The sequence below is a fragment of the Mesoplodon densirostris genome, chromosome 7 (genome assembly GCF_025265405.1).
Source record: "Mesoplodon densirostris isolate mMesDen1 chromosome 7, mMesDen1 primary haplotype, whole genome shotgun sequence".
NCBI classification, from domain to species: domain Eukaryota; kingdom Metazoa; phylum Chordata; class Mammalia; order Artiodactyla; family Ziphiidae; genus Mesoplodon; species Mesoplodon densirostris.
Window position 1 is genome coordinate 113,901,463 of NC_082667.1, and position 288,358 is coordinate 114,189,820.

General features: G+C 41.4%; 3 protein-coding genes and 1 long non-coding RNA gene across 8 annotated transcripts; 3 read left to right on the forward strand and 1 right to left on the reverse strand.

Annotated features, from left to right (window-relative positions):
• The first annotated feature begins 341 nt into the window (after positions 1-341).
• On the forward strand, positions 342-73,093 carry TBCEL (tubulin folding cofactor E like). 4 transcript variants are annotated; one of them, XM_060103321.1, is made up of 9 exons: positions 342-538; positions 12,232-12,482; positions 21,453-21,602; positions 23,274-23,413; positions 29,325-29,506; positions 30,800-31,056; positions 34,319-34,445; positions 36,446-36,562; positions 69,152-73,093. In XM_060103321.1, exons 3-9 carry the CDS (start codon positions 21,470-21,472, stop codon positions 69,468-69,470), a joined length of 1,275 nt encoding a protein of 424 aa, XP_059959304.1. In that variant the 5' UTR covers positions 342-538; positions 12,232-12,482; positions 21,453-21,469; the 3' UTR covers positions 69,471-73,093. The 4 variants fall into 4 exon arrangements, with proteins under 4 accessions (XP_059959304.1, XP_059959303.1, XP_059959307.1 ...); XM_060103324.1 differs by lacking the exon at positions 342-538 and adding an exon at positions 8,611-8,711; XM_060103320.1 differs by lacking the exon at positions 12,232-12,482.
• Positions 73,094-85,609: 12,516 nt separating this feature from the next.
• TECTA (tectorin alpha) lies at positions 85,610-152,073 on the forward strand. Its single transcript, XM_060103319.1, has 23 exons — positions 85,610-85,673; positions 88,837-88,970; positions 91,615-91,902; positions 95,512-95,649; positions 95,980-96,145; positions 100,013-100,425; positions 106,336-106,906; positions 108,827-109,419; positions 110,678-111,251; positions 115,935-116,536; positions 122,576-123,137; positions 130,309-130,508; positions 134,491-134,874; positions 136,957-137,243; positions 138,793-139,088; positions 140,444-140,554; positions 141,908-142,110; positions 143,054-143,217; positions 143,646-143,894; positions 148,580-148,742; positions 149,855-149,942; positions 150,250-150,366; positions 151,973-152,073. The coding sequence occupies exons 1-23, from the start codon at positions 85,610-85,612 to the stop codon at positions 152,071-152,073; spliced, it is 6,468 nt and encodes a 2,155-aa protein (XP_059959302.1).
• Positions 152,074-165,663: 13,590 nt separating this feature from the next.
• On the reverse strand, positions 165,664-191,519 carry LOC132493125 (uncharacterized). Of its 2 annotated transcripts, XR_009532953.1 has the most exons (4): positions 191,474-191,506; positions 168,989-169,157; positions 168,006-168,122; positions 165,664-167,322 (listed from the first exon to the last, which is right to left on the reverse strand). It is a non-coding gene; the product is annotated as an uncharacterized LOC132493125 (long non-coding RNA). The 2 variants fall into 2 exon arrangements; XR_009532954.1 differs by lacking the exon at positions 168,989-169,157 and having other exon boundaries at positions 191,474-191,519.
• Positions 191,520-191,673: 154 nt separating this feature from the next.
• On the forward strand, positions 191,674-202,759 carry SC5D (sterol-C5-desaturase). The gene is made up of 5 exons (XM_060104175.1): positions 191,674-191,763; positions 197,815-198,032; positions 199,173-199,305; positions 200,742-200,842; positions 201,204-202,759. The coding sequence occupies exons 2-5, from the start codon at positions 197,823-197,825 to the stop codon at positions 201,657-201,659; spliced, it is 900 nt and encodes a 299-aa protein (XP_059960158.1). The 5' UTR covers positions 191,674-191,763; positions 197,815-197,822; the 3' UTR covers positions 201,660-202,759.
• The last annotated feature ends 85,599 nt before the right edge of the window (positions 202,760-288,358 follow it).

The window sequence follows — 288,358 nt, forward strand, 5'->3', positions numbered from 1 at the left end:
GAATCAGGACAAAATCCTAAGTAAGTATGGAAGGTTCAACTTAATGCTCCTTTTCTGTAAGACGGCACCCTCGCAGAGGCCCAGGCTCTGCTCTGACCTGCCCCTATTCCACTCTGATGTGACAATTTGTACTCCTCCTTTGCACCCAGGGTGTCCCCTCATGACGGGCAAGAGGAAGAGCAGATGAGGTGTGTTTCTAGGGTCGACCAGGCCGGCACAGACATCCCCGTCGCCATGGCAACCCCAGCTCGGTCGGGGAGGACCCGCTCCTCAGGCGCCCCCTCCCATTCACGCAGCGGACGTGACACGTGCGACGGGGTCACGTGTTGTTGTTGGGCCGGGAAAGCTGCTTCCGGGTCAATGCAGGACACTGGGCTCCGGCGGCCGGAGTTGGGGACGAGGTGAAGCGGATCCGGTCTCCAGCCGGCCGGGAGCAGGCCGGAGGCTGAGCGGCGGCCACGGCGGCGGCCGGGAGTGGGGAGGAGAGGCGCAGCCCGAGGAGCCGCCGCAGCAGCTCCCCCGCCTCCCGGGCTGAGGGGTGAGTGGAGCCCGGGCCTGCTGGCTCCGCCGGGTGCTCGAGGCCCGAGGGGCTCCCCTCCGGAGCCGGGGTGCCGTGCGAGGAAACAGCGGGAAGAAGTCGGAGCGGGACGAGGCCTGCCTGGGCGAAGGGGAGGATGGGACATCTGCCCGGTCCGGAGGGAAGATGGGGCCGGGCCTGGGCTGAGGCGGCGCGGGGAGGGCCTGGGCTGGGAGAGGGAGTCGGGGCCCGGGTTGGAGGAAGGCGTCTGGGGGACCCTGTCCGAATTCCTGAGAATCCGGGCTAATCACTGTGCCCCGGGGGCGTGGGGGATGAGGAGATGCCCCCTGGCTGGTAGGAGATGGAGACGACTCTGGGGCTGCTGGGAAAATAAGAAACTTGTCTCTGAACCACTGAATCCAAAAAAAATCAAAAATAAAAATAAAGGACGTTTGTCGAGGGAGGTTTGGTGGGGCAAGGAGCGGACTGGCCTTCCCAGGCTCTTGGGACTCTAGGCCTGCTCCTTCCGGGGGCTGGTAGAAGGATGCGGTAGTTTAATAAGGACTTTTGGGAGAATCATTTTGCCCCCAAGACAATTAACTGACAGTGAGGCTATTGGATGAAGGCTGGGGCCTGGGAAGAGGGTACCCCGTCCTGGGATCTGGGAAAGGGGGAGGGTAAGAATCTGTGAGGAGCTTCATTCTCCGCTGGGAATGGGGAGTACAGAGTTCAAGGTCCTCTTCTAGGAAGACATACTGGGAATTGGTGAAGCGAGAAGGGGGTTTAATACTGTCTTCTCTTGGGGTCCAGTGATTCTAGAAGTTGTAGTTTAGGAAAGTTGGTTGGAAAACTAGAACTGTTTATAGTCAGTGGAGGGAGGAGGAGCTCTACTCTGAAGGTTGCTAAGCTACCAGAAGCTTGTAGGCACCGCCTAGGTCTGTTGTTTGGGGAAGTCAGCAGTTCTTTCAGGTCCAGATACAGGTTTAGTTGAGGCGTGTCCCCATTCTTCTTATGCTGCCCTGGAGCTCTTAAATTGGTTTCCACGAGTCCATCTTGAGCTTAGAGATTATGTGTAGGTTCGGAGGACTAATGAAGACATCCAGCCTTTGAGTCCTGAGGCATTTGACCTAAAGCTCTAGGGTAGGAGCTTTCAAACTTTTTGCTCCATAGTTAGAAGTACATTTTACATCATGATCTAGTACATACCGACATAGGAATGAAAAGTTTCACAAAGCAGTATTTACCCGTCACTAATGATGCATACTGATAATTTCTATTATATTTCATTCTTTTCCATTAAAAATGCTGACTAAATCCACTAACTTGATATATGGGTCACAAGCTGCAGTTTGACAGACACTCTCGCCAAGGCACATTTCTTTGGCTTCAATTAGTGTCTTCACGTATGTTTCTAGAGAACAAGGATGATTATAAGGAGATGGATGGGGAGGTGGGGAGGTAGAGTGGAGCCCACCTGGTGCGGTTAACTGCTTCATTTGTTTACGTATTTATAAGGTGTAGCAAATTGTACCATAATCTTAATCTTTGATAGCTTAATGTTGCCTGATCATTTGTGAAATTTTTGAAATAAGTGTGTGCTTTAATTTTCTCTATCCTTTGCTGGGTCTGAGAAATATGAGAGGCCTAGTTCCATATAGTTGATTCATCCCTACAGCATCTTTAAGGTAATTTTATTTTAATCTTACAGTGTTAATACACTAATTTTGCTTTTCTGCCGTTTAAAAAATCTCAAGCTGAAACCCATACCTCCTTACTCCAATAATTAATGTATGGTATACTTTTTCTGCATGATTAAAGGCGCAGGTTCATGGCTTTAGTAACTTAATCATAAGCTTAAGTATAACTTTGAGTCAGTTAACATCTTAATTCCCTCCATAAAAATGGCGTTTTCATCTGTTTATAAAATAGGTGAGGTCCTTGTATGAGTAGTATTATAATAAATTTTAATGAGTGTTGGTGAACAAAGTGAGAGGCCTTCATGTGTGGCCATGTTTAAAGTCCTTTTAAAAGTTGTCACACAGCCTATTGTTACAGGGCGTTGAGTGTCAAATGATGTTGCCTGATTTCAGTAGGTACATTTATAGGGTGTATTTAAGACCAGTTTAATAGTTTTAATTTTTGTTGAGGATGCCTTTGTATTATTTGGAACATGGAATTCAAAGGCACAGCCATCAGGAAAGTATTGCCCAAATTAAAGTTTACCAGTGGGGCCACATTCTTGATTAGATGCCTTATGAAAGCACTCTTAACTATCTTCAAACCTTGTGTGTTATAAAATATATCTTTCTTACCTTTAACTATTGACTATGTCTTGGTTACTGATGAGAGGGGCTATGCGGGCATGTATCAGCCATCCTTTAAAAATTACCTTCCAATCAGGTAAATATTTGTTTTAAAATATTTAGCTTTAAAGAATGTTTAAAAGTTTTCTTTTTGTGGTAGGTGTTTGGGACATTAAGGAAGATTCTCATTAATTTCATTTTTCTGGGAATCATGTGTACCTGTCAGTAAACACTTGTGGAGAATTTACCCTGAGTGATTGTGTGTGCTTTTTTATAGTTTTCATTTCTTCTCTTGAACCTCAGACTCTTAAGTATTTCCACTTATAGCAGGCACTTTTCCCCTTCTAATATTTGCTTCCAAACTGCTGTGGGTTTGGAAATTAGATGCTTATCTTTGTTAGAACTTTGCGTAGAATGAGATTATATAGCTCTGAATAATGTTCTTTCATTTACATGTAATATATGTTAAATATAATATATATATATAAATACTTTTTTTTTTTTTTTAGTGTATCAACTATGTGACATGTATTTTGGCTGCTCAGAGACCTTTTAGCTGACATCTTAGTCATGGGCTGTGTTTTAAATAAGTGAACTCTGTATATTTTGGGCCTAGTTGGCTGTATAGAAAAAGTTGTAAAGAGTCATATGAAACTGATAGTAATACAATTTGGACTTAAGAGGTGAAGGAATCATTTAGCTGTGATTGTTGCCTTTGCCCTGCATGCAGTTCCTTGTTAAGAGGTACCGTTCTTCCCTTTTTCTTTGCCACTACTGTGTTCTAGCTTTTATTTCTTTGGGATTGGAATGCTAACAGCCTAACTATTCCCGTTCTCGATCTGCTTGATCTTGCATAGCTTCATCAGAGTACTCTTCCAAAGAATATAGCTGTAATTTATAATTTCCCTCCTCAAAAACCATTAGCAGTTTCCCAGTGCCAGCACTGAATAAAGCCCATAGTGTTTAGTTTGACATTGAGGGCATTGTACAGCCTCTACTTTTTACTGACATTATTTTTCCATTCCTAAATGCAGATCCTCTGTTCCTGCCAAGCTGTCTACTCGTCGTACCTTCTTTTGTATGTAACATTATTCCTGAAAGTCTGTAGGAAACATGTTCCATTTCTTCATGAAATCCTACTCATCTTCATTTCATTACAGATGATCCTTCTTCCTTGAAGTCTCTCTTGCCGTTTTGTTTATACTACTTTTCCTGTATTGCTTTGTATTTACTGTTTGTGTATCTTGTTTCTGTCTCTTTTTGATTGTAGACTCACGGAGACAGAGGCTCAAATATACTCAGATCTCTAGGACACCTAGTACATGTTTTATCACAGGATAGTTCATGGACCAAGTGAATCAGAATTGATTGAACTAATGGTTAAAATTGCAGATCTCTGGAAATTCTGCTCTAGATTTACTGAATCAGAATCTAGGAATCTGCCCAGGTGATTCTAATGTACAGTAAAACTTGAGAATTGCTGACCTAGCATGATGCTTTAAAATACAGTAGGTACACATACAATTTTTTAGCAAATGATGTAAATGAACTGAGCAGTTTCAGTTCAGCATATTGGTTTAATTTGAGGACTTTGGAGTCTGGCAGCCTAGATTTGAATCTTCTTTCACTCACTAGCCATCTGACTAGCCTCTCTTTGCTTTAGTTTTCCGATGTGTAAAATGGGGTTAATAATAGTACCTTTTATAAAGGTGTTGTGAGAATTGAATGATATCACATAAAAAACAACATACTACAAGGTAAATAGTGAACTCAATAGATATGATCTGCTTTTGTCATGATGCTCATGATAACGAGCCTCATCAAAGTAATGAAACTTGAGAATAGATTGCGTCAGTCATTGTTAAGCAACTTGCTCGTGTTTTCAAGAATTTAGGCTTAACATTTATTTTCCATTTTAGACATAACAGTTGGTGGACCTATATGGTGTTTAGGTTTAAATTCATAAAGATGTGTTTTGCCTTCTTTTGAAGGATTGGTACCAAATTAACATGTTAGACTTTCCCCCACCCCCCTTCATCTCCCTGAAGGATAAAATGCAGACTTGTAAACAGAGGACCTTAGCCTCTTGCCCTCTGGTCCTGCAGGCCCATCTTCAGCTTCCAGCCCTTCTCCCTCACACTCCACATCAGCCCCACTGCATTTCTCACTTTCACTTATTTGTGCCTTTCCCCCTTATTTTTCATCTAGGAATTCCTGTGACCTCTTTTAAGACTCGGGTTTATGTGTGGCTGACCTTCTTGAAGAGAGTCACTCCCTTGGTGTTCTCAAACTGCTTTGTCCATACTTACGTATTACCCTTGTGTACGTTGGTCTTCTTTTTGGAGGGAAAAGGATTTAGTCCTGGCCTATGGTCCCAGTACATTGTATATAATTAGTCTACCTCTGCTAGAAGCAGAAGGTGCCTGGGGGTTATTTGACTCATAAGCTCTCCCATTTTTCTTCACTTTCCTACTCAGTTTTCATAATAATAACTACAATTTATTGACCACTTGCTAGGCCAGGTGCAGCTAGATGCTTTAAAAACTTTTTTTTTTTCATTTAAACTTCACAGTGACTCTATGAAATAGCTATTAATAGTTTCATTTTACAAATGAGAGAGCAGGCCTAGAGAGGTAAATAACTTGCTCAAATTTCAGTGCAGATTCATAACTGAACTCAGGTCGAATTAGGAGAGTTAAACAGATGCCACGCCTCCATAACTCAGGACTCTGGCTATGTGAAACTTTCACTAATCATTCGTTAATGGTCCTTAGGAGTGTGATCTATTACTAGTACTGTTAAGAAAAGGCTTCAACTAAAATTCCTCTTAGATGCATGTTTTTCCAGTGATTTTCAAAGTTTCTTTCCATCTGTAATACCTCTCACTGGTTTTTGTGATTTTCATGTCACTGTCAGAAAATACTACTTCATATTTATTCAAAGTAAAAATTCACTTTTTTGTTCATCCAACACATATTTGTTGCCATGCGCCTGACACTGCTCCGTACCACACTGAACTGGACTGACAGATCCCTGCCTTTGTGGGACTTTGGTTCTGGGTGGAGTTTATCACTGAACTAATAGATCGGGATAAGTGCTGTCAAGAATGAAAGAGGATGAAGTGATAAGTGATTGCTGGTGGCAGTGGTGCCATTTTTAATGGGCTGGTTGGAGGCGGCTTCATTGAGAAGGTGACATTTGTGCTTACATTTATTTGAGGCTTAAATGCTGAGATGAAGCCAGCTAAGCCAAGAGCCAGGAAAAGGGCATTCCTGTAAAAGCCTTAAGAGGGGGAATCAGCTTGGCAGGTTTGAGAAGTAGAAAGCCACGCTGGCTGAAACCTAGTGGGCTAAGAAAAGGGTGGGAGGAGGCAAGGTCAGAGAAGTAAGCACAGAACAGATAAAATGAAGCCCTGAAGACTATGATAAAGATTTGGATTTTATTCTGAGTGTGAAGGGAAGCTTTTGGACAGTTTAAAGGACATGATTTGACTTAGATTTTGAAATGATCACTTAGATGATCTTGGAGAATGAATTATACGGTCATGAGTGACCCGGGAGGAAGCTATTGCAACAGCCCTAGTGAGAGGTTCGTGGAGGCTTAACCCAGAGAAAAGTAGAGGAAATGGCAAGAATTGGGCAGAATTGGGGTGTTTTAGAGGTTGGTTAATTACGGGGATGTGAGAGGAAGAGAAAAATCAAATGTAACTCTGGAGCTGGGGACTTGGTGGAGGAGGAAGCAGGTTTGAGGAGGGAATTAAGAATTCTGCTTTTGCCTCCTGTGTGCCTCACCCCCACCCTCCAAGGGTACCACCGTTCTGAATTTCGTGTTTATTGTTCTCTGACTTTTCTTTACAATTATCACCTATGTATGTAACGCTAAACAGTACGATGATTAATTTTCTATTTTTTTGATTTTGTTTAAGTGGGATTGTGCTATATATATTCTTGTGATTATTTTATCCATTTAACGGTGTTTTTAAAAGTCATTCACGTTGATAAGGAAGCAGTCATAGCAAATGATCAAGTATTATGTGTTGTTGCTGTGGAAACATTTCATTTTATGAATATAATGCAACGTATCCAATTGCCTATTCTTGCACGTAAGAGCATTTTTTTGGTCAGGATTTTTGTAATTTCAAACAATACCATTGTTGTGGACATTCTTGTACTTTTCTCGTGGTGCACATTACAAGTTCCTGTAGAGTTTACATTGAGAAGGAGAATTTCTGGGTCACAGGGAATGTGCATCTTCAACTTCACTAGACAGTGATGAATGGTTTTCCAAGGTATTTGTACTCTCACTAGCAATAGAAGAGTTCCTATTCTTCCACATTTTCTCTAGCACTTGGTATTGTCAGAATTTTTAAGTTTTGCTAATTTATATAAAATGGTAGTTTGTTGAGATTTTAATTTCTGTTTCTGAATATTATTGAACTTGAACATCTTTTACATATATTTATCAGTCTTTTGAATTTTATCTTCTGTTAAGTACTTGTTCATGTCTTTTCCATTTTTCTATTGAGTTGTTTGCCTTTTTCCTATTGGTTTTAGGAGTTCCCCATGTTAGTTACATGTGTTGCAAGTATCTTCCAGTTTTTGGCTTGTCTTTTTCTGTGTTTAAAGTCTTTTGATGATCAAAAGTTTTTCATTTGACTTCTCCTTTATGGTTCCTTTTTGCATTTTGCTTATGAAATAGTTCCCTAAATCAAGATCTTAGAGCTCTTTTCCTATTTTAAAAAAGTAACTATTTTCTTCTCATAGGAATAAAGTTTGCTTTCCACATTTTAGCTGGATTGAATTTTTCTGTGTTGCGAGATGAGGATTCCCTTTCATTTTTCCCAGATTTATGTTCACTTGTCCTGGGACAGTTCTTGTGTAGTTTAACCTTTTCTTACTGATGTCTATGATGCTTGCAGCTACATTTACATAGGCCTGTTTCTGGGCTCTCTTTTCAATTCCACTGATCTATTTTTTTTCCTCCAGAGTTTTCTTTACAAAGTACAGTTGATTCTCATTATTCATGGTACTTATGTAAAGTTGCCGTGAACACCAAATTAGTGAATATGGAACCATTGCTCCCAGGGGAAATGTAGGGTTAGGGTCCTGCCAGCCTTTGCACACAACATTTTCGTCAAGGGATCAATACCTGACTCTGTTTTTTGTTTTTTTTTTTAAAAAACATCTTTATTGGAGTATAATTGCTTTACAATGGTGTGTTAGTTTCTGCTGTATAACAAAGTGAATCAGCTATACGTATACATACATCCCCATATCTCCTCCCTCTTGCGTCTCCCTCCCACCCTCCCTATCCTACCCCTCTAGGTGGACACAAAGCACTGAGCTGATCTCCTCCCTGTGCTATGCGGCTGCTTCCCACTAGCTAGCTATTTTACATTTGGTAGTGTATATATGTAAAATGATTCTGAAGAACCTAGGGGCAGGACAGGAATAAAGATGCAGACCTGGAGAATGGACTTGAGGACATGGGGAGGGGGAAGTGTAAGCTGGGACGAAGTGAGAGAGTGGCATGGACATATATACACTGACTTTGTTTTATATGTGTTTCTGTTTAAAGACACCTTATTCAATATATATTGTTGACTCATTAACTTTGGATTCATAGTGAAGAGCACTATAGTTAGATAGAATAAATCTCATCTAACACCTATTTTCTCCATAAGGCACATCACAACCTTCCTGTGCTTAGGGACACAGCATCGCACTGAGGGGCCTTTTTCAATAGTAAAATCAACAAAAAAGCACAAAAATATGAAAAACCTGGCACTGAATAGACCGTGAAAAGGACACTTGTTTACAGTATGAGAGCTGAAACAAGAAGGCAGAGCGACACCTTGTTCTGTCTCAGCTGGAAATGTACACGTCTGTCAGGTGACTCACATTTTTTCTTACTCTGCAAGTATCTGCAAATGACTGTGAAAATGTTGCAAGTATTGATTTTGGGGTTACAAATTAATTCGAGTAGGTGAATTTGCAGATAAAGAATTTGCTAATAATGAGGCTCAACTGTATTATGAAGTCTGGGGAGGCAGTTTTTCAGGAACTTTAGCACCCTCCCTTCCCTCTTATGCTTAGACATATATTTATAACATTTTATTTTAAAATAATGATTTAATGCAATGAATCTCTCAAATACTAAGTTCTGGTTGACGGGTGCCATTATCTCAATGAAGGTAGTTCATTTTTGAGAATATTTTTATTATATTTATAACATGGTATTGTTATTTAGTTATAGGTAAATGAAAAAAGAATTTTAGGAAAGAATCATGATTCTTAAAATGTTGGAAACAGGTCTAGATTATTAAACCCTTATTGTTGTGACTTATATGAGGATCATATTTTCTCATAGGTACTATTAGTAACTTAAGGCATACATTTTATAAAGGCAAATCCCTTTGGAGATCGTAGTTTAAATGTTAACTCTATTAATCCCTCATCCATTAGTGACATTTTTCCATGTGAACACCAGTAAAGGAATCCAAAAAAAAATGTAAGATTTATACATTATAAATCATATCTCCTACAAAATGCATTTATTGAGACTTGGCTAATTTATCCCTCACTTACTGTTTAAGATCCTTAAGTGAATTGTTGGCATTAATTTGATAACTGTGCTGAGGGAGTAAGAATCAGACATTTTGGACTTGACCTGTATTTATCTTTTTTTTTTTAGTATAACATATTTTATTTATTCCCTATTTTTTGAAGTATTTTTATTGTGGTAAAATATATATAACATGTTCAATTTTAACCAATTTTTTTTTTTTTTTTTTTGCCGTACGTGGGCCTCTCACTGTTGTGGCCTCTCCCGCTGCGGAGCACATGCTCCGGACGCGCAGGCTCAGCGGCCATGGCTCACGGGCCCAGCCTCTCCACGGCATGTGGGATCTTCCCGGACCGGGGCACGAGCCCATGTCCCCTGCATTGGCAGGCGGACTCTCAACCACTGCGCCACCAGGGAAGCCCCCAGTTTAACCAATTTTAAATGTACAGATCAGTGGCATTAAGTACATTCACATTGTTGTACCACCATCACCACTGTCCATCTCTAGACCTTTTTTGTCCCCAAACTGAAACTCTGTACCCATTAATCAATAACTCCCTATTCCCCACTCTCCCCAGCCCCTGGCAACTATCATTCTACTTTCTGTCTCTGTGAATGTGACTACTCTGGATGCTGCATATAAGTGGAATCGCATAGGATTTGTCCTTTTGTGTTTGGCATACTTCACTTAGTGTTATGTCTTCAAGGCTCATCCATGTTGTAGCATGTGTCAGAATTGACTTTTCAAAGCTGAGTAATATTCCATTGTATGTACATACTACATTTTGCTTATCCATTCATCTGCCTATGGGTATTTGGATTGTTTCCATCCTTTGGCTATTGTGAATAATGCTGCTATGAATATTGGTGTACAAATAGCTATTCAAGTCCCTGCTTTCAGTTCTTTTGGTATATACCTAGAAGTGGGATTTCTGGATCATATGGTAAATCCATGTTTAATCTTTTGAGGCACTGTCACACTGTTTCCTACAGTAGCTGCACCATTTTACAGTCTCACCAGCAATGTGCATATATTCCTCTTTAGTTACTACACTGTGCCTATTGGTCTGAAGTATGGCAGAAATTACTAACTCTTGCGTATAAGACATATAATATAGTATAGATACCAAAGTTATATATCCAGTATTAAATCTACTGTGGCTGTAGTTTTTGCAGAAGAATTTAGCTTGTGCTCAGAAGCAAGTATTTCTGACTCTGTTACTGATTCATTGCCCTATCATGTGATCTCTTACTTTTGGAATCCCCATGGAGAGGTAGACATAATTAGTAATTCAGTGGTGGCTATGATGCATTTTTGTTTGTAACTACTCTGAGCTGAGTTTATTGATACACCTGCTTTTCATACTTTATAAAATGCATTTGATATTTGATATATCAGAAGTGATTAGAAAACTCACTGATTAGCATATTTATTGAGTGCCAATTATGTGCAAAGTTCCTGTTCATGATAGAAAGAATCATTGTGATATGGTTCTTACCCTCAAGAGCTATACAGTCTAAAGATATTAAACAAACAAAGAAAATCACAACACTATGCATGAGTTAATAATGGGACAAAAATGAAAAGAAGCCATGCCAATATGTGATTGATTAATTGCCCACTGAATATTTTAGGCAGTAAATATTTACCATGAGCTCAGCTCAAAGGAAACAGATCATTATGGCAGGAGGTATCTGAAAAGGCTTCATCTCCGAAGTATATTCTGAGTAGGGCCTTGAAGTATGCATAAAATTTAGACAGGTGGAGAAGGGAAGATCTTCTAGTTAAGGAGGAGTGACATTACAAATGTCAGACATTTTACTGCCTGAATCATTCATTGGCATTAATTAGCATAGGCCCAGGACCAAAAAATATTAGATCAAATCTGTTTAGCAAAATTTGTAAATAAGTCCCCAGCCCTACATTAATGCTGCCATGCTCACTGGGTGGTGATGGGAGTAGTAACGGTGGTAGCAGTAGCAGTAGGAGTAATAGTAAGCCAGTATTTAGTGAGTACTCTCCATGTGCCAAGCACTGAATGAAACCTGTTTTACCCATGTTATCTCCATTCATTCAGCAACCCTATGAGCTAGGAGGTAGGGGCTATCTGTTACCCCTCTTAGAAGTGAGGCAGTGGAGACTTAGGAACCAAAGTAACTTCCCTGTAGTCAAATGGAGTGGTGGAGTCAGTCATGATTTACATCCCGGCAGTTTGGTTCTAGAACCAGCACTTAGTACCACTAGGCAGTATCACCATAGGGCAATAATACGACTATAGCACTAAATATGGAAAGGGCTAGTGAATTTTTTTAATAACCTGTAAACTTTGGCAACCTCTCTGTGTGGTTGATGTTTACATTCTGGCAATTCTTTGCTGTGAGCCAGAATGGTCTGTAAACTCTAGAAGGCTGCAGGGTGATGAACTAGTAGTCCGTTCCTAATGAGGCCTTGCTTTAACTTGATAGCCTCTGTAGTTACTCACAAGTAGAGATGATGGGGTAATCTGTTCTATAAACAGCTGAGTTTATAGAAGAGATTGACCTTAAACTTGTGTATTCACAGCTGAAAGATAGCATGTGTATACAATTTTCTCCTGATGAAAACCAATCCTTTCAAGAAACTAATATTTATTGCTTTTTGGCAGGAAAGGGAAGTTGAGAATATTTCTCCCCCTTTGGTGACTAGACCAATCAGTACTGCTGCTTAGTTTTGTGGTTCAGTTACTTTGACATGGTTACAAGAGGTATTTTGGCTGTAATGATTTTCATAAATTTTAATAAGTTGTGTTTCTATGATTTGTGCATGATGCTACATACTGTTGACGTGAATTTTTTTTTTTTCTTTAGTGAAGACAGCATGGCTCAACAGATTAGGGATACAGAAAGTATGACTTAGCCTGCTGGTTGGGCCACGGAAACCTGAGCAAGTCACCTCAGTTTCACGTCCTGTAAACAGAGATAAGTGTCAGTTTGTCTGTTTCAGAAGATGGTTGTGGAAAATTACTAGTTTTTCAAATGATTGTTAATCTCAGTTTGGGGACATTCGGCTTTTGGGGAGCATCGATTCAAGAGTAAATGTTACTACTCCTGAATTTTGAGTAAGTGCAACATAAAAGCCTTGAGATTTTCCCAAATTGGATCTGGGCCACATAGAGAGGTAGGGATGGATGCAGACTTGTTTGGGAAGGGGTTGGGAAGGGGGATAAGGGCGGACTCTCCTTGGAATTTATTGAAGTAAGGGGTGTGGTGAATATTAAAGTTTTTATGTTGTTCTTGTGATTGCTGGAAGTTGGTGGAAAGTGCTTTTCTGCATTCTAAAATGCCTAATTTCGTAGGGATATAGACAATTGGTGTAAGCCAACATTTCTGGACAGTTAGAAGCTACAGGAATTAAGAAGTTCTTAGAAATATTTTCACACAAAGAGGTACTTACATCTAAATAGCAGTATTTTCTTAAATTTTTTTCCTCTCAGATACTTTCTCATCAAAATAATAAAATTCTTGGGCTAGTGCATTTGGATCAGAAATTTTGAGTGCTACGTAGAATAGACTACTAGCGTGAGAATCAGTCCTGTTTGCTAATTTGCAGTTGTAGATGAGAAAACTTGGTCTTTTGTCCAACATCAAATGTACCTTGTGTGCAGCATAGTTCTTTAGTAGAAAATACAGACAGCTCTGGGGCTGTACTCACTGATAACGTAGAGTCACAGTTTTAGGTATTTTGGTGCCACTAATATAATGAAATAAAGAATTTGGATTAGATATTTTAATACCTGTGGTACTTTTAAGGAGAAGCATAGTGCTGTGATAAGTGAAGAGGGTAACAGTGCCCTACTAATAGCCCAATTCAAGGACTAACCAGGAGTCTGAATTCACATTTCATTTGGCAATGTTGGATTTAAAAAAAAAAATTTTTTTTAATTAAAAAAAAATCTACCAAGAAAAGTTGATGTGCTACATTATTTCACTTGGATATAGTTTAGTATACAGTTGAGAAGGAGACTGAGAAATAGGGTGGTTCATAGTAGGGTGTGAAGTCATGGTGGTGTGGTATGTTATGATAATGGACTTATCAGCTACACTCAAGTTTTGCACTTGGCATACTCAGAATCAATTTGTGAATTAGTAAACTATAATTCTACAGAAGAGTTCTGAAAGGTTATTAGAATTAATTAATTTTCCTTACTTTTCATCCCAAGAAGGCATCCACTTAGGTATATTACATAATGCTCAAGGAGGTAACTGAGATAGAATTGCAGGTATATGTACTTTATGATAAGTGAAGGTAGAAGTGCCATACAGAATGAGACTGTCTAGCCTAAGTATGTTGACTTGGACAATGTGTTTAATGTGTTTTTATGGGAGAGATTGCTGTCATTCATGAGTTCAGCTGCAAAAGCTTGTTAATGGAATACTCTACAGACTTTAAAAATCATTGTATATGTATATGTTTATGGATATAGAAAGCTTTTCATGAGCTGTTTAGTGAAAAGGGAGGTTACAGAGCTCTGTATCTAAAAGTAATTTAATCTTTGTGTAAAAATCATGTATCTACATAGTATGGAAAAAATGGTCTGAAAAAATATACACCATAAAGTGCATCCTCAGGCTTTTAATCTACTCTCTAAATCTGTCAACCAAAGCTTCCTGGTATGGCTGTGGCTCTAAATATGCTTCAGATAAGAAAAGCTTTTTAGTAACACTTACTTACATGCTTAGCTTAGCTAATGAAAAGTGAAACTACATCTACATGGAGTTATAGGTTTTTTGCTTATTTTCAGTTGTTAATTTTTAAAAATTCAGAATGTGTATCGCTACTATTTTTAAAGCAGTTATTTAGAAAAAAGCTTATCAATAGATTCCTTTTTCTTTATTTTTTAATTTAATTTTAAATTGAATTATAGTTGATTTACAGTGTAGTGCTAATTTTTGCTGTACAGCAAACTGACTCAGTTATACACATATATATATTCTTTTTTAATACTCTTTTCCATTATGGTTTATCTCAGGAGATTGGATATAGTTCCCTGTGCTATACAGTAGGACCTTGTTGTTTATCCATCCTAAATTTAATAGTTTGCATCTACTAACCCCAAACTCCCAGTCAATCCCACCCCCGTTGGCAACCACAAGTCAGTTCTCTATGTCTGCAAGTCTGTTGCTGTTTTGTAGATAAGTTCATTTGTGCCATATTTTAGATTCCACATATAAGTGATATCATATGGTATGTGTCTTTCTCTTTCTGACTTCGCTTAGTATGATAATCTCTAGCTGCATCCATGTCACTGCAAATGGCATTATTTTGTTCTTTTTTATGGCTGAGTAGTATTCCATTGTCTGTATGCACCACATCTTCTTTATCCATTCCTTTATTTGTTCATTCATTTTTACCTTTCCTGGAGGTAAAAATATGTAAAATACACATATACTTTCCCAGAGTAATTATGTTTTATTGGGTACACTTTTGCTGAGGATCAGAAAGATTTAGGAAACAAAACAACAAACTAAAGTCCCAGCTACCTAAAATGTCCAAGAATCTGGCAGGGTTTAGATATAGTCGAGGTCTTTCACAAAAGGAAGCTTTGCAGGGATGAGGTTAGGAGTCCATAAAGTAAAAGTTAAATGGGCTTAAAGAAAAAAAAACTTCCAAAAATTGAGAAAGCTAGTAATACTAAGAGATTCTTTGACGCTATCCAGATTTTCCTCCTTAGCTTTGGTTTTTTTTGTTCTTTTAAAATTTATTTATTTTTGGATTTTATTTTATTTTATTTTTTTATACAGCAGGTTCTTATTAGTTATCTGTTTTATACATTTAGTGTATATATGTCAATCCCAATCTCCCAATTCATCCCACCACCACTCCCCTCTCCCCCCACTTTCCCTGCCCTGGTATCCAAACATTTGTTCTCTACATCTTGTCTCCAATTTCTGCCTTGCAAACCGGTTCATCTGTGCCATTTTTCTAGATTCCACATATATGCATTAATATATGATATTTGTTTTTCTTAGCTTTGTTTTGTTCGTTTTTTGACCTGCTCCATGCCCCTACCCGGCAAACTCAGCCTATAAATTCCTCTTTTGTTCTTTTAAAAAAATAACAAGATATAACAGCTCTCTCTCTCTCTCTGAACACTTGGTTTTAATTCATCAACTGTCCCATCTCTTCAGTTTTCATCTAAGCTTCTCAAAGGCATGGTCTATACTTACTGTCTTCATTTATTTACTTCCTTAACCCCCTAAACTATGGTTTCTACTCCCTTGTCTGTACTGAAAGTGCTTCCACTAAGGTAAACAAACTCCTACGTGCCCAGTCCGTTAGGGATTTTAAAATTCTCATCATTTTTGACCCCTTGATATTCTACATAAAGATCGGTCACCCCCATCCGTGCACAATATTCACAGCAGTCTATCAAAACTTTTCTTACTTTTATCTCTATAGGATAAAGTCAAACCTGAGCAAGATCCGGCATGAGCTGACCACTGTCCACCTTTCAGTCGAATCTCCTGTCTCCCCTGCTCCCCACAGATACTTTATGTTGTAGCAATACCGCTTAATGTCTCTTGTGCTGGTTTATCTTCTGTTGTTTCCTGTGCCTGAAATGCTCTTCTCCACCCTGTTAACCTAACCTTTGTTATCTTTCAAAATGGCTCAGGATTCACCTCCTACTTCCTTGATCATACTTCCCAAAAGTTAATCGCTTCTTGTGTTTGAATTCACTATTTCTGGGTGGCTTATTTCAGGTATGCATTATCTCCCTGTGTTTCCCTCTAGGTTTTGGATGCCCTGAGGGCAGCATTTGGATTTTATTCATTCTTACTTTCTTTAGTATTTAGTTTGGCACAGATTGAGTGTCTGGTTCCTGTTTGTTGAATGGAATCACACGAGACTGTAAGCTTTGTGAGGGCACACATTTTATGAATAAATGGGCAAATAAGCCTAATTGGAACCACTTGATAAGGTGCAAAAAAGAGAGAAAACTAGATATATTTGTTGTCTGCATTTTTATTAAACAAGTGGTAAAGAAATTCTTATTCTCAGATTGTGTTGTAAAGGAAATAGGCACCTGAGAAGAGAAAAATGCCTGGAATGAAATGTCATCTGACCAAAGGAACCCTAAGGTGAAATTGTTGAGCCTTTGGCCAAAATGTTTAACCTAAGTTTTATTTTCACATATTTGGTAGCAAAATATTGGGAGGTAGCTTTTAGAGTGTGGTTTTTTCTGCCCTTCTCTGATGAATAGATGAGATTGGTTAGTTGTATATAAATGGGTCCATGTCAAATGACTGAAAATAATTTTAAGCTACTTAGGAGTGTTTTCCTCCTTTCTATTATTTTTATGCTATGAAAACTCTTCCTGGGTGTTTAGCCTCATCCTACATTAATGCATATTTTGAATCATTGCAATTTATTTTTTAGAACTCTAAGTCAGTTCCCAACTGTTTATTATTCCAGTAACTTGAATCTTGCTGTAGGAAGCCCCACTCTTTTGTTAGTCTCCACAGCAGGAGGCAACTGGGAGGCCTGAAGCTCCCCAGCATCTTTAGGCTATGGCTTTGTAACCTCTGCCTGCTGGGGCCCTTGTGGTTCCAGAGTCACAGTAGTTTGGATACCATTTGGGTAATTTGGATGAACTATTTGGGTAACTTTTATTAACACATTTAACTTGGCTAGCGAAGGAAGCAACATGGCAGATCTGAGGGTGTTCTTCCCACCCCTCTGTACACTTCATAGTGGAGCTTTTGCTTTGCCCTTGTTAAAGCCACGGTAATGACTATGAGAGTACCATGAATCATTTCCCCCTCTTCTTCTCAACCCTACCTCTCATTCTGATTGTAGTTTAGTTCTGAGGCTCAGATGTGTTTTGTTCTGCTTTCTTTTTCTTTACCAATGCTCTTTTACAAAAGTATTTCCATTTGGCCACCCATTTTATTTCTCTTTTCTTCCTCAATTCCCAATTCCTTTAAAAGTTAATATTATACATTTCACATGGTCAAGTTTGGCATTTTTTTCACAAGACAGCTGATAATAATGAGGACTTAAAAAACACTTTGACAAATTATTAGGTCATTCCCAGATAAATCACTTAAAAATGTTTTGTATTTTGAAAAGATAATGTATGGAAAAAAAGGGTGATGTATGCACCTGGTGAGTTCAGGCAGTTCAAATGGTTGAACAGTGAGAAGGAAATCTCCTTTTCACCTTATTCCTCATTTCCTCTCTTTGGAGTCAACCACAGGTATTAATTTTACTAATTTCTATTTTATCCTTCTGGAGGTAGTCTATGCATATATAGGCAGATAAACCTATTTTTTTATAAGATTTAAAATGCATGTTTTGGGACTCTGGGGTAGTACTTATATTTTTTGTAAGTTGTGAGTGAGGGTGGTAGTATTCACACTTTATGAAGTGTGGTACTTTACCACAAAATTTTTTGGTGAAGTAAATATTGATCTTGCATACCAGTGTAAGGCTATATCTTGCATCTCTTCTACTCTTCGTGGTCAGACATGGCCTATTTTCTGTTTCCAATTGTGTTGAGTTTCATACTAATTTTGACCTGACCTTGGGAACAGAAAGTACAAATTGATAGCTATTGAGGTTCCTTAGGTGACTGGGCTGAGCACCTTATCCTCCAACTTGCACTTTTATCAAGTGCTTTATGAAAGCATATTATAGTCAGGATTTGAGGCACAAAGGAGTTGAGATTTTCACAGGCACACTCCATGACTTGGAAATGGAACCAAGCAACATCACCCCAGATTCCTGGCTCCCTGGCTTTAAGCACCAATTCAGCACACTTTTACAAATGTATTAGACCTCTGCCAACTGTAGAAGGCAGTCAGATGTTATTTGACACTGGTTCTTTCCAGAAAGTCATAGATTACCCCTCCACCTCCAAAAAAAACCTTTTAAAAGTCTCCAGTTAAAGATCTTCTTCCGTCCTGTATGTCCTCATTTTTCAATCTATTTGGTTTTCAGTTTTCCTTTCCCACCTACTGTTCCTCCTCCAACTGCCCCAACAGATTTTGAGTAGATTTATGTCACTGATCCATTTTGCAATCTTAATGTTCTAATTCAAAACCCATGTATTATTGTGTACACTATCTGCATGCCTGGAATGCTGTTCCAATAGAGTATCCTGGAAAATGACCAATGAAGGTGACTGGCATTGCTTTTAAGTCTTTAGGGAAAAAAAAAAAAAAAGCAGACTATTTGGAAGAATTGTGAAAGCATGGGGCCATAAGGAGTAACTTCTAAGTTCCCATCATTGCTTGCTTACTAACACTTATTTTAACTTGCATATGTTTCTAACCTCACCATCCCTCATATCAATTTTAATAATGTAATCGCCAGTTATTTAACCTGCAAAAGCCAGTTTATTTGGGAATAGCCAGAGGATTTGCAATTTGAGATATGCCAACTGGGGCAGACCACAGGCAAATCCAGAGAACAAGGAAGGGGAACTTGCTTTTATAGGGGAAATGAGGGGAGGGGGAGTGTGTTATAACCAAAGAGTCCATTGGAGGAAGCTGGGAGTCCAAAGTATGGAGGTTGGTTGGGCTGCTGTGGCCTCCGATTGGCTGGGCTGTCACTGAGCAAAGAGTTTTCTTCTTCCCGCTGGATAGTAAAGCAGGCAACACTTTCCTGTCAGAGATGTAGGCCTGCATCTCTTCCCGTTTGGAGTAATTAATGTTGCGTGGCAAGGGTGAGGGATCTGCCTATAGGTCTGTCCAGACTCCAGTTTTAGCTGAGGTTTCTTTAATTCCACACTCAGCTTGTCTATATTTAAATTGTGTATAAGATTATTGCCCTTGGATTGAAGAGGTTGGAGTTTAAGTGATTCTGAAACTTCCAGTTAAAAGATGCTATTTAAACTCGGTGACTATTATTTTGACACTGACAGTTCAGCACCCTCCCACACACTTTTTATTCTTTTGAACTGCCAGTTGTATGGAAGATAGCAGTGTAACTTGTTTGACTTTTTGTTAACCATTTCTGAAAATTCTGTTGGCATTCTGCTTGAGACAGGTCTTTGATAAGAACTATGATGCCTGTTACTAGTGGCATAGCACCTGCTCTGTGTTATCTGCTGTTGGTGATGAGTTTACATTGAAAAAGAACCTTTCCACCTGAAAGTTCCTGGAGTCCTAGATGAACCCACACAGTTCACTTTTGACCCAGTGCTGGGATAGAGGACAGCAGCATATACTTACCACTGTGGATAGAAAGAACAAACTCTCTTGTCCTAAAACAGGCTCTGTTCTTAAGCTCCCAAATGATGACCCTGACCGAGGGCAGCCCTATATTTTCAAGGTAACTTGTGATATACTTGTTATGAAATGTATTACATAGTCTAAACTTTGATAAATTAAGTACAGGTAAAACTTCTGGACAAGTGCTCAGTGAGTGTCTGCTCTGTGTTCTAGGTATTTGTGAATTGATTTCACGAAGTACAATACTCGTGGTCCTGGTAGTAATCTAGAAAATGGGCCAAGTTTAAAGACCACTTTTATATTTATGCCCTTTTCAAATTCTTGTTACAAACCCAAGAGGAAAATTTTAGCTCATCCATAGTGGGAAAATTAAAGTAGAGAGAGGTTAGATAACTAGCTTATGTTTTACCCAGCTAGTAAATGACAGAGCCTAAGTTTTCTGTTTATGTGCCTTCTACCATACTACAACTTCCTTTTACAGTTAATAACATTTGTGTGTTTTAGAGCTTTACAAGAGCCCTATAATCTCAATAGTGCACTTGTACATTTTAGAGCTCTACAGTAATGCTGAACTCCAAGCAGTATAGATATTAATATCTTATTTTACAGAATAAGACGTTTGAGTCCCAGAGAAATACGCTGCCTTGCCTGATGGCACAGAACTATTAAGTGGTAGAACCGGGTGGGACTTAAACCCACTCCTGATCCTGAATCTTCTCTTTCTGATCAGCATACTGGAGGCTCGTGATTTTAGTTCTCAGCAACATTTATTGAGCCCTTACCGTGTGTAGCGTACTCTGCCAGATGCTGTGAATCAATACTGAAAAAGTAGAATCGCATAGCACTGCCCCCCTTCATAATGTAATGGTGGAATTAGGACAATCGCATGAGAAAAATACCTAACATTCAGTATAATTAAACTGTATAAGCAAAAGTAAACCAGTGCAGCATAGTGAAGTAAATATATCACCACCAATGGTAAACAGTTTGGAGTACTATATGGGTAGTACCAAACAGCCTTTTAGAAGTTTTTTTAATGCTCATTCCTGCTGGTTTTTCCTAGGACCAGGTACCAGTAGTCATTCTCAGACTCTCCAGCTGTACTTGCTGCTTCTCTATAATCTATAACCGTATTCAGTTCTCTCCTATTGTAAGAGGAAAAATCTTAGCAATTTCCCCCTCCTGTACTCTCTCCTGTTCCTGCCTACCTTATCAGCCCACCTTTTTCCTCCCCTTCTCACCAAAACTTCTCAAAATGTTGGCTATACACTTCACTCTCTGATCATCCCTTTTACTTTTCCGTCATGGCTTTGCTTCCTCTGCCTGTATCTTAAATATCAGTGTCCCAGAGAGTTCTAGTGCCCTACTATTCTTATTCATGATATTTCCTGATGAGGTCCAAATCTTCTCCTCTAGCTCACATTTCTCACCCAACTTCAGACTGTTCCCCTGAAAGAGAGGCCTCAGATTGAACATGTATAAAAGAGAATTCATCAGTTTCCTCCTTAAAACTAGATCTCTCCTTATTTTCTTTTTTCTTAGCTGTGTCACTAGTCACCTAGTCACCTGTACTAGAAACCTGGGGGTCAGCCTTGACTCCACCTTCCCCTCAGCCCCTATAACTCCTGAAAAGCTTGCTTTCTAAGTTGATCTTAAATCTATCTGTACTACCACTGAACCACTTTGGACCCTCATCATCTTTCCCCTGTATTTTTGCAGCATCTAACTCTTCTCCCTGCCTGTCTTATGTGTATGCAGTGCCTAGCTTAGTACCTTATAAATAATTGATTCTCAGTAAATATTTCTTGTATGAGTAAATAAACAAATTTTGATGATTTCTTGGTTTCTTGTAGAATTTTAGGAAAGGAAGATGGATCAACCTAGTGGGAGGAGTTTTATGCAAGTATTATGTGAAAAATATAGTCCTGAAAACTTTCCTTACCGCCGTGGTCCTGGGATGGGAGTCCATGTCCCAGCCACACCTCAGGGCTCTCCTATGAAAGGTAAGAAAGATGGGGCCTAAAACATTTTTTTTACTGGAGCTTACTTAGGACATTAAACCAGAATATTGCCTTATTTGTAAATGATTCCCTTTATTTTGAATTATGAGTTGAATAGTCTTTCTCCCTTGCTATGATTTCAGTTGTTTTGAAAACCTGAAAGGATTTATTTTCCTGCAGATTGGCCAAAAGGCATTTTAGTTGCACTCATAGGGTGAGAGCAATATTTGACTGATAATATTTCAAGGAACTTGGAGGGTGCAGATAGTACAAGCCTGGCCTGTACCCTCAGTGACCTTACAGCTTATTGGATTACAACATATTCACATTTACAAAAATATATAATAACACAAGGTAGTTTATATTGAGTCAAATGAACGGCACAGTGATGGGGAAAGAAATTTAGAGAGTTAATTTATATGATCAAGAAAGGGTTCAAAGCTGTGAGATTTGAACTAACCCTTCAAGAATGTAGAATTTGGTTAGAGAGGAGATAGACATTCTAGGAGGGGGATTATTATGTGAGCAAAGATCTACAACTAGAAACGTGCAAGGTGTTTTTGGTTTGCATTTTAGCTTAATGTTGTAATTAACTGTTAATTGGAAGTAGTTCTTTGTAGTGATGGGAGATGAATATTGAACAGTGTTTTAGTTCCTGTGTCCAAAGATTACTGAATGTTCATTATTTCTCAATGCAACTATCTTATCAATCCATATAAACTGAAACAGCAGAGAGAGTGGACTTCTTACTTGGTTGTTTTTTTCAGGATCCACTCCCATTCTGAGAAAATTGATTCTGTGAAAAGTACTAAGTTGAAAGTTCATATTATTTGAGGCTTCCATTAATGAAATATACTTTTGTGAGCCTTGGCTTTATACCAAATGGGAAAAGAGTGGTTGAATTCTCATATTCATCCTTTTTATTAGAGGTAGGAAGAGTGATTTTATTGACATATTTTTGAACAAGCAATAGTTTGACTGAATTCATTGAATGGTTTAAGACTCTAAAACATTTTCTCTCATTATAATTATATATTTTTAAAAGTCTAGTTTTCCTAAGGGACAAATTCTACATGGATATGAAAGGGGAATGATTGATGGACAAGTATGGGAGAAAGATATAGATTTTTAAATGGATCCACGTAAGCGTGGAAGATTCCTTGAGTGATATGAACTTGAAGAATAGAAGTGGTTTAGCAGATAGACTATCTAATGGTTTGAGATAATTTCCAAAGGCAACAAAAGGTGAAAATACAAATCAGACAGGGAGAAAAGAGCTATCCAGAATGATACTTTTGAACTAAATTAAAAAAAGAAAGAATTGAGGCCAGTAAGAACACGGTGGTAGCCCTGACATGAATCACATGGATCTAGTGTCACATGATAAGGTGACAACATGGATGATGGTTCTGTTTTTGGTAGTTGAGATAAACAATGCTGCCAGGAGGTGAAGCCTCCAGGACTTTCTGGGGGTACTGGTCTAGTACTTCTGACCTCCTGGGCCATATTTGGCTGTCTCCCCTTAGAATTCAGTACCCTTGGATCCCAACATATCTTGTATTTTCAAGGTCCTTGTGTAATTTCACACAATTTGATTTTGATTCCTGGTGGCTGAATGTATGTAGACAAGAATTAGGCTGACGTAGAAAGTATTTTGTTTCTCCCATGATTCAGATCGCCTCAACCTCCCAAGTGTACTGGTGTTGAACAGCTGTGGAATAACCTGTGCAGGAGATGAAAAAGAAATTGCTGCCTTCTGTGCTCATGTGTCAGAACTAGATCTTTCTGACAACAAACTCGAAGACTGGCACGAGGTAAAGTTTTTATACTGCTGCATTTTGGTGAAATGCAGCAATAACTCACTGTATTATTGTTTATGTTGTTACGTATGCTGCTGAATTCTGGTTCTCACTTGAGATTCTTCTCTGTATGTCTCAAGAGGAATAACTGACTCCTTCAACTGTTTCTATGGTGATTTTTCAATGAACTTTGCTATTGCTGATTTGTTTTTCATTAATATGAAAAGCACTGAGGAACTTTACTCCAGGCATCAAGAGGTTAATAAGACCACAGAGGTTTAGATTGCTAACAGTGCATTAAATTCTCTACTGTTTCACTAGTTTACACATCCTGTGCCCATTCTCTGCTACTACTTCAACATTTATTACTATAAATTGACATAAAAATTACTGGAGCTCAAAACTAAGGTTATAAAAATATTTATTCTTGTTACTGAAATTTATTCCAAATCTTTTAGAACTTTTCCTTATTTTAAGTCCACTGGTAACTTGACATAACTGATGCCTTTGACCTCAGAGTAACTGTAAGCCAAGTTGCACAAATAAAAGTATTATGACATTCTCTCTTATTATTATATATAACATTACCTACCTGATTATAACATGACCTGATAGAAGCTACCCTTAAGAATAAGAGAAAAATAGTTCTTCCTACTTAATTTCCTGCCTTAATTTAGGTTCTTATTTCCTGTTTGGAGTATTGGAAAAGTGTCCTAATGGGTTTTCCTGACTCTGGTTTTACTCTGCTTCCTCTAAGCTAACCTTCTACAGTGCTGTCAGACTCCTTTTAATACATGAAGTGTGGTTATGAAACTCTCCTACTTCAAGTCCCTTAGCTGCTTTTCACCACCTACAAACTATGGTCTGAACTCTCTAAGTGTGACCCTCTATCATACGGCCCTTTGCTATTTCTAGAGTTTTATCTCCATCTTTAGCCATGTGCTTTTCTTGCAGCTCATGATAAATCTGGACATGAAAAGCTTCCTTGCTTTTATTCATTCTAAATCTACTGTTCTCTTTCTCCTCTGTCTACCCAGTTGCTTCCTATGTATCTTTCAAGACTTGGCCCAAGTTGCTGTTCCTCTCAAACTTTCCCTGACTTTCACTCAGACAGAATTAGATTATCCTAACACCTGTATCATGTTGCTATAAAGGGATTCATTACAGTGTAGCACAATCACTTGCTTACTTGACAGTTTTCCTACTAGACCATGAGCTTATCCAGGGTTTTGTTTTTTATCATCAGCACTGGCATTCTAGGCATTCAAATGTTTGCTGAATGCCTTAATGAATAAATGATTGTATCTTAAGGTTTGATCAGGCCCACTTGTTCTAACTTTTCCTGTGATCTTAAGACATTCACTTAATTCTTTATCATCCATAAGACAGGACTGTTAATAAAATTAATCATCAAGACACTTTGATATTAAATATGATACAGGTTCTAAGATAGCTTTCTTGTTTAAGAAAAATCTATCTATAACCCATTTTTCTTTAGCTTTTCTTATATTCATCTATTTCATAATCTTGTTTAATCTGGTATCTGTGCTACCAGTTATATTTCCTATTTTTATTAAGATGTTTACCAAAATTCTTTGAGATGCACATCACTTGATTTCTAAGTCATGTGTTAATATATACAGATTTACTTGGCTGTTCCAAGAAACAATCTCTATTTGTCCATGTAATTATTCATTGAGTTACTTATCCAAACAACTGTTATAGTTCACTGTTCAACAAATTACAATCTGTGCCTTCTGGGTCCTTTGAGATGCTGAATTGACATGCATGCTCTGTCCACATGCACAGATGCAAAGAGAACGACCTTGCTCATCCTCCTTCTCTACAGTTCCCTCAGGAGTCCTCCTGAGTCTCTGGTGAGATTTCTGACCTGCATGGGTGACAAGTCAGACCAGCTCTTACCCTGAATCATTTCAGCTCCTATGTTCACAGGCTGATTGCCCTAAATTTATTTCTTTGGGAGTTAAAATTTCATAAAGGTGTTGTGCTTTGTGTTTTGACCTATACTTTGACCACATACATAAGCTTTTGCTAACTGGTAGAAACAGTTTAATAGTGATATAGTTGCTACCTCAGAAGAACAATGTGTGTCAACATGGATCAGAACACAAGAGTTTACACTAGGTAATTCAGTCTTTTCTCTGCTTAGACAAAGGTCTCCACTGAATATTTTCCAGCTCACATTGACAGATACAGCCAGAGGGTCACATGTTTATTTGTACTCTATTGGTGCTAGGTTTGTATATTCCTATAAGTACCCTATAGTCTGATTTCAGGCAGTTTTCAAATGAATGTTTGTTGCTGCTACCTTTCAGGTTTCCATTTATTTTTGTTTTCATCATTCCTTTATGTTTTGTCCTTAGCCTTAACTGTAGTTGGTCCCAATCTTCTAGAATATATATCAGAACACACAGAGATGGGAGAAGTACTGACAACGAAAGAATATTGATTTTTAGGATTGATTAAACTCTTTGCCAAGCTGCAAAATACCTCATAGGTCACAGTTTTAAGACATTACATTTCAACCCATTGCAACCCATGTATTTGATTACCCAGAATATCATTTGTCCCTGGCCATTAACTAAGTTTATTTCAGCCAGTATTTGATATACCAACGTGGAACAGAATAATCTAGTTGGTTCTTTTAGTGTTTTTGAATGATCTCTAATGTTATGAGTATCTTCTTTTATAGTTTAAACTACTGGCTGCTTTATATTCAGAGACTAATATAAATATGAGTGAGAAGTGTAATACTTTGGGGAGAGGCAAAGATTTGTCTCCGTCCATCTAAAACTGGGCATCTATGTATAAAAAAAAATGACGCATTTTTTAGCTTTTGATTTGAATTTTTTGGCTAAGTAGATTTTTGTCTGACTTTTCCCAAGGTACCTCTTTTTTCCTCCTTTCCTTATCAAAACCATTTTATAAAAGACATTACACTAAGCAGTTGAGAGGAGGGAGGAATTCACCATGGGTGAGATAGAGAATAGCTTGGGTATAAATTACAGATTGTTATCTTACTACCCTTTCCCCATTTTTCTTAAAACTTTAGTTTCTTCCTTTTCAAAAGTGAGAGTAGAGGGTCCTCTATTAAATCATAGAGTTTTGAAGATCTAAAAGGTGATCTAAGTTCATCTCCATGTTTCTGCACATGAGTGTCCTGAACTCACTCCAGCTAGAAGCGTCTTTATTTTTAGAATTTAAAAAAGAGAAGTCAGTATACTGCCCTAGACACTCACTGAATAATAATGGCCTTTACTATTAAGACATTTTCTACCATGAATAAATTTACCTGTGTAATGAATACAGTATTTTCCAGAATATTATCATTAATTTAAGGTTACACAAAATCCTTTTTAATTTTAACCTTTTAAAGAAAATATTTACTTCTAACATATATTATTTTTCCTGCTTGGATTATTAAACTATAGTCCAATTTTATCTTTTTTAGGATATTCTAGGGCTGATGAGTCATTATTTTAAATCTTTATTCTCATTGGACAGTAGTGCAGATGCAGACTATGCAGAAGATCACATCATGTATCTGCTAGCCTTGGGAATTCTTTCAGAAATTGCTTCAGAGACTCTGATAGTATCCACTTTGGGGGGTGTTTTCTTCTTTATTACAAAAATAAAATATGAAGGGTTGTGGTTAGTAAAGGTTTATGTGTTGTTTACTTAACTAGGGTTGTACCTATAATTAGCAGTTATTCTCCATGCTGTAGTTGGAGCACAATTCCTTTTCATCTTTTTTTTGCCCTTAAAAGAGGTGAAGCATAGCTAGTCATCATCTTATGTATGAAAGGCCTTCATATATTGGTATCCAGGTGGTAGACTGCAGTGAAGGATTGGTCCTTGTGTGGACTGTTTAGCTGTGTTGTGGCCACACACTAAACTCCAAATCCTAGCCATATATCACACAAATGCTTGTTACCATTTGGTCACAGAAGAGACCAAACAGGAGAATATATGCTGACTGGTATGAGTCTCTTACATTTTAAACTGAAGCCTAGTATATTTTCCTCTGAAAGATAGCTTAGTTATTCATTTATAAAATGAAAATAAATACGGTACTACTTCAGAGGATGTGTTAGAATAGATGAACTAGTGTGTGTGAAGAGCATTCCCTCTGAAATACTTCTCCGAACCTCCTTGGAATTAATTTACTTCTCACTGATTTTAGAGCTCCTAAACTGTACATTACATAGTACACAGACCTAATGTAAAGTGCAGACTCCCTTTTCTTTCTCCCCATAGTCCTTGACACTAGATACATTTTTGTCATTACCTATGGAGCTCTGAAAAGAAACAGGTATCCAGGTCTGAACCATGAAGCTCATCCCACCTGTGAAGCTTCTGATTCAGTAGTTTATGGTGGCTCCTGGGAATCAGTATATTTTTAAAATTCTACTAATGATTTTAAATATGACATATTTAAATAAATGTGATATGACATACAATCAGGGTTGAGATACTGGTTCATACTGTACATATCCTATTAGTCATAGTTACATTTATTAAATGGTTTTGTGCCATTAATTTAATCAACAAACGTTAAGTGCCCACTTTGCAGTAGTGAACCAGGTAAGTACTATCCCTGCTTTTACATTCTCTTGGGCAGTTGGTAAGGAAACAAGTTTCTAAAATACATACCAATCACTGTTAAGTACTTTACACATGTATCTCATCTAATCCTACCAACAATACTGTAAAATAGATGGGAACTGTTTTCTCTAGTTTACAAATAAGGAAACTGAGATTTGGAAAGTTTAAGTAACTTGTCAAACCACACAGCTAGGAGGTGTTAGAACCAGGTTTGAGTCCAGGTTTTCTGATTCTAAAACCAATCCTAACTATTCTGTTCTACTCCTTTTCTCATAACTTTTAGTTACCATGTTGCCTGGCTGATTGATGCTTAGTACATTTACTGGACTTCTAGTGTTTATATCATACTTGTTTAAGCTAGTTCTTCATGTTTTCTGGTTATATTTATGATTTACTTGTTGTGGTGTATTGGAAAGAACAGTGGCTCTGATTTTCAAATCCTAGATTTGCCTTTTGTGACTCTGAAACCTTACTCAAATTATTTAACATCTCCGAGCCTCAGTTTCCTCATTTATTAAAATAAAAGAATATTGGTTATCTTGCAAGCTGTTTTGAGAATTTAGTGAAATAAGTTATATTTTTAAAACCTAGTACAATGCAGAGCAAATAGTTAAGGTCAGTAAACAGTAAAGCTCATTTCCTTTTTTTTTTTTTCTACCAAGTTGCTAGCTAAATCATTAAATTGATGATCATGTTTTCTCTTTTGTAATGTAGTTACGGATGCTTTTTATTTCTGAGTAAATATAATTTAAAGTTTGGTACATCTTTGAACCAAGCCAAAACTGTTTTCTAAGAGATTGTGACTATGTGATCAATTTTGAATACCTGAATTGTTACCGTGTAGTCTTTAATAAACCTTCAGTTAGCCTTAATATTCTACTGAGGATGGAAGGAAGGAAATATTCAAAGAGAATTACTGTACATGACCCAATCCCAGCTCTTTAAAACTTGTAGCCTAAAATGTCATCTAAATGATCTTTTCTCCAAAATATCATGTAGTGATATCGAAGAGAATATTATACAGAGTAGAATCAAAAACTTTGCCAAAGGTAACATGGAAAATTTTTCTTTTCTACCATTAATTTTCAGTTATGCTACTATTTCATAGAAAGAGATTAAATTATTTGCCATGATTTGTCGCCATTATTTATGCCTCTCTGCGGGTACCATCACTAAATAGTACTCCATAATGCAAATGGCCCTTTGCCTGGAGACCCACTCACTTCGGTTTTCTTGAGTATGATTGTTGTTTAAAAGCTCTGATTACTGCCTGATATGCTTTTCCTTTTTTTCTCCACAGGTCAGTAAAATTGTGTCAAATGTTCCCCAGTTGGAGTTTCTAAACCTGAGTTCCAACCCTCTGAATTTATCGGTTTTAGAAAGAACGTGTGCTGGGTCCTTCTCCGGGGTTCGAAAACTTGTTCTCAACAACAGCAAAGCTTCTTGGGAGACAGTCCACACGATACTGCAGGAGTTACCAGAGTAAGCCCAGAGAGCATGATGGAGAGGGAGCCATGTTGCCGTCTGTGTTAGTACATAGAGTTACTGCTGGTCTCCCATCTCAGAAATACTAGAACTGCAGATTGAATGGAGAATGAGGTTAGAAAAATGAAGTAATTAAATGAGGCTGTGAGGGTAATCTAGTAGCATTTTCATTGGAATACTTGTTCAGTGTTGGGTAGCACCAAGACATGGGATATGTCATCCTTTGGCGAGAAGATATCCCTGAGAAGCACTTACCGTTTCGAGATCAACCCAACCTTTTTCCATTTTAATCTTCTGATTACCTGATTCCAGAATTTTGCCTTAGCACTTTTCTTTGGGAGGAAAAAAAAATCATAGTGTCTCTAAAATATATTAACACTCAGATGATTAAGTGCCTAGCTTGCATGATGGGAAAATGGACCTAGTATTCCTTTCAATAATTTAAGCAGGAAATTGTACTTTTGTTTGTCAGCTTAGAAATGCTCTGTTATGTTTTGCTTGTATCTATCTTTGAATATGCACATAAATATTAAAAGGAAGTAGTTTGAAGCTGTAGTCTCCTCGACTGTCTAAATATGGAAATTATGAAAGCCTTTCAGAATCTGGTCTCAGCTTACTCATTCCATCTTAGTTTCTCCCTCTCCCTCTAATGAGATTGGTTTTCTCACTGCATGCAACATCTAACATGGCGTGGAATGAGCTTTTAAATCCCAGTTCCACGTACTATCCTTATGACCTTTGATAAGCTCTTGTCTATAAAATGAACATAATTGTCTATAAAATTGCAGAAATAGAAGTACAGTCTATAAAGCACCTGCACAGGACCTGACACAGGGTAGGAATTCAATAAATGATAGTTATTACTCCTTTTTCTAAATACTTGTTCATGTTGTTCCTGGAATTTCCTTCTGTGTCCTCTCAATTTGCCCCAGTCTACCCCTTCTTCAAGGCCATGCTTCCTTTCCTGACTATTCCAACCACAATTTCAATCCTATTCCTATACGAAGTACTGTTGTACTTACAGTTAGTGCTGCTTCATTTAGCACTTATTTACTTAAGCACAAAATTAATTTAGTACTGGGTTATATCATTCTCTGCTGTTTTATGTATTTTAGGTTTTGTCTTCCCAGCTGTATTTTAAGCTTCAGAAAGACATCTTTGTAATTTTCTCTACAACACCTAGCAGAGTCTCATACATAGTAGGCGCTTATTTATTGAATGACTGAAAATAGGTGCAGAGTAGAAACTTAACTGCTTTAAACAATGAAATATTTCCTTTTTTCTCTGCAGTTTGGAAGAGCTCTTCCTGTGCCTTAATGACTATGAAACAGTGTCTTGTCCTTCTATTTGCTGTCCTTCTCTTAAGCTACTACATATAACAGACAATAACCTCCAACACTGGACTGAAATACGCAAGTTAGGAGTTATGTTTCCTTCACTGGATACCCTCGTCCTGGCCAACAACCATTTGAATGCTATTGAGGAGCCTGATGATTCATTGGCTAGGTTGTTTCCTAATCTGCGATCCATCAGCCTCCACAAGGCAGGTGAGGAACAGGCTTGTTCTCATTCTACATGCAGATTGATCTGAACTTATGCATGAAATACAGTGAAAGTGCATTTCTGTCAGTCACAGCTCTGCCTTCTTACCGGATGAATTTCAAGAGTGACATGCAGATGCCTCTTTTTAAAAAATAAATTTATTTATTTAATTTATTTATGTTTGGCTGCGTTTGGGTCTTCGTTGCTGCGCACGGGCTTTCTCTGCTTGCGGTGAGTGGGGGCTACTCTTCACTGCGGTGCGCGGGCTTCTCACTGTGGTGGCTTCTCTTGTTGCGGAGCTCGGGCTCTAGGCATATGGACTTCCGTAGCTGTGGCTTGCAGGCTCAGTAGTTGTGGCTCACGGGCTCTAGAGCACAGGCTCAGTAGTTGTGGCACACGGGCTTAGTTGCTCCGTGACATGTGGGATCTTCCCGGACCAGGGCTCGAACCTGTGTCCCCTGCACTGGCAGGCTGATTCTTAACCACTGCGCCACCAGGGAAGCCTGCAGATGCCTAATGATTAGCTAAATTTAATGCATTCATTTCCATAAATGCTCTGATAAATATCAGTATTTATCAAATATTTGTTTGGCATAGCATTATATTAGCTATTAATGTTTTGTATATTAAAGGGGTCATGTTATGAAAGGAGTGAAATGAAATTGATGAATTGGGTAGTAAAAGGCGGGTAAAAAGAGTACAGAGAATTACAGACTAGACTGTTTTGTCTTGATTTAGGTTGAGGAATCCCAACCTGCTATGGCTTTCAAATTCTCACATTCCTTTTCTAGTGTTTACATATAATTGACTACCAGTTTGTTGCCATCTGATTCTGTATATCACAGGAATGAATATTTTAGCCTATTTTTAAAAATTAATAAGCCTTATTTTTTAGAGTCTTTATATTCACAGCAAAACTGAGCAGAGAGTACACAGAGCTCCCGTATACTCCCTGCCCTACATGGGAACAACCTCCCCTGCTATCAACATCCCAGCACCTAAGTGACATCTTTCAGTTTACCTGCATTGACACGTCATCATCCAAAGGCCATGGTTTACATTAGGGCTCACTCCTGGTGTTGTACATTCTGCAGGTTTTGACAGATTTGTAATGACACACATTGTAGTATTGTACATAATATATAGTTTACTGCCCAAACCATCTTCTGTGCCCATTCATCCCTCCCTCCCCCCTAATCCCTGGCAAAGACTTATCTTTCTGCTATCTCCATAGTTTTGCCTCTTCCAGAATGTCATATGGTTGGAATCATACTGGCTTCTTTCACTTACTATTACATATTTAAATTTCCTCCATGCCTTTTCATGGCTTAATAGAATGTTCCTTTTTTAGCACTAAATAATATTCCATTGTCTGGATGTACCACAGTTTATTTATCCACTCACAAACTGAAGGACATCATGACTGCTTCCAAGTTTTGGTTTAATTAATAAAGCTGCTGTAAAACTCCATGTGCAGGTTTTTGTATGGACATAAGTTTTCAGTTCATTTGGGTGAATAACAAAGAGTGCAGTTGCTAGATCATATGGTAAGAGTACGTGTAGTTTTGAAATAAGCTGCTGAACTCTTTTCCAAAGTGGCTGTATCATTTTGCATTGCACCAGCAATGGATGAGACTTCCTGTTGCTCCACATCCTTTTTTTTTTTTTTTCAGTTTCCACATTTATTAGCATCTTGCTTCCTGTATTTATCCCCCATACTGTTTTTCCTTTGGGGGAAATATTTTAAAAGCAAATCTCAGCAGTCATGTAATTTCAGCCTTAAAATCTTCATTATGTATCTTTAACAGATAAAACATACTCTCTTAATCTACAACAACCCTCTTACCTGCACCTGATTTTTTTCTATTGTTCCTTTCTACATTTATGTTGCTCCACATCCTTGACAGCATTTGGTGCTGTGAGTGTTTTGGCCTTTGGCCATTCTAATATGTGTATAGTGGTATCTCGTTGTTTTAATTTGCATTTTCCTGATGGCATATGATGTGGAACTTCTCATATGCTTTACTTGCCATCTGTGTATCTTCTTTGGCGAGGTGTCTGCTCAGGTTTTCCACCCATTTTTTAATCAGATTGTTCATTTTCTTGTCGTTGAGTTTTAAGTGTTCTTTGTATATTTTATCAGTATGCCTTTAGCAAATGCATTCTCCCAGTGTATGGATTTTCTTCTCATTCTCTTGGTATTGTCTTTCAGCCTATTTTTAAAACAACTACCTAAGTAAAAATAATTCTGACCTATAACTGAAAAAACATAAACGGTTTATTCCACCACGGAGATTATAAGGGCGGGAATTAAGTCTTAAAAACAAGTGATTTGCATAAGGAAGCTGTTTATTTCAGAACTTGACATCCCTTGAGCTAACTCTATTCTTCCTCCTAAATGGCAATGCCATTCTGAAGGGAAGAGGACAGTGACCTGGGATAGTTTTGCACCAGGGTCCTCACAAACTGCTCCTCTGCCTTTACCCTTGCTGAAGGTTGATAGAAATAGGAAGGGACTACATTGTTTTCTGCAGTGTATTTAATGTGTTGTAAAACTGACCAGCTTCATTATTACAGGGATATTTTTCCTACCAGTGCCAAGTATTGACTTGACTTGGATGATACATTTGTTCACAGCTATAGGAAGAGTTTCCTTTTAGGTGTGAACAATCTTAATTTGTTTCATGTTTTCCTACCCAAGGGTTCAGTTTTTTTGTTTTTGATTTTGTTTGTTTGTTCTAAATTTTGAACCTATTTTCCCTGTCCCCAAAATGAGGACAGTTGAAAGATGATATTTAGTTTCAGGTTCTATTGACCTTGCCCATTTTAGTGTTCGTTAGGTAGAAATTTACTCTGGCAGTGTCCACTCTGATCAACAGTTATGTTCTCTGAGTCTCTGTCTGTTGAAAGAGTTGATCACATCACTTTTTCAATTATGTAATCATGGCATCCATCCTGCTTATTAAACCACCAGTGACCCCCTTTACCAGCCATTTGGGTGGAGAATCAGTAGATGAGAGGATGTTGGAGAATAAAGGGCGTCCCTTGAGCACTGGGATCACAGGGATAAGAGAGGTTACAGGGAAGTTTTTATGGTGTTTTATTCCATTCTTTCCTTGGATAAAGAAAAATTTCAGGATCTCTAACTAGTTTATGATGATTTTAACATTTCAGAACCTATTAATGGAAATAATTTTTTTTGCTATGTTTATCTTCTCATTTGTATGCTTTTCTGGATTTACTTAAACAATATATTTCTCAAATTAGGTTTGCAGTCCTGGGAAGACATTGACAAACTAAACTCATTCCCTAAACTTGAAGAAGTGAGGTTGTTAGGAATTCCTCTTCTTCAGCCATATACCACCGAGGAGCGAAGGAAATTGGTAGTAGCCAGGTCTGTTGTACTGATTATTCTGCTTTCTTTTCTCGGGGCTTTGTTGTTTCATCAAAGGAATAATGTACTGTTTGGGGGTGAGGGGAGCACACTGTATGTTTATCCATCTCTAGAATAGACTGCTTAAAGGAGCTGCTTCTGTAGCTCCAAATCCTAGAGGAAAAGGAATGCAATATGATGAGAAAAATGTGAAATATAATTGATCTGCCAAGACCACTGAAAAATTCCCTCACAAATCTATTCTATTTTTATACTTTTCAATATTTACAATATTTGAAATCCTGTTTTGGGTCATGAAGAAAAAAGTAGGTATAATAGGGAATCAACTCTATTTTAGTTACCCTTATTTTCTGTGTTAACCTAGAAGTCATTTAAAGTGTAAATACCTGAAAATCGGGCTGTTTCATTAGTGTAAAGCTTAAGACAGTGGCATCTGTGTTTTCTTCTTCCGTGTAGATTGGCTTAAACGTGACCACCGTGCTGTTACCTTCTTCCTCTGACTCCCCTGCCTTTCGTGTCTCAGCCTCTGCCTCCCCCAGGCTACTGAAATGTCCCATGAGGGTTTATTTTTTTCTGTGTCTTTAGCAGCAGTAAAGCTTGACTAAGATGTAAAGGGCCACGAAGTTTTGATTTGTTCTCTCGTGTACTATACATAGTAGTTTTTTTTTTTTGTTTGTTTGTTTTTGCGGTACGCGGGCCTCTCACTGTTGTGGCCTCCCCCGTTGCGGAGCACAGGCTCCGGCCGCGCAGGCTCAGCGGCCATGGCTCACGGGCCCAGCCGCTCCGCGGCATGTGGGATCTTCCGGGATCGGGGCACGAACCCGTATCCCCCGCATCGGCAGGCGGACTCTCAACCACTTGCGCCACCAGGGAGGCCCTACATAGTAGTTTTGACAGGGGAACAGTAGGCTTTAAGGTTCCCTAAAGAAGAGTGGTTCTATAAACCACTTTGATCTTTCTGACCAACTAATACCTACCAGATCTTTACCGCTTTCCAGTTGTTAACATACACAGTAATATCCCACTGAAGAAATAAATTTCAGCAGACTTTTCTTCTACGAAGAGTAAGTCTTGCAGGCCTTGTAGTTTATTTTCTTTACGCAGTTCTTTTTTTGTTTTGTTTTGTTTTGTTTCTGCGGTACGCGGGCCTCTCACGGTTGTGGCCTCTCCCGTTGCGGAGCACAGGCTCCGGACGCGCAGGCTCAGCGGCCATGGCTCACGGGCCCAGCCGCTCCGCGGCATGCGGGATCTTCCCGGACCGGGGCACGAACCTGCGTCCCCTGCATCGGCAGGCGGACTCTCAACCACTGCGCCACCAGGGAAGCCCTACGCAGTTCTTTTGTAAATATAATAAATGAATTCCTGAACTATATGACCAACTTGTACTGACTGCTTTGTAGACCTGTGCTGTCCAGTATGGTACCATCAGCCATGGGTGACTTTTGAGCACTTGAAATCATGGCTAGTCTGAATTGAAATGTGCCGTAAGTGAAAAAGACACACTGGATTTCAAACACTTTATATGAAAAAAGAACATTTAAGTATTAAATTAAGAACATTTAAGTATCTTAGTTATTTTTTTAGTACTGATTATAGATTGAAATGATTGTATTCTGGATATATTCGGTTAGATATAATATACTATTAAAATTAATCTTACCTGTTTTATTTTTACTTTTTAAAATACGGCTACTAGAGAATTTAAAATTATGTGTGTGGCTTGCACAATACTTAAGTTGGACCGTGCTGCTTAGGATCTTATTTTGAAAGGTGAGGTATGGTTATAAAAGGTCAGTTGTCACATCCAAAAATGAAACTTTAGATATTTTTGGTCCTTTTATTTTATACCACGTTAGTTCATGCTGGTAGTTGTACACAAACAGAGCTACATCAAATGAGTCCTTTCAAGAGAATAAGACTGGGCCTCAAACCAGTAATTTTATTTCTAAGGCTAAATATTTTTATTATCTTAAAATGTCTCTTTTGCTTTTTATTTATAGATTGCCATCGGTTTCCAAACTTAATGGCAGTGTCATCACTGATGGTGAGCGCGAAGATTCTGAGAGATTTTTTATTCGTTACTATGTGGATGTTCCACAGGGAGAAGTGCCATTCAGGTAAAAATCCCTCATCAGCTTAGCAGCACTTTAGCAAGTATTGAGGCAACCTAAGAACTATTGCTTTAGAGCAAAATCCAATAATTTGTTGTTGGACTCTCTTACAGAACTTTGGTGATAGGTTAAAAAATAAAGGAAGAAACGCAAAAAGCAAACGTGCTTTATCTCATTTTCCACAGTGTATTTCTTCTAGCCTTGCACTTGTATTAAGAATGGTTGGGTAGGTACGTATTTGACTACTTCTCGTAGTTCCCACTCCACGTTCCTTATCATCAGTTCCTTTTTGATCCTCTTCTCCAGGAGCACATTTTCACCCACCCCCCAAATTGGTTTCTTCTTTCACATTGCACCTGCTTTTAAGATATACTATGTTCTGCAGTTTGGAAGATTTGACAAATGTGCACGAGGTTTAGAGAATATGAGAAAGGGACTTGAAAATAGACTCCTGAGGAAATATTAAAGGAATTAGGATGGTTGAGTAGGAATAGAAATGCTGAGGCCTAAATTAGTACCTTTAAGTATATGAAAAGTAAATATGTATTGTTTGGTGAGAAACTACCTTTAATATTCTGTAAATGTAAAAGGAAATGTAGCAGATATAATATACGTAAATATAAGGGAAAAAAAGACCCCCCCAAACAGGTTTCTGGGTGTTGGAAACTAGAATCAGTTACCCCCAAATTTGTATTCTTTTCTTAATGACTTTAAGAATAATACGAAATCCCATTCGGCAGGAGGAGCTTCAAACCAACAAGATGCAAGTTAGGAGTAAATGTGAGTCAAATCACACTCTGGTTATAAATTTATTTTGTCCTTCTGGTTACAAATTTCTGTGATTCGAATTCATTCTTATTGAACATTATTTTTTCCCAAAGTTCTCTATTATTTACAGACTTTAAGGGGGTCGCCATTCTATAGGGCTCAACCAGTGCTGTGTAAAAATATCTGTGCTATTATCAGTAGAATTTGAAAGCTTAAGCGTTTAAAAAATATTAGACAAATTAAGGAAAGATTTTGAAGCTAACCTTTTAAAATTAGCTAAGAACAGCTAGGTAGGGAGAGATATGACTGCCTTTTTAACACAACCCAGAAATGTTAGGTTAAACCACATGAAAATTTTTGGGGGTTAAAAAAAATGGTTTGATAACTATAGTTTTCATTTGATTCAATCTAATGTATTAATAGAAGAAGTAAATATTCTGGCTTTGAGCATACGTCTGTCATTATAGTTTACTTACCTTCCTATACTATACTTTACTATACCTTACTATACATGCTACAGGAAGTAGTATATACATAGGCAGTAAATTTTTTCTGTCCCTCATGTCATAATTATCCTAAAGTGCATTTATGCCTCTGTAGTAGTGTGCTTGAATACATGTCATAGAAATCATCTTTAATCAGGGGAGGTCTTTACTGGAGGGATATTGAGAAACTAAAAGAATTGCTAGGTGGGCTAGAGAACCCGGTTTAGACAGGAACCAAGGGAGGTAAGGATAACCAAGGTTTCAACTTACAGTCTTCTTTATATATTTCTGTTGGCACTACAACAGTGGACTTAACCACTGAACACTTGCAGCCGTGTCATGGATTTTTGATTTCCCCATAAGTGCTGAAAATAATCTCTTGCTGACCTTTGCTTCATTCCCTAAGGGTCAAAGCTATGCATCTGACCAATTGATTGGGTATGTTTAAGGCATGTGCCCACACTCTGTCTCCCAAGAGATAGGGAAGACAGATTATCTTCTCCACTTTGGCTTCTGCAATGAGAGGTAGAATCTTGCTTCCCCTGATCTTGGGACTTCCCCCCAAATAGGAACAATTCAGCAAAAAGAACGTCTACTATAGTCCGACACTTTGACTTTCCCCATAGTTATATATTAAAAATTATTCTTACCTATCCTAATAAATTTCTTGTATAAATGAAAACACATTTCTCTCTCCCTGAAATGAGATAACCTATTCTAATCCTACATAGACTGTGAGCAATTAGCTACTGCCAAAGATTTATACAGTCAAGGTATTTTACTTACCATTCTGGCCTTGCTGCCTATTTATGTAATTATGCCTCCTTTTTCACTCACTAGTAGTTAGAGACCACTGCTTGGTCTCTTCCTTTCTTCTTCTTTTTTTTAAATTTTATTCTTATTAGTCATCCATTTTATACACATCAGTGTATACATGTCAATCCCAATCTCCCAATTCATCCCACCACAACCCACACCCCCTGCCACTTTCCCTCCTTGGTGTCCATATGTTTGTTCTCTACATCTGTGTCTCAATTTCTGCCCTGCAAACCAGTTCATCTGTACCATTTTTCTATGTTCCACATATATGCGTTAATATACGATATTTATTTTTCTCTTTCTGACTTGTTTCACTCTGTATGACAGTCTCTAGATCCATCCACGTCTCTACAAATGACCCAATTTCGTTCCTTTTTATGCCTGAGTAATATTCCATCGTATGTATGTACCACATCTTCTTTATCCATTCATCTGTCGATGGGCATTTAGGTTGCTTCCATGAACTGGCTATTGTAAATAGTGCTGCAGTGAACACTGGGCTGCATGTGTCTTTTTGAATTATGGTTTTCTCTGGGTATATGCCCAGTAGTGGGATTGCTAGGTCATATGGTACCTCCATTTTTAGTTTTTTTAAGGAACCTCCATACTGTTCTCCATAGTGGCTGTATCAATTTACATTCCCACCAACAGTGCAAGAGGGTTCCCTTTTCTCCACACCCTCTCCAGCATTTGTTGTTTGTAGCTTTTCTGGTGATGCCCATTCTAACTGGTGTGAGGTGATACCTCACTGTAGTTTTGATTTGCATCTCTCTAATAATTAGTGATGTTGAGCAGCTTTTTACGTGCTTCTTGGCCATCTGTATGTCTTCTTTAGAGAAATGTCTATTTAGGTCTTCTCCCCATTTTTGGATTGGGTTGTTTGTTTTTTTAATATTGAGCTGCATGAGCTGTTTATATATTTTGGAGATTAATCCTTTGTCCGTTGATTCGTTTGCAAATATTTTCTCCCATTCTGAGGGGTTTCTTTTTGTCTTGTTTATGGTTTCCTTTGCTGTGCAAAAGCTTTTAAGTTTCATTAGGTCCCATTTGTTCATTTTTGTTTTTATTTCCATTACTCTAAGAGGTGGATCAAAAAAGATCTTGCTGCAATTTATGTCAAAGAGTGTTCTTCCTATGTTTCCTATAAGAGTTTTATAGTGTCCCATCTTATATTTAGGTCTCTAATCCATTTTTAGTTTATTTTTGTGTATGGTGTTAGGGAGTGTTCTAATTTCATTCTTTTACATGTAGCTGTCCAGTTTTCCCAGCACTGCTTATTGAAGAGGCTCTCCTTTCTCCATCATGTATCCTTGCCTCCTTTGTCATAGATTAGTTGAACATAGGTGCATGGGTTTACCTCTGGGCTTTCTATATCTTGTTCCATTGATCTATAGTTCTGTTTTTGTGCCAGTACCATATTGTCTTCATTACTGTAGCTTTGTAGTATAGTCTGAAGTCAGGGAGTCTGATTCCTCCAGCTCTGCTTTTTTCCCTGAAGACTGCTTTGCCTATTTGGGGTCTTTTGTGTCTCCATACAAATTTTAAGATTTTTTTGTTCTAGTTCTGTAAAAAATGCCATTGGTAACTTAATAGGTATTGCATTGAATCTGTAGATTGCTTTGGGTAGTAGAGTCATTTTCACAATGTTGTTTCTTCCAATCCAAGAACATGGTATATCTCTCCATCTGTTTGTATCATCTTTAATTTCTTTCATCAATGTCTTATAGTTTTCTGCATACAGGTCTTTTGTCTCCTTAAGTAGGTTTATTCCTAGGTATTTTATTCTTTTTGTTGCAGTGGTAAATGGGAGTGTTTCCTTAATTTCTCTTTCAGATTTTTCATCATTAGTATATAGGGATGCAAGAGATTTCTGTGCATTAATCTTGTACCCTGCAACTTTACCAAATTCATTGATTAGCTCTACTAGTTTTCTGGTGGCATCTTTAGGATTCTCTATGTATAGTATCATGTCATCTGCAAACATTGACAGTTTTACTTCTTCTTTTCCAATTTGTATTCCTTTTATTTCTTTTTCTTCTGTGATTGCCGTGGCTAGGACTTCCAAAACTATGTTGAATAATAGTGGTGAGAGTGGACTTCCTTGTCTTGTACCTGATCTTAGAGGAAATGCTTTCAGTTTTTCACCATTGAGAATGATGTTTGCTGTGGGTTTGTCGTATATGGCCTTTATTATGTTGAGGTAGGTTCCACCTGTGCCCACTTTCTGGAGAGTTTTTTTCATAAATGGGTGTTGAATTTTGTCAGAAGCTTCTTCTGCATCTATTGAGATGATCATATGGTTTTTCTTCTTCAATTTGTTAATATGGTGTATCACATTGATTGATTTGCTTATATTGAAGAATCCTTGCATTCCTGGTAAAAACCCACTTGATCATGGTGTGTGATCCTTTTAATGTGTTGTTGGATTCTATTTGCTAGTATTTTGTTGAGGATTTTTGCACCTATATCCATCAGTGATATTGGTCTGTAATTTTCTTTTTTTTGTAGTATCTTTGTCTGGTTTTGGTGTCAGGGTGCTGGTGGCCCCGTAGAATGAGTTTGGGAGTGTTCCTTCCTCTGAAATTTTTTGGAAGAGTTTGAGAACTCTTCTCTAAATGTTTGATAGAATTCACCTGTGAAGCCATCTGGTCCTGGACTTTTCGTTTGTTGGAAGATTTTTAATCACTGTTTCAATTTCATTACTTGTGATTGGTCTGTTCATGTTTTCTGTTTCTTCCTGGTTCAGTCTTGGAAAGTTAAACCTTTCTAAGAACTTGTCCATTTCTTCCAAGTTGTCCATTTTATTGGGATAGAGTTGCTTGTAGTAGTCTCTTAGGATGCTTTGTATTTCTGTGGTGTCTGTTGTAACTTCTCCTTTTTCATTTCTAATTTTATTGATTTGAGTCCTCTCCCTCTTTTCTTGATGAGTCTGGCTAATGGTTTATCAATTTTGTTTATCTTCTCAGAGAACCAGCTTTTAGTTTTATTGATCTTTGCTACTGTTTTCTTTGTTTCTATTTCATTTATTTCTGCTCTGATCTTGATGATTTCCTTCCTTCTCCTAACTTTGGGTTTTGTTTGTTCTTCTTTCTCTAGCTCCTTTAGGTGTAAGCTTAGATTGTTTATTTGAGATTTTTCTTGTTTCTTGAGGTAGGCTTGTATAGCTATAAACTTCCCTCTTAGAACTGCTTTTGCTTCATCCCATAGGTTTTGGATTGCTGTGTTTTCATTGTCATTTGTCTCTAGGTATTTCTTGATTTCCTCTTTGATTTCTTCAGTGATCTCTTGGTTATTTAGTAAAGTATTGTTTAGCCTCCATGTCTTTGGGTTTTTTATGTTTTTTTCCCTGTAATTGATTTCTAATCTCATAGCATTGTGGTCAGAAAAGATGCTTGATATGATTTCAATTTTCTTAAATTTACTGAGGCTTGATATGTGACCCAAGATGTGATCTGTCCTGGAGAATGTTCCATGTGCACTTGAGAAGAAACTGTAATCTGCTAGTTTTGGATGGAATGTCCTATAAATATCAATTAAGTCTATCTGGTCTGTTGTGTCATTTAAAGCTTGTGTTTCCTTATTAATTTTCTGTTTGGATGATCTGTCCAGTGGTGTAAGTGAGGTGTTAAAGTCCCCCACTATTATTGTGTTACTGTCGATTTCCTTTTTATAGCTGTTAGCATTTGCCTTATGTATTCAGGTGCTCCTATGTTGGGTGCATATATATTTATAATTGTTATATCTTCTTCTTGGATTGATCCCTTGATGATTATGTCGTGTCCTTCCTTGTCTCTTGTAACATTCTTTATTTTGAAGTCTATTTTATCTGATATGAGTATTGCTACTCCAGCTTTCTTTTGATTTCCATTTGCATGGAATATCTTTTTCCATCCCCTCACTTTCAGTCTGTATGTGTTCCTAGGTCTGAAGTGGGTCTCTTGTAGACAGCATATATACGGGTCTTGTTTTTGTTGTCTAAGTCCTGCAATCAAATCCCCCTAGGCTTCAAAGTCTGATTCTCTAGGAATTCCTCCTCCCGTTGCCGGACCCCCAGGTTTGGGAAGCCTGACATGGGGCTCAGAACCTTCACTCCAGTGGGTGGAGTTCTGTGGTATAAGTGTTCTCCAGTCTGTGAGTCACCCACCCAGCAGTTATGGGATTTGATTTTATTGTGATTGCACCCCTCCTACCATCTCATTGTGGCTTCTCCATTGTGTTTGGATGTGGGGTGTCTTTTTTGGTGAGTTCCAGTGTCTTCCTGTCAATGACTGTTCAGCAGTTAGTTGTGATTCTGGTGCTCTTGCAAGAGGGAATGAGAGCACGTCCTTCTACTCTGCCATCTTGAACCAGTCTTCTCTTCCTTCCTTGTTGAACTTGAAATGGGCAACCTGAGTTTAGTGTCTCCCCCCAGCATCCCTGGCCTGTAGAATGTTTTCCAAAGATGTGAGTGTTCTACTCACTATTGTATTTTTATTTTTTAAAATTTATTTATTTATTTATTATTATTGTTTTTTAATTTATTTTATTTTTGGCTGTGTTGGGTCTTGGTTGCTGTGCGCAGGCTTTCTCTAGTTGTGGCAAGCGGGGGCTACTCTTAGTTGCGGTGCGCGGGCATCTCATTGCGGTGGCTTCTCTTGTAGCAGAGCACGGGCTCTAGGCATGTGGGCTTCAGTAATTGTGGCACGCAGGCTGAGTAGTTGTGGCTCGCAGCTCAGTAGTTGTGACGCACGGGCTTAGTTGCTCCGTGACATGTGGGATCTTCCCAGACCAGGGCTTGAACCTGTGTCCCCTGCACTGGCAGGCGGATTCTTAACCACTCTGCCACCAGGGAAGCCCTAATGTATTTTTCAAGGCCTTAGAGAAGGAAATGTCTCTGAGTCCTTGTAGCCTCCATAGATGGAAATGGGTAAAGGGGTAACATGGGTGACAATAATTTCCATCATTCCTGTGTCCTGAAGTTTTTGAATTCCTCCTTCCACATTATCTCAAATAATTTGTGACATCTCAACTTCCTTTAGCCTAGACCACCACTGAGTCCAGTTTCCAATCAGTCAACTAGACAAATATTTAGAACCACTCTAAATGATTCTAAACCACTGAAGCTAGCCACTGAGGCTAGATTTTTGAATTCAGAACCTTTGGTAAAATACCTACGCAAAATCTGCTGGATCTAGAGTTGCTTTTCTTTCCTTGGTTAACACACTCGTTTCCTATATTCCCTGTATTTATTTCCTATATGCTTGTCCATATAAGTGACCAAAGTCTTGTAAATGTTTTGATATTTTTGTAATTCACCCCACAGACCATGCTGTGATCTGATGGTAGTGCAGTAGAGTACATATGTGGAAGGATGAGGCAAATGGGGAATTAGTTTACACTTGCAAGGTAATTCCTTCAGGCAAGGGGATTTTACTGCTTTTTCAAGCAGAAGAGGAATAGTCACACTGTACCCCGCTAGCAAGGGGGGCCTCGGTGAGGTTTAGGGATTCAGGATATTCCCAAGTCCTCAGAATCCTCCCTTATACTGCCCTTCCAATTTGTTCTCTGTCTCTCTCTCTCTCCAATCAATGCTCCAGCTTTCATGGAATAGTCCCAATATGGATGCAAGTTTAACTGACCTCTAATTCAGCAACCTAGAGCATCAAACCTTGTGTATTTGTTTTCATAGCTACCTCAGCTCTGTTGTTGTAAGAGAGAAAAGATCCTTTTCTTAAAAGTACCTCGGTTTCAGTCTGTGCCTGAAGCCTAGTTTATAGGAATTCGACCTTAATATTCCCTTTATGTAAGCTGTCCTGTGCACTTAGAATAGCAGATGCCCATAGTCTTGAATTCTTCATTCCCTTCATGTTGTTTTATTCTTGACAGCACTCTCTCAATCTCCTAGAGCATTTCATGTGAACTCAAGTGATAATTACGTATTTCACCACTCCATGTCAAGTACTTGCAGAATCCCTTCTACGAAAACTAATATGATATTCACTGGCCTCTACTAGGCCAGAAACCAATCCCAAATTGCCCTTAATTACCTGAGGTACTGTTGCCAGTAATGTACTCCCTAGTACCAGCGCACATGACAGAAATCAACTCTGGCCAATTTAAGCAGGATAGGAATTTAGTAAAAGAATAATGAATACTATGTAGCGCACAGAATTGGCAAGGTTAGAGAATTAGGCTTGGGCAGGATTGAGGGGAAGCAAGGCACAGCCAAGATTTCTGTAGACCTCACTTTGTAAACTGTATGCTTCTTATACTGGTTACTACACAGTCATCAGCAAGCTGCTCAACTTCATTGCCCTCAGACATTTGCAGCCATGTGTCTGAATGCTTGACTCTTCTCTCTCTTCTGTGAATAATCTCTGTCAGACCTTATGTCCTTGCATTACATCTTAATATTGAAAATTCCAGCTATATTTAGACACGTTTATGTCACCTTCCCATGTTCTAACTTCCAGGGAGTAGAGAAAGAGAATATCTACTCCTCTTTAGTTTCTGTAGTGGGAAGTGGTTTCTGCCTCCCATCTGTCTTGGGTTTCCCTCAAATCAGAAGGGCATTCAGATGCTGGATAGCCGAAGCTGACATATACCCACTAGAGTACATGTTCCCTAGTAGTTTTCTTGTAAGTCTCCTGGTGGAATGTTTTTTGAGCCATTGTGATGTGCCAGGGACTGTGTTAGGCACGTTAAAAACTATAATAGCATTCATGTGAGATGTGAGATGTGAGATGAAATGGTGAATGAGCACAGAGGAATTTATACTAAAATACATTCATTATGAATTAAGAGTGATGTATAAACAGAGTATTAGTACCATACTTACCATACCTTTAAATTGTCTTCCAAGTTATATGCATAATTTCTCTCCAAAATGCCAACGAATAGTGAATAGCACAGTGCGTGGTTAGTAAAAGGTGAAGACTTGACTGCCTGGATAATTCGCTGTTTCATACAGAATCACATTTGAGCTTTAGTTTCCTTGGAGGGATTGAGGTATCCATTCATTTTGAGGAAAAATATTTCCTTTCATTTGACCATGAGTTTTTAAAGTCAGTGTTTAACTTGATTTTCCTATAAATTCTAACTTCTACAGCATCCTTCCCTAGCTGTTAGGTTCCCTGAGCTTCTCCTCCTCCTCTCATTTTCCTGTCTTGTGTCATTAAACACCAAATACCTCTGCTCAACTTAGACATAAGTAAGAAAAATTAGCCAAAATGTCTTTTGAGGGCATGAATAAAAAGGCTTTATAATCAGTTTAGTGTCCTTTATGGTAGCAAAGTTATTTTGTGAGTCATTTGGATTATTCAGACACATCTGTTTCTATGTGATTAGTCATTTTGGCAACAGAAGACTTTAAAGATGGTCCAGAAATTTACATATTCTGTTTTTCTATCTCAGAATAAAATACAAGCTCCAGTTACCTGTATGACTTCAACGTTTTTTGATGAACAGAATAAAATGTTTAGAGGACTGACAGGAGACATACTTATTAAGAGTGTTATAATTCCTTATAGGTGCTCAGTTATCATCTTTATTGCCTTCTACTGTCAGGTGGAGCTGGAAGTTTAGCCTCTATACTGTAGCTGTTTATGGTGATAATGGACTAACACACACGCAAAAAGTGAGGAATCGCCCATATGTTTCATGTTTATTTACTTTGTGAAACAATAGGAGACGAAAAATCTCTGTTTCATGATTCTTGGCCTTTAAACATCATAGTGTTTGCTTTTCCAATCAAAAGACTCTTTCTTTTAGAGCCTTCATCTGTGCCTTTTCTCTTCATGGCTTGTGTAGCAGTGGTGTGCTATTTCAAAATCAGTTCAGTTTGTGCTGCAGGTGGTTGAAAAGATGTCCTCACTGGGTTTGTCATATTTCAATCATTGAACTCTCATATTTTACCAGGAGACCTTCTAGGAAATAACTGTAGATTCTAATAGCTGGGTTTCAAAGGACAGTTTAATTTATTTACTGAATACCTACTATGGACTAAGAGGCTTAGAGCCAGAAGCTGAAGATAAGACAAAAAAAGTAGTGTCTACTCTCAAGAAGCTTGCCATCTGGACTAAGCTAGAGATATATTTCCTCTGCTGGATCCTCCTCATGTTCCCAACCTCTAAAAATTCAGTTATCCCAGGATTTGGTACTTACACCTCTTCTCTTCTATACTCATCCCCTAGGTACTTTCATCCAGTCCTGTGGCTTCCCATGCCTTTTGATTTCAAATAATTGCCAAATTTATACCTTCAGCTCTGATCTGCCCCTAAATTCCAGACTAGTATTTCCAGATACCTACTTGACATCTCCACCTGGATGTTTAAACCTAATGTGTCCAGAACTGAACTTTTGGCCCCTCCTTTACCTTTCCCTGGCCCCTTCCCCTCCCCACCTTATCTCCTGCTCTGCACATTTTTCTCAATCTGTCCATTTTTCCATTTGCTCAGGATTAAGAAGAGTTGGGCATCATCCCTGATTTCTTTCTCCCACACCCCACGTCTAGTCCATTTGTTCTTGTTTTCAATTCTGCTTTCAGAAATATATAGAATCTTACTACTTCTTAGCATCATTTTAGTTCAAGCCTTCCTAATCTCTTACCTGTGTTATTATAGTAGCCTTCCAATTGTGTTACTGAGACCAAGCTCGTACCGCTCACTGTACAACAGGTCAATAAATCGAGAGAAAAGTTGTTGGGACAACAACAGCTTTATTTGGAAGAGGCCAGCAGACTGAGAAGATGGTGGACTGGAGTCCCAAAGAGCCATCTTACTTGATTTAGGATTCAAGCGTCTTTTATTTTAAAAGGGGAGGGGTGCAGCTGCTTGTTGCAAACTTCTTGGTGTGGGAGTCATTTGTTCTTGCAGCTGTCCAAGTAGGTCAGGTCAGGTCAGGTCACGATGTTCCTGTAAACCTCCAACAAGACAAATGTTATTCTCTGCTCTGCAACTTTTTAATCTCTATATGAATGAAAAGTGTTGTACTTTTAGAGGTCAGAGCCCTGAGAATAGGCTATCCTATATATTTCAGGCTATAGGCAATATTCTTAACTTGTAGCAAAAGCAATAGAATACAAACGTTAAGTAAAAGTAACAGATCTAATATGGAGTCAGATTTGTTCTTCCTTATTGCAATTGGCTGGCCTATATCCACCCTTGCCGCCTATAGCTTATTCTCCACATGGCAGCCAGTTTATAAGAATTCAAGTATAAGGAAAAAAAAAGCCTTGCTGTTCCTCAACGCACCAAGCACACTTCCGCCTCAGGCCTCTGCATTTTTTCCCCTGTCCAGAATGTACCAAGTTAACTGCTTGGCTCCCTCCCTCTCTGACGCCTCATCAGAGACTCCCTCCCTGACCAACCTAGCTAAACTAGCACACCTCTGTCTCCTATCATTCTCTTAACCTACCATTATTTTTCTTTATCAACACCCAACTTACATTTCTCATATATTATCGGTCTCCCCTGCACTATACCGTAAGCTCTGTAAAGGCAGGGACTTCTCTTTTGTACTTTGCCCTATCCTCAAGGCCTAGAGCAGTACCTGACAATATAGCAGCTGTTCAGTAAAGCGATTGAACCTTCAAATTATGCTCTGGGAGTGCAAAGGAGTACTTAGCTCTGCTGGAAGAAGTGGGACTTTCTAGAAAATGACTGAGTTAATCTGGTGAAGGTGAGGGTAGAGTATTCCAGACAGAAGGGAGTATGTGAGAAGTCAAGGCACAGAGGTATGAAATAACTCTTTATATGTAGTGAACTACAGCAGTTTCAGTATGACTTAGTGAAAAGCAATTAAGTGGGAAGTAGTGGCAGATAACACTGGGGAGGAAGGTAGAAAACAGGGCAGGTCATTCGAGACCTTGGTATGCCATGCCAGACTAGGACTTTTTCTTGTGGGCCGTGGGAAATCATTGAAAGGCTTCAATGGGAAAGTTATGTGGGCAGATTTTGGTTTGTATCTAGAAGGAGAAGCTGAGAGAGACCCAGGGGCCTAGTTAATAACTGAGACTTGAGTAAAGGAGGATATGTGTATCTGGAGGTCCTTTATGTCTCTTTACATAAGACTGAATTTCACTGCAGAATTTGAAGTAGTCCTTAGAACACACCTTGTGAAATTCTACGTGTTTTCTGGTGTTTGTAGCCCTGATTTCTCTAGGGTTATAAAGGTACCATTTAGAGAGAAAGAAACCCCTACGTTTATGAATCTGGTACATTTTAAAGTGTACCTGTTTATTATTTCTGCCTCGCCATTTATCAGATGTCTGTCCACATTGCCTATATTTATCAGTTCTTCTTTTATTTTGTATTTGCTTTATCTCTGAATTTCCTGAGAGATTGAATTTAAATTACTTATTTAGTACTTAACTAATACACAGTCCCCCGCTGTTTATTTTTAAAGAGAAACAAAAAAGAAAAACCATGTAACTTTTCTTTTAGAAATCAACATATCATGTATCTTTTGGGGGTCCAGTGGTTTCTTTTTGTTTTTGAGGACAGTCAGGAAAAGTAAATTCATTGATTTGGGGTGTCTTTTTCCAGGCTTTAGAATTTTGGTTTTCATGAAGAGGAGTTAGAGGCATAGCTACAGTGAACAATTATTTGACAGGAGGAAATGCTGTTGTCAGAGACAGAGTGGCAAAGCCAGAAATAGGTTTTCTTAAAGGCATTTCTTTGCTTTTATTCTACTTCAGTACCTCACTTTGTGTTTGTCCCAAGGAGTCCCTAAACTGTGCCCTGGGAAATCCTTATTTATGATGTCAAGGATTATAGTAGGCATTTCTCAAATGTTTATTGGATTGTCATTAGTGGTAACCAGCTTTTTAAAATATGGAGAGTATGTTTTTTCCTGATTAAGACTAATGGCTTTTCTAAATAGAGCTGATTGTATCTTCATGTTATTGTGAGAGCAGGGCAGCAGCCTGTATTTGGACACCACCTCAATGAAGGCTTATTTTGTCTTGGATGCTGGAGAAATCCTAGTGTGCTGTGTCCGTTACCTCATATTCCTTCCAGACAGAGGACCTGCTGTTGTGAAGGAACATTCCTACATTGGACATGAATCTCCTGGGGTTCTCCATATTGCCAGGCTTCATCATCCTCTGACAAGGGCCGTGACACAGCACTCCTCACATTCAGCTGCGAGTCTGATGAGAAACAAAAGGGGCTTTCTCCTTGGCACACCATGGACAGCCTCTGAAATGTTAGCTCTCCCTGTTGCTTACAGCTTTTGTCATTCCAATTACCTTGGACTTGATTGTGACTTCTTTCCACTTTCCCAGCCCAGCAGAAGATAGGCTACCTTCCTCATCTTGATTAGAGTTATACATGAGAATTTGAATATAGCTGCAAAGGAAAGAAAGAATAAGAGCCAGCCTTCCCAAATCATGGTCTTAGGGGAAATTATCTTTGGTGTCTGAACTTTTGTTTTGGCCAGGGCAGGGAGCCAGTTTTATCTTTTTTGTTTTTGCTTGCTTTTTAGATTAAAAGAAAAATACTGAGAATAATAAACACTCATGTTCACATTGTTCAGAACTGATGATTTTTAATATTTTACCCTTTACTTCATTTATTTTTTCATTGAAATAAATAATATTACAGATAAAATTGGAGTACTTTTTTGCCTCTATTCTTAGTCCTATTCGTTACTCCAAGAAGTAACCAACCACTGGCAAGAATTTGATCTATATCCTTGATGTCTATTTATTATACTTTATATATCTGTTAAAATATAAAGTAGGATCTTACAATTCTTTGTCAATATACATTGCAATTTCTTCTTGTGTAGCTTTTCAATCTGATCTTTTCACTTTGTATTTTGTTGAAAAGAAGTTTTAAAAACTTAATATGACATATATCAATCCTTTGCTCTACAGTTTATTCTTATTCCATCATATTTAAGAAATCATTTCCTTTGCAAAGATCACTGAAGGTAATCTTCTGGGCTTTTTTCTAAAAGTGTTTTCACATTTATGTCTTTGATCCATCTGGAATCTATTTTTGTGTTTAGTCTCAAATAGAGATCTAAGTCTTTGTTTTTTTTCTTCCATATTGATAATTGATATTCACCATTGATCTGTAATGCCAGCTCTGTTATAGATCTACTTATTTTATGTGCATTCATGGTTCTTTGTCAGGGTCCTGTTCTATTCCATTGATTTTTTTTTTTATTGGAGTATATAATTGCTTTGCAATCTTGTGTTAGTTTCTGCTGTACAATGAAGTGAGTCAGCTATATGTATATCCCCTCCCCCACATATATCCCCTCCCTCTTGGACCTCCCTCCTACCCCCACCCCCATCCCACCCATCTAGGTCATCACAGAGCACCAAGCTGAGCTTCTTGTGCTTTATAGCATGTTCCCACTAGCTATCTGTTTTATGCATGGTAGTGTATATATGTCAATCCTAATCTCCCAATTTGTCCCGCCTTCCCTTTCCCCCTCTGTGTCTACATGTCTGTTCTCTACGTCTGTGTCTCTATTCCTGCCCTGCAGATAGGTTCATCTGTACCATTTTTCTAGATTCCATATACATGCGTTAATGTACAATATTTGTTTTTCTCTTTCTGGCTTACTTCACTCTGTATGACAGGCTCTAGGTCCATCCACATCTCTACAAATGACCCAATTTCGTTCCTTTTTATGGCTGAGTAATATTCCATTGTATATATGTACCACATCTTCTTTATCCATTCCTCTGTCCTTGGACATTAGGTTGTTTCCATGTTCTGGCTATTGTGAATAGTGCTGCAATGAACATTAGGATACATGTGTCCTTTTGAATTATGGTTTTCTCAGGGTATATGTACATTAGTGGGATTGCTGGGTCATATGGTAGTTCTATTTTTAGTTTTTTAATGAGCCTCCATACTGTTCTCCACAGTGGATGTATCAATTTACATTGCCACCAACAGTGCAAGAGGGTTCCCTTTTTTCCCACACCCTCTCATTTGTCCATTCCTGTACCATTACAAAGTTGCTCAATTATATTGCTAAATTATAGTAAGTCTGAATTCCCAAGTTGAACTTGGTTGTAAAATATTAAGTGTTATTTTTCAACACTGCAGAATTTAATTTTATAATGTTATTTGGGAATGTTTCCCTATATTTTCATATTTAAAATTATACTATAATATTCTTTTCTACTGTTCTTTTCTGGTTTTGGGTTGGTAATTTTATATTTTTCTATGAAATTATTTTAAGTTTAAAATTCTATAGTCGGGGACTTCCCTGGCAGTCCAGTGGTTAAGACTTCACCTTCCAATGCAGTGAGGTATGGGTTCGATCCCTGGTTGGGAAGCTAAGATCCCACATGCCTCGCAGCCAAAAAAACCAAAACATAAAACACAAGCAATATTGTAACAAATTCAATAAAGACTTTAAAAATGGTCCACATCAAAAAAAATCTAAAAAAAAAGAAAAACTTAAAAAAAATTTATAGTCATTCATAATATTCTTATTATTTGAGGGTAGGTGTTTAAGTTTTTAAATTATTTTCTTCTATTTAGTTCTCATTTGGACTAAGTAATATTTCCACATAATACCAGCTTGAAAAATTTTTAAAAGGTATAGACCAAAACCCAAGTTTTCCCACTTTTATCCTTAGCAGCCACTCAAGTGTTTGGTCCCTAGGCAACTACTGACACTAGTTTCTTATTATAGTTCTCATTGCTATTCAGTGCATATTTTTTTGTACATAAATGGTACAAAGAAGTACACATCTTGCCTTTTTCAGTTATCAGTAGATCTTCAATATCATTACATGAAGGATATTTGTGATTAAAAAATGTACTATATCAGTATTTATCTCCTTTTTCTTTCCTGTTAATGTTTATTTCTGCTTTTCCCTTTTTTGTTGATTGGTCCTGCTAAATGATTACTTTTTAGTAGTGTCCTTTGTTTAAAATCAGATTTACTGAGATATAATTGACATATAGTTCTGCCCTTTTTAGTATACATTTCTGTGTTTGACAAACACTACAGTTACATAACTGTCAACACAATCAGAATATACAACAGTTCCATAACCACCGCCCCCCACCAAAAAATTTGAATTCCTCAAACCTTCCCCTGACTCACCTTTTGGCAACCACTGATCTGTTTTCTGTCCCTGTAGTTTTTTTCACTTTTCTGGAATGTCATATAAATGGAATCATATAATACATAGCCTTTTTTTCAGCTGAAGCTTTTATTGAGATAGTTGTAGATTCACATGCAGTTGTAAGAAATAATACAGCCAGATCCCATGTACCATTTAACTAGTTTCCCCCAATAGTAAAATTTTGCAGAACTATAGTATAGTATCACAACCAGGAATCTTAACATTGATAAGACTCCACTGATCTTACTCAGATTTCTCCAGTTTTACTTGTATGCATTTGTTTGTGTGTGTGTTTGTTTAGTTCTGTACATCTCATTGTAAGTTTAGGTATCCACCACCATTGTCAAGATACTGAACAGTTCCATTACCAGAAGGACCTCTCAGGCTGCCCTTTTAAAACCACACTCAACTCCCTGCTCACTCCTCAACTCCCATCCCTGTGCCCTAGCAACCACTAATCTTACCTTTTTTTCCAAAATTTTACCATCTCAAAAATTTTACATAAATGGAATCATATGGTATTTAATCTTTTGGGATTTTTTTTCCACTTAGCATAATTCCCTGTAGATTCATCCAAATTGTTGCATATGTCGTTTGTGCCTTTTATTGCTGAATGGTGATGAAACAGTAAAGCAAATACTAAAAAATTTCCTGGTATGTATGTACCACAGTTTGTTTAAACATTCACCTGTTGAGGAACATCTGGATTGATTCCAGTTTGGGGTTATTCAAATAAGATAATCTATGAATATTCTTATACCAGTTTTCATTCCCCTGGGATAAATAAACTACACTTGCTGAGTAGTATGGTAATTGCATGTTTAGTTTTATAAGAAACTACTATACTGTTTTTTAGAATGGCTGCATCGTTTTACATTCCCACCAGCAATCAACGGGTGATAAAATTTCTTTACATTCTTGCCAGCACTTGGTGTTTTCACTATTTTTACATGTTAGCCATTCTGATAGGTGTGTAATATCTCATGATTTTAATTTTCATTTCCCTGATGGCTAAAGTTGTTGAATATCTTTTCATGTGCTTACTGGACATCTGTAAAGCCTCCTCAGTAGGATATCTTCATGGTTTTTGTCCATTTTTTGATGGGATTGTTCCTTTACTGTTGAGTTTGAGAGGTCTTTATATATTCTAGATACTAGTCCTTTGTTACATATGTGGTTTGTAAATATTTTCTGTTAGCATGTAGCTTGTCTTTTCATTGTTTTTACATGCTCTTTTATAGCTCAAAATTTTTTAATTTTGATGAGGTCCAGTTGATCAATTTTTCCTTTTATGTACTGAGCTTTTAGTGTCAAGAACCCTTGGCCTAGCCATAGATATTGAAGATTTTCTTTTTTTATCCCCCCACAGTTTTATAGCGTTACATTGGACATTTAAATCCATAATCCTTTTTGAGTTCATTTTTGTGCAAAGTGAGAGGTTTAGGTTGAGGTTCATTTTTTTGGCCTGTGGTTGTCCAATTGCTCCAGCACCATGTGTTGAAAAGACTGTTTTCCCCATTGCATTGCTTTTGCAACTTTTAAAAAAATTGAAAGAGTCTATTTTGTGTAGGTATATTTCTAGGTTTTCTGTTCTGTTCCACTGATCTATGTCTGTTGTCCCACCAACACCAAGTACTGTAGCTGTAATAATAAGCTGTAATATCATGTGGAATGATTCTTCTCACTTTGTTCTTCAAGATTGTTTTAGCTATTCTAGGGCCTTTGCCTATCTGTATAAATTTTAGGCTAAACTTGTCTTTGTTTACAAATAATCTTTCTGGGATTTTGAAAGGAATTTGATTAAACTTACAGATGAGTTTGAGGAATATTAATGTATTTACTATATTAGATCTTCCAGTGCATGCACACAGTATGTCTATCCATTTATTTAGGCATTCTTTGATTTCTTCCATAAGCATTTTATAATTTTTGACATACAAGTCTTGTAAGTCTTTTGTTAGATGTACACCTAAGTATTTCAGGTCATTTGCAAATATAAAAAATTGTATTTCCTTCCAGTCTATATGACTGTTTCTTTTTCTTGCCTTATTACAATGGCTGTAACTTCCAGTACCTGTGTTGCATGAGAGTGCTTTGCTCCCAATCTTAGGGGAAAATATTCAGTGTTTTACCACTAAGTATAATGTTTCACCACTAAGTATAATGTTAGCTATAGGCTTTTGTAGATGTCCTGTATCAAGTAGTTCCCCTCTATTTCTAACATGCTGAGAGTTTTTATCAAAAATAGAATTTTTTCAAATGCTTTTTCTGTGTCAATAAATATTATGATTTTTCTTCCTTAGCTGGTTGATATGGGAGTTATATTGATTGATTTTCAAGTGTTGAAGCAGCTTTGCATACCTATAATAAATTCTACTTCGTTATAGTGTGTATTTCTTTCTATACATTGTTGGATTTAGTTTGTTAATATTTTGTTGAGGATTTTTGTGTCTAAGATCATGAGAGATATTAGTATGTCATATTCTTTTTTTGAAACTCTGTTTACGTGCTTTTGGTAGCAGTAGCACTGGCTTCATAAAATGAGTTGGGAAGTTTTTTCTTCTGTTTTCTGGACAAGATTGTGTAAAATTGGTGTTAATTACCATTTTTTATCATTTAAAACAATTAAAAACTTTTAAATTCTGCTAAAATACACATAACACATAACAAAATTTACCACCTTAACTATTTTTTTAAATTGTGGTAAAATATACATAACATAAAATTTACCATCTTAGCCATTTTTAAGTGTACATTTCAGTAGTGTTAAGTACATTTATACTGTTGTGCAAGGAATCTCCAGAAATGTTCTTCCCCTTGCAGAACTGAAACTCTATATTTATAAAATATCAACTCTCCATCACCCTCTCCCTCCAGCTCCTTACAACCACCTGACAACCATCATTCTACTTTGTGTCTCTATGAATTTGACTACTCTAGATACCTTATATAAAAAGAATCATATAGTTTTTTTGTGACTGACTTATGTCACTTAGCATAATATCTTCAAAGTTCATCCATGTTGTAGCATGTGACAGGATTTCCTTCCTTTTTAAGGCTGAATAATATTCCATTGTATGTATATACCACATTTTGTTTATCCATTCATCCATCAGTAGACATTTGGTTTGCTTCCACTTCTTGGCTGTATGAATAGTGCTGCTGTGAACATGGGTGTGCAGATATCTCTTCAAGACCCAGCTTTCAGTTCTTTTGAATCCCAGAAGTGGAATTGTTGAATCATATGGTAATCCTCTTTTTAAGTCTTGAAGAACCACCATACTGTTTTCCATGGTGGTTGTATCATTTTACAATTATAACAACAGTGCACAAGAGTTCCAGTTTCTCCACCAACCAACACTTGTTATTTTGTGTTTTTTAAATAGTATCCATCCTAATGGGTGTAAGGTGTTACTTCATAGTGGTTTTGATTTGTATCTGTTTGATGATTAGTGACGTTGAATGTCTTTTCATATGCTTTTTGGTCATTTGTATGTCATCTTCGGAGAAATGTCTGTTTGAATGCTTTGCCCATTTTTAAATCTGTTTTTTTTAATTTTTCTTGATGTTGAGTTTTAGGATTTCTTTATGTATTATGGATATTAACCCCTTATCAGATACATGATTTGCAAATATTTTCTCCCATTCTATAAGTTGCCTTTTAGCTCTGTTCATTGTATCCTTTGATGTACAAAGTTTTTTAGGTTTGATGTAGTCCCATATGTCTATTTTTGCTTTTCTTGTCTGTGTTTTTGGTGTAGTATCTAAGAAATCATTGCCAAATCCATTGTCATGAAGATTTTCCTCTATGTTTTCTTCTAGGAGTTTTATAGTTTTGGATCTTACATGTAGGTCTTTAATGCATTTTGAGTTAATTTTTGTATATGATATAAGATAAGGGTCCACTTTCTTTTCTTTTTTGCATGTAGATATCCAGTTTTCCCAGCACCATTTGTTGAAGAAACTGTCTTTTTGCTATTGAGTGGTCTTGGCACCTTTATCAAAGGTCATTTGACCATGTATGTGAGGTTTTATTGCTGCCCTCTCTATTCAATTCCATTGGGCTATATGTCTGTCTTTATGCCAGTACCACACTATTTTGATTACTGTGGCTTTGTAATACGTTTTGAAGTAAGGAAATGTGAGGCCTTCAATTTTATTCTTCCTTTTCAAAATTGTTTTGGCTAATCAGGATCCTTTGAGATTCCATATGAATTTGAGGATGATTTTTCCTATTTCTTCAAAAAAAATGCTGTTGGTATTTTGATAGGGATTTCATTGAATCTGTAGATTGCTTTGAGTAGTATAGACATTTTAATAATATGAAGTATTCCAATCCATGAACATGGAATGTCTTTCCATTTATTTATGTCTTCATTAATTTCTTTCAACAATGTTTTGTAGTTTTCAGTGTTGTCTTCCTTTTCTTAAAAAAGCCATTGATTTCTGCTTATTTCCTTCCTTTTGCTTGATTTGCCCTTCTTTTTCTAGTGTTTGAGGTAGGAGTGTAGATCCTTAATTTGAGCACTTTCCTAATAAACATGTAAGTGCTATAAATTTCACTCTCAGGACTGCTGGTGTCCCACATGTTTTGATGTGTTACATTTTAATTTCCATTCAGTTCTATGTTTTTAAAAATTATTATTTTATTTGAGTCTTCCTGTTTGTCCCATGGATTATTGAGAAGTTTAATTTCCAAGTGTTAGGAATTTTCTTCTTATCTTTCTGATGCTGATTTCTACTTTGGTTCCATTATGGTCAGAAAAATACTTTGCATAATATCAATTCTTCTAAATTTGTTAATGTGTATTTTATACCCACCTTGATGATTGTTCCATGGGCGCTTAAAAATCATGTATTCTGCTTTTGTTGGATGAAGTGTTCTATATATTTCAGTTAGATACTGTTGATTGATTGTTTTGTTCAGATCTTATTCTTGCTGATTTTCTGTCTGGTAAGTCTATCCTTACCTGAAAGGAGGTGTAGGTAGCCTTTTGAGTCTGGTTTCTTTTATTTAGCATAATGCATTTGAGATTTATCTATCTTGTGTGTATCACTAATGAGATCCTTTTTACTGCTCAGTAGTACACAGTTTATTTAGACATTTATCAGCTGAAGTACATTCTGGTTGTTTACCCTTTTTTGGCAATTTATTAAGAAAGCTATTATAAACCCTCACCTATGAGTTTGTGTGTAAACATAAGTTCTTATTTCTCTTGGGTAAATACCTAGAGGTGGAACTGCTGAGTCATTTGGGAAGTGTGTGTTTAACTTGTCAAGCTGTTTTCCAGAGTGACTGTACCATTTTGCTTTCCCATCAGCAACATATGAGAGTTCCTTTGCTCCACATCCTCACCACCACTTGGTATTTTCAGTTTTCTTGTTTCTGTCTTTAATTTTAGCCATTCTAATAGATACATCATGGTATCTCATTGTGGGTTTCTTTTTGTGTGTGTGGTACGCGGGCCTCTCACTGTTGTGGCCTCTCCCGTTGCGGAGCACAGGCTCCAGACACGCAGGCTCAGCAGCCATGGCTCACGGGCCTAGCCACTCCGCGGCATGTGGGATCTTCCCGGACCGGGGCACGAACCCATGTCCCCTGCATCGGCAGGCGAACTCTCAACCACTGCGCCACCAGGGAAGCCCTCTCATTGTGGTTTTAATTTGTATTCCCCTAGTGACTAATGGTGTAGAGCATCTTCTCATGAGCTTATTTGCTATCCAAATACCTTCTTCGATGAAGTATCTGTTAAAATCTTTTGCCCACTTTTGTACTGGGTTATTTGTTTTCTTATTGAACTTTGAGGGTTCTTTGTATATTCCAGATATATGTCCCTTACCAGATACGTGTTTTGTAAATATTTTCTCTGGCTTGTTATTTTATTTTTTATCAGTTTCTTTCAAATAACAAATGTTTTAAATTTTGATGACATTCAACTTACTGATTTTTTTCTTTTATGGATTGTGCTTTTGGTGTCATATCAAAGAAATCTTTGACCAACTTAAGATCACAGGGATTTCTTACGTTTTCTAGACATTTTATAGTTTTAGGTTTTACATTTAAGCACATTTATTCATTTGAGTTAATTTTTGTATATGGTTTAGGATATGGATTAACTTTTTGTTTTGTTTTAATTTGGGTATATGACTGTCATTGTTCTAGTGGTATTCATTGATAAGACTATCTTTTTTCTATTTAATTGAGTTTATACCTTTGTTGAAAATCAATTAACCATATAGGTAGACTCTCTATTTCTGGGTTCTCTGTTCTTTTCCATGATCTATGTGTCTATCCTTTTTCCAGTATTATGCTGTCTTGATTACTGTAGCTTTAGAATAAGTCTTGGGATCCAGGTAGTGTGGGTCCTCCAACTTTGATTTTCTTTTCAAAGTTATTTTGGCTATTCTAGTTCCTTTGCCTTTACATATCAACATTAGGATAAGCTTGTTGAATTCTAGAAAAAAAATTCTGCTGGCATTTTGATTGAGATTGTGTTGAATCTATAGAACAATTTGGGTTGAATTGATATCTTAATAATATTGAGTCTTCCTGTCCATGAACCAGTATACCTCTCCATTTATTTGTCCATGAACCAGTGTATCTCTCCATTTATTTAAGTTTTCTTTGATTTCTTTAAGTAATTGGTGTTTTGTATTTTTTCACAAAAATTCTGCACATATTTTATTACATTTTTACTTAAGGATTTCATGTATCTAAGTCCTATTATAAATAGTACTATTTTTAATTTCAGTTTTCAATTGTTCATTGCTAGGTATAGAAATACAATTGTTTTTTGTATATTGACCTTGTATTCTGCAACCTTGCTAGACTTATTAGCTCTAGTATTTCTTTTGTGAATTCATTGTTGGCAATCATGTTGTGTATGATGAGGCACAGTGTATGTCTTCTTTTCCAATCTATATGACTTATACTTCTTTTTCTTCTTTTTTTTCTCTTTCCTTTTCTTTTCCTGCATCTCTTGAAAAATTCATGTAGTTTTTCTTATTTAGTGTCCATTACAGTGAATTACATTAACTGATTTCTTAAAATGTTTAACCAGCCTTAAATTCCCAGGATAAATCTCATTTGCTTATTATATATTACCTTCTTATACATTGGTGGGTTAAACTTGCTAATATTTTGTTGAGGATTTTTGTGTCTGTTTTCATGAGGGATATTGATCTGTAATTTTCTTTTAATGTCTTTGCCTTGTTTTGATACTAGGATAATGCTGGCCTCATAAAATGAGTTTGTGAGTGTTCTTTCCTCTTCTTTTTTCTAAAAGAGTTTGTGTAGAATTAATATTATTTTTTTCTTAAATATTTTGTAGAATTTATCAGTGAGGCCATCTGTGTCTGGTGTTTTCTTTACTGGAGGTTTTAACTATGATTAAATTTATTTAATAGATATAGCCTGATTCAAGTTATTTGTTCCTTCTTGAATGAGCTTTGGTAATTTGTGTCTTTGAAGGAATTCATCCACTTCATCTTAGTTATTGAATTTATGGGCATAAAGTTGTTCATAATATTCATTTATTATAAACCTTTAGTGTCTGTAGAGTCTGTAGTGATGCCTCCTCTTTTAGTCCTGATATTGGTGTCTTCTTTTCTTGATCAGTCTGGCTAGAGGTTTATCAAATTCACTAACCTTATGGACCAGCTTTGGGTTTCCTGGTTTTTCTGTTGTTTATATGCATCCTATTTCACTGATTTCTGCTCATATCTTTATTAGTTCCTTCCTTCTTCTTGCTTTGAGTTTAGTTTGCTCATCTTTTTCTAGTTTCTTAAGGTGGAAGCTTAGATCATTGATTTGAGACCTTCCTATTTTTCTTTTACAGACATTTAATTCTACACATTTTCCTTTAAACACTGCTTTAGCTACATTCTATATTTTTTGATATATTATATTTTTATTTTCATTGAATTTAGAATATTTCCTAATTTTTCTTGTCACTTCCTCTTTGACCCTTGGGTTATTTACAGGTGTGTTGTGTATTTTCCAAATTCTTGGGGATTGTTGTTGTTCTGTTAATGATTTCCAGTTTAATATCATTATAATCAGATAACATACTTCGTATTATTTCAATTATTTTAAACCTATTAAGTATGTTTTGGGCCTAGGACATGGTCTGTCTTGGTTAGACCTCCATATGCACTAGAAGAAAATGTGTGTTCTGATGTTGCTGGGAAATGTGTATTAAAAATGTCAGTTAGGTCAAGTTTTTAGTGTTGGTCAAGTCTTTACATTGTTTACAATTTTCTGTCTGCTTGTTCTTTCAATTACTGAGAAAGGGGTACTGAAGTCTCCAGCTGTAATTGTGGATTTGTCTATTTCTACTTCCAGTTCTATCAGTTTTTGCTTCATTATCTTGAAGCTCTGTTGTTAAATACATACACATTGAAGATTGTTATGTCTTCCTGTTTGAGCTTACCTCTCCCTGTCTAATGGTTTTTGCAGTTATCTCTAACCAGCTCCCCAGACCCCTGGTCTAGAACCAGCTCTTGTAATGGATTTTGGAGACCCTATCCCACTGATTATAGAGATAGAGTTAGGGTAAATCTAGTCACCTAAGCAGCAGGTGATTTGATTCAGTTCCTGTTGGTAGAGCTATCTTATTACTTCTTTTACCTAGACCCATTGCTCAAAAGAGGTAGCCCCAGGCAGTGGATCTGCAGCAGTTTTTTGCCTCCTTATTTCATGCCCAGCCTCACATCACCCTACCCTACCCCTCCTTCAGGCAGTGAACCTAACCTGTCTTGAGTTCCTCTCTCTCCCATGGAATACTTTTAATTTCTTTTGCCTAACAGGAACTTAACTCCTGACTGCTACTGCCTGATTTGGACCTGGGGTCCAGTGGTCCTGTGGTTTCAGTTGTATGCTTTGTATTTCTGTTCAGTTTCTGGTCCATGGAGATGTCTGTTATTTTTGAGCCTGGGTATGTCTTCTTGAAATTCAACCCTTTCTTATTTTATCCATTTTACTCTGTATTTGGAGCAGAAGTGCATTAAAATGTGAATTTATGGAGCCATTTTGATCAAGGTTTTAACCGTATTGATAAATGTAGATTAAAATAATTATTTTAACTGCTGTGTGGTATTCCATTATATGACTAGGTATCTTTATCCATTTACTAGGCAATTTTGACAGCACTTGAATTTAAGAAATAGTGAATTGAAACAAAATTCTATGACTCAAGCCTTGATGAAAAACTATATGGAAAATACTAAGTTCAGTTTCAGATACTTTGCTATGCATGAAAGATGAGAATAAATAATTCTGGAGGTAGGTGAAATACAGAAGCTTGAGGAAGACAAGTGGGAAACATCTATGGCTTAAGCTAAATAAGAGAATGAGTGCTGTGATGGAAGATCACAAAGAGAAAAGGGAAGAGAATCTGGGAGTGAGTTTTGAGTGCTACCCAAGTGTAGATGGTAAAAAGAGAACCTGTAAAGAGAGATTGAAAGGGGACATTTGAAATATAGAAAGGAGAAGAGAATTTCTAGAACGGTATTCATTATTGCAGCAAACCATTAATATGATGAGACCTGAGAAAGAATGATGGTCTGAGAACAAGACCTCAGCTCTAATTTCCACCCTTGCATTCACTAGCTAATAGACTTTGGGCTAGCAAACTGGCCCTCTATTACTATATCTGTAAAATATGTAATAGATGATCTCTACGATCCTTTCTGCCTCTGAAATGTGATGTTTATGTGTTTTAATAAATAAGGTATTGGTGACCTTGAGGAAACTGTTTCAGTAAGAGTATAAAATCCCAGCTGTAGAATGCTAGGGAGATTTCTTTGATATGCCATGATATGATGCCATACCAAAAAGAGAGAAAGCATACCATACAAGAGGGGTTAAATAACAGCAATCAGATATTTGAAATGTATTTTGAATCCTTCGTAATGCCTTGGGAAACAAAGTAAATTTCGTGAATGTTTTTCGTCTAGTTATACTTAATGATTTGTTTCAACCAAGGGAACCATAAGAGATTTTTCATGTTTTATTTGTTGCCTTCCTTAAAGAGAGAGATGTATGTATTAGGGATTTATTTTGGAGTAAAATAGCTTTATTTAGAATAAAGACTCCAGTTGATTCAATATGGGTCTGCATTTGAGAATCAATAGAGTAATGGAATTGTTAGCATAAGACTACTATAGGCCACCTGTGAGCACACTACTGGGATACCCGTAATCCCATTGTGGTATATGTGCCTGCATAAAATGTAAATCCCATCATTTTTCTCTAGGATGCTCCTTGAGATGGTGAGCTGCTTCTTTTATGGATTTGGAGCCATGAGGTCCAAATGTGCGAGCTTTCTGCCAGCTCAAAGCCTTTGGCTCTAGGCCTCCTTTAGTCTTCCAGGTTCCTAAAAATAATGTAAAATATTTAATGTTCATATTATTTAGTTAGAATAGTTTTTAAACTAGTTAGAGCTGAAAATGAGTTAACCTTTCGTCTCTATCCATCTTTGGGTTTTAGGTTTTGTCATAAGTTCACCCTCAGACTCAGATTTACGGTAGGAGCATTCAGTCTTTTTCAAGTAGTGTGCCAAGTCTTTATTCTAGCTTCATAGACCTGTGACTGATTGTGACTGAGGAAATGCTCCCAGCTGTCTTAGGAATCAAGAGTGAAAATGGACAATAAGAGAAAGGGGCATACCTCTCCCAACCTGACCATCACGCTACTAAAACCCGCTCGTGTGTCTGTCCCATCAGGCAGGTGTGCCGTGGACCAGGAACGGCTAGTGTGTGAAGGCTTACGTGCACTGGGAGTAGAGCTGCCCTGCCCCAGCTCCACTAGGCATGGGTTCATTCCCCGGTCCCCCCTTTGTTAGTGCCACCTTCAGCCCCACCCTACCAGTAGCCTGATTTTTAACTGCTCACCGTGAAAAAACCCTTAAAGTTGAAAGAAGCTTTTCTCCTCGTGGGTGTTTTTATTTAATAGGAAGAAAAAAAAAAAGCACAATGCCAGTTTGCCTGTGGGTAGTGTTCTTCACAAGGTTTCAGCTAGCATTTGGTTCCCATTTATCATTCTCAGCTGCCCATGTGGTCATGCTGGCCTTTATGCTGTGTGTAGTAAATTTTGGTTTTGTTATGACTGATCATTTTCTGTTAGGAGATCATGGGGGAATGATACTCAGAAGTTCTGAACACAAACACAGACCAATATGTATTACAATTTAACATTTGCTTATTGCAGTACATCCTTGTCAATGATATCATCCAAGGTAGACTTATAGCATTTTGCCTACTTCAGAAATGAGACTTATAAATATTAAATATTTTTTAATAATCAGATAGAGGTACTGACTGGTAGAATATAAATTGAGATCATTAATTTTGAAGACTACTTAGTCATCAGAAATCATTTACCACTTAAGACTATAGCTTTGGGAAGAAAAAAGCCCTTTACCTCTTAAGACTATAGCTTTAGGCCTGATGCTAAGAAAAGCTCAGATAATACAGAATATACAGATATAGTTCAGACATAGTTTAGATGAACTTTTGAATAATGAATAAAATATCTAAGCTGGAAGACTAGGTAGAAATTGGTTTCTAAAATTTACTGGGCATTTTTTAAAATCATGATTTCTTGTGTCTACTGATTTGCCCTGCTTAAAGATAATCCAAAATAAGATACTTAGGAGTAAACATATTATCTTAAAATCATGATCTTTACTTATGTAACTTTTAGGGGAACATATTCAGTGTATATAGTGAGTCACAACTCTAATGCTTTTTCTTGATTTTTACAGCATAAAGAGTGAATATTTGTTATCCTAGTCCGTATCCAAACTTTCATCCATATATAAAACCCTGCTGGATTTACCTGAAAATTAATAAGTAAACATTGCTTTTAAGATTAAATAAGTGGAAAGCAGGTGCAGGGAGTGGTAATGTCAATGGCACAAAATAAATTTGGAAAGTTACGTAGGAACGAAATCATGAAGGGCCTTTTATAAGCAATGTATTAGTTTTCTATTGCTGCTGTAACTAATTGCCATAAACTTAGTGGCTTAAAACAATATATACTTATTATGTTATAGTTTATGTGTCAAAAGTGTGGGCACAGGATGGCTTAACTGGGTTCTCTGCTTAGGGGGGCCAAAATTTTGCCTACCACAATTATGTTAAAGAGTTAGGGCTGGGCTTCCCTGGTGGCACAGTGGTTGAGAGTCCGCCTGCCGATGCAGGGGACACAGGTTCATGCCCCAGTCCGGGAAGATCCCACATGCCGCAGAGCGGCTGAACCTGCGCGTCCAGAGCCTGTGCTCCGCAACAGGAGAGGCCACAACAGTGAGAGGCCCGCATACCGCAAAAAAAAAAAAAAAAAGAGGGCTTTATTCTGATGGGTATTGTGTGATTTTAAGGAGAGGAGTGTTGTAGTCAAATTTGTGTTTTATGACAATGACTTTGGCTGTGATATAGACAAGGGTCAATTGGGAACCACCCTGAAGTCTTGGGAAACCATTTGAAAGAGTATCATTTGAAATTCAGTTATAGATAACAGAAGCCACAAACTAGCTATTTTAAGAAGAAAGGGATTTCATACAGGGAATAAGGTGCTTACAAAATCTTTGGAAGGGCTGCCTCCCTCGGATTATCCCTAGAGCAGTACCGCAGAACTAGCCCACCAAGGGCACTGCTACCTCTGCTAGCATCAGATAAGGGGAGACTCAGGAAGCTGCTGTCCCTGGTGCTGGATCACACCACCTTAGCTGTGATCTGGAGATCAGCAAGCTGCTGCCGAGGGTGTTGACTCCAGGAACACACTACTTGAACCACAATCTGGTAATTAGGAAGCCTCTACCCAAGCTGTTCCCACTCCATGTCTGCTAAATCCACTATGTCTCTCCCCAGGGCTGTTGAATGAGATTGATGGAAGTTAAATCTTACCTGCAAAGGAGTGTGGTAAATGTAGTTTTCAGCTTTGCAGCACAGAAAGGCATTCTAGGAGGAGGCTGAAACAAATACTGAGGAAAATTACCCAGCTTATGCATCCAAAGAAAGTTGTAGCAATCCAGATTATTAATGATAGTGGCTTGAATTTACAAGACAAGTGGGCAAGAGAGATGAAGGTAGATTCATGAAATATTTAGGAATAGAATTAGTATGACACGGCAATTGATTGAGTGGGAGAAGTGGAGAGGAGAGGTAGGAAGGAATCAGGATGACTATTCATTTTCTGGCTAGGCTGATTAGACAGTGTCTGGTGCCATTTACTGAGATAAGGAAGACTAGAAGAGAAGATGGTCGGGGAGTAACAATGAATTATTTCTGGTCATGTTGATTTTGAGAAAACTATAAGACCTTTTAGAGTGTCCTAATTTATAGGTCATTTAATTTGTAGATAGACGACCAATTGCAGACTAGTTTCTGCACAGGGACCATAATTTTGTGTACAAATATGTTTGTGCTTGAGATAAATTCAGTTGACTATAGTGTCAAGTATAAATAAGTCTAGGATTATACAGTTATTATTTTAAGTTTTAGTTTTATATTTAACTAGATTCAGGGCTTAACACTAGTTCTTTAATCTCATTGTCGAGTAGTGGTTTTCTTTTTCAGAAGGACTCATGGGTGCCCTGTTCCCTAAGTTCTTGTTTCAGAATATTTGCTTGTTAAATTTATTTCTGAAAAAAACTTGGTGAGGTTCATATTCCTGGGTCATACTTCCTAATTTACTTATTTGGTAGGTAATGTGTTATTTTGCTCCTGTTTCTTTCACTGGTGCTGAAATCTCCCTTTTCATCTCATTCTGCTGTTTATCATTTATCTTTGAGCTCCTGTTTTATTATATTTATGCACTTATTAATTTCTAGACCTTAGAGTATTTGTGGGGCATTTTCTTTTCATTCAATTATGTTTTCTTTCAGATTGAGTTCTGCCTCTGCCTTTTACTTAATGTGTTTCTCTCTTTTATTCCTTTTGCAGTGGTATGTGCTTAGTTGCCATTTTGTGTCTTATGTTCTTGCTTATGTATAAAAGTGGATACCTCTATCTACACCATCTCTTTACTGAAACATAGTATAAGTAAACTCCTTGACCCCTTTGCCATTGTTCCTTTTGTCCCTCCTGGGCAGAGCTTGAGAGCCTGGGGTATTACAATTCTATCTACTTTTCTGTAGTCTGAAGGGAAAATATCCGTAGAATTGGGTTCAGCTTATTTGACCCCTAGGTTCTGCTGTCTTTTTCCAAGATTTTATTAAATTATCATAACCTACTTTCTCTTACTTAAAGGCATATGCTAGGAGATTGGGTGAAGGAAAGATACCTTTGGACTTCGATTCATTTCACTTTTTCAGTTTGGAGCCTTGGAAAATTTCAAGGCCTGGTAGTTTTGTTTTTTGTTTGTGTGGACTGTTTTGTTTTGTTTCGTTTGCCATTGCTAAGATCCTAACATCTTGGCAGTGGGATGTAGAGACTTCTGATCCCTAAGGTGTTTCTGCAGTCTTCTTCCCAGCTGACTCCTTACCCCCCAGCCCAGTTTGCTCTAAATTAGGAAGTACTGGTCAGTACGCTCAGGATTTTGTTTCCTTACCTTCCTTCTCCATAATGGCTTCTGGGGGGTGAGTTAGGACCCTTGCTTAACAGAACCACATGGTACAGAGCTTTTGGTTCCTTTTAAAAGGTTATGGCAATAAGGCAGTTTCCTCTTTTCCTGTATTTGTTGCTGCTGGTAATGTTTTACCCTTTTAAAAGAATACCATTTGGGGCTCAAGTCCTGGGAGAAGACGATTCTATAATCTGTTTCATCGTACCATCACCTTTTCCAAGAAGTCCTACCTAAGTAGATTTCAATCATATATTTTCTTAGTGGTGTGTGTGTTTTTTTTTGTTTTTTGTTGTTGTTTTTTTTTTGTGGTACGTGGGCTCTCACTGTTGTGGCCTCTCCCGTTGCGGAGCACAGGCTCCGGATGCACAGGCTCAGCGGCCATGGCTCGCGGGCCTAGCTGCTCCGCGGCATGTGGGATCTTCCCGGACCGGGGCACGAACCCGTGTCCCCTGCATTGGCAGGCGGACTCTCAACCACTGCGCCACCAGGGAAGCCCCGGTGTGTGTGTTTTAATAATGTAAGTCCCAGACAGCAGGAATGTAATGTTAATACTGTTTATTTGCATATGAACTTAGAACTTACAAAGTGCTTACTCATCTATTATTTTATATGATTCTTATGACTGTCTTATAAGGTAGGAAGGGCAGACTTATTATCCCAGTTTTACTGGTGAGAAATCTGAGATCCAGAAGGGTTGAGTGAGTTGGTAAGTCACACAGCTAATTATGAGGTGGAGTCAAGACTCTGAAGTCAGGTCTTCTGACTCCAAGGCCAGTGCTATTTTACCATACCTGGTTCTCCCCTTCCTGGACATGATTACTTCCATCCCTGACCACAGATGTCTTACTACAGCTTCCGTGTTCCTACCAACCACATTATAACACTGATTTAACTGAGTCAAAGCCAAAAGTAGGGTGGAGAACGTGGCGGGGGTAATCTTATGACCATTGTATTCTGATTCCGAACTAACCTCAGTATATCTTGGTTATAATAAAGCTAATATTAGATCTTTTCAGCATTTTCCCCCTCTCTGGTTTGTAGGAAACTGCTCAGCTTTCTCAATTAAATCAAACCTAGATCCTCCAAGGCTGGCAGCAGAGACAAGATTTTCCACATGGGAAACTTGTCCTCCTGGGCCCTAGTCTCACCTCTATAATTCACTTTCCTCTTGGTGTCTTTGGCTGTTTATTCCTGCCTTGTTCAAGGAACTTGTGTCCTTCATTTACCACTTTTTTACAAGAACGTATTCTTGACTCTTCCACAAACTCCTTGTGTTACAGTCGACTAGGCTAGGCTGGAACATTCAGCAAAGCATCAGAAAAAGCTGAGTTAACAGCTAACATACAACTAGAGATGTTTTTGTTTGTAACTTATGCCTTCCCCAGGGGTCAGAAACTGCTGGCCTGCATCCATCTTCCCATCTGTTGCCAAGGAACACGTGCTTAGATATCTGCCTGCCTTGATGATGATGCCCAAGCAAGCAGGCTCTACAGAGTGATTAGACTTCTCTCTATAATCTTTGTAGTGTCTACTTTTTTTCTAGGTTCTCCTCTCCTTTCTAAGCTGATTCTTATATAAAGATTAGCAGCAGGCATGTCGGCCATCTTTAGGAGAGACTCTTCCCAGATCCACAAGAATGGGGTTTTACTGTGGCCTCAAAAGGGCAACGATTTCAGGTCACAGATTCCACAATAGTCACCCGATAGGTAGGTAGGCAGGTAAGTAGATATAATATTAGACTAGGATATTAGAAAGATGTTGAGAATAACAGTGTAGTTTACCTGTAGTTCTGAAGAAGTCAGTAGTTCATGCGCTAGTGGCTTAAGTTGTCACTTGTTTTGTTTTGTTTTGTTTTGTTTTTTTTATCCTCCTAGGTATCATGAACTAGTCACAAAATATGGGAAGTTGGAGCCTTTGGCAGAAGTGGACCTGAGACCCCAGAGCAGTGCGAAAGTAGAAGTCCACTTTAACAACCAGGTGGAAGAAATGACCATTCGTCTGGACCAAACAGTTGCAGAACTAAAGAAACAATTAAAAACTCTAGTGCAATTACCCACTAGCAACATGCTTCTCTACTATTTTGACCACGAAGCGCCCTTTGGCCCAGAGGAAATGAAGTACAGCTCTCGAGCCTTGCATTCTTTTGGCATTAGGGATGGAGACAAAATTTTTGTGGAATCCAAAACAAAATAACCTCCGCCAGCCTTGTGAGAGCACACACATTAGGACTCGCAGGGCATTTGTTCCCATGAGGTTTCCTTCAGGAGGGAGAAGTTTGCTCTATTTTGTTTTGTTTTGTTTTGTTTAGGTTTCAGGGGGGTTTTGTATATTTCCCCCTAGAATGGGTAGGGGGCTGTTTTGGGTATTTTCTACCACAGATTCCTTCTACTCCGCCACCAGAATTGGCCACATCTCCAGTTTCTGTGCCCTCCCTCATGAGAGGGGACTAGGCAGCCACCGACTTCTTAACTGTGTTCACTGGGATCTGTCTACTGCTTGGTCCTCATGACCACTTAGGTGTACTTGTGATGATGGCGTGAACAGCATTGTCCCCTCAGAAGAGTATCTTGCACTTACTTAAATCAGGAAACAATCTTTCCAGGAAGGGCCAGCACGTCTCTCCCAATTTCTCCTTTTTCCCCTCCCTCTCTCCTTCTTGGGTTCAGTTTTTCATTTTGACTTGTGTCCATACATGTTTACCTTAGTTTTATTCTGTCCGTAATGAACTTCTTATTTTTCAACTTGGGTAACTTTTTTCTTCATTTCTCCCTTTTGAAATAATTTGTCAGCCTGATTCTGATCTCAGGTACTCAGTTAGAACCTATAGCTCTGTTAGGGTCTGGAAAAAGAGTAGATGGAATGTTAAAATTCCAGGAAGCACAGGCACGGCAGCCTGATCACTCTGTATGTAACTATCTCAATTTTAATGTTCCTCCCACGGTATATCAACCATTACTGACATGAGCTATGTCACATTCCAGAGTTCTTCGCTTTTTGCTTTTTGAATGTATTTCTTTGTATCTATCTATCTTTTTCATTACTTTAAACGACTGGGAATGGAGGCCTGACTTTATGAAGAATCCAACAGAGCAATGGATATACGTGCCAGGAGAGCTGAGAATTAGCTAGTAAACTCTCTGTAGTGTGTATGAGGGAGTCTGGTGGGGTGGGGGGGAGTATGGGAGAACGAGTACTGTGACTTACCTGCCTGTCATCATTTGAAGCTTTTGCTCTTGCACTTTGCATTCAAAGTGGGAAATTTTAATCAAAGGAAGCTTTGATTCCTAGTTTTTCCCTGGGATTTTGTGATGTCATAATTGAACAATTATTTTTGTTTTACATTTCAGTTTAGTTGCCCCTACAGAAGAACAACTCTGACTAATCTCTGAGTAAAGTATAAGTGTCAAAACTTCAGATTTGCCTCCAAGTCATATTTTTTGCAGAAGCATATTTAAAGCACTTTCCTTTAAAAGATAGTCATTACCTGCTCTGAAATCTTTTTGTTTGTTCTTCTATTCCTTTGTTAATCAGTGTAATCTCTTTCTTTAATATATGTCTTTCTGGATCCACCATGTTTACAGATAGGAGACTTGAGAAGGACTTAGTGCACCTGGGGCAGAAAATATGCACATGAAGTATTTTTCAAAGAATGTAATTGTTACCTGGTTGCGTTTGACCTTTGTTACATGATTCCGTCCCTCCTACAAATTCTTTAACTTCTTACGAAATTTTTAGGTGACTCTTGTAAACTCTTCACGGATGCTACTTTTTAAATTGTCCTATGCCATGATAGCAGATGTTTATTCTCTTAATGCACTTCAGGTTCAGTATCTGTAAAGCCTTTGACCCAGGCCTGCTGAGTCAAATCTACATTCACTGTAACATTGAAAGTGGAAACCAAAGGGTTTGAGGAAGATGAATGATGCCTGTTCTCCTTTTGCTTTATCTTTCAAAATCATAAAATCATAAAAATGAGCGATGGAGATCCAGGCTGGGTATAGACAAGAATAATTATTTTGCAATCACATTTTCCTGACTGGTTTTTGGAAGTGGGAAAAAAGTGTGGCAACAGTGTCAGGAAGATTAAAACTGTGGATGCTTTGTGTACGTGTGCGTGAGTGCAGACGAGTTTGAGAGAGAAACAGTGTAACTGAGCTTTTGTCAGCCTGAGAAACAGATGCCCCCTTATTTTTTGAGGTTGTATGACCCCCGACTGTCCCACAGCAGAAAGCAGAGCAAACACTTATGCTTTAATCATCAGTGGAATGATGACAATTAATAAGATATTTTATATATGACAAAGTTTTATGAAATGCTTTTTTACTGTTAGAGACCTGTTCCTTCTGCTGTTACAGAGCACAGTGCTCATCAACTGCAGGCGTAATTCTCCGATTACACAGTTGCATGTCAGGGGAACTTCTCATTTAATTCAGTGGCTGTGGGTATTTTTAGGGCATTGTAATTGATTGTTTTAATAATTGCTAAATGATTTTTGATTGAGACAAGATCTAATGCAATTACCGGTCTTTTAGAGTTACAGAACAGAAGTAAATGAGAAAAGATATTTGAGCATGTATACGTGTAGACTGATTTGGGTGGCTGAGTAAAGATGCTGCTTTTGAAATAAAATTGGTGCTGTGTAGACACTTGTAACCAAAATTATTTTTATAACAGGTCAAAAAGAAGGAGAGGAGAGACCATGGACTTTTGAGTCTACAAGTTATGCATAATTGATTGTAGCTTATCTGTATTTTAATGTTAACTTCATTCAGATTCAGTGAGAGCATATTATTGACATTCATGAGACAAAATTCTGTCATAGCCAGTATTACGGATATGTTGCTACAGGCACAGTGTATAGAACATATCTTTTCTAAAATAGAAATTGTCAGTTCTGAAAAAGGAAAGGAGTAATAAAAGAAAGCCAAGGAAAAACTGAGGCATCATTTTCATGTGGGCATGTAGCTGCTGACACCACAGTGGAAATCAGTTTTTGAATTTGAATTTTTGAAATATCCCAGATTGCTTTAAAGAAAAAAAAAAAGTTCAGAGTCATACATCTTTTTTTTTTTATTGAAAGTTTCTATTGTTTCTGCAATCTGTTGCCACCATGGCCATAAATACACAAGAAAGCAGCAGATATTATATAACTCTTGTTCCTTTAAGACCTTTTGATGAAAACAAGCCCAAAACATAAGCTATGTGTAACAAGAGCCGAATGTTATGATGCTATGTTTTAAAAGTTTGTTTACTTAAAAAAAAAGTTCAGTTCTAACCAGATGTTTCAGCTATGATGCTAAATCAGCAGTGTCGTGAACAGGGAAGACTTGTTGCACAAGGAAGTATCACCATTTGAGGCGTGCAGGTGATAGTTTCACGAGCACGTGTGTGAAGGTGGCTTGCTCCATGGGAGGTGCTAGGCTCCAGGGCAAATAAAACAAGAGTACAGAATAATAGATTGTTCTAAGCAATGTCATTTCTGTCTATGAATTTGATTTTCCCCTCATTTCATATTAGATTGACCTGCAAACTGCTTTCAAGAACACCCAGAAGCTCTCTGTGTTACCAGGTGTGTTGTGAACACTATTTTCATAGGTGCTTCCTTCAAATATATGTCCATTGTAGTGATGGAGAGGGACTGGACTCTCTCAGGCTCTTTACTTGCCAGTTGTCTCCTGCAGTTCATGGAAATATATATTTTATTTTAGAATATAATTTAAACATGAAGGTCTATTCTTTGCACTTTTATTAATATATATATATATATAGATATATAGATAATCTTTAAAAAAATTAAAAATCTAAAAGTCCACTTTCTCTGTGTTCTGATTTTTTCCTGGAGTCGTGGGGGTCAAGGTGCATGTTTATTTTTATACAGCAGAAAGTCAACATCAGTGCTGTGGTTGAGTCCTCTGGGGAACTGGCCTAAGCTGGTAAAAGAGTTTGACCAGCTTAACAAATTTAGTTGGCATCTTGCCAAAGTTAGAAATTAAAACCACAAAACAAAGGTTCATAGGAAATATGTTATTGCCTTTTTGTTAGCAAAGTTTTATACTTCTAACATGCTCTTTTAAGGATGAAAACCCACCTTTGAGCTATTTGGCATCCCTGTTTTTGAGTAATAATCTCATTTTGATGAATTAGAAATTTGCGACACTTTTTCACGTGACATTTCTTTCCTTTGAAAAATAATTTTCTATAAGAATTAGGGTTTGGGGCACTTGAACTGTGTGCTTATCAGTAATTTCTTGGTAATCTGTTATGAATTAACCTTGTACCAAGAACTAAGGTCCAAGAACTATATATACTTCATTACTGTATTTAGAAGACAGAATCAATTAAATTCTTTCTCAGTGCTTCAGAAGTGTGTAAGTATCGCGATTGTAAGATTATTTCTACCTCTTATTCAAATTTCAAAAAATTATCGTTTTAACCTCTGTGCTAAGTTCTATTTAGTATTTATTATGAGGGTCTCTGAGTTCTTGCAAGGTAGACATATGTCAAGACACCCAATACCCATTGGACTGAAAAATGCTATAACTTCCACCAGAATGCATATAAAACAAGGAGGTTAACCCTTGAAGTCACATTTGTCTTTCCGCCTCTTCTCTGGAAAAGAAGTTATCTGTGTTCTCCAACTTAGACTTAGGATTTCAGGATTCAAATTTAGCCAGATAACTTTTAAAACACATAGGTCATGATAGATATTAACATGAGTCATTTCATCTCCTTTAAATTTTTACTGTAACTAAGATTTAGGAATTGAGTTAATACATGAAAGGGATAGCATACCATATTATATCTCCTTAAAATATAATGAATTTCTGAATCCTTTTCCTTCAAAAATTTGAGAATAACACTAAAAATGTGTAGGGTTTTTTTTTTAACAAACTGATCTATTAAAATGTTCAGATATATATACTTGCCTAGACATATGAGTATAGAACATGTGAACATCTTATGCTTTTCTTCAGTATGGTTTAGGCACCTGAGCAATTTGCTTGCGTTCTGTTTTAAGGCATACATATCAAGAGGGGAGTAACAAACTCATAATCCAAGAGGGAGATGAGACAAAAGCAGATAGAGTTGCTGGTCGTGTGAATCAGTGCCAGGGATCCAGGCTTACAATTTTCATTCTCCTGTTTCTTCTAAACATTAACAATGAGCGTTTATTATCATCCAGGGCCCAATCTAGATGCTCTACCTATATTAAACCCTTTTGATGTTCACGACATCCCTATGGTTCAGCACTGTTCATTATCCCCATCTTTTTACTTGTGAGGCACAGATAGGTTGAGTAACTTGCCAAAAGTCACACCGTTGATAAATGACAGCAGAGCTAGGATTCAAACCCAAGCAGTTTGGCTGCAATTGAGAGCTGTACTATACTACCTGCTGCTAAGGTTCTCCCATAGCCCTCCACAGTCACACCATTACTGTTAGTCTTTATGTTTCACTAAAACACTAAAGTGAGATGTTCCTCCATGTTCACTTACTAAATTGATTTGCTCTATAACAAAATCACTGATGCGGCTGATAGCTCTAAATCCAAATTGGAACTTGTCCTCATGCCATTTTCAGAATTGTAACACTGCGATTGGTGTATATCCATTGTCCTCCCTGCTCTCCTGGGAGGAGCCAGATTGGACACTTGTCATGGGTGCTGTTGACAAGAAGAAGTGAACCTGCAATATGATGCTGAGCACCGGTCACTTGGTCTTCAACCTGAGGACATTCTAGAGCCTTAACGCTCTGTTTTCCGTGAACAACTAAAGGTGAGACAGGCCACTCAGTTTTGACTCGGACTTTTATTAAGGAGGCATCCATGTTCAAGTGAACTTGGTGTTTATAGGGGGGAGAAAAAGTAGATAATCTAATGGAGCCCATATCACAGGTTTTGTTATGGGAAAGGTTGAGGCTGTCACTGTTATTGTTCCTCTTTAAAATTCAAGACAGAGCCTTGTGAGGAATATAAATATTGCTTACAAAATAGAGGAGGCAGTTTATCTATTATGGTCTGTGAGATCTAGGTCTGCCAAAAAATTACAATGCAATTTCAGTTTACTGAGTCTTTCACAGACTCTTCATCCTTGAATGCTTCTTAGTCACTATAAGTAATACAATTAAGGTGTTAAATAAATAAGAATGGGAATAAGAGGAGGCAGACATTAAAAAATACAATGTTTTCTGAACTACCTGATACATTTGAGGGCAGATGTAAGCCTTATTCCACTATTAGAGAATACAACTAGGACATTATGAATTGCTTCGGTTGTGTTAAAATTTTGTTTGGTTTATAGTTCAGTTTGTTTACAAGAAGACATCTTTTAAAAACCATTTGTATTTCATTTTAAATAGAAAACATTCACATGATTCAGAAATCAAACAATATAAACAAAGTATACACTGGAAAAATCTAACCCCTGTACTCCATCTTTTATTAGCTTTTTGTGTGTCTTTGCCAAGTCAACACAAATAACAGCAAATGAGAATATACTTATTGATCCCTTTTTATACAGCAAAGTTAGCATATTATATACCATCATGCACCTTGCTTTTTTTCACTTAAAATGTATCTTGGAAATCTCTCTATAGCAACATATACGAAATCACCTTACCCTTTGTTTATAATATAAGATATAGTATTCCATTTATAGATGTGATTTATAGTTTATTTGACCAATACCTTATTGATAGACATTCGAGTCTTTAGTTGTTCTCTCTCCCAACCTCCCTCCCTCTTTCTTTCTCTCTTTTTTACTTTTTTCAATTTGCTGCAGTAAAAAGCATATGTTCTTTTACATGTTTGAAATAAATCTGTAGAATACATTCCCAGAATTGGGACTGCTAGATCAAAAGGTCAGAGTGTCTGTAATTTTGGTAGATATTGCCAAATAGTTCTCCACTGGAATTACATAAAAGAACTTTTTTTTTTCTGATTTTAATACTTGTCACATCCCTGCAAAGTCAAAGACTTTACTGATCTTGGGCTTGATACGTGATTCCTGGTTAGTGCAACCAAGATGGCATTCTTCCCAATTAGGCATGCAAATCTAGGCACTTGAATTCAACACATAATAGATTTGCATGAGCCATGCATATCGTCTGTCTTATGAGCTCTCTTTCCTTGGAATCTGCAATTTTTAATCATTGGTGAGTGAGATTTCACCTCTGCAGGAGAAGGTATATGTATTATTTATCCTTAACAATGTATGAGCATTTGTTTCAGCTGAGTGCCCTTGAAAAGTGATAGACAAATAGTGCTAAAGCCCTCTGTTTATTGTCTGCAGTAAGCTTTAATCAGAGCTGCTTCTTGCCGACCAGTGAAATTCTTCTAGTACTACTTGGTGCTACTTGGTGAATAGGGAATATAGAGTGTCTCTCCACTCCCCCTGCCCCTTTTCAACCTTATTGCTAATGTGCTAACAAGGATGTTAGAATAAGACCAATTGTGAGGTTTTTTTGGTTATGTTCGTCTACTTAGAATTAGCTATTACAGACTCCTTGCCTAGAGATAGATACTAGAGTTACTTTCAGAAAATATCTGAGAGTCCTTGTTTAAATTTCAGAGCTGAGCATCATTTATTATTGAGATCTTAGATCTAGAAAGTCTTGCTAGTTAATAAACATTAATGTTACTCAATGTGATTTTCAAAGAGCCAATGCCATTTTTCTCATAATTAAGAGTCCAGTGTCTAGACTGAGTAAGATCAGCACAAAAAGAAAATTACTTAGAGGCAAATAATATTAATTCTTTAAAAAAGACATGTTCTCGAGCATTTGTGCTACAATTTAAACTCCTAATGCTTGCAGCTTGCCGTTAAACGATTATTACCATGATACTAGTAAATATGAAAAATTTAGAAATATGACATCACGTTTTTAAACATTTTTCTCTTAAGAATGAAAAACAGACTTCAGGAGAACCCATGAAAGTTAACCCAGGTGTCCAAGAATGAAGATTCCAAGGCAATAAGAGAAGCAAACTTCCAGATGTGGTGCTCTTGAGACCCTTTCATCATGAACATCTTTACTGTTCAGGAGAAGTCTTCATGAGCATAATTGCATTTTCTATATCATCTCATCCATTTCAAGGATTCTGCTATGGCTAACTACCATTTTCAGGGAGAACGTAAGCATAACCTTCGATGTAATCACCTTATCCAGCTAGATCTAGGAGGTTGAACATTATTCAATCAGTGGATAAGTGGTAGAAACAACTGCACTACAAAAATATCTGGGATCTCCATGGCAGATTATACAATGAAGCAAAATGATGAGTTGTAGAGGGCTTGTATATTTATCCAAGACACCAATGTTGCAGATTCAGATGGCTAGGAAGAAGATGCTAAGGTGGAGTTAGGAGTGCAAAAGGTTTATTGGGTAATAGCACTGTGAAAGAAAAGGAGAAGAAGAAAGATGGGGCAGGAGGGGGCATCACACCATGCAGTAGCCCTGACAAAGTCTGCAAGCCCAATAAGATGCTCTGGAGCAAAGATTTCCTATTAGAGGCATCCCACTTAGGTCCTTTTACCAAAGCTTTTCTCAAGTCATTGATGGAGGAACACAGGAACATGACCTCAGCTTGAACACTGAGGCAGACACCACAGGAGCCAACAGTTGGGAGCTGTCAGCTAACCATACTCCCTGTGGCTGGAAAGCATTCTCTTCTTGAAGGTGGATCTGAGTGGTGCACGTCTGTATGTACCACAGTCCACCCTGTGCCATGTGTAGATGCAATTCTCCATCCATGATCAGAGCCAGCTCCTCCAGGGCTCTGGCAGGCTTCTCTTCCAGAGGGGAACCTCAGAAAAGGGAGGTTAGGGGGATGGACTACAGCCCGTGACACTGAAGGTGGTTTCAGAGTCACGACTGGTACCCACTGTCTCCCTCTTCCATTATCCATTCTATCACCTCTGCTGGTCTCAGTGGTTTACCTAGTGGTTTTTCCCAAACCCTGATTCCTGAGGGATCTGAATCCCTGGTAACTATATGCTGCTCAGACTTGGGTTGCTGTGCTTGTCCATCACAGTCACAATTGGGCAAGGGAGTAGCAAGAGCCACCATCATGGGTCACCTGAGCTCCACACGTCTTACCCCTTGAGCCTGTCACACAACAGCAGCTCCACCTCCGTCCGCTTCTCAGGGTCGGGGATTCCTAATAGGGTGGTGGCTCGTCTTTCCTGCTAGTCTCTGCAACAAGGAACCCAAAGTACCCAGGCAGCATCACAGCCATAGCTTGTAGGTCCGTGGGACTCTTTCCGTGTCCCCTGGTGAGAGCACACCTTCTTGGGAACCAGGATGTCAAACTCTGCACAGCCTAGAGATGAGGGGTTGGGAAGCCAAAGTCCCTCAATAATCATTGGGAGTACTTGCAGGTGGGGCTACTCCTGCTTCCACACTTTGGTGCCTAGACCCATGTATTCCTCCTACTGGGGACACTGCTCCAACCAGGGGCTCCTACTGTAATCTTGGGCCCACACTCAACATCCCCTTTTTTGTAAAGTGGCCTCCCTAGTTGGATGCTATTTTGCATGGAATTCTATGCCTGTGGATCAGGCATTCTGCAAGCCTGTCACTAGTGGTGCTGGCTAAGGCCCTGTGGGCAGGAAAAGCATACACATATCCAGAGTCCAGGTCTATTCCTGGGAAAAGGAACCATTGGCCCTTCCAGGATGAAAGTGGTCCAGTGTAGTCATTTTGCCACCAAGTGGCCAGTTGGTCTCCCCGAGGAACAGTGACAGACTGAGGGCTTAGCTTTTGTCTCTGTTATTGACAGGGTGAACGTTCAGAGGCCAGGATAGCTAACTTAGCCTTGCTAAATAGGAGTTCATGCTATTGGACTCCTGCATAACCTCCATCCTTGCTGCTGTGGCCACTTCATATACGTGCCCATCATACCAACACTGACAAAGGCTGCTTCACATCAGCTGCCCAAGTCATTTTGTCTGCTTAGCTGTTTAGTCCCTCTTCTGGAATGGATGCTTTCTTTTGAGTGTTAACATAGGACACAAAGATCCTCACACTTCATGTCCATTCCCATCTGTCTACCCACATGTCTCTACTCTAGGCCTCCTTGCCACTTTTTTTATTTCCAGGCCCTTATCCAACTGGATATGTGATTCACCACTGCCACGAATTTGTACATGTTCTAACATCAGACCATTTTGACACAGAGTACTTGGGGGCAAGATATAATGCCCCCAAGTCCACCCACTGGGAAAATATCCCTCTCATTGTCTTTCAAGGCCACCCTTGCATGAGGCTGTAGTGTAGCCACCATATGCTTTGGGCTTGCAGACACACACCAAGCCAATCCATCCACACTCCAAGCTTAGGCTTTTTCATCCTCCTTCAGCTTGTCATATGCACCACCCACCTCACACTTCACATAGGGCCATATGTGTTATCTGGGTCACGGTGTGGGGGTTGCGGAACCAGTATAACTCTGAAAGGTGACATGGATTCTGGGCTACCTAGTCCAGCAGCTTGCTCATTGCCAGTCCAAGATATGCAGCTATGCCATTTCCATCTTAGGGTAGATTGCTGCTGGGACCCCCTGACTTTATGTCTTGGTGGGTCCAACAGGGCCCAGCTCATGAGGAGAATTTCTGGGCACGTGGTCACTTGTATCTTGGTCAAATGTTCCATCACAGGGTTCATTCTCATGCCAGGAGCTGATTTTCAGGAGGTGTGTTATTTTTTGCTGTGGATGTCATGACTTTGCTCCAGAACTCCAGGTGCTCCAGAACTCCAGGGACCTGAGTTATGGTTTTCCCACTGCGGTTTGCAATAAACAGCACATTTCATCTTTTTCTGCCCCTAACATCTCCGACAACAAAACACCTACTGAACATATGACCCAAGTGGCAGGTTTGCTTGCATTACAGTCTGGAGCTGCTACAAAGCTCTTTCATGCTCTCAACCCAAGCCAAAGCTGGCTGAATTCTATGTCACCTGGTATGTGGGCTGGAGCAGTTTTTGTAGGTATGGAATATGTGGCCTTTAGAACCCAAAGAAAGCTACGAAGAGGGAAGAATTTCTTTGTAGAGAGGTTGCAAGATGCAGCCATTTGTTTTTTGCTTTGGAGGGGAGATCCCAGCATGTCTCTGACCACTGGATTCCTAAAAGTATTACTGAAGTACTAGCCTTGAATCTCTGAGGAATGTAACTCCCACCTTCGGGGCACATGTGTGTTTCCCAGGCCTCTGGCCACTTCTTCCTCATTGTGACAATCAGTGTTGTCAACGTTGTGAATCGAGGTGATGTTCTATAGGAGACATTCCATCCAATCTCAGCAAAACTATAAATGTATATTGTTGTCCGTTCCATTTGAAGATGAACTATTTTTCTGACCCTCATGCCCGAATCAGATAGGGAAAAAAATGCATTTGCCCAATTAACGGCCACATGCCATGTATCTGAAGCCATCTGTACTAACGTAGTATCTCCAGCAAAGATACGTTAGTACAGCAGATGCAAACTGGACCTACTACTTGGTTGAGCTTGCAGTAGGCCACAGTTATTCTTCAGGCTCCATCTTGCCTAATTAAATGGAGATATGATAGATCCGCCCACCCCTGCTGTCTAAGAGAGACACTAATCTTCACCATCTTCCCCCAACCCCAGGATGCAAGACTCTTTTGTACTGACTCCCTTGGCTGGAGTAGAAGGATCAGTTTCCTTCCTTGTTATGACAGCTTCTACCACACAGACCAAGGACCCAATGTGTCAAGTATATTTATTAAACCCAATTATATATAGGGACTTGGGAACTGACATCCAGGTAGGTCTGCAGCCCCTGTGGACCTGCTGGGACTTGGCCAGGTCTCCTTTTGTTTCCTTGGCCTCTCTGTTTTCACTCTAACAGGGTCTTTGGGTATCAGTGTTAACTCAAACCCCTTGTCCAACAGTCCACAAGATATCTAGGCATTCCCCTCCCCCAGTCTACAGTCAATCAAGTAAATGACCATAGGTCTTTTGGGGGAAGGACTGAGAGAATCACTACTGTACACACTTGTCATGATGTTGCATGATTCTTCCCTTTGGTGACCTGGTTACCTTTTTAGTCTATGGATTCCAGATTTTAAAAACTGACTCAGATCCACAAACTGAGCAAGGGATCAAGACCTTTCATTGGGGCAACTGTCTTTGGCCTCTTGCTCAACCATTCTTGCTCTTTTTTTATTATATATAGTAAGCAATACCCTTGTTGGCTGCCCATCTACTTTGCCCCTTGGATGCCATGCTCTATTAATCATCTCCATAACTCTCTATGGATCAGGGCCCCTTGGCTACGACTCTGACCTGCTTGGTTATTATGAAGATTCGACCCCCTTGGCTTCAGGCAGTAGAGTGCTGCTACCTGGTCTCTGTTGTTTCAGGTGCCCATCATCCCCACTGCGATCGGACAGTCAAGTTCTGTGACCACCCCTCCTGCCATCAGCCCTGACCTGCAGAGGGGAGCCCCACTGAGCTTGTTGGTGATGCTGCTGCTTCTCTCACCAGCATATTCCTGCTGCCTTTGGTGGATGATGTGTCGGTCCTCTGGGCCTTTCCGTGGAACATGATCATATGTTGGGTCTTCTGGAGTCACAAAATATACATGCGTGTCCATGTCTCTGAGAATTTTAATCCCTTCTTCTGCCATCTGCCACAGTAATTTGGACATTTCAACCCCAATGTATATACATTATATATATTTATATATATACATATATAGATATATACACACACATACATATATAAAATCCCAATGCATAAAATTATATACACAAGTCCAAGTTTTTCCCAATTAGACCCTGATTTTGGCATAGTAGAGCTGCTTCAGTTGAGCCCTTGACATAGCCTTTGTCACCTCAACTAGGTTCTCCAGAGCAAAAATTGCCCATTAGGGGAGTCCTGCATTGGGTGGAAAGTGCTGAGGCAATTGTCCCACCACCTCGCCCAGTCATGGATGGGGTTGCCTTTGGCTCCAACAGTGAGGCTGAGCCTGAAGGAACTCACAGCTGGAGGCTCGTGGCCATCCACACTTCTCACTGCATCATTTCAAACTAGCTCAGATCTGACTCTTTCACAGAAGGTGTAAGAAACTTAAGAAAACAAAACAAAAACAATCAGCATATAAGGCTTATTCTACTCATTTTTAGGAATATTTTTTTTGTTTTGTGTTCCATTCGAACTGCCTCTCCTCCTGCCTAAAAAGCAGCATCCATCTATGCCATCTTTGTAAAACACAAATTGTCTTGGGTTACTAGCTTCAAGCCATGCCCACACCACCTTTGGTCTAAATCTTGTCAAACCTTGGCTCACTTCACCCTTTCAAGCAGAATAAACCCTCCTGCCAACATGGCATAAAGAGATTTTTGTCGTTTTTCCCTCTGTGACCACTGAGTGTATACCCGGAATACACACTCACTAACTGGCTCCCCAGCCCAACCAGCAATAAGCCAGCTCTGTCTGTCCTCAAGCACCTGGCCCTTGCTTGCACCCAGATTCTCAGTCATTCTGATCCATTTATGCCGCCATTTTGTGTATCTGGTTAGCCCAGGTGGCATTTATCCCAGGAGTAGTCCTGTCCGAAGAAGGATGAAACATTTAATATGGGTCAAAAGTCTGAGATACAAATATCCACGAGTGCATGAAGAAAGAAGACCAAAGCAATTACTATGACACTAGCAGTTTTTAAAATAGAACCAACTATTTTGCTTTGCGACATTTAGGTTGACTACTAGACTAAAACCTTGATAAAAGCTGGGCAAGGAGAATGCTCTTTGAGGTGAGTCTTGGGTTTGAGTTTAATTTTATTATGAACAGGCACCCAAAAAATCAGATTTTCTGTTACATAAATATGTGCCTTTGGGAGGAAACTAGTCATTTGACACCTGAAAGTAAATACATGTGGAGAATTCGTAAAACCTACTGAATTACCATGGGATTATGGAAAAAATATTGAATAATTTAGACTGAAAAACTAGTTTCCCAAACCTCTTGTCCATTTTAGGACAATTTGCTCAAAACTGGAATTATGTCTTTTGATACAGTTGGCATTTAAATGTCTGGTCAGAGAGAACTTTGAAGCAATTTTTAAGTTCCCGTTGATTTACAGAGAGTTTTCTCCTGCTACCTTCAAATGATTTCCTTTTTTTAACAAGTCTCACTTTAAATATTTTGGATAATAAACTTAGTTTCTGCCTTAGCCAATGTTTCTCATTCTGCATCTAACCGGACACCTTTTTACCTTGTTCACGATGCCTTTTAAATACTTACTGCAGATTTTCGTCAGGAGGGGTCTATCTGTCCCCACTCCCTCCAAGGACCCTCGCTGGGTATCTGTGGAGGTTTCCAGAGCCCTTGGTTTTTCCCTTGTGAAAGATCCTGCCTCGCGCTGGTTACCTGTCCCCTGGCCTAACACACTGCCCTGCGGTGTATCAGAGGGAAAAGGGGAGGAATAAAACCTAGAAAAGTTTGAGACAGTTTCTTTCAATACTTCATGCATACCTGTGAAAAAACAGGGTAGAGCCTATTTGTGGCAGCTGTTCAAAAGCAGAGAAACAAAAAAAGACTTTGGTAGAAAACCAACTTTATTTAAATATTGAAGGCAGTAGCTTTGTTTGGCGTTTGAATCCCATGCTGGTGGATGCTAATTCCGTAACATTATACAGTTGCCTTTTTTTAGGTACAAAGGTAGAAGGGGGGTTTTCTTCTGTGTTTTTCAGTGCAAAGTGATTCCGATCAGAAAAGACCAAGGTTTCAGCTCCAAGTAACTGACATTTCCATCTGAATCTACTCTCTTTTTTTTTTTTAAGGGGGGGAGAAAAAGGTCTAGTTTTTCAGGAAAAGAACCTCTCTACGCAATCCTGAAACTGATCTTTAGATTTACTTTTCCTTAATCAATAGAAGAAAAACTTGATTGCAACTCAACACTTATGTGACTCTAGCGCAGGACTAACTGAATTTTTGGTTTTGAGAGTAGGGGATTCAGACATCATTTCAGGAATCAGAAATAATTGGCAGCAAGTGGGGGAGAACTGACATGAATTCTTGTTTTACCTAAGTTTTCCTGGTTTACCAAGATTTGGCTTAATATTTCCGACTCCATTCCTCCAGTCTCTGCAGAACAGGTTAGTGACATTTTTCATAAATACAAATATTTAAATGAATCCTCCTTCCTGCTCTCTGAACTGTTTCCCTAAGGACTCCAGTCTTAAACCTGCCTGACATCTCCTTCTGCTAAAAGCTGTGTGTGATCTCTGCTAAAGGCTTCCTCCCATTTTCAGCAAAACTGACTAATATTTATTATGTGCTTAAGATTTCAATGTGTGTGCTTGACAACTGAAGATTTACAGTAAAACTCACAGAGGAGATTCACTGATTTTCCATGGAAGTCTGGCTGAAGAATTGTGATAGCTTCCAATAATTAGAGAAAGGTTTTTAGTTTTAAGAATGCTATCAGAAGCAAACTTCAGTGTCTACCCATGCACTTGGTGCTGACGCAGGAGTATGTATAATTTGGAGCTCGCATCTCAGCTCTACAGAGCGGCTCAGATCGCCCAAGGGGTAAAGCCACTGGTCCAGCAGATTGTAACTAAAATGAAAACAAGTTCACTTTTGTGATGTTCTTTCTCTAATTAATTTGCTGCGACTAATTACTTGCTTGTGTACCGGATTCTATTTTTATTGTAATTCCAAGGAGCCACCCCTGGCATGGTTCTTTTTTTATTACATGTCTATTATTCATTTCACATATGGAAAGTCAGTGGACAGTCTTCTACAGCCTGTGACTCTGGTCTGTACTTCAGAGTGATGGACTGGCCCCATACTTTACAGAAGGTGATGGCAAACTCTAAATCCTCCTACCTGTAGGACCACATTGTGTTTTAACTGACTTTTATGGGAACCTGATTGAAAGCTGTTGTGAAAATTAGGAGAGCCTGGTCTCATAAGGATGGATGTCTGTTCTAGAGACACAACAGGCACCTTTAGAGTGGGGTCCTGTTTTTCAGGGCTTTAGTAGCTGGAGAGTAGATGCCTTTCCTTGACTCATTGCCGTGCTCATTGATTCTTTATAATTTCCTGACAATTTGAATGATCTCATTACACTTCCAAACTGCTTCTCACGGGGGAATCTAATTTGTTCATGAGGTGTTGAACATAGGAGGGCCTGCCAGCATCCAGGGCATTTCATCCTGACTCAGAACTGTTGATGTTGTTATGTGAATGTTCTATGATGGTTGTGATGTGTCTTGGGACTTGCCACCAAACACACCTGGTGTTCTATTTACTCTGGCAAGCTGGGGATTTTTTTTTCTTTTTCTTTTTAAAATTCCAGGATGAATTATTCATCATTACTTAGAATTTGGGTCTCTTTCATCTTCGCACTTGTACGGCACCAAGGTGAGTACTACAAAATTCCATAAAGCTCGTGATTAGCATGCTCTTGAATTTATAAAGAGACGCTTTTGTTGGAACTGTAATTATCAGGGCAGGTGTACATGTGTCTACAGTTACAACAAGAAAAATGTAAATTAAATTCTGCCGTCAAGGGCAAAATACATTAACTCTGAATGATGTTCATTTACATTCCTACTTTTTCTTATTTCACTTCGAACACAATTTGTATATACCAAGTTGCCCCAGGTCAATGGAATAAGTCTTTAAGATAATGCAAATTATTTTCATTAAAAGTACACAGGGTAGGTGTGTGTGCATCCCATGCCTGATGATTGATTCCAATGAAGGCATTTAACTGATGGCACAGACTTTAAAAAATACACTTGTTTAAGCCCAAATGAGGGAGTTCCAGTGGCATTAATGTCAGTGACTTGAGTATCAGTGGCCATTTACAATGGCCAAAAATCTAAAACTGCAAGTGAAATAAGAAAAATTTTTCCCTCCGTGATTCCTCCTTTTTCTCTATGTAGCATTGCCCCGGGTAGGCAGGAGATCACATGCATTTCTTTCTACAGTTTTTGAATTTTAGGCAAGAAAGGTGGGAAAGTCTATATCGATTTGAAACTTTTATGGCTAAAATTCTAGAGCATCTTCTTTGTTTTGTTTGTTTAGTTCAGCGGACACATGATTACAAGTCTGAGTGAACAGATCTATAAGGCATGTGGAGCCCTAACGTTTTTCTAGGATTGGATAAATTTAAGCAGTTGTCGCAGGCGGGCTATAGTGTGAAACCCCACAATAATGAGTCCCACTGCCTCTAACCTCGTACTCCTGCTCTAAGAAAGTATGTCTTATTTGGAGAAAAAAAAAAAAAAAAGCGTTCTGGGAACATAAGGTTTATTGTAAAATTCCTGGCCTAAAATCAGCATGGGTAAGGAGATTCTTTCTTTTATTAACTCTGATTCTATTGATAGGCTATGATGTTAACAAGCTATATTTTTATAATAGTAATGACTTCTAAGGTAGGAATTACTGTAGTTTAAACCTACTCCCTTTTATTAGTCATATTTTTTATTCAACAACTATTTGATAAGTACTTACAATATTAGATATCTTGATTATTTGTATTCTTCTTAAAATTGAAAATTGTTGATTGTCCATCCTTTCCTGTTCAAAATCATGAGCTAGTCAGGATCATTCCTGAAGGGATGAATCTTGCAAATTTGTGTCACCTTTGGAGCAGAGAGAGAAGTTAGGGACAATCTCTCTGACCATAGTTTTCTGTCTCCTTAGGAGGGGCATGGATTTCTCATATCCTAGGCAGATTGGCCAACACTGCCCCGAATACCAACTAATCTTTCCATTCAAATGATTACAATTCAGCGTGAACTTGAGACCTTGTTCACACTTGGACATCACTTCTAAAAAGTTCCCCATGAAGGATAAATCCATGACACGATTTGATTTATTATTATTAATTTGAGAATGTTCAGTACCCTTCAAATTTAATAAGTACCTGTGTATAATTCTATGATAGGGATTATAAAGAGATTTTTTAAAAAATTGCTTCCTTCTGGGAATTTGGAATTTGTTACTTCTATGTAATTATGACTGTTAGAGAAACCTTTTTTTGTCTACTGATTGTGACATTAAATAAAGCACGTGGGCTGAGTGCCCTTGTGATAAAACTAACTACAGCACCTCCCAAAGATTTCCTTTGGTTGGCTTCACAGAGACTTCTGAAGGTTGGGGAACGATGCTTATACACTAATGACCAGGCTCGTCTTCCCCACTTCCCTCTGATGTTAGTTAGCCCTTGGAAACAGAGTAGTTCTTCCTCCAGGCAGACCTCCCCTCATTCCCTGCTCCAGGAGGAGAGAAGTTGGCACTTGGCCAGGCACTACTGAGCTGCTTTCTGGTCACTTGGCCACTCTCTTACATGAGCTGCTCTCTGCTCACTTAAAGGCTCCCAAAAGAGCAGGGCAGCCCTCGGTGGTTTCTCGCCAGCCTATCTGCTCCATCAGCACAGAGCAGGGATTCTCCCAAGGAGGGGCCCCCGACCTGAGGATGGGGCATCAACATTTGCAAGCAGGTGCCTCACGAACTGTCAGCAGAAGCCCCAGATGGATTTGCCACATATGATTTAAGAAAATGGAAGAATAGATGATGTTCTATTGCTCTATTTTCATCCAAGAAAAGAAAGGACAGAGGCAAAGAAACATTACACCCCAGATATAAATTATTTCATAAATGCCATTGGACATGATCATCCGTAAAGTAGACCCTAGGGAAATTGTCTAATTTCTCTCTCTGAACTGGGCCACCCCTTGCAAGAGTTTGGATGAGAAACTTCTGAGAAACAAGCAGCTTGCCAAGAGAGGTGGTGACACGGTTACAGGAGGGGAGCTGTGTGTGTCTGTGTGATGACTCGCACCTTTGACCAGGATGATGAGTAAGCGCCCCACGCCTCCTCCCCAAAGGGTGCTCAAAGGCCCAACCTCCTTTGCCCCAGAGGATCCCATGTCTGTCTTTATAAACAGGAGCTGGGCAGAGAGACTTCTCATGGGGCCAGAGCTCAATCAAGGTCATTCACAGGCCAGTTACTAACCCTCTCTTCCCACTCTTGTCCCAGATCCAACTATTGTTTATTTCCTCTGTGATCTGGTATCTTCTCCTATGGTGCATCTGGAGGAAGGGGACTCCTTTCAGGAAAAGACTTGATAGTAGAATTCTTGAGCTAGAAGGGAGTCTCATAGCCACTGGCCACATTCTCTGTATGTTGCCTTCTGATCAAGGATTCAGCGGGCTAAGCCACACCAGACCGAGAGGCACCTCTCAGTGCTCTGAGAGCCCCAGGCAGGGCTGATCTCACAGTCTTCCAGCCAGTGTTAGCCACTGCTATCTCCTAAATGTATAGAAACATAGAAATGAAGCGGGAAGTGATTTCTCTTAAGGAGAAATGCTATCACTTCCACGCTCCCCTTTCCAGAGGCAGAAGATAACGCACCGTGTCCAGCTGAGGTTGAGGATAAATGAAAAGCCTATCTGACTTACACGTCGTTTGTAAGACTTACTGAAAGAAGCTGGCTTTAGCGGGTGGGAGGAAAGCAGCTTGCCGAACCGAAGAGGGATAGGCCATCTACCTAACCTCCCTGTCTCTTGACAGTTCAGCCCAGGGAGCTCATGTATCCATTTTGGCAGAATGACACCAAAACCCCTAAAGTAGACGACGGAAGCTCACCTGAGATTAAGCTGGCCATCCCCATCTTCTTCTTTGGCGTTCCTTACCGCACCATCTATGTAAGTGACAAGCAGCCCAGCTGTTGCTCTAGGGCTCTCCCACCTTGCTGGTCATTAAGGAAAAGTATTTTAAGTACCTTCTTCCAGGGCTCTGGGAATGGAGGATTTGTTGGCAGCCCAGATTACGAGTTCTGAGATTTCATGAGCTGATAGGTTTTATGATTAAGAAAGTCAAAGGTATATTTCATGGCTAATGTTCATAGCAGAGGAGTATCCAGAGCAATGGATGGCTTTTGTGAGTGATTAAACACCCAAGTGAAGCAGAGGCCCCAATGCCAGGAACATTATTTCTGCCACTAGACAAGATAAAAAGATACAATGAACCACAATAGGAGCAATAGCAATTTTCTTTCCCTTCTGGGGGTGTGAAGACTTTAGGCATCTGCTCTTCTGAGGCTTCCTACCAACTCGGAGCAGAGTCAGAGTAGAGGGGCACTCAACTATTATATAAAGGTTGTTTGCAGAATTGGCCAACCTCACTGGGTCTGAGATATGCCACAGGGTCTCATTGTCAAAGCTGCATGAAGGAATGGTATCATTTGCTGTCAGAGCTCTCCTGGGCACCTGTGTTCTCAGGTTGTTTTAAATTTTTGATCATTGGAATTGCTGCTAGTGAGACTAGCACATTGACAAGAAGATTCAGAGCAACTGAACCTGTCTTGATTTTCGGCCTTAAAAGAATTGAGTGAAGCAAATGTAGGTTATATTACATCCTATTCTATTCTGCGCCCTGCTCTGGAGGAAGAAAGAAAACTCCAGGCGCCTCCATCTCTGGCCTTCTCTGCATCTGGGACCTCTGTCTTCCCCAACTTTTGATTGATAGCTCAAGGCTGACTCCCACTAGAAAAGAGTTCCCTCTTCCATTATGTAACCTGTGGTCCTTGCACTCGCAGCATCAGCATCCCCTAGGCACTTGCTAGAAATGTCACTTCTCAGGACCCACCCCAGACCTACTGAATCTGGGAGGGGGCCCAGCTATCTGTTTGAACAAGCCCTCCAGGGAATTCTGATGCCCACAAAAGTTTGAGAACCACTGCTCTTAACTATAGAATATAATCAAAACACATCTGAGTCATCACTAACTTCCTCTGCTAGTCTGTGTGTTTTAATTACACCACTGTTCCCTAGAAAACACATTGCTCCGGCATCCTGAAATGCCTTTTATGCTCTACTCACTGTAGAGCCTCCTTAGTCTATAACAGCTGATTGTAAGTTTCCAAATGTGTTGACCTGATTTTGGAGATGAGAGGGCTGCACAGGACTTCCATTCTGGAAGCCTTGGTCTCCTAGACCTCTAGAACACGTGTATTTAGTTAAGCTCCCCTTTCTCCTCCATTGTACTAAGTGACATAGAGTCTGAATAATTCTTGCCTTTGCAGAAGGAGGGTCCTTAATTTGGGGGAGGCTTATTTGAGGGCAAATTTTTCCTTGGGTTTCCAGCACTTTAAGTCATGCAGTCTTGTTCAGGCTTCTGGGTTGTTCACTGATACTTGCAGACAGTAGACTCTCAATGTCCTTGTAGCTGGATCTCCAGCTTCCTTTCCAAATTGCACACCCTTGCTTCCAAAATAGGTTGACATTCATACCCTTGACCCAGGTACTGATAACTTATCTCTGGGATCTGAGTCACTGTTAATGTCCATAATATTACTAATTAAATATGAACCTAACAATAGAATGTTTCTCTATTGAGGAATTGCAAGTATTCCCATCACAGACACTCCTGCTGTTGAAACCATACAAGCCTTTGGGTTAATCAGCTTCATGTACCAACATATTGAGCTGCAGACACAGGCAGAGGCAAATTGTTTACAGATCCTGTTTATGAATATATTTATCGGCTTGTTATTTGCAGTAAGGTTTAGTAATTTAATAAATTTACTAAGCCATTTATAAATCATGAAGAAATCACCATAAGATAGTCATTTACATATACAATGTAAAGTTTTCATGTCTCTATTTTGTGCAGAGACTATACAAAGAAGCTAACAAACTACAGGAGCTGTAATGGAATTGGGCTCATCTGTAGATCGTAACCTTATCTTTTTCTGAGTACCGAGTGGTTCTGACATCAATAAAAATCCTTTAAATGTCTCATCCAGGGTGGGATATGGTTCATCTCGAGATCTGAGTTTGGTGATGGAGTATTTGCTTTACCTTTCACTGACACTCCTCTTTTGTCATGTAATAGGAATCAAGGTCTAATATAGAGTTCCTCAGTTTTTTAATTTAACTTTCTGCTTCCATGTTTTTTGGGTTTTTTCCTGTCTATTTTGCATCTGTAACTCTGCATCTTCTTTATTGTCCACATAAGCCACTGCCTAGCCCAACACACACACACACACACAATCCAGTAGCATTTGATAAGTATAAATAAAGACAGGATAGAGAACATGAAAATGAGGCTGATTATTAATAAGAAATGCAGCTGGCTACAAATTGAAAGTGAAAGGGAACCAATGAGTTTGTCTGGAAGCAAATGAACCTCCTAGTTGAACAATGGAAGCTGCTGTTTGGGGGTTCTGATTCAGTGGTTTAAAAGTCGTTTCCATTCATATGATTAGGTGAGCATCTGTCTTGGTTTATGACTCTGAAATTGTCATAGTCTCAGATCCACTGTGCAAAACCTCTTTTATTTTTGTAGGTCAATAACAATGGAGTTGTTTCATTCAACGTGCTAGTGAGCCAGTTCACGCCTGAATCTTTTCCCCTGACGGATGGGAGGGCCTTCATTGCTCCATTTTGGGCAGATGTGCACAATGGGATTCGAGGCGAGATCTATTACAGAGAGACCATGGACCCTGTCATCTTGAAAAGAGCCACCAAGGACATCAGGAAGTACTTCAAAGACATGTCAACCTTCTCTGCCACTTGGGTTTTCATTGTGACCTGGGAGGAAGTCACGTTTTATGGAGGGAGCAGCACCACACCTGTAATCATTCAAATTTTCCCTTTTCCACTTCGTATTCTGACATCTAATTCTTGTCCATCTTCACTACTGTGAAGGAGTCTAATTGTTAGAGCTGAAGAATGTCAGTTTCCTTGAGTTAAACTGAGGAGTCTTGCCACCCACTTTCCAGGAAACAGAGGGAGCTATCACACCTAACCAGTCCAGTCAGCCGTAATATTTCAGAAGATGTGTCATCTCTATCACGAACCATTACAAATGTCTATAAAGAAGCCCTCCACATTTTTCTTGCAGTAGGTAGCATTCCTATTTTGCAGGAGTGATTGAGACACTGAGACCCCATACGATTAGGGACCCACCAGGAACCCAAAGGTCCCTTTTCCTTACCAGAGGCCCAAATGCCTCTCTCCATCAGCTAATTTCCTTTTTTTCTTTTTTCACAAAACCTGATAGGAAAAGGAAGCTAGGGTGCCAGTTTGGAGCCAAATGATCTGGCTCACTTTATTATGTTATGACCTTTTTTAAAATTGTGACCAGGGCTAGAATTATTCATATTTGATGCTAATTGGATTGGGCAGTTAAAGTGTTTCATGAATAAAGTTTCGGCATCTGCTCAGAAATCCTAAATGGGCAATCAAATAAAAGTCATATAAGAAAGATTATCACTGGCATTATTATAGAGATAATCAACTTTCTACGTAAAGGGACAGAGTGTAATTTTCAGGAAAGCCTGCCGTTTGTTTGGATGACTTTGGCAATGGAGTTTTTTGAAGCAGCAGATGCGTCTTCAATGTATAATTTCCAGTAAGCAAAGACACTCAGAAGTCTTCCCTCCGCTTTCTTAGGATTATTTCCAATTCCATCTGTTTTCCGATTTCCCTGGCGATGAGTCAGTTGTTTCAGGGTGAAACAGAAACTACTGAGTTAGAGACAGAGTTGGAAAAGTGCTGGGCTTGCATTTCGTAGCTGCCCTGCTGTGAGCACCCTGCCTCTTTGCACCTTCTGACCAGAGCATCGCAATGCACTTTATCACTAAGAGGTTCTGGAGAACAGAAAGGTACAAGTTTAAACAGTGGATGCACTGGCTAGAAATAACCTCTAAAGAAGCAAAAATGTCCCTCTGTCATGTTATGGATTGCTAACGACTCCTTGGGTGATGTTTTATGTCCTTGAGCCTCATACCTTACAGCTTTAGGATGCAGGATGCCAGCGATCGATACATTTTAGTGTCAGAGGGAGAAAAAAAGAGAGATGAAATGCCCATCAAATGCTGACTACCAGTTTTTCAAAAACACTTCCATTGGCAGTAAAAATGGCAAGATAATTTAGATACTTTCTGGTTTGTACTTTTGGCGTAAATTTCTGGACTAGGTGAGGACTCTTTCAATGAGGGTGAATGAGGTCACCTCTCAGTGCTTTGAGCTCCTTGGAGAAAAAGATGATAAAAATCCTCCAGAGCTGCAGGAGTGTCCATCCATTCCTGTCTTCGAAATCGGGGCCCTCTTCCATCTCCCATTATCCTAGGCACCCCCTTCTTTAGGGGAACACGTATCAACAGGCCAACTAAACACTGGGCATGAGAGATCTTTTAGAAGCAGAAGCCCAGTAGAAAGTCAAGAGGATGTGTTTACTTTAAGGAAGGAGAACTAATATTTATTGAGGCTGACTGTGAACCCAGGGCTGTGATAGTCTATCTTTGCAAATCATTTAGCCCTCACAAGAATGTTCCCAGGGAAGCTCGCCGTCCACTTTAAAGGTGAGGGAACAGGCCCAGAGAAGTTAAGTAACTTGCCCAAGTGTCAAGAAAAGGGAGTTGAACCTCATATGAGGCAGAGCAGGGTGCAAACCCAGTCTCCTAGCTCTGAATCCTAAACTTTCTCCTCAGCTGCCCCCTCCAGGTAGCATTAGAAGTCCTCTGAAGTATAAAAGGGCTTTTCAAGAATTAAAAACATGGTTTTACAAGAACAGATCCAGAGCAGTCTTACAACCCATGTTGAAGAGTTACCTGTGGGGGGGCGGGGTGGTGAGAGTGAGGGAAAGGGTGCATGAGGGCAAGCCAGCTTCTGGAACGTTCTTAGGATGGCTGGCTGGTTTTAAGGTGACTTCTGGGATCAGACATGGGTTGCTTTCAAGACCTGCTTGGACCAAAGATATTACCAACTTTATTTCAGGAGAAGGAATTCACATCCGGAGGAAGCATCCTGGTCTGAAGGAGGGTTTAGCTTTGGTCCTTGTGTCCTTGACTTTATGCTTTTCTCATGAATCTGACCCCACAGCGGCCATATAGGTGACTGCTCGGTCCTCTCTGTGTCCCACTTTGCCCTTTTGTTGAACGGGGCCAGAGAATGGAGGCATAAAGCTGGGCGGCTCTATCATAAATGCCATCAGCTGTGGCAAGCACGGAGCTTGAGGAGAAAGTTCTCGTGCACAAAAAGGGCTTTTCTTTACTTGCACCTTTTCTCCCTCCCTGGGACTGTCTAGGATGGGAGATTTGGGGCTTCCAAGATCCTCTACCCCAGTCTGATTACACAGGATAAGGATGTGGGTCTTCCTCTGCATCTGACAGAATGTTAACCAGGACGGTATCGTGCAGCTGGGAAAATGCTAGGTTTGAATGGAAAAGGTCGAAGCAGCCTCTCCTTTTAACTCTGTTTTTTACTTGAATTTCCTGAAAACATGCATCAGGGGGTAGGGATTAGCAAAGGGAAATAGTAAAGGACAGAGTTTGCTACAGCTTGTTTCTGGAAACTGTTTGCAGGACTGATTTGAATGTATATAACATCTCTATCCTAAAAAGTTGAAAATTAAGACCGTGTGTAATGACAGTGCACGAAGAGATCAGACTGGGAGCTCTGACTCCAATTCTGTTTTCTGTTGCTGGGTCATTGTGGAATTTCCAGCAATTCATTTCCCTGAGCCCTCAGTTTTCTTAGCTCCTATGATGGGAATGTGCCAAAAAATTGCCTGTCTTAGCATTAGTTGAGGTACAGATGGGGGGTGGAGAATTTTGCAGATATAAAGTGATGCATAAATGCTCCATTAGAGGAGCAATTTCTCCCCACCAAGTGCTTTTTAAAAATCACTTTCCAACCTGCATTTAAAAGAGGGGGAGACATCTCACCAAGGTTAGTGGTGTGTTCCAGGAAGCGAGAGAGCAGGGCCCATGCCACCTCTAGAGTCACACCGACTGGCATTTGCGTGCTCTGCCCTCTCCCTCCCCACCCCACGCCCTATGCCACCTGCTCTGGGAACAGGTGCTCAGCCCTCTCCCTGGCTTGACTAGTTCCTATAGTTTATTCTCATGCTGCCATCTATAGGTGCCCACGTATTATCACATGCTGAGTCGGGCCGCTGACTTTCCTGTCTGGTACCGGTTAGAGATGTAAGAGGGACGCTGAGTCAGCCTCTAGGTTATTCTCAGGCAATTTCTCTTCTGGATGCACAGCCCCACATGTCTTGCTTTTCCCCCTGGAGGTGAGAACATATTTGGAGAGAAGGCAGAGCACAGAGGCTGGGGTCGGAGCAGCTCTGAGCTGCTTGAGTGGGGAGGGGGCAGGGTAAAGGGAGCTCCTGCTGGGGAGAGGAGCTCCTGGGGATGAGTCCTGAGCCCACCCACCCATCCGCATCCTGCAGGTGAACACCTTCCAGGCCGTCCTGGTGTCCGACGGCTCCTATACATTCACGCTCTTCAATTACTACGAAATCAACTGGACCACTGGGACGGCGAGCGGTGGTGATCCCCTGACGGGACTTGGGGGAGTGATGGCACAGGTAGGTGGTTCTCTGGCTCATCCTCCTCTGTGCTTCTCTTCTTATGCTCTTAGCATCTGGGGGGAATCCTGCTTTGAACTGGAGAAGCGTCTGATCCTGCAGGTGGACTGAGGGACTAGTCTTGCCCATCTTTGATACCTGTATCCGGGTGTGGCATGAACTAGTGGGCCTTTATCACCTGAAATGGTGGCCCCAGAGACTCCAGGAAAAGGGGGTCTCTTGATTTCAGGTGTGCTGAAAACAAGATGGGGGGCAAGTAAACCAAGGTCAGGGCGGGGGGGAGGGGATGATGTGTGTGCTCAAAAGTCTGCTCTTCCTTTTGTGCTCTAGGCAGGATTTAATGGTGGAAACATCACCAATTATTTCAGCCTCCCGGGGTCAAGGACCCCTGATATTGTGAATATCCAAGAGACCACAAACGTCAATGTTCCAGGTCGCTGGGCATTTAAAGTTGATGGGAAGGAAATTGACCCAGCCAATGGCTGCACCTCCAGAGGTAAAAGCATTTCCTCTTCTCTGAGGCAAAGCAAGGTTAGCTTCGTTTAGATAGACAGGCAGGCTTTTAAGCCACGGTAGGGGGGACTTATTGCTGATTTGTTACCCTTTGAAGTCGTCTGGGTAATGGAGATCAAGGTCATTTGTGCTTGCACGTTCATCACTGCAGGAGCTGAAACCCTGCGCTGGCCAGACCGCAGTTTCTGAAGTCTTTGCCTGGGGTATGAACACAGCTCCCCATTGGGAACTACTGCAAAGTGGACGAGGCTCTTGAATGATTCCTCAGCCAGAGGGACAGAAGAGAGCCCTCCTGTTCAACATTATTTATTTATTTATTTATTTATTTATTTATTTATTTGCGGTACACAGGCCTCTCACTGCCGTGGCCTCTCCCGTTGCGGAGCACAGGCTCCGGACGCGCAGGCTCAGCGGCCATGGCTCACGGGCCCAGCCACTCCGCGGCATGTAGGAATCTTCCCGGACCAGGGCACGAACCCGCGTCCCCTGCATTGGCAGGCGGACTCTCAACCACTGCGCCACCAGGGAAGCCCTAACATTATTTTTGTTGTCGTTGTTGTTGCCATTTTCCCCTTTAAATTTTCCTTCTCATTTTTACTCCTGCTCTACCACCTGCACTTTGTAGATCCATGGGAGTGGGTGAGCTTGGAGCGTCACCACGTCTGTACGAGAGTAAATCAGTACTTCCTAGTATGATTAGAAAGAAAGGAAAAAATGTGTCATAGTCTTTAGGGTAGCTTCTCCTAAAGTCCTCCAAGCAGCAGCAAAACATGCAGGAATTTAGGGAGAATCAAAGCTGGCTTTAGGTCTGTGTGAACAAGCTGCAGGTGAACCTCCGTGGGTTTCCTTTACATTGGCATCCAAAGTTTGGAGCCTCCTCTGAAATGTCAAAAGCCCTTCGGATGTACAAAACAGCCCAGGACTCTCACAGGGACACCATGGTTTATAGATTCCAGCTTCTTATATGTCTAAAAGTATTCAGAAAACAGGATTTCTGGGCATATTTCTGCCTCTAGGAGTGGAGGCTATAGCAACTACAATTAGTCAATCATCTCTCCATCTGTCTGTGCATTTATCTACCCATCCACTCACCCACTCACCTACCCACCCATCTACCCATCTACCCATCCATCCATTCAGCCTTCCAGCCACTGCATCTTTCCAAATGTGCTTAGCCACTCACTTAGGTGCTGAAGATGGTGCTTGCTCTGGACCCCCATGACCCTACCATGGTAGAGAAGAGAGCACAGAAACAGTGATGATACAGTGTAAGACCTATTATGAGAGACATGAGTGCAGGGTACTGTGTAAGCACAGAAGATGACCCTGGGGAAAATGTTTCCAGATTCCTAAGGAAGTTATGGGTTGGGATGAAAATTTCAGGAGGCCTCTTGCCCTCCTTCCATTGAGAGCATGGCCAGGTGACCTCTGAGTCTCAGCAGCCCTGAGGGCTTTGATATGTGTAATAATCAGAAGAGCCATATTCACCTGATCTGAAATGCCCACACCCTCTGCCCCCATCCCCTGCGCTGTGGTCACACTTATCAAACCTCTGCTTTTGCTCTGAGGAAAGGTCATTTGTGAAGATGGCCTGCCTGGGCATCCTTGCCTCTGTGGACTCTGTAAAGTTCTCCATGTTCAGAAGAGCAAATAAATGTTTAGAGCTAAGCCAGTATTAAACTGGACAGAAAAGAATCTAGCTCCAAACGTCACCAGGATTTCAGAGACTGCGCTGTCTTCCCTTACAGAGTGTAAACACATCTTCATCTAAGGTCTATGAAGATACCAAACCAATGCCCCGTTATCTCTCTCGCTTTTATGGCCTGGGCTAGGGACCTACCCAACGCCTCTCGCCTTTGTCCAAGTGTCATGGAGCTGACTGGCTGTGGCCATGCTACCTAAGTGCCGGGTGACAGCCTCTCCTTGAGTCCCGGGAATGAAATGCTGTGATAATGGAAAACACTGGCTCGCAGAGCTGTGGGGTTGGTCAGATGCCAGCTGTGTACAAAGTCCTCACTTTGACTTCATTCTTTCCCTCCTGAGTTATGGCTTTGGGTTTCACATACAGGACAAATTCAATCTCCTCATACAGGCTGCTGTGCATTTTAATGTGCCACTGGACATACGTCAATCTAATGAGATGGGGATTTGGCCTGGACGATAGCAGGGGAAGTGTTGCATAGAGCTGGTTTATTATACCATCATTTTGCAAACAAAATTATCTCAGAGAGTCTACCTTTTGGTCCAAACCTCCTCTATTCAAAGACATTTCCCCCTCATTTATTGGAAGCCTGAGAAAGCAGAGATTGGAAATCATACCGAGTGGAGGCTGTTAGAGTATATGCAGCCTGGGTGAGTGCCAAAGGACATTGAGGTTGGAGGGGCCTGTTTTCAGGGCTGATGCATCTGAACTACTGGGACTGTGAATACATCTATTATCCCACTCAGGGGCCATATGAAACGTAACTGCCCGTTGAGACATAATTGTTCCTGTTGGACAGCTATTGAAAGGACTGTCCAACTGCCATGGCTTCTGCCTAGGCTCACCTGGCAGCTTTGTGCTCTGCATTAGGTATTCCATTTTATAAAAATTTGAGAAACCTTTTCAAGCTACAGTTTCAAACTATAGTTACTCCTGGTGTATATGATAGTGTTTACAATTCTTAATGTTGTATCTTTGATACTTTCCTTTTCAGACAGTCTCAATGTACAAATACTTCTACCTTATTGACCTGTGCCAACTTTTTATAGCATCTCTGTTCCCCAGGAGGCAGGGATGAGAAAATAACCTTGTCCACATTCTATGGGTTAGAACATTAAGACAAGTGGAAGTTCAGTCAGTAGTCTTGGCAGTTGATTGCAGACTTGTGACCATTGCCCAGTTCTCTTGACTCCGACCCCCAACCAAGGATTAGGTCATAGCCCCCAGCCCAGAGATGCTGCCGTGTCAGCTGAAGGTTGATATGAAGAACTGGTAGATTTCAAGGCTTTTGGTGGGGGAAATCATTCATTTAGAGAAATGGTTTTAAAGACTGAATGCCTACCAAGGCAATAGAAGTATTTTAAACATTAGCACATCCCTTAGGACCATTCCCCTCCCCATCTCACTGTTGTCCTGACGTAGATTCTGTCAAGAAGTTCTGTCCACGGGATAAAGAGAGAGGAGTGCTGGACTTAGACCGGGCCTCTGGTGAGGGGAGAAGACAACTCGTGTAGGTGTAAGTTCTGCCTAAACAGGATTTATGAGCCTGGGAATGTGGGAAGCCAGGGGTCAGCCCTTTCCAGAATTTTCCCAGGAGGCCTGGGATTTAAATTTGTGGGTCTGACTCCTGATTCTTTTCTGGCACGTACTGAGCCCCCAACAGCTGTTTGTTGAATGAGTGGGTGAGTGAATGAATGATCACGTTTGCAAATGAACCAACAGTGTTGCCGAGTTACCCGGGGGGTGGGGGAGGGCCTTCTTTCGGAACACCCTTCCTCTTATTGCCGAAAGGAAGGCAAGGACTGCCGTGTGTCCTGGTGTATCCCATGGAGTGAGACAATGTGTCTTTCCTTGAATGAAAGTGTGCTCACCAGTGGTGGTGAAAATAATGTCAAGAGCTTAGATTGGATTCAGACAGACTTGGCTTGGAATCCTGGCTTTGCGGCTGAGTTGCTGAGTGATTTGGATGAATTACCTAACTTCTCTTAAGCCTCAGTTTCCTCACTTGACAAGTGAGGGCAACACTTCATATCTAATCGGGTTCTTCTGAGGATTAAACGGTATAAGGCAAGTAAAGCCTTTAGCCTGATGCCCAGCACAGAAGGTAAATGCTCAATAAATGTTAGTTCTACTGTCCTTATTCCCCAGGACAGTTCCTTCGGCGAGGGGAGGTGTTCTGGGATGACCTGAACTGCACCATCAAGTGCCGCTGTCTGGATTTCAACAACGAGATCTACTGCCAGGAAGCCTCCTGCAGCCCCTACGAGGTGTGCGAACCCAAAGGCAAATTCTTCTACTGCAGCCCGTTGGAGACCAGCACGTGCGTGGTATTTGGGGAGCCGCACTATCACACGTTTGATGGCTTCCTCTTCCACTTCCAAGGCTCCTGTGCCTACCTGTTGGCCCGACAGTGTTTGCATACTTCCAGCCTCCCCTTCTTCAGCGTGGAGGCAAAGAACGAGCACCGGGGAGGCTCAGCCGTCTCCTGGGTGAAGGAGCTCTCGGTGGAGGTGAATGGCTACAAGATTCTCATCCCCAAAGGAAGCTACGGAAAAGTCAAGGTGAGACCCTCTCCATCCTTCATGGAGAGATGGAGAAGCTGGAGGTGCTTCAGCCTGGGGAAGACTTTCCCAGATCTAACTGCTGTTTGCTCTTTGTACCAAAAAGATGCATGGATCTTTGTAAAGATCCATGCAAATATCTTGTAAAATTCTTTACTAGGCTAAATTTTGTTTGTACAAGAGCTAACCTAAGCTTTCTCTTTGACATGTCTATCTGCTGTTTATCTTAAAGTACATTTAACTTCTTAGTTCACACACACACACACACACACACACACACACACATCCAAGCTCAGACATAACTGGGAACAGAAGTAAATTGTTTCTCATGAACCTGGCTTGCAACAATGGTAGCCACATGGCCATGCCCTGGAGACAGTGTAAACACAAAGTACAAACCCATAATTCACTACAGCTTTCGATTAACACTCTCACATCCCCCCATCCTGTTTACCCAAGAGCTGGTGGCTTCATTCTCAGAGAAACGTCCAAACTGATTGGTGTATCCGTAGGCACTGCCTATCCAGGCAGCTGGAGTGGGCTCTGTGACTTCTTTAGTGAAGCCTGGGTGGAAAGTTCCCCTGAAAGCTTTACCCAAACACCCCTTTAACAGAATCCCCCACTCCTGCTTGGAATGGGAGAGAACACGGATCTCTGTGGTGCATTTAGCATATGCAAATGTCTCCTGTCCCTGTCTACCTGGATTTCAGGCTGGGGCATTGACAAAAGAGGGAGAACAAAAAGCCAGTAGCAAGTACTCAATTTGTGGAGGCCCCAAGTTTCATGATGTTAATGGAAACCTCACGGCAACCATGTATTTATTGAAGCAATAATAACCAGGACCACAAGGGCTTGATTGCTGCAACCCCATGCAGTCCTTAATCCCCAAGCATGGAGGTCATCACAGAGATTACAAACCAGAACTGATGCCGGTGTAGGGAGGTCTTTTTTTAAAAAACGTGTTGTAGTTTTAATTGATGCAGCGTGTCCAACAAAAGGCAGCACCAAGGAACTAATTCCACTTTTTCTGGCTCTGCCCTTCCTAGGTCTGTGCAGCATATCTGTCATAATAAGAAAAGTGGGCTATTACAGTGGTTAAAATGCCAATTTGCTTGGTATTTGGTTAGTCTCCCTAGAGACAGCTCTGTAAATCAAATCAGAGGGAAGAATTTGGCTGCAGAAGTTCGCAGTTTTTCCCTTTTAAATTTCTATTGTGCTGTTGAGCACTAAACTTGTCCTTGTAGATAGATGCTAACATTTCCAGCTAGAAAAATGTTTGCTAGCTCTCCCCTACGTCCTTGTCTTGTGGGGATGATGTGTACATTATCTGAAGTTGGAAAAGAAAGCTTCATGCTGTATTCCTATTTTCCATTTTGATTAAAATTCTTTTCCTTTCACAGTCAGACTCCTTTTTTTAGAAGGAAAGGGACACCAGCCCCTTGCTTTCAGGCCCAGCAGCTCTGCTAATTTTGCGTGGCTCTCTTCCATCGTCCGAGCGTAGGGCATGGATTCCTCAATTTTCTGTAGCGACAGGGAGATGTGGACGTGAATGTAAATGTTTCAGAAAGAAAAGGTTATGTGATTCCAACTGCAAGCAAACAATGGCTCCCTTCTCCTTTTGCCAAATGGCTTCCGAGCGTCTCTGAATACACCTGCCCTGCTGGGGAGGGTGCCTCCATGGATGGCAGAGACCCCACCCGGGGTGAAGTGGGGACAGGCAAGGGGGGTGGGAGGCAAGAAGGAGCCTGATTTGCCGACTTCCAGACACGCAGGGCGGGGCCTTGCAAACAGATCTTAACGAACAGGTTGCCTTTCTCCATAAGCTGGGATTAGGAACTGGGCTCTGAATATGCATTTTCCCCCTTTGAAATGTTCTCAAGTGACAAAATAAACAATTTAGGATTGTGTATGCTAATAGGGGCCAAAGAAAGCCAGCTAACATCCATATATAGTAAATGTCTCCTTCTAACTAATACTTATCAGTTTTCATCTTTCTCCCCCAGATAAAACTGAGTAGTTTAGGGTACACCAGGGAAAAGAGTGCCAACGCCAAATAGCTGATGGTGATGAAGAGCTCTGATTCTGGGGTCAGATCTGCACAAGCCTTGGGCCACCACTGCCAGCTGAGTGGCCTCTCTGAGCTTTACTTTCCCCATCTGTAAAATGGGGTAATCGTGTCATGTCTAGAAGGCAGGGCTCTTGGCTGTAGTTTGGACTTGGCTATCTCAACTCAGCACTGGACAAAGGCAGTAGGAAGCAGTGGAGGGTTGGGTCCTGTCACCCACAAATTATGCAAGCCCTGAATCTCAATTTCCTCATCTGCAAAAGGGGGAGACGGTAAGGACCTTCTTAAGTTGTTGTGAGGATGAAATAGGATAGCCATATGTGCGACAGCTAGTACAAAACCTGGCACCCAGTAGGCACTCAATACTCATTCCCACCGAAAGTTCTTCTCATTCTAAGGCCTGTCCTACGATGCTACTTCTCTCTCTCAACCTTACTCCCACCTAACCCTGCCCCTACCCACTCCTGGGAGAGACACGGTTAAAGGGGGTCCTGGCTGGTCACGGGGAGATGAAGGGAAGCAAACAGGGAGACTCATCAACATTGGCTCATCAGGAGCTGAGGACTGGGACAGCAGGAAAGAAATAAGAAGCCATATGGGCTGGGTGAGAGTCCCCAGTTGCTCCCATTCCGAGCCCTCTGGGGTACAAGCACAGGACTCTATAAGGTGTGGCTGAAACTGAGACATGCATGAGAAAGAAAGGGGGAGAAATGACCACTTATGCCGGAAAAGAAAAAGGGAAAATCTGGGCAACGCCGATGGGCGGCGTAGGGACACAGGCAGTGTGCGTGGGACGAGATCGGATGCAGCAGGGGGATGGTTGCAACATCCAGAGACAGTCCCCCCACACACACAGCCGCACCCTGTGGCTTCTGCTCTGAAGCACAACCACTGTCCTTTGTTAGCAGGGGCTGAGTGAGAGGAGAGGAGGGCATTCAGCGAGGGAGGTATTTGGCATTTATGATTATACCGCCTTGGAGAAGATTTCACTTCCTACATCTCAGCACAGAGCAATACACAACAATCATCCAGTGCTCTTGATGGCTGACCTTCCTCAGCTTTTCTCATCCTTGTTAGCTAACTTGCTACCTGGGAGATAAGGATAAATCAGTCAACCCCTGGGTGTTTTTTTTTTCTACTTCCTGCTCTCATAGGATGGCTTACATCTCAAGCCTGTTTTTTTGTTCCCTTCCCCCATAAGTCATACTAATTTCTAGGGACAGGGAATTGCACATGCCATTAGCCATGGTAAACCTTGGGAGCGATGCTTGGACAGTCTATTGTCTCACTTCCTAGACAACCCAGAGAGTTGCAGCAATGGTGGCACTAAAGACCCTTGATCTTTCTGTGTGCCAGAAATCAGTACAGGTGCAGGGCAGCCTGGACGTGCACTTACAGTCAGCCCACCAGGGCTGTTCCAGGACTAACCATCCATTCCAGCCCTCAAAAGTGATGTCTAGAGATGCCAGGCACGTTAAGGGTGAAAAAGAAGAAAATTAACTCTCTGTTGGAGGCTTATCAAGCCACTTACACATGGGACTCACTCTTTGTTTTTTTTAACATCTTTATTGGAGTATAATTGCTTTACAATGGTGTATTAGTTTCTGCTTTATAACAAAGTGAATCAGCCATACATATACATATGTTCCCATATCTCTTCCCTCTTGTGCCCCGCTCCCACCCTCTCTTTATCCCACCCCTCTAGGTGGTCACAAAGCACCGAGCTGATCTCCCTGTGCTATGCAGCTGCTTCCCACTAGCTATCTATTTTACACTTGGTAGTGTATATATGTCCATGCCACTCTCTCACTTCGTCCCAGCTTACCCTTCCCCCTCCCCGTGTCCTCAAGTCCATTCTGTATGTCTTTGTCTTCATTCCTGTGGGACTCACTCTTGATTCTTCCCCCACTTCTCACTCCCCCCTGCAAAAAGCCCCAGGCCCTGCAGAGTGTCCACCACGAGCTGTCCCTCCTCCACGTCTGGATACACGTCAGGCCTCGCCCTCATCAGTCCTGGCCTCCAGCACCAGTTGCCCGCCTGATTTCTCTGTTTCTAATCTCCACCTACTTCAATATACCCTTCGTACCGGCCAGAGTGGACTTTTTCAAACACAAATCTGACCACATCATTCTCTTACTTAAAACTTTTTGGAGCTCTTCCTACAGAAGAGAAATCCAAGTTGTTGTTTTTGTTTTTGTGGCGTTTTGTTTTCTCTTAAAAACATGCTTCAAAGGCCCTCCAAGATCTGTTCCCAACACAGAACTCAGAGCAATTCTTCCAAAACGGAAGTCAGATCATGTCGATCTTTTGCTCTGGGCGCTCTCTTCGCTCTCGGCTTCCCTCAGAGTCACAGCCAAAGTCTCTACAATGGCTGACAAGGCCCTGCCTGTTCTGGCTGCTCTTATCTCTCTGCCCTCCCCGACCACTGCCTGCTCCTGGCTCTCCGCTCCGGCCACACCAGCCCGTGCGAACCCAGCGCCCAGCACGCTCCACCCCAGGGCCTGGCCATCCCCTCTGCGTAAGTCACTCTCACCCCAGATAACTGCACGGCTTCTTCCTCATCTCAAATATCTCCTTCCCCGTGGGGTCTTCCTAGACCCTCCTGTCTAAAATTAGAAACCCTCTTCCCTAGCACTTTGGATCCACATTCCCAGCTTTATTTTCCTGCAGAACACTTTTCTGATGTTGTTATGTATTTTAGGTATTGGTTTTGTTTGCTGTTGGTCTCCTGAAGAGGAATAGACAGTTCCAAGAGGCAGGGATTTTCGTCCGTTTCACTCTTTGCTAATCCCCAACTCTTAGAACAGAGCTTGACACACAGAAAGGGCTGAGTTGACATCTACTGAATGAATGGACCCTGCCTGTGTCCAGCTTCCTCTCCAGCCGCCCATTCCCTTCCCTCTGCAGTACAGTGACACCCCGATGACTGTCTCTATTCTCATGCAGCTACTTCTAACAATGTGATTTTATTCACTTGTTCTGGAATTCTCTGTCCCCTACTCTTCCTTAGGCTGCTTCTGTTTATCTCTAAAGACCCAGGTCAGACTTAACTGCCCCTAAAAACCCTATATGACACCCCCTCCCCAGGCTGGATCAGTGGTCAGGTACCATTCTCCCACTGCATCACTGCATCACCTATGAACGTGTATTTAAAACTGTATGTCATAAATATCCATTTGTGTCCCTCTTCCTCAGTAGACCCAGACCTCATAATGGGCAGGGACAATTACTTTTTTTATTCTTTATTTCTCAGCACCTAACATCGTGCTTGGTACCCAGTAGGTGTTCAAATTTATTGTGTTGAATGATGGTATGACATAGGCCTGGTATCAGGAAGTGACAGGGTGAAACACTCAGAGAATAACACCAGGGCAGCCTCAAAGCTCGATGGTGGGGACAGTTTATAGAGCACCTTCCAGCTGGGAAGAGGGGTCGGGGGTGCTAAGGGCAGCGAGGGGGTCATGGAAAGTATGTGCCTTAAGCTGAGACTTGAAGAATGGATTTCGAGGAGAAAAGGGGAAAAGCCAGGTAACTAGTCTTTCAAGAAAAGACGTGAAGCTGGCCCAAGAGCCAGCCAGGAAGTGTTGACGGCCACCTGGTCCCCAGAGGGGTTTAGAGTGGCACTAAGCAATGCACGTCTGTCACAACTCAAACGCCAGCCTGCTCTCGAAGGTTCTGGGGCCTCTGCCTTCCTGGGAGGCAAGCCCGCTGGCACCCGAGCCTTTTGGGGGCCACTCTCTCTGTGGCGCTGAGTTGCTCCATCCCTCCCCCCTTTCCTGACCTCAGCTGGACCCACTGCCCTGGCCCCTGCTCACCTGCCTTTTTACTATTACTGTTGTTGGCAGGTTAATGACCTAGTGGCTTCTTTGCCCGTCACCTTAGACTTGGGGGCGGTGAAAATCTACCAGAGTGGCTTGTCTACTGCTGTGGAAACGGATTTTGGACTCTTAGTGACGTTTGACGGCCAGCACTACGCCTCCATCTCCATCCCAGGCTCCTACATCAACTCCACTTGCGGGCTTTGCGGGAACTACAACAAAAACCCTCTGGATGACTTCCTGCGCCCCGACGGCAGGCCAGCCATGTCAGTCTTAGACCTAGGAGAGAGCTGGCGGGTCTACCACGCTGACTGGAAGTGTGACTCAGGTTGCGTGGATAATTGCACCCAGTGTGACATGGCCACCGAAGCCCTCTACTTTGGCCCCGACTACTGCGGCTTCCTCAACAAGACCGACGGCCCCCTGTGGGAGTGTGGCACTGTCGTGGACCCCATGGCCTTCGTGCACAGCTGCGTGTATGACCTGTGCAGTGTGAGGGACAACGGGACACTCCTGTGTCAGGCCATCCAGGCCTACGCCCTTGTGTGCCAAGCCCTGGGCATTCCAATTGGAGACTGGCGAATCCAGACTGGGTGTGGTAAGCTGGCATCCTGTCCACTCGGAAGGCCACGCCTGTGCAGGGGGGCTGGGAGAGGGTTTCGTGGCTCCTAAGAGAGCTCCCTGTTAAGACACATTGCCCGAGAGTCAGGGTGAGGTTGGAATATAGCAAAAGATAAAGAACGAACTGTAAAAGCAACTTGACCTTTCTCCTCACCCAATACTGTGGCCAGAAAACAAGAAACCACTGATGGGCATCCGTGGTCAGGAGACACGGAATGCATGGCCGGAAGAGGGCCCTTAGCAGGGGTGGCCCGGGCAGAGTTGAGCAGGGAGGGGGCTGTTTCTGAGCTGGAGGTGGGTGTCCCCACGGCTGTTGGGGACATGTGGACACTGGCCTGGGGAATCAAGAGCAGCCTTTGGGAGAAGAATGTACCTCCCAGATGGAACCCATGGCATTTTTGTTCTTGGATGTTTCCTCTCTACTTTCAGTGCCTTCAGGTTCTGTGACTCCTGCTCTAGAGCATTTCAGCTGGTCCAAAAGGGCAGTAGACAGGGCAGGTAGCAGACCCGGAAAGAGGCCTTGTTCTAAAATGCCGGGTGGTGAGGAAAAAAGCCCCCAAAGTGTGGGAAATCCAGCTATCCCCTTGGAATTACACTTTTGGATTGAGCGTTTGGAACAATTTAGCTATCTTATGTTTTCCTTCTATACAACTTACATCTCTCTCACTTTTCCTAGTTATGTAACTGTTAAAAACAAGCAAACGAAAAACCAAATTGCTTCTTGGAATTTTGTTTCTTTCCTGGTCCTTGGTTTTCTCCATATGAGTAAACCGAAAATTATTATCCGCGCATTTGAGAGTGCTATGGAGGTGAGATTTAAAAGTTTCTTTCAGTTCCAAGGCCAGAGGGCAATTTTTTCCTATCTGTATAGGTTGGATTCATATAAATCAATATGTATCAGAATCAATTCTTAGAGCATTGATCAAGCTACTAAAAGACAGTACATTTAAACATTTTTGTGTGTGTTGACTGGCCAGCCTCTATCACGCCTGGAGTATCCAAATCCTGATTCAAGTTGAGATTGAATATGACTCCTCTTTGATCCCTGTGTAATCCAAGGGCATCCAATTGCCTAATTTTTTGCCTATAATGGCTATTTTTTTTCTAGTGGTACTACTTTCCTACCCTCCACATTCCTCTCCCTGTCTCTCATTTTAGTGGGATGAATTGTATTTAATTCAGAGAACTTGTCTACCAGCTCTTGAGCCTCTGCCTATTGGGGTCAACCAGACTCAAACCAGACTCAGATGTTCTTAAAATAAGAATCGCAGTTTTCCAAGGCAAGAAGGGCCTTCAGAAGGCATCCAGTCCCAGTTCAGTCTCCTGGGGGAATAGGCACACAGGTTCTTTTCAGATAGCTGAGGTTCTTTCTTATTTTTAATATCCCAGAGAATTCATTTTCACAGTCTTCTTTGGTCCCTGTTTGAAAGTTCACTTTTTCAAATTCCTCCTCTAAGAGTTAGATTTTTCATTTCTCCTGTGAGTTGGATTTATTTCCTCCTAGGAATGGGCCACGTTCTATAAAGTCGGACCAACTTATATGCCCATCAGTTGAAGATCTTAAACCATCTCGATGGTTGTAGTTCACCCAATACTAAACCTGTATTGAATAATCAGTCGAGCCTAGCTAGGATAGGAACCTGAAATTTTATTTCAGTCAGGATGATCCAATGAGATCCCAGTCCATCACATTGCTCAGTAGTTACTACCAAAGCAGTTGCGCTCCTTGCACACCCTCAGTCTCCCTTCCCCCAGTGAGTGGTGGCTTGGCCCTCCCTCTAGGTGCCAACTGGTCCAGAAGGAGCGTTCTTCCTCCAGGCCCCCGTGCGTGGTGGATCTGGCCGGTTAGCCCCTGGGTCATTCACCTTGTCACACTCTCTCCTCTCCCCTACGTCAGTGTCCATGGTGCAGTGCCCGAGCTTCAGCCACTACTCCGTGTGCACCAGCAGCTGCCCGGACACGTGCTCAGATCTGACGGCCTCCCACAGATGCACCATGCCCTGCACGGAGGGCTGCGAGTGCAACGAAGGCTTTGTCCTCAGCACCAGCCAGTGCGTCCCGCTGCACAAGTGCGGCTGTGACTTCGACGGCCACTACTACGCCATGGGCGAGTTCTTCTGGGCCACGGCCAACTGCACGGTGCAGTGCCTGTGTGAGGAGGGCGGCGACGTGTACTGCTTCAACAAGACGTGCCGTGGCGAGGAGGTGTGCACAGTGGAGAACGGCTACCAGGGTTGCTTCCCCAAGCGGGAGACCGTGTGCCTGCTAAGCCAGAACCAGGTGCTGCACACTTTCGACGGCGCCGCCTACCCCTTCCCCGTCGAGTTCTCCTACACGCTCCTCAAGACCTGCCCTGAGCGGCCGGAGTACTTGGAAATCGACATCAACAAGAAGAAGCCGGAGGCAGGGCCTGCTTGGCTGCGGGGTCTCCGGATCCTGGTGGCCGACCAGGAGGTCAAGATGGGAGGCATCGGGGCTTCGGAGGTCAAGGTAAGACCCTTGCGGCCTTGGAGACTTTTCTGATGAGTCCTGCCAAGCGAAGGAGCCGCGCTCTTCAGGCTTGCCTGGCTGCCTCTGACCGTGAGCGGATTCTAGGAAGGCAATGACTCCGAAATGGGAGCGTTTTCTAACTGTCAGCACCAAATAAAAGTCCATCAGGTGGAGACTTGGAGTGAAGCTGGAATTCCTCGAATTAGAGCAGGACTAGCTCGCCAGAGTAGCAAATACTTATAGGATGCTTACTGTGTGCCATTCATCCTAAGAGGTAGATAACATCATTATTCTCATTTTACAGATGAGAACACTGAGGCACAGAGAGGTTAAGTAACTTCCCCCGGGACACACAGCCATACAGTGGGATTCAAGCCCGGGTCAGCTGGCTCCAGAGTCTGTGCTCTTTACCCTGTACTATGCTGCATCTCTTACCTGTAGATGGGAATCCGTGTGGAGTAGCACAAGGGGTGCCTGCCATGGTGCCTCACACCCTGCTGTCCTGGTCTGAAATACCCATCACTAAGCATGCAGACTCATAGATCATTAGTAAGAAGGAATCTTGGGCATCATCGAGTGCAACTCCTTGTTTTCACATGAGGCTCCCAAAGGGCTAAATGAGGGCTGTGGGCCTGACCGCTGGGGGTTGGCAAAGCGGGGGTGAGGGAGGGTGAGGGAGGAGCAGATCTCCCTCCTCCCAGTGCATGTGCATTTCATAATATCACATGACATCTAATTTAGAAAGCAAAAGTCAGTGCAGCAAATAAAGCATACATCCACACACTGAAAGGGCTGTGTTTTTATTCCCATTGACACACTGGCAGAAATTAATTTATCAAAATAATAATAGGTAGATAGGTGGATGGACAGCTAGATAATTAGATATATACTGTGTGCTTCCAAGGGGCTGAGACACAGGAAAAGTAAAATTTGAAGGGAGAAGGAGGCAGGACATCGGGGGCAGGAGGAAGCCACATGTCTACGGTGACTGTTGCTCACACTTCAGTTTTGCTTGGAACTAGCTTAGGGTCTCACACAAATAAAGAGCAAATGTGTTGGATCAGAGGAGCCTGGAAAGAAAGAAACAAAGATGACCACGAAAAACACAGTTGATGTCTGTGTGGTTTCCACACAGTCTGCTTCTCAGACTTACTCCAAGGGCTAGTCATGGGACAGAGCCACGTCTCTATTCACAGCCGAGGAAGCTGTGGGCACCCTGTGTGTATCTGGAACTGATGATAGCGATTTGAATTTTCAGGTGAACAGTCAGGAAGTGGAACTGCCTTTTTTCCATCCTTCGGGGAAGCTGGAAATTTATCGAAACAAAAACAGCACGACGGTCGAGTCCAAGGGTGTCGTGACCGTGCAATACTCAGACGTGGGTCTGCTGTACATCCGGCTCTCCACCGCCTACTTCAACTGCACGGGGGGCTTGTGTGGCTTCTTCAACGCGAACATCAGCGAGGAGTTCTGTCTCCCCAATGGCAAGTGCACGGACAACCTGGCGGTGTTCCTGGAAAGCTGGACCACTTTCGAGGAGATCTGCAACGGGGAGTGTGGGGACCTGCTGAAGGCCTGCAACAACGACTCGGAGCTGCTGAAATTTTACCGCAGCCGTTCCAGGTGCGGCATCATCAACGACCCCTCCAACAGCTCCTTCCTGGAGTGTCACGGCGTGGTCAACGTCACCGCCTACTACCGCACCTGCCTCTTCCGCCTGTGCCAGAGCGGGGGCAACGAGTCCGAGCTCTGTGACTCTGTGGCCCGGTACGCGAGCGCCTGCAAGAACGCCGACGTGGAGGTGCAGCCCTGGAGGACCCACGACTTCTGCCGTGAGTTCGGGTGACGCCATGGGGGCGGCCGGCCGGGGCGGGGCGTTGATCCCTGAGACCGCGGATCTTCTTCTCTTCCTGGTGCAATCGCACTCAAGGACAATCTCATTAACCCTGTACATCTCCCCTAGTCTGACGTGTCCTCTGGAAGGCTCGTCCCCCCAGACCAGACTATCGCGCATCTTTATTGTTGTTTCTTATCACACAATCCCTCTTCGTTGTAGGACAATTAGCTATTGACCCTTGGTTATATCTAGCAGAGGGAACACATCATGTCAAAGGACCGGAAATCTTTGTGATGGCTCGGTGGGCGCCTTCTCTCTTGGCAAGGCAGGACCCCATTCATTTCAGCACATGGCGATCAGTCAGGGTGCCTTTCCCGGAGTAGAGATTAGCCCCGCTCCCCAGGGCAAACCTGACAATGGCTCTTGAGAGAGATTCCCATGGGCCTGGTTGTTCATTTTGCACCCAGAGTATCTGACCCCTCTCAGCAGTACTTGTACTAATGAGAACAATTGCTGGGAAGACGAGACATATAATCCCCTCGGTTCTGGGCGAGCCCAGGGGGAGGAGTAAATGGAAGGGGTAGAAGGAGAAGTAGCTGAGGGCGGGACCCAGGCCTGGAGCCAGGACTGCCCGACCTGGACCACATCTCCCACCCCTTCCCCACCAAGAAGGTCGGCCCTCACGGAGTCCAGGGCCACCACTGAGGTTCCATCCTTTACATCTGGTTACGTCTCTTCCATTATATTTCTTCCTACCTAAGTTTGTTTATTTTTTTAACTTTTTATTTTGAAATAATTTTAACATTACAGAAGGGCTACAAGAATATCTATGTAGCTTTTACCCAGATGACCTGTTGTTAGCATTTTGCCCTGTTTGCTTTGTCATTCTCTCTCACTGACTCTCCGTTTGAAGGGAAGTTGCAGATATCATGCCCCTTTGCCCCTAACTATGTTAAGTGTATATTTCCGTAGAATCAAGACACTCATTCACAGCACAGTACAGTTACTGACCTTAGGAAATTTAACATTGATGCGATAACTTAATATCCACTTCAGTTTTGCCCGTTGACCCAGTCGTGTCCTTTATGGCTTTCCCCTACCCCTCCATGCAGATCTAGTCCGCGACCACATGGGGCATTTAGCTGTCATGTCTCTTTGGTCTCCTTAAGTCTGAAACAATTCCTTAGCTTCTTTGTCTATTACGATCTTGTCATTTTTAAAGATTACAGTCTCCCCCCTTTTGAAATAGAATGGCCCTCCATTTGGGTTTGATGCTTTGCCATGGCTGGGTTCTGCTCTGATCACCCAGCCCCCTGCATAGGAGAGGCATGTTGTCCTCATGGTATCAGGTCACACGTGGGGCACACTCTGTCCAGCCTCCTCTCATTGGTGATGGGCACATTGATCCCCTGATCAGGGGTTGTCAAATATCACCACTCTGTGTCACTACGTTTCTATCTTGTGACTAATGAGCAATCTGTGGGGAAGTACTTTAAGACCATGCAGCGTCCTGCTTGTCATCACAATCCCCCTCCTCAACTTAGTGCCCACTGATGACTTGCTTGTATTGATCTTCAGCATGGCGATTACATGCTGACAGTTTACAGCTCCAGCACTCTCTCCACTTGTGCCTGTCAGCAGATGTCATTTTACTGTAAGCAAGAGCCCTCCTATCTCTTCTGCCTGCCTGTCCCCTATCTATCATCCATCCACCCATCCATCCATCTATTTATTTACCTCAATCATCTATCTATCTTATCAACATGGACACACAGATTCCTGTTTTTCTCAATGCTTTATGTTTCATATCACATTTGTTATTGTGGCATTAAAATTATGACAGATTTGGCCTGTGGGTGCTCCTTCCAGTTGCCTCCTACGTCCTTTGGATATGCCTCTGTCATTTTCTTACTTTCTAGATTAACGAGATGCTCCACATCACCTCTTAAACTTCCCTGCTCCAGCCTAGAATCAACCATCACTCTGAGAAATCCTGATTCATTTTGGTGGGGAATGTTATTAGAAGCTATGATCTGGGTGAGGCTTACCCATTGCTACTGGGGTATCCTTAACTTGCCTCTAAGGCTTTGCAATAGTAACATCTTAGACAGAGCTAAGAATATCCCCCCTGCCTCCCCCCGCCCACACACATCATTATTTAAAAATAATGCTCTGGTTTCTGAGCACTGGAAGTCCAAAGGAGCATATGGAGTATCATCTCAGAGTTGGGCGGTTATATCCCTGGTGACCCTAACCACACTGGGGAGGGATTAATAACAGAGGCTGTGAATGTGCAGGTGGAATTCTGGAAGCATGCTCTTTTCATAAAGTCACCTAAAGGGAGGGAGGCTCCAAGGTTCCTACGGACCACCACATCTAGTTGGACCTTAGAATGCTTTCCCAAAGGCTTCTCTTTAACCCACTTCCCACATCCTCTTTTGCCCCACCTCCAGCTTGTCTAAAATGATCTCTGTCCCTGCTCCTGTACTCCATTTTCTAGTTATAGTTCATTCACATTACAGGATTACAGAGTCTGCCCCATACCAAATCCATTTTGTTGCCAGGCCATGTCTGTGCCATGCTTTTAGACTATGAACTCCTACCCAGCAGGAAGTGTCTCTGGATTGTTTTTTTGTACTGCACGAAGCACAGTTTGGTGGCACGGCTCATGCGAAGTGAGTGTGGCGGGATGACAGTGATTCCCTCTTTTTCCGGGTGTGAAGCCTGCTGAGAATCACTTCTCCCCATCCTTCATCAGGGCCTGCAGAGCTGGAGCAAATGCTCATAAGTGCCTTTTTTAGAGAGAGACTTGTGGACGGAAGCAGCCATGTGGAGCATGGCTTCCTCGGGTGGAGGGCCGGGGCTCACACTTGATTAATCAAGTCTCTGGGTACTAAGGGGTTAATCTGGTCAGGGTTTTGCCGAGTGGGGATTGGACTGAGTGACAGCTGCAAATCAGGAACACAATCTTCTCTGGACCTGGAGAGAGGCAATCACTGCTTCTGTGTTCAGATATTTTTAACCAGCTCTTGCTGGCAGAGCCAGGCTGCCCAATTAAGTAATTTCAGAGGCATTTCAGGAGCCAGGGGAAGTTTTATTACTTCATGTCTGTATGTTCCAGACTTTCAGACACATTCAGACAACACGATAAGTCATAAAACGAGAGCCATTTAAATAAGTCATGTTATTTGCTATCACCATAAACCTGCAGTCAGTGTTATAACATTCATAATTTAGAGACAAATGTGAAAATCGCTCTATACAGACATATTTAATCAGTGCTGAACTAGCCTACAACTAGTCAGTGGAGGTGGAGACAGTCCTTTAGCCCAGAGGGAAAAAAGATTGGCTTTCAGGCCACAGTGCAGAACTGTTGAGCTGGTACTTGTGGGCGGAACTATTATTGCCATGCCATTTCTCTATAGTGTCCTTTGTGTCCTTGGATTATAAAGCCCTCTAAAGGAGTGATCGTATGCATAAGGCCTAAAGAAAGCCTTAAAGACAAGATCTTAAACTCCCAGGAGACGGTGACAACGTTCACAGATCTTTAGAAAACACAGACCTGGGGGTAGATTTCTTCTGTATTCTTGGGTTCATCCCGGCTCATGTCAAGTTTTGACAAACAAAAATAATAAAGAGACATGGGAAGTCACACGGAATTCCATGGTGAGCCGCATGTGCTGTTATTTTATGTGCTGTGCTTACTGACGCAGAGTCTTGATCTATCAAGGAAGGCTTCTGGGCAGAAGAGTGACTTGAAATGAAACTTGGAGGATGGGTAGGATTTGGCTTTGTGAGGGCCGTGCAGGAGGGGCAAAGGGTGTGAATAAAGGAGGTGGGCAGGACCATGTGCCGAGGTCAGTGAGGAGGTGGAAGGGGTCGGAGGACACCAGGAGCAGAGAGTTGAAAGACACAGGGAAGGTCCAATGTGTAGAGTAGAAACACCTCCATGAAACCTATCTGTAATGGAAGGAAGTGTAAGAAGGGAAAGGGCACAGTGTTTATTGAGACCCTACTGTGGGCTTGATATATTAGGTTATTAATCTTCAGAACAGCAGTCCTAGGTAAGTACTGTCCTTATTTAATAAGAGAAGAAACTGAAGCTCAGAGATGGTACCCACAGGTCTCTACAGCCTCAGAGCACTTGTTCCTTCCAGGACTCTCTTTCCGGAGTCTTTGAGTCAGGAGACTCAGAGTCAGGAGATGCAGATTCGAATCTCTCTCCAGTACTTATCAGCTGGATTAAGCCACTGAACTTCAGTTTCCTCACTTATAAGACAGGGGTGATGTGACTGTCCTCACCATCCAGATTGTTGAGAAAATTACACTAAAATGCCTAGAACAGTGCCTGGCGTGCCGCAGGTGCTCAGAACAGGCCCATCGTCCCAGAATCTCCTACATGATAAGCTAAGTGCACTAGAGGAGCACGTGAGTGAGGGGCTCGCTGAGCCTTGTGGATCACCCCAAATGAGGATGGCAGTGGTCACATGGCATTTGCTGAGCTCACCGTGCTGGACAGATAAGTCACATGCAGCCTATATACTTGCACGCACACACATGCACACACACTGCACACAGCCATACATGCACACACCCATGCATACTAATGAGTGTACACAGACTCTGTCTCTGACCTCTGTCCCTTTCTCAATCCCATCTCCTCCTCGCCCACCCTCAGCTCTGGAGTGCCCGGAGAACAGCCATTTCGAGGAGTGCATGATGTGTACAGAGACCTGTGAGACCCTGGCGCTGGGCCCCATCTGTGTGGACAGCTGCTCCGAGGGGTGTCAGTGTGACGAGGGCTATGCCCTGAAAGGCAGCCAGTGCGTCCCCCGGAGCGAGTGTGGCTGCAACTTTGAGGGACACCATCTTGCCACCAATGAGACCTTCTGGGTGGACCTGGACTGCCAGATCTTCTGCTACTGCAATGGCACAGACAACAGCGTCCACTGTGAAACCATCCCCTGCAAGGGTGACGAGTACTGCATGGAGGAGGGCGGCCTCTACTACTGCCAGGCCCGCACCGACGCCTCCTGCATCGTCTCGGGCTACGGCCACTACCTGACCTTTGACGGCTACCCTTTTGACTTCCAGACCAGCTGCCCGCTCATCCTGTGCACCACAGGAAGCAGGCCGAGCTCAGACACATTCCCCAAGTTCATCGTCACAGCCAAGAATGAGGACCGGGACCCGTCGCTGGCCTTGTGGGTCAAGCAGGTGGACGTGACCGTGTTGGGCTACAGCATCGTGATTCACAGGGCCTACAAGCACACGGTGCTGGTGAGCGGTCACAGGCCAGACCCCAGGAGGGGAGCCGTGGGGATGTGAGGATAGGGGTCCCGGGTCAGCCAGTCAGGCTGCAGCTGAACCAGGCAGGTCCAGAATCCAAGGAAAAGCAGAGGATGTTAGAGCAGAGAGGGGCCCTGGAGATTTCCCATCACTTTATCTTACAGATAAGGAGACAGGGCCCTCAGAGAGAAAAATACCCAAGTCACAGGCACCAAATTAGGAACAGAGCCAGCTCTAGGAACGGTGCCTTTCATATTGTAGCAGAGTGTGTTGGAGACGGCACAGACCTAGATGGAGTCCCAGCTTGGCTACACTGAGCGGCCTCAGACAGTCACTGTGTATATCCGAGAACGTGCACCTAGCATGGACTAGGCGTCAGTAAGTGGTACTGCTGTCTAATCCACCTCATTCCCTTAGTTGAGATCAAAATATTTGCCTCCTCGGACCTCCTTCTGCCTCTTTCAGTCTCCCTTTCGCTCCCAGGGGACCTGGGAGTTCAGGAGTCTTGTCTACATCTGAAGCACCCTGGGGCTCCCTTGCAGTCTTCTTACTTTTCACTCCCTTGGCCATGAAGACAGGAGCAGGTAAGGGTTGAGGAGTTCCATGCACTCCGAGACCAGCCTGAGGATGTCAGCCCCAGCCACAGGCCGGCCACCCCTCCTCCAAGGGCCCACTCTGAGCAAAACTTGGGACACCAGCAAGCCACTGCTTTAGCGTTTTGGAGGAGCTGACTTAGGATGTCAGCCTTTTCACACCATCCTCCCAGGTCTGCAGTGTAAGTTATCTCTAAGGAGGTTCCTCTTGCTCTCATATACGTTCCCTTTCAAATCCTGAGCTGTTAAAGACTTCCTTGGGCAACTCTGCTGATTTCTTTCCTTCCTTAGAATTCCCTTTAACCCCCTTCTCTGACAAAGAGAGGTTTCTGAGCTTCTTAAACCGTCCTCCCTTTCACGTTTACTGGAAAATGTGCCTTCTTAGCATCTAAGGCGGAAGTCTCACTATGAACGTTCTTCTTCCTTTTCTTGGATATTTTACCCAAACTGCCATTGGTTCCCTCTGTGTTTCACCTAACAGTTGGTTCCTCTATCATTTGTGGCATTAATCATACTGTATTTTTCCATGATGTTCATGTCTAGCTCACTCAATATTCATAGTGGACTTCTTGAGGTCAGGAACCACACATAATCCATCTTTATGTTAAATGAATATACTGTGTGCTCTGACACTCAAAGCATCTGTCACATGAACGAAGGAGATGACATAATAAGCCCTTTCTTCCAAGGTTCCTACGACTTTTGTTTTGCTGCTGGTCACTTCTTCAGCAATCTGAGAGGTGAAACTGCCACCTGGACAGGTTAGGAATGGATCAGATGCTTTGCTTTTAGCCACAAAAGATTTCCAACAGATGTCCGGATGGTCAAAGTCACTCTTTACAATAACTTCCCTCTCCTCCATTTTCATCAGTTGTGTTAAAACAAGCACATCAATCATTTTGTCCATGTGGCTGCATCATATTTGTCCTTTGCTCCTTTGCTCCTCCTCTGACATATTTCTATACCCTTAGATTTATAATTTTGGATATCGTTCCTTATCTCTGTGACATTCCACACTTTTCCACCTTCTACCTTTCAGGTTTTTTTCTTCTTCTAAAATATAATCTGTTAACAGGCCCTGTCCCATCCAGTGTACTAGGAAAGCATATTTTCTGCCTTGTGTTACACGCTGTCAAGGTTTAGGTATATAGACATCTGAGGCTACCCATGTTTTCTGACCCAGTTATTTTCACATATAGACACTGGATCTTCATGAACACGTGTTCTTTTTCCTGCTCTCCCTCCTCTCCTCCCCAGTGGCTGGTTCTCCTCTCTCACCAGGTGTTTCCCTCCCTTTGGGTCAGCTCACCTTCCAGGCACGTGTCTCATGAGATGCCCTCAAGCCTAAAGTCAAGAGCCATGAGAACTACACAGCTGGTTTCTTCCTCCCACAGAGAAATGCGGAGGGAGGGGTGTACTAGTACTTAGGGTTGCTGCCACAAAGCATCACAGACTAGGTGGCCTGAAACAGCAGAAACCTATTCTGTTACAGTTCTGGAGGCCAGGAGTCCTAAACCAAGGTGTCCTCAGGGCCATGCTCCCCCCGAGGTCCTAGGGAAGCCTCTGTTCCAGGCTTTCCTCCAGCTTCTGGTGGTTGTAGGTGACCCTTGGCTTGTAGCAGCATAACTCCAGTCTCTGCCTCCATATTTTCATGGCCTTCTTCCCTCTGTGCCAAATCTCTCTCTCCCTTTCAGGTCACTAGTCACTGGATTGAGGGCCCGCTCTTTCCCCGCATGATCTCATCTTAATGATGACATCTGCAAAGACCCTATTTCCAGATAAGGTCACGTTCACAGGTCCTGGGGGTTAAGAATTCCATATACCTTTTTGGGGGGGACACAATTCAATCTACAACAGGGAGTAATTAGAGAGTAATGGGCATGAAAGAGGTATTGATTCAAGGGGTGGGGGGACCCTTTCCAGGGCTCTTCTTTCTAAGTCACAAGATGTCCAGAATGCCCAAGCTGGGAATAGAGTGTACAGCTTTCAAACCTCTGACAGGAAGACCAAGTCCAGGATGCTTGAAGGTTCTTTTCTTCTGGGGCCCAGTGGATAGATTTAGCATTTCCTTTGAATTATTAATACGCATTACAGGATCTGCTTGTTCAATGATTTGCGTTTGTTTTTCCCATGATGTTATTATTAGTCACCATCTCTCCCTGAGAGAAGAATAACAGCCGTCATAATGACAGCGCGCAGTGACGCGCCAGGCAAAACACAGCGCAGAGCCCGGGTCACTGCTGGTGCTTGCAAAAACGGAGGTGACATGGAAGTGACTCCTTGGGACACCGGGTCCCTCTGTGATTCTGACCTTTCTCTGCATTAAGCAGTACTGAGGATGTGGGGAAACCCACCAAGCCGAGGGAAATTAGAAATAAATATGCTATATGTATACCAGCCAGGGAGTGGGAGTGAGTGACAGAGGTGAGCCACTCCTGGGCACCGCAGAGCCCACGCCTCAGCCGTCCACAGCCCGAGCTCCACAGAGACAGCCTCTCTCCTCCATCTCCCCCGGGCTTCTGCACAGCCGGGTCCTGCATGGTCCAGGCCAAGGGGAAGGCTCTCAGGACCTTCCAGAGCTGGTGTTTTTATCACTGATTGCTCACCCCGTGGCCATCAGAGAAGAGGGAAGCTTTGAGCATCACTCTGGCTCAGTTGCATCTGATGGGCTTGCATTGACACGCTGTTCTGTGCCAAGCCCTTCGGGTAGAAATGTGAGTCAGACACGGCTTCTGTCCTAAGGGAACTCAGGGTCTAGTGGGAGAGACAGACGTGTTTGCAGGGAACGTCAGCGTGATGTGAAGTCCCAGAAAAATGTGACATGCCGTGGGGAAGGGGGGTGTGTCATGAGAGAACAGGTTGCCTGAGCCACCTGGGGGGATGGAGGGAAGGCTTTCTGCAAGAGATGATCCAGACCTGAGCCCTGAAGGCATCCGTTGGCCAGGCCGAGAAAGAGGCAAGGGCGTCCTAGGACAAGGAAACGTCAGTGGAGATCCGGGGCGGGGGTGTGAAGGGGACCTCAGAACAGCTGAAGAACAGCTGTAGCAGCAATCAAGGCCAGTTGTTTAAAGGAAAGCTCGCTACTGAAAAGCGAATATGTGGCCTTATTTCCAATACTTCAGTATTAGGAACACATTTCCCCCACTCATCCCCATGCCCTGCTCTCTTCCTCCTCTGCGCCGGCCTCTTCCATCCATCCTTACCCACCCCTCCCTTCCTCTGCCTCCCTCTTCCCCTCTGTTTCACAGGGACAGACAGGGTGGTGATGTAGGGGTGGAGGTCACATTCCTGGGGCCTGAGACAGGGAGAAGCCCTGATTCTGTCCCCAGGCTGAGTCTGGTGCCTGTGCATCTAGTTATCTCTATCGTTGCTTTTATCAGATGATGTTATTATTACCTGTTCATGTACTTGTCTCTGCCACATGCCTGTGAGCTCCTAGGGAAAGAGCCCTATGCTTTCTTCCAGCGTTTAGCACGGTGCTTGGTGCACAGCAGTGCCAAACTGATGGCTCCTGGATGAATGAGTGAATTCTGCCTGGACCAATATTCATAGACAAGGAGATAGCTGAGTTGAAATTTGAAGGGTGAAAATTGCCCCAGAGGAAGAGAGGATGGGGGAAGGGCACCATTGCTGTCTTAGGTTGGTTCCCTAGAGGCAGAGTGTGAGGTGGGGATTCCTGAAAGTGAGGGAAGAACCAGGGGCAGAGAGCTCAGCAAGGATGTGGTCTAAGTTGGACATCAGCTTGGGCCACCGGGAGCTCTGGTGCATGACCTGCGCACAGAGTTGGTCCCCCGTGTTGGTCAGTCATTGGCCGAGGGCTGCCCTTAGGGTGGGGGTGGGGCTGGATGGGCGGGTCATAACCTCCTGGGCCAAGGGCCCCCCATTTGGCCCAGGCCAGCTGCGAGTTATCGTTAACTCACAATCACAACTGCTAAGGATGGACACAGAAAGCACCACCACACTCGCAGCAAAGGAAACGGCACGCGGAATGGGGCAGCTCGGTCCATCTGGGGAGCAGCAAAGCGCTGGGTGTGGCTGGGGTGGAGGAAGTGAGTGGGTGGGGCCCGAGAGGCAGGGGCCAGCTCCTGGAGAGCCCTGTCCCATGTGCTAAGCGTACCCCACATTTTATTCAAGCTGTGCAGGGGGTTTTAAGTATTAATTAATTGCTTTCAATTGCATTAAAAAATATTGGAGAGGCAGTGGTGAGTGGCTGGAGGAAGGGGGCAGTACCAGGGTAGGGAGACCAGTTGGGGGCATATTCAAGAGTCAAGGTGGAGGGTGATGAGAGTCTGAACTAAGGTGGTAGCAGTGGGGCTGGGGGCGGGGGTGTCAGATGGGAGAGAGATTAAGGAGGTCAGGACGGGGGTTATTTCCTGGCAGGGAGCAATCTACGACCACCCTGTGGGCAGCCACCTTCTTCTTTCAGGAGGAAGACCAGCTCTCCTCGTATCCCTCACAACAGTCTGTTTTCCATCAAGCACTCACCCAGCCAGGGGCTGCAGGATTTGGCTCATCTGCATCAAAATGGTGCAAGGGCCATGCAGTTCTGGAGTTTGACTTTAAGGGATTTCCTTGTTTTCTGAATTTAAAACCTACAGGAGGAAACATGCATCAAGTGCCCTCTCCATTGTGCTGGGCGCCCAGCAGGGAGTGAGGGGAAGGTGGATGTATAGATCAATAAAGTGTGGTCCCTGCCCTCAGGTCGCTCCTAATCTTGTAGTTGAGACAGAGGTGTAGACAACCAGCTGTAATATAAGGCAGATGTGATGTGTGCTTCAATAGCAGGGTACACGTGCTTGATCTTGGCCAGAGGTGCAGGAGAACATGAGAGAAGTATAAGTAACATGTTCTGGTTGCCCAGACGAGGGAGTGATGATTCATCCTGACCACCAGCTCTGAAAATCTTGCCTTAGAGAAGAGCTGACATTTGAGCAGGGTCTGGGGGATGAGAAGGATATTGGCAGGTAAAGAATAGCATCCTAGGCAGAGGGACCAGCAAAATCAAGTCATTCTTCAGGGAAAAGAAGATCCTAGAGGAATTAATAAATTGGGACTTGTCTAAGATAAATCCACAGTAAAGCTGGAAATAGAAACACAAGAGTTTTAGGTTTGGGTATTTTAGTCTAAACTTTAATTGAATTCTTATTACCCTCTCATTACCTTGGAGAAAACAATTTGAACTCCTGGAGGGAATAATGCTATAAACAGAAGGCACTGAAATAAATAGGTGTATTAGTGTACAAAGGATAGTCATTTAAGTCTGTTCAAATCCTAATAATAATAGTTGAGGGACAGAAACAACACTAAATGCAAAGATTTCATTCAACCTGCTCCAACCCCCCGTGGGGCTGCCTCTCAGAGGCTAATCATTAGGAAAGCAGGGCGGGGCTGTCTGGGCCACCTGTGTTTGTCTGTGCCGACCCTCTTGCTCTTGCAGGTCAACAATGAACGGCTCTATCTGCCCCTGAAGTTGGGACAAGGGAAGATAAACATCTTTTCCTTTGGCTTCCATGTGGTGGTGGAAACTGACTTTGGCCTGAAGGTTGTGTATGATTGGAAGACCTTCCTGTCCATCACGGTCCCTCGGGGCATGCAGAACAGCACCTACGGCCTGTGTGGCCGCTATAACGGCAACCCCGAAGACGACCTGGAGATGCCCATGGGTCTGCTGGCCTCCAGCGTCAATGAGTTTGGACAGAGCTGGGTGAAGAGGGACACCTTCTGCCAGGTTGGCTGTGGTGACCGCTGCCCTTCCTGTGCCAAAGTGGACGGTTTCTCCAAAGTGCAGCAGCTCTGCAGCCTGATCCCCAACCAGAACTCTGGCTTCACCAAGTGTCACAGCAAGGTCAACCCCGCTTTCTTCTACAAGAACTGCCTGTTTGACTCTTGCATCGATGGCGGCGCCGTGCAGACCGCCTGCAGCTGGCTGCAGAACTACGCCAGCACCTGCCAGATGCAGGGGATCGCAGTGACCGGCTGGAGGAACTACACGTCCTGCTGTGAGTCCTTCCCGTTGTCTCTCCTTCCGTCTTGATTGGTGTGGGCAGGCCGGTCATCCAGTACAAGTCAGAGCAAACTGAGTGGGGCAATTTCAGGAAATGCACTTTGGAATTGAGTTTGTTACCTGAAACAAGAGATTGAACTGCCCGGAGCCTCCGTTTTCTTATCTATAAAGTGGGGTTAATACCGCTTACTTCCTGTATTCCTCTGAGGATGAAATACGATCACATACATAAAGCACAGAGCAGCACACATGGCATTTGGGCTCAGCAAGGGCACAATAAGATTCTAACAAAGGACGAGTCGAGGGAAGAGGGAGTTAGTAGATTGCTTAGTTTGTTCTAGAACCTCATGGACCCATCATTAAGTGTACTGATAATTTATACACTTTCTCTTAGTGTGTTTTTCTATTTGATTCATATATGTCATGTATCCGTCTCTGGGTTGATGAAATATAGCAGAATGTTAAAAGCATTGGAAAAAGAATTAGATACACCTGAAATTAACATTAATATTGCACATCAACTACATCTCAATGAAAAAAAAGAAAAAAGAAAAAGAACTAGAGCTCCTGGATTCTAGCCTTGCTCTGTCCTTAAGGATCACTGTGACTTTGAAACATTTCACTTTTCCTCCCTGGTCCTTAGTTTCCCCCTGGTAATGCTCTGCCTACACTCTTTATACGTCAGGAGGATCAAATTGGTAACTGAAAGCCTAGCACACTCCATGCATGTTAAGTGGGATCGTTAACATTCGTGGCTTGCCTTGAGCCAAGCCCAGTGCTACACACTTTATCAACATTTGTTCCTCCGTAACCCAATTAGTCAGGGAGAAGCTGAGACTCAGAGGAGTTAAGTAATTTGCCTAAGGTCCTACTATCTCAGTGGCAAAGTCAGGGTTTGACCTTTCAGCCCCAAAGCTCCTGCCCTCAACTCATACACTTCATAGTGAAATAATTTGTCTGCATTTAGCACATCACAATAGGAAAAGACGGGGAAGAGAAACCAGTATTGGTCTTTGGCCAATCTGCCTTGGTATATTTTCCCATCTCAATCTCATTAGCTATAGCAAATTTCTTTTAGGCCTAACTGTATGAAAAAGGCTACACATGGATGCTGAATGCAAAGAGCTCTAAATGAGTGATCCAGCAGGGGTCCCGGAGAGTAAACTCCCTTTTCATCCTGGGAAGGGGAGATTTGGATAAAAAACCAGAAACAGTGTTGTCATTTAATGCTCACACAGTTCATTTACATCCCACATAATTGGATTCATGTAGATTGGGAGGACAGGGTGGGAGGAAGTGGGGACGGGGAGGGAAAGATGCCATTTCAGCCATGCTCAGTCCCTGGGTGAGGGGCTGGGGGGAGCGATGCCAGTAGGGGTGACTGTCCAGACTCATTGGCCTCTGGTGACTTTAGTAAAATAAATATGCCTATAAAAAAGTCAGGGTCTGGATAAATCTCTAGAGCTACTCTGGATTCACTGGGGTGAGTTCAATGGGGCGAGAGAGCTTGCCTTCCTCTAAATCAACAGACCAGACTGTAGACACAGGGGCCTAAAGATGCTGCAGGATGGGGAGACAGTTTTAGGAAGGAGACACTGCCCGCTGCCTCTTGAGACCTGCCACAGGGCGTTGCCTCTTTTCCTGTAGCCACGCCATGGCGACTGCACTGCTGTCTGGCGTGGCTGGGATGGGGAGCAAGGGATAGTGTATGCCCACATCCATTGCCTCTAGCTGCAATGGGCAGGGAGATCACAGGGAAGAACTGTTTTTAGAGGAGGCTAATTCCAGGAAGTCTCACCTTAATTTATGGATATCAATTTTTGTCACTCACAGGAAAGAAAAGGAATCAAGTTAGTAAGCCCTCATGACCTTACCTTTGAGGAGGAAGGTCCCCTACTTCTATGCAGCTTGGACCCATGGGGCTGAAACTGGTGCCGGATGGGGAAACAGTCTGGGAAAGGGATACCCTTCATAATGCATATGAAAACTAGTTTTCTTGGCCGTCTGTACCCTCCACCAGCAACGTTTCCTCTCCCCTCCTCAGAGTTCTGTCCAGTCATCGGCTGCCTACTCTATACACCGTCACAGGGAGTTCCATCCCAGGCACTCAGAGCAGAGCCTGTCCTGCCTCACCCTTGGCCACGGGCCCCATCCGGGCCTAGATAGCTGCCTGCCAGCAAGGCCCAGGCCAAGCGTCCTCACCACGAGAGGGATAGACCTTCCCCCGACTTGGCATTTCAGGACAGGAGCCAAGATCCAAAAGAGAGCTCCTGAAGAGGTGGTGGTGGTGACTGGCAAAAAGAAAGGCTAAAATAAGAGAAAAAAATTATACTTTAAAGACGGCGTGTGGGTGGAGATTGGGGGGGCGGACACAGTTGGAGACAGCTTAGTTTTCCATTTTGAATTTCAGAACAGAGAAAAGCCGTGGGAGATGGAGTCCTAACTCAGCCAATTCAATCTGAGAGATCAGTGAACACAGGCTGCCTTGAATACAGTTGTTTGTAACCCTATCTGACATGACGTTAATCTCTGAGAAGCAAGGGCAGAATCGCATCCCTCTGCCCACCCCCCGCTTCCACTAAGAATTCATCCATTTCAACACTCACATGTTGAGATATGAGAATGGTGTTTTCAGGAGAAAAAGGATTAAACCAGAACTGCCTGTTAAATGTACGCTTTATTGGTAACAAGGTAGAATGCTGTTGGTTTTCAATGATATTGGCTGTTCCTATCAATGGGATAATTTATTACTCAGTTACCTTCTTTGCAAATGCATTGGAAAACTCCTTCACCCAAGTTGAACAAACAGACTTAGGGCAGTGGGGGAAAAGGGAGGCCGATTTTCTTAATTACTAACCCATCCTTAAAATTCTTTCAGCTGAATTTGTCATTCTTTCAATCCCTTAATGCAGGACGTAACGTAGAACACTGGATGGTGAGGGTGCGGTGAGAGAAGCAAATAACAAATGCTTAGCAGGTATTTAGCTCTGCCCACGTGCCGGGCACTATTCTAAGTGCCATATGAGTCCTCACTCATTGACTCCTGTAACTTTACAGCAACCCTGTAAAGTAGGCACCATTAATAGTCCCATTTTCTAGAGGGAGAAACTGAAGCTCAGAGTAATTCAGTGACTTTCCCAAGGCAAGTGGCTCGGGTAAGTTGGAAAGTGCCTCCAGAGACAGTGCTCTCCCCCTGTGCAGTGCTGCTTCTCTTACCCTGGTCAAGCCAGGGGGCCCTGAGGAGCTGGGGAGCCCTCAGGTACTGCAGAGGGTGTACAGCTCTGGAGGATCAGGTCTGTGAAGGCATCTACCAACCTCAGTGGGCCATCGTGAGAATTAACTGTGATGATGTCTCATAAACCAGGCCACCTGGTGCCTGACATCTGGTACGTGGTCAGCCAAGTTTGAGTATCATTATCATTTTCTCTTTTATCAGAGGCAGCTTTTGCTACTTCAGAGTCCTGGGTCCAAAGTCTGGTAATTAGGGGGTTTCTTATATATTTCTCTGCAAACTCAATAAATTCTAGTGGAACAACTTTTTAATATTACTATAACTACAACTGCTCCTACTGTTAATAACAGAAGCTTTCATTGACGTACCAGGCACTGTACCAGAAGCTTTGCAAAATCGCACTTCATTTTATCTTTACTACTTATTATCCCCATTTTACAGATGAGGAAGCAGAGGTTTAGTGAGAGTAAGTAACCTGCCCAAGGTGACACTGTTAGTTAGTTGCAAAGCCAGGGCTCAAACAAAGTCAGTTCTATTGCATTGCTGCATTGCTCCTCAGAGGGACCCACACATCCTACCCACCTGGGGCACAAAGGCTACATCAGTCCACTGGCCACAGCAAGAGACACATTCGTGACCATGATAGAAATACAGGTGTAGAGGCATCATCACTCTCAGCTCTTAGTACTTCATTTGGGTGGAGAAAATCAGAATTAGGAATTTGGAAGTTTGTTTTCAAGAATCAAATATTTATTAACCACCTGTCATGTTCTCAGCACTATTTTGAGGACCATGGAAGAATCAGAAGTATAAAATAATGAGCTTATTGTCTAGTTGGGGAAATAGGACCAGCATACTTGAAACAACAGTGGACCTCTCTAAATCGGTAGTATATCTTCCCAGATATTAAAATGTATTGTAGAGTTTCAGTAATTAAAACAAGTCAATACCGGCACATTCCCAGAAAGCCCAACCAGTGGACTGATGAGAAAGTCCAGAAACAGGCTCAAACACTAAAGAGAAATGAGTATATAGTAAAGCTGGCATTTCAGATCACTGTGGGGAAATGTACTATTCAATAAGGGACAAACTAGCAGGCGGAAAAATATTTAAACCCTTCCTTCATTTCCTCAATCAAAAATAAAGTCTGGAGGGGAGGTGGTGGGATGAATTGGGAGATTGGGATTGACATATATACACTAATATGTGTAAAATAGATAACTGATAAGAACCTGCTGTATAAAAAATTAATTAATTAAATTAAAAAGAAAAGGGAATGAAAAAAATAAAGTCCGGACAGAACCAAGATTAAACATAAAAATTTAAGTTATAAAACTACTAGAAGGGGCTTCCCTGGTGGCGCAGTGGTTGAGAGTCTGCCTGCCGATGCAGGGGACACGGGTTCGTGCCCCAGTCCAGGAAGATCCCACATGCCGCGGAGCGGCTGGGCCCGTGAGCCATGGCCGCTGAGCCTGCACGTCCGGAGCCTGTGCTCTGCAACAGGAGAGGCCACAACAGTGAGAGGCCCGTGTACTGCACACACACACACACAAAAAACTACTAGAAGAAAAACAAAGGAGTCTTTTTGGTAATCTTGCAGTAGAGAGGAACTTTCTAAGCAAAATAACCAAAGCCATAAGGGAAAACCTGATAAATTTGATTACTTTAAATTTCTACATGGCAAAAACATAATCAAAAACACAAACATACCAAAAAAAAAAGAAGCAAAGTCAAAAGACAAATGATAAATATTTTTAACACATGGCAGACAAAACTCTATTTTTAATTTATAAAGAGCTTTTACAATTCAATAAGAAAAAAATTCAACCAACACAAAATGTGCAAAGGATGTGAAAAGGCAGTTCACAGAAAAAGATATACAAAAGGATTACAAACAAATGAAAAGACAATCAACCTCACAAAGAATGCAAATGAAATAAGGACATAGCAGATATGGCATTAAAATTGTTTTATTGTGGTAAAATAGAAATAACATAAAATTTACTATCTTAACCATTTGTAAGTGTACAGTTAAGTGGAATTAAATACATTCATATTGCTGTGCAACCATCACCACCATCCATCTCCAGATCTCTTTTCATCTTGCAAAACTGAAACTCTGTACCCACTAAATAATAACTCTCCATTCTATAATATTCCAATAATTCTCCACACCCCACGCCACCCCACGCCACCCCACCCCACCCCACCCCGCCCCATCCCCTGGCAACCAATGTTCTACTTTCTGTCTTTGTGAACTTAACTACTTTAGATACCTTGGAGAAGTGGAATCATACAGTATTTGTCTTTTTTTTCTTTAATTTATTTTTGGCTGCGTTGGGTCTTCATTGCTGTGCACGGGCTTTCTCTAGTTGCGGCGAGCGGGGGCTACTCTCTGTTGCCGTGCGTGGGCTTCCCATTGCGGTGGCTTCTCTTTGTTGCGGAGCACAGGCTCTAGGCACGCGGGCTCAGTAGTTGTGGAGCATGGGCTTAGTTGCTCCGCGGCATGTGGGATCTTCCCGGACCAGGGCTCGAACGCATGTCCCCTGCATCAGGGCAGGCGGATTCTTAACCACTGAGCCACCAGGGAAGTCCCCCAGTATTTGTCTTTTTGTGGGTGGTTTATTTCACTTAGCATAATGTCCTCAAGGTTCATCCTTGTAGTATACTGCAGAATTTCCTTCCTTTTTAAGGCTGAATAATTCCATTGTATATAGACATTTTGCTCATCCATTCATCCATTGATGGACACTTGGATTGCTTCCATAGTTTAACTATTGTGAATAATGCTGCTATGACAACGTGTATAAATATCTCTTTGAGATACTTCTCTCAAATCTTTTGAGTATATACCCAGGAGTGGAATTGACAATAAGTTCATTTGTACCATGTTTTTAGATTCCACTTATAAGCGATACCATATGATACTTGTCTTTCTCTGTCTGACTTACTTCACTCAGTATGACAATCTCTAGGTCCATCCATGTCACTGCAAATGGCATTATTAGTTTCTGTAAAATTTTAAAGCAAACCTATCTTTAATGATTGGCTAACACTTACTGAACACTTAGGTGCTTGGCACTGTTGTAAGTACACAGACTCACTCATTCTCTCCCAATGAGCCATGAAGTGGTGCCGTGTGTATCTGTGCTGTACGGATAAGGAGCCGAGGCCCAGAGAGATTAGGTAATGGCTCCAGTCTCTTACAGATTGGCTCCAGAGCCCATGCTCTTCACCAGGACCCCAACTGCCTTCCAGAAAAGCATCTACATGCATTTGAAAACCACAGAACATAGCTGACATGGGTCGGTCTGTATACACAGGCACACACACAGTGCACGTTTGCCTTCTCAGAAATCAAGAGGTTCAGGGGCCTACCGTTTATGAGCTACTGTCTTAGAAAAAGGTCCTGGAAGTTCTGAGCTGGTATTGATATAAGAGTAAGGACTTTTGCAGATACGTTGGGACTCCACCTGGGGCTTGAAGAATGCAGGATTCAGATAGGCTGGGAGGATGAAGAAGGACATGGGGAAGGGAGATCAACACACCTGGGGACCTAAAGGCAGGAGTGGATATGGGGCGCCCCCTGGAGGCCATCCAGTGACTCACTGGAGTCAAGATGCATGTTGGGAGATGGGTTTAGGGCAACAGGTTCTAGAGGACCTCAGGAAACAAGGCTGAGGACAGGACAAAGATGGTGTGAGGAGCCTCGTCACCTCCATCTGCTCTTTGGTCCATTACTTCCGCAGGGATAAGTCAGATAGAGGCTTTCCATAAGCAGAGAGAGTAGGAAAGAGGGAAGGTGGCAAACCTTCCTCCCCGCCGGGCTTCCTCCCTGCCGGGCCTCCGTCTCCGCAAGTGGGTGAGCGATGGGCCAGAGGACAGCGTTGACCGTCCTGGTGACTGTCGATTTGACTCTCGTCTCCCGTTCCAGCCGTCACCTGCCCTCCCAACAGCCACTACGAGAGCTGCGTGAGCGTGTGCCAGCCCCGCTGCGCCGCGATCCGCCTGAAGAGCGACTGCAACCACTACTGCGTGGAGGGCTGCCAGTGCGACGCCGGCTACGTCCTCAACGGCAAGAGCTGCATCCTGCCCCACAGCTGCGGCTGCTACTCTGACGGCAAGTACTACGAGGTAGGGGCGCCCCGCCCGCCGGGTCCTCCTTGCCGGGCAGCAGATTTCTCTCCCGCTCCAAGAGGCGGGCCACGGTGGACCCATCCATCTTCCCACTAGATTACAAAGGTTGTGGTGTGGATTCGCAGGGAGGCAGGAGCGGGGGGCCGAGAGGTCAAGGACAAGTCTGGTGAGGCTCTCGCGCACGGAGTACCGGATTGGGAAACGTGTTTGGGTCTCACTCTCCCACCCCTCCTCGCTAGCATTTGTGTTTCTCTCTCCTCCACGCCTTTCTCTAGGCCCTTCTGATTTCTTCTCCTGTGAATCTTAGTTAGAAAGCTTCTGATGTGGCTACTGTTTGGAAATAGGACGGTGGTGAATCTGACATTGGTAGCTGTCTCGGCTAAGGACACTTTTAACTGGAAAAGATGGAGCTCGAGGCTGGCAGACGGGGCTTTCCCTCTTCTGCTTATTGCAGCTCCGTTAGAGGGAGTGAGGGCTGCCATCTCTGCATGTGTCATTTGTCACTCTAGTACCATCCCCCGAGAGTTGTGTCCTACCCTCTGCTTCTCTCTCTCTGGGGGCTTCACATAAAGTTGATGAAGATGCCCTTCTTCGACGTCATTCAGTAAAACGTATTAGCTCACAAAACCATTTACTTTTCTACCCTGTAATCTTTCTTTATGTGCTGTAATGCTAAGCTAGAAGAGGTCTTTCCTGGAGAGGGCATTTAGCCCTTGGTTCTGCCTCCAGGCCATTCTCTGTTTAAAGGATATCAACACCGTACACTGGCGAGTAGACAGTTAACAATAGCATAGAATAGCTGCTATTTGCAGCTATTTACAGATCGCTGTGCTAGTGGTATCGTTGGGGATGATAAAGCATGTTCCCTGCCTTTAGGAACTTAAAAATCTATTCAGGAGAGGGGGAAAAAATGCACTTTAGGGCTTCCCTGGTGGCGCAGTGGTTGAGAGTCCGCCTGCCGATGCAGGAGACACGGGTTCGTGCCCCGGTCCGGGAAGATCCCACATGCCGCGGAGCAGCTGGGCCCGTGAGCCATGGCCGCTGAGCCTGTGCGTCTGGAGCCTGTACTCCGCAATGGGAGAGGCCACAACAGTGAGAGGCCTGCATACCGCAAAAAAAAAAAAAAAAAAAAAAAAAAAAAAAAAAAAAAAAAAAAAAGCACTTTAAAGAACAAGAGGACGATTACAAAATAACATATCAACAAATGAAATATAATACCCTAGAAAACTAATCAATTTTAAGATGAAAAAGAGCCGCAGCATTAAAAAAAGTCTAATTGAAATGCCTGAACTGGAAATAAACTAGGCAAAAAATAAATAATGCCTCCTTTCTGTAAAGATGCATTGTTCTTGTTCAAGAACAACTAAGTTGGCTTTACTTTGAGAGGAGATAAAAGAAAATCAATATGGACATTACCTTCAGTCTCATTTTCGGTGGGAAATTTGTTTAAATGTTGTATTAGAAAGATGGGGAAAAGTAGAGTAAAATCATAAAATTGATCAAAGAAGGCTTCTTGGTAGAGGTGAGTTTTGAAGTTAAGCTCTTAGAAATATTGATTATTTGAAAGGAAGAGGCAGAACATGTGGGAGAAAATAATAATAGATTCCGTTTTCCCACAATCTGGGAGAAGAGATAACCAGGCTCAAAACTGAAAAACACTATTATAATCTCTGCTCCCCTGTCCAGAGATTTACTGAAATGTATCCATCTAGCAAGTGTGTCATGCACCCCTCCACAGAGATCCTGAGTGTCTGTGACATAATGGAATGAGATTTGGGTTTGATCCTAGCTGAACTAATGCTGTTGATGTGACATTGAGCAAACTGTGTCATTTCTCTGAGCTTCTGTTGCCTTATCTACAAAAGATTACTCATAATACCAACTCAATATAGTCATTGTATAAATAATCTATGCCAGGTGGCTTAGTACCTGGCACCTAGTAGTTCAATAATTGGTAACTGCTATTGTTTTTGTTAATTCTCTTAAGAAGCATTTTATAAATGAAAAATCCAGGTGTGTTAATGAAATGATGCGTGTAAAAGCCCTTGGAGCTCTGAGGAAGGCACACTACAGCTCTTGGCAGCTATTAGCACTATAAACATTATTATCTGCTTTTCATCAGAAAGTCAGTGGGTTTTGACAACAACATGTATCTGGGAAGTAGCAAACTCACAAAACAGATGATCCACATCTACTTGCCACAATTCAAAGAAGCTTGGAGGCTTGTTTATTCAACAGATTTCTTTGGAAATAAAAAGAGAACACATCCAGCCATTAGCATGTAGGGTAATCACCCAGCTGACGTTGTCAGGTCTAATTAAGGTGGAGAAAGCAGCACTGGCCCTGTCTCTTTACTGTGATGCTAGTTTCATGATCAAGTTCTCCTGTGGGATGAGTTATTTACCCTTGATCATATCCACATACTTGAGGTTATTTTTCTCTTTCCACCCATGTAATGTCTGACTTCTTATCAGAGAGAGGCCAGACCATCCGCTCAATTATTCTGCAAATCTGATAAGAGAAAGAAAGTCAATATTTTACAGGTCTGGAAGGAGGGAAGACTTGGTTCCAGGAACTACTTCATTTTGAGGATGAAAGAATCAGCAGTGCACTGGAATCTTGAAGTGCACCAGATTGAGAAAACTTTTCCTGGAAAATCTCACCCTCTATCTACTTACCCTTGGATCTGAGTCAGATCTGTATTTGATATCCAGGGTTTTGATAAGTCTATAATTAAAACAGAAAATGGTGACCAGACAGTAGCATAGGCCCATCTTGTGCCATTAAAACACCTCTGGGGCTTCCCTGGTGGTGCAGTGGTTGAGAGTCCGCCTGCCGATGCAGGGGACACGGGTTCGTGCCCCGGTCCGGGAAGATCCCACATGCCGCGGAGCGGCTGGGCCCGTGAGCCATGGCCGCTGAGCCTGCGCGTCCGGAGCTTGTGACAGTCACGACCGATTTCCAACAGTTCCCTGGAATTCTTGGTCTAGAACAAGCACAAGGTCAAGAGCACGAAGTCCCCAAGCAGAGTCATGTCTACAGATTGCAGAAAGAGTGAAAAGTAATAGCTGCCACCAATTGGTGATACACTTGGTTGTAGTATTTAATATAACTTTATATAATTCCTCACTATCTGAAAGAGGATGAGTGGTCCTCCTCCGGTAATAACAGCAGCTATTATTTATTGAGTACCTTCTCTCAGCCGGAAAATGTGCTTCACATGTCTTATTTAATCTTCACAACTGCCTTGCCAGACATTATTATTATCTCCAGTTTAGAGAGAGGAAACTGACACTCTGGGAGCTTGGTAGTGCCCCTCAGGGTGGCCCATGTAGGGTGGCAGGGCTGGGATCAAATCCCAGGGGGCCTGATCTCAAAGCTCTCCTTTCATGGAACCTCACTGTTATCTAGGTCTCTCACTTCAGGACATAGAAATGGAGTATTTGCAACAGAAGTAAATTGGAAGTAGATTAGATACAAGGAAAACGTTTGGAACAGTGAGTATTGTGGAATGTTGAAATGGTTCATCGTAAGAGTTGGTTATCGCTTTCTTTTAACCTGTTTAAGATTGAAGGGTGGGGTTTATCATTATTGAGTGAATTTAAATTTCTTCCTTGAAGTGGAGCTGGTACTTGTTAGAGATTAATTTCCTACCAAATATTTTTCCTCTTCACTTAGTTCCTCTGGCAGCTGCCCATTCCGGTTGGTTGGCTGTGATTAGTTCTACAATCCAGCGGTAAAGATTCCCAAATTTTTGACTGAAACCAGTAAAGACTAAATTGCACATTGTTTGGCATCTGAGTCATGCAAGGGATGTAACGTTTGAATTGAACCAGCCTCCCTACTGCTCCTTGTTGCAAATTCCAGCCCCATTACTGATAGGCCAGCCCCGCCTGGAAAGGGTCCAGGTGGACTGGGCTTTGGGGTCCCCAACTCTGACCACAGCCTGAGTTGCATGCAAACGGCGCCTCTCTTCCAGCCCAAGCAGCTGTTCTGGAACAGCGACTGCACGCGGCGCTGCCGCTGTTTCCGGCGCAACCTGATCCAGTGCGACCCGCGCCAGTGCAAGTCAGACGAGGAGTGCGCGCTGCGCAACGGGGTGCGCGGCTGCTACAGCACCAAGACCTCCTACTGCCTGGCGGCCGGCGGCGGCGTCTTCCGCACCTTCGACGGCGCCTTCCTCCGCTTCCCAGCCAACTGCGCCTTCGTGCTCTCCACCATCTGCCAGAAGCTCCCCGACATCTCTTTCCAGCTCATCATCAACTTCGACAAGTGGTCGTCCCCCAATCTCACCATCATTTCTCCCGTCTATTTCTACATTAACGAAGAGCAGATTCTCATCAACGACCGGCACACTGTCAAGGTGACGAGCCTGTCCTTGATTCTTAAGAAACGTACTCTGGAACGAGGGCGTGTCTAGGGGGCTGTTTGCTGTCGTTTTCCGTGAGGTTTGAGGATAATAGGCTGTTGCTTCATACGTACCATACAACGATGACCAGATTTTAAAGAATGAAAATATAAAGATCCTATAAGCGTAAGCGTGGGCCCCATTTAGTCCTTGACTAACGATTTCCAAAGGAAATGTACAGTGTCTCAGGGCTATAAGGTCGGTGTGGGTGCTGATAGAGCCTCAGGTGAGAAAATGGTAGCTAAGTCAACTTTTACTCTGAATTAATTTCCAAAAAGCATCTCATTTGTTTTTAAGAGCCTTTAAAATGATTCTTGGCTCTGCCTACCTGTACCAAGACCCACTCTTTCGTCTCTGCCATCCTTTCTAGAAACTGAGAGAAGGCAAGCGTTTGCCTATAAACACAGCTACCTAAATAAAAACGGGAGGGAGGTGCAAGAGGGAGGAGATATGGGGATATATGTATATGTGTAGCTGATTCACTTTGTTATACAGCAGAAACTAACACACCATTGTAAAGCAATTATACTCCAATAAAGATGTTAAACAAACAAACAAACAAACAAAAACGGCAGGGAGGGATCGTCCCTCGCTATGAGAGCACCCCCTGATGACGCACCAAGGGAAAGAAAACAGAGGAGGGATATGGTGGCTTTCTCTTAGGTTGGCCCTTTCCTAGGCCTGCTGCCTGGTTTCTTGTGAATCTTAGACTCGTATATAAATAAATGTGAATCTCCAACCCACCCCCATAGCTAATACACCTCTCCAACTTGCATTCCTCCTAACCCTCCATTTAAGAAGATAATCTGCTGGGAACTAGTGGTGGTGACCCCCAGCCTCTCAGCTAAACCAGGCTGTTCACAGCAGACAGACCAGAACCATGGAGTCAGCACCCCCTACCCCGGGTTGCGGTTCCAGCTAGGGAGGGCCAGGGAGAGAGCCAGTACATGCATAGGAGCGTTCTTGAAATTGAGTGTTACTGTATCTGCTTTCTACCACCGGCTCAGATAATTGTGCACTGGGAATATCTTTATATGAAGAGTCATCAAATAGCTTAGTATCCAGCATGAGGGAAAAGACTGGCAGTATTTTGCAGGCTTAAAAGGAAAAGTCTGGATTTTAATACTGGTTTTTAACGTCAATGAAAGCTGCTACTGTTTTTGACACTCCAATTCCTTTTGCAAATTGGCCCACATAGACACAACTGCATTGGTCCAGAATACAGCAGCAAGAAAATGAAAAGGGACCACATGACAGCAAAACTGACATTGTGCTGAATAAAATACCCTCAGCCACTAAAATAGTAAAGAATCATATTTTTTAAAGGCTTCTGCTTTTTTTAAGAAATGAAAGTTACTAATAACCTGGGGGCGGGGGTGGGGGAGAAGAATTTATTTTGTAAGTTCAGGAAAGGCATGTTATGTTCTGTCCTAAGGGCTAAGAAAAAAAGAAACTGTTATAAAGCAAGAAAATGACAAATGGAGAAAATACTGTGCCTATAGGACCTCTGGGAGGGTACCTCCTGTTTCAACATTATAAACAAGAAAACAATTAACATAGCAATAATCCCCAGGTTCATTTTAACCATGTTAGACCCTCCTTAGCACAGGGTTGGGATTTTGTTTTCAGTAATTGGTTTATGCTAGAGAAAGTTTTATACAAAAATCCAGTCATTTGTTGTGAGTTATACTTTTCCATCATTTTTTTTTTTTGTAACTCTCTGCCTCCATATTTTGCTTCTTTGGGGGGAACTGTGGACAGTTAGATGAGTGAGTACTCAAATTCTAGGGCAGGGGTCAGCAAAATATGAAATTCAGCCAAGTCTCCTTGCTGCCTGTTTTTGTAAATAAAGCTTTAGTGGAACACAGCCTCACTCATTGAGTTACTATTGTCTCTGGCAGCTTTCCTGCCACGAGGACAGAGTTGACAGAGATCATATGGGCCTCAAAGCCTAAAATATTTACTCTGGCCCTTTACAGTAAATGTTTGCCAGCCCCTGCTTTGAGGGTCATAGACTTTTTCTTTCTCCTTTGACAGGTGAATGGCACACAAGTGAATGTTCCGTTTATAACCGGGTTGGCAACCAAAATCTACAGCAGCGAGGGCTTCCTGGTGATCGACACCAGCCCTGACATCCAGATCCACTACAATGGTTTCAACGTAATAAAAATCAGCATCAGCGAGAGGCTGCAGAACAAAGTGTGTGGCCTTTGTGGCAACTTCAATGGGGACTTAACCGATGATTACGTGACCCTGCGGGGGAGGCCTGTGGTGAGCAGCGTGGTGCTGGCCCAGAGCTGGAAAACCAATGGCATGCAAAAGAGGTGAGAACGTCCAGCCGCTGGACTCAGGGGCCCCAGTCCTCCCACGTCCGTGACAGGTGTTGCTGAGGAAGGGACTTTGTACAGCATCACCCTTCCGGACTCCTACAAAGAGCTAAGCTGAAGGTCTCTGGAGTTTTCATCATACAAATAGGCACAGCCGTTTCTTGAACAGCAGAGGGAGGAACTAGGCTTAGATGGTAAAAGTCTAAATGTTTGTGTCATCCAGCCCTCGGCTAAACAGAAGCGTGTGCCCAAGATTAGAATTCTGAAACCTTGGCCAGCTGCCCGACTGCAACTGCTAGGGGGTGGGATTAAGATTTAACCCAGGAGATGAGGGCTATCCCTTGCTCCCCAGTGCTGAGACTGTGTGTCTGTGACTCTTACCAGAGGCTTGGTTTTGTGCAGGGACAAGTTGGTAGGAATCAAGAAAGCCTTTTTAAAAGCAGAAGTCCGCGAGGTTGTCATCAGGCCCCTCTCTGGCCAGCTGAAGTAGAATGAGCTAAACAAGTTACTCCAAAGGTGTTTAATTTAGGGCCCTTCTGGGCTGCTGAATTATGTTAATTCCTCTCAGGAGCTATAGATATGCTTCTCTTTCCTGGCCTTTCTTTGCTTGTACGATGGTTCTGTCCCCTTGTGCTTTAATACGCCAAACATCAGCTACATTCCCAGATGTGAAAATGAAGCTCCAAACCCTCTTTGACCCTTCTGCAGGTGTAAACTGAAAAATGTGCCATAAATTAAACTATCCTGTGAATTATGGGACCCAGAGCTGGAAAGAACCTTGGGCACCATCTGGTCCAGTCTCTTTTCTAGGTGAAACAGAGGCTAGAGTGGAATGATTTACGTAAGGGGGTCCTATAAGTGGCAAAGCCAGGATTAGATTCCAGAATTCCTAATGTGATGCTTTCTCTAAAATGTCACTTCTAGGGCCCACAGTTAGAAAAATGACTACTTTGCACATTTAAGCTATTCTGGGGCTTCCAAAGGTGAGCAAGATTCAGTTCCTCCTAAGGAATTATGAGTCTGTTTAAGCTTCCTTTCCCTTCATTTCTTCCTTTTTTTCTTCCTTTATAAGCGATTTCAGCCTGACACCAATTTTCTTCTGATGATTTTACTTTTGGTCTCTGATAGCTAAACTGGAACTGGTTGAGAAGTTTCTGGACTTCCTTTCAAATCTTTAATTCTACCAACTGTCATTGCTATTATTATTCATAGTGATAGTAACTATTATTATTATTGGTGGTGGTTGTTATCATATGAACACCCATTAATAGTTATTGTATCAGTTATATCAAAGGTTAATGGTTATTATATCAATATCCACCTTTTGTCTGACACTTTGGCTACCAGTCCATCATTTTATTTTACCCTCACTTATCCCAGTGTTGTAACAATAGAAATTACCTTGACTTTCCTAAGGTCACATAGTCTGTTAGTGTTGGGATCAGCATCCCACACTAACTTCTGGGTTAGCTAAAAAGGGCACTGCCATGGTCTGCCCTTTCATTGGCCATCGTGGATGCCTTGTTTTGCCTCCTACCCTGACCAGACCTCTCGCCCCCAGCTGCAACGAGCTGCAGTTCTCCCAGTACGCAGCCATGTGTGACAACGTGCACATCCAGAAGATGCAGGGCGACGGCTACTGCCTGAAGCTCACGGACATGAAGGGCTTCTTCCAGCCCTGCTACGGGCTGCTCGACCCCCTTCCCTTCTACGAGTCCTGCTACCTGGACGGCTGCTACAACCACAAGAAGTACCAGCTGTGCGGCTCCCTGGCTGCCTATGGGGAGTCTTGCCGCTCCTTCGGGATCCTCAGCACCGAGTGGATTGAGAAAGAGAATTGCTGTAAGAGAATTATTTTATTTCTGCAGACTCTTTTCTAAGGTGAAAGCACAGTGGCATCACTGTATCCAGGGCTGGCTGGCTGGTCTGCATCTCGACCCATAGATCTGCTTCCAGGGTTGGAGGGTGGAGAGCTGTGAGCTGTAGCAGATTTCATGGGGTGCATTTTTAGTGGAGCCTGACTCCCCTCTAAGTGCCTGACCAGTTATGGAATTGGAAACACCAGCTGGGGAAGGTGAGGTTCTCTGGGTTGGAGGAGGACCAGTGTAGTTAGTGACTTTAAGATAGCCGGACAGAGTATAGGATTCCTGATTGATTTCAGTGCCCCAAACTCAGCTCTACTTAACATGGCTCCCTTAACATGGGTCAGAGCCCAGATCAGAAAGAGAAGGCACATGGCAAGTGGCAAGTTGAGTTGGAATTGAGCTGGCTGTATCTGCCTGGTTGCAAGGAAGCCATGGTTGGATTCATAAAGGGATTACACATAGATTACTGATAAAATAAAGATCTGTAGATTCTTGCATTTTTTTTTGTAGGTTAAACACATTAGGGTGGTAATTGCTTGTTCATTCAGCATATGGGTGTTTTTATTGGTAGATTCATGTCTTGATTATTTGAGCCTGTTCTTAATTATTTATGCATAGAGAGCCATGCCTGATTCAGGAGCCTTCAGGTTGGTTCTGTTAGTTACAAGTGTATCATGTTCTGATTATCTTTTGCAAAAGAGGAGAGCCTGAGGTTCTAGCATATTAGGTCTAAATTTGTTGGGGGCGGGGCGGTTTGCAAGGCCCAAGATTCAGATGAATCACTGTGGGAGTAGATCTTATTTATTTATTTATTTATTTATTTATTTATTTTAACAAATTTAATCAGTTATACATATACATATGTTCCCATATCCCCTCCCTTTTGCGTCTCCCTCCCGCCCTCCCTATCCCACCCCTCCAGGTGGTCACAAAGCACCGAGCTGGTCTCCCTGTGCTATGCGGCTGCTTCCCACTAGCTATCTATTTTACGTTTGGTAGTGTATGCATGTCCATGCCACTCTCTTGCTTTGTCACAGCTTACCCTTCCCCCTCCCCATATCCTCAAGTCCATTCTCTAGTAGGTCTGTGTCTTTATTCCCACCTTACCCCTAGGTTCTTCATGCATTTTTTCCCTTAGATTCCATACATATGTGTTAGCATACGGTATTTGTCTTTCTCTTCCTGACTTACTTCACTCTGTACCGTCTGTTAATTTGCATCTGCCCTCTGACCACACCAGGTCCACTGAAGTGGCGAGTCCAGAGTGTGACCACATGCTGCCGTGCATTGGTGTGAAAATCAAGTTGTGTTTCTGTTTGTTTTCCTTTTTAGCAGGAGTGGTTGAAGATCCCTGTCTGGGGGCGGACTGTCCCAATCGAACCTGTGAGCTGGAAAACGGAGGGGAGCTGTGTGGCTGCATGGAGCCCCCTCCCTACGGAAACAGTGAGTCACACCTGCCGCAACCCCACCCCCGGCCAGACAGGCCCCGCGGGAGATGCCCGGCAGCCATGTAGGAAGGCTTTCGGGTGGGAGCCCGCACGTCCCACACCGTGGGTTAGAAACCCAAGTAACGAAGCTTTCATGAGCATTTAAGCAGAACAAGGAAGGAACGGGACCTCTTCAAAGCAGGCTGATGTTCGTTTCCTTGTAGCTACATCCTTTTCTTCAATAAATGATAACACGCAAATTTGGACATGCATAGAATCAGCCAGCTCCATCTGAGGCCATGCTCAACATTAGAGGGATCCAAATTGATCTTTTAGACTCACAGGGAGATAAGGTGGTTTGACAAAAACATGAAAGAATCAGGACGAGAGTGCCAGGTGCTGTAAGACGTGTTTAAAGCCAGCTTTATCGGGCCCGAAGCTTTTCGGTGGGTCCTGAAGAAAACAGAAATGTCGAAGCAAACAGCAAACAACTAGGACTCCAGGTAGGAGTCCCCTTAAGGTAGGAATGGCCTTGTCCACTGGCCAAGAGCACACTCGTTTGGTTGGCTTGTGGGAGACCTGCTTTGCTTCCCAGCCCCGTGTCCTTGGCTGAACCGAGGAACTCAGAAGGCACACACCGTGTTTAGCATCATCAGAGAATGAAAGCCTGGTTGACCAGAAGGCTCCACAGAAGGGGACCACATGTGCTGTTCAAAGGCTTCACCTAAGTAGATAAAAACGTTTCTGTTTCTTTAGTGCTTATTAGCCTGTGTTTGTGTACTCATGGAAAATGTCCATTGGCGTATTCCATTTCAAAAAACAAGAGCTCCTAGTGCTGGCCTGGGTACCAGCTGGGCTGTGGAGTGGCCTGACCAGGGCTGCCCTCACTTGGGGCATGTTCTTTAGCCAGGCCACAGTGAGCCAGATGCGGTATGGAGCTTACGGACAGTAGCTACCACCAAAGTGGGGCGGAAATCCTGGGTTTAGGAAGAAAAGATCAAAGACACTTTGTATAGCATTTTCATCTTTAAAAAAAGGCTCTCTGGGGACTTCCCTGGTGGTCCAGTGGTTAAGACTCCTCGCTTCCAATGCAGGGGGTGTGGGTTCGATCCCTGGTCGGGGAACTAAGATCCCACATGTCGCACGGCATGGCCAAAAAAACAAACAAAAAATGGCCCTAGCATTGCCCAAGTTATTGCTTTGAATGAGTTCATATACCTGTTTAGTTTGATCAGAGCTTCATTAGAAATGCTGCAGCCTCTGTGTGAAGACCATCAGCCTCTTCTAAAGAGAATGGGGTGCTTCGCCCACCCACACAGCAAGACCAACTCCCACTGACATGCCTTTCATAATGACTGTTTCCCCACAGACTCCCACGACATCATTGACGCAGAGGTGATCTGCAAGGCTGCCCAGATGGAAGTGTCCATATCTAAGTGCAAACTCTTCCAGCTCGGCTTCGAGAGGGAGGGTGTGCGGATCAATGACAGGCAGTGCACCGGCATTGAGGGAGAGGACTTTATCTCCTTTCAGATCAACAACACCAAAGGGAACTGTGGAAACATTGTGCAGGTGAGGAACGAGGGCAGGACAGAGCATGTGGCTGAGGCGGTGACAGCTCCAGGTGTTTGCACATTGATTGTTCTTAAGCCAACTTCAGGGGTTTGACTTAGAAACATGCTCCTTGGAAAACAGCAAAAGACATACACGAAATGAAGGACAGCGGGAAACTAATTATTGGGTGCTAAGTGGTTGAACTGAAAGCAAGATAAATGACATGCTTCCTTCCCTGGTTCACGCTGTTTGCTGTCCTTTGCCCTGCATGTTGACACGTTTTTACCTCTCTCATGCTTCTGTTGTTCTTCCAGGTAAAGACAGCTGGGTTCAGCTATTTCAGGGTGTAAGGGTGTCCCAGACATCACTTAACAGTTGGTTGCAGAAATACAGCAAGGTCACAGCATTTTGTGTCGGGTTATCCAATTCATAGGTTAGCAAAGCATCTCAATTCTCTTCCTCCTGGGCCTTCCTGCTGTCTTTTTTGGATAACTGTGTTCATTAACACTTTTTATCAGGGAGTGAAAGTTGCAAGACGGTGAAACATGCGTGGGTTCGTCTAAGTACTGTGGGCATGTCTGGTACAAGATTTGGCAGAGGCTGGATTTTGAATTAAGACTTGAAAGAGAAGATATATATTACCTCAGGATGGCAATACTTCATGCTGTCCCCAGCTTGGGTTCCCACAGATAACTGGGGACTGGTTGTACTTAGAATTCAGTGGTACATGAAATCACCCTCCGTGGGCATTCAAGGTTATCAGACTGAAGGGTGCTGTTGACATTTATTGTAATACTTTTTTTCTAGTAAGTGCTGAGACTAGCTCCATCCTGATTTATATTAGCCTCTGGGTTATATAGGAAATGAAGCCATTTTTCCACTTTCCGGCCCGTGGATTTGAAATGCAAGCTACATACTCACGCCCAGATTTAATGATTTCTGACCTCCCTTTGCTTTGCAGTCCAATGCCACTCATATCATGTATAAGAACACCATTTGGATAGAAAGTGCCAACAATACTGGCAACATCATCACCAGGGACAGGACGATCAGTGTGGAATTTTCATGTGCTTATGAGCTGGATATCAAGATCTCCTTGGACTCTGTTGTGAAGCCTATGCTAAGGTAGAGAATCTCATGGGCTGTGCACGTTGCTCTGTCTTTTCCTTGACAGTTAAGGTTAGCACAGTCAAAACTACTAGCATCTGTCTTTGAAGCACTAGGGAGAGAATAATTCATATTTTCTGAACCTAGATGCCTAGACCAGCATTGTTCGATAGAGCTTTCTACAGTGATGGGAATGCCCTATATCAGTACTCTCCAATACAGTAGCTGTATGTGGCCATTGAGCACTTGAAATGTGCCAGGGGGAGAGAGGTGCTGAGGAATTGAATTTTTAATTTTAATTAAAATTAGATTTAATTATTTAAATTTAATTATTAGACTTTACTACTCTCTGCTTGGCCTTCCCTCTGCATTTTCAGCTTGGAAAATGGTAATTGAATAGATAACATTGCTTGGGGTTCCCCGACTTATGACTGTTTCTCTTGTAGCGTCATTAACCTGACAGTTCCAACCCAAGAAGGCAGCTTCACCACCAAGATGGCGCTCTACAAAAATGCCTCCTACAAACATCCATACCGCCAGGGCGAAGTGGTGCTGACGACTCGAGATGTACTGTATGTAGGGGTCTTTGTGGTTGGAGCTGATTCCACGCATCTGATTCTGACGCTGAACAAATGCTACGCCACCCCGTCCCGCGATAGCAATGACAAGCTCCGATACTTCATCATTGAAGAAGGGTGGGTAGCCTCTTCTTGGAGGACAGTCTCAGAGCCTTTAGTATTAGATTTGTCTACATTGTTTTTTAGGGAAGAGAATGGGAACTAACATTTGTTGACGACCTACAGGGCCAGCATTTTGCACCCAAGAACTATCTAATCCTGATGACAACGTATGAGGTAGATATTATAAGCCCCATTTTACAGATGAGAAGGCTGAGGCTTAGTGAATCAAGCAGTGCTTAAAATCACACAGCAATTTAGTGATAGATCACCAGTTCCATGTGGCATTAACTACAAAATGCTTTACTCTCAATGTGACCCAAAAGGGCATTCTGTCCTGCCTACTTGAATTTCAATCTGAGTTAAATGTGGATTATCTGCAAACGAAAGGATGTAAGGAGAATAACTAAAGGTTGGTGAATAGGAAATCTATGAAAATTTAAAAGGGATTAGAATAATAGCTTATAAACTTTCTTTTTTTTTTTTTTTTTTTTTTTACTTACCAGTATATGCCCAGCACCTAGCATATTTCCTGAAACAGAGTGGTTATGCAACAAAATTGTTGAATGAATGAATAAATGAATGGGTGAATGAAAAAGAAGAAAAGACTGTGGACTAAACAACAACCATGATAATTATCTTTATTTTATAAAAACACTTACTGGTTTTGTCAAGCAACAATACTTTTTAAACAGGTTTATTGCATACATAATTTATATACAATATAATGTACTTGCTCTAAGTGTAAAATTCAATAATTTTTAGTAAGTTTACAGAGAAGTGCAACCATCACCATAATCTAATATTGGAACATTTCCATCATCCCAGTACCATAATTCTTAAAAGCAGTTGACTATGTTAATCAACATTCTTTCTCTTATAAGTGGTAGAGGCCATTTCAAACTAGTTTATGCAAAAGCAAGGCACTTAATGGTTACAAAACCAAATCACGTTAAGTAGATTCGGTTTCAGGGATGATTGGGTCCAGGAAGCCAGATGCTGTCAAGACTCCCTCCCTCCCTCTATCCCTTGCTCTCTGTTTCTCTGTCTCAGTCACTGTCCCGCTCTGTCTCTGTCTCTCTCATTGACCTCGTTAGACACTGGCATTTTTTTCAGCATTGTAACCCCCAGGAGTGAGCATTCCTTCTGACCCCAATTCAGGGAATCCCTGAGAAGGAGTATGATTAGCCTTTCTTGGATGGATTTCCTCTGCCTTGTTTGGAGGAGATGCAACATTAAATTGCCTGGTGTTGGGGAGGACAAAGTTTTTCTTGACCCTCTTAGGGTTTCTGGCTGGGTCTGAACATTAAATGGACAAAGACAGATTCACAGGAAAAAAGCATAACATTTATCTAATGTAAGTTTTACATGACATGGGAGTCTTCATAAGGAAACCAAGACTCGAAGAAACAGTTCAAGCTGAGTATCGTTATGCCCGGTTTGATGAAGAGTGGACAGTCGTGGAGAAGGTCAAGAGTATGTGGTAATTGTAGTAAACTGCGGGGAATCTTAGCCAGACTGTTCAGATTCATCTCAGTGTCCCTTTGTCTTCAGAGATAAGGATGCTCCTTTCCTTCTGGTATAGGGAGGGCACCTCTCACATAAGGGCTTTATGACCTGCTTCAGGTGAGAAGAGGGACATTCCTGGTTCTGCCATTTTCTCAAACTCCTTCAGCTTAAAATATTCAAGGTGCCAGGTTTGGGGGTAGTGTTTCTTGAATCCTACCCCAGGCCTGAGTTAGCATCCCTCCCTGGAGTGGTCAGGGAGTGCTGTGGATACTGTAATTAGCCTTAAAGTTGGGGAAGGAAGGAATGGTTCCCCCAAAGAAGAAGAGTATGGTTCTAGGCAGACAAACAATAAATAGCCACTATTTTGCACATGAACAGGCTCAGGGCCTGTACACAGCTCACCCAAGGACACCAAACCAGCAAGGGGCAGAGGAAGAAATCTCTCAAGCACCAAGACGCATCAACTCCCTACCTGGCCAGGTGTGGCTTGTGGCCTGCGTTGCTGAGGCATAGAGTGGGATTTTCAGCAAAGGCCTCATGAAGGCACTATCTTTTTGAGTTGATTTTTAGCCTCCCTAGGGGCAGAGGGAAGGACTTGGTGACTATGTGGTATCTTAACAGGCCCAGATGCTCTGGCTAACATCACAGGTCTCCGTTTCTTCAACTGTTCCCTTCCTCCCCCTCCCCCCGCCCCAGCCATGGTCCTTTCCCAAAGTAAAAGAGCTACTGATCTGAGCCGCTGCACAACAAACTTGGGTGGGCAGTCTTGGGCTGCCTTTGAAGGACACTGTGGCGTTTAGCATTTTTTAAATAGTATTTAATAGAGTTGACCCAGAGAGGGAGAGTAAGTGAGCGGGCTCATAAATCTCAGCTCCCCCAGGGTCTGCATGAAGGTCTTCAAATTAAACAGTTGTTGGGTGTGAAGCAATTTCATCGTGTGAGAGAATTTAATTCATGAGTCCTCTTAACCTTTCTTGGAGGGACGTGGTTATTGGTTTTTCCCAGTGAGCTTAGGGGAAAACTGCTGCCCAGTGCTGAACGACTGAGCAGCAGAATGGGTCCGCATCAGAATTTGGGGGGAGGGGCCAGCTGCTCCTCTCCAGCTACGTTCTGGGCAGAGACGCCACCGCCATCTACCAGTGATGCCAAGGTCTGGGCACACGAAGGTCACTTCTCTGTTCTCTTCATGTGCCCAGACAGAGGAAAGGACACTTGTTCCTCTGATAGTGGACAAAGGATTTTAGTGCTTGGTTTGTTTGTCCCCTTAAGGCGGCATCCAGACAGCCTGTCCCTGGTTCCCGAGGCCCCTTCCTTCTGCTTCCTGTTTTTCTGACACTTAAACCTCAAATCATCTCTCTGGGAGTTGGGGGTCTAGTTAAGACGGAAGGTCTGCGTGAAGACTGGAGGGCTGAGAATGTTGTAGAATCCTTGAACCAATTTATAGATTATTCAAATGAGTCACAGTGACAAGGAAAAGTATGGCAAGTAAGTTTTTGTTTCAAAGCGTTTGGGAAACTAGTGCCTTATGGACTAACTACCAAACTGAATAGGTGTGGGAATGCTGAAGGATAACTTCAATTTTTAATTTTCCTTATCACGAAGCTACTGAATCCTGGGGGCCAGGGGAAGGAAACATAAGGAAAAGAGTCACCCTTTTTATCTTGATAAGATCATTTTAAAGAGCTTCTTGGCTGCAGTGGGCCAACCTTGGCCATGGAAGCACAATTCGTTCATTCAGTCACTGATTCATCCAGTCTAAAAAAAAGATTTCTTTTTTTGGTCTAAAAATTAAGTATAATTTTAATACCATATTTCAAACAAATCGGTTCTGAGAGTTAATACTGTACGTAATGTTTCAAAAGTAAAAATACAGCTTTATATATACACATACACGTTCTCTCAGAGCTGAAAGACGGGTCATAGCTTTTATTGCTTCTCAGGCAAATATTTGTGTGAGTTTGACTAAAGAGCATCTAAGTATTCTTTTTAATTTATTTTTCATTTTTATTTATTTATTGTTTTACAGTACATTCTTGTTGGTTATCTGTTTTAAATATAGCGGTGTGTACATGTCAACCCCAAACTCCCAATCTATCCCTCGCCCCCAGCCTTCCCCCACTGGTAACCATAAGTTCTTTCTCTAAGTCTGTGAGTCGATTTCTGTTTTATAAATAAGTTCATTTGTATCACTTTTTTTAGATTCCGCATATAAGCATATAAGCATATCATATATTTATCTTTCTCTGTCTGACTTACTTCACTTAGTATGATAATCTCCAGGCCCATCCATGTTGCTGCAAGTGGCATTATTTCGTTCTTTTTAATGGCTGAGTAATATCCCATTGTATATATGTACCACATCTTTTTAAATACTTACTGCGTGCCCTCCAGTGTGTTGGAGACACAGTGAGGACTACACCTTGGTTCCTGCACCCCAGGGGCTCAGCAGGGTGTTGTTGGCAAATCCAGGCAAAGCCACCTGTTCCTGCCTGGTCAGGGCATGTGTATATAGGAGGGGGAGCCACAGATGGGCATTGGAGAAAGAGCAGGGTTAGTTAGCAGCGGAAGAAGTGCAGAGAGGCTTCCAGGTGGGGGAAACAGTACATGAAAAGACCCTGGGGCATAAGAGACTGTGGTCCATTTAAGAAACTCTAACAGGTGGAGGCGAGATACCTGTGTCCCTGCCTGTTGGCTCAGTACCACAAGGAGAGGGGAAGGGAGTGATTCCTACATCAAAACAATCGTTCAGCTCATCTTTGACTGCTGGTCCGTCTTCTCCAGCTCCCACCTGTTTTCACTTGTGGGAAGATTTCCCAATAGAGCTTGAAAAAGGGGCCCCTGCCAAAACTGATAATCAACTGAAGAAAGTACGGAAGATGTAAGGACTCATCTTGTGTTTATTAAACTGCTATCAGTAAAACACAGCCTTGTGAGGGGGAGGAATGAGAAACTGGCGGGGAGGGAAATTGAGTGCAGGCCCTGTGGTCATTTTGTTTTCAGCTGCAGTTAAGATCCTAATTTGAGGTGCTACTTGATGCTTTTCCAACCAACTGAAACTATAAGGGAGTGGTAGTCAATGACAGACCCACACACTCCAGAGGTCACCTTCAAACGCAAAGGCATTTTTACCGTTCATGATGGTTTTTGTATGAAACAGGAAAGCGTGAAGCAGAGAGTCCCTTTTTTCCGAATAGGTGTCAGAACATTAAAGACAACACCATTGGCATCGAGGAAAACGGTGTCTCCCTCACCTGTCGCTTCCACGTCACCGTCTTTAAGTTCATTGGGGATTACGATGAAGTCCATCTGCACTGCGCAGTGTCCCTCTGTGACTCAGAAAAGTACTCCTGTAAAATAGTAAGTGAGAGCATGATAATTCAGTGCTTAGCTTTATTTCTCTCAGTTCCAGTTTTCCCCACGTGGGGAGTCACGAATCCCAACGTCGGTGGCTCCTTAGAGTTCTTTAGGACTCACTGCACCTGGCAGGGGCTGCATTGGAACCACCTTCAGATGCCTAGGAGTGGCAGTCATCTGCGCTGGAACAATAAGAGAGCAGGGTAGAATGATGACCATTTACTCCTTTTATCTGACTTAGAAATGTCAGTCTGTTGTTGGCATAACACTAGACCAGGGCTTCTCAAACCTCAGCACTGCAGACATTTTGGACCAAATGATTCTTTGTTGTAGGGCTGCCCTGTGCTCTGTAGGCTGTTTAGCAGCATCCCTGGCCTCTACCCACTAGACCCCAGTATCACCTGGGGTGATAATATCTCCTGACTTTGCCCAGTGTCCCTTGGGGGGCAAAATTAGCCCTGAGAACCAATATGCCAAGAGTCTCAAGGAGCCAGGCCATCTGCATCTGAGGTGAGCGATGGGGCCAAGCTCCCCTCCACCACAGAAGCAAACTCCCGGGCTCAGGATACACTTTATCCAGGCATCCTTTAGACAGGGATTATCCCACAGATCATCCAAATCCACATCCAGGCCCGAGGCTCTGGAGGGGCTGGCGGGATGAGGTGACAAACCAATCATCTGGTCCATGCCAGGCTTACATCCCCACGACGTATGGCTATGTCCCTAAGATTTTATTGCACTAGTACCCGGTCCCTAACCTTTTAACATTGCAGCTTTATGCTCGCCCCATGTTGGCCGGATCGAGATGTGAATTATGGTCAGAGCTACTTAGAGATGCTGCTGCATACATTATTGTCTGATCTGATACAGAATCCTCCTCCCTGGGAAGGGAGCCTCTTGGAATCTAATTCTAGTGTGGAGAGTATATTTAATTCTGTTCGACATAAAGCCCCGAGTCCCAGTGGGCTCAATGATCAGGAATGGATTGATTCTAATTAATCTGAGCTGCAGTAGTGCTCCAGGCAGAGCCACTGCCTCTTTTGGAGGTGGAAACGTGAAGAATAAGTTATCAGCTTAATTGTGTGAAATTTTCCCTCCGGTGTTCTGTCTTTCAGAATTGCCCTCAAAATTCCAGGATTGCCACAGATTACACCAAGGAACCTAAAGAACAGATCATTTCAGTGGGACCTATTAGGAGAAAAAGTATGTATGTTCCCTAAAACACACTATACATGATTAAAACAGTGGGATTTGAAGGCTCGGGCTAAGCCTGGGATGTGTTTTGCCTACTATGTGAATCTGGTGAACAAGGAGCTGGAGGACGCCAGTTTGGGGACCCCAGTTTGAGAAGCCTGCCCTCTTCCATAATGAAATCTTTTCACAGACTATTAAAAACTCATGACAGTACCGGGATTTTTTCCTTCCACTCCTCTCTTTAAGGCCTTGCCCTTAGATACGAGTTGAAGAGCTGGACTGTCTGCAGGTAACTTGTCCAGCGGCTCTTTTTCAGGGCTGGACTGGTGTGAGGACAACGGAGGGTGTGAGCAGATCTGCACGAGCCGGGTGGACGGGCCTCTGTGCAGCTGCGTGACGGGGACCCTGCAGGAGGACGGCAAGAGCTGCAGAGGTGAGCACGACTCCCATTCAGGGCCGGCAGCTGGGGACATAGGAAGTTCTTGACCCTGAGGAGACAGTTCTATGTGAGGCCCACTCGGTCAGCAACTGATCTATGAGACTTCCAGAAAGTAAGAAGGAGAGATGAGGAAAACACCCAAGGAATTCTAGCATCATTTGGGTTTTTTTTAAAACCTTTTGGTCCCTGCTCTTTTATCTAAAAGATAAAAGTGATTTTTAAAACATCTTTATTGGAGTATAATTGCTTTACAATGTTGTGTTAGTTTCTGCTGTATAACAAAGTGCATCAGCTATATGCATATGTATATCCCCATAGGCCCTCCCTCTTGTGTCTCCCTCCCACCCTCCCACAGCTCTAGGTGGTCGCAAAGCACCCAGCTGATCTCCCTGTGCTCTGCAGCTGCTTCCCACTAGCTCTCTGTTTTACATTTGGTAGTGTCGATGTGTCAGTGTTACTCTCTCACTTTGTCCCAGCTTACCCCTCCCCCTCCCCGTGTCCTCAAGTCCATTCTCTACATCTGTGTCTTGATTCCTATCCTGCCCCTAGGTTCATCAGGACCATTTTTTTTCTTTTCAGATTCCATATATATGTGTTAGCATATGGTATTTGTTTTTCTCTTTCTGACTTACTTCACTCTGTATGACAGACTCTAGGTCCGTCCACCTCACTACAAATAACTCAGTTTCGTTTCTTTTTATGGCTGAGTAATATTCCATTGTATATATGTGCTGCATCTTCTTCATCCATTCATCTGTTGATGGACACTTAGGTTGCTTCCATGTCCTGGCTATTGTAAATAGTGCTGCAATGAACATTGGGGTGCATGTGTCTTTCTGAATTATGGTTTTCTCAGGGTATATGCCCAGTAGTGGGACTGCTGGGTCATATGGTAATTCTATTTTTAGTTTTTTAAGGAACCTCCATACTGGTCTCCATAGTGGCTGTATCAATTTACATTCCCACTAACAGTGCAAGAGGGTTCCCTTTTCTCCACACGCTCTCCAGCATTTATTGTTTGTAGATTTTTTGATGATGGCCATTCTGACTGGTGTGAGGTGATACCTCATTGTGGTTTTGATTTGCATTTCTCTAATGATTAGTGATGTTGAGCATCCTTTCATGTGTTTGTTGGTGATCTGTATATCTTCTTTGGAGAAATGTCTATTTAGGTCTTCTGCCCATTTTTGGATTGGGTTGTTTGTTTTTTTGATATTGAGCTGCATGAGCTGCTTGTATAGATGAAGGTGATATTTAAAGAAGGAAGTTATCCAGCCATTTAAGTACCAAATATTGGCCTTAGATCTCACCCCAAGTCTACCTGGGTTGAGCTGGGACTGGGGTGTGTGATCCAACAAACAAGGTTTCCTGCAATAGCCTTGGCTGCCAGGTGTCCCTGGTACCCTCTAAGTTAGCAGGACTCCTAAAGGTTGGGTTAATTTCACTTCCTTGCTGCCTCAGTCCAGGCCATTTGGAGAAAGTGGGTTCTTGGCAATGAACAAAGTAGGTTCCTTTATTGGAATACCACAAAGATGTCTGATCTATGTCAAACAGGTATATTTTTTTCCACAGGACTTATTATGTCTCTCTCTGTTCACAGCCTCTAATTCTTCCATTGAACTTCAAGTTTGGACGCTGCTTCTCATCATGACCCAGATTTCATTATGGCATTTTGTCTATACATCAGGCACGACCTCATAATTAACTCAAGGTTGCTATATAAAGTACTGTAATTTACTTACTTCAACTCCCTGTAGGATAAAAGGTGTGTGCCCTTAAGTCAAAACCTATTTGAGATTGCCCACTGTCTCAAAGTGATGCCACCTGCCCCAAACGGTCAGGGTTCCAGAAAAGAGGGAAATGCCATGCTCCTCTTTCAAGGTATGCAACTGGGCTTCTAAAAGCCAGTTGTGGAAAACATATATCTTGCCTAAAATTTCCAAATAGTTGTCACTAGAAACGTTGGTTCGCATGAAAAACCGGTGAAGGAAAAAATTCTGGTTAGACAAGTCTGTCGGAAGTCTGACCAGAGAAATCTATCCCACCAGTGCTGTTTCTGTATCATAGTTTTTATAGAGAAAGGGCCTGTTGGAACGATATCGAATATTGAGAAGCGGTGATTGGAAGGTTTGACTCCCCCTAAGGAATCTCTCCGATGTTTGGAAGCATCTGACCTCGATGTGCCTATGTTGCTCCCCTCCCCACACCCGCCGCTGTGTCCTCCAGCCCTGCCAGGCCACGTGGCCACCGCATGTATTGTTTGCAGACCTGGGAACCCCAACACCCCATCCGTCTCTTCAGACCCAAACTCTTCTCTCTCACAAATCAACCAAATCATTTTTAACGTGTTTTATGCTTAAATAAACTTTGTGTTCAATTATTCTCATTACTCCATGGCTGGAATCATACTTATCGATGTTAAGCTTTGCACACTAAATAGCATCCTCTGGTTTAAAAAAAAAAAAAAAAAAACAGCAGCAGCAGTTGGAGCAGGTAGGCCCTGCTGACCAGCACTTTAATGCGTTTTGTTATGTGCCTATTTGTCCTGACAGAGCATTAGCAGGGCGTTTAGTGAGGTGCCATGTGGAAGAGAAGCAGGCAGCATCCTCTTTTGTATGTGGCACAAAACCCCCACATTTACTATAATTAACTACATAATAGAGGGCCTGGTAAATATATCCCTGGGGTGCCTCTCTTTTTAAGGTTAAAAGCAAAGTAAACGCCACTTCAAGTTTATTTTGAAGTTGTTTTGGATTTAAGCTGATGGCATTTTTTTATTTTTCTGGGAACCCTGGGCAGAAACGCTGAGCAGAAATCCTAGCGTCCTTGACCGTGGGTTGTGGGTACGATTCCTGTTGTCTTACGTATAAAAGGCCCGGCATCACACTGTCACTGGGCTGAAGAAGCGGGGTATAGACTGAATCTGCACTGAGCGGCTTTGCTCTCCCAGCCCCGGGGAGGGTCCACAAGCTCTAGCTTGGCAGTCATAGATGCTATGCGGCCAAGAGGACAACCAGTATTGATGGAGAAAAATATGCATCTGCTTCAACTTAGACATCTTAGGATCTTTTGGGAAAATGCTGAACATTGAGATGGATTAAGGAATCAAACCATCTGTTCTAGGAGAGACACAGTATCTCTTCCTCACCATGATGGAAATTGATGTTATGCACATTTTTTTTTCACGTGAAAATCCTCAACTCCAGACTTTCCCCCACTTCAAGATCAGCAGATTCAGAGCTCCATTCTCATTTTCATAGTCTAAGGTTTAGGTTTTCACAATCAGATTCTGAGTTGAACACAATAATATCTCATTTATTTTTTTTACTTGATTTCCTTAGATGAATTTTAACTGAAGACATACAAGGAGGAAATGTTTTCATATTTAATAACTTCTCTTTATTGATTTTCATGTCAAAGTCACTAGAAATTTCTAAATTAAACACTATAATTGTTTTTTAGATTTTTAATTAAATCCTTTCTTACCCCACTTTAGTTCTTGGCCTTTGGTTTTCTCACTTGTTTGACATCTTTGTCTGTCATCAGGATAAGCTAGGTGTAGAGCCATATTAGAACACCCCAGAATCTCAGTGGCTTAAAGATTTCTCTCTTTCTCACATCAGGGGTCTCTGATCCTTACTTCCATCCTGGGAGGGAGGTTGATGAGACTTTATTATCTTTTTTTTCTCTCAACAGAATTTATTGAACAATTATCCTTTCCCCATGGGACTTCAGTACCACCTTTATCATATATCAAGTTTCAACCTCTGTGGTTCTGTTTGTGAGCTCTTGACTCTCTTCCATTGGCTTATTTGTCTGTTCCTGTGTCAGAATCACATTATTTATTTATTTATTTATTTATTTATTTATTTTATTTTTTTTTATTTTTTTTTTTTTGCGGTACACGGGCCTCTCACTGTTGTGGCCTCTCCTGCTGTGGAGCACAGGCTCCAGACGTGCAGGCTCAGCAGCCATGGCTCACGGGCCCAGCTAATCCGCAGCATGTGGGATCTTTCCGGACTGGGGCACGAACCCGTGCTTCCCTGCGCCACCAGGGAAGCCCTGAATCACATTATTATTGAGATATAATTGACTTATAGCATTACATCAGTTTCGGGTATATGACATAATGATTTGATATATATATACACACTAGGAGATGATCATCACAAAAGTCTAGTTAACATCCATCACCATACACAGGTACAATTTTTTCTCCTGTGATGAGAACTTTTAAGATCTATTCTTTTAGCAGCTTCCAAATATGCAATAGGTATTATTAGCTATACTCACCATGCTGTACATTACATCCCGAGGATGTATCTATTTTATAACTGGAAGTTTGTATATTTTGACCCTCTTCACCCATTTTACCATGCCTCTGGCAACCACCAATCCATTCTATGCTTTTTGTTTTGTTTTGTTTTTAGATTCCCCCATATAAGTAAGAACATACTATGTGTGTCTTTCCCTGACTTATTTCATTTAGCATAATGCCCTCAAGGTTCATCCATGTTATTGCAAATGGCAGAATTTCTTCCTTTTTTATGGCTCAATAATATTCCATTGTATATATAGACCATATCTTCTTTATTCATTCACCCATCGATGGATACTTAGGTTGTTTCCGCATCTTGGCTATTGTAAATAATGCTGCTGTGAACACGGGGGTGCAGGTATCTTTTTGAGTCAGTGTTTTCATCTCCTTTGGATAAGTGCCCAGAAGTGGAATTGCTGGATTGTATGGTAGTTCTATTTTTAATTTATGGAGGAACCTCCATACTGTTCTCCACAGTGGCTGCATCCATTTACATTCCTACCAATGAGGGATTCCCTTTTCCCAAGTCCTCATCAGCACTTGTTATTTCTTGACACTTCATTATCTTTTGATGCTTCCAGCTCAACACGAGGCTCTGGGGCTCACCTCAGCAAGGGGTCACACCCCAGAAGGGACACACACACTTCTGTTACCATTTCACTGGCCAAAGCAAGGTACATGGCTGGAACTAACTTTCAGAGAGGGGGAATTGTGAACTTCCCATGAACCTGGGAGGGAGGAGAACTGGAAATCTGTGGTGATGGCTGCCAAGTAGTCTCTGAGCCAGTCATGCCTATCTGTATTAAAGACAAACACATCTACAGAACTAAAAACAAACAGGTCCCGTAGCTGACTGTCTGCAAGGCAGAAGAACTGGGAGATGATCCTGACCCTTCTACTAATTTAATTCTCAGCTTGAAATAAATCATCTGAGATCACAATACCTTAACTTTCCTCTCTATAAAACGAGAACTTTAAGCTTTTTAAAAAATATTCTTAGGTTAGGAAATGACACGATACAAACATAAACCATATGATATCATATATTTAGAGAACTCCAGAACACTGCCTTCTCCTGCCACTCAAAAAGATTTGCTTCAAGGAAGCGGGGTGGGGGGATGGGGGGATGGGGTGAGGGGGAAGCACATGTTTAGTGAAGGTGAAAAAGGAAGTTAATTGGGAATCTTATTAACTTGGTGTTTCTCTGATATCAAAAAGAAACAACATCTCGGGGTCTGGCATTTCTGACAATTGAGAATTCTTTAATTAGTTTCTTAACCAGTAGTAAGTATGTGCTCTGCTCAAAATCCTAGTGCCAAAACTTGAAAGCACGAATTGTTTCACATTGTCTAATATTCTAGCTATTTTTAGAACCATTTGACATTTAGTGAGAGCTTGAAATCTAATAAAACTTCTTTCAACCAAGGAAATTAAGTAATTATCAAAAAATGACAATCATACAGGTTTAAAGTAATAAAGAATTACTTCTTTACTAATTCTGAATTAATTTAGCATCTACCCCATTTTGAACCTTCCAGCCTCCCTCCTTGAACTTAGGGGATTTCTACCTCCTGTACAGCAGTGCAATTTGGTCCTGGTTAGGAGAACACGATGGCATTTTTCAGGGCCCTGATTCACCGGAATCTGCAGCACAACTCAGTGAAAAAGAAAATCAAACAGCACCCTCTAGTGTCCGCGTTTTATTTTTGCATGAAACCCCAAACGTATATTGAACGACACCAATCAAAATATGATTTCTCCCCCTCCTCGAAACCTTAGATGTGGAACATTACCAGAATATAGCTTTAGAGAACACATCAAATGCCAAGGACATTTCTGGAGAACAGCATGAGATTTATTCTTATACACCCAGTAAGCATCATTCCAGGAAAATACCAGCTCTTGGCATCCCATGCAAATTTTGCCCTTAATATCTATCTCTCTAACGTGTGGACAAAAATAGCTGTCAAGAAAAATTAAGTATCTCTTTAAAATGCTAAGAAATAAACAATGTGATCAAGAAAAGCCATGAAATATTTAGCGGTCTTTCTTTTCCCCCAGCAGAACGTGAAATACTTTCTTATGAATCTAAAGCACAACCACCATAACTCTGGTCTGACTAATGGAAGACTCTGTTTGTGATGGTTTAATTATGTTTGCTGAAATATGACTCTCATATAAGACAACATCTCCGTGGCAGAGGGACAGATCTCTGTCTATAGTCAGAAATAAAACACAAAGACTCATCGTTCCATGAAGAACTCGGTAATCAAATTCTATTTTCTAAGGAAACAAATGGAGGAAGAATGTTCTTTGTACATTTTGCAGTGTGTTTCTGTTTGCATGTGGCCTCTGGCTTAGCTGTTGTTTCATTCATTAGCATAAAATATTGATGATGAAATTGTTTTGAAACTTAGACATTCTCTCATCAGATGAAATAACAATACCTTATGCTCATGGAGCATCTTTCATAACAAATGCTTTCCCACCTGTATTTACTATTATTCAATCCTAAATCATGCTGCATTTTGACAGAGAAATCAGAGGGAAAGCGTTAGGTTGAAGTTACAATGGCTTAAAGTACTAGCTAAGGAAAAATGCAAACCCACTCATATATGTGTGCTTGTGCTTATAGGTTTATTGAGTAATTTCCAGCTTCTAATGAGACATATGAGAATGAAAGCAGTCTTTTCAGCCCTTTGTGACTTTTAAGAACAAACAAACCATGACATACCATTCTTGATTTCCCCCACTAACTCCTGAATTTCTTTGGGGAATAGTTTAGGGTACAGTAATCCACTGATATTACCCTATTTTTAGTTGGGCAAAAATATATGATTTTACTGAAAAGGATAACATTTATTATTGTACTTTAGGTCTTGAAAATCTTTGCATTGGATCTATCTAGAACTCACAAAATTTTTCTGATTTAAATACTCTATTCACATAGATATATGCTATTAAGTTAATTATATGTTAATCAAAGACAAAAATGCATGGCTCCTTTATTTCCTCTTTCCTGCCACAAACATTCTCAATGCAACCAGCCATCCTAGTCCTTGAATGTAGTTTAAATATCTACGTGGATCATTCAAATCAAGGAGTTACAAGTGTATATTCAATGATGTTCTCCATGAGTCTCTGAATTCACGACTGCATAATGCTGTTAAGAAATACCTGCATCCCTGCAAAAGAGGAATTCTCTCTCTTGACGAGTCCTGATCAGAAAGTAATTTGGCAAACTAATTCGACAAGGGAAAATGATGAATGATAAATGAACATAAAATGTGAAAGTGTCTAGGTGTTGTAGCAGAATATTAAAGGCATAAAGTGAGAACTGTGGGCAGCACAGAACACATTTTTTTTTTTTTTTTTTTGCTCTAAAAAAGCCACAGATTCTAAATGCTTACTTTGAACCTCCAAGACAGGAGTGGAAATATTCTAAATATTAATTCCAGATTAGCAGAGTCTATATTCACATCTCCCATGTGTTAACATTTATTAGTTGTACTTTTGCCCTTTTGGCCCTTTTCATAAACAATTACTTTCACTAGTTAACTTTAAGTGGAAATCAAGAACTCAGTCAACAGAGGGAGAGAAATCTTACCACATTTATCTTAAAAACCCACCACCACCTTGGACCATAGTGAACAATTTAGCAAATGACTGCAATCAGTTTAAATGCACACTATTTAGGCAAATTGCCCTGAAAGCACAGGTTGCCTAAATCCTAGGGAAACACATCTCCACATACAACTCTAAACACTTTTAATTTTAGGAAGAGCAGTTTACGACAGTCACAACAAATGAGGACTTTGTTGTGTTCCCAGGTATTGTACTCTAAAAACACAAATTCATCAAAAGTCAACTTTCCTGGGTAGACCCCCAAAGAGGCACCCGTGACTCCTAGAAGCCAGGAGACCTCACAGCTACAGCAGTATGAACTCTTTATATTTCCTCTCCCTTGGAGTTTTCCATACTGTGTTGGCAGCTTGAAACTACAGAACTTAAAATTGGATGGTGGTTGAAATGTTCCATAATAAAATGTTGTGGAATGTAAGTCTTCCACCAAAAAGTGTCATCCTGAGGTGCTTGAACATTACAGAAACAGCACAATGCCTCATCTTTTAGTCTAATCCTAGAAGTGGGTTCTTTAAATGCTACTTCCAAAACATTAAGTGATCACTGACAATGCATGCTCCTATGGCAGCTTTATTTTTATAAACAACTGAAAATGCAAGCATTTTCACAAATTCCTACATTATTTATTCCAATCCTATTCTGGGTTTTTCCTTCTCACCAGAAGAATGTAAATGTACATAGGCTGGAAAAATGAGAGTGACATAACCTTTCAGTTTTGTGAAGGTAGGACAAGAAGATTTCACTCCAACACGTAAGAAAGTGCAGCTGAGGACAGTAGAGAGAACGCAGATGGATCGGGGTTGGCCCTTACTTCTCATGGGACCTCGAGAGAGCTAGGTTGACCAGATGCCATCAAAGGTAACTAACTTCCCCTTCCAAAAATGATAAGAAAAGGAAAGTTCTCTCTTGCTAAAACTCCTAAGCAGATTTCGTTAAAAGGTAGGAGAAAATTATCTCTTTCTGAGATGTTTGGAAATACTCTTAAGAAGGAGAAGCGTGACTCCCTCAGATTTAATTCAGTGAGTAAAAATCTAATGGAATCCAGATCCAAGAAATGAAATGTAAAGACTGGATTACCCTGAGGAAGAAAGTTTGAATTTAATAAAATATTCCTTGTAGACACTAAGCCACATAAAGGAAAGAACAAAGTGTCTTGATACAATTACCTTCTGAACAAATGCATATTTTAAAACAACACTAAACTGATTACGTAGCACAACAAGTAAATAAATATTAAGTCCAGTTCATAAGATACATAAGAAATAACAATAATTTCCCCCTAGGATGTTGTAAAACTGTTTCCTTGGCCATTCTCTTTTGCCTAAGTCCCAGGCATCAAGGACAGCTAAGGTTCCATTTACTTCTACAGGTGTGTGTGTGTGTGTGTGCGTGTAAATGTAAGACTCCAGGATGAGTAGTAAGAAAAGACTCTCATTAGGATGAGTCTTAAAATTTGTAGTATTTAGCTCTGAGTTTTTCTTCTCTAAAATGTGAAATATTTAGCAAAAGTTCTATTTAATTTCTCCTGAGATACATGTGGAATCTATTGTTCAAAATCCATTCAACTCCATTTGTTATGTTTTCAGATTCTCAAAAATTTCCATGGCTCCCTCTGCCAGCTTGTCTAGTTTTGTCACTATAACATCCAAAACCTGAGAGACAGAAAAGAAATTCTGAAGTTTTTTCTTATGAAAGAAATATGGTCCTCTCAAACTGATCTAAAAAAAAAAAAAAATTGGGACCCAAGACTCTCATTACACCATGTGAAATAGAGCACTTGGCAAATACTGGAAAGCAAAGTCCCCTGAGGCAAAAAAAAAAAAAAAAAAAAAGGAAAAGAAAAATTCCTATCCTTAAATATCAGTGTGTGTTTTACTTTGTTGTTGTTGTTTTAGGCAGAATCAATGAACGGAATCAAACTTCTTTTTAAAAGTAATTTGGAAAAACATATATGTTGCTCCCTTTTTCTTGTATATTTCTCAAAACTTTGTCGGAAATGTAAGCTCATGAAGCAGACACAAATTCCAAGAATGGCACTGACTTCAAATCCGGACTGTAGCTGTCCTCTGCAATAAAGTGTAAACTCAATGGAAATTTAGAAGTCAGCTCGTCGAGATTTAGAAGCTGCCTGTGGATTTCTCGGGTCCCCCTGAAGAGGCAATTCTCCTGCTTATTTTTTCCAGCTATCATTAGTCTTTGATGACTTGGCATGTCAATCCAGCTCATCCAATTCATGTCAGAATTGAGAAATAGTTTAAAAAGGAGCCCTGTTTAGTTAACCCTGAAGATTAGACTTTTTAAAACAACCAAAGAATTAAGACTTTTTTTAAAGAACCACAGTTATTATTTACTTACCGTATACCAACCCTGTGGTGAGGACTTTTCATCTATTTCCTTTATTCCTCCTAAATAATGCTATGAAATCATTATTTTCCTATTTTATAGATGCTGGTCTAAAGAAGTTAAGTAACTTGCCCAAAGTCATTTTATTTGACTTCCCAGAATATTTGACAAAGTTGAAAGAATTATTGCAAGGGATCTTGTCTGGGCATCTTAGTAAATAAAATGCCAAATAGGACAGGTTATCCATACAGTCATACTGTATACTGCTGGATACTTTATGTTATCCAGCATCACTAAGAGAGAGGTCAATCAAGTACTCTGTTGTCCTTGGAGGGTTATCATGTGGATTATCACATTTTAAAAGAATTCTAGATTTTTATGCTAAAATTAATTTTACTCTAAAATTCCACTAAACATGAATTGATTTTACTGCTAGCATAAGAGTTCAGAACACAGATTCTGGAGTCAGACAGATTCTGGGTTTGAGTCCTGGTTTCACCACTTACTAGCCAGATACATTTCATTCATTCATTCATTTTTCAAATATTTATTGATTGCTTCCCTTGTACCAGGTATTGGTCTACAGCAGTAAATGAAAACTGATAAAGATGTAATTTCCAAAGGAGAAAAGTCCTATGAGAAAAGCAAATAGGATGCTATGGGGGGAAATGGGGATAGAAAATTCATTTAGATACAGTGGTCAAGTAGGCCTTCTGAGTGGTATCATTTCAGCTGAGATTTAAGGGAAAAGAAGGAACCAAGCAAGCATGAAGGAGGGGGTTCAGACAGAGGCCAGAGCAAGGGTAAGGCCCTGAGGCTTGAGAATGGCATTTGCAGGGAAGAGGAGAGCGGTTGTGGGTTGCCACACGCTATGGCTGGAGAGGTAGGCAGGGGCCTTTTCAGCCATAAAAAATCTGAATTCTATGTCAAGGGCAATTGTAAGCCACTAGAAGACTGTTAGTAGGAGAGTGGTATCATCCAATTTACTTTTTAAGAAATACTTTATTTTTTAGAGTTTTTGGTTCACAGCAAAATTGAGCAGAAGTTACACAGATTTCCCAAATATCCCCTCCCTGCCCACACACATGCATAGCTTCCCCCACCATCAACATCTTACACCAAGCCGTGCATTTGTTACAATCAATTAACCTGCACTGACACATCATCATCCAGAGCCCATAGTTTACACTAGGCTTCACTCTTGGTGATGTACGCTCTATGGGTTTTGACAAAAGTATGATGACATGTACCCACCATTATAGTATCATACAGAATACTTTCATTGCCCTGAAAACCCTCTGTGCTCTGCCCATTTATTCCTACCAATTTACATTAAAAAATAACTCTAAATGCTATATGGAGAATGGATTTGTAGAGAGAAAGAGAGGAAGCAGGAAAAACAAGTGACTCTTGTACAGGGCTGGGTGGTTGGCAAAAGCGCAGGGACTTAGGAAGAAATAGATGACTTCGAGCTATGTTTTGAAGGAAGAAGCTATGAGACTAAGTCATACATGGGATTTGAAGATAGGGGAAAGATAGAAATCAAAACTGTTTCTGATTTGTACAGCAGGATGGATGATGATGTCATTTACTGAGATAGAAAAAGAGTGAGAAATAGTGTCAGGGAGAAAATCAACTGTTCAGTTTGGTCCATGTTGAGCATGCAATGTCTGTAAGAGATCCAAGCAGAGGTGTCACGTAGGCAGGAAGATATACGACAGGAGCTTGTCAGACTAGTCTGGGGTGGTGATAAGCCATATATAGGAATCCTATACATTTAGATGGCATTTAAGCAGAGGACAGAATTAGAGAGAGAGAGAAGGGGCCCCACTTTCAGGGAGCCTGAGAATCCGCAGGATCAACATTTAGAGGTTAGCAAGAGAGGGAGGAGTGACCAAAGGAAACTGAGGAATAGCCAGGAAAAGCCAACAAAACTCAAGAGGAAGTGTGACTGATACCAAGGAAAGAGAGTATTTCAAGCAGGAGAGAGTGGCCAATCGTGTTGAGTGTAAGAAGATACAGGCAAGTTATTTAATCTTTCTGAGAACCTACCAAATCTATAAAATAGGAATACTACTACTTATTCTCTATGTTTTTCCGAAGTACTTAGTGAAATGACAAATCTAAGCCACTTAGCATGGGGCTCTGTGCACAGTAAGTATACAGCAGGCTTTTTTTTTTTCAGTCTTCATTATCTCAGTACCATCTTTGTCGTTGTACTGTATGGAAGAGAAGTTAGCAGAGGACCGTGTTTCTAAGAATGCCAGTTAAACTGCCTTTTACTATTTCTCTTTCCTTACTGACATTACAAATCATTAAAAAGGTATAAGAATAAATTTCTTCTTGTAGTAAAACACTGCTTTTCAGTGTCGGTGAGAGAGTATACCATGAATTACTTTAAAACCTGTTTTATTTGTTTACCATTCCCTAATACCCTTTGTCTGTCCTGTCAAGTATCTGAGTGGCTTCTTTTTCCCAATTAATTTTAACCTGCAGAGGGACCAAATCAGCAAAGTTATTAACCTCTTAAGAATACTAGCCCACTTCCTGTAAAAGCATTCATATAGATACCTCTTATTGGAATGTTCTCCAAAAAGCTTGCTGGTGTTTCTGAATGCTGAAGTTCTGTCTAAAAGGGAGAATTATCGAGCATGCAGGCTTTCCAAAAAGGTATGAGACATTAAAAGCTATTAAAAACAGTGAAGCATTAATGAAAAGAAAATGAGCAGTTTTCATTTATTAAAAATTATGTAAACATACTCATTTCAGACCCATTATTATTGCACTTGGATATGTTTCCTAAATGTTATCAGCAGGTAGAAATAGAAGTTGAAAAATTGCTCTTAACTAGCACTTAAAAATAGAGACTTCTTTTCAAAATAGTGATCCTCACAAAGTCCTATTAAGGCTAGTTAGACTGATAACAATGCCATTAGCCTATGAGAATTCAACCAATGAAAATTTAAAGATTAAAATAAATTTTCTAAGAATCCAAGAAAAATTGAAGAAGGACTGCTCCTCTATCATCCTCCAAATTGAACACTTGGAAATTTCCCCCAATTAATTAAAAAGATGCACCTCAAACTTTACCAGGTGTCCCCATCCCCCGGGCCACGGACCAGTATGGGGCCGCACAGCAGGAGGTGAGCGGCGGGCGGCAGGAGAGCAAGCAAACTTCATCTGCTGCCCCCCATCGCTCCCATTACCGCCTGAAACATCCCCCCTACCCCCCCATCCCTCTGTCTGTGGAAAAATTGTCTTCCACGAGACTGGTCCCTGGTGCCTAAAAGGTTGGGGACCACTGTCTTATACGATGCAATGGAGACCAGTCTATAAGCAAAAATAACAGGTAATTCTCTATAAAAGAGCTAATTAATTTGTTAGTATTATAGAACTAGTGGATAAATATAGAACTAGTGGATAAATATGCATGAAAGAGAAAGAGAAATATCCACGGAATATGAACTGGCGACTTGAACCCTAATTCTGATTATTGCCCCAGGGCATGAATGAGCTTGAACTGACCTAGATGCCTTGGTCCCTTCTAGCTGCTCACTTTTCTTCCTCTTCTCATCCATGTCCCTACTCACTCACACCGTCTTCTTTCCCTTCCTCTGGCTCTACTCCAACAACTCTTTAAGGCATTACAGGAATACAGAAGTAACCCCCAAACGCCTTATTTAGAAGTAGGTGAGAAAAAGGGGTAAGAACATAAAATAGTATAAAAAATTATATGTTTTTTTGCATGTCATGAAATTCTACATAGATGCTAAGGAAGAGCCACTAATCTGGTTCTAAGCTGCCTAGGAAACAATGCAAAGTCACTCAATGGAGTGTCTATAGTATAAAAACAGACTACTTAGGATAAGTAAATAGGTATAATCATTTAGTAAGTCCAACCAATGACTCATTTTTCTGTTGGGATCTACATATTTGTGGGAGGTATCTTTTGTCACTATGACAGCCATTTAAACCCAGTATCAAAATAAATTGAACTAAGAAGGAGACCATCAAATTGCTGTATTATAAAGAATAGCATAATTATTCCCTATACTTAGAGCAGAAAGAACTTGCTCCTAAGTGCTCTCATAAGGATAATTAACACATAAGACAGAATTATAACATAAGAAGTGACCATTTATTGAGCATGCACTCTGTGCTGGGCTTTATGATCTGCCCTCTCCATACATTATATCATCAGTTATAGCTTCATCCCAGTTGCTGGCATGAATTTTAAAAGGCCATTTCCTTCTGCCAGAGCCCTTCAATGGCATCATGCCAAAGTTCAATTCAGTCAAAGCCATTCTGCACAGTCTGGGGACACAGCTCTCTAAAGATGTGGCTTGACTGTTGTCTAAACTTAAAGCAAAATTGCGGCAGGGGAACTACTTATATCAGAACAGCCTGGAGTGTGTATTAAAAACGCATGTTCCGGGGCCCTCTCCATACTAACTTAACAGAATCCTGGGGGTATGTCCAGGAGACAGCATTTTAAACATGTGCTCAGGTGACTCGTAGGCACCCTTGGTTACAGAGGGGCTGGCAAACGGTTTCTTGAGCAGTGGTCTTCAAATGTTTTGATTGCCCACTCAGTAAGAAATTTTTTGAGCATGCTCCAATATAATATTTATGCTTATATACAAGTTAGATATAGGTACTAGTTTACTAATATATTATGTATATTATAAAGCATATTTTTTAAAGATGAGGTTTTAAGTAATTATTATGTAGGGATATCTTAGTAGGAGCAAAGTACAGAATAAGCTTCATTATTCTTGAAAATTTTCGATACTTAGCCAGAATTCTATAATCATCAGGCACATAGCAGCAAATTAATTGGGTTTTCTAGTGTTAATGTTATTTTTACTTATGAATGTGATTTCTAATTTATTAAAAGGCTTTGAGACACATGTTTGTAAATAATGAAAGAAAATGTCCAAATGTTCACTTTGCAGAATTGTAAATGTTTAATTAAAATTTTTGTTGTGAAGTAGGTTATATATATACAAGAGAGTGTATAAAGATAAACAATCATAATAAGCTGAACACCCATGTACCAACCACATAGGTCACAAAATAGAATATTACCAATAAATACCTTGAAACCTCCGTGAATGACTCTCCCCAATCAAATCTATGCACGTAACCCTCCTCAAGGTAATCATTATCTTTTAAATTATTCATATTTTCTCCTTTTAATTTTATCACCTATATATGTAACCCCAAACAATAAATGACTTCCCTTTTCCTCTGTTCAAATTGTATATAAAATGGATCATACTGTATGTATTTACTGACTTGCTTTTTTCACTCAACGCCATCATTTTTGAGATTCATCCATGCTAATGTGTGTAGGTCTAGTTCATTCATTTTTACTTTTGTATACAGTCGTCCTTGATATCCTCAGGGGATTGGTTCCAGGACCGACCTCAGATACCAAAATCTACAGATGCTCAAGTCCCTTATATAAAATGGCATAGTATTTGCATAAAGCCTACACATGTCCTTCCGCTAAATCACCTCTAGATTACTTATAATACCCAATACAATGTAAATGCTATGTAAATAGTTGTGAATACAATGTAAATGCTGTGTAAACGGTCACCAGTCCACAGCAAATTCAAGTGTTGCCTTTTGGACCTTTCTGGAATTTTTTTCCCCCAAAATATTTTCAATCGGTGATTGATTGAATCTGCAAATGTAGAAGCCAAGGATACGGAGGGCCAACTGTAGTACTCCATTATAGGAATAACCCACAATTTATTTACTATTCTATTATAGAAGGACATTTGAATTGCATCATGTTTCTTCTACTGTTGTTATCAACAGCGCTACCATGCACATTTTTCCTTCCCAAGGTATATATCCAGGAGTGAATTTGCTGGGTTACAGGGGATGTTCAACTTTACAAAGTAATGCTAACAGTCTCCCAAAGTGATTGTATCCATTTGTTCTCTGAACCTCATGCATGAGAGTTGATTGACATTGCTTGGCTTCCTTGACCAAACCTGGTTTTGTAAATCTTTTTTTATTTTTGCCAGTCTTTTGAGTGTGAAACAGTGTATCGTATTTCTTATTTAAATTGTCTAGATTACTATTAAGGTTAAGTATCTTTACATGGCTTTATGAGTCATTTTTGTTTCTTCTTCTGTGCCGTCTGTTTATGTCTTTTGCTCAATTTTTTCTGATAAATTGTCATTCTTTTTTTTTTTTTTTTTTTTGCGGTACGCGGGCCTCTCACTGTTGTGGCCTCTCCCGTTGCAGAGCACAGGCTCCAGACGCGCAGGCTCAGCGGCCATGGCTCACGGGCCCAGCCGCTCCGCGGCATGTGGGATCTTCCCGGACTGGGGCACGAACCCGTGTCCCCTGCATCGGCAGGCGGACTCTCAACCACTGCACCACCAGGGAAGCCCTGATAAACTGTCATTCTTATTGATTCATAGAATTCTTTTATATTCTGGACTCTAATCTTTATGATTACATATGTTGAAAATATCTTCTCCCAATTTGTGATCTGTTTTTACTCTACTGTTTTTGTAAGGAATACACATTCTTAATTTTAATATAGTTGATTTATCAGTCAGTCCGAAGAGTAGCCCCAGCTCAGCTAGAGAAAGCCTGCATGCAGCAACGAAGACCAAACGCAGCTAAAAATAAATAAATAAATTTATAAATAAATAAATAAATAAAGATGGTTGCTTAGTAAGACTAGTAAAGTGAGAGAAAATAAAATCCCTGACATCATGACTGGTAAAGAAAAAGTCAGGGAGAAAGTAGAAAATTGTTGGAATACAAAAGGATATAACAAGTGCACCAGGGATTTTTAAAATAAAACAATATTGTGGACAACTTTCTGCCCTTAAGTTAGAAAACATAGACAATTTCCTGCAACACAAATGTTACTGACTAAAACTGACTTAAGGAAAAATGGAAAATTTCAATGCATCTAAAACCATGAAAGGAATTGAATGAGGAGTTTACAATCTACAATCAGCAGAGTAGATAGATAATACATAAGTAAAAACCCAACGAACTTATATGTAGCTTCTGAGTCACTGTGTTAGTTTCTAAATTAAGGATCAGGACATAAGGAAACCTGATATAAGATTGATTTTATTAAAATTTGAAGAAGCCCTGTGATGCTCCTCTTTCTCTAGTGCCCTAATGCTATAAACTGGATATTTGTGCCCCCTCCCAAATTCATACGTTAAACCCTAATGTGATGATCGTAAAAGGAGTGATTTGGGGGGACGTGTTTACGTCATGAGGGTGGAGCCCTCATGAATGGAAGTAGTGTCCTTATATAAAAGGCCCCAGAGAGATCCCTTACCTCTTTCTCTGTGTGAGGATACAGCAAACAAAGATTGGCCACCTACAAGCTTCCATGTCTGTCTCAGCAGACAATGAATCTGCTGGAGCCTTGATCCTGGATTCCCAGCCTCCAGAACTGTGAGAAATAAATGTTGGTTGTTTATAAGCCAACCAGTTTATGGTATTTTTGTCATAACAGCACAAATGAACTACAACACCTGAACATGTGCTTATTTTGCTTAATGGTTAATCTAGGGTTCTTTCTCTAACAATAGAAGATTTATCTAGATTAGTGTTTAATACTATTCATGTTATACTCCATTCTATGCACTGAAAGTTTGTCTTTCCCAAATTCATATGTTGAAGCCCTAATCCTCACTGTGATGATATTTGGAGGTAGGGCCTCTGGGAAGTAATTAGGTCATGAGGATGGAGCTCTCATGAATGAGATTAGTGCTCTTATAAAAAGAAACATGAGAGATTCTCTCTCTCTCTCTGCCATGAGAGGATACAGCAAAAAGGTGGCCATTGCAAACCAGGAAGAAGGCTCTCACCAAGAACTTGACCATGTTGACAAGTTGGACTTCCAGCCTCCAGAACCATGAGAAACACGTTTGTTGCTTAAGCCACACAGTCTGTGGTATTCTGTTCTAGCAGCCTGAACAGATAAAGACACTCTACCATACTAATATGAGAATGTAAAATCCAATCCTTCTTATGAATATCCATACTCTAAAATATATTTACACTTCTATAATTAAAATATTCAAGAAATTCATCCGGAGAAGGGTATTCAAGATCTAGCCTAGACATTGTGTAATTTATATATTGAGGGTTTTTCTTACTGTTCTATTGAAATATGCTCCCCGATGCTTCCAGTTGGAAGAAATAGAAAAACCAACCAAGCGCATTTGACTCAAACACTAAAAAAATGACCAGCTGGCATTTACACAAAGTCCAGAGATGGAGCAGCTTCCAGGGTTGGTTGTTTGAGCAACTCACTTGTGTCATCAAGAACATAGGTTCTATCTCTTTGCTCTGTAACCACAGGGTTTGTATCATTCTACGATGGGTGACTGGTTCCCCTCTGGGTTGTAGGACAGCTGCTGGTTACAGTAAGGCCCGCTGACTTCTTTATTTACATCCAGCAGATGAGAGAAATTGCCTCTCCCTAAGACAACAAATGGAAAGTCTTTATCTTCAGCCTTTGGGGGCCAGTTTACATCCCCTCACACAATGGTAGGGCTAGGTCCTTGAAGTAATCCCTGGCTTCCTGACCAGAGCCCACCAATGGAGCTCAGCTCACTTCCTCAAAGCTCATTGCTGCCACACAATGGAAAGGGAGAAGGAATGTTGAGGAAACAAGCATGCCACCCACTACAAAAGATCTGCTCAGAAAACACTCATGCTTTTGCTGAAGTAACACTTGATTGCATGTTCATTTGGAAGTTTGCTATACAAAAGGAATTATAGTGTTTCTTCCAATTAGAGTCCGAAGTAGATCATGCAAAGGTCAAGAGTGCCGGTCAGAAATCGCTGTTAGATTTCAGGCAATTTATAAAGTATCAAGGCTCGAACATCAATAAAAAGCATAAACTGATTTTTTTCAACCTAATTGGAAAAACATGTCAGTTGTCAGATAAATCATTTAAAGCTAAAGGTGCAGCTAAGTATTAAGGGCAATGAATATATCCAAAGACATGCAAGAGAGATTCTTTCAATCCAGGCAAGACCATTCCCCTGACAATCTAAGGCTGCCTTATACCACAGCGTTGATTTATAACCACTAAGACATAACATCCATTAGAAAGCATCAATGCTCTTTATCTGTAGGAAGCTTATTTATCAGTGTGATAGCATCTACATATATAGAACACACTACTTTCTCTTTAAAATTTGTATGAAGTCATACATGCACATTGTAACAAAACTCAATCAGCATCAATAAATAGTAAAAAAGCAAATGTAAGTTTCCTTCTCACTTAATTTCCCCAGAGTGCCCTTCCCTAAAGGTTTATCAGTTTCTTATATGTCCTTCCCCAGATATTCTATATATGTGACAACATATACATCCTTTTAAAAAATATGAATGGGAACACATGCTACGTGCAGTTCTGTCCCCTGCCCAATTTCATTTAACGATATGTTCGTACATATATAGAGGGACCTAAATCTTGAATAGCTGCCTGAGTACACCCCATGACTCTAAAGCAGAGGTGAGAGCAGCACTGAGCTCAGATGAAGAATGGGGTAGGAAGGAGTCATCCAATGCTCAGGAAGGGAAGATGCAGTTACTAACAGGAGGTCTGGAGGAAAGCACCGCAGCACCTGAAGTGAGGGGGGAAACCTGCCAACAAGGGGCAAAAGTGATGCAGATAAAGGAGGCTGGGGTCTCACAAATTACCTGAGGTTGAGTTTTAGTCTTTCAACCAGTTAGAGACAAACCAAAGAATTTTACCATGTGTCTGAAGACAAAGAGTTCTTCAATCAATCAAGATTTTTTTTTTTCTATTTGTGTACGTAGTTTTTGAATGGGCTATTTTTTTTTTTTAATATCTGGGGGAAACCATAATTTGAAAAGATACAGGGACTTCCCTGGCGGTCCAGTGGTTAAGATTCCGTGCTTCCAACGCAGGGGGTGCAGGTTTGATCCCTGGTCGGGGAACTGAGTTCCCGCATGCCGCGCGGTGTGGCCAAAAAAAAAAGATACATGCACCTCAATGTTCACTGAATGGGCTATTTTTGAGTAAATGCCTTACATCCCAGTGTATTCCTTCAGCTGGAGTATCCCTGTATTTGAGATTCTCTAATTCACCACTAGATGGACCTATTTGATATTTTGTCTTCCAAGAAAGAGAATGGTTTTTTTATTCAGTGAGGTCTTCCTAGCAAGGATTTAGGCCACTGACCTTAACACATGATTTATTTGAGTTTTTTAAAAAATAAACAATTCATTCATACAAAATAATGATAAACTGTACTCATATACTTAAGTGATGTTACTAAAAACAAATACCTCTATGTTAAACCTCCTGGCTTAAGCAATAAAACACAACCCAATAAATCTTTTAAGCCCACCATGCCCCCTCTCTGAGCTTCCCCCTCCCCTTTTCATCCATATGAAACCAGCATTCTGAATTATAAATTACTAGCTACTTTAAAAAAGTTTTATTATGTATCCCTAAATAATATATTTAATTTTTACAGGTCTTGAAACTTATATAAAGAACTCATATGTATTTTTTAACATTTTTCTCACTCATCTTTCTATTTCTGAGATTCCCTCATCTTGATATGCATATTTCTAGTGCATTTTTAAAAACTGCTCTATGATATTGTGTGGTATAAATGGATTAAAATTCATTTACCCATTTTACTGATTTGGGACTTGCTTTTATTTTCATTCAGTGCTATGATTTTAAGATTCTCATTTTCATTCATGCAGCTAAAACTTAGACAGATTAAACGTTCTTGCTGTGTAGTCTAATTCCAATATCAATCTTGGGAGTCTGACACTTTAGTTTCTTGTATTTTTTCTGCTGACTTTTGTTTATTTGGGCTTGTTTCTTCATGTGTTTTAGTAATTTTTTTTTTAAATTGTGAGTGCATGTTCCTTTGGTGGTAATTCTCTGAAAATAATGTTTTCTTTTTGTTTTCTCCTCCATGCTAATACATCTTTAATTAGCCAAAGAAGCTCTCTACGTCTCTCCTCTGGAAATCATCTCACCCATTGCTCTGTCTGGCTAATAGTCTTTGTCTCTGTCTTCAGCAATACTGAGGCAAGTACTCTTTCTTTGGTGCAGGAAATCCATTGTTTGCTGTTTTCTCCAATGATGAATATGTTGGGAAAGCCTGGTGGCAAAGCTATTGCTATTGGCTTCCTACACATGACTCAGGTCAAGAGTCAGGTTCTCTCTCTTTCTGTGAGTGTGTGTGTGTGTGTATGTGTGTGTGTGTTGGTGATACCATCAGTCTGTCCCAGGTTAGCACTTTCCATCAATGTACATGGGTTAGCAGAACTTGATGAAATGGCTAATTGATTTGGCCAAGGTCCAAATCAATCCAGAAGATGTCCATCCGGATGGTGCCCACAAAGATCCTCCTCACTTCACAGAACTTATACTTGGCCTCCTCAGGCACAATCTGATGAACAACTTGGGTCACAGATCAGATGGAAATTCCCACCACTCCTGTCAATGTTGATGACACCCATGAAACTGGCAGGGTAGCTTATATCAGTGTGCAGCCTGCCCTCAATCTTAAGGAACCATGGTGTGCAGATCTTCTTTACTTTCTCTCCTGTACTGATACACTTGAGTCCCTTCCTTAGTAAAATGATGAGAGGGCCCAGTTGATGCATGAATGGCAAAAACATCAGCTAGGATGTGCAGCATCGAGTGATTTGGAACTGCTGTGTACTTCAGGACCGTAGGTCATGACTATCCTAGGCATAGGAAGAGCTGAAATCAATGTTTCACATGAATTACACAGGGAAGATCTGAACCACTAGTGCCAGGCATCTGGTATTCAGACCATGTAGGTAGCATGAATTATGTCCCCAAATCAGCACGAGTGTGAGCTTTCTTTTCTTTTCTTTCTTTCTTTCTCTTTCTTCTTTCTTTCTTTCTTTCTTTTTTCTTTCTTTCTTTCTCTCTCTCCCTTCCTTCCTTTCCCTTCCTTCCTTCCTTCCCTCCTTCTTTCTTTCTTTCTTTGTCTTTCTTTCTTTCTGTCTTTCTTTCTTTTCTTTCTTTCTTTCCCCGCTTATCCTAGAGCCACACGCAAACAGACAAACTTCCCTTTGAAACATTATTTTCTACATCAACCCTTCTTAGAGTTCTGGCTTATGCTAGAATCTTGGATTCTACTTCCTACCCTTCTTTGGATCCAGACTTTGTCAGCTATTCATTAGAGGCCATTAAAAGCCAAGGCCTTCTCAGTTCAAGTCACAAGGGTAGTTGCTACTACCCTAACAATAACAACAAACCAGATAAGCTACAAAATCATAATTTTTTAAACCCACCAGAGATCTGATGATAGAACTGAATCTAACCAAATGAAAATATAGAAAGTAAAGAGGCCTTTCTTTAAGAGTAGAGACCTATAGGTGTTTTCATTCTAGCAGAGCAACTGAAAGAAGACAGAATATATCATAGTAGGTGATAAAGAGAAACCAGCCATATTTTAATGAATTTGTAAAGACTGCATGTGAGCTACCATGATGCATTAGAATCCCAAGGAACCCCAACCACAGAAAGAGTATGCACCTACCTGCCACTATTTCCCACAGGCCTTCATCAAGGGCACATAGATAGTATGCTGAAGGCTGAAAGGAGAGCAAAAGAGCTTAGAGAGATCCCATATAAGGTGCTCAGACCTTTTCCGAGTTGAGACAATGGCCCATTGCAGAGAAGTAGCAAGGCAGAAAGAGGAGATGAGAAATCCCTCTGCAGCACTTGGGCTTTTATTGAGTGCAAAGCAGTAACTGCCAGACTGAAAGCAGGACAGTAGAGCATAGAGAGATCTCTTTAGGTACATAAAGGTAGGGATGGAACTGAAGGACAAAGAGATATTTCCAGTGACTTGAAAAGCTAGAATTCAGACTGTTAAGCAGAGAGAGAAATCACTCATGGTTCAGAAAGCTGTAAATTAACAAAGAAACATCTGATGTCTTACTGGTACTTATTTGGTGCTTCTACAGGGCTAGGGATTCTTAGCATCCTGACAGAATAAGGGATGAGCGATTTTCTGGAGGAAATATTATTTATTTCAGCCACTAATGCTCTTTTATACACTATGTGCAATGTATATTTAAGACTATGAGACACACAAAGAAGCAAGGAAATGGACCCCATGATCATGGGAGGAAAGAAGCAGACTGGGAGATGAATCAGATATTGGAATTATGAGAGAGGGACTTTAAAATAACTACAAAAATGTGTTAGAGGACCTACTAGAAAAGCTGGAAAACATTCACAAACATATGGGGAATGTCAGCAGAGAGATGGAAATGATAAAAATGGATCACATGGAAGTGCTAGAAATGAAAAATACGCTATTATAAGTGAAGAATTTATTTGATGGAATTAGAAGCAGCCTGGACACAAAGGAAGAAAAAGATCTATAAAGTTAAAGACAGTAGAAATTATATAAACTGAAATGAAAAAATAAAAATGAGAGAAAATACAATAAAGTATCTGAGATCTATGGGACACATAGATGTAATAATTAGAGTATGACAGGAAAAGGAGAGAGAATGGGGCTGAAGAAACCATTGAAGAGATGATGGCTGAGAATTTTCCAAAATTTTTTAAAGATTTCGATTAGCAAACTCTGAGCATGTGTGTGCATGCACACACACACACACACACACACAGAACACCACACACCTAGGCACATCAGACTCAAACTGCTGAAAACCAAGATAAAGAGGAAATCTCAGTAGCAGCCATTATATATTACATACAAGGAAACAACAATAAGAATGATTGCTGACTTCTTATTAGAAACAAGGTGGGCCAGAGACAATGAAAAGACAACTTTTAAGCACTTGAAGAAAAAAAAGACAACCTAGAATTCTACATGCAGCAAAATATATCCTGCAAAAGCAAACGTAAAATAAAGACATTTTCAGATTGACAAAAGTGAAGCAATTTCATCTCCAGAAGAGCTGCACTACAAGAAATGCTAAAAGAGTTACTCAGGCTAAAGAGAAATGATGCCAAATGGAAATTTAGAGCTGAAGGAAGGAATGAAGAACACAAGAAAAGTATGTGGGTAAATAAAAAAAGACCAATTTCATTATGTTTAAGAGATAGACATACACTTATATCTAAACTGCTTTAAAAGACTATGGGCGGGCTTCCCTGGTGGCGCAGTGGTTGGGAATACGCCTGCCAATGCAGGGGACACCAGTTTGAGCCCTGGTCTGGGAGGATCCCACATACCATGGAGCATCTGGGCCGGGGCGCCACGGCTACTGAGCCTGCGCTCTGGAGCCCGCGAGCCACATCTACTGAAGGCTGCGTGCCTAGAGCCCGTGCTCCGCAAAAGGGAGGGCCACTGCAGTGAGAGGCCTGCGCACCGCAACAAAGAGTGGCCCCTGCCCCCCACAGCTAGAGAAAGTCCATGCAGAGCAATGAAGACCCAACACAGCCAAAAATAAATAAATTAATTAATTAATTTTAAAAAAAAAGACTATGGGCTACTTAAAGCAAAAACAGTAACAATGTTTTATGGTGTTTATAGCGTATGTAGAAGTAAAACACATGACAGAGCACAAAGGAAGAGGAGATAAATAGAACCATATTGTTGTAAGGTTCTTATATTGCTCACAAAGTAGTATAATACTATTTAAAAATAAACTATGGTAAGTCAAAGATGTATATTGTAATCTTTAAAACACCACTAAAAAAATTCCTCAAATAGGAATAGCTAGAGAAGGTAAAATGGAATTCCAAAGAATATTCAATTCATTTAAAACAGGGCAGAAAGGCCTGGACCAGCTTCGGAGCAATGAGTGGGTCAGTGGGTGATGAGTGGGGCCTAGGTGCAGTGGCCAGGGGCTGGGGGTAGACAACCTGCCTCTCACGCCCAAGATCCTCAACTTGTCATGAGGTAGCAGTGTGTTGGGGGACTGGTAGCACCTGGAGTGACTGTAACTGCAGAAGTTGAACATCCAGGACAAGTTGAGGTCCTTCATCAGGAAGAGGAGCCCCCAGAACATCTAGCTTTGAAGGCTTGCATGTGGGCGAGTTGAAGAGCTGTAAGAAACAGACTCCACTCTTAAAAGGCTCATGCAAAAACTCATATGCTCTGAGACCCAGTACGGAGGCAGTTATTTGAAAGACGCCTAGGTCAGACCCACTTGCTGATCTTGGAGAGCTTCCTGGAGAAACAGGAGGCAACTGGGACTCCCCGTGGGGACACAGATGCTGGCAGCAGCCATTTTGGGGAGGTCACTCTACCACAGGACGTTGGTGCTGGCAAGTGCCATTTTAGAGTCCTCCCTCTAGCCTTAGTGCCAGGGGATTCCCTGCGCACCAGACAGTTGGCACCAGTATTGGGACACCCCCAGGCTGCACAACCAGCCACACCAAGACCTGGCCCCATCCACCCGCAGATGGCAGGCTCCAAACCAGGCAGGGCTTGGCAGCCAACTGGGCCAGGGACCAGCCTCACTTACCAGTGTGTCCATAGTAGTTGGCTCCACCATATCAGAAGGGCACATGCAGCCCACATAGGGGGCACTCCTAGAGCACATAGCTCAAGGGACCAGAAGGGTGTGTGCTGCTGGACCCCATAGGACACCTGCATAAACCCACTTCTCCAAGATCAGGAAATGTAACCAACCTATGCAATACCTACAAATAAACACAGAGAATTAGGTAAAATGAGGCAACATAGGAATATGTTGCAAACAAACGAACCAGATAAAATCCCAGAAGAACTAAGCAAAGTGAAGATAAGCAATCTACCCAATAACAAGTTCAAGATAATAATCATAAAGATGCTCAACAAGCCTGGGAGAAGAAAAGATGTACACAGTGAGAAGTTTTACAAAGACTTAGAAAATATAAACAAGAAGAACCAAACAGAGCTGAAGAGTACAATGACTGAAAAATTACACTAGAAGGAATCAAAAGATTAGATGATATAGGGGAACAAATCAGTGAACTGGAAGACAGAGTAGTCGAAATTACCCAAGCGAAGCAGAAAAAAGAAGAAATTGTTCTAAATGAGAATAGTTTAAGAGACTTCTATGACACCATCAAGCATACTAACGTTCACATTACAGGGGTCTCAGAAGCAAAAGAGAGAGAGAAAGGGGCAGAGAATTTATTTGAAAAGATAAAAGCTGAAAACTTTCCTATCCTGGGAATGGAAACAGGCATCCAGGTCCAGGAAGCACAAAGAATTCCAAACAAGATCAATCCCAAAAGGAATGCACCAAGACACACTGTAATTAAAATGGCAAAACTTAAAGATCAAAAGAGAATCTTAAAAGCAGTAAGGGAAAAGCAACCAGTTACATAAAAGGGAACTCCCATAAGACTATCACTGACTTTCAGTAGAAAGTTTCAGTAAAAACTTTGCAGGTCAGAAGGGAGTGACATGATATAATTAGAGTGATGAAAGGAAAAAACCTACAGCCAAGAATACTTGGCAAGGCTATCATTCAGATGAAGGAGAGATCGAGTTTTACAGGCAAGCGAAAGCTGAGAGTCCAGCACCACTAAATTGGCTTTACAAGAAATGTTAAAGGGACTTCTCTAAGTGGACAAGAAAAGACTACAACTAGAAATATGAAATATGAAAATTACGAAAGGAAAAATCTCATTGGTAAAGGCAAATATATGGTAAATGTAATAGATGAGCCACTTTTAAAGTTTAAAGGTTAAAATTAAAATTAAAAGACAAAGGTAGTAAAATCATCTACAGCCACAATAAGTAGTTAAGATATACACAAAACAAAAATGTAAAATATGAAGTCAAAAACATTAAACTTGGTGGTGGGAGAGAGTAAACATGCAAGGTTTTTTTTTTAATGCATTTGAATTTAAGAGATCAACTTAAAAAAAAATTCTTGTACATAAACCACAAGGTAACCACAAACCAACAACATATAATAGATACACACAAAAAAAGAAAGAGGAATCCAAACATAACACTAAAGACAGTCATCAGATCACAACGGAAAAGAACGTAAGAAGAAAAAAGGAATACAAAACAAACAGAAAACAATTAACAAAATGGTAATAAGTATATACATATCAATAATTACTTTAAATGTAAATGGACCAAATGCTCCAATCAAAACACAGAGTGACTGAATGGATACAAAAACAACACCCATATATATGCTGCCTACAAGAAACTTGCTTGAGATGTACAGAAACACACATACTGAAAGTGGGGGGGATGGAAAAAGGTATCCGTGCAAATGGAAACAAAATGAAAGCTGGGGTAGCAATACTTAGACAAAATAGACTTTCAAACAAAGACTATAATAAGTGACAAAGACATTACATAATGATAAAGGGATCACTCCAACAAGAATATACAACAATTGTAAATATATATGCACCCAACCTAGGATCACCTAAATACATATAGCAAGTATTAACAAACATAAAGGGAGAAATTGACATAACACAATAAAGCCAGCATCACCTGTATACCAAAACCAGACAAAAGCACCACAAAAGAAGAAAATTTCAGGCCAATATCACCGATGAACACAGGTGCACAAATCCTCAACAAAATATTAGCAAACCAAATTCAACAATACATTAAAAGGGTCATTCACCATGATCAACTGGGATTTAACCCAGGGGTGCAAGTATGGTTCAATCTTTGCAAATCAATCAATGTGATACACCACATTAACAAACTGAAAAATAAAAATCATATGATCATCTCAATAGAAAAAGCTTTTGACAAAATTCAATGTCCATTTATTATATTGATAAAACCTCTCCACAAAGTGGGTATAGAGGGAACATACCTCAACACAGTAAAGGCCATATATGACAAGCCCACAGCTGATATCATATTCAACTGTCAAAAGCTAAAAGCATTTCCTCTAAGATCAGGAACAAGACAAGGATGCCCACTCTCACCACTTTTGTTCCAACATGGTATTGGAAGTCCTAGACTTATCAACCAGAAAAGGAGAAGAAATTAGAGACATCAACTTGGAAAGGAAGAAGTAAAACCATCACTGTTTGCAGATGACAGGATAGCAACACCACGCACAAACTTCCAAATGATGATTTACCATCATGGTATCTCACGCAACACAGCTTCTGACAATGGATTTCATTCTACAGTAAAAGAAGTGATCGTACCCACAGGATTTGCTTATTTTACCATGTATCCCATCAACAGAAAGCAGCTGGCAGTACAGAACAGTAGAATGGCCTGTTGAAGATTCAATTATAGCCAAATAAATTCAACTCAGTTCAGGTTCAGTGACAATATCATGAGGGGTTGACATGCCCTCCTACAAAATATGGTATATGCTCTAAACCAGCAACAATCTATAATAGTGTTTCTCCCACAGCCAGAGTATAATTTTTTCTCTCTCTCCCTTTTACTTCTCTTCTATATAAGTCATAATGGTGAATATTAAAATTTTAATTTGCAGTTACATATCAAAGGATGATTGTGATTGTATTAGAAAAGAATGATTATTACCCAGATATAGCTAGTGACTCATGGAACACTGAGACTTCACTTTTGGGGGAAGAGGGTGGATGTTTTTGTTTGAAGAAGTGATAACTGCATCATATTAGGCAGAAATGGGATGCTTTGTTATTACTTTTGTATGGAAGATAAACATGGACAGGAGAGGTTGTAAGAATGTTGAGTAACCCAATGGTTGGATGGTGTCATACTGTCTGCTGTTAACTACCTTTAGTCAGGTATTATGATTGTTATGTATGTATATATATCATGGATGTTTTATTGCATATATATGTCCCAGTTCATTCAGGAAAACACAAACCATTCTAGATATTTTAATAGTAAGGGCTTTAGTACAGTGAATTGATGCTTATAAAATCATCGAAGCGGGAGGGGAAGTGAGAGTCAAGGGAGAGCTGGTGCTGCCTTTCAGACACTCAGAAAGTAGAGAATCATGATAACAGTTGCCAGTGATCTCAGCTGCCCCTAACACTGAATTGGGTGATTTGCAGAAGTTCATCCAAAAGCTGTTGCAAACTTCGCATCTGCCTTTTGCCAGTACATCTACCTTCTTGAGAGGAGAAATGATAGTTTATAATGATAGTTTATACTTCTCTTCCATCTTCCTAATTGCCTGTAAATTGGAACCTTATTGGCAAGGAATTCTTGGCAATGTCATTATCCTTCCAGCCCCTTAAAGAGGAAAGGATAGAAAGGGGTGAGGGTAGTGCTGAGTTAACAGCAGACTAACACAACATTGTAAATCAACTATACTTGAATTTTTAAAAAAGAAAAAAAAAACTGAGCAACATATCATTTGAAATAGCATAAAAATCATATACCTAGGAATAAATTGAACAAAAGATGTATATCAAAAGATGTCACTAAGACAAACAAAATTCAAGCTACAGTTTGGGAGAAGATACCTGCAATACATACAATTGAAAAAGTATATACCCAGAATATATAAAGATTGGCTACAAAGTAATTTTTTTAATGTAGACAATTCAGTAGGTAAATATAGGGGTGAAATGTCAGAAGAGGCACATCAAAAAAGTAGATATTCAAATGGCCAATAAACATGAAAACATTTGTCAATGAGGCAGTTTAAATTAAAACCAGTATCTGTGTAAAATACCATTACATACCCAAAGAATAGTTATAACTTAACAAACTGATAGTATCCCATATTGGGTACTGCAAAAGAATCTGGAGCAACTGAAACTTTTATATGCTACCGTTGTCGGCACGAGGATAGACAAATGTATACCTCTGGAGGAAATGTAAATTGCTACAAACATTGAAAACTTGTTTGACAGTAATGTACTCAAGCCAAACATATGTAAAATCTAAGATCCAGCTATTTACTCCTACAGATATACAAAACAGAAATGCATACTTACATGTATAAAAGATATATGTAAGAAAGTCCTTGACAACATTATTTGTAACAGTGCAAACTGAAAACAACCTAAATGTTTATCAACAGTGTAATGGATAAATAAATATGATATAGTCATACAATGGACTACTATGCAGAAAAGAAAATAGGGTTTCCCTCGTGGCGCAGTGGTTGAGAGTCCACCTGCCGATGCCGGGGACACTGGTTCGTGCCCCGGTCCGGGAGGATCCCACATGTCGCGGAGAGGCTGGGCCCATGAGCCATGGCCGCTGAGCCTGCGCATCCGGAGCCTGTGCTCCGCAACGGGAGAGGCCACAACAGTGAGAGGCCCGCATACCACCAAAAAAAAAAAGAAAAAAAAAAAAAAAAAAAGAAAGGATTGCTACACTGACAATTTGCATTAACCCACAAACATACCATCAAATAAACGACACAAAAGACAGAATAGGAACAAAATTATTCTAATCATGTAAACTTCAAAAACAGGCAAAACAAATCTATAATATTAGAAATCAGGATGACTACCTTTGGTTAGGAAGGAATGTAACTCAGAGGGGGCATGAGGAGGGTTCTGGGGTGCTGGTAATGTCCTCTTTTTTATCTGGATGATGGTAGCATGTGTGTGTTAATTTTGTGATCGTTCCTCAAGATGTACATTTGTAGTTTGTATGTTTTCATCTGTATGTATGCTATATGTCAATAAGTTTATTTTAAACAATGACAAGTGCTGTAACTGAGGCATATAAGATATGCATGGTGTGTATTGAGGAAGACAGAAGGGAGTGACCTAAAAGGCATGTGTTATGAGTTGAATTGAGTTCCAAAAAAAGATAGGCAGAGTCCTAACTCCTAGTATTTCAGAATGGGACCTTTTCTGGAAATAGGGTTGTTGTAGATAAATGTTAACTATTGATAAAATGAGGTCATGCTGGAGTAGGGTGGGTGCTTAATTCCATATGACTGATGTCCTTAATAAGAAAAGGGGAATTGGGACAGACACAAGGGAGAGCACCATGTAATACCAGAGGCAGACGGTGGAGTGAGGCAACTGCAAGGCAAGCAACACCCAGGATTGATGGCCACCACCCGAAGCTAGGAAGAGGCATGGAAGGCTCCTCCCTAAAGGTTTCAGGGGGAGCATGGCCCTGCCAGCACCTTGATTGTGGACTTCTAGCCTCCAGAACTGTCAGACAATACATTTCTATTGCTTTAAGCCACCCAATGCATGGTACTTTGTTAGGGCAGCCGTTGAAAATGAATACAGTATGCATTAGTGTTCTGTTTTTACATAGGAGGCAACTGAAGTTCTATGTCACTGAACTAGGGACCAGACTAAAAATTAGCTCTGGCATTTAAAGTCCATCGGTGACAAGCAAAGCGGTGAGTAAATAAAAGATGTTTGGGAAAAAAAACCCAGCTCTCTGACATTTGGACCAGCCATTCCATGTTCCTTCCTTTACCCAACATTTTCTAAAGCAAAGATTTTGGAAATAGTTTTCTCAGTAGAGAAAAATGCCGATAAATAAAATGCCAGCCTCTTTCATCAGAAAGATGACTTTCCTTCTGTTTCTGATTATCTGGTGACCTAGGTATCTGGGTAAACTTTTTCATGAAAATATCTCTCCCCACCTCCCACCCCTCACCTCCAGCCCCAGGGGACTCCAAAGGAAAGAATCACACTCACACGTGAGTGCAGCAAAGGGAGGGAATCACTGGTGAGAATTTAGAACTGAAAGCCAGCTCTCAGGCCAAATCCTTGTCATCTTGGTGGTATTAAACACTTCAAAATGAGAGTTGAAGTTAGAGTGATCTTGGATTAGCAGAATCCCCAGAAGCCTGACAGAAGCAAATTAAATTCCCCCATGGAGAAATTCATCTCAGACCTCAAAGAATTCCAACAAATAGAACTCACGCAGTCCATCCTCCTTCTGTCTCGTTTATAAAACGATGCTCAGCTTTAGCCACACTATAGTCCCATTTTCTCATCCCAGAACATGCTACATGCTTTGATTTGTCACCCATTGCAGAGGCAGCTCCTCTGACCTTCTAGTCACATCTATCACCTGACACAGGTTGACTCCCATTTCTCCTTAAAGTCTTAACTTGAGCTGTGAAGCTGCTTTGAGTTCCTTAGACAAAGTCAATATTCTCTCTGTGCTCCAATTCTATTTAGTCAAATTTTGTACTTACAATTCAAATTTCCTCACGCCCACCAGTCCATGGTTATGAACGCCAACACCTCAACATGAATAGTTCAAATGTCACAGATTATTTGCTCCTTTACCGCAGGTCTCACCCAAAGTCTCTCTTAGTTATTTCTGGGAACTTATGGGTGTGATGTTATGTTCTGCTGTGGCATGGCCTAGCAGGCATTTGTTTACCTAACATTTGCTTTTTCATGTCCATGTGAATTGCCTTCCTCTCCTTTGCAGTCCTAAAACCACTACCTCTAACATCTTTTGTCTTTGGCTGAGGATGGTACTTAAGGTGAGGACTTGGCCATTTTGGTGAGTTATTCAGATTTCCTGGGTCTCTCCCATGTGTACATGTTATTAGACTTTTGTTTGATTTTTCCCTGCTAATGTGTTTCATGTCACTTTAATTCTTAGACCAGCCAAAGGAACCTAGAAGGATAGAGGAAGATCTCTTCCTTCGCAACAGCCTCGTTTTATGACCTGGTTCTGAAGCAGCATTGCTTCCATTCCCTGTAATTCACAGGGTTCTTTATGGATACTGCTCCTTCAACTACTACCTTGTTAAAAAACAAAATTCAACCTGGTAAATTTGAAGATCCAATTGGCTTATTAAACAATTCATGAATTTGGGCAGCATCTCATCTGGCCAGCTGAGAGATACTCGCAGGAGTTGTACAAAATGGAAGGTTTTTCCTTTGCTTATTTCTGAAAAAGAATTGTGTTTAGTGATTATTTTATTATTTAATAAGTTTTTAAAAATATAAATTTATTTGTTTTTATTTTTGGCTGTGTTGGGTCTTCGTTGCTGCGCGCAGGCTTTCTCTAGTTGTGGCAGGGCGGGGCTACTCTTCGTTGTGGTGCATGGGCTTCTTGCAGTGGCTTCTCTTGTTGAGGAGCATGGGCTCTAGGTGCACAGGCTCAGTAGTTGTGGCTCACGGGCTCTAGAGCACAGGCTCAGTAGTTGTGATGCAGGGGCTTAGTTGCTCCGCGGCATGTGGGATCTTCCCAGGCCAGGGATCAAACCCATGCCCCCTGCATTGGCAGGCAGATTCTTAACCACTGCACCACCTGGGAAGCCCCTATTTAGTGATTATTTTAGATGGTGATATTATAGCACTCATCCATGTGTAAATTATTTCACATGGGTAAGAGTTCTGACCTGTACCTATTATGGTTATTATTGAAAACAAAACAGGATGTGCATTTCTGTCATGTTATGAATATATTTCTACTTTATTTTGAAACATTTGCCAAACTAATTACTATAACACTGTATAACATTAAAAATGTTCAAGGACTGCTTAGCATTAGAAGCAGACTATATCCCCAAATTCTAAAACAGCAGCAAGTGTTGTTGCTTGTATAAAGATAAATGATAATTTTTAGACTAATTTCCATAGTGCCCTGTTGGCATTAGCACTACCATTGTACCCTGCTGTATAATAAACAATCTTAGACATTTATCAACTGTTGATACAAATGTTAGCCCTGTCAAATACAAATTGGCAGGTGCCATCTACCTCTACAAGGATTAAATCATGTGCTGCTGCAGCGGCTGACTTTCAATACCCCCCGAAAGGAGTTCAGGGTGGAGAGCAGAAATGAGGCATTTCTGTGCTCTGGGAAAAACTGGCAGAACAGATCTTCAGATAGATATTTTCAGGAGATGATTTCATGAGCCCGATTCTTGTATCTCCTCATGTCTAGAAAAGCACTAACATCCATCCTGGTCACGTCTGCTCCTCATGAGCAGCAGTACCATCACAAGACTAGAAGAAACTTTTTGCAAAAAAATATGTGCTTGTTTGCATGTACTCCTGATTGACCAAAATCACATGTATACTGACCTTCCCCCCTACCTCTCTGGAGCAGCTTCTCAGAGCTATCTGAGATGCTATCTCCCGGGCTATAGTCCTCATTTTGCCCCAAATAAAACTTAACTCACAACTCTCACGTTGTGCATTTTTTTTAAGCCGGCAGTCCCTAACCACTTTTTATGTTTTAAATTTTTGAAATTCAAGTGTAACTGCCATAACATAAAATAAACACTAGACTGTAAAAAAACAACAAGAACAAAAAAACCAAAATGGAAGGTTTTTATAGGCAGAAAGAGGGTGGGACAAGGAAGTTAAAAGAGTGGGATTTTTCAGGCAAGATGACCTTCCCTTAGGGGAAGGAAGCGGGGGGTCTTAGGCAGATTTGCTCACCAGTGCTGACCAGGAAATTCCAGACTGATTGGTTTAAAATTCCACTCCTGGGAAGGGCTGCAACAGCAATTCTTTCTTGGTTTGCAGTTTTAGGGCAAGTGACTCAAACTTGAGCCTTTTGTTTCTTTTGTAAAGAAAGAAGAACAAAGAGCATCTCTCACCACCCACGTGGCAAGAAACCAATCTCTCTGACAATAGCCAATGAGAACCTAGCAGCTGCAAATGGTGGTGTGGGTGAGCTTAGAAGCAGAACTTTTGAGGTTGCTGACAGTCAACTGAGTGAGTTTGGAAGGGATCCTCCCCAAATACAGCCTTGAGATGACTGCAGCCCTGGCTGATACCTTGACTGTAACCTCTGAGAGATCCAGAGCCAGAGGCTCCAGCTAGTCTGCAACCAGATTCTCAACCCACAGAAATTGTGAAGCAAATGGTTATTGTTCCATGCCCTTATGTTTTGGGGTAATTTATTACAAAGTAATAGGTAACTATTACAGAAATGGAAACTCTGACTTTAGCTGAACAAATATACTACCAGAATAAACACTACATTTCTCAGCCTCCCTAATAGTTAGATGTGGTCATGTGACTGAGCTGTAGCCAAGAGAATGTGAGAGGTAACGCGTGAAGTTTTTAGACTGGGTCTTTGAAAAGCTATGCATGCTTCATACCCTCTTTCCTATTTCTCTATTTAATATGCAGAAAGTTATGATAATGACAGAGCAACAAGATGGAAAAGCCTAGATTCCTGAATCACCATGTGGAGGAGGGCTACCCACTGACCAGGATCATCCATTTGACCTGTTACGTGAGTGAAAAATAAATTTCCATTGTGTCTGAGTCATTACAATTTGAGGGTTTATTTGCTACCATAGATAACTATGCTAATTTACACCTTTATGTGAAAGGAAAATAAACTTTTCTCTGGAGTAAATCGCTAGTATTTTGGGTGTCTGTCACATAGCACCTAGCCTACATTCTTATCAATATGTATACTTAAGAATTTTATTTTTAACCTAAATATTTATTCCCCAGTCATTAAAGCCTTTCTTTTTTTTTTTTTTTTTTTTTTTTTTTTTTGCTGTACGCGGGCCTCTCACTGCTGTGGCCTCTCCCGTTGCGGAGCACAGGCTCCGGACACACAGGCTCCGCGGCCATGGCTCGCGGGCCCAGCCGCTCCGCGGCATGTGGGATCCTCCGGGATCGGGGCACGAACCCGTGTCCCCTGCATCGGCAGGCGGACTCTCAACCACTGCGCCACCAGGGAGGCCCAAAGCCTTTCTTTTGAGTATGGTTCTTCTGACTGGAGTTCTGAGTAGTCTTTCTTGTATAGATTGTACCTCTAATGCTTTGCATTGGATTTCCAGTTTCATTTTGTTCAAAGTGGTGACAAATAAAGACTCTTGCAAAGCAGATTGAATGCAGACTAGTACTAGATTTGAAGGCTTTTAAACAGTTCTCTAGTCTGCTCATCAGTGAATTCGGTACAGTTGCAGAAAACAAAATTAATGTACAGAAATCTGTTGCATCTCTATACACTAACAACAAACTATCAGAAAGAGAAATTAAGGAAACAATCCCATTTACAACCACATCAAAAAGAATAAAACATCTAGGAATAAATCTAACTAATGAGGTAAAAGACCTGTACTTGGCAAACTACACAATGCTGATGAAAGAAATTGAAGATCACACAAACAGATGGAAAGATATACTGTGTTCATGGATTAGAAGAATTAATATTGTAGTATTAATAATACTACTCAAGGTAATCTACAAATTCAGTGCAATCTCTATCAAAATACTAATGGCATTTTTCAAAGAACTAGAACAAATAACTTCAAAATTCGTGTGGAAACACAAAAGACCCCAAATAGCCAAAACAATCTTGAGAAAAAAGAACAGAGCTGGAGGTATCATGCTCCTTGACTTCAGGCTATACCACAAAGCTACAGTAATCAAAACCATATAATACTGGCACAAAAACAGATACATAGATCAATGGAACAGAATAGAAAGCACAGAAATAAACCCACACACCAGTGGTCAATTAATACATGACAAAGGAGGAAAGAACATACAATGGAGGAAAGCCAGCCTCTTCAATAAGTGGTGCTGGGAAAACTGGACAGCTACATGTAAAAGAATGAAATTAGAGCATTCTCTAACACTATATACAAAAATAAACTCACAATGGATTAAATCCCTAAATGTAAGACCAGAAACCATAAAACTCCTAGAAGAAAACATTGTTAGAACACTCTTTGACATAAATCGTAGCAATATTTTTTTGGATCTGTCTCCTAAGGCAAAGGAGACAAAAGCAGAAATAAACAAACGGGACCTAATTAAACTTAAAAGATTTTGCACAGCAAAGGAAACCATCAACAAAATGAAAAGAAAACCTCCTGAATGGGAGAAAATATTTGCAAATGATACAGCCAGTAAGGGGTTAATATCCAAAATATATATACAGCTCAAACAACTCAATGTCAAAAACAAAAAACCTGGTTAAAAAAAGAACAGAAGACCCTGAATAGACATTTTTCCCAAAAAGGCATACAGATGGTCAACAGGCACATGAAAAGATGCTTAACGTTGCTAATCATCAGAGAAATGCAAATCAAAACCACAGTGAGATATCACCTCACACCTCTCAGAATGGCTATCATCAAAAAGACCACAAATAACAAATGTTGGCAAGGATGTAGAGAAAGGGAACACTTGTGCACTGCTGGCAGGAATGTAAATTGGTGCAGCCACTTGGAAACCAGTATAGTTTCTATTCTATTCTAGAAATAGAACCACCATACCATCCAGCAATTCTACTCCTGGGTATAAATCTGAAGAAAACAAAAATACTAATTAGAAAAAATATATGTATCCCAATGTTCACAGAAGCATTATTTACAACAGCCAAGATATGGAGGCAATCTAAGTGTCCATCAACAGATGAATGGATAAAGAAGATATGAAACACATACACACACACACACACACACACACACACACACACACACACAATGGAATACTACTCAGCCATAAAAAAAAGAAATTTTCCCATTTGCAACAACATGGATGGACCTGAAGGGTATTATGCTTAATGAAATAAGCCAGAAAAAGACAAATATTATATGTTATCCCTTATATATGGAATCTAAAAAATAAAACAAACTAGTGGATATCACAAAAAAAGAAACAGACTGTTATAGGGAACAAACTAGTGGTTACCAATGGGGAGAAGAAAGAGGGGCAAGATAGCAGTATGGAATTAAGAGGTACAAAATACTATGTACCAAATAAAGAAGCTATAGGGATATATTGTACAGCACAGGTAATATAGCCAATATTTCTCATAACTTTAAATGGGGTATAATCTATAAAAATTTTGAATCGTCATGTTGTATACCTGAAGTTAATATAATAATATTGGGGCTCTTGCATGTTACCACTACACCAGCAGAGCTGATGTAAACCACTATAATATTATAAATCAACTGCATCTCAATTTAAAAAAAAGAGTTGACAAAAGGGTTAGAATTAGCAAACAAGAACATTAAAGTAGTCATTATAACTATAACAGACACACACACAAAAGAAAGGTAAAGTAGAGACATGGAAGATAAACAGTGCTGCCCAACAGAATTTTCAATGATGATGGAAATGTTCGATTCCTACAGGATCCAGTATGATAGCCAAGAGCCACAAGTGGCCAGTGAGCCCTCGAAATCTGCCTAGTGCAACTGAGAAACTGAATTTGTTATTTTTTAACTTATTTAAATTTAACCACACATAGCTAGCCTCTACCATATTTGACATCACAACACTAGAAGGTCTAGGAAAAAAATATCATCATAGGGAGGCTCTCAGGGGAATAATGGTTCCTTTTCCTCTTAGATTAGGATGATTAAATCTTATCAAAACTAAGCTTGCACAACCAAAAGTAAACTTAATGTCACTGACTTTACTTGTTTACCAATCATTCTATCCATGTTTTTGTACTAAACAATTCTATACATATGCTTACTGCTGCTAATATTACTGTAATTGTTGTTGCTGCCGCTGTTCTTCCTTTACACCTTCTTCTTAGGCATAAGGGATACCACAGCGCAGAAATATGAGAAGCCATGGTACATATTATCCTAAGCATTCCAGAGCTTTCAATATGCTCTGAAGTAGTACTTCACGGAGCATTGAGTACAAAGGTCTTTTCTTAGCAGGCATGCAAGGAATGCTTTTGACAATAAAAATCTAAGAAGACAACACCTGAGAAAAAGATTGACTCAATAAGTAACTCTCTAGTTTCAGTTTCTAATTAGGCAAAAACATTTCAGTAAAAAAAACGAAATTGAGGCATGCTCTCCACTGTGGACAACAGAAGTCAGAGGGAAAAAAAAACGTACAAGAAAAGTCTTCCTAATATGATGAGATATTTCGATAACTAGAAGATATATGTTCTGTGTATCTGATGCTAAAAATTATGAGGCAGTAGAATTCCTATTATGGGAGATAATTTTTTTAAGGTCTAAATTTAGTTAATTTTAATATTAATTTCTTGTCAACAGTTCTGGGTTACTTATAATTAATGTGATTCTATGCATATAATGTATTTCTTTATTTTTTTAATTGAAGTACAGTTGATGTACAATATTATATGTTATAGGTGTACAATATTGTGATTCGTGATTTTTAAAGGTTATACTTCATTTATAGTTGTTATAAATATTGGCTGTATTCCTTGCATTGTACAATATATCCTTGTAGCTTATTTTATACATAATAGTTTATACCTCTCAATCCCCTACATGTGAGATAATTTTTAAATATTTCATCAAAAAACCACTCTGGAATGTTTATCTTAACTATCAGTAAAGGAAATAGTAGTAGTACGATCAGAAAACCAACAAGTATTTTACTGAGGAGGGGGAGATAAATACTTAATGTAAAATTTAAACATGCCTGGATAAGGTGACGAAGACACTTCTAAAATTGAGAAGGAAATATACAACAAAATGCACATATCTTTAAAAATTTCTCTAGACTTTTATAACCACCTGACCCACACCCAATCCGATGTGTATTTTATTAGCATTCATCCTTATCTGGTCTTTCTGAAGCATTCTTCTTAGTTTTTCATAGAAACAACAATTCTTTTTCTTGGCAGACTCAAATTTTATCAATTTATGTAATTTAATTTCCCAACCTTTCATAAATCTATTAATTTATGTAACATAATTTCCCAATCTTTCAAGAGAAGTCTGTTATTTTTTTTAATCTGAAGTTAATTCAAGTAAAGGGGATAAATATACTTGTAGACTAACCAATCACGCAGGCGAGCTTTACCCTACAGCAATCACAAATCTGGAAACTTTGTACTAGGTAAACACCTTTAAACCACATTATAATTTTCCCCAGAAATGAACGTACAAATCTTAATCTCAAAAATTAAAGGATGAAATAAGAACAATAACAAAGGAAACAAAAGTGAAGAAATGTGAATTAGAAAGGAGGTAATTTTACAATATATACAAATATCAAGCCATTATATTGTACATCTGAAACTAATATATGTTAATTTAAAAAAAGAAAGTAGGAGGCAAGCCACAGATATTTAAAACAATACTCATATAGAAGGTTTTCATGATTAGAGTCTAATAATTTCTCTCCTTACACTGCAGCACTTCAGATGATCCTATAAGGAAACAAATGTTCTTTTCTAAAGTTAGTCATCTCTCACTTTACGGGATTTTCTTCTACCTATCACTCTAGAGGGAACAAAATCAAAGGACTTTCTTCGGATTTTCTTCTGATGGTCAAATTCACTAGAACTGTGGTTCCCAAACTTTATCAAACATGGGAATCAATCCTGGGTTTGTTAAACCCAGCTTCCTGGGGTCCTCCCAGAGTTTCTAATCTAGCAGGTCTGAGGTGGCTCCAAAGAACTTGTGTTTCCACGAAACTCTAAAGTTGTTAGACACTGCTGGTTGGACTTTGAGAACCACTCCTCTGAGGCTTCCAGAAAGGTTTATTTACAAGTGTGACCGCTGCAATTCATATTTAGAAATGCTAACAACGACAAAAATAAAAACCACACACGCGCGCAAAAGCAAACCTCTAGGAATCTACAGATCTTCCCGTTTAGTCTGCATAGATCTGCTTTATCTGTACTACGAAAAGGTTTCTGGCATTTCAACACCTACCTAAACTGGTTCAGCCAAATTCTAGCCATTCAGTGTTATAGAAAAGAGCAGGCTGGGGTTGAGAAATACGTTATTACCAAGTTGTCTAACAAGTATTTGCGCCTCCTTCTCTTAAGTAGAAAATGCTTCCGAAATGCATTTCAAAAGAAGTATCACCTAGTTCCCTCAAGGCAGAACAAGGATTGTTTGCATAAATAACGTAAACCTGCTCCGTACAAGACTTTAAGCTACACACACCAGCGCCAGTGAAAAAGCAAAGAAACAAATACAACCTGAAACTCCACCCTCCACCACCTTAGTACCTCAATCAGGTCCTCTCCTCCCTTCAGTCCCTGGGCACAAAGGGGGCGTGTCGGAGCGCGCGGCGCCCACGTGACCGCTGAGAGCCCCTCGCAGCCAAGTCACGCGATCTGCCGTCATATCGGCTTATGCCGCCGGCCTCTGATTGGTTGGCGGCGCCGGTCGCCCCGAGCGTGGGGTCAGGCTACGCCCTTCCAGAGCTTGCCTGCTTGCTGACAGACGCTGTATAGTAGCTGGAGCAACCGGGGCTCCGCAGGAACCGAATTGGCAGCCGGCGGCGGACCCTCTCTAGGTAGGGATGACAGCGGGGCGGGGAAAGGAGGGAATACACCTGAGGTGGAAGCGAGAGAAGAGGAGGAAAAGGGGGTGGAGAGACTAAGGCAAGACCCAGGTGGGGAAGTTGAGAGTGCGTCTGCCCCCTTCTTCAGCTTTCCGCAGGCGTTCGTTGACTGCCTCCTGGGTATAAGGCACTAGGCAGACTCTGGGGTTCTGTCTGCGAAACTTGACCTGAGGACTCCTGCGCTGACCGTTAGCAGAGACGGCCAGGTAGCCGGGTGTCCTGAAAACAATCGGCTAGGCGGCGGCTGTGATGGGGAGCGTGCGGGACGCAGGGCACGCGCGCTGGCCGGGGCTGGCGGGAGGCTGGTTGCCGCCAGAGACCTCCAGATTAGGGGCCTCTGCCCGGACAGAGTGGGGGGTATGTCAGGGCACAGGGAGAGGTGAAAGAAACAGACATGTGGATGGGCCTGAAAAAAATGAAATGGGGGATCTCTTATCTAAGGCAAGTTTGTCCACTGAACACTAATAAAGCATTTTGCGACGGATTTCCCTCTGTTTTTGGGGGGATTTTTTTTTTTTCTTTCAAGCAGCAAAGGAATTAGGTTGAAGCAAGCCCCAGTTACTGCAGTGTAATTAGGATGGAGGGACAACAATCCACGGTTTGAGAAGACAAGAAGGAAAGGGAAATAATCTATTAGTTTAGCATCCTAATAGGAAGAATCATGTCTGCTAGCATCCCTGTGTAACAGCAGAGCAAATTTGGAGGTGGTATAGGAGATAGTTTCCAAACTGGAAAGTTTGTGGCAGCCAACCACCTACCTGTCTTTATATCACCTGTAGGTGATAATAACTTTATAACGACCTGTAGGTTACCTGTCTTTATATCACCATTGATTTTTTTTTCTTTTTAAGTTTCTAATGATAAGCACCTAAAAATAAATACATGACCCTTGCTCATTTACAGAGTGCTTTCCCATTCATTATGTAATATAATTAACATGGGATAATCAGAATTCCCCATCTGCATGCCTACACCTAGATATTACAATGTAGTAGCTAGGAGAACAGGCTCTGGAATATACATCCCAGCTGTTACTTGTTATTTGTTATTGTTACATTAGTTAACAACTTATTTAAATATTCCTGCCTTCATTTTCCCTATCTTTAAAATGGGGGTTATAGAAGTAGCTACCTCATAGAGTTGTGAGAATCAAGCGAGGTGATACATAAAAAGTGCTTTTTAAGTAATACCTGGTTTTCAATAAACGTTAGCTATTATACTAACAGTATATTATCTATACTTTCGTATATAGGATATATGTATATGTATAACTGATTCACTTTGCTGTACAGCAGAAAGTAACACAACATTGTAAATCAACTCTACTCCAATAAAAAGTAAATAAAATTTAAAAAATTTTTAATTTAATTTTTTTTTTTTTTTTGCGGTACGCGTGCCTCTCACTGTTGTGGCCTCTCCCGTTGCGGAGCACAGGCTCCGGACGCGCAGGCTCAGCGGCCATGGCTCACGGGCCCAGCCGCTCCGCGGCATGTGGGATCCTCCCGGACTGGGGCACGAACCCGTGTCCCCTGCATCGGCAGGCGGACTCTCAACCACTGCGCCACCAGGGAAGCCCTAAAAGTTTTTATTGCAGCAGAATGACTCAAGTTATTTTAAGCCTAATTGTGTTTTGTTGATAACTGTTTTAAGAAAAGGTTTCTTTGTTTCAGCCAAAGTAAAATAAAGTAAGTTTCTATTTGTTAGGGGTACTTAACCTTAGGGTCTGTAGAGCCCCTGACTTTAGTGGATATAAACCCCTTAGAATTATGTGCAAAATGGGCTTCCCTAGTGGCGCAGTGGTTGAGAATCCGCCTGCCAATGCAGGGGACACAGGTTCGAGCCCTGGTCCCAGAAGATCCCACATGCTGTGGAGCAACTAAGCCCATGTGCCACAACTGCTGAGCCTGCGCTCTAGAGCCCACGAGCCACAACTACTGAGCCCACGCACCTCAACTACTGAAGCCTGCGCGCTCTAGGGCCTGCGTGCCACAACTACTAAGCCCACATGCTGCAACTACTGAAGCCTATGCACCTACAGCCCGTGCTCCACAACCACAAGAGAAGCCACCACAACACAAAACCCGAGCACTGCAACAAAGAGTAGCCCCCGCTAACCGCAACTAGAGAAAGCCCACGCACAGCAACGAAGACCCAACGCAGCCAAAAAATTAAAAATTAAAAAAAAAATTCTGTGCAGAAGTATGTGAGCTTGTAGAGTCACTGAGAATTTAAAAATTTAAGGAGCTGAATTGATACTAATGAAGAAGCAGTAGAACTTGGTTCAAGTCTGTGGATTTTGCAACCAGCCAGGGAGTGACTGAATCCCTTCTCCAGCATTTGTTTACTTGATGACTCTGGGAATTTTCTGTGTCCAGCTTTCTTATAAGACAAGAATAATACTAGCACCTGACTTTTAGGGTATATCTTGAGAGGGTTAAATGAGTTAATATTTACAGTACCTCATGTACAGTAAATATTGATATTAGAAATGAACAGTTATTTCTTTAAAACATCAAATGACATCTTTTTCTACTGTAGGTTAAAGTGATTTTGGCCTAGCTTTGGTTCCTGTAATAGTAGTAATAATAGCTCCTATTTGTTGATGAGCTTCCCCGTGTCAGATAGTACCACACCACTATGTACTTCATCTCTAAATCTTAGAACAATTCTATAAAGTAGATATGCTTTCTCCATTTCACAGATGTGGGTTTGAATATAAACTTCAAAATAGAATTGCAGTTTTGAGATCGTAATTGTTAGTGATTTCAAACTTTTTTTATGTTAGATGTCAGAAATTACAGCAGTATATTTGTGAATACCTAATTACTGCATCCCACAAATAGAATTAATTGAAACCAAAATCTGAAAACACTTAAAAACAGGTTTCATCTCACAGTATCTCAGCTGCCTTCAGATGGACGGAGGTTCATTCCCTCCTCCCTTCTACGTGCTGGTTTACTGTCACAGCAGTTATGTACAGGGCATATACAAATCAACACAACTCGCATGGTCTTCAGTTAAAAGCAAAATTAAAGAGTTTTTTTTATAATTAAGGACTGAGATCTTATTGAAGTTTTCACTTACATCGGATATTAAAGGTTGAATAAAGAAGATTCATGGTTAATGTTTGAGTTATTTTTGGCTACACGGTGCTGTCCCAAATACTATATGGAATTATGGCTGTTGGCACTATAGGTAACATGCAAGACTAGTTCACCAACTCTTACCAACCTTTAGTGGTATAGCAATATTCTTTTGAATTGTTGGGTTCTTCTTCATTGTTTATGTTTCTGGTATTACTTTATGTACTTGACCTGCTGCTCCATCCTTTATGGCTTCAACTGTTGCGATACTACTAGGCTCCCTTTTGAACTTCAGATTCATATTTGCATGTAGTCTGCTGCTTTCACCTAGGAGCCCAGATGAGCCACAGCAGTTAGACTTAAGACCCAAACTAGGGACTTCTCTGGTGGCACAGTGGTTAAGAATCTGCCTGCCAATGCATGGGACACGGGTTCGAGCCCTGGTCAGGGAAGATCCCACAGGCTGCGGAGCAGCTAAGCCTGTGCACCACAACTACTGAGCCCACGTGCCACAACTGTTGAAGCCCATGCACCTGGAGCCCCTGCTCCACAACAGGAGAAGCCACCTCAATGATAAGCCCGTGCACCACAATGAAGGGTAGCTCCCGCTCGCCGCAACTGAAGAAAGCCTGCGCACAGCAACGAAGACCCAACTCAGCCAAAATTAATTAATTAATTAAATTATTTTTAAAAAGACCCAAACTGAACCCATCATTCCTCGCATCCCCAAAGTCCCTGTTGCACCCAAGTCTGCTAGCTCCACAGTATTCCCTATTTTGATTATCATAGCATCACCATCCATTCAGGCAAGGTAAAATCTCACAATCAACATAGATTCTTTATTTTTTTTTTTTAAATTGAAGTATAGTTGATTTACAATGTTTTGTTAGTTTCTGGTGTATAGCAAAGTGATTTAGTTATACATATGTATATTCTTTTTCATATTCTTTTCCATTATGGTTTATTACAGGATATTGAATATAGTTCCCTGTGCTATACAGTAGGAGCTTGTTGTTTATCCATTCTATATATAATAGTTTGCATCTGCTAGTGCCAAATTCCCACTAGATTTTTTCTTCTTTCACACTCCAGTATCTAATCAGTTATCAAGTCCCATGGGTTATCTTACTTGCTAAGTCTCTGATGAATGTGTCTATTCTCACAGCTATTGCCTGAGGTCAGGCGGTCATCTTCTCAAGGTTAGTCTACCTCAGGAGCAACCTAGTCTCCCTGCTTCTCATCAGTATGGTATATTCCTAATGGGTCACATCCCTTGAACCGTGAATGGACCATGACCTTTCCATGCCTTTGCAGTTGTTATTTCTACTTGAAATAGCTATTCCTAACCTTTTTTTTTTTTTTTCTGGTAATGTCCTTCAAAGCCCAAATCAAAATTCTTCACTATACAGCCTTCTGTTGTAAGCTGAGGTAGTTGTGTTGTCTTTTCTGATTTCACACAATTTGCATATATATACCTTTATTACAGCACTTGTCATATTGATGTAACTATTCATTTCTGTAGTTGCCTAACCTTGAAGGTGGATTTAGACTATATCTTTTTAATCTTTGTATTCTCATCACCTAGTGCGGTGCTTGATACTTAATTGTTGTTTGAGTGAATTAGCAATATATGATGAAGGATGTATGTCAATATCTGTATTAGTTGATTAAAAATTTCTTTCCATGTCAATGTGAGAAAAAATGCTTGCAACTCATAGCACAAACAAGGGGCTAAACACCCTAATAAATAAAGAGCTTCTAGAATTTGATTTTAAGAGACTAAAAACCCAGTGGCAATTTTCAGACTGGTTTTTTGTTATTGTTGTTGTTGTTCAAAAGTTTTAATTATAGATGAGAGGTGTTTGGAATACAGGACACATTTCCCACTACAAACAGTGCAGTGAAGAAGGAGAAAGTAGATCATAAATGATAGAGTCAGTGGTCAGCTCACAGAAGCTGACCATGAAGTTGTTGAACTAGATTCAGGATCATGAATATAGAATCGACTAAAGTTTTTCAAAGTTTAAGCATCTGGAACAGGAGTTGGCAAACTTTCCTTTTAAAGGGCTAGATAATAAATGTTTTAGGCTTTGTGAGCCATGCTGTCTATTGCTGTGACTCAGCCTTGACTTTGTAGTACAGAGAAGCAGCCATAGACAGCATAGACACATCTGGACATAGCTGTGTTCCAACAAAGCTTCTTTACAGAAACAGGCCCTGGGTCTGGCCCATGGGCCACAGTTTGCCAGCCCCTGACTGTGGTGAGGAGGAGGGGGAGGTGAGGAATAAATGTATTCTAGTTGTCACTGCCAAGAATACATCTCCCTTTGTTCTGTCAATGAGAGTTAGGGTTAGTCACGAGAATAGATAGTCCCTGACTTCTTTGGTTACAGTCACAGAATAGATACCTTTTAGGGAATTCATCTTAAGTCTCAGCATTGAAGCAAAAATCTCTGAAATATGAGTCCTTTTAGGAGAAAGATGCTGCTGAAACTTGCAGCTGAAGGAGTAAACCATTTGCCTGAGTACCTAGTGACCTGTGTTCCACATCTTTACTGTTTGCCATGTTTACTCTTGCTATGTCCTATGGCAATAGGACATAGTGGAAGAGAACACTAAGGTGCAATTAGATCTGGACTTATGCCACCTTTCAGCTTGACCTTGGAGAAGAAACTTCATGGGCCTCAGTTTCTCTAACTGAACTTCAGTGTCACTATGTATTATATCAAGAGACTGAACTAGAGATGACATTGAAGATCCTTCTGGCTCTAGAGGTGCCATTTAGTGAATTCTGGTAGCAGCAGACTTGTACTGCATATACTTATGAAGGCAGGAACTTCATATATAGTTTTCCTGAAAATTTTTTGCTTTGAGAAGTGTCAACATGGGTAAATAATTGTTGTACCTGTTTATCCTTTAGGGGCTAAGATGGATCTTGTACTCAGTGCTGCAGATTATTATTTTTTTACGCCATACGTATATCCAGCCACATGGCCAGAGGACAGCATCTTCCGACAAGCTGTCAGTCTCCTGATTATAACAAATCTCGGTGCTTATATCCTTTATTTCTTATTCGCAACGCTGAGTTATTATTTTGTCTATGATCATTCATTAATGAAACACCCACAATTTTTAAAGGTAAGTGATTTTCTTACCTATTTTTTAATTATTACAGTAAAAATAACAATATGTATTTGTGAGATTTTCAGATTAAACTGGTTTTAATCTTTTTAGAGTTTCTGAAAACAGCCCCAAATGGGTTAGATATTTTTGGAAAGGCTAATCCCTTCTCTCTTTTCTTTAATTTAAACAGATAAGTAAGTTGTAATTTTTTTAAAAGTTTTTTTGGGGGTGTTTTTTAAAAAATTTATTTATTTTTGGCTGCATCGGGTCTTTGTTGCTGTGCATGGGCTTTCTCTAGTTGCGGTGAGCGGGGGCTACTGTTAGTTGCGGTGCGCTGGCTTCTCATTGTGGTGGCTTCTCTTGTTGCGGAGCATGGGCTCTAGGTGCGTGGGCTTTGGTAGTTGTGGCACACGGGCTCAGTAGTTGTGGCTCGCGGGCTCTAGAGCACAGGCTCAGTAGTTGTGGCGCATGGCCTTAGTTGCTCCGCGGCACGTGGGATCTTCCCGGACCAGGGCTCGAACTTGTGTCCTGTGAATTGGCAGGCAGATTCTTAACCACTGTGCCACCAGGGAAGCCCCTACTTTTTTTTTTTTTTTTTTTTTTTAACTGTAAGCCTGGTCTTGCTAGATACATAGACAAGAATTTCTTTGCTGATAGTGATGAATAAATAAATGTATACATTTGTGTAATTGTTTTGATATTTGACTTACACAAACTGAAATATGCTTTTACTATGTATATATTTTTTGACCAGATAATCCAAACTCAGTAGATTCAGACTTGTTTACAATCACTTTTCTATTTCAGTGATTTGTATTTGTCAGTCACTACAAGGACTGAAAAAAAATAGAGAGGGTTAGGTATGAAAGTTAACTATGAAAGAAATGATTATTCTGTAAATAGAACTTTGGAATAGAGATTTTGTGGGAAGGAAAAAATGTTGCAGAATTTAAAATATTTGTTGCATTTCCTTCATACAAAAGAAATGTTTTTCTTACACACCCACGCCCACTTAGTAACACTTCAGTAGAAACAATTTGGAGGTGAGCTCCTTCATATAAAAGAGATTTTAAAAATCCAATCCAGAACAATTTTATGCTAGTTTTCTTTACCATAGATTTTATGGTTTGTAAGTATTGGAAACTTCATTTTCAGAACCAAGTCTATCGAGAGATTATGCATTCTGTCCAGTCAATGCCATGGATAAGCATCCCCACGGTCTCAGTGTTCCTGCTAGAGGTGAGAGGTTACAGCAAACTATATGACAGCATAGAGGAGTTTCCATACGGTGAGTGTATAGTGTAAATGTTGGGAACAGATGGGTTTCTCTAAAGAACCAAATCTGCTTCTTTAAAGTCTTTGTTGTAGATGAAATTGTGCCCAGGGAAAGATTGGCATGATCAGAGCTACAGCCTTGAATTTGTTTCCTATTATCTTTATTGAATTCAAACATCTGGAAAAAAAGCTCAAGTAGTACATGATATTTATAAAAAATCAGAAAACACCGATTTTTTTAAAAAATCCATCATTCTGCTACCTGGAAACTGTAACTCTTTTGATGTATATTCTTTCTCTTTTCTATGCCTGTAATACTTCGTTATTTATGTTACAAAATTGAAACCCTTACTATGCATACTGGTTTGAACTCTGATTTTTTTCTCTTAGCAGTGTTTATGCCCATATTTTCATGTCAATAAATATTGACATTATACAGTATATATTTATAGTATTGCATTGTATAGATATCTATAGTTTATTTAAATGATCCATAATTTTTAGACCTTTAGATTGTTCTTGGTTTTCTATTATAAACAGTACTACAGTGACTAAACTAAAATTTTGTGAAATTCTGGAATTATTTCATCAAGATACATTTCTAGTATCTAGTATTAGAAAGTAAGAATCATAGTTAACATTTATTGTTGATACGTACCAGCTTCAGTTCTAAGCTTTTCACATGTTACCAATCCATTTTATTCTATTAATTCTATGAGGTAGGCACTATTAACGATGCTCCTTTTATAGGTGAGTAAATTAAGTGTACAGAGAATTTCAGTAACTTGCCAAGCTCACTTAACAAATAAGTGGTGGATCTGGGACTGGAATCCAAGCTTGCTGGTGTCACCACCCCTGCTCTCTAAGTAAGAGGTTAGTTATTTAAAGGAGGGAACAAAAATTACACACCAGTGTGCTGAATTGGCTCGACCTTGGAAAATGGATCAAAATACGAATAAAAATAAAAGGAGAGAGGGCATTCTAGATAGTTTGAATAAAAGTATAGAGGTAAGACTTTGAAGGTGTTGGGAGGATATTGAGTGAACCAGCCTGGTTAGTACACGAGCATATGAGGTTGGAAAGATCAGAAGGGGTTGGGTTATGGAGTAAATGCTAGGCTTACAGTATTTCAAGGGAAAATAAAATTCTAATAAGGGGAGTTAATATGTAAAGATATGTTTTATGATGATTAGTATGAAGAAAAAATAAATAGCATTATTCTCCAGCATTTAAATGATAAAGATGCCATAGGGGTTTACTCTTTCTGTTTCATAAATATCCTCATAGTTTAATGAAGAAATATTGTAGGTGGGACACTTCAAGTTTTTATGAGAGGGAAATGAGCAGATCCCAGAGAGTCAAGGGAGATGGAGGTTGTGATGTACTGAATTAACCAACTGATCCTGGGAGCTGAATCTTGATTCTGCCGTATCCTGTTGTCTCTTGTAGGCTGGTTTCGATTCATTGCTAGTGTACTGTCCTTTCTCTTTTTCACTGACATGCTGATCTACTGGATTCACAGAGGCCTTCATCATAGACTTGTATATAAGGTAATAAGGTAGAGTCATTTGTAGGAGAAGAGAGAAAATACACATTTCAGCAATGTATAATTATAAATCCTGTCTCTATTTTCAAGAATTTCCTCTAACTTATTAAATACCTAAGTAGCCTTAGTCATGACAGGTACAAGGTACATTTTGTTTGTATCCTTCTTTACGGGTCTGGAGGGGCTGTGTTAAAATCTTACTGTCTTGGGGTAAAGAAGGGGAGGGAATTTTATAAAGTAATTTGCTAAATTCAAAGGGATTTTTTTAGTTAGGTCATTTCTCACACCATGAGTATGAAAAGCTAAGTCAGTTGTTGCACTGGGTGAAGTCTGTGGCATTAATGTGGTCTTCTTTTCTTCTGTAGCACTTACACAAACCTCATCATATCTGGAAGATTCCAACTCCATTTGCAAGTCATGCTTTTCATCCTCTGGATGGCTTCCTTCAGAGTCTACCTTACCACATATACCCATTTGTCTTCCCATTACACAAGGTAGTTTATTTAGGTTTGTATGTCTTGGTCAATATCTGGACAATTTCTATTCATGATGGTGATTTTCGTGTTCCCCATATCTTCAGGCCATTTATTAATGGCTCAGCTCATCATACAGACCACCACATGCTCTTTGACTATAACTATGGACAGTATTTCACATTGTGGGATAGAATTGGAGGCTCATTCAAAAATCCCTCCTCCTTTGAAGGGAACGGACCACTTAATTATGTGAAGAAGATGACAGAAGAAAAGCGCAACAGCCATGCAGTAAGTGGTTGTAAAAATGAAAAATTATTCAATGGAGAGTTTACAAAGACTGAATAGATTATTGCCCAATTATTAAATATTTTTAATCAAGGAAAATAATCTACAGCCAGGACGCATAGCGAGTGAACAGTATCATTTGAAAATCAGTATTGTGGGTACAGGTGAGGAACGACCATAATGGTAGAACAAGGGAACATGCCGTGAACGCCATGACTTTAACCTCGTGCTCAAAATACTGAATGTTGGTCTAAGGGAGAAGTTGTGTCTTTCCAGCCAGTAGATCTGTAATTTGTATAGCCTCAACAAAGTTTTTTAAAAGGTAGAGGATAAATTATTGAGGGGACTAGGTTATGTCCTTTTGCCTTAATTCATCCATATTCATTAAGTAAAATTCATTGTGCTTAGTGATATCAAAACTAAACACCATAACAAAAGAAGTACTAATATGAAGATGATTTCTTGTTTCAGGAATGATTAAGTACTCAGAATTGGTATGATAACAACTACTTGTACTTTGTTGAAGTAGAAAAATCAGTGTGGAAAAATATCGTGATATAATGTATTAGTAGCTCAGTGACCTGATTAATAGCAGGTGTTATAAGATTATTGTCTTCCTACACATAGAAAACTTATTTTCTGGAGACATTGTCAACTGTTACATTTTACTGATGAACAAATAAATTGGAATTTTAGAAAATATTAATACTACCATGATTTAATCCAGATCTGGGATTATTTAAAGATTTTGATGGTTATTGTTTTCAACCATTATTTAATAAGTGTAAAATTATATGACCCTGATTATATTTAGAAAGGGAAATTTTATGCCCAAATAATATATTAGACACCTCTGGTTTTTTTAATTAAATTGATGCACTGCACTTTTGGTATGTTTCAAAGTTACAATCCTGTGATTTTCTATAAAAGGAAATAATTGCCAAATATTTAGGCCTATCACTGAAGATTAGTTTTGAAATCTTATTTCCCCTCCTCTTTCTTCATTTTTCCCCACTCCCTCTGCAAAAATATTTAACAAATACTTTCATAAAGAAATGTCATGTGTTGTAACATAAATATGTTGGGAAAACATGGTTTCCAAAGGCATCTCTAAGCTGTTTATGTAAAATCAATAAAAGTTGATTATGACTATTATTAAAGTGTATCAGTTAAGTAATGTAACAGCACAAAGTATTCTTTACAAATTTTATGTCAATCTGAAACCACAGAAATGATGTGGTTGTCAGAACTTTTAGAATATCTCCAAATGTTTGATATCAAGGGGAGAAAGAGAGGAGGGAGTATCACTGTCTTTTTATATTTCACATCTTTTGTTAGATTTGAGTGTTTTAGCAAGAGACCAGTCATAAAAGTTAATGCTTGGAATCCAGAAGAAAATGTTGTTTCTGTTTGAGTTCCTGTTACAGTGTTGCTTTACTTAAACATACCAGTATACCAGTTAGTATTTTGTAACTGGTTCAGTGCAGCTAAGTGCTTTTGACTAATCCCCGTGGTTCCTGTGCTCCACTCTGCCCAAGAGAAAGAAGGAAATTAAGAAGAAGTAAACTTTGTTTCTCATAAAAATGAAAGCTAATATTTATTGAGCTTTTACTCTGGATCAGGCATTGTTGAAAGTCCTTGACATAAGGACAATGGGACCCAGTTGTGTAACTTTTCAAGGTTATTTCTCTCTCATGTAAAGTCCAGTGTGGATGTTTCAGGTCAGTGGACAGTTTTCCACAGTCATCTGAGACCCAGGCTCCTTCCACCTGAGAGCTCTGCCGTTCTCCCAGTTTACAGCGTCTTCTCTGTTGAAGGAGCCTGTAGGGGAAGAGGGGAAAGTGCATGTGGAAAATTTGTATGGGTCAGGCCAGGATAGTTGTACATATCCCTTGCCCATGTTTCTTTGGACAAAACTTAGTTGTATGGCCTATCTAACTGGAAGAGATTCTGGGAAATGTGTCCAACTACGTCCCTGGGAAGACAGGGTAACCAATTGCTTGACCAGCTAGCCATTTTGCCATTACCGTATAATTTATTTCCCTCTTTTTGAGGGTCCCAGTAAAGGTAGGTATTGAAGGGACGAATGAGCTCAAAAGTATTTCAAGTTATGCATGCACTGGATGTCTTAGTGCTCTTAATTCCATAACTTCAATTATGAGTGTCGGTTTCCTTAGATTCCTAATACTGTGTAGCTAATAGAAAAGAAAGGATATAATTTATGGGGTGAGGGAAGCTTCCTCAAAGGTCTTAGTAGTAATCAAACTAGTCTCTGTCCTCCCTCCTTTTTTAAGTTCTAATCTTATTAAGCAATATTATGTTAAGTAGTCTGACCATTTTTTTGGTACCACCACATCGTCCTGTTCTCCATTAGAGGAATTCACAGCGTTTATGGAAGTGAGGACCTAAATTCCTTCCCACGGTAATATCAAGTGAAAGACTTTCCCCCTCGACGTTCAGACCTTCTATAGTTACAAAAAGAGAAAATCAAGATTACATTTTACACTGTTATGGTAGGAATTGGGAAATGGATGGAGGCAGTACAGAGCACATTTGAAAAACCCAAAGACTTGGGGAGACCTTCAAGATGGCGGAGGAGTAAGATGTGGAGATCATCTTCCTCCCCACAAATACATCCAAACTACATCTACATGTGGAACAACTCCTACAGAATACCTGCTGAACGCTGGCAGAAGACCTCAGACTTCCCAAAAGGCAAGAAACCCCCCACGTACCTGGGTAGGGCAAAAGAAAAAAAAACAGAGACAAAAGAATAGGGATGGGACCTGCACCTCTGGGAGGGAGCTGTGAAGGAGGAAAAGTTTCCACACACTAGGAAGCCCCTTCACTGGCGGAGATGGGGGGAGGCAAAGGGGGGAAGCTTCAGAGCCACAGAGGAGAGTGCAGCAGCAGGGCTGCAGGGGGCAAAGCGGAGAGATCCCTGCACAGAGGATCAGTGCCGACCAGCACTCACCAGCCCGAGAGGTTTGCTCACCCACCGGGGCAGGTGGGGGCTGGGAGCTGAGGCTCAGGCTTTGGAGGTCAGATCCCAGGAAGAGGACTGGGGTTGGCTGTGTGAAGACATCCTGAAGGGGGCTAGTGTACCACAGCTACCCGGGAGGGAGTCTGGGAAACAGTCTGGACCTGCTGAAGAAGAAAGAGAACATCGTTTTGGGGTGCGTGAGGAGAGGGGGTTCCTGCACTGTGTGCCCACAGAAGGCAGAGCACTGCCTAAGCAAGCTCCAGAGGGGTGTGAGCCATGGCTATCAGCTCAGGCCCCAGAGACAGGCATGAACCACTAACGCTGCTGCCGCTGCCACAAAGAATCCTGTGTGCAAGTACAGGTCACTACACACACACACACACATGCACACACACCCCCAGGAGCCTGTGAAGCATGCCACTGCCAGGGTCCCAAGATCCAGGGACAACTTCCCCAGGAGAATACATGGCGCGCCTCAGGCTGTTGCACAATCACGCTGGCCCCTGCCACCGCAGGCTTGTGCTGCATTCCAATTATGACTACCGTACCCCTCCCTCTCTCTGGCCTGAGAGAGCAAGAGCCCCCTGATCAGCCACTGCTTTAACCCCCTCCTGTCTGGGCAGGGAACAGATGCCTGAGGGTGACCTACATGCAGAGGTGGGGCCAAAACAAAAGCTAAACCCCAGGAGCTGTGTGAACAAAGAAGAGAAAGAAATTTCTCCCAGCAGCCTCAGGAGCAGCGGATTACATCCCCACAATCAACTAGATAAACCCTGCATCTGTGGAATACCTGAATAGACGACGAATGTTCCCAAATTTGAGGCAGTGGATTTTGGGAGCAACTGTAGACTTGGGGTTTGCTGTCTGCAACTAATTTGTTTCTGATTTTTATGTTTATCTTAGTTTTTAATGCTTGTTAGCATTGGTGGATTTCTTTATCGGTTTGGCTGCTCTCTTTTTTTCTTAAATTTAAAAAATTATTCTATTTTATTTACTTTATTTTATTATTATTTTTCTTCCTTTTCTTCTTAGCTGTGTGGCTGACAGGGTCTTGGTGCTCTGGCCTGGTGTCAGGCCTGAGCTTCCAAGGTGGGAGAGCCAAGTCCAGGACATTGGACCACCAGAGACCCCCCAGCCCACGTAATATCAATCAACAAGAGCTCTCCCAGAGATCTCCGTCTCAAAACTAAGACTCAGCTCCACCCGACGGCCAGCAGGCTCCAGTGCTGGATGCCCCATGCCAAACAGCTAGCAAGACAGGAACACAACCACACCCATTAGCAGAGAGGCTGCCTAAAATCATACTAAGTTCACAAACACCCCAAAACACACCACCAGACATGGCCCTGCCAACCAGAAAGACAAGATCCAGTCCCACCTAGCAGAACACAAGCACCAGTACCCTCCACAAGGAAGACTACACAAGCCACTGAACCAGCCTCAACCACTGGGGGCAGACACCAAAAACAATGGGAACTACGAACTTGCAGCCTCCAAAAAGGAGACCCCAAACACAGTAAGTTAAACAAAATGAGAAGACAGAGAAATATGCAGTAGATGAATGAGCAAGGTAAAAACCCACCATACCAAACAAATGAAGAGGTAATAGGCAGTCTACCTGAAAAAGAATTCAGAATAATGTTAGTAAAGATGATCCAAAATCTTGGAAATAGAATACAGAAAACACAAGAAACATTTAACAAGGACCTAGAAGAACTAAAGAGCAAACAAACAATGATGAACAACACAGTAAATGAAATTAAAAATTTTCTAGAAGGAATCAATAGCAGAATAACTGAGGCAGAAGAACGGATAAGTGACCTGAAAGATATAATAGTGGAAATAACGGCTGCACAGCAGAATAAAGAAAAAAGAATGAAAAGAACTGAGGACAGTCTCAGAGACCTCTGGAACAATGTTAAACGCACCAACATTTGAATTATAGGGGTCCTGGGAGAAGAAGAGAAAAAGAAAGGGACTGAGAAAATATTTGGAGAGACTATAGTTGAAAACTTCCCTGACATGGGAAAGGAAATAGTCAATCAAGTCCAGGAAGCACAGAGAGTTCCATACAGCATAAATCCAAGGAGAAACATGCCAAGACACATATCAAACTATCAAAAATTAAATATAAAGAAAACATTAAAAGCAGCAAGGGCAAAGCAACAAATAACATACAAGGGAATCCCCATAAGGTTAACAGCTGATCTTTCAGCAGAAACTCTGCAAGCCAGAAGGGAGTGGCAGGACATATTTAAAGTGATGAAAAGGAAAAACCTACAACCAAGACTACTCTACCCAGCAAGGATCTCATTCAGATTTGACAGAGAAATTAAAACCTTTACAGACAAGCAAAAGCTAAGAGAATTCAGCACCACCAAACCAGCTCTACAACAAATGCTAAAGAAACTTCTCTAGGCAGGAAACACAAGAGAAGGAAGAGACCTACAATAACAAACACAAAACAATTAAGAAAATGGTAATAGGAACATACATATCGATAACTCTCTTAAATGTAAATGGATTAAATGCTCCAACCAAAACACATAGACTGGCTGAATGAATACAAAAACAAGACCCATATATATGCTGTCTACAAGAGACCCACTTCAGACCTAGGGATGCATACAGACAAAGTGAGGGGATGGAAAAAGATATTCCATGCAAATGGAAACCAAAAGAAAGCTGGAGTAGTAATTCTCATATCAGACAAAATAGACTTTAAAATAAAGACTATTACAAGAGACAGAGAAGGACACTACATAATGATCAAGGGATCAATCCAAGAAGAAGATATAACAAATGTAAATATTTATGCATCCAGCATAGGAGCACCTCAATATATGAGGCAAATGCTAACAGCCATAAAAGGGGAAATCGACAGTAACACAATCATAGTAGGGGATTTTAACACCCCCCTTTCACCAGTGGACAGATCATCCAAAATGAAAATAAATAAGGAAACACAAGCTTTAAATGACACATTAGATAAGATGGACTTAATTGATATTTATAGGACATGCCATCCCAAAACAGCAGAATACACTTCCTTCTCAAGTTCTCAGGAAACATGCTCCAGGATAGATCATATCTTGGGTCACAAATGAATCCTTGGTAAATTTAAGAAAATTGAAATCATATCAAGTATCTTTTCTGACCACAACGCTATGAGACTAGATATCAAGTACAGGAAAAAAACTAAAAAATACAAACACATGGAGGCTAAACTATATGCTACTAAATAACCAAGAGATCACTGAAGAAATCAAAGAGGAAATAAAAAAATACCTAGAAACAAATGACAATGAAAACATGATGACCCGAAACCTATGGAGGCAGCAAAAGCAGATCTAAGAGGAAATTTATAGCAATACAATCCCACCTTAAGAAACAAGAAAAATCTCAAATGGTCTAACTTTACATCTAAAGCAATTAGAGAAAGAAGAACAAAAAAACCCCAAAGTTAGCAGAAGGAAAGAAATTATAAAGATCAGATCAGAAATAAATGAAAAAGAAATGAAGGAAACAATAGCAAAGATCCATAAAACTGAAAGGTGGTTCTTTGAGAAGACAAACAACATTGATAAACCATTAGCCAGACTCATCAAGAAAAAAAGGGACAAGACTCAAATCAACAGAATTAGAAATGGAAAAGAAGTAACAACTGACACTGCAGAAATACAAAGGTTCATGAGAGATTACTACAAGCAACTATATGCTGATAAAATGGACAACCTGGAACAAATGGACAAATTCTTAGAAAAGCACAACCTACCAAGACTGAACCAGGAAAAAATAGAAAAATGAACAGACCAATCACAAGCATTGAAATTGAAACTGTGATTAAAAATCTTCCAATAAACAAAAGCCCAGGACCAGATGGCTTCACAGGCAAATTCTATCAAACATGTAGAGAAGAGCTAACACCTATCCTTCTCAAACTCTTCCAAAATGTAGCAGAGGGAAGAACACTCCCAAACTCATTCTACGAGGCCACCATCACCCTGATACCAAAACCAGACAAAGAGGTCACAAAAAAAGAAATCTACAGGCCAATATCACTGATGAACATAGATGCAAAAATCCTAAACAAAATACTAGCAAACAGAATCCAACAGCACATTAAAAGGATCATACACCATGATCAAGTGGGGTTTATCCCAGGAATGCAAGGATTCTTCAATATATGCAAATCAATCAATGTGATACACCATATTAACAAACTGAAGGATAAAAACTGTATGATAATCTCAATAGATGCAGAAAAAGCTTTTGACAAAATTCAACACCCATTTATGATAAAAAAAAAAATCTCTCCAGAAAGTAGGCATAGAGGGAACCTACCTCAACGTAATAAAGACCATATAAGAAATACCCACAACAAACATCATTCTCAAAGCTGAAAAACTGAAAGCATTTCCTCTAAGATCAGGTACAAGACAAAGTTGCCCACTCTCACTACTGGAAGTTTTAGCCACAGCAATCAGAAGAAAAAGAAATAAAAGGAATCCAAATAAGGAAAGAAGTAAAACTGTCACTGTTTGCAGATGACATGATACTATACATAGAGAATTCTAAAGAAGCTACCAGAAAACTACTTGAGCTAATCAATGCATCTGGTAAAGTTGCAGGATACAAAATTTATGCACAGAAATCTCTTGCTTTCCTATACACTAATGATGAAAAATCTCAAAGAGAAATTAAGGAAACACTCCCATTTACCATTGCAACAAAAAGAATAAAATACCTAGGAATAAACCTACTTAAGGAGACAAAAGACCTGTATGCAGAAAACTATAAGACACTGATGAAAGAAATTAAAGATGATACAAACAGATGGAGAGATATACTATGTTCTTGGTTTGGAACAATCAACATTGTGAAAATGACTATACTACCCAAAGCAATCTACAGGTTAAGTGCAATCCCTATCAAACTACCAATGGCATTTTTCACAGAACTAGAACAAAAAATTTCACAATTTGTATGGAAACACAGAAGACCCTGAATATCCAAAGCAATCTTGAGAAAGAAAAACGGAGCTGGAGGAATCAAGTTCCCTGACTTCAGACTATACTACAAAGCTACAGTAATCAAGACAATATGGTACTGGCACAAAAACAGAAAGATAGATTAATGGAACAGGATAGAAAGCACAGAGATAAACTTATGCACATATGGTCACCTTATCTTTGATAAAGTAGGCAAGAATATACAATGGAGAAAAGACAGCCCCTTCAATAAGTGGTGCTGAGAAAACTGGACAGCTACATGTAAAAGAATGACATTAGAATACTCCCTAACACCATACACAAAAATAAACTCAAAATGGATTAAAGACCTAAATGTAAGGCCAGACACTATAAAACTATTAGAGCAAAAAATAGGCAGAACACTCTATGACATAAATCACAGCAAGATCCTTTTTGACCTACCTCCTAGAGAAATGGAAATAAAAGCAAAAATAAACAAATGGGACCTAATGGAATTTAAAGATTTTGCACAACAAAGGAAACCATAAACAAGACGAAAAGACAACCCTCAGAATGGGAGAAAATATTAGCAAATGAAGAAACTGACAAAGGATTAATCTTCAAAATTTATAAGCAGCTCATGCAGCTAAATATCATAAAAACAAACAACCCAGTCCAAAAATGGGCAGAAGACCTAAATAGACATTTCTGCAAAGAAAATATACAGATTGCACACAAACACATGAAAGGATGCTCAACATAACTAATTAGAGAAATGCAAATCAAAACCACAATGAGATATCACCTCACACTGGTCAGAATGGCCATCAAAAAATCTACAAGCAATAAATGCTGGAGAGGGTGTGGAGAAAAGGTAACACTCCTGGACTGTTGGTGGGAATGTAAATTGGTACAGTCACTATGGAGAACGGTATAGAGGTTCCTTAAAAAACTAAAAAAAGAACTACCATATGACCCAGCAATACCACTACTGGTCATATACCCAGAGAAAACCATAATCCAAAAAGAGACATGTGGGCTTCCCTGGTGGTGCAGTGGTTGAGAGTCCGCCTGCCGATGCAGGGGACATGGGTTCGTGCCCTGGTCCGGGAGGATCCCACATGCCGCGGAGTGGCTGGACCCATGAGCCATGGCCGCCGAGCCTGTGCGTCCAGAGCCTGTGCTCCACAACGGGGAGGCCACAACAGTGAGAGGCCCGCATCCTGAAAAAAAAAAAAAGAGACATACCACAATGTTCACTGCAGCTCTGTTTACAATAGCCAGGACATGGAAGCAACCTAAGTGTCCATCAACAGATAAATGGATAAAGAAGATGTGGCACATATCTACAATGGAATATTACTCAGCCATAAAAAGAAAGGAAACTGAGTTATTTGTAGTAAGGTGGATGGACCTAGACCCTGTCTTACAGAGTGAAGTAAGTCTGAAAGAGAAAAACAAATACCATATGCTAACACATATATATGGAATCTAAAAAAAAATGGTCCTGATGAACCCAGGGGCAGGACAGGAATAAAGACACAGATGTAGAGAATGGACTTGAGGACAGGGGGAGTGGGAAGGGTAAGCTGGGACAAAGTGAGAGAGTAGCATTGACATATATACACTACCAAATATAAAATAGATAGCTAGTGGGAAGCGGCCACATAGCACAGGGAGATCAGCTGGTTGCTTTGTGATGACCTAGAGGGGTGAGATGGCGGGGGTGGGAGGGAGGCTCAAGGGGAAGCGGATATCGGGATATATGTATACATATAACTGATTCACTTTGTTATACAGCAGAAACTAACATTGAAAAGCAATTATATTCCAATAAAGATGTTTAAAAAAAACTCAAAAAAAAACCCAAAGACTTTTTAAAAAATAAATTTATTTATTTATTTAATTTTTGGCTGTGTTGTGTCTTTGTTGTTGCGTGGGAGCTTTCTCTAGTTGCGGCCACCTGGGGCTACTCTTCGTTGTTTTGTGCAGGCTTCTCATCATGGTGGCTTCTCTTGTTTCAGAGCATGGGCTCTAGGCCCATGGGCTTCAGTAGTTGTGGCACGTGGGCTCAGTAGTTGTGGCGCATGGGCTTAGTTGCTCCATGGCATGTGGGATCTTCACAGACCAGGGCTCTAACCCATGTCCCCTGCATTGGCAGGCAGATTCTTTACCACTGCACAACCAGGGAAGCCCCCCAAAGACTTTTATTGAGTTGTCGTCTTTGCTCTCTCTGTCCATGCCTCCCTGTCTCTGAATGCTATGAATTCCCAACTCATTGCCCTGTATCATGTTTTTTTTTTTCCTCCCGTCTTCAAGAAGGCAAGGTTAGATTGGCAGGGAATTATGACTTCGGTTTTTGATATATGGAGTTTGCAGTGCAGGCAGGGTATCTCAATAGAGATGATGTCTGAGAGGAGGATGGAATTCGGGAGACAAATAGAACAAAGAGATTTGGGATTAACCCATTAAGAAGGAAAGTTCGAGGCCATGAGGTTACCAAGATGAGCATGAAAAAGTAGTTCACATTCCAATATTTAACAACAGTTATTGAAGTGACATTTGTTTGCCCCTTCACTGGGATTTTTTTTTCTTTTATTCAACTTAATGGAGGTACAATTTACATACAATAAAATGTACCCATTTTATCTCTACAGTTTAATGAGCTTTGACCAATGTGTACACCATGTAACCACCACCCCCATCAAGACACAGAAAATTTTCTTCACCAGAAAAAAAATTTGTATCCTCCTTTGCAAACTCTCCCCAGCCATAGGTAAGCACAGATCTACTTTCTGTCACTGGAGATTTATTTTGCCTATTCTAGAATTTCATATAAATTGAATCAGATAGTATGTACTCTTGTATTTAGTTTCTTTAGCTTACCATGTTTTGAGATTCATTCATGATATAGCTTTTATCTGTAGTTTTTCCTCTTTATTGCTGAATAGTATTCCATTATAGTATATCACAATTTATTTGTCTATGTATCTGTTGATGGATATTTGAGTTATTTCTAATGTGAGATGATTATGAATAAAACTGCTGTAAACGTGTACAAATCTTTGGATGGATCTGTGTTTCCATTTCTCCTGCTAAATACCAATAAGAATTGCTAGGTGCTAGGGTAGGTGTGTTTAATTTTGTAAGAAACTGTCAAACTGTTTTCCAAAGTGGTTGTACCATTTTACATTTCCACTACCAGTGGAGAGAATTCCATTTCCTCTACACCCTCACTAACACTTAGTATTATCAGTCTTTATTTTTAGCCATTCCAGTGGGTGTGAAGTAGTGTCTCATTGTGGCTTAATTTGCATTTTTCTAGGGCTAATGATGTTCTCATGCTTTGGGGGTTTCTTATATTTCTTTTGTGAAGTATGTGTTCAAGTCTTTTGACCAGTAAAAATTGGGTTATTTTTGTTTGTATTATTGATTTTTAAGAATTCTTAATATATTGGTACAAATCTTTTGTCAGATATAGATATATATATATATATATATATATATGATGCTAATTCCCATCTGTGGTTTCTCTTTTCATTTCCTTAATTGTGTTTTGATAAGGAAAATTATTTAATTTTGATTAAAACCAATTTTTCAGTTTTTGTCTTTCACAATATTACATTTTATGTCCTATCTAAGAAGTCTTTGCCTATCCCAATGCAAGACTGGAATTTGGGGGTGGGTATTTTTGATAATAAATTCAAATTCTTAATAGACATAGGCTTTTCATTCTTCATTTGTCTGTTTTGATACACTGCTTTTCAAGAAATGTGTTCATTTCATTTATCAAATTTATTGCCATAAACGTTGTTTGCGACGGTCCCCTATTACCCTTTCATTGCCAATAGGATGGGTAGTGATGTTTCTTTTTTAATTCCTGATATTGACGATTTGTGTTTTCTTCTCTTTCTTAATCATTATTACTGAGGAAATAAGAATCTTATCGGTGGTTGAGAGTCCGCCTGCCGATGCAGGGGATACGGGTTCGTGCCCCGGTCTGGGAGGATCCCATATGCCGCGGAGCGGCTGGGCCCGTGAGCCATGGCCGCTGGGCCTGCGCATCCGGAGCCTGTGCTCCGCAACGGGAGAGGCCACAACAGTGAGAGGCCCGCATACCGCAAAAAGAAGAAAAAAAAAAAAAAAAAAAAAAAAAAGAATCTTATCGATCTCCTTTAACGAATCAACTTCTGACTTTGTTGATTTTTCTCCATTGCTTGTCTTCAATTTCATTAATTTCTGCCTCTATCTTTTTATTACCTTTTCTTTGAGTTTATCGCTTTTTTACCCCCAGCTTCTTTTAAGATTTTTTGATGTGGACCTTTTTTTTTTTTGTGGTACGTGGGCCTCTCACTGTTGTGGCCTCTCCCATTGCAGAGCACAGGCTCTGGACACGCAGGCTCAGAGGCCATGGCTCACGGGCCTAGCCGCTCCGCAGCATGTGGGATCCTCCCAGACCGGGGCACGAACCTGTGTCCCCTGCATCGGCAGGTGGACTCTCAACCACTGCGCCACCAGGGAAGCCCAATGTGGACCATTTTTAAAGTCTATATTGAATTTGTTACAATATTGCTTCTGTTTTATATTTTGGTTTTTTTGGCCATGAGGCATATGGGATCTCCACTCCCCAGCCAGGGATTGAACCCACACCCCCTGTGTTGGAAGGAGAAGTCTTAACCACTGGACTGCCAGGGAAGTCCCACCCCCTAACTTCTTAATGTAGAAACTGACGTCATTGATTCATTTTTAGCCTTTATGAACACAAACATTGAAATTCACAAAATTCCCTCTAAAGACTGCTGTGACAGTATCCCACAAATTTTTATATGTTGTGTTTTCATTATTACTCAGTTCAAAGTATTTTCTATTTTCAATGAGATTGAGTAACTGCTTTGTGCAATACCTGTGCACAGCCCTTTACATGCATTATCTCATTTAATTTTCGCCAGATTGGCACCAGTCCTGGAATGCCACAGGCCAGGCAGCTAGCTGGGTGGGGACACGACCCCACCTACCAGCAGGCCAGCTGCCTTAGAATCCCTTGAGCCCCCAGCTGCCCTGGGACCCAGCCCAGGGCTCCATAGGGCCCAGGACCTGGCCCCAACCACCAGCAGGCCAACACTAGCCCTGGGACCCAAACTCAACCACCAGTGTGTGGACACCAGCCCCAGAAGCCCCTGGGCCACATCTCCCCCCCAGCAGTAGGCCAACACTAGCTCTGGGACCACCGTGGCTCTGCCAGCTTTGTCAGGACCCAATTACTCACCAATGGGCTGGCACTAGCCCCAGGATTCCCTGGTCTTAGCCCCACCCACTTGCAGCCAACTTCAACCCTGGGACTCCCCCAGGGCCCTGCAGCCAGAGACAGTGGAATCTGGTTCCACCCACCACAGGGTCAGCACTAACCCTGTGGCCCCCTGGGCCCCAGTGGGTGGACACCAGCTCCGGGTCCCCCAGCCAGCAGCCAAAGTCCCCAGGACCCAACTCCACCTATCAGTAGGCAAGCACTAGTCTCTGGACCTAGCCTCACCCACTGAGTGAGGTGAGCACCAGCCTAGTGGGCACCAGCCTCAGGAGCATGGGGCTCTGGCCCTACCCTCCAGTGGGCTGACACTCGACCCAGGACCATCATGGCACTGCAGCCAGCCACGTTAAGAATCAGGCCCATCCAGGAGCAGACCAGCAACATAAGTGGGGCTCCTTTGGCTGTGCAGGGTTAGGGTTAGGATCTGGCCACACCCCACAGAGACCAGCACCCTCCACACAAGGCAAAGCCTGGAAACCAACCAGACCAGGGGCCAGCAACACCTGCCAGTGTGGCCACAGTAGTCAGCCAGTCACAACAGCAGGACCCAAGCAACCCTCACAGAAGGCACCTCTAAGGCATATGGCTCTGGTGACCAGAGGGGAGTGTACTGCTGGGCCTCATAGGACATTTCCTACAGAGGTGACTTCTCCAAGACTAGGGAACTGCAACCCACCTACCAAATACATAGAAACAAAGACAGTGAATTAGGCAAAATATGATGACAGATGAATATGTTCCAAACAAAGGAACAAGATAAAACCACAGAAGAACTAAGTGAAGTAGAGATAAGCAATCTACCTGACAAAGAGTTTAAGGTAATGATGAAAAAGATTCTCAAAGAATCGGGAGATGAATGCATGAACAGAGTGAGAAGTTAGAAGTTTTTAACAAAGAGTTAGAAAATATAAAGAAGACCCAAACAGAACTGAACAATACAATAACTGAAATTAAAAATACACTAGAAGGAATCAACAGTAGATTAGATAATACAGAGGAATGGATCAGTGAACTGGAAGACAGAATAGTGAAAATCACTGAAGCTAAACATAAAAAAGAAAAAAGAATAAAAAAACTTGAGGACAGTCTAATTAAAGAGACTAGGACAACATCAAGAGTATGAATATTCACATTAGGTGAGGTCCCAGAAGGAGAAGAAAGAGAGACAGGGGCAGAGAACATATATTGAAGACTTCCCTCACCTGGGAAAGGAAACATCCAGGTCCAGGAAGCACAAAGTGACCCAAACAAGATCACCTCAAAGAGGAACACACCAAGACACATTGTAATTAAAATGGCAAAAATTAAAGCTAAGAGAGAATATTAAAAGCAGCAAGGGGAAAGCAATGAGTTATATACAAGGGAACACCCATAGGGTTATCAGCTGACTTTTCAGCAGAAACTCTGCAGGCCACAAGGCAGTGGCGTGATATATTTAAAGTGATAAGAAGGAAAAAGCTACAACTAAGAATACTCTACATGGCAAGGCTTTGAATCAGATTTGAAGGAGAGATCAAAAGTTTTACTGATAAGCAAAAGCTAAAAGAGTTCAGCACCACCAAACCAGCTCTACAAGAAATGTTAAAGGGACTTACCTAAGTGGAAAACAAAAGGCCACACCTAGAAATATGAAAAATACAAAGAGATAAGATAAATTATTCAATGTCACATTGAGAGTTTGTAGGCTGGAATGATAACTCTGGTGAGAAGGTTAAGAGAAAGACAAAATATCATAAATTGGGTGTTCAAATTCCCTCTAAAGCAACTATGCTAATGATATCATGTAGGGCAACTTCAACCGTAAACTTTTTTTGCGGTGCTGCAGTTGTGGGAAAAGTAATGCCTTGATTTATTTATTGGGCTGTTATGGGTAGTTCTTACAAAATTCTATTGTTCGAAGTCCCATTCTATAGGAAATTAAGGCATTTGCTCATCAGACTTCTGGATTAAGAGATGACCTGGGAAGTTTCCACCCCCTTAGGGGTGCCAAGCTTCCAGCTGCTTGAGTAGCAATTAGAAATTAGGTGCTTCTTCTCCTGTACCCATAGTAGTGCTATTCACAATAGCCAGGACATGGAAACAACCTAAATGTTCATTGACAGATGAATGGATAAAGAAGATGTGGTACATATATACAATGGAATACTACTCAGCCATATAAAGGAACGAAATAATGCCATTCACAGCAACCTGGATAGACCTAGAGATGATCATACTAAATTAAGTAAGTCAGAGGGAAAAAGACAAGTACCGTGTGATGTCACTTATATGTGGAATCTAAAATATGACACAAATGAACCTATGTATGAAACAGAGGCAGACTCACAGACATGGAGAACAGACATGTGGTTGCCAGTGGTGAGAGGGGGTAGAAGAGGGATGGATTGGGAGTTTGGGGTTGACAGATGCAAACTAGTATATATATAGAATGGATAAACAAGGTCTTACTGTATAGCACAGGGAAATATATTCAATATCCTGTGATAAACCATAATAGAAGAGAATATAAAAAAGAATGTATATATATGTATAACTGAATCACTTTCTTGTACAGCAGAAATTAACACAATGTAAATCAACTATACTTCAGTTAAAAAATAAGTAAATAAAAACTAAAAAATAAAATGAGGAATAGAAAAAAAAGAAATTAGGTGCTTCTTGATAGAGAAAGGTCTATGGGGCCAACCTTAGAACCTGGTCAGGATGAAGGATGAGGATAGGAAATGTTATCTCTCTTCCTCCTCCTGTTTCTCAGCAACTCAGTCCTGCAGGTCAGGTAGGGTCAAGGAGGGAAGACCCCATGTCGGGGACAGTCTGGTTGCAGGCACTGGAGTTCCAGAAGGTAGAGGAGTGCTTTGTGGTTCCTGCATGGTTCAGTATATGCATTACACTTCAAAATAAAGTTTCAGAAGATATTTGATTGATGTTTTTTAATAAAAATAGTGAATGAAGAACTCATGGGGTGTTGTTTTAGAGAATGTGGTCGAGGAAGCCCTCTCTGAGGAGATGACATTTGAGCAGAGACCTGGATGTAGAGAGAGAATGAGCAAAGCCTTGTGGTGTCTGGAGAAGAGCCTTTAGGGCAGGTCTTTCGTGTAACCTGAGCCTGGTAAGAGCTGGCAAGTTTATAGAACTGGGAAGAAGTTTATAAGGGCAGAGGTAAGGAAGTGAGGAGGCCAGAAGAGGGACAAGGTGCATCCAGGTTGTCTGTAATACAGAGGAGTGAGGACCAGGGCCTGTGAGTGAAAGGAGAACGAATTTGAGGTATAATGTTTAATGACAGCACTGCAGTGTTGGATCAGTCTCAGAAGTAGAGAAATCTTCACACCTCTGTCTTGTCGGTAGTCAAACACCTTGGTCTTGGCTTGGGTCACTGAATAACCATGGTCAGCTAACTCACCTGTCCAGGTCTTTGTTCCTCACTTGTCAAAGGAAGGGTCAAACCTTCAATCTCTTCCTTTTCTCATGAAATGGTCTTACATAATAGACATTAAATATATGAATGAATGTTGATAACTGTGCAAAACACAGATATGAAAGTTACAGTTGCTTTGAAAGCCTGGACTAAATGTAAATATAATTTGGGGAGAATTTTCTTTGTCATAGACTCTGCAATTATGTTCTTTCCAGTGGGTTTTTTCTCCCCTATTTTGTTTTGTTGTTTTTTCTGGCTGAGGCTGAACAGTTTCTGGGATCTGACTGTAGGTGGAGCAGTTATACTTCTCCCCATGTTATAGCAGAAAAAGCAGGCAGGAGCACCCACCCTTCGTGTCTAGACAGAGGACGTGCATGGAATCATAAAATCTTTGGACAAGAGGGCTCTTGAAAGGTCATCTACTCCCTCTCATGTCTTTAGAAACTCTTGCTCCTCAACCAGCCAGGTGATGATGCACCCTCCCTGCTATGTTCCGTTTAACTGCATTTAAAGCTCCACTGTTCCTCTCACGTAACCAATGTTTATTGGGCTTCTTCATATTAGGTGAGAGTAACTGTGCTAGATGCTAGTGCCAGGGGACTTCCCTGGTGGTCCAGTGGGTAAGACTCCACACTCCCAATACGGAGGGCCTGGGTTCAATCCCTGGTCGGGGAACTAGATCCCACATGCATGCTGCAACTAAGAGGTCTGCATGCGCAACTAAACAAGCCCATGTGCCGCAACTAAAGATCCCGCGTGCCACAAGGCACATGGCACAAGGAAGATCCCGCATGCTGCAACTAAGACATGGTGCAGCCAAAATAAATAAATATTTAGTCACTAGCGCCAGGATGACCCTGTCCACCTGCCCTTGTGGACCTTAGAGTCATAGGTGATCCCACTGACAAGAAAATGAACAAATAAAGGAAGCTAATGTGGCCATGGAACAACCAGCCCACTGTAAGCTGGAGTCATAGCGAGGGCTCCACACTGGTCAGTAAAGGCCTGTAGAGGGGTGATAATTAATCCTGAACTTAAAGGACAAGAAGCCAACAACCAAGAGAATGGGGAAGAGGAAACAACTGGTGGGAGAGTCTAAGGTTAGAAAATCCTCGCTGTGGCTTTAGGAGCCAAAGGTATAAAAGAGTCAGGAGCTTGAGGTGGGAAGGGACTTTCTCAGAACTGATCCTGTTCCCCCTGCTGCCTCTCTGAGTATTTCAGGAACCCATTAAAAAATGTCCTCAGTGAAATGCAAATCAAAACTTCAGTGAGATACCACCTCACTTTGGCCAGAATGGCCATCACCAGAAAGTCTACAAATAATGTTGGAGAGGGTGTGGAGAAAAGGGAACCCTCCTGGACTGTTGATGGGAATGTAAATTGGTGCAGCCACTATGGAGGTTGCTTAAAAAGCTAAAAATAGAGCTACCATATGACCCAGCAATCCCATTCTTGGACATATATCTGGAAAAGATGAAAACTCTAATTTGAAAAGATACATGCCCCCCAAAGTTCACAGAGGCACTATGTACAATAGCCAAGACATGGAAGCAACCTAAATGTTTATCTGCAGAGGAATGGATAAAAAGATGTGGTATATACATATACAATGGAATATTACTGAGCCATAAAAAAGAATGAAATAACGCCATTTGCAGCAACATGGATGGACCTAAAGATGATCATACTAAGTGAAGTAAGCCAGACAAAGACAAATATTACATGATATCACTTATATGTGGAGTCTAAAAAATAGTACAAATGAACTTATTTACAAAACAGAAACAGACTGACAGACATAGAAAGCAAAACTTTAACAGATACACACTATTATATTATATATAAAATAGATAAACAACAAGGATTTACTGTATAGCACAGGGAACTATATTTAATATCTTGTAATAAACTAAAATGGAATAGAATTTTTAAAAGAATATAGATATATACATATATAGGTGTAACCAAATCACTTTGCTGTACACCTGAAGCTAGCACAATATTGTAAATCAACTATACTTCAATAAAAAGAAAAAAATGCTCTCAGAAAGCACCTACCTACATATTTCACAAGTTAAAAATATGTTATTAAAACAAATTGAAAGTTTCAATAGAGCGTCACAATTTATTGAAAGACGTTGCAGGCTGGGGAACCTGAACTGGTAACAGGAATTGCATTATTATTTTTAAATGGTCCATCTCCACCTTTTAGTATAAGAAATGATTACACCTCAGATCCTTCTGTGTCAGGGATCATCTGGATATGCAGCTGCTAGAGACACCTATCATGTGTAACAGGCTTTCTCTTTTATGATGAATTACAATACACTTGTGACTCCAAAATTTTCTCCTGTTCAATTTTCTTTAATGTTTTTGAAAACAATCATTCTACATTTTTTTCTTACTATTAAATAAAACTGTCTGAGAGCTAAATGAAAACGTTTTGGGAGCACTCTGACAAGACTATTAACACCATCGTTGGTAGGCTCTACTCAAGCTTCTTCTTGGTTGGGTCAGTTTGACCTGCTGTGGTTTTTTGCAGATTGAAAGTTCACAACCCCTCCTCCCTCCCACTTTCACTTCTGGAGAGATGTGTTCTCACAAATCACAGAAACTGAGAGACATTGCCCCAAAGTTGCATGCCTCCCATGCCACACCTCCCCAGCTGGTGCCACTGCCCTGCTCCGCTCAGGCCTGAGCTGCGACCCAGGGCCCAGCTCTGAGGCAGCGAGAATGGCCCCACTCACTCACTGCCCCTCCCATCATTCCTCTCTCAGCCCATTTCTCCTTCCTCTTTAGCTGCGTGAACTTCAACCACTCACACTGTCTTAGAAGCATCTCATTGACTTTCACAACAAATAATAGATCCTTCAAGAAGAAAGAAACCAGTCACCTTCCTTCATGGGCCTTTAAAACGATTATTGTGGGACTTCCCTGGTGGTCCAGTGGTTGGGACTCCGTGCTTCCACTGCAAGGGGCATGGGTTCGATCCCTGGTCCGAGAACTAAGATCCTGCATGCCATGGGACCAAAAATATAAATAAATAAATAATAAATAAAAGATAAAAAATAAAAATAAAACTCATCATAATGATAACGAAAGCAGCAACTCCATGATTTACTATTAAATGAACTAACATATGTAAAGTACTTCTTAATGCCTGACATATATTCAATGAGCAATACATATTAAATATTAGCTATTATCATTATTATCATTTTCATGGATTAATATACTAAGTTTCAGGGGACTTCCCTGGAGGTCCAGTGGGTAAGACTCCACGCTCCCAATGCAGGGGGCCGGGGTTCGATTCCCTGGTCGGGGAACTAGATCCCGCATGCACGCTGCAACTAAGAGTCTGCATGCCACAACTAAAAGATCCCGCATACAGCAATGAAGATTCCGCATGCCTCCACTAAGACCCAGCACAGCCAAAATAAATAATGTCTAATATTATATAAATTACAGGTATACAATATAGTGAGTCACAATTTTTAAAGGTTATACTCCATTTATAGTTATTATAAAATATTTACTATATTCCCTGTGTTTACAATATATCTTTGTAGTTTATTTTATACCTAATAGTTTGTACCTCTTAATCCTCTAACCCTATATTGTCCCTCCCCCTTTCCTTCTCCCCACTGGTAACCACTACTTTGTTCTCTATATATGTGAGTCTGCTTCTTTTTTGTTATATTCATTAGTTCATTGTATTTTTAAGATTCCACATATAAATGATATCATACAGCACTTGTCTTTCTCTGTCTGACTTATTTCACTTAGCATAATGCCCTCTAAGTCCATCCATGTTGCTGCAAATCACAAAATTTCATTCTTTTTTATGGCTGAGTAGTATTCCATTATATATATATATATATATACATATATATATATATATATATATATAATGGAATACTTACATCTCACATCTTTTTTTATCCATTTATTGTTAATGGACACTTAGGTCACTTCCATACCTTGGCAATTTTACACCCGTTTTACAGATGAGGAAATAAAGATGTTAAGAAGTCAAGTGCCAAAATTCACACTGCTGATTCATTTTGGAGCTGGAGTCAAAGCCAGTCTCCATAAACTGTGATGTCTGTCCTCTAAGTCGACTGAAGTTATGTTCAGGTGGGAATGATTTAGGGACAGTCTTTGAAAAAGTTTAGGGGGATCATCAAGCTGAAAGGTTCTCTTGGATTTGAAAATTTTATAATGAAGACTTAGATGATTCATTAAACATGGAATGCATCTGGGTGGGATGGGGAGAGGAATAGAAGCGAGGAAGAAGAAAAGAATCATTTACTGAGTGTATATTTGTACATTTACATTTATTGTGCTCCAATTCCATAACTCTATTGCACTGCAAGTGCTTTAATAATAATTTCATGTTTTCCACTAAGACACTAAAACATCTTATTGAAGGAGGTCAGGGAAGTAGCTTCCTCAGAGTGCAGTCAAAGAAAAATTAGACAGTTGCATTTGGGGGACGGTTTTTCAATACAGAATGACGCAGAGGTGTGAAGATGAATGAGCTGACCTCTTAGGTCCATTCCAGTCCCGGAGCTCCAGAATTTATTTGCCAATGAAAATGTCAGGCTTTTTCTTCCATAAAATGATGTATGATGGTCTGAGTACCTTCCCCACTCCCACCCCCACCTCCTCATATCTGATTAAAAAGCAAAGATTAAATCAGCAGAAGCGAAGGAAAGGAAGATTTTCTCCAGGAGTGAGGAGGTTTTCCTGAGACAAGGCAACAGGAGGAGTAGAGGGAGTTAAAAGGAAAGCACAGGGCTTCCCTCGTGGCGCAGTGGTTGAGAGTCTGCCTGCCGATGCAGGGGACACGGGTTCGTGCCCCGGTCTGGGAAGATCCCACATGCTGCAGAGCAGCTGGGCCTGTGAGCCATGGCCGCTGAGCCTGCACGTCCGGAGCCTGTGCTCCGCAACGGGAGAGGCCACAACAGTGAGAAGCCCGCGTACTGCAAAAAAAAAAAAAAAAAAAAAAAGGAAAGCACAGTGGTCTGGGAGGGACAAGCTGAGCCAGGCCTCAGCTGGGTGAAACGATGGATCCAGGCACAGAGCAGGAGGATGGGCCCAGGCATAGTGTGGGAGGATGGGACAAAGGACAGATGCAGTTGAGTTATGAGGGCCACAACTTTGCATTAATCAACAGGCATAAATTGTAAACCAGGTCTCTACTTTGGAAAAGAATATACTCTAGTTAAACAAACCAAATTAATGCATATGAAACAATTTGAGAACCATCCATTTTTAACCAGGAGATAAGAGGTCAGCCTTGAATCAGAACTCATTCCTTCAACAAATATTCCTTGCCTCCTCTGTGCCAGACACCGTTCGGGGTACAGGGGATACAGAAATGACCCAAGCGGTCCTAATTCACTGTCCTACTGGGGGAGACAGAAAATAAACAAGATCAGTAAGTAAGACACATAGTATTCTAGTCAGTGTTAGTGCTAAGTAAAAAATAAAGCAGGGAGGGACTTCCCTGGAGGTTCAGTGGTTAGGACTCCGCGCTTCCACTGCTGGGGGCCGCATCAATCCCTGGTCGGGGAGCTAAAATCCTGCAAGCCGCATGGTGCTGCCAAAAATAAAAATAAAAGCTTTATAAAAAGTTTTATGAAGAGGGATGTAGCTGAGTAAGAGAGCTAAGGGCAGAAAGGAGAGGGTGATGATGAAATCTGGTGGAGGACTCCAGGCAAGGGAATGGCAACACAAGGTCCTGGGGTGAGTGGACCTGGTGGATAAGAAACAGTGAGGACACAAAGGTAGCTAAGTAGAAGGTACAGTCAAAAAGTTCACAGGGGCCAGGGACTTCTCTGCTGGTCCAGTGGGTAAGACTCCACGCTCCCAATACAGGGGGCCGGGGTTCGATTCCCTGGTCGGGGAACTAGATCCCACATGCTGCAACTAAGAAGTCCATATGCTGCAACTAATAACCCACATGCTGCAACTAAAAGATCCCCTGGGACTTCTCTGGTGACGCAGTGGTTAAGAATCTGCCTGCCAATGCAGGGGACACAGGTTCAAGCCCTGGTCCAGGAAGATCCCGCATGCTGCGAAGCAACTAAGCCCATGCGCGACAACTACTGAGCCTGCGCTCTAGAGCCTGCGAACCACAGCTACTGAGCCCAAGTGCCATGACTACTGAAGTCCATGTGCCTAGAGTCTGTGCTCCACAACAAGAGAAGCCACTTCACTAAGAAGCCCACACACCCCACTTGCTGCAACTAGAGAAAGCTCATGCGCAGCCACGAAGACCCAACGCGGCCAAAAGTAAAATAAAATAAAATAAAATATCCCCCATGCTGCAACGAAAATCCTGCAGGCCCGCAGCAAAGGATCTCACATGCCGCAAGGAAGATCCTGCGTGCCACAACTAAGACCTGGCACAGCCTAAATAAATAAATAAATAAATAAATAAATAAATAAATAAATATGTAAAAGAAAAACATTTACAGGGGCCAGATCACTTGGGACACTGAACGAATTTGAAAAGACTTGGGCTTTCCCGTTTGGTGAACTGAGAGCCACTGGAGGCTGCTGAGCAGAGGAGGGACATGATCTGACCTACATGGCAACAGGATCCCTCTGGTGCTGTGCTGGAAATGGGCTGCACCCTGTGAAGGTTAAAGCAGGGAGACCAATTAGGACGCTGTTGCAATAATCCAGGCAAGAGATGGTGTTGGCTGGGACCAGCAGTAGTAGTAGTAGAGGTGGGGGAAAGTAGTCAATTTCTTAATCTGTTGAAATGCTAGACCATTAGAGGAGAAAAGGAAGACAAGTCTCAGTGGAAGGAAGGAAAGCTCTTGCTAATGATCTGCCCCTCAATACTTCTGTCACATCTTGTCATCTCAGCCAAAGAAGGGTGAGGCTGTGTTCAGACTGACCATGTGGTGGCCTAACTCGTGCTTTTAGTTGGTTTCCACTGAGAATTGTGCCAAAGGGTCATATTTTCCATATTTGCAGGTGACTGACCCTTATTTGCAACAAGCGCTGTGCTGGGCACTTTGTATGGAGCTGCAAAGAGACATAAGACACAGTTCTTGGCTTCAAGTTCTTAGTCTACTGAGGGAGACAGGTGTACAGGCAACAATTTCAATGTGATGGAATAAAGGAAGAGCCCAGGGTAAAATTAAGGGCACAAAATAGGGCATTTGGCTCAACCTTCAGGGAGAAAGGTGGTTGGGGGGGGTTTGCAAGATGTAGGAGTTAGCCAGGAGACAACCATGGGGAGAATAGGTTAGGCAGAGGGCAGCAAGTACAGAAGCACGGAGATGTGAACTAGGACAAGGCACGCATGGACCTCTGTAGGCTGTGTGGGTCAATTAGCCTGGTAAAGCCAAGACTCACCTTGATAGAGAGCCATTTGGCTGCCCTGTGCTTAGGATCACAAGTAGAGGAGAAAAGATTCACCGTTCCTCCTAGAAAAATCAACCCAAGGCATATATTTTATTCCTGACTTGGATCACCAATGTCTTTAAATATCAAATCCTGTCTGTGTGAAGCCTGGAGACCAAATATCTAGTTTCAAGTCCTGCCTTCCCTACTCCTCTGACCTTGAGTAAATCACTATTTCTGTGACTCTCCATTTCTGAAGAATAGGAAAACAATAACATATGCCTCATAGTGCTGCTGTGAAAACAAATGAAATAGGTCTGTAAAAACATTTCCTGAAATGTAGAGAGCTGTTCAAATATTAGTTATTGTGTTAGAACTGAGTAATTGAAAAATACCGCTATCTGCTGATGCCCACTTCTCTTTCATGCCCTCATTGCCACCACTAGTATTTCATAGACCACTGAGTTCCTTGCTCTTTCCATTTTCACCCAGTTTGCAGGAGCCTCTGGCCTTCTCTTCCTTCTCTAACCCCGCCAATTCCAGGGTAGGTCACCATTTCCGTAGTTACTGTGTCCTCTCTCATTCCACCTGGTGTTCATGCCAAACCTTCACTCCATTCTCAAGCCCCAACATTTTCTCAGCACATGACCTTGCCTCCTATTTCATCAAGAAGGCAAAGGCCACCAGCATGAACTTCTGTTTCCTCCGTCTCCTCCAGTCTCCAACCAAAACATCAACATGATGTTTATCTCATTTATGAACACGCTTCACCCTTTTTCAGGTCTCAGGGAAGAAGGTATCTCTTCGCCTGTTCAAGATAATCCCCACCCCCCCGTCTGCACACACACACACATCCTCCTCCCTACCCCCATCTCAGCTTTTTATTCATGACCTCCTTCACCCTGAGATAGATCTCGTTCCATCCATACTCCCCTTTCTTCTATAAATCTACTCTCTTGCTTTCTATTCGCTCATTGCCCTCAGCCTATAAATACATCAAGATTCACCTTTTGAGGAGCAAGTCTCTCTTGACCTCCCCTTGACCTCTCAGCCAAGCATCTTGAAAATAGCCCCAATAATTGGGGTCTTCACTTCTTCAACCCACTACCACCTGGCTTCTGATCAGACCACTCAACTCAAACTGCTTTCAAGAACATCACCCCGGGCTTCCCTGGTGGTGCAGTGGTTGCGAGTCCGCCTGCCGATGCAGGGGACACGGGTTCGTGCCCCGGTCCGGGAAGATCCCACATGCTGCGGAGTGGCTGGGCCCGTGAGCCATGGCTGCTGAGCCTGCGGAGCCTGTGCTCCGCAACGGGAGAGGCCACGACAGTGAGAGGCCCGCGTAACGCAAAAAAAAAAAAAAAAAAAAAAGAACATCACCTCCAAATTGCCAAAGCCACTGGACACTCCCAGTCTAAGTCTACTTGGGCCTTTCTACTGTGTTTGACACTATTTCTCATTCAATTCTTCTTGAAATTCTCTACTTCTTTGACATCTCTTATGAGTCTCCTTCTACATCTCTGATGATTGCTTTTTGTCCTATTTCACAGTCTTCCTCGTCTGCCAACTTCTTAAATATTTGAACCCCCCCCAAAGAGTTGCTCTCTGCCCCACTCTTTCATCTTCCTACACTATCCCACGTGCGCTGGATCTTCTCCCCTGAAGTAGCTCAGGACTCACCTTTCTCGGGTAGATTGCCTATCTCCACTTCACTTAGATGTTCTTCTGGGTTTTATCTTGTTCCTTCATCTGGAACACACTTCTTTGCTGTCTCATTTTATTTAAATTTCTATTTGTATTTTCATATATGTAGTAGCTTAGTTACCTTTCTTGACCTTGAAGAAGTGGCCCTCTGTACGGGATGTCCTATGTGTCCCAGCAGTACATGCCCCTCTTGTCACCCAAGGACCAGGAACCAGGTGGTCCCAGGATATGTTCTGACCTGTGTTTGCAGACTCAGTTCCCCAGGCTGCAAGATGGTAGTTTTCTTGCTTCTGGTGCCTGCCCACTGGTGGGTGGAGCTGGATCTTGGCCCTCTGGTGGGCAGGGCTGTTTAGGGGGTGTGTGTAGAGGGGCTGTGGGCTCAGGAAGTTTTAGGCAGCCTGCCTGCTGATGGGTGGCGCTGTGTTCCCGCCCTGTTGGTTGTTTGGCCTGAGATGTCCCAGCACTGGAGCTCACAGGATGTTGGGTGGGGTCAGGTCTGCTGCTAATGACCCAAGCAATTTGTCTGCCTCCAGGTATAGATGAATATTCCCCCATATGTCTGCCACCAGCTTTTATGACCCCAGAGAGAGACACTGCCGCCCGCCCCCCCTCCCCAGGAGATCCTCCAAGACCAGCAGGTAGGTCTGGCCCAGGCTCCTATGAAGTCACTGCTTTTGCCCTGGGTCCCGGTGCACATGAGACCTTGTGTGCACCCTCCAAGAGTGGAGTCTCTGTTTCCCCCAGTCCTGTGGAGCTCCTGCAATCAAGCCCCGCTGGCCTTCAGAGCCAAATGTTCTGGGGGTTCCTCCTTCTGATGCCAGATTCCCAACCTGATGTGGGGCTCAGAACTCTCACTCCTGTGGGAGAACTTCTGTGGTACAATTATTCTCCAGTTTGTGGGTCACCCACCCAGGGGGTATGGGATTTGATTGTATTTTGAGTGCACCCCTTCTACTGTCTTGTGGTTTCTTCATTATGTCTTTGGATGTAGAATATCTTTTTTTGGTAGGTTCCAGTCTTTTTTGTCAATTCTTCTCAGATTTACTCCTCAGCATTCACTCCAATTTCAGAACTCTCCAGTTCTCCCTGAGGAGAAGTAAAGGGTGAGAGAGTGGGCAGGAAGGGATAGGGGACTGCCCTCCATATGGGAACAAGCCACAGGAATGGAGAAGGAGGGTCCCCTTCCTGTCACCTCACATTGTGTGCCTTTTCTCATTCTGTTTTGACTCCCTAGAATACTGTCCCCATTTTTCACCTGCCTACCTTATACTCATCCTCCAAGACTCAGGTCAGATTTGACCTCTTTCAGAAACCCTCTGTGAATCCCCAGGATATGCCACATCTCCTCTGGGCTCACATGTCTTTCAGAGCACTCACCTTAGTTCAGGGAGTGTCTATTAAGTTGCCTGTTTTCCTTATGGGAACATCATGCCTTTCAACCTTGTATTCCTAGCGCTCAGCACTGGTATATAGTAAGAACTCAACAAGTGCTCCATGGACTGGGCCAAGATCATCTAGACAAACCTCTTCATTTGATAAGTGACCTTGAAAAGCTCCATGTTGTATATTGAGGGTATCGGTAGCAAAAAAGATAAGACTTGGAGTCAGGTAGATTCAGTTTCCAATGCTAGACCTACCACTTATTAGCTGTGTGCCCTTACACCAATTACGTGTCCTTTCTAAATCCCAGTTTTCTAATCTGGAAATAAGGATAATACTACCTTCCTTACCAGGTTGGTATGATAATTAAATACGTCAAGATAAATCAATTACCAGCTCACTAGTGCTTGGCATTGCTTACACACTAAATAAACAATAACTGTATCCTTTAATTGCTATTTTCATTAGTAAATTGTGTTTTATTTGAAAAAAAAAGTTTAGTTGAATGAATTTAGCAATAAAGGTACAATTCCCACCCTCAAGGAACTAAGAGTCTAGAGAAAGTGCTCGCAATGGGGATTCTGTATTTCTACAGAGTTCTGTATTTCTGTAGAACTCTGCGGATGGTTTTGTATTTCCAGATTTATGCATCAGCGTTCTCCAGAAGAACAGAATAGACAGGATCTATATAAAGAGATTTATTATGAAGAATTAGCTCATACAGTTTTGGAGGCTGAGAAGTATCATGATCTACTGTCTGCAAGCTGGAGGCCCAGGAAAACTGGTGGTTTGATTCTAGCCCAAATTGGAAGGCCTGAGAACTAGGAGTGCCCATAGTGTAAGTCCCAGTCCAAGGGCAGGAAAAGACAGATGTTCCAGATAAGCAGTCAGGCAAAGAGAATCTCCCTTCTTCCACATTTTTGCTGTATCCAGGCCTCAGGGGTTGGAGGATGCCATTTCATATTGAGTGGGGCAATTGGCTTTACTCAATCAGATCCAAATGCTAATCTCTCCGAGAAACACCCTCACAGACACATCCAGAAATAATGTTTAACCAGATATCTGGGCATCCCATGCCCCAGTCAAACTGACACATAAGATTACCTATCACACTGGATAAACTTTTATGGTTTTAAAAGATAAACTTTATCACCTGAGAGAATCTTATTTATATTACTTATTTGGCTGCGCGGGGTCTTAATTGTGGCTGGTGGGCTCCTTAGTTGTGGCATGCGAACTCTTGGTTGCAGCATGCATGTGGGATCTAGTTCCCTGACTAGGGATTGAACCCAGGCCCCCTGCATTGGGAGTGTGAAGTCTTTTTTTTTTTTTTTTTTTGCGGTATGCGGACCTCTCACTGTTGTGGCCTCTTCCGTTGCGGAGCACAGGCTCCGGACGTGCAGGCTCAGTGGCCATGGCTCATGGGCCCAGCCGCTCCGTGGCATGTGGGATCTCCCCGGACCGGGGCACGAACCCGTGTCCCCTGCATCGGCAGGCGGACTCTCAACCACTGCGCCACCAGGGAAGCCCTTTTTTCTTTTTAACATCTTTATTGGAGTATAATTGCTTTACAATGTTAGTTTCTGCTGTATAACAAAGTGAATCAGCTATATGTATACATATATCCCTATATCCCCTCCCTCTTGAGCCTCCCTCCCACCCTCCCTATCCCACCCCTATAGGTGGTCACAAAGCACTGAGCTGATCTCCCTGTGCTATGCAGCTACTTCCCACTAGCTAGCTATTTTACATTTAGTAGTGTATATATGTCAATGTTACTCTCTCACTTCATCTCAGCTTACCCTTCCCCCTCTCTGTGTCCTCAAGTCCATTCTCTATGTCTGCGTCTTTATTCCTGTCCTGCCCCTAGGTTCATCAGAACCAATTTTTTTTTTTAGATTACATATATATGTGTTAGCATATGGTATTTGTTTTTCTCTTTCTGACTTATTTCACACTGTATAACAGACTCTAGGTTCATCCATCTCACTACAAATAACTCAGTTTTGTTTCTTTTATGGCTGAGTAATATTTCACTGTATATATGTGCCACATCTTCTTTATCCATTCATCTGTCAATGGACACTTAGGTCGCTTCCATGTCCTGGCTATTGTAAATAGTGCTGCAATGAACATTGTGGTACATGACTCTTTTTTTTTTTTTTTGCGGTATGCGGGCCTCTCACTGTTGTGGCCTCCCCCGTCGCGGAGCACAGGCTCCGGACGCGCAGGCTCCGGACGCGCAGGCTCCGGACGCGCAGGCTCAGCGGCCATGGCTCACGGGCCCAGCCGCTCCGCGGCATATGGGATCCTCCCAGACCGGGGCACGAACCCGTATCCCCTGCATCGGCAGGCGGACTCTCAACCACTTGTGCCACCAGGGAGGCCCCATGACTCTTTTTGAATTATGGTTTTCTCAGGGTATATGCCCAGCAGTAGGATTGCTGGGTCGTATGGTAGTTCTATTTTTAGTTTTTTAAGGAACCTTCATACTGTTCTGCATAGTGGCTGTATCAATTTACATTCCCACCAACAGTGCAAGAGGGTTCCCTTTTCTGGGAGTGTGGAATCTTAACCACTGCAAGGCCTTATCTCTCTTTATTGATTTACAGCAAGTCTTTATCTAACCCATTATTATACTGTCCATGCATATAATAGGGCCTGGCAGGTAAGAGAGGCACAATGCATTAATTTAATGAATAAATAAATGAATGATAAATAGGTCTTCGATAAGTACTTTCGAAACAAATTGATACGATTTTGATCATTATCTACACAGTGTAGTCCAAGGACTCACCTCATTTCTTATGAGTCCTCACTCTCAGCCCCACCACCACTCTGTTCCACATGGCCCTCTTGCTGCTTCTCACTTATGCCAGCAGCCCCACACCCCTGCTCAGAGCCTCTGGACTCAGCTGCTCCCTCTGCTTAGAACATTCTTCACCTCAAGTATAGCCCTGAATCACTCCCACACCTCCATCAGGCCTGTGCTGAAATGTCACCTTTTAAGTGAGCCATCGCCAATTGTTCTATTTTAAATTGACACTTCTACTCTCCACACTCCCTACCCACCGGCCCTGCCTTTGGTTTCCTTCTATCACATATATCAACATCTGACAAATCATCTATTTAATTAATTTATTTATTTAGCATTCATTCATTCATTCATTCATTCATTCATATGTTTACCCCTCTCTCCCCTCAACAGAAAAAAATTCTTGTCTATTTTGTTCACTGCTACATCCCCAGTGCCTAGAACAATGTCTAGCATATAGTCGGCAACCAAAAATATTTTATAAATGAACGTGATGGAGATTACATTTCCCAATCTCCCTTGCAGCTTATTTGGCTCTGTGACTGGGCCATGGGTGTAAGCAGAAGTGATGAGGGCAAATTCCAGTTTATTTCTATTAAAAGATAAGCAGGGACTTCCCTGGCAGTCCAGTGGTTGGGACTTCACCCTCCAATACAGGGAGTTGGGTTTGATCCCTGGTCGGGGACCTAAGCTACCACATGCCTCCTGGCCAAAAAACAAAAACAAAAAACATTAAAAAAATAAAAAAGAAGAAGCAATATTGTAACAAATTCAATAAAGACTTAAAAAGAAAAATAAAGATAAGCAACTGTCTTCTCCAGCATGTAAGGAGCTTGGAAGTTGCCACTCTATCCAACAAGTGAAAAACGGAACAAACTGGAAAATCAACAACTCTTCTTAGGTCTGTTTAAAAAGTTAGGTCACGGGCTTCCCTGGTGGTGTAGTGGTTGGGAGTCCGCCCGCCGATGCAGGCGACGCGGGTTCGTGCCCCGGTCTGGGGGGATCCCACGTGCCACGGAGAGGCTGGGCCCGTGAGCCATGGCCGCTGGGCCTGCGCGTCCGGAGCCTGTGCTCCGCGGCAGGAGAGGCCACGGCAGTGAGAGGCCCGCGTACCGCAAAAAAAAAAAAAAAAAAGTTAGGTCACAAGGCAAACCACTGCCCCTAAAATTAGAGAGAAAAATGGGCAGATACAGAGAACCACAACTTCCCATCCAATTGCAGCAGAATACACATTCTTCTCAAGAGCACATGAAACATTCTCCAGTATAGATCATATGTGAGGCCACAAAACACGCCTTAATACATTTAAGAAGAGTGAAATTATATCAAGCATCTTTTCTGACCACAATGGTATTAAACTAGACATCAAAGACAGGAAGAAAATTCACAAAGATGTGGAAATTAATCAACATGCTAGTGAAAAACCAATGGGTCAAAGAAGAAATCAAAAGAGAAATAAAAAAAATATCTTGAGAGAAGTGAAAACAGAAATACAACATACCAAAACCTATGGGATGCAGCAAAAGCAATTTTAAAAAGGAAGTTCATAGAGATACATGCGTACATTAAGAAAAAAGAAAGATTTCGAATAAACAACCTAATTTTACATCTCAAGGAACTAGAAAAAGAAGAACTAAATAAGCCCAAAGTTAGAAGGAAGGAAATTACAAAGATTAGAGTGGAAATAAATAAAATAGAAACTAAGAAGACAATAGAAAATATCAATGAAATTAAGAGCTATTTTTTTGAAGATAAACAAAATAGAAAAACCTATGTCCAGACAAAAACCTGCACACTAATGTTTATAGCAGCTTTATTAATAATTGCCAAAACTTGAAATCAATGACCATGTCCTTCAGTAGTTGAGAGGAATAACTGTGATGTATCAGACAATGGAATATTACTCAATGCTAAAAAACCAAGAAAAAACATGGAGGAAGCCTAAATGCATATTATTAAGTGAAAAAAGCCAATCTGAAAAGGCTGAATACTGAAAAATATGAAAGGCTACAGATTTGAAATATTTGATGTCCTGGGAAAGGAAAGGAAAACTATGGAGACAGTAAAAAGAAGGAATGAATAGGTGGAGCACAGATGATGGTTAGGTCAGTGCAACTATTCTGTTTGATTCTACAGTGGTGGATATATGTCATTACACATTTGTCCAAACCCATAGAATGCACAACAATGTGAGTGAACCCTAACTTAAACTATGGTCTTTGGTTGATAATGATATGTCCATGTAGGTACATAGATTGTAACAAATGTATTAATCTGGTATGGGATGTTGATAGTGGGAAGTATGTGCATGTGTGGAGACAGGGAGGATATGGGAGCTTTCTGTACTCTGATCAATTTTGCTGTGAATCTAAAATAACTCTAAAAAAATAAAGTTATTAATTTTTTAAAAATGATAAGCAGTTTGCCCTGAAGTTCTTGTCTCTCAATTTCCCACAAGCCGAAATACAGACGTGATTATGGCTCACCCTTGATCACACAATGACATCACCCCACTCACTATATGGCAGGCCAACGAGACTTGGGAACCTGGGTCTTCAAAAGAACTCATGGGGCAGAGCCTCCTGCTCACCTGCCAGCCTGGGCTGCTCACATTGGGAGTGTGTATATAAGAAAGAAGGGGGTGTCACTTTTTGTTACAGCAGCTTACCCTTTACCCAACCCATAGAATAAATAAATGAACGGATGAGTATATATATCACACTTTAGTACAAAAGGGCATCTAAAGTGGATTAGAATAATTTATGAGGTGAATTAACACAAGTCCACATAAAGATGGACCAAGTAAATAAGACATTTTACACCAGCAGCAGGAGTAGTATACAAAAGAATTGGGGATTAGAGAGTCACTGCACTGAAGCAATGAGTTAAATTCACAAAGCCTGGAAATTAAGGCAAAAAGAGAAACACATGTTCTAACTCGTGTCGGATGAAAAGAGTTATACATTTTCCTTTATCTGATTTCAGAAAATTCAGGGACTATGTATTTCTAGGGACTATGTATTTATAGCCATAGGATCCTACAATCACTGGTGGTTGGTGGGAGTGACGTTGGGAGGAGGGAAATTTTCAAGCACTAAAAGACATATCAGATCAATTATAAGCCCCTCAGGGTCAGAGACTGTGGTTTGTCCCTCCCCCCACCTCCCCTCCCATGCTTCCCCTTCGTACCCAATCTCACCTTGGAAACTGCGACTCTGCCATTCCTCCCTGGGGACTGGGATCTCTAAGAGCTGGTCCCTGAAGAGGAGAGAAGGCAATGAGGACAGCACTTGGGGGAATAAAAATTGAAGCCTGTAAAGCTGGGAGGAAACTCTGTTAATCATCAAACTGTAACTTCTCAGTAGAGGAAGTCACTTGATATTTTCAGCCAACTCTGGGAAAAGCAACACATCTATTTAATGCTGACCTTAGATCACCTCTTCATTCAGTAAGATCATTCCTCACCTCCCTGAAGAGATTTGCTGGCTTGGAGAAAATCAGCCTCTAGATTGCTAGGAGCTTTGTAAGTTTTTCTTTCTCCTCTCCACCCCAGTTCTTCAAGTTAAAGTAAAAATTACAGCCCTGGGAAGAGAAGAGGGCACATAAATAAGGTGGTTCCAGCTGATGAAAGGGGCTCTGTAAATAAGGTGAAATTTGCCAGTTCACCATAATACCACACAGGTGTCAAAGTATTTGAGATCTGATAATAATTTTAATAAAAATATTTCCTATTCATGGACATTATAAACATTTTGGAAAACACAAACACAAAAAAGAAAACCTTATCACCAGCCTGCGATGACCACGATTAATATTTCAGGGTTTGTCTGTCTTTTGAAACGGAGCAGGACCTTACGGTCCTTGGCCCCCATGTCCTTAGCTGGGCTTTTGTCTGCAGAAAAACTTTAGCCAAAGAATAAGTTTAATCAGAGAAGTGAGAAAATGCAGAAACAAAGGAAAACAGTCAAACGAGACCAAATAATAATACTTTAGTCATTAAGCAAAGTCAAGGACATTTAGTTCCTCCTCAAGGGCTATAGATAAGATTCTGAGCCACAGCCTGTGAGCTGTCTTATAGATACTGAAACCCCCATCAGGTGGAAGAAGTTACTACATGATGACCAGGCTGTAGCCATGACATAAGCTGCCACAATTCTGAGAATTGGCCTCAAGGAAGTGGGAACAAACCGACCCTGGAACTGAAGATTTAATTGTACTTAAAACAATCAAGATGACACTGGTCAGACCACCGATGACCAATTTCAAGATGACTGTCAGAGCTGACTGTGCTGTTTCTGCACATAGCCCCCTCCTTCCATCTATAAAATCTCTTGCCCACTGATTGTCCCTGGGGGGAGTTGGCCTTTGGACAGGTGTCCACCCTCCCCACTGGTTGCCAGCCTCCGAAATAAAGCCAGCCTCCTTACTGGTGAACCTAGTGGCAGGGCAGGAATAAAGACGCAGACGTAGAGAACAGGCTTGAGGATACTGGCGGGAAGGGTAAGCTGGGATGAAGTGAGAGAGTGGCACTGACATATATATACTACCAGATGTAAAATAAATAGCTAATGGGAAGCAGCTGCATTACATAGGGAGCTCAGCTGGGTGCTTTGTGATCACCTAGAGGGGTGGGATAGGGAGGGTGGGAGGGAGATGCAAGAGGGAGGAGATATGGGGATGTATGTATATGCATAGCTGATTCACTTTGTTATACAGCAGAAACTAACACAATATTGTAAAGCAATTATACTCCAATAAATATGTAATAAACAAACAAACAAACAAGTAAATAAAGCCAACGTCCTTTCCACCAACCTTGCCTCTTTATTGGCTTTTTGAATGGCAAGCAGCTGGCCTCCCCTTTTGGTAACAGTTTTGTGGCGCCTAACGTGGGGCTGTGCTCTCGCGACATCTGGCTCCCTGGGATTTTGCGAGCAGAGCCTCTGGCCATGGCGCCGCGCCGGGATGGTGGCGATGAGCCCGCTGCTCTGGCTAGTTGGCCCCAAGAGGTGGATTTGGGGGATACTCCTAGCAGCTGCTGAAACCATTTGTTTAGGGGATCCTCCCTGTTTCTCTCCTGCTCGGCGCTGGCTGCCAACGTACGCTTTTCCTTGGTGGAATGGAAACATGCATCTGGATGAGCTGACGAGCTCCAAGACCGTGTAAGTCCACCGGTGTGCATCCGGGCAAACTTCTCTTTTGAGCATGAAGTGATATTTGGGCATTTTGCCAGTTGGTTCTGATGGGTGTCTGACGTTGAGGACCGTTTGTGAGCACTGAGTGTCCTTTGGGGACTTTGCCATTTGGGTGTCATTTGGGCATTTTATTGGCTCCAGAGTGGCGAGCAGCTGGACGCCACTTTTGGTAACACTCTGGGTCTCCCCACCTCTGAAGGTCTCTCCATCTCTTGTCTCTCCCTACCTCTCTCTCTGTCTTGCAAAACTGGGATCATGAAGTACACAATGTTCTGTAACTTGCTTTTTGGTTTAATCCTATGTAAGAAATACTTTTTCCATTTTTAAACACAGACAGCCACGAGAGGATGATTCAGCTCAAAACTCTTAATTTAGGGCGTGTTGATGTACAGCTGCAGTTGTCCCATTCACAAATACTCACTGAGTGCGCATCGGGGACCAGGCTCAGGGCTGGTGGTGAAAGAGAGCTAGTCTCATGGAGCTTACAGTCCAGTAGGGAGGAACGATGCTAAACGAGTCATCACCAGCGGGGTGACTATTACATAAAGAGGAGTACACTCGTTCTCAGGGATACATAACAAGGGCCCGGTTAGGGCAGAACAATGGTAGCTCAGAACTGTGTTCCTGAAGAGGAAATCCCCAGATCCCGCTGACCTTATCTCAAGGCCAGCTTGCCTGCTCGCTGGCTCTCTCCATGTGTGAGAAGCACATGGGTCTTTCAGGCTGTGTTTTAGATAGAACTCTGCTCCCCAAAGTCAAACCATCACACAAATTCAGTGCGGGAGGAAATGAACCCTCTCTTCTACTGCTCTGAGAATGTAAACAGGTACACTCCTTCTAGGAAAGCAATTGGGTGACATGCATTTGAAATAACAAGTTTAAAATGGCTTAAGCTCTGATCCAGAAATTCCTTAGCAAGAATCTATCCTAAGAAATTAGTGAGAAACTTAGACACAATTTTATGTACAAAAGGTTCTTGGTACAATTGTTTACAATAGTGGAGAGGGGACTGATAACCTAAATATTCATCGAAATCAGGAAGGTAAAATAAATTATAGTCCTTTCATTCAGTGGGATATTATATAATAAGTAGGAATAGCTATCATTTGTTAAGCATTTACTATGTCCTAGAACCTGTTCAAAGCTTTTAAAATATTACTTTCAAAGAATATTTAATTTATGGGAAATGCTTATTATATAAGGTTGAGAGAGAAATGGGAGTCAACAGATTTTATTTATATTCCAATTTGTATTTTATCATGCATTTATATGCACATACAATGAAAAAATACCAGAATGCTAATGACGGTGGGATTACCAGTGACTGGTAAGTTTTCTTTTTTTCTATATTTCTAAATTTTCTGTGATAAGGATCTATCAAACAAATTGATGTCTTTTAAGACATACTATCTTTTTTTTTTTTTTTTTGGCCATGCCACGAGGCATGAGGGGATCTTAGTTTCCCGACCAGGGATCTAACTTCCTGCAGTGGAAGTGCGGAGTCTTAACGCCTGGACCGCCAGGGAAGTCCCAAGGCATACTATCCTTTAAAAGCACATTCAAATGTTATTAATGACTCCTTTTGATTAAATGCTTAAATATGAAAAAATCAAAGGCCAGAATATATCAGATGGTTGTTAATAAATCTGCAGGTGGCCCTGCTTCCTAAGGAACAGTGGGTTTGCAGGATGGGCACCAGATCCACCTCTCCACAGGTCAGATCCTACCTGGGTCTCCTTAGATAATTTGGAGCTGCTTCAGAGAGAATCTGGGCTTGAATCCTGATCCTATTACTTAGTGGGTAGACCTAACAGCTCACTTCACCTCTCAAATTCTCAGTTTCCTCATCTGTAAAATGGGAATCATAACATCTACCTCATGGAGTTGCTGTGAGGGTAAAACGATACCCAGGACAGGCAACTGCCTCTGCCAAGTGCCTGCACATGCTGACTTAGTATCAGCAGCTGGGGGCTGCCGCCGAAGGGCCCACAGTTGAGGTTTACTGTGACTGGGTTTGCTGGTGAGACATACACAGGTTCTGCACAGCCATCTGCCTGTGGGCTGGATTATGCTTAGCTGAGGGTTCCATTTCATGGATGACAGCTGTGGCGAAGCTGAAGCATGACCTTCAGTCTCCTGCACTGCTGACGTGATGCCTGATTCTGACCAATGGTCCTGTGCTCTCAGCACCCATCACTCATGCCCTGTCAGAAGGAGCTGGTCACTGTTCCAGGCACCAGCCCAAGAGAGGGGGAGAGGAACACTATTTAGGCTGCCCAGCCACAGTGTTTTTTCTCTTTTTTTTCTTTAAACGGGGCTCAGTACAGTACCATACACAGCCAGATATTTCAACAATCAAGGCTTTAGGGAGTAATTTTTAACTTTTAGTTTAAAGGAATCTCTGAGAAGTTAAGGTTCTGAGGCTTGCAGAGAGACTAAATAAAAAATGTAACATGCTGGCACTCCTTGCCAGAAGGGTTGTTGTAGAGTTATTCCCCAGGGCTGGCCTTAAAATAACACCTCCTTTGAAATTTTGGAAGATGTACTGACAACCTGTTTTGTCAAATGTTTCTTCTTTGGGTGGTGGGGTGGTGGGGTGGTTACCAGGCTGATCATAAGGGACACACACACACACGTACCATAATCAGTGTCAGGCACTTGAACTGAGTTGCATTGCTGACTGCTCTCAAGCTTGTGGTCCACTGTAGCACCTGATTCTTTTCACCGACACACTCAGCTCTCTCCCTGCATTTGTGCGAATGAGTTGCCCTTACCTGCATTTATCCCAACCAGACAGACATCAAAGTAGTGGTTTCTGAATTACTGCTTCTCCAATCTCATGGACCAGTTGAACCACAGGGAAAGCCCAAATGGCGGCTGTCCTAGATCTATGGATGTGTGGGAGTGTTACCCCTAAAAACGAGAGCTCACGTCCACGGGGGCTCTACAGGCAAAGCAATAATTTCAAAGCTGGACATCAGCAGGAAAGCTAATGAGATCATTTAAAATGTGTGTTAATATGATATGAGTGTAAAATTAACAACCCTTTGATCGCTGAGTCACAAACACCCTCCTGAGGTCAATCTGGATGCCACAGAGAAGACTGTCTCTCCAGGGCAGTGTGCCAGCCAGGAGCAGGAAGGCACTGGAGACTGGAGATGACCCAGCTGCATCTTAAAATTAATACTGTGTTAAATTAGCCCCCCATGTAAGTGCTTTCGTCCTGCACTGCTTGTGGGAGCAACAGCTGGGTGTATGCGGAGTCCCGCCTCAGGACTGTTCTTCCTCTTTTGGTTAATCAGTGCCAAACAATAAAGGCAAAACTGCTGCCTTAATAATCACTGTATCTACCACTTCTCGAGTGCTGACTAAGCACCCAGCGCTGTGCTAAATCCTTTATGTGCATTACCTTGATTAGTCCTTCTAACGTCACTGTGAGGTGAGCACTTACCTAAAAGATGTGGAAACTGGTGCTGTGAGTGTGACTTGCCCAGCCTCACAGGCAAGTGGGTGAGCTAGGATTTTTGCTCGTGTCTACCAGATGCTAACAGATCCTCTTTCTTTTTTTAAAAAAAAGGTTTTATTTAAGTATAGTTATTTACAACTTTGCACTAATTTCAGGTATACAGCATAGTGATTCAGTTATTTTTTTGCAGAGTATATTCCATTATAGGTTATTACAAGATAATGAACATAATTCCCTGTGCTGTACAGTAAACCCTTGTTGCTTATCTATGTTCTGTGTAGTACTTTGTATTGGTTAATCCCATGCTCCTAATTTGTCCCTCTTCCCCTCCTCTCCCCTTTGGTAACCCTAAATTTGTTTTCTATGTCTGAGTGTGTCTTGTTTTGTATATAGATTCATTTGTCTTACTTTTTAGATTCCACATATCAGTGATATCATATAATATTTGTCTTTCTCTGACTTATTTCACTAAGCATAATATTCTCTAGGTCCATCCATGTTGCTGCAAATGGCAATACTTCATTCTTTTTTAAGGCTGAGAACTATTCCATTGTATATATATACCACATCTTCTTTATCCATTCATCTGTTGATGGACATTTAGGTTGCTTCCCCATTTTGGCTATTGTAAATAGTGCTGCTATGAACACTGGGGTGCGTGTATCTTTTCGAATTAGAGTTTTCATTTTTTTTCAGATATATACCCATGACTGGGATTGCTGGATCATGTGGTAGCTCTATGTTTAGTTTTTTAAGGCTACTATTTTCCATAGTGGCTGCACCAATATACATTCCCACCAACAGTGTAGGAGGGTTCCCTTTTTTCCATACCCTCTATAGCATTTGTTATCTATAGAGTTTTTGATGATGGCCCTTCTGACTGGTGTGAAGTGATACCTCATTGTGGTTTTGATTTGCATTTCTTTAATAATTAGCAATGTTGAGCATCTTTTCATGTGTCTGTTGGCCATCTAACAGATGCTTTCTTAACCTGCGGTGGGTACTTCCTTCTTACGAAGGGTCAGTCGTAGGCTTCCTTCATGCAGGTCAGGGGGATTGCTCTAGCATCCTACAACCAAAGTCCAGATACATTTCAAACTGACAGATCCTTATCTGTTCTTCTGATGGGCTGGGGTAGAGGTATCTACATTTTGGTTTAGTAAGGTCTATTCCTAATCCTACCACCATCAATAGAACATAAGAAAAAGCAGGAGCAGGCTATTGTTGAAATGCAGCCCGGGAGTTGGAAGAAGTCTTACAGAAATAAATCTTCCCCACAGGACATCTGGGCATCTGTTTGTTGCCCAGCACTTTCTGAACGAATCTAGATCAGAGAGCAGGCAACTGTGACCTCATCCTGATGGCCTGCCATCATGGGTAATGGGAAGCCACCCAAATGGCCACACCACCCACCTCACACAGATGCATTCTAACTCCACCACCCCTTCCTTCCCCATTCCAGGGACCCCTGAGTCGACAGCAGGACTGCCTTGCTGAAGTGTGTTTCCTGAGACGCTTTAGGGCCAAGTCCTGGCATATCGTGTCGTGTCGCACAAGTCACACTGAAGCCAGCCTCTGTCAGCAGAGACTGGAAGGCCTTTCTGAAGCTATTAGAAATCCAGCCAAGAAACCCATCCCTCCTTCTGAGAAGGGAAGAAAGAGAGGCAGTCAGTTGACAAGGAAGGAGAGATCCTGGCAAGAAGCATAACCCAACTCCCAGTGCCAGGGTAAAAGGGAGAGAAAAAAGTAAGAAAGAAACAGCCAGCAACTTATGCTCCTTTATATTTTCACAAACAAGATCCCCTGGCTGACCTTTCAGGCCAGCTGGGGAGTTATCGCACCACACTGAGCATGCAAATAGGGCCCGCGCTGTATCTCTCTGCTACTGTCTCCACGGCTGCTCCCAGACCTTGCATAGCCTGCCTGGGACCGCCTCTGTCGCACCAGAGAATCCCAAATAAACACAGCCTGGCTGGAGGCAAAGGTGGAGCCAGGAATAAGGATGCAACATCAGGATGGTCCTGGGGACCCATGTGCTGAAATCTGTTCTGGAGCATGAGTCCTGCTTGCTAAGGCACAGGCTCACCCCCTCATGCAGAGAGCAGGAGGATGCCAGCTACACCAAAGTAGGAAATGGGCTCCCCATACTGGATCTTAAGAGCTTGGGCCACTCTCCCACTCACTCTCTTAAAAGCATAGAAAGATAAATGGCCCTACAGACCACCAGAAAAGTGTCTGCTTGTCCTTTGGGTTATACTTCTTTTTTAGCACATCACACCTCTCCACCATCCCCCAAATTCAGTACATTCAACACCATCCACAATTTAGCCTGAACTTAGTCTCCAAATCTGTCTCCAGGTACCAGGACACAGACAATCTGGGCAAGTGCCCATTCTCTAACCTATCAAACTTGCCATGTCTTTGCTTGAGCCATTCACTTTGCCAGGCATGCCCCCTCCTCACCTCCTCTTAGCCAGTAAAACCCTACCTATTGCCAAGGGCCAGCTCAAATGCCACCTGTATCATGATGCTCTCCCTCATCGTTCCAGCCACAAGTTATCTATGAAATATGGACAGGACCCCTCATATGGCCCTTCCTGGTTCTCATGTTTACCGTACTACAAAAGCTCTTTGTGGTTAGTGAACATTTATTGCATTGCTTTGTATTTCTTATATCAGTTGGTTCTATACAGTGCAGCCATTCTTTCTCATTGTTCTATCAAATTCCAGTCCCTACCTTCTAAATATGGTATCTCTCTGTCCCCTCTAAATGATGAACTTTCTGGCTTTCTTCCTGGTTTGGTGGTCCCTGCAGATTCTGGCACACTCAGAACTACACTTTGGGAGATTCCTCTGGGCGTTTCAGAGGGAGTGGAGCTGGGAAAAGAGTCTGGTCCAGGGTGTTGCACAGCGTTTGCATACCTTCATATAATTTGTGTATGTGGAATTATGTGATATGGCCATCCTGATGAAACCAGAAGGTGGAAGATTTGTTAAGAGCCCTTTTTAACAGCCCAGGAGAAAATCCAACATAACTCAGCTGAAGGAGAGGCAGAGGAAATGGGGAGAGGAGGACAAATATAAGCAACGTTATAGAGGGAGATGTGTAAGACTCTAGGGAGACTGGCTATCTTACACTTAACTAATATCCATTCTCTCTTCTTGAAACAGAATTCTGATTGATCTTCCCTTGAGGAACCAACTTTACCAGTTCAAGCCATAAGGCTTGAGTGGGGCACGTACCCCAAACTTGGCCAATGAGAACACCATATCCCCCAGGGACTGATTTTTCCTGGTGCTATCAGAAAAGAGAGTCTAAAAAAAATTTTTTTTTTGCTGGGGTGAAGCTAAAGACCCTCCCAAGAAAGAAAACAAATAGAAAAAACAAAGCAAAAAGACAGAGTCCAGTTAACATTTTTGAGACTTTAGATCCTACTGTGGTGGAAATCAGTGAACTTCCCCATCATATGAGCTAGTCCATTTCCTTTGGACATAAATCAACTGAGCCATATTTCCACAACTTTCAACAGAGGGTCCTAACTAACATAAGGACTGGGGGCCAAATGTTGGACACAAGGGAAACTGAAGAGTCAAAATGCCCTGATGTTTGGGGAACTGGGAGGAAGGTGACTACCACCATCAATTGCTATAAACACAAATGACAAAAAGGTCATGTAAACATCAATGTTTAGAAAACAATACACAATATGAGCTAAAATTCATTTGAAAAATCCAACCAAGATTAATGTGTTCAGAGCAAAAAAAGGAGGTAGGGAAAACGGTACAATTTTAACAACCAGTAGAAAGCAGAATCAGTTCAGTTGCTATTCACCATCAAGTGACCTCTTCAGACGGAAAAGAACAGCACAAATACTACAAAAAGAAACATCAGTGAAGATGTGTGACAGTCTAGTTAAAAAAAAAAAAAAAAAGAATTGACTCACTAAACATGTGTTCATGTCTCCAGGCTGATTTGTTTTATATCCTTGAATATTGGAGGAACTTGCAGGTGTGGACTCAGCATCACTCCAAGTGACCTTTGAAAAACCATGGAAAATAGGAGATATGCCAAAAGATAATGTCTCCAGTTTCAACAAAGGAAAAGGGATGGTTTTTGAAAACTTCACTTGGAAAATCTAGACCTCAACCCCCAGCAGAAGTCCAGAGTTGATTATTAAACAAATGGGTGTGAATACTTAAAAGGTGAACATAGTAGCCACCAGTAACAAGTGTGATTTCACACAGAAACAAGGCATATGAGCCTAACACATCATTTCCAGAGTCTTTACAATGCCCACGAGGCCCTTCATGATCTGGCTCCTGTGTGTCTCTCCTTCCTGGTCCCTTACGCTCCCACCTCTTCCACTTTTGCCCTTGCCCCACAACATACAGGTACACACACTCACTCTGCTCCAGCCATTCTGACCTTCATTCTGTTCCTGGGATGCTCCAAATTCGTTCCTAGTGCAGGGACTTTGATCTTACTACTCCTGGGACCTGGAGCCCTCGTCCATCTCATGTTAGCATAGCACGGTCCTTCTCATCTATTAGATCTCATCTCAATATTACCTTCTCAATAGAAGACTTTATTAAAAGGGCCTTATCTAAAATGATGGAATTTGTTTACCTCTTTATTCTCTCTCTCCATTCCCTAAAGCTGTGCTGTCCCACACAATAGCCACATGTGGCTGTTGAACACTTGACTGTACTAAGTCCTCACTGATATTGTGTAGTTAGGTGAAAATACACACTGGACTTTGAAGACTTGGTATGAAAAACAGGATACAAAGTGCCTCATTAAAAAATAATTTGTATATCTTGAGTTATACACAACATACTGTTAAAATTAATCCCACCTGTTTCCTTTTACTTTTTTTAATGTGGCTACTCAAAAAATAAAATTATGTGTGTGGCTTCTGTTACATTTCTGTTGAACAACAATGCCCTGGGCGGTGGGGAAATCTTAAGAAGAAAGACCTTATCTGTGTTGTTTGCTGTAAATATATATCCACATTTGGAACCATAGCTGATACATAATAGGTACTCAATAAAAAGTTGCCGATTGAGTTAATGATCTGCTTTTTTAAAAAAATAGGGTCACTAGTTTGGTAGCTCTTGGAAATGCTTTGTCTTTCCTTTCATCAGAGCTTTTGACAAAAGTTGTTATTTGTTCACAGCAAATTCAAAGTCAGTTGAAGGGTCATGCCCCAGGGATGTTGATTTGAGGTCACTGGGATAAACTACTTTCAGAAAGAAAGAGGGAAAGCAAGTTCAAATTATTGGATGTCACTGAATCTAAGTCACCATCTATTGTAAATGTTGCATCATTTTATATATAATATAACTAAGAAAAAAACCACTACCAAATAAACTAAGACACAGCATTGATTCTAAGCTATCATCAGAGGTGTTAAAATGTGGGGGAAATGTGTGTCTTAGAATCAATTAAATATTGTATAAATGTCCCCAAAAAGGAAGATGATAATTCCCCTTGATTGTCCAGCCAGACTCCATCTGGACCATACATGTGGAGGAGGTCATCCTCTCATTCATTCATTCCTTTCCTCACTTCACTCTGATGGGAAGAAGGTCTTTTGTAAGACAGTTAAGAAGCCAATATTTTTATCATAGTAACTCTTTGAAAATATGCTATGAGAGATGGTCCAAAAGTGGTGTTGGGATCGTTCCATTCTAAAGAATGTGGAACACTTAAATGTACTCTTATGACTGAAAGTAGGGAATTCAGCCATCCTTCGAGGGAGGACCCAGGGAGTTTTGGGTATGGAGTGAAGAAGGAGGGACCCCAGAGAAAGAAGGGGGCTCCATGAGACCCACAGGGTTGGCTGTGAAGACTGAAAACATCTGCAGGAGAAAGCAATGTTTTGGAACGTCCTTTGAGTTCTGTGTGGTTATGACAAACTGGTTGTACAGTTTTTCTTTCTTGTAACGGATTATGCCTGCACTCCTCTGGAGGATCCTGGGCATATGAACGATTTTGACTGCAACAGCTTAAGAGAGATATTGACAAATTATCTAGACTGATAATTCTCAGGTAGCGGTTTGCAAACCAGGAGCACTGGTGGGTTCTTTGTCACTGTGTGCACCTTGGGGTGCTGTGGAAGGTACCCAAGCAGGCAGGACGTGGAGCTTCACCCCAGCTCCTCTTTATTGTTTCTCTCTATTTTGCTTCCATGCAGGTCTTCTAGTAACCCAGAGTTGCCAGGACCACCTTCCAATTTGAAGATTCCTTACTCATAGGTCTATTTTTCAATCTTTAGAGTTAGCTAGTAGAGGTTGATAGGCTACACTTAGAATTAACATGTATGATAAGACCTCACCCTTATCACTGGAAATAGCCTATATTTGAAAATTCCTTGAATTCAAAACTCCATCCTAATGGCCCTCTTGCTCACTGCCCTCCCTTGAAGGTCCTGCTTCTGTGTAAGATTTTGTTTTCTACCTTGGCTAAAATAATTTTGAAAACCACTAATCTGAAACAGTGGTTCCAAAACATAGTCAAACAGTGATACATTTTGCTATCACAATATCACTGATGTTACAATACAGATTCTTGGGTCTCATCCCAGAACTACTAAGTCAGAATCTCAGGCTGTTGTCCAATAATAAAGCCAATTGTCTGACAAACAGGTGACCTGTCCATCACTGGACATGTTCAAGTGGAGGCTAGATGATCAGATTTCAGTAAAGTCAAGGGAAGTTTCTTCTTTGGGAGTTACTTTGACTTAGAAAATCTCTTTAATATTACCTCCAAAGTCTCTGACTTTATGACTAAAAGGCCCCAAATTCTCTGCCCTTAGCACTAGTGACCTGGTGGACTTGTGGACTGAAACAACAGAGATCCAGGCATTAGTGGAGTGTTAACCCTCCCAGAAATACTACTAGTGCTTTAACAGGAATAAGGCTTCTTTATGGTAATTATGCATTGGTTCTGATATATTTCCCAGACGGAAGAAATCAATAGAACCAACAGAGAGGAAAAATGACAAGGATAATTCAAATTCATCCTTCAGTTAGAAGATAGTAAATTTTTACGTTTGAATATGGAATACCTATTGATATAATACAAACCGGATAATGCAACTTAATTAGCACCAACTCAGCAGGAGTGACAGTGCTTTCCTGCTTCCTCTGTTCTCTCCACCTCATTTTCTTCTTCCTCACCAGGGATAGATAGCATAAACTCTGAGACGGAACATGTCGGTGCCTGACCCTCTGCATCTCTCAACTGTAGGGTCTAATCACATAGGTTCAGCCCTGCCGTACTTCTTTTTTTTTTTCATTTGGCCGTGCCCTGCAGCCCGTGGGATCTTAGTTCCCCCACCAGGGATCGAACCCACACCCCCTGCAGTGGAAGCTTATCCCCTGGACGGCCAGGAAAGTCCCAGCCCCGCCCTACTTCTGAGCCAATCCTGAGCAAGTTGTGCTTGCATGTATTCCTTCATTCAACAGATATTCATTGAGCCCTTGGTTTAAAACACGCCTTATATGATGGGAATAAAGATATGAAGGACATAATCCCTCCTCCTTCAGTGAAGCAAATAGGGAATTCTAGTAATCAAACTTGTGTAAATCCAGTGTCTAATTATGAGCACTCATTTGTATCAGCCTTTTCTTAACCCCAAGCACACATGGCCAAGCCATTCAACAGGATTTCTGCCTTCCTTTCTTGATCACACCCCAGTTCCTATGCTGGGACTGTAGGCTTGCCTTGAGCCCCACCTCACTTGATTGAAATCCTAGTAACAGGTCCCACTTTATTCTCCTGGGGCCAAAGTTGATACCTTTGCTACCAGGATCCAACTGAGATGGCCTCTTGCCATCTCCCCCTCTCCATCCCCATGCTGCCACCAGCCTCATTTTGATGTAAATAGGTTTTCCGACGTCTCATGAATCTGAGGGTATAGATGGAGTCATAGTAACCATAATAACTCATCTTTGGTACTATTGGCAGTTACAGGTATGGGTTCCAATATGTGTTATGGAGTTTTTAATATTTTCATTTTTCATTCCTGGATTGCTTCACTCCAATAATTGCTGGACCTGGAGGCCCTCTCAGAAACTGACTGGATGCTGTCCTGAGAATTGCCCCTCTTCCTTTTTGAGCGAGACTTTTCCCCAAAGTCACATGCCTGGTGATCTCTTAGGATACATTCTCATCCTTGGGTCCTTATGAGAATTGTCTTCTGACAAGCCGCCCAGTCAACTCACCGAATTTCTGAGGCCCATCATCTACCTTAACAGACCAACTGCATCAGGCCCCTTGGACATTTACATTGCCTCAAGTCAAGCTCAAATTTGCCCAACCCCTATGGATGCTGCTGTGGTTTGAATTGTTCTCCCTGCCCATAAAAGATTTGTTGAAGTCCTAACCCTTAGTATCGCAGAATGTGACCTTATTTGGAAATAGGATTGTTGCAGACATAATTAGTTAAGATGAAGTCATGCTGCATTAGGGTGGGCCCCTAATCCAATATAAGTGGTGTTCTTATACAAAGAAGGAAAGTAGATAAAAACTTGCACAGATGGAAGGCAACAGGAAGACACACAGAAAAAATGCCGTGTGGTGACAAAGGCAGAGATTGGAGAGATGCTGCCACAAACCAAAGAATACCTGAGGCTACCGGACTCTGGAAGAGGCATGGAAGGATCCTCCCCTACAGGTCTGAGAGGGAGAATGGCCCTGCCAAGACCCTGATTTCAGACTTCTTCCAGAACCATGAGACAATAAGTGTTTCCTGGTGTAAGCCACCTGGGTGTGGTACCTTGTTACGGTAGCTGTAGGAGACTAATACAGATGCCATATTACCCTCTTGGTTATCTCTGCCGGGGATTTGAAGGAAGGAGGGAGACTATGGTCCTGCTCTACCATAAAACTGTGTATCTGACTTTAGTCCTTTTTACCTTACAACTGTGTGATTTATCCCCAGAGTCACCTGTCCCTCACTCTTGCTCATTCCCTTTTCCGTGCCAGCTGCTGAGACTCTTGCTGGCTTCCCAACTTACCTATTTGATTCGTAACAAAAGCAAAGACTCTGTCTTCCTGATTTACATCTTAAGGACATAAAGAAAAGCAAGTGATTTTGTGTACAAGATTTGTTCTCCTAGCATCTTTGGGGTTGCAGGCTATATGAAGAAAAAAAGGCAGATAATATGCTATCAGTCATATTCCAAGATAATACATGCTCACTATCAAAGTATATTTGCTTTTAAATTATTCATCTACTGGTGGTGCTGATCCATACCACCTCCCCTACCTTGTGAGAAGAGATAAGGAGATAAACTGTTGCTTCAAGACTGAGCAAAATTAATTTACCTACGGGGAAACGTATCATCACAGATTCACTTATCATATTTAAGCTGTACTAACTCATAAAACTAAGAAAAGTTAGAATTCTTCGTTGCAAGTTTAGAAATCATCTCAAGCTGGTTTAAGAAAAAAAAATTATTATAAAAAAAAACAGAAACAAAACAAAAAACTAGGGTGTGCCCAGAGTGAAGGGCCAGCAGAAGGCACTGGAAGTAGAGACAGAAAAGCCATCTGTATTTGCTCTCCACTTTTCTCTGCTCTTCTGTCTATAACTGATTTGTTTGTTTGTTTGTTTTTGTTTTGTTTCTGTTTTATTTTTGTTTTCCAAGGACCAGCTTTCTTGGTGCATCCACCTACTTGGTGTAAATGCTTCATAAATTCATGCTACAGGTCGAGCAATTTGTCTTCTCTCAGTCTCAATTACTAATTCCTGGTAAGGGACTCTGATTGGCCCAGCTCCAATCAAGAGCTCACCTCTGCACCAATCAGGTGTAGCAGGGGTGGGGCAAGGCAAGGAGTGGGCAGCACCATAAAGCTGGAACATGGCTGCCAAGGGTCGCCCCTTGTGGCTCTAAATGGCAGTGTCAAGGAAAGTGGGCTAGCTGAGCAAACAATCATAAAGATGTCTTTTACTATGATGCTCTAAGAAGCTTCTCTAACCAGCCACACAAACACAATAGTATTGTCAGAAGACTAGAAAAAGACCAGCTAATCAGCTCCTTCCTTGTTCTCAATAGGACTCAGAGATGGGATTAAGGGACAAATCCTAGTGACTGACACCATGCTTTACTTAGAATTACCCAGAATTACCCCTCTGTTGACAGCTTTTTCTCCCAGGATGTATTCTCTGGCAGGAGATTCCTCAGTCTTTTAAGCAAATGAGTTCTGTTAACACCAATAAGCCACAGTGCAAAGAGAGTAAAAGATCCTCTAGACCACTGAGTGTGGGCTCTATATCTGGGGCCAAGGAAGGAGTCAGGTTAAAAATATGAAAGGAGTCAGGTTCTTACTCAGAGGATAATTTTTAGGAGGAGGCATTAATTGCCAAATGCTTCCTCCTTACTTGCTTCTAGAGAATACAGTGTTGGGTGCAGGAAAACAAGTTATTGTATAGAATGATATGGGTTCAAATTCTGTTCCCACATTATCATTAAGACTTGAACAAAGACAGAGAATGACAAATACTGTGTGGTATCATTTATATGTGGAATCTAAAAAAAGGTGGGGGGGACTCAGAAGCAGAGAGTAGAATGGTGGTTGCCAGTGGCTGGGGCGGGGGTGAGGGAAATGGGAAGATATTGGTCAAGGGTACAAACTTTTAGTTATAAGATGAATAATTTCTGAGGATCTAATGCACAGCATGGTGACTAGAGTTAATATTACTGTATTATATACTTGAAATTTGCTAAGAGAATAGATCTTAAGCATTGTCACCATCCCCGCTAAAAAGGTAACTATATGAGGTGATGGATGTATTAATTAACATGATTGTGGTAATCATTTAACAGTGTATATATATCAATCATCATGATGTACACTTTATTTTTTATTTTATTTATTTATTTTTATACAGCAAGTTCTTAGTTATCTATTTTATTTTATTTTTTAATATAATTTTATTTTTTTATACAGTAGGTTTCTATTAGTTATCTATCTTATACATGTTAGTGTATACATGTCAATCCCAATCTCCCAATTCATCCAACCTCCACCCCCACCCCTGCTTTCCCACCTTGGTGTCCATACGTTTGTTCTCTACATCTATGTCTCTATTTCTGCCTTACAAACCAGTTCATCTGTACGATTTTTCTAGATTGCACATATATGCATTAATATATGACATTTGTTTTTCTCTTTCTGACTTACTTCACTCTGTACGACAATCTCTAGGTCCATCCATGTCTCTACAAATGACCCAATTTCGTTCCTTTTTATGGCTAAGTAATATGGCATTGTATATATGTACCACATCTTCTTTATCCATTTGTCTGTCGATGGGCATTTAGGTTGCATCCATGACCTGGCTATTGTGAATAGTGCTGCAATGAACATTGGGGTGCATGTGTCTTTTTGAATTATGGTTTTCTCTGGGTATATGCCCAGTAGTAGGATTGCTAGGTCATATTGTAATTCTATTTTTAGTTTTTTAAGGAACTGCCATACTGTTCTCCATAGTGGCTATATCAATTTACATTCCCACCAACAGTGCAAGAGGGTTCCCTTTTCTCCACACCCTCTCCAGCATTTGTTTTTTGTAGATTTTCTTATGATGCCCATTCTAACCAGTGTGAGGTGATACCTCATTGTAGTTTTGATTTGCATTTCTATAATAATTAGTGATGTTGAGCAGCTTTTCATGTGCCTCTTCGTCATCTGTATATCTTCTTTGGAGAAATGTCTATTTAGGTCTTCTGCCCATTTTTGATTGGGCTGTTTGTTTCTTTAATAGTGAGCTGCATGAGCTGTTTATATATTTCGGAGATTACTCCTTTGTCCGTTGATTCATTTGCAAATATTTTCTCCCATTCTGACGGCTGTCTTTTCGTCATTTATGGTTTCCTTTGCTGTGGAAAAGCTTTTAAGTTTCATTAGGTCCCATTTGTTTATTTTTGTTTTTATTTCCATTTCTCTAGGAGGTGGGTCAAACAGGATCTTGCTGTGATTTATGTCATAGAGTGTCCTGCCTATGTTTTCCTCTAAGAGTTTTATAATGTCTGGCTTTACTTTTAGGTCTTTAATCCATTTTTAGTTTATTTTTGTGTATGGTTTTAGGGAGTGTTCTAATTTCATTCTTTTCCATGTAGCTGTCCAGTTTTCCCAGCACCACTTATTGAAGAGACTGTCTTTTCTCCATTGTGTATCCTTGCCTTCTTTGTCATAGACTAGTTGACCATAGGTGCATGGGTTTATCTCTGGGCTTTCTATCCTGTTCCATTGACCTATATTTCTATTTTTGTGCTAATACTGTATTGTCTTGATTACTGTAGCTTTGTAGTATAGTCTGAAGTCAGGGAGTCTGATTCCTCCAGCTCCGTTTTTTTCCCTCAAGACTGCTTTGGCCATTTGGGGTCTTTTGTGTCTCCATACAAATTTTAAGATTTTTTTGTTCTAGTTCTATCAAAAATGCCATTGATAATTTGATAGGGATTGCAGTGAATCTGTAGATTGCTATGGGAAGTATAGTCATTTTCACAATATTGATTCTTCCAATCCAGGAACATGGTATATCTCTCCATCTGTTTGTGTTGTCTTTGATTTCTTTTATCAGTGTCTTATAGTTTTCCAAGTACATGTCTTTTAGTTCCTTAGGTAGGTTTATTTCTAGGTATTTTATTCTTTTTCTTGCAGTGGTGAATGGGATTGTTTCCTTAATTTCTGTTTCTGATCTTTCATTGTTAGTGTATAGGAATGCAAGAGATTTCTGTGCATTAATTTTGTATCCTGAAACTTTACCAAATCCATTGATTAGCTCTAGTAGTTTTCCGGTGGCAACTTTAGGATTCTCTATGTATAGTATCATGTCATCTGCAAACAGTGACAGTTTTACTTCTTCTTTTCCAATTTGTATTCCTTTTATTTCTTTTTCTTCTCTGATTGCCGTGGCTAGGACTTCCAAAACTATGTTGAATAATAGTGGTGAGAGTGGACATCCTTGTCTTGTTCCTGACCTTAGAGGAAATGCTTTCAGTTTTTCACCATTGAGAATGATGTTTGCTGTGGGTTTGTCATATATGGCCGTTATTATGTTAAGGTAGGTTCCCTCTATACCCACTTTCTGGAGAGTTTTTATCATAAATGGGTGTTGAATTTTGTCAAAAGCTTTTTCTGCATCTACTGAGATGATCTATTGGTTTTTATTCTTCAGTTTGTTAATATGGTGTATCACATTGATTGATTTGTGTATATTGAAGAATCCTTGCATTTCTGGGATAAATTGGACTTGATCATGGTGTATGATCCTTTTAATGTGTTGTTGGATTCTGTTTGGTAGTATTTTGTTGAGGATTTTTGCATCTATATTCATCAGTGATATTGGTCTGTAATTTTCTTTTTTTGTAGTATCTTTGTCTGGTTTTGGTTTCAGGGTAGTGGTGGCCTCATAGAAGGGGTTTGGCAGTGTTCCTTCCTCTGCAATTTTTTGAAAGAGTTTGAGAAGGATGGGTGTTAGCGCTTGTCTAAATGTTTGATAGAATTCACCTGTGAAGCCATCTGGTCCTGGACTTTTGTTTATTGGAAGATTTTTAATCAGAGTTTCAATTTAATTACTTGTGATTGGTCTGTTCATGTTTTCTATTTCTTCCTGCTTCAGTCTTGGAAGCTTGTACCTTTCTAAGAATTTGTACATTTCTTACAGGTTGTCCATTTTACTGGCATAGCGTTGCTTGTACTAGTTTCTTATGATGCTTTGTATTTCTGCAGTGTTCATCATAACTTCTCCTTTTTCATTTCTAATTTTAATGATTTGAGTCCTCTCCCTCTTTTTCTTGATGAGTCTGGCTAAGGGTTTATCAATTTTGTTTATCTTCTCAAAGAACCAGCTTTTAGTTTTATTGATCTTTGCTATTGTTTTCTTTGTTTCTATTTCATTTATTTCTGCTCTGATCTTTATGATTTCTTTCCTTCTACTAACTTTGGGTTTTGTTTGTTCTTCTTTCTCTAGTTCCTTTAGGTGTAAGGTTAGATTGTTTATTTGGGATTTTTCTTGTTTCTTGAGGTAAGATTATATTGCTATAAACTTCCCTCTTAGAACTGCTTTTGCTGCACCCCATAGGTTTTGGATCGTCATGTTTTCATTGTCATTTGTCTCTAGGTATTTTTAATTTCCTCTTTGATTTCTTCAGTGATCTCTTTGTTATTTAGTAACATTGTTTATCCTCCATTTGCTTTTTTTTTTTTTTTACATTTTTCCCCTCTAACTTATTTCTAATCTCATAGTGTTGTGGTCAGAAAAAATGCTTGATATGATTTCAATTTTCTTAAATTTACTGAGGCGTGATTTGTGACCCAAGATGTGATCTATCCTGAAGAATATTCTGTGTGCACTTGAGAAGAAAGTGTAATCTGCTGTTTTTGGATGGAATGTCCTATAAATGTCAATTAAATCTATCTGGTCTATTGTGTCATTTAAAGCTTGTGTTTCCTTATTAGTTTTCTGTCTGGATGATCTGTCCATTGGTGCAAATCAGGTGTTAAAGTCCCCACTATTATTGTGTTACTGTTGATTTCCTCTTTTATAGCTGTTAGCATTTGCCTTATGTATTGAGGTGCTCCTATGTTGGGTGCATATATATTTATAATTGTTATATCTTTTTCTTAGATTGATTCCTTGATCATTATGTAGTGTCCTTCCTTGTCTCTTATAATAGTCTTTATTTTCAAGTCTATTTTATCTGATATGAGTATTGCTACTCCAGCTTTCTTTTGATTTCCATTTGCATGGAATATCTTTTTCCATCCCCTCACTTTCAGTCCGTATGTGTCTCTAGGTCTGAAGTGGGCCTCTTTTAGACAGCATGTATATGGGTCTTGGTTTTGTATCCATTCAGTGAGCCAGTGTCTTTTGGTTGGAGCATTTAATCCATTCACATTTAAAGTAAATATCAATATTTATGTTCCTATTACCATTTTCATAATTGTTTTGGGTTTGTTTTTCTAGGTCCTTTTCTTCTCTTAAGTTTCCCACTTAGAGAAGTGCCTTTAGCATTTGTTGTAGAGCTGGTTTGGTGGTGCTGAATTCTCTTAACTTTTGCTTGTCTGTAAAGCTTTTGATCTCTCTGTCAAATCTGAATGTGATCCTTGCCGGGTAGAGTAATCTTGGTGGTAGTTTCCTTCCTTTCATCACTTTAAATATATTGTGCCACTCCCTTCTGGCTTGTAGAGTTTCTGCTGAGAAATCAGCTGTGAACCTTATGGGAGTTCCCTTGTCTGTTATTTGTTGTTTTTCCCTTATTGCTTTTAATAATTTTTTTTTGTCTTTAATTTTCATCAATTTGATTACTATGTGTCTCGGTGTGTTTCTCCTTGGGTTTATCCTGCCTGTGACTCTCTGCGCTTCCTGGACTTGGGTGGCTATTTCCTTTCCCATGTTAGGGAACTTTTCAACTATAATCTCTTCAGATATTTTCTTGGGTACTTTCTCTCTCTCTTCTCCTTCTGGGACCCCTATAATGCAAATGATGGTGTGTTTAATGTTGTCTCAGAGATCTCTTAGGCTGTCTTCATTTCTTTTCCTTCTTTTTTCTTTATTCTGTTCCACAGCAGTAAATTCTACCATCCTATCTTCCAGCTCACTTATCAATTCTTCTATCTCAGTTATTCTCCTATTGATTCCTTCTAGGGTATTTTTCATTTCAGTTATTGTATTGTTCGTCTCTGTTTGTTTGTTCTTTAATTCTTCTAGGTGTTTGTTCTTTAATTCTTCTAGATCTTTGTTAAACATTTCTTGCATCTTCTCGATCTTTGCCTCCATTCTTTTTTCCAAGGTTCTGGATCATCTTCACTATCATTATTCTGAATTCATTTTCTGGAAGGTTACCTATCTCCAGTTCATTTTATTGTTTTCCTGGGGTTTTATCTTTTTCCTTCATCTGGTACATAGTCCTCTGCCTTCTTATTTTTTCTGTCTTTCTGTGAATGTAGTTTTTTTCCACAGGCTGCAGGATTATGGTTCTTTTTGCTTCTGCTCTCTGCCCTCTGGTGGATGAGGCTATCTAAGAGGCTTGTGCAAGCTGCCTGATTGGAGGGATGGGTGGTGGGTAAAGCTGGGTATTGCTCTGGTGGGAAGAGCTTAGAAAAACTTTAATCCACTTGTCTGCTGATGAGTGTGGTTGAGTCCCCTCCCTGTTGGTTGTTTGGCCCGAGGCGACCCAGCACTGGAGCCTACAGGCTCTTTGGTTGGGCTAATGGCAGACTCTGGGAGGGCTCATGCTAACTAGTACTTGCCAGAACTTCTGCTGCTGGTGTCCTTGTCCCCATGGTGAGCCACAGCCCCTGCCTCTGCAGGGGACCATCCAACGCTAGCAGGTAGGTCTGGTTCAGTCTCCTATGTGGTCACTGCTCCTTTCCCCTGGGTCCTGATGTGCACACTACTTTGTGTGTGCCTTCCAAGAGTGGACTCTCTGTTTCCCTCAGTCCTGTCAAAGTCCTGCAATCAAATCCTGCTAGCCTTCAAAGTCTGATTCTCTGGGAATTCCTCCTCCCGTCGCCAGACCCCCAGTTTGGGAAGCCTGACGTGGGGCTCAGAACCTTCACTCCAGTGGGTGGACTTCTGTGGTATGATTGTTCTCCAGTTTGTGAGTCACCCACCCAGCAGTTATGGGATTTGATTTTATTGTGATTGTGCCCCTCCTACCATCTCATTGTGGCATCTCCTTTGTCTTTGGATGTGGGGTATCTTTTTTGGTGAGTTCCAGTGTCTTCCTGTCGATGATTGTTCAGCAGTTAGTTGTGATTCCAGTGCTCTCACAAGGAGTGAGCACACGTCCTTATACTCTGCCATCTTTAACCAATCTCCCTATGTTGTACCCTTTAAATACATACCAGTTTATTTGTCAGTGATACCTCAATTTAAAACTTAGAAAGAAAAAAAAAATCAGAAGGTACTTAACCTTTCTGAACTATCTGTGATGTGGTCATAATAGTACCTCCTCACAGAGCTATTAAGGATTAAGTGAGATAATTCATTACAAGTGATCAGCACAGTGACTGACTTAATACTCATCTGTAACTATTAGTGTTATAGCCATATTTGACATAGTACCTTCTTTGGCTTCTCTGTAGCCCTAGCCCAGCATTCTCTTCTATGACTTTTATTTTCTATGCTAGAGAAGGTATCCATAACACAAATCCTCAAATCTTAGGTGTAATTCTGTTTTTTTTAGGGGAAAAGTCACAATATTTAGCCAAAACCAAGAATCTAATTTTTTCAACCATTTTTTAATTGAAGTACAGTTAATTTACAATATTGTGTTAGTTTCAGGTGTACAGCAAGGTGATTCGGTTATATATATGTGTGTGTGTGTGTGTGTGTGTGTGTGTGTGTATATATTCTTTTTTAGATTCTCTTCCATTATAGGTTATTACAAGACACTGAGTATAGTTCCCTGGGCTCTACAGTAGGTCCTTGTTGTTGATCTAGTTCATACATAGTAGTGTGTTTATGTTAATCCCAAACTCCTAATTTATCTCCCAACTCCACCCCACCCACCCACCCCTGACCTCCCAGCTATCCCCTCTGGTAAGCATAAGTTTGTTTTCTATGTCTGTGAATCTATTTCTGTTTCATAAATAAGTTCATTGATATCATTTTTTAGATTCCACATATAAGTGATATCATATGATATTTGTCTTTGTCTGACTTACTTCACTTAATATGATAATCTCTCGGTCCATCCGTGTTGCTGCAAATGGCATTATTTCATTCTTTCTATGGCTGAGTAACATTCTATTGTGTGTATATACCACATCTTCTTTATCCATTTATCTATCGATGGACACTTAGGTTGCTTCCATTTCTTGGCTATTGTCAATAGTGCTGCTATGAACGCTGGGGCGGGTGCAATTCTGTTTTAAACAGAAGATCCCCTGCCCAGCATTAGGGTTGGGAGAAAAACCATCAGCCTATAAATCAGCCTTTCCATAAAACTGTAAATACCGCAGAGCCCATACAGCCTGTGAGGTTGGCCTCTCTACAGCTTGAGCTGGGTATATGGGATTGGGGAAGAAGTTTAGGATGCTTTGGAGAGAAAACAGAGGAAAACAAAATATTATTAGCACTCTAGTAAATCAATCACAGATGGCCTTCAAGAATTAACCCAAAGCAGAATGCTCATTTTCAGAAAGCGCCTGCCTTCTTAAAATAATCTGGAAAAGTCCCAAGGACATCTCCTATGTAAGTGATGCAATATTCACTGCTTCAGCAGAAATGTGAAAGAAAAAGTCTTTGTTCTTTCAGTCTTTGCACCTCCCATTTTTCCTGACAACAGTAGACAGGGGACTAGCACATAATGATTCCACTGGATGTGGAAGAGGGACCCCATCTCACGCCCTGGGAAAGGGCTGGTCCACTCAAAGGTGAGCTTTGCTGCAGGCAGGTGCAGGAGGGAAGATTTGCCTCCTGGGATCCAGGGTATGACTATCACCCAAAGGGCACCTTAACTGCCTTCCCTCTCCTGCCTTCTGTAGCCAGTGGTCCTTGGCACTGAAGAGTTATTTATTGTGTAATTAATGAAAGGTAATGGCCCTTGCAGGTACTTTACCAGGGAGCCCCAAATTCAAACTCATGCTACTGATTAAGATGGACTCTCCTCCACTCCTCTTAATCACCCAGCTCTGTAAAATGTTTGTAAAGCTCACAGGGCTTCCAAGAGTACCCTGGCTTGTTAATCTCAGTATTAGCACCCTCCTCTCTCAACTGAGATCCCTACAAAAAAAGTCACAAAAGGGCCTATAAAGCAGGAGGGGAGCCATTACTTTTCCCCTTTAGGCCTGTTACCTGCTTTATCCTAGTAGAAAATTTGCCCAGTCAAGAGTTCTTGGTTGGCCGACCAGAGCCCCAAGTTGTGCTTCTGCTCGGAACTTCCAATACATGGTTAAAAATCATAGCTAATGCTTCATGGAAATAAATATTTCAAACCACTCACTTTCTGGCCTGCCAGATGGCTGCATTTCACACTTCCAACTGTGTCAGACTCCAAAAAACTCAGCGACCCCAATTTTGCCATGGGGTTGATTATCCTGGAATAGGCATTGGGGTGGTGGATGGGTAATATAGGAAGGGCTTTTTTTTTTAATTAAAAAAATTTTTTAATGAAATGAGTTCCACTTGCTTCACTCAGGTATCATAGAAACATCGTTCATGGGTAATTCCACAGCAGAAATTCCAGTTAGCCAACACAGTCAGCGGAATTCCATCTCATATTTATATTTATCTGCCCACAGTGACTCCCTCAAATCCTGCATCAGTTTAATCACCTGCGTCTCTCTTGCTCCCAGCAGCAAAGACTCAGGGAACACCAGTCTTCAAGGTGGGTCGACACTCTTGGAATTCTTTGCATATTGGATACAGATGTACATACACAGGAGCCCAAGTAGGGCTGTGGGGCAGAGTCCTCTGAATCCTTTTAGATCCAAGGTTTTCTCAGTCCATTCAGGATGCTATAATAGAATATCGTGGATGGGCTGGTTCATAAACAACAGAAATTTATTTCTCACATGTCTAGAGGCTGGCAACTCCAAGATTCAGTGTCTCTGGTGAGTGCCCACTTCCTGGCCCATAGCTGTCTTCTTGCTGTGTCCTCATGTGGCAGAAGGGAAAGGGAACTCTCTGGGGTCTCTTTTATAAGGCCACTAATCCTCTTCAGGACCCACCCTCATGTCCTAATTACCTACCAATGGCCACACCTTCTAATACCATCACATTGGGGATTAGGATTTCAACATATGGATTTGGGGGAACATAATGATTCACTCCATTGCAAGGGTCTTGGTTTCTCTTAGGTCCTTCCTGACTGTCTTTCAGGACTTGTGCGGAAAAAGGTATCAAGATAGTAGGTCATTGAAGTCTCTTGTTGTCTTACGTTTGGTGGTAGTACTAGTATTTTTATTATTATATAAGTAATATATGTATTCATTAAAGAAAAGTTAGAAAAAAAGAATAAGTCAGCATTTTGCATTCTTATAAATCAAAGAATGCACAATTCAAAACATACATACAGGGCTTCCCTGGTGGCGCCGTGGTTGAGAGTCCGCCTGCCGATGCAAGGGACACGGGTTCGTGCTCCAGTCCAGGAAGATCCCACATGCCGCAGAGCGGCTAGGCCCATGAGCCATGGCCGCTAAGCCTGTGCGTCCGGAGCCTGTGTTCTGCAATGGGAGAGGCCACGACAGTGAGAGGCCTACGTACCACAAAAAAAAAAACAAACAAAAAAACATACATACACACAAACCACCCTGGATCTTATAATACAAAGAAAACTAGTATTTTTATTATTATATAAGTAATATATGTATTCATTAAAGAAAAATTAGAAAAGAATAAATCAGCATTTTGCATTCTTATAAATCAAAGAATGCAAAATTCAAAACATACATACACACAAACCACCCTGGATCCTATAATACAAAGAAAACCAGTACTAACATTTTATTGTATATTTTTCTAGACTTTATCTGTATGTAATTATATACACACATATGTATTCATAATAGATTTTGTGACACCAGTTTCATACTCTATCTACGGTTTTGATTTTTTTTTTTCATTTAACAACGTATGGTGGACATCTTTCCAAGGCCATACAAACTCTTCTGTACTCATGTGCACACACACACACACACACACACACACACACAGAGTATCAGGATCCCTTGCAAATAGGAGCTTCCTCCCCAAAAGATGCCCACAGATTTCAAGAAGTTCAGCAGAAGTTCAGCATCAGTGATGAGTTTAACTAAGAAGAGCAGGAGGATAATTTTTCTCCCTGACTCCCATGGATGCTCCCGGTCTCAACTCTGCTCCAATCTAGGTATCAGAACGGGCTCGGAAGGGGAGGAGGGTGACCCCACTGGAGGCAGCATGAGAAGAGGCTGAGGTCAGGCAGTGTATACCTGCAGGAATACAGGACCCTCAACACTAAAGCTCTGGGAGCGTAAACTATGGGAGCGGTTCCAAAGCAGAGGCCCTTGCTCTCACCTATCCCTAGATAAGGCCTGACATGCAGCATAAAAACATAAATCAGTGAGCTGTGGATGCTGCCTGCCTAACTAATCAGCATGAGAAATGTCATGTCCTTGGCAGCCCCTACTGCCTCTCTCTCAGCCTGCGAAGCCAGCTGAGTTTTAGCAGCTGGGAGCCTCCTATAGCCCTGCCAACCAGCCTTTTCCCAAACCCGAGGGGATTGACACCATTTTCGTGTGCTCTGCCAACAAGCCTGGCAAGAAAGCTGCTCTCCAGAAATCAGCACCTCTAAACAAGCTGCCCCAGGACAACTCTTCACCTGACCGGCAACCTGAACTACAAGGGGCCTTCATAGTCCTCAGGGCACCAAGTCCCCTGAGCTCTAGTGACCAGCAGTAGTAGCCTCTGCATAGAAACTGTAATGTGCGTGAGATACACAAGCATCCTGTGCCCAGCACACTAACTGCTCCATGCAGAGTGCGTGGTCCCAACATGAGGAAGCTGAGCATCCTTCAGCCATGCCTTAGGTCAGTCATCCAGTATTTATCAAAGGCTTCCTCTCTTTTCCCTCCTATCTTTCCCATTTCTTACCTGTCACAATGCCTGGTTCATTCTAACTCTTCAACAGTTGCTTTTTAAAAAGTTATTGTGTCTACCCCTTCCTCCCCTTCATCAGTTTTGACCTCAATGAAGTTGATTGTGGCAGATGTAGTTGTATCTGTCCTATACATCCTCAGTTCCTTCTTTTTTTGGTAACTACACCAGCTTATCTTCTAGGGAAGTGTCCTTAACCCAATCCACAGGGGTGGGCATGTCACTATGGCCTGGACAGTCGTAGTGCCCAACACACCTGTCCACAGGGAGGATGTGTTCCATGCAGAGTCAATCAGAGTGCTTCTGTGAAACTTGATATAAAGGTTCTGGGAGAAGGAAGGTCTCTTTCACTTCTGAATCGAGCTATGAGGATATAGTCTTGACATTTCCAGCAACCATTGTTCCTGCCATGTGGACATAATCTGTCTGTAGGATGAGAGAATACAACACATAAAAAAAAGAGAATACTAGAAGAGTCAAGAGATGGAGAGAGATCTGATGACCTCGTTTGCATTCCTAGATCCTGCTGTGCATTTACACCTTGCTGTATGACTCTCTCTCTCTCCCTCCCTCTCTCTCTCTCTCTCTCTCTCTCTCTCTCTCTAGCTTGAGCTAGTTTGAATCAGGTTTAGTGAATTTTAACTGGAGAGCTGACAAATACACCTCTAGACGGTGTCCCTGCTTCTCATCTCACTCCCACATCCTTCAGTCTGTTCTCCTTGATTCTACCAGAGTGAACTGTATAAAATATATTATGACATAAAAATTTATAAAATACAAATATGATTGTGTTATTTCCTTATCTCAGAAATATCAGTGACTCAACATGATGTACAGGATTAATTCCACGCTCCTTATCGTGACATATTAGTTTCCTATGGTCTGATGGCTGACTATTTTTCCATTCTCACTTCTAATCATTACCTCCCTACCCCTCCTAACGACCCTAAGTACAGCGGGTTTGAGCCCTGGCCTGGGAAGATCCCACATGCCGTGGAGCAACCAAGTGGGCTCTAGAGCCCACAAACCACAACTACTGAGCCCACGTGCCACAACTACTGAAGCCTGTGTGCCTAGAGCCCGTGCTCTGCAACAAGAGAAGCCATGACAATGAGAAGCCCGCACACCGCAACAAAGAGTAGCCCCCGCTCGCCACAAGTAGAGAAAGCCCGTGCACAGCAAGGAAGACCCAACGTAGCCAAAAAAAAAAAAAAAAAAATGCTATGCAGTGAACCCATGAATGTTAAGAAAGCAAAACAGCCTTATTGTTTGCTAATGGTGCCAAGGAAGGGTCCAGAAGAAAGAAGCAGAGACTAGATATTTAGGAATAAATCTCTGTAGCTGACTCAAGAGATAGAGATATGAGATCCTTTGATTTTCTTTTTATTTATCCATTACTATGTGGTAGGGATTATACTTCTTTTTTTTTAACATCTTTATTGTAGTATAATTGCTTTACAATGGTGTGTCAGTTTCTGCTTTATAACAAAGTGAATCAGCTATACATATACATATATCCCCATATCTCCTCCCTCTTGTGTCTCCCTCCCACCTTCCCTATCCCACCCCTCTATGTGGTCACAAAGCACCCAGCTGATCTCCCTGTGCTATGCGGCTGCTTCCCACTAGCTATCTATTTTACATTGGGTAGTATTTATAAATCCATGCCACTCTCTCACTTTGTCCCAGCTTACCCTTTCCACTTCCCGTGTCCTCAAGTTCATTCTCTATGTCTGCGGCTTTATTCCTGTCCTGCCCCTATGTTCTTCAGAACCATTTTTTTTTCTTTTCAGATTCCATATATATGTGTTAGCATATGGTATTTGTTTTTCTCTTTCTGACTTACTTCACTCTGTATGACAGACTCTAGGTCCATCCACCTCACTACAAATAACTCAATTTCGTTTCTTTTTTATGGCTGAGTAATATTCCACTGTATATATGTACCACATCTTCTTTATCCATTCATCTGTTGATGGACACTTAGGTTGCTTCCATCTCCTGGCTATTGTAAATAGAGCTGCAATGAACATCGTGGTACATGACTCTTTGAATTATGGTTTCTACAGATAATAAAAAGGAGGCTCAGAAAAGTTAAATAATCTGCTCAAGATCCTTCAACTAGTAAGTGTCAAAGCCAAGGATATTTCCAACCTCAAAGTCTACTTCCTTTCCACTCAGTGATTGTTCACTAGAGAAGCAGCATAACATGATGGTTAGGAGGACCAAGTGTGGAAACGGAGGGCCTCAGCTTTAAAGTAAGGATAACTTGCCTGCCTCAGAACATTGTTATGAAGATGGAATGAGTTAATATTGCTAAGCACTAAACACATGTCAGCTGACAGCAGATAGTAGTAGCAGCAGCAGGCTGGGTTTTCCTTTGTGTAACCATTAGGAAGAGAAGGGTGAATGGGGTTTAGCAGGGTTGTGGATTCCACTGCAAGTGAGTGAAATAAGAAGTCATTTATGTCACTGAAGTATAGGGCACCTGGTGAGAAAATTAATGAGAGGAAAGACTATGTTGGGTGTTAGGTGCTATGCCTGAGCAGCTTTGACCAGGACTGTATCTCCAGAAGGGAGATGGGAGATGAGGGCGAATGACATGTTGAGTGTGTCCATTGGCTACTGAAGCCAGGGGCTGAGACCTCCCCAACATGGGGAGTCCAGGAAAGCTGAAAGGAGCTACACTTGACCTGGATCTTCTCGTTCCCACACCACCCCTGTCCCCAGATCACCTCTCGCCTCTCTCCCTCTTCAGAATTCCATACACTTGCTCCAATGGTCTTGAGTGCTAGGACTCTGATTCTACATCAAGGCCCAAGTGCATTTTAAAAGAAGCAGCTTGGTAATATACCTGTCCCTCTGTGGGATTCCAGGACTGCTGTCCTCTGGCAGCGAGACACAGAGTGAGCCCACGAGCTCAGGCAGAGGTGCCTTTGTGACCCCTTTTCATTGGGCTGAGCTGGCTGTACCATGGTTCTCAAACCTGTCTGTGCAGAGAAATCATGCAGAGAACTCTTTAAAAAAAAGGTTCTTCAGCTCCACCGCAAACTTTCTGACTCAGAATCTCCAGGGATGATGAAGAGGACAAAGACCCAGGGGACAATGTCACTTGCTCTTAAGGTTTAGCAGAGCCAGGGCTGTGTGCAGCCCCACACGGAGGGGTGTCTTCCTCGCCTATCAAGTGGGGAGCCTGCAAAGGCCCAGTGAGCAAGCACCTTGACTTGGGCAGAGCCTGTCAGTGCCAGCCTGGTGTCCTGGCCAATGCCTTTCCTTCCCACCTTCTCCTGGGTGTCCTATGCCACTGCCCTGTTGTGGAAGAAACCTCCCCCGGTCCCACCATCATCACCACCTCCACTGCAACGCCCACCCCAACAAGAGAAATGTAGGTGCTTTTTACTGAATGCATTATACTAAGTATTACATTCATTATTCCCCTGAATCATCACAACCATATGAGGTAGTCACTATTATTATCCTCCTTTTATAGATAAGGAAACCAAAACCGAAAGAAGTTAAGTAATATGCCTCCAGGCACAAAGCTGGTATAGGGTCGGACTTGACCTTAGGTTGGTCCAGATCCAGAATTGTAATTCCTAACTCCTGCACTTTGCTGCCTTTACTAGTTCTCAGCCACTAAGTCTCACAGATACGGTGTCTCCTTTGTATGGAAGAGAACTGTTGTGTTGTGTTTTGGAAGTTGTGCGCATTCTGCCCTGTGAGGGCTGGAGATGGAGCAGCAGCCTGTAACCAGCGGCTTGGAGCCGCCTCCCCTAGCAATAGGCTCCTGTAGGGAGCCTTCGAGACATTGTTCTGAGACTCACAGGTACTGCCTTCCTGGGCTTCTGAAACAGGGCTATGGAAGGGGCTCCCTGCCAGCCAGAGGCCACCTGCCTCCACAGTATCATGCCTGGGTCTCTAACCCTCCAGCACAGCCACCGAATGGCCGTAACCTGCAGTGAGGCACGGAGGTGGGCATTTTGTACTCCCCTCCCTTGGTCTGGCGTCATATGCTTGAACTACTAGATCTCAGCGAGGGCCCTGAATATCACCTGTACTCCCCGCATGGCGCTTCTCAACCCTCGATGCTCTTTCCAATCACCCGGGAAACTTTAAAAAAAATACCACTGCCTGTGCCCTACCAACCAGACTTTGTGATTTAATTGGACTTGGATGGTGCCCAAAGTCCCCTGTGATTCTAATGGGTGACCAGGTTTGAGAAGCCCAACTCTAGGATATTGCTGCTGGTCTGGTGCTAAGAATGTCTTTTAAATTTTGGGAAGTGGTTTTTCTGTCCCCCTGGAGAAACTCAAGTAGCTTTTCTACAACGAGAGGGAAGCAGCTGGCTCATTTTGAAAAAAGGTTGTTTCTCTTTCCTTTCTCCATGTGAACCAGAGAATCCCTATGTACCGGGGTCTTGTGAGAGCAGAAACACTCCAGACAAAAGCTGTCTGCCTCAGCCGTCCTGGTGGAGAGACCGCATTGAGGGCCAGAATCAGAATCCCCCGTATAGCCAAGAGAAAGAGGATACAAATGATAGACTCGGAGGGCTGGATTCTGGTAGTTCTCCTGGAAGGACTGTCTTCAGCCACCCCATAAGGAGAGCTGTCTCTAAAATCTGTAGAAAGAAGTCTGCCACTCTCCCCTCCCCTCATTCCTCCATCTCACAATACTTGTCTAACAACTCTTTCTCACATCTAACCGAAATCCCTCCTGCTGCAATGAAACTACAGTTTTCTTGTTTGTCCTTGTCTGAAACAAAGGACAGCTGTTCTCACTTGTGCAGATCTCTTGAGGACTAGTTGGTGAAGAGGCTGGTGGCAGAGGGTAAAGACAGAATTGTCTGACCTTGGTTTTGTGTAAACCCTCAGGTAAAATTCTTCTCTTCCTCTGGGACCTTAATGAGCTAAACAGAAGGGCATTCAAGTGGAGGCTCCTTGATTTCACCCTTGGAATGAATAACACTGACTTGGGGTTGTTATTGTTCATTCTGTTTCTTATAAAGTGGATGAAATTGTTTTGAGGAAAGGCCCCATCTAAGGAACAAACCATCCTTATTTGGATTCATTTCACTGTTTCCCCCCCACCGCCACCGCCACCACCACCACCAATAGCTTCACCGGAATCTTGTGAAGCAAAAGGAAGGACAGATAAAGCCAGCATATGAACTGGCTGTTTTCTGTGACCTACAGAAGCTAGGAGGACAAGAATGGCATGAGGCTGTTGCATTTAATATGTGTGGATGTGTTCCAAGGGAAAAGTCTATGCATTGATAAACTGAGCAGAGGTGGTCATCTGAGCATCTTAGGGGACTTACCTCAAGTGTCATGTTCCTGTTTGTTTGTGGCTGTGTGGTCTGTGTTCCTGGCTTCATAGTTACTCCCAGCACTTGGAGGAAAAAAAAAAATAACCCTACCTGCTCGGTGACTAATTGGTTGAAAACAAGTCTGCAATCTGTTGGGCTGAATGTCTCATTTCTCTTCCCCTCCTGCCCCGATGCCATGCTGTTTAGTTCTAAGTGTCTCTTGCCAGTTTTCCCCATTGGGATAGCTATGTTCTTAGTGTTGTCCTCGGCAGATTACCAAAATAGAATTTATGATTCATTGACCCAAATTATGTTCCCACTGACAATATCTGAAGAAATTCTGTTCCACAAATGCTGAGTTTACAGAAAACATACATCACTCCCTGGAATTCACCTGCCCCAACAAGGCCAACAGAAGAGCAAATTAACTCTTATCTCCTCAGAAGTCCTTGATGAAGAACATCCTGGTCTTGGCAATTCACTACGTATTTTCAACAAGTTATGAGAAAGCAAGATTGTTACAGTGTTGTTTTTTTTTTTCTTGGCTGCACCACGTGGCATGTGGGATCTTAGTTCCCCCGACCAGGGATCGAACCCGTGCCCCCTGCAGTGGAAGTGTGGAGTTTTAACCCCTGGACAGCCAGGGAAGTCCCTGTTATGGTTTTTATGTGAATTGCAGTTAAATCCTGAGGCATATATGAAAGACTTCTCTGGACAACAATCTATTTTCCTAAACTACAACTCTGCTATCAGGTCCCAGGCTTACTTTGTGCTATAAGCACCTTAAGGCATCACAGACATTCTTCTCAGCAGGTATGTAAAGTGCATAGGAACCAGGCTCTATCTTTCATTTCTCTTGCCCATGATCTCAAGGAGGAAGTAAAGTAATCTAAAAAGTTAAGAAACCAAACATATGTTGTTTTCCTTAATAAATAAACTTCTCCTGTAGTGATTTTTGCTTTTGTACACTTGTCTCAGAATGAAACAAAGTAAAAGTTAAAAACCTAGTTCATTAGTTTACAAGCTGTTGAGCAGCGCTGAGTGGAATCCTTGCAAAGCGAAGTAAAAGCATGATGATGAAGTGAATTTACTCTGCCCTGTCTCTCCCACTGAATGCCGCTATAAAAACTGGAGAGAATGCATAGAGCAGCTATTTGAGGACTCTGAAAAATAAATGATAACAGGGGGATTGGGAAGCAAGACCAGAATTTGAAGCACCACAGAAGCAGCAGTGAGTCAGCTCCTCTCACTTTTTCCCCTTGATGTCCCCTGGCTGGACTCAAGGCAGCTTGAAAACTGAAAGTGAAAACCAGACATGGATACAGAGTTCCAGGAGAAGCCACCACTTCTGGCTCAACAAGCAGAAAGGGGACTCCTTAATGCTTAGGGGGAGTGGAGAAAATGGCCCACTTTTCCTTTTCTCTGTTCTGTTGTGCCCCAGTCCCCAGACAATCCCGAGGTGGTGGTGGCGTGGCCTCAGTGGGACCTGTGGGCACCTAGAATCATGAGAAAGGGGAACCTCCCACTCTAATTTGAGGAGCTGTGGTCTCCAGGGTGTGGGTGCTCCCCTGTGGCTATTACTATCTCTCTGTTCTGCTGCCACTTGGCCCCAGATTTAGTTGCACTCGTGGAAGTACGCAGCAGAGCAAGGGAGCCCCAGGGAGCCAGAAAGTGCTGGGGAAATTATGGAGAAGGAGGACCTTGGGACATTGCTGATGAATTTCTGAGCTCACCCACAAGTTTCACATGCATGAATCTGACCCTAAACAACATATTGAAGACTATGAAAACTGAACTACGGGAGAGACCGCTGCCGCCATCCCAGGCTGGCCACAGGGTCATTACATGTGGGGGCAGATCTGAGTAGCACTGCAAAGGCTTTAAAAACGGAGCTGACCTTGGAACTGACATCACACACACAGAAGTATATAGTTGTAACATATGCCCCGAAGCCAGCCAGGTTAGTTGCCTACTAAAAGAAATGTATCAATACGCTTTATAGGATTTAAATAAGACCCAGTGTCTCATAGCAGAATATTGAAAATGTCCAGAATATAATCTAAAATTACTTGGCATCCAATGAACCAAAAAATCTCAACTTGCACAGGAAACGGTAATCCACAGATGCCAACAGTAAGATGGTACAGATGTTGGAATAATCAGACTTTAAAGCAACTATTATAAAAATCCTCCAAGAAGTAAGGTTGAGCATTCTTGAACCAAATAGAAAAATAGAAAATCTCAGTAAAGAAATAGAAGATATTAAAAAAAGAACCAAATGGTAATTTTAGAATTCGATAATACAATAAATTTTAAAAAATGCATGGATGAGGTGCATTTTATTTATTATATTTTAAAATAGAAGAATGGAGATGTTAGAGGAAATAATCAATGAACTTTAAAATAGATCAATAGAAATCATCCAATTTCAACAGTAAAGAAAAAAATTGGAAAAAAAAAAAGAGCAGTGCCTCAGGGACTTGTGCGACATTGCCAAATATCATTGGACATTTTTAGGTCTAATATTGATGTCATTGAGTCTTAGAAAGAGAAAGGAAAGAATGCAGTGCAGAAAAAATATTTGAGGAAATAATGGCCCAAACTTTCTAAATTTGGTGAAAGGTATTAACGTATAGATTCAAGTAGTTCAGTAAACTCACAAAAGTAGAAATCCAAAGACATCCTTACCAAGATCCATCATAATAAATTGTTGAAAATGAAAGAAAAAGTCCTGGGAGCAGCTAAAGAGAAAGGACACAAATAGGAAATAATAAAGATAAGAGCAGAAATCAATTACATCGAAAAAAAATAGAGAAAAATCAAAAGTTCATCTTTAAAAAGATCTATTACATTGAAATCTACCTCTGTCTTTATCTCCCCTTCCCCACAACTTCAGCCCCTGGAAGCTCCATTTCCTACGTCAGTTACTACATTCCTCTCTCCCTCACTTTCCCCACGTATAGGGTCTCTTCTCTTTGGGTTGCCTTTGTCTTTTTTCTCCTTTCCCCCTTTTCCACATCTCCCCAAATCCCTTTCATATCCAAGTCAGTAAGAGAAAAACTTGTCATGTCAAAATCTTTACTGCCAGTTGCAGCTCAGGCCTCTGCTTGGGCTTCTCAGCTCATCTAAGCCCTAAGTATGGAATATAGATGCTGCAGAGTCAAGGCACTGTCGGTTGGGTTTAACCAGGGACTGATGCTCAGAGAAAGAGGGTTTAGAGTATGTCCTCTTGTTCTCTCTGAAGTACTTACCTAAAATTCCTTAATCCATGAAGCATTTTCATGTAAATTCTTTATCCATTTATTCCTTCACAGAGGTAGAATACTTTCAAAGCATGGAGGATTACTGCAAATCATTGTGGGCAAAGATTTCAGTGTGGATTCAGGATATTTAAAAACATAAGAACATTGCCATGTCTTCACATCATAAGAGAGCGTATCTTTTTATATCTACATATCACTTATTTGGAGGGTGATGAGCAATCTATTGTCATTAATTTACCCCACAGACTTATTGAGAAGCAACTATGTGCAGAGCACAATTAAAACTTTGAGAAACTGCTTTTGACTGTTAAAAGAAGATTTGTTTGGACAGCTACATCCTGAAATAGCAAAGTGTTATTGCCTACTTCTCCAGAATCCTGGTTGGAGCTTGGAAATTAAACCCTTAGTGCATTCAAGCAGAAGTGGGACAATTTGTCTCCCCTACGCGAAGGGGCAAGTAAGGGAGAGTGGCCACGCCTGACAGTTCACCCCAGAGAGAGCAGCTCCCTTTCCAGTCTGGATACAGGCTCCACCTGAGCCCCTAGCAGGGCCACATATATGGGTGAGGAGGCTCGTCCCCCCTAGAAAAGCAGAGCCTCTTAAATAGACCCTGGACTTTAAGACCAGACAGTCCTCCCTGGAGTGGGGAGGGGGGATGGGGGGCGCATCTGAGTCTCCTCCCTCCCCACCCCCCCACTTACCAGTGGCCTAAGTCTCTTCCTTGAGAAGGCAGCTGCTCTTCCTTAGCAATCTCTGTCTGCACACCGTGCCCAGCCTTATCTAGCCATCTTCAGACTAGCTTCCTTGCCAGCCTCACCGACCTCAGCACCTGATCTAACCTCCCACCTCCCACTAAGGGGGCCACTGCTCACCCTGAAGGGTTCATGTCTATTAATACAAGGCAGAGGGGGAGAATTGGGCTGGTCCTCGGGTCAGCACTGTCTTACCAACATGTTTCTCCGTAAATCACCATTTCAGAGTCCCATTCAGGGTCCCTGCCAGAAACCTGACTGACGAGGAGCCAGGAGGGGCCAGAGCTTCACATTTGATCCCTTTGAAGCCAGAGAGAACATTAAGCATTTTCCATGCCTGAGCATGAGACTGATGGAGTGCAGAACATTTGGTGTGTCCCACATATAGAGTCTGTAAGGCCTGAGATTCCTCGTTTCTAAATGCAGTAATGTTTATCTGCACTGTTGCCTTGGTAGAGTTCCCAGTCCTGACGATGCTTCTGAGTTACCTAGGGAGTTTGTTAGAGATCCAGAGTGGCTGGTTCCATGGTCTGGTGAGCTGGGGCCTAGGCATCTGTTTTTCGCAATGCAATTGGGATGAATCTGAGGCAGCAGGTTCACTAAGCTGGCATTTGGAAACCATTGGTGTATGTCACAGTTTTGAATAATTTCAAGAGATGAGCTGGTTTGACCTCCCTGAATCTTAGATGGTAATTGTGGCATTTAGACTATTCTCAGTTGTTCTGGGACCCCTAAGATTCTAGCTATCAAGGCCATATCATAGTTTTTTCAGGACACCAGTTCTGCACACCTCCAATTCACCCTCCGGAACAGAAAGTGTTGACAGGAACAAAGCATGGCTGGCTAATGTGGAAAGGCTCTTAAGCACAAAGAAACACTTGAACAAACTGGCACGTCCCCTAAACAGCTCTCAACAGCCTTTTAAGAAAGCAACATAGCCGACTGTATTTTTAATCATATCATTCAGCTCACTCACTGTCTCCCCACGATCCCCTATGGCTTCCTCTAGCGGTCACTTAGAACATCAAGTTCCAAAAATGCTGGGTACAGGCCCAAACTAGCATCTTCATGGAATTTTCTGTTTGTTCTTAAATATTGCAAGGTTACCAACCAAGACAAAGCCTCGAATCAGAGCATAAGAGAGCAGTCCTTGTCGTCTATCCACTCATAAGGGCAAACTTTGGAATCCACCCCTGTGCTGACACTAGTCCTCTCAGTATCTAATTCTGTAAGAGCAAAAGAATGGCAACAACTTAAATGCCCTTCAATGAGGAGCTGATTACCTGAGAAAGGATACATCCACACAACGGAAAATGACACAGCCCTAAAAAGGAATGAAAAAGTTTGTATGTGCTGATTTGGCAAAATTTTTATAGATGTGATGTTAGTTGAAACATGAAAGCAAAATGCAGAATCAAGGGAATGACATATGTCTGTATTTGTTTATATCTGATTATATGTGCATTCCTGGAAGGATATATTTAAAAAATAACATTGCTTGCCTCTGAGAAGAACTCATTGACAATGTGCGTGTGTGTGTATGGTATGAGGGAGGATTCACATATAGTATTTTATACTTTAATTAATGGGTTACCTATTCAAAACATTAAATTAAAAAATGTATATGTACACTCACAACTCTCTACATTGAGAAAACACAGGTAATCCAAATGAAGCCAAACATGAAAGCATTTATATTTAGTTTTAGTTTGGTTTTACTTTTTTTTTTTTTTGCAGCAGATTTGCCTCTCTAATCATGTTTTGCTCACCCTAATTTTAAGCCAAATCTGAATTATATGAACACACACACCAGCTGGACAGTAGGAGGAAGCAGCTAAGAATCCAGTCTGGGAAAGAACATTTGCCTTGAGTAACTGATGTGCAAATAATGAAAAGTGGTTATGTTTGCAGCCTTGCTGTCTCCTGAAGGTGAAAGTCAAGACCCACTGCGAGTGTGCCCTAGAATTTGCAAACTCTTACTAACGGTCAAAGAGTCTGAGTCAATCTAAAATTAAGACAGCTGATCCCCAACATGGCCCCCATTATACCTCTCCGTGCAGTCATTCCCTTACTCTTTAACTTGTAGCTCTTCTTATCAAGAGGTAGAGTCTAATCCCCAACTTCTTAACTCTGGACTGGCCTTTTGAGTTGCTTTGGCTAATAAAAGTTAAGCCAAAGTAGTGGTGCCCCATATCCAGGCCTAGACATCAAGAGGCCTTGCATACTTCACTCCCTCTCTTGGAACCCTGCCTTGGACGAGCCCAAACATGGGCTAGCTGCTAGGATGAGAGACCACATAGACTCGAGCTGAGGTCCCAGCTATGGGAGAGAGCCCAGCAAGATCAGCAGAGCCAGCCTGCTGACTAAATGCAGACACCTGAGCATGTCCCTGGGATCAGAATTGTCCAGCTGACCTGTACACTCATGACTTAAATAAAGGTTTATTGTTTTAACCCACTGGGTTTTTTTTGAAGTATAGTTAATTTACAATGTTGTGTTAGTTTCAGGTTTACAGCAAAGTGATTCAGTTATAGATATAGATAGATATAGATAGATATATATGTATGTATTCTTTTTCAGATTCTTTTCCATTATACATTATTACAAGATATTGAATATAGTTCCCTGGGCTCTACAGTAAATCCTTGATGTATATCTATTTTATATATTGTAGTTTGTATCTGCTAATCCCAAACTCCTAATTTATCCCTCCCCACTTTCCCTTTTGTTAACCATAAGTTTGTTTTCTATGTCTGTGAGTGTATTTCTGTTTTGTAAATAAGTTCATTTATATTATTTTTTAGGTTCCATATATAAGTGATACCATATGATATTTGCCTTTCTCTGTCTGACTTACTTCACTTAGTATGATAATCTCTAGGTCCAGCCATGTTGCTGCAAATGACATTTTTTCATCTTTTTTTATGGTTGAGTAATAGTCCATTGTGTATATATACCACATCTTCTGTATCCATTCATCTGTTGATGGACACTTAGGTTGTTTCCATGTCTTGGCCTTTATAAGTAGTGCTGCTTTGAACATTGGGGTGCATGTATCTTTTCAAATTAGAGTTTTTGTCTTTTCCAAATATATGCCCAGGAGTGGGATTGCTGGATTATATGGTAACTCTAATTTTAGTTTTTTAAGGAATCTCCATACTGTTTTCCATAGTGTAAACCACTGGGTTTTGTGGTCATTTCTTACATCATAGCCTTATTGTGGCAACAGATGACAGGAACAGAACTCCTTTGCTGCCCTAGTTTTGTTTCTTTTCTCTCTCTAGTGCTATACTGTTGCCTTCTCAATACCCACCCCTAGGTCTCCATTATAAACTCCCTTATTAAAGAACATCCATCATGTGTCAGATCTTTAATGCACAGTCCCTGACCTCAAGGGATGGACAGCAGGTGGGGAAGCAGATAGACAGGACTGAGTGTGCACTGACTGAGTGTGCATGAAGTTATAGAAAAGGAGCACTAGCTCAGCGTGGAGGTTCAGCAGAGATTTCTGGAAGTGACCTCTGAGCTGTTTTAAAGGATAAATAAATGTTTATCAGCAAAAGTTGGCAAGGGATTTGCAGGCAAATGGTATGACACAGGGAAAAGCATGGGGGCCTGTGTGTGAGACATCTGCCAGCAGTGAAATGTTCCCTGCACTTTTCTCTCCCATTTCATTTTGGTTTTAATATTTATTTACTTATTTATTTGGCTGCACACTCAGGATCTTTGTGGCGGGATGCGGGATCTTTAGTTGCGGCATGTGGGAGCTAGTTCCCTGACCAGTGATCGAACCCGGGCCCCCTGCATTGGGAGTTTAGAGTCTTAGCCACTGGACCACCGGGGAAGTCCCTTCTTTCCCATTTCTAATCTCTTCTGGCTTAATCTCCACACCCACCCCATCCACACACCCCCCGCCCCCCGCTTCTTTTTTTGCCAGATTCCCCCGATTATAGTTTCTTAGTAGTCTCTTAGAGCCTTGCTATTCAAAGTGTGACCAGCAGACCGGCAGCTGTAGCATCACCTGGGAGCTTGTTAGAAATACACATTCTTGGGTCCCATCCCAGACATGCATCAGAATCTTCATTCTAACAAGATGCTGAGGTGGTTCATTTGCACAGGGAATTATACCCGTTATCTTGTAATAACCTATAATGGAATATAATCTGTAAAAATATTGAATCACTATGCTGTCCACCTGAAACTAACACAATACTGTAAATCAACTATACTTCAATTTAAAAAAGTTTGAGGCATGCTTCATTATAACACTAGTATTAGGGGGATGGCTAACAACTTGCCCAATAACTGAATCAGCCACACAGACTGTTTAATAGTAAGCTTTTCAGAATGTAAGTTCACCTGCAGAACATGTCCTGCTGCACCAACTATATTTTTAGACTATCTTCTATTAATATAGCTATTTTTCTTGAAGACAAGTTTTTATCTCCCTAATTAGATTGTAATCAAGCACTATGTTTCCTTGATTCATTACTCTTGAGCGCCTCAGGCAGAAAGAAAATGCTGAGATGACAGAGACAGAATCTCCTCTTTCAGAGTCTGCAATCTAGTTTACTATGAACTGCAACTCAGCCTCAGGTCTTGCTCTGCTCCTTGCTAAGGGATATGCCTGGACAAGTTTCTTGATGTCACTGAGCCTCAGTTTTCTCATCTACAAAATGGGTGTAACACATAATGTGTTGCAAGTTCATTGTAAGGATTAGAGGTGATGGATATAAAGTGCTCAGGAGGAGACCTGGCACAGAGTTGGCATTTCAGAAATAGGTGACATAAAAGAGAGATAAACAAATATGCTGACACTGAAGAAAAAGAAATTACATTTAATTGAGGGAGTCAGAACAGGCCTTGCAAAAGAATTAGTACTAGGGAATTCCCTGGTGGTCCCGTGGTTAGGACTCTGCATTTCCACTGCAGAGGGCAAGGGTTCAGTCCTTGGTGGGGAAACTAAGATCCCGCAGTATGGCTGGAAAAAAAAAAGAACTAGTACTAGAAATGGCAGCGAATCCTCAGACAGGCAACAAAACAGAGATTTTATAAGTGAAAGAAAATAAATAAGTAAACACATTCTCAGAGAGGAGATTGCATAAGGCAGGGGTCTTCAACCCCCACCCCCACCCCGCACCTGTTAGGAGCTGGGCTGTACAGCAGGAGGTGAGTGGCTGGCAAGCAGAGCAAAGCTTCATCTGCCGCTCTCCATCGCTCCCCATTGCTCGCGTTACCACCTGAACCATCCCCCACCCCCCACTCCCTTCAGTGGAAAAATTCTCTTCCACGAAACCAGTCCCTGGTGCCAAAAAGGTTGGGGACTGCTGGCATAAGGCACTTTTGGGTGACCAGGAAGTCATCTGATTTTTTCCCCTGATTTGTGAATGTATCGGTAGAAATGGTCTTTTTTTTTTTTTTTTTTTTGGTGAAGTAGAAAAGAATGGCTTTATTGCTTTGCCAGGCAAAGGGGGCCACAGCAGGCTAATGCCCTCAAAACTGTGTGTCCTTAGAAATGGTCTTTTAAAAGGTAAAGCAATTCAATAGCTTTAAAAAAATATATTGATGCATTTAAACAGTTGTCTTTACTGCAAAGATTAAAATGAGAAATAAGATCTCCCTGAAAATCTGGGCCATATGGTTCCTGCACATCGTGGCTGTCCACGCAGATTCAGCCGTTGTGTTGGCTGCCTGCTGCCCAGACAGTGGGGTGAAGTCAGGACAGAGCCCCTGCTTCAAGCATGAATGCCTCTGTCTTCTCTTGCTAACACATTCCCTCTGCCACTTAAGAATGCACAGAGCATTTACCAGGTCGGGAATGCCTGGCTATGACAGCACCATTTGCGAAGTAAAGAGTCTATTTATGAAGATAATGGCAAGACCCAGGCCAAGCCCACCGTGGGAGAACCTTGGCTCCTAATTAGCCAGAGCGGTGCATTTTAATGAGGACACTTGGTAGGCAGTTGGCTCCTGACTTGACTGCCAATGAATCTGGGGCAGAGGGAGGGTTGGCAGAGAGAACATGGAGCAGGTGAGGAGAAAAAACAGAAATGTGCACATCTCTTGGAAACCTTAAGCCTTAGAATGATTTGATTCCCCCATTATCCCGGCTGTCATCCCATAGGTTGCTTGTCTGAGAGCAAATTGCTCTTAGAAGAAGCGGCCGGTCCTGGGTGAGCCAAGGTAAGCAGATGCATCAGTTTTAGCGACCCTGGAATTATTGCTGGAATAGGGAGCAGAGGCCTAAGGGGATGGAGGCCCGGAAAAGTGGGCATTTGATCCCTCTTGGAAAGCCATCAAGCAATGGCTAAGAGACCTATGGAGAAACCTGAATCCTTTGCATTTTTCTGATTGGCCAAGAGACAGCAACAATGGCTCAGGCCTCCATAAACCCCACGGAGGAGAACTAATATCATCGAAGGTAATTTAAGCCAGAATTTCAAAGTCTGTTACTGAATGCTGAAGGTATACTGCAGATAGATGACATAAACAAAGCAGAACTTCCCAGCACCTATGTTGCTTCTGAATTCTGTCTCAAGGAGATGAGCTCCCCACTGAAAGGCTGAATGACCATTCCTAAGTGGGAATAGGTCCTCCAAAGTGCATGAACACCCTAATGCTTTAATTGACTTCAGATCTTGAGCTCCTGAAACTTACACCAAAAGAACAAGTAACTTAAACTCTCGTTCCTTATTTCTGATGCGTCCGGGGCAATGAGAGAAGGACTGAAAGACGGAATTATTTTCAGAAATAGCAAAGATTCCTAGAACTACAGGCCTGTGAGTTTGACAATGAGCCCAAGCAAGATAAACAATGGGATTTTCAAAAGAATGTTTGGGGCTACTGGAAGAGAAAGAGGTGAACTTTAGGAATAGGCCTAAGAGGACCACAAAAAAAGTCATGGTAGACACTTCCAGTTATCCCCCAATATCTAGTCTTTGCTTTTTCCATAGTAACAGAAATTTTAGCACAGCAAATGGATACTATATTAGTTTCCTGTTGCCACTGTAACAAATTGCCACAATTTAGTGGCCTAAATCAACACAAATTTATTATTTTATAGTTCTGGAGGCCAGAAGTTTAAATGTGTCAGTGGGGCTGCATTTCTTCCAGAGGCTCTAGGAGATAATCTCTTTCTATGCCTTTTCCAGCTTCTAGAGGCTGACTGCATTCCTTGGCTTGTGGCCCCTTCCTTCATCTTCAAAGCCACCAGCATAGTATCTTTAAATATCTCTCTGTCTCTCTCTCTCAGTGACCTCTACTTCCATCCTTTGCCTTCTAACTCTCCTGCCTCATTCGTTTTTTTAAAAATATTTATTTATTTAGGCTGCACAGGGTCTTAGTTGCAGCATGTGTACTTCTTAGTTGAGGCATGCGGACTCTTAGTTGTGGCATGTGGACTCTTAGTTGTGGCATGCATGCGGGATCTAGTTCCCCAATCAGGGGTCCAACCCCGGGCCGTCTATGTTGGGAGCTTGGAGTCTTACCCACTGGACCACCACAGAAGTCCCTCCTGCCTAACTCTTAAAAGGACCCCTTTACTACATTGGACTCACCTGGAAAATCAACAATAATCTCCCCATCTCAAGATCCTTAACTTAATCACATCTGCAGAGTCCTTTTGCTATATAAGGTAACATATTCTCAGGTTCCATGGATGAGGACATGGGCATCTTGTGGGGAGGGGACATTATTCAGCCTACCTGAGCTACCCCAAATAAAAAATAAATTTCCCAGCCTCACTTGCAGCTAGATTTAGAACATTTGACCAAGTTCTGGCAATGGCTGTGGGCAAAAGTGAAGTATGCCTTTTCTGAGTCATGTCCCAAAACAAAGATGCATGTTATTTGCTAAAATGTGGATGAGTGAGTCCTTTTGAACCATGCAGATGAGGGCTGTATGTAAGTGTGGGTCAGCAACAAGAGCCTGTGTCCCTGCTAATTCCTTGGAGCAAAGCCAGCATACCAGCTTGGACTTTTACATGAGAGCAAAATAAATTTCTGTCTTGTTTAAGTCCTGCAGAAAGAATTATATCCAACTTAATACATGATTCTAGAAGACCAGGGAACTATAACTGACAGGGTTTTGTTACTTAGCAACATTCCTCAAAGTCTTCTACGATTTCAGTATACTCAAGTTGGAGAAATATGGATTAAAGCTATAATTAGGTGGGTTTATAACTGCTTGAGTGACTATAAGGGTAGAGATTAGTAGGTTGGTATTAATCTCTACAGAGAAGTCTTAAAGTTATGGCCTTGTCCATGCTCTGGACAGGACAGACCACAGCTGAAATGCTTCATTTCCTTCCAAGGGTCTCACTTGTAGAGGACTGCGGATATAGGAGAGTACATCAGGAATGGTAATGAAATGGTGGAGGCCCTTGAGTACACATCATAGAAGAAAGAGTTGAAGAAGCAGCAAAAAAGATACAAGAGGGGCCTTTATTTGCTCTAAGGCACAATGCCAAGTGAGATGGGGTAGAAAAAATGAAAAAGATAGATTCCTTATCTTCTCACAGGGGCCAGGGGGCATTTATATAAATGTATACAAAGTAACCCACCACTTAGCTTGCAGGATGGACCATTAAGAACCTATTTTATGGGGGTTCTTTGGTTTGTTTCTATTTTGTTTATGTTTTGTTACTCTATCAGAAAGTCCTTTTGTTCATCCCTGGTAGGTGATGATTCATCAGAAAGGACGGGAAACATTGTTTTACTCTGGGAAGAAATCAACTCTGTTTCTAGGAGTTGGGTTCTCTCTACCCCCGTGTGAGGGCAAACAAGGTTTAGGGTGTTGCAAAGGGTGGACAAACTTCCCAGTCCACCATCAACCATCAAGCTCTTCAGGAGGACCACTAAGCCCTTTTACGGTTTATAAAAAAAAAAAAAAAGTGAATTAGAAGAATAGGGGCTTTTGAGAGTGAGGCCAAAAAAGAAAATGGGTGGAAAATTGAAGAGGAAATAAGGAGAGGGGCCCTGAGTATGGGGGCATCTACTCCTGCGGGTTGGATCAGGTTGGACCATGGCCCAGAAAGTTGCCAGGGTCAGTGGACCCCAAGGACAAGCATAGTGAGCGGTAATGCGTGAGAGGCCTGTGCCTGTCTGGGAGCTGTGAACTCCAGGGCCTCAGCCTAGAAGCCCTTCATCGGGGCATGAGTGAGATCCTGACCCTGTCGGTGCTTCAAGTGCTCGCCTGCCAACCCTCCACCCACAATCCCCCAGGACCCTCATGAACCCTAGGGGGTCACCATAGTTGGCGGTGGTGCTGGCCTAGGGCGTGTTAGCATGCTCTGAGCTGGGGCTGCAGGAGTGAGTATCCCTGTTGCACAAGTGTTTATAACATTGGGATATCATGGGTTCTCAGAAGCAGGGGCATTTGGCCCAGCCTTGACCTAGCCTCAACCTAGATAAGCTGAAATGTTGTTCAGGTTTCCCTTTATGGATAGGTTCTGGGGAGATGTCTGGTTTCTTTCTCTCTCCATGTCCACTTCTTAGGAAAGTTCGGAACCGTTTCCATTCTATAAACCAGCTGAACAGCAACTTCCTTTGTCCTCTAGCCCTTCCTGTGCCCTCTCCACCCTCTAGAAGCAGTTTGCATCCCTCTTCCTGCCTGGGGAGTCCTCAGCCTTCTTCCTGCCTCCTGGGTATGGTTTCGCCCACCCATGGTAAGGGTGGGTTGCAGCCTGTGTGAAAGATGGGGACTAAAAGATTCTGTACACCAATCTGGCTTAGGATAAATACCAATTAGTGACAATCAAAAAGTACTTCACAGGCAGAAAGAGGATTGACCCCCTTTTGGTTCCCAGCTCATGGAGGTGTCCATTTGTTTAGTTGATAGAACTCTGGGGCTGGGTGATAAAATGGGGCATGAGCTCTTATTGGCAATGACTACTCAGAGGCCCCTGCCAGAAATCTGTGCTGCATCTGCAAGTACTCAGGAGCAAAGAGCCCACAAGAGTTAAGAAAATGATCATTTCTTCAGAAAAAAAATGTCAAGTGATCTTGATGACATTTTTTCAGGCTTCAAGTTTTATATTGAATCCTGCTGGTATTCCACAAACAGAACTTTAATAGCTCCCGTTAATTGGATGCCTGCTGCGTTTCAGGAGCTTTCTACACAACACGTTAGTTGGGTAGTTATCTGTCTCAAAGTAAGAGAAACTGAAGCTCATAGTCGGTCCGTGATCTGTGCAGTGTCATCTGGGGTAAGGCGTGAAGCTGGGGTCTGAACCCAGGTGTGTCTGGTTCTAAAGTACGTGTTCTTTCCATGATGCTTCCCCAGTAACATGGTCACACTGCAGAGAGACAGAGATCTGAGCAGGAGTTTCTTTAAATTCTCCACAGTATGTAATGCATTACTCTCTGTGTAATCATTTTACCACCTTCTGCCTCTCCGTACCAAAATGCCTGGGAGAGGGTTTGCATCAGGCAGTTTGCCCTGCCCCGATGGCAGGCGCATGTACAGAGCTACAGAGACCCCAAGGCACCTGCTTACCTTCACGTGTCTGGTGCTTTGGGCAAAACCCCGTGCCTCCCACACACTGAAGCAACCCAGTTTTGAATAAATGGAGTTCATCTGGGGGACAATTGTCCATTGTTCTTCCGACGAATTGTTGTCCTCCTCCCCAGGGGCTGATGGGCAGGTATAGATTGCTGTGAACACTCAGTCTTTGCCTGGGCACATGGAGTATTTGTCCACCCTGCAAAGGGCAGCAAAAGAGTAAAGAGTCCCAGGTCTTACTAAACCGCTGTGTTTTCTTCCTCATCCACTGTCTTGCATACACTAGAGAAGCCAAGTAAATATTTGCTAAATAATGAGACTGACTGTGCACCCATGGCATGTGGAGCAAACCAAAGGACAGGATCCAGGCTCTTACCACCTGATCCAAAATCCAAACTACAGTAATAGGAGAGGTAGTTAGAAAATTGTGTCATTGAAAGAACTGGTTACTTTAGCATCATCATGATACTCATATAATTCTGACCGTTCTCGCTACCTCTGTTTACATGGCTGAAGAGTCTAGATCAGGTAACCACTAAGGTTTCTATCACTTGGGTTTTATAATGTAATATGTAATTTTTAGGGGGAAAATAACAAATTTTCTCACCAAGAAAAATGTTCCCCCTGAGTTACAACAATTCAGGGAATTGGATCTGAACTACTTCTCATTCAAATGTCTGATTTTTTTTTTTTTGGAAGCAAACTAGCAGAAATGATTTTTAAAACCTAGAACAAAAATTATTTCACAAAATTAGAGCCTTACTCTGAGTGACACATTAATAATGGAACAAGAGTACTGAATAAATTGCATTAACTTTGTCACTTCATAACAATAGGACACCAAAGGGGTGATTAAATTTATCTCCCTGACACAAGTGATAACTCCATACCAAATGCAGTGTTATGTAGTGTAGAAGATTTCCCCTTCCTGTTCTAAAATGTTAGGTAATGACACATAAAAAGTAAGTAGTAGATTCCTAAACTCGGACTTATTGAACTGAGCTCAAATTAAACCGAGTTTTTTTAAAATTAATGTTTATTTTTTACACAGTAATAAATATACGGAGTAAAATGAAAAAAAAAAAAGTCAAATGGTACTGAACGGACAGAAGAAAAATTTGTTGTTCCTGCCTGCATACTTCCTGTCCCTAGCTCCCTCCTCAGATGCATTGACTTGCAATTTTTAAGCTATTTATTCTGGTATTTATTTCTGTACTTGTAAATAATTTGCTTATATTATTATATCTTGGTTTGACAATTTTAGGTAATATCTATTCATCTTTGTATTTCAGGAGATAAGAATTTCATGCTCTTATTCCATATTCAATACTTACATTATTATAGCATTTATTACTATTCATTAGAGTAGTAAACTACTAAAAATTAAAGAGTAGTATGGTATTATTGTTTCCTTGTGTATAATTTTTTTTTCTACAGTTAATAATTATTTTGGTTCTTTCATTGCTTAAATTTTAAAAATCTAGCCTGAAAGTTATAGGTAATAATAAATTAGGTGATGAAATCCTATTGGCATTCTAGAACCTTAGGCTAAAAGTAATAAGAAGAAAAGTAGTAGGGATAAATGCACATGTAGTACATTTTAGTTCATCAAATCATTTGCATAACTATAAGATGGAGACTCAGGGTCTGAGAGAAAGAGAGTTGTATTCTTTCACTGATCTCAAACTCCACAGGAGTCAATAGTATAATTCGGTTGTTAAAATACAATCTTAGGCTATATTAATTGAAATATACTCTCGAGAACAAGAAAGATGATAATCCTAGTCTATTCATGTTACATAAGCAACCTATTCTGGTTCCATTTTTTAAGAAAAGCAAAACTCACAAGAGAGTATACAGAATACATTGACCAAGGTCATGAGAATCTGAAAAACACGTCCTATGAGAAATAGTTGAAGGAAATTGAGATGTTTAGCCTGGGAACGTCTTAGGAGGAAGTTACAATTGTCTTCAAATATTTGAAGGGCTATTGTGTAGAAAATGAGATAGATTTATGCTCCTTGAGTCCAGGGGCAGATGTAAAACCAACAGGCAACTGTCAGAGAGGCAGATTCAGTTCATGTGAGCACAGAACTTTCTAACAACTGGATCTACTAACATTTGTGGGGGACCTTGCCTTTTTCCCTCCAGCATCCACTCTCTCTCTCTCTCTCTCTCTTTTTTTTTTTTTGCCTTTGGTAATAGCACTTTATGCTGGGCCCTTGGCTGATCAACTGAAGATTACATATTTTACTCTTCCTTGCTATGGCTGTGAAATTAGGTTCAGGCCAGTGGGATGTGAACAGAAATGATGCATACCACCACTTGCTAGTGCCCTTAATAGGAAAGGAACATTCCCTCTTCCCCCCCACCCCCACCCCTCTCTCCACAGTCTGGAATGTGGTCATGACAAATCTTTCATCCTGTGGACAAACCAAGAAATTGCAAAGCAACAAGATGGAAGGAGCTTGAGTTCCCAGTACCAATATCCAACACCCCTCTCTCAGCCTTGAACTATGTGAACTGTTAACTGGATAGAAAGCTTCTCACTTTGCTTTACAGCAGAAACTAACACAACATTGTAAAGCAACTATACTCCAATAAAAATTAATTAATTTTAAAAAAACATAGTAAGGGAATTCCCTGGTGGTCCAGTGGTTAGGACTCCACTATTCCATTGCTGGGGCCCCAGGTTTGATCCCTGGTTGAGGAACTGGGATCCTGCAGGCTGTGCAGAACAGCCAAAAAAAAAAAAAAAAGTAATATTGGACTTAGGGTTTTTAAAAAACTTTTATTGGAGTATAGTTGATTTACAATGTTCTGTTAGTTTCACGTATACATTAAAGTAAATCAGTTATACATATATCCATTCTTTTTTAGATTCTTTTCCCATAGAAGTTATTACAGAATACTGAGTAGAGTTCCCTGTGCTATACAGTAGGTCCTTATTAGTTAACTGTTTTATATATAGTACTGTGTATATGTTAGTCCCAACCTCCTAATTAATCCCTCCCCCCAACTCTTTTGCCTTTGGTAACCATAAGTTTGCTTTCTACATCTGTGACTCTATTTCTGTTTTGTAAATAAGTTCCTTTGTACTGTTTTTTTTAAGATTCCACATAAAAGTGATATCATATGATATTTGTCTTTCTCTGTCTGGCTTACTTCACTTAGTATGATAATCTCTATCCATGTTGCTACAAATGGCATTATTTTGTTCCTTTTTATGGCTAACATTCCATTGTATATATGTATCACATCTTCCTTATTCATTCCTCTGTCAATGGACATTTAGGTTGCTTCATGTCTTGGCTATTTTCAATAGTGCTGCAATGAACATTGGGGTGCATGGATCTTTTTGAATTATGGTTTTCTCTGGATGGACTTAGGGTTTTTACCAACAGATATCAAATTTATCTTTATATTGTAAACAATTATAAAGCTGTTATGTTACCTTCAAGCTTTAAAAGTTGTGTTCCAACTTTTTGAACTTGAAAAGTTATGTTCAAGCTTTAAACAACAGATACAGGAGGGATTTGATCCTTTAAAAAATAAAAACTTTAGGTGGGCTCCACATTCATCACATCTTTCTGCATGGGAGTTATTTCCAAACTGTATGAGAGAGAAAAGAAAGATGGAAGAAACAGAGATTGAAGGTGGGGGCCATGAAGGTGGCTGGATTTTACAGAGCAGAGCATTAGAGGGTAGCAAGCCATGCAGAGAAAGAGCTCCAGAAATTAGCCTAGGGTAACCTTGAGTCTTTGGCCAAATACAAAGTTAAATATGTACATTGCAAGACTATGTAGTCCTGGCAGAGAATAGCTACTAGGGGATCAGTAAGATCATCAGAGATTCTGGAGGTCACACAGTACTGGGGGGAGATATTGGAATTCCAACCAGCCAGAAATCTTGCTGAACAACCCTTGCTCGACAACACTTGAGACCATGCCTTAAGAGTAAGACTACTCTTGCCCAAAGTTAGGATTATTCTAGATCCATTTTAATAAAACTTAAAAACAAGTCTGAACAAGATAAAGTGACCCCTCAACAGATGAACTACCTTTCAGAACAGAATTCGAGACTCTTTGTAAAAAGAGAGCAAAATCTACCTTCTAAAAAAAATGTAGCATTTACAGTGTCCAACAGACAATCAGAAACAACTAGACATATGAAAAAGATGAAAAATATAGCTCATAGCTGGAAGAAAAAAAGTCATCATCAACTGAGATGATGGAATTAGCAGACAAAAACTTTAAAAAGTTAATATAAATGTGTTAGAAAACTTAAATGAAAAAATGGATATAATGAGTATGGTAGAATGAAAAATAGCTCCCTGAAATATTTATGCATCCTAATCCTGAAACCTGTGAATGTTACCTTCTATGGCAAAGTTTTTGTGGATGTGATAAAGAATCTTGAGATGGGAGATTATCCTAGGTTATCTGGGTGGGCTTTAAATGCAATCACGTGTATCCTTATAAGACGAAGGCAGAGGGAGATTCTCACACACACACACATAGAAAGAGGAGAGAGAGAGAGAGAGAGAGAGAGAGAGACATAAGGGAAGACAGAGTAGAGAAAGATCTGAAGATATGGGCCCTAAAGATTGGAGTGATATGGCCACAAGCCAAGAAGTTCACCAGAAGAGGGAAGAGCGTGAAACGGATTCTCCCTTAGAGTCTTGGAGAGGGTGTGACCCTGTCAACACCTTGATTTCAGCTCAGTAATACTGATTTCAGACTTCTGGCCTCCTGAACAGTGAAAGAATACTTTTCTGCTACTTTTAGCCACCCAGTGTGGTAATTTATTACAGCAGCTTCAGGAAACTAATACAATAATGGAATACAGAGGGAGCTCAACAGAGAAATGAGAACTATTTTTGAAAAGCAAATGAAAATAATAGTGAAACAATAATGAAAAATAAAATATTTGAAATGAAAATAATCACTGGATTTTTATTTATTTACAGGATATTGGACACTTTAGGAAAAAATCAGTGGTCTGGAAGATGGGGCAATAAAAATTAAACAAATTGGATCACAGAGAGAAAAAAAGGGTGAAAATAAACCGAACAGAGCCTTGGTGCGTTCGTTATGAGACAACATTGAGTGGTCTAAATATTTAAGCAAGAAACAATACCCATTTTTCACATATACTTTTAGAAAAAAAAAAAGGAGAAGCCCATTGCGGTGTGCGGGCTTCTCATTGCAGTAGCTTCTCTTGTTGTGGAGCATGGGCTCTAGGCACGCAGGCTTCAGTAGTTATGGCACATGGGCTCAGTAGTTGTGGCTTGCGGGCTCTAGAGCACAGGCTCAGTAGTTGTGGCACACAGGCTTAGTTGCTCCACGGAGTGTGGGATCTTCCCGGGCCAGGGCTCGAACCTGTGTCCCCTGCATTGACAGGTGGATTCTTAACCGCTGCGCTACCAGGGAAGCCCCTGCTTATTTGTTTTTGAAGTGCAACTGTTTACAACACTATGTTAGTTCCATAGTGATTCAATATTTCTCTATGTTTCAACATGATCACCACAATAAGTCTAATCACAATCTGATCATTTTGAAACATACAGAAATATTGAATGGCTATGGAACTAACATAGTCTTGTAAATCAGCTACATACAAAGATATTACATAGGTTATTGACTACATTCCCCACACTGTAAATTTTTTTTTTTTTTTTTTTTTTTTTTTTGTGGTACGCGGACCTCTCACTGTTGTGGCCTCTCCCGTTGCGGAGCACAGGCTCCAGACACGCCGGCTCAGCGGCCATGGCTCACAGGCCCAGCCGCCATGGCTCACGGGCCCAGCCGCTCTACAGCATGTGGGATCTTTCCGGACCAGGGCATGTACCCGTGTCCCCTGCATCGGCAGGCGGACTCTCAACCACTGCGCCACCAGGGAACCCCTCCACACTGTAAATTTTATACCTGTGATTCATTTATTTTGCAACTGGAAGTTTGTACCTCTTAATCTCCCTTACATATATAGCTGTTTCTTTTTTGAAGGGAGATAAATGGGTAATGAGCAAACAATAAAACGCTGAGTATATTAAATTTTAATTGTGTCTACTGAAATGAAATTTGGTGGAAAAGAATTATACTTATTTAAATGCATTTTCTGTTAAGTTCTAAAACCTGTGCTTATGACATGAGTTAATACATGTATGAGGGTGCTTTGAAAAATAAACCAGAAACAATTTATGACCACACGAAAGTGGGAAAGAGCAGACCGTTGAGGTGGCAGAAGCTGGCAGAAAGCCTGTCATTCTCTGCCCTTGGCAGTGCTCCTAGGGAAGATGTGCACAGAGCATGGGCTGTGGGCGGACGCTCAGACTGCATTTCTAATATGCTCTTTTCTTGAGCACCGGGAAAACCCAAAGAAGAACACTTCATTTGTCCAATTAATGATGGGTTTTCATTGAGTGCCACCCCAGAGCCCACAGACCTCAGGCATATGTGTATTAGTGGCTCCCCAGAGCCAATAGGGCATCTAAAATGTCAGCAAGCAAGGCCACAGAGTGCTTCTAGTTTCCACAGACTGGTCGGAGTCTGCTGAGTTAACAGCCCAAATCTGACCACACAGGCCTGGAACAGTGTACAGGGAGCAAGTGAGGGGAAGTTAGCCAATACTGGATCTAGGCCAGTCAGCCTTCTGAAAACATGTGCCACAAAGGGGCAGGGGAGACACTTGCCAAGAGAAAGCTTGCCTCCTGGGACTGTTTCTCATGGAGATATAATGC

Excerpts from the sequence above, each read along its gene's own strand:
- TBCEL (XM_060103321.1), top strand. The coding sequence starts at position 21,470 with ATGGATCAACCTAGTGGGAGGAGTTTTATGCAAGTATTATGTGAAAAA. Across the intron at positions 21,603-23,273 it reads TCAGGGCTCTCCTATGAAAG|ATCGCCTCAACCTCCCAAGT; the intron begins GTAAGAAAGATG and ends CCCATGATTCAG. Across the intron at positions 31,057-34,318 it reads CATCAGCCTCCACAAGGCAG|GTTTGCAGTCCTGGGAAGAC; the intron begins GTGAGGAACAGG and ends TTCTCAAATTAG.
- TECTA (XM_060103319.1), top strand. The coding sequence starts at position 85,610 with ATGAATTATTCATCATTACTTAGAATTTGGGTCTCTTTCATCTTCGCA. Across the intron at positions 91,903-95,511 it reads GAGGGAGCAGCACCACACCT|GTGAACACCTTCCAGGCCGT; the intron begins GTAATCATTCAA and ends CGCATCCTGCAG. Across the intron at positions 140,555-141,907 it reads GCCCCCTCCCTACGGAAACA|ACTCCCACGACATCATTGAC; the intron begins GTGAGTCACACC and ends GTTTCCCCACAG.
- SC5D (XM_060104175.1), top strand. The coding sequence starts at position 197,823 with ATGGATCTTGTACTCAGTGCTGCAGATTATTATTTTTTTACGCCATAC. Across the intron at positions 199,306-200,741 it reads CATAGAGGAGTTTCCATACG|GCTGGTTTCGATTCATTGCT; the intron begins GTGAGTGTATAG and ends TGTCTCTTGTAG. Across the intron at positions 200,843-201,203 it reads ATCATAGACTTGTATATAAG|CACTTACACAAACCTCATCA; the intron begins GTAATAAGGTAG and ends TTTCTTCTGTAG.